Source organism: Canis lupus, chromosome 9 (assembly GCF_003254725.2).
Source record: "Canis lupus dingo isolate Sandy chromosome 9, ASM325472v2, whole genome shotgun sequence".
Lineage (NCBI taxonomy): Eukaryota > Metazoa > Chordata > Mammalia > Carnivora > Canidae > Canis > Canis lupus.
The window spans coordinates 28,130,470-28,417,927 of NC_064251.1; the positions used below are offsets into that span (position 1 = coordinate 28,130,470).

General features: G+C 42.6%; 5 protein-coding genes, 5 long non-coding RNA genes and 2 pseudogenes across 34 annotated transcripts; 7 read left to right on the forward strand and 5 right to left on the reverse strand.

Moving 5' to 3' along the window:
- The first annotated feature begins 12,085 nt into the window (after positions 1–12,085).
- Positions 12,086–12,537, forward strand: LOC112655278 (40S ribosomal protein S20-like; annotated as a pseudogene).
- A 2,820-nt stretch (positions 12,538–15,357) lies between these two features.
- LOC112655281 (uncharacterized) lies at positions 15,358–16,469 on the reverse strand. Its single transcript, XR_003133603.3, has 2 exons — positions 15,956–16,469; positions 15,358–15,606 (listed from the first exon to the last, which is right to left on the reverse strand). It is a non-coding gene; the product is annotated as an uncharacterized LOC112655281 (long non-coding RNA).
- An 8,046-nt stretch (positions 16,470–24,515) lies between these two features.
- On the reverse strand, positions 24,516–35,301 carry LOC112655280 (uncharacterized). The gene is made up of 3 exons (XR_003133602.3): positions 34,798–35,301; positions 25,889–26,174; positions 24,516–24,851 (listed from the first exon to the last, which is right to left on the reverse strand). It is a non-coding gene; the product is annotated as an uncharacterized LOC112655280 (long non-coding RNA).
- LOC112655276 (nucleoside diphosphate kinase A) lies at positions 26,016–32,065 on the forward strand. Its single transcript, XM_025440315.3, has 4 exons — positions 26,016–26,141; positions 29,503–29,604; positions 30,671–30,783; positions 31,748–32,065. The coding sequence occupies exons 1-4, from the start codon at positions 26,016–26,018 to the stop codon at positions 31,863–31,865; spliced, it is 459 nt and encodes a 152-aa protein (XP_025296100.1). The 3' UTR covers positions 31,866–32,065.
- Positions 34,762–38,940, forward strand: LOC112655277 (nucleoside diphosphate kinase B). Of its 3 annotated transcripts, none has more exons than XM_049114085.1 (5): positions 34,762–34,785; positions 35,670–35,798; positions 36,627–36,728; positions 37,493–37,605; positions 38,683–38,940. In XM_049114085.1, the coding sequence occupies exons 2-5, from the start codon at positions 35,673–35,675 to the stop codon at positions 38,798–38,800; spliced, it is 459 nt and encodes a 152-aa protein (XP_048970042.1). In that variant the 5' UTR covers positions 34,762–34,785; positions 35,670–35,672; the 3' UTR covers positions 38,801–38,940. The 3 variants fall into 3 exon arrangements, with proteins under 3 accessions (XP_048970042.1, XP_048970041.1, XP_025296102.1); XM_049114084.1 differs by lacking the exon at positions 34,762–34,785 and adding an exon at positions 35,351–35,499 and having other exon boundaries at positions 36,627–36,719; XM_025440317.3 differs by lacking the exon at positions 34,762–34,785 and adding an exon at positions 35,362–35,499.
- Positions 38,941–43,753: 4,813 nt separating this feature from the next.
- MBTD1 (mbt domain containing 1) lies at positions 43,754–112,017 on the reverse strand. 18 transcript variants are annotated; one of them, XM_025440598.3, is made up of 19 exons: positions 111,700–112,017; positions 110,698–110,761; positions 108,291–108,380; positions 88,510–88,711; positions 80,754–80,893; positions 79,342–79,456; positions 78,453–78,535; positions 68,930–69,047; positions 66,160–66,294; positions 65,810–65,898; positions 65,361–65,595; positions 64,696–64,751; positions 64,247–64,351; positions 58,998–59,145; positions 58,061–58,143; positions 57,368–57,602; positions 56,790–56,867; positions 52,076–52,267; positions 43,754–46,968 (listed from the first exon to the last, which is right to left on the reverse strand). In XM_025440598.3, exons 4-19 carry the CDS (start codon positions 88,661–88,663, stop codon positions 46,850–46,852), a joined length of 2,085 nt encoding a protein of 694 aa, XP_025296383.1. In that variant the 5' UTR covers positions 88,664–88,711; positions 108,291–108,380; positions 110,698–110,761; positions 111,700–112,017; the 3' UTR covers positions 43,754–46,849. The 18 variants fall into 18 exon arrangements, 17 of the variants coding, with proteins under 17 accessions (XP_025296383.1, XP_048970047.1, XP_048970048.1 ...); XM_049114090.1 differs by lacking the exon at positions 111,700–112,017 and adding an exon at positions 110,934–111,061; XM_049114091.1 differs by lacking the exon at positions 108,291–108,380 and having other exon boundaries at positions 88,510–88,685.
- Positions 100,482–104,042, forward strand: LOC112655481 (uncharacterized). Its single transcript, XR_003133703.2, has 3 exons — positions 100,482–100,592; positions 101,063–101,142; positions 103,845–104,042. It is a non-coding gene; the product is annotated as an uncharacterized LOC112655481 (long non-coding RNA).
- A 40-nt stretch (positions 112,018–112,057) lies between the features above and the next one.
- Positions 112,058–154,486, forward strand: UTP18 (UTP18 small subunit processome component). 6 transcript variants are annotated; one of them, XR_007412910.1, is made up of 15 exons: positions 112,060–112,507; positions 114,922–115,034; positions 116,116–116,214; positions 122,439–122,506; positions 125,973–126,061; positions 128,195–128,320; positions 128,419–128,593; positions 134,129–134,229; positions 134,476–134,566; positions 136,537–136,660; positions 146,534–146,708; positions 151,893–152,035; positions 152,487–152,729; positions 153,552–153,590; positions 154,344–154,486. XR_007412910.1 is itself a non-coding variant. In XM_025440606.3 (14 exons), the coding sequence occupies exons 1-13, from the start codon at positions 112,169–112,171 to the stop codon at positions 153,574–153,576; spliced, it is 1,668 nt and encodes a 555-aa protein (XP_025296391.1). In that variant the 5' UTR covers positions 112,060–112,168; the 3' UTR covers positions 153,577–153,590; positions 154,344–154,486. The 6 variants fall into 6 exon arrangements, 4 of the variants coding, with proteins under 4 accessions (XP_025296392.1, XP_025296391.1, XP_035576539.1 ...); XM_025440606.3 differs by lacking the exon at positions 152,487–152,729; XM_035720646.2 differs by lacking the exons at positions 153,552–153,590; positions 154,344–154,486 and having other exon boundaries at positions 152,487–153,526.
- On the reverse strand, positions 113,620–114,821 carry LOC112655612 (60S ribosomal protein L27a-like). Its single transcript, XM_049114791.1, has 2 exons — positions 114,788–114,821; positions 113,620–114,219 (listed from the first exon to the last, which is right to left on the reverse strand). Exons 1-2 carry the CDS (start codon positions 114,819–114,821, stop codon positions 113,654–113,656), a joined length of 600 nt encoding a protein of 199 aa, XP_048970748.1. The 3' UTR covers positions 113,620–113,653.
- A 14,814-nt stretch (positions 154,487–169,300) lies between the features above and the next one.
- On the forward strand, positions 169,301–172,886 carry LOC112655316 (tubulin alpha-1A chain-like; annotated as a pseudogene).
- A 26,162-nt stretch (positions 172,887–199,048) lies between these two features.
- On the forward strand, positions 199,049–246,172 carry LOC118355684 (uncharacterized). Its single transcript, XR_004818662.2, has 4 exons — positions 199,049–201,456; positions 208,837–209,008; positions 238,782–238,947; positions 245,827–246,172. It is a non-coding gene; the product is annotated as an uncharacterized LOC118355684 (long non-coding RNA).
- Positions 246,173–268,098: 21,926 nt separating this feature from the next.
- Positions 268,099–270,475, reverse strand: LOC125755734 (uncharacterized). Its single transcript, XR_007412911.1, has 2 exons — positions 270,281–270,475; positions 268,099–268,520 (listed from the first exon to the last, which is right to left on the reverse strand). It is a non-coding gene; the product is annotated as an uncharacterized LOC125755734 (long non-coding RNA).
- Positions 270,476–287,458: the final 16,983 nt, after the last annotated feature.

The window sequence follows — 287,458 nt, forward strand, 5'->3', positions numbered from 1 at the left end:
GGAGGTCTCGTCGCCGTCGCACGGACAAGGGGAAAGTAGGCCCAGGAAAGTTGTGGTTCACTCAAGGTCACGCAGCCAGAACGAGGAGGAGGCCGGTCCGGGGCTCAGACCATCCAGATTAGGAAGCTCGGGCGGGCTCGGAGAAGAGTGGGACACACAGGGGGAGGGTTACAGCGACCGTAACCAAGACGGGAAGTCCCTGAGTGATGCGGCTGGGTCTCCAGGGCACTGAGCGGGGACGGCGGGAGTAAGGGTGGCCCCGTAAGTCAGAGGAAGTGCGAAGCATTCCGGACAAGGGTAACATGACGCCGCATCTGGCACGTCCCCACCCCAGACACTGAGCCCCTCTGCCCCGGGCCACCTGGGACGGTGGCATTTCCGGGCTCCAGACACCCGACGCCCCTCTAGTCTGGAGGAGGGCGGCGCGGGGAAGTGAGGGGCCGAGGAGTCCAGGAGGGAAGGGGTGGAGTCTCTGGGGTGAGTAAGTCCCAAGATCCGCGAGGCCTCCGCCGCCCGCCCGGGAGAGCGTCACGTGTGGGGAATGACACAACGCCCAAGCCTCAGGCGGCCTGAGTCAAGGATGGCTTTCCGGGCTTCTCCTTTAACCTCTAGAGATGGGGCGAGAGACGCTCCCAGAAACCCCGCAGGTGACCCGAGGCGTGTTGAGGCCGGTTTCTCCTAAGAAGAGGGAAGAAAAGGCAGGACTTGGATAAATGGGAGTCTAGTGGGGGCAATAGGCCATTCCCAGGATCAAATACCCTTGACCTGTTTACAAGTTCGAGTTCTTTCTACCAAGTTTGAACTAGTCCCCCAAGGTCTTACAATCTGGACCCCCCCCTGGAGACCCACAAAAACACAGTACGAATGTTGGACGTAGGCCAACCTGTAAACTCAGACGGACAAAAATGAAAATACTAAGATTTATAGCGGTCTGTACTGTCCCTCTTTCCCAGCTCGCCCCATATCCACCCTTATGTATCTGAGTCAAGACTCTGGTTCTAGACTTTTCTCTCTTCCTGAGGGGCTGGTCACCTAGGCGCATATAGATAGATAGATGATGATAGATAGATAGATAGATAGATAGATAGATAGATAATAATAATAATAATAATAATAATAATAATGATAATAATGATGATGATGATGATGATAGATAGATGATGATAGATAGATAGATAATAATGATGATGATGATGATGATAGATAGATAGATAGATAGATAGATAGATAGATAGATAGATACCTTCCTGGGAGTCAGAGAAGCAGGAAAACCTAGGTCAAGGATTTATTTTGTCTTCCCACAATATTATCATACACATTAAAAAATTTAGAAGAGAGGAGCCTGGCTGGTTCAGTAGATAGAGCATGCCACTCTTGCTCTCTGGGTCCTGAATTCTAGCCCCATGCTGGGCACAGGGATTACTTTCAAAAAGAAAAAGAGAAGAAAATTTAGGAGGGGAAATGTTGATTTTTAAGTATGTTGTTAAAATCAAGTCTTCATAATAAGTATGTTTCTTTAGGTATAAATTCATCTTAGATATGAGATATAGATTTATGTCTTGATTTTAAGCTTCTGCTAGCTTTCAGAGGTCGTATTTGTTCAAAATAAAAATCCAGCCAAATATCCATCAGATGTGGAATACATGAATAAAATATGGTGTATGCATATCTTAGAATATTTATCATTCAACAATAGAAAGAAACGAAGTACATGCTACAATATAGATGGACCTTGAAAATATTATGCTAAGTAAAAGAAACCAATTACAAAGGACCACGTATGAAGGATCAGTGGCTGGGGCAGCTGGATGGTTCAGTTAGTTGAGCATCTGACTCTTGATTTTGGCTCAAGTCATGGTCTCACAGTGGTGGGACTGATCCCTGGGCCCAGCTCTGTACTCAGTGGAGAGTCTACTTGAGGTTCTTTCCCAACCCCCTGCCCCTCCCCCACCTCAAATAAATCTTATTTTTAAAGATTTTATTTATTTATTCATGAGAGAGAGAGAGAGAGAGGCAGAGACACAGGCAGAGGGAGAAACAGGCTCCATGCGGGGAGCCTGATGTGGGACTCAATCCCAGGGCTCCAGGATCACGCCCTGGGCTGAAGGCAGATACCCAACCACTGAGCCACCTAGGCGTCCCATCAAATAAATCTTAAAAAAAAAAAGATCAATGGTTAGCTTGAGCTGGCTGGGGTGATGAGGGAAATTGAGTGATGCTAATGAGTATGGGGTTCCTTTTGGGGATAACGAAAATGTTCTAAAATTGATTGTGTTGATAGGTACATGACTGAATATACTAAAAGCCATTGATGTGTGTCTGGGTGGCTCAGGTCATAATCCCAGAGTCCTGGGATCAAACTGCACATGGGGCTCCATGCTCAACAGGGAGTCTGCTTATCCCACTGCCCCTCCCCAGGCTCCTGCTCTCTCCCTCTTTCTCTCTCTTTCTCAAATAATAAATTTTTTTTAATCTTTAAAAGCCATTGAATCATATGCTTTACAAAGTTGAATTGTGTGATATGTGAACAGCTTTATCTTAGTAAAGCTGTTAAATAAAATTTATTTAACATAAATTATTATTTATTTAACATAAATTAAATTTATGACTTTATAGTAAACTCAGTAGAAGCATACAACCATGTGATAGAGTAGAAATAAAATGGTTTTTTTTAAATTGAGAACCTTGTAGTTCTAATATAGGCTGGTCATGTTGAACAACTGATGCCAGAAACAAAAAAAAAGCAGGGATGCCTGGGTTGCTCAGCGGTTGAGCCTCTGCCTTCAGCTCAGGGCGTGATCTCCCAGTTCTGGGATTGAGTCCCACATGGGGCTCCCTGTGAGGAGCCTGCTTCTCCCTCTGCCTATGTCTCTGCCTTCTCTCTGTGTCTCTCATGAATAAATAAAGTCTTTAAAAAAAAAAAGAAACAACAACAAAAAAAAAAAGCAAATAGTTACTGAGTACTGAGTACCTACTGGATACCAGTCACTACAATAAGGGCTTATGAGCCTCAGCTTCTTCATCTGTAAAGTCAAGAGGTGTGTTACAGACTCTGTAAAGATTTCTTGCATTTCTTTTTTTTTTAAGATTTTATTTATTTGAGAGAGTGCCTGCCTTTGGCCCAGGGTGTGATCCTGGAGTCCCGGAATCTAATCCCACATCGGGCTCCCTGCATGGAGCCTGCTTCTCCCTCTGCCTTTCTCTCTCTCTCTCTCTCTCTCTCTCTCATAAATAAATAAATAAAATCTTTAATAATAAAAAAAGACCTGAGCTGAAATCAAGAGTCGGATGCTCAACTGACTGAGCCACCCAGGCACCCCTCTTGCAATTCTAAAATCCTGTGATTCTTGGGGAGGGGAAAAAATAATAGTAAAATAAAAGCCTCTAATTCCCATTTATAGGTGAGAAGGAAGGCAGGAGAGGGACTTGAGATTTAGGCCCATTAGTGAACTCCTAATTTTGTAGACAGCTATCCCACCTCCTATACTCAACCACCAGGATAAATTTCCAGCACCTACTAGTGCTGAGATTATTGTTAAAGACTAAGAGTCATTCAGGAAAACAAGTCATGTTGTAGACTTTAGAGTAAATGTTTACTTTTGGTTCCTAAAAGGAAGGAAATTCCATTTTAAGAGATTTTTTGGCCTTATAAGAATAGTGAGGACACTAATGGAGGCAGCAGAGGGGAGGAGCTGATGGGGCAGGAAGGGAGGTGTTTCTTCCTAAGCACAATAACTATAATCACTGGAAGACTGAAATTACTAGTCCTGTTGTTTGTCTAGCCTTCTGGAACTTTTACGGTTATTTCTATGTGAATCAGTTTCTCTGATTTCACAAACTATATTTGCCCATCGGTGGAGAGAAGATCGCTGAAAGAGGAAAAGAGGACTCCCAGTTCCCAAGGCCGTCTGCCTATGGCAGTGTGAAAATGACAAATAATCACAAACTATACCAAAAACCAGAAAGTCCTTGGTGAGACAGTCTAACTGTGGAATTCAGGTTCTTGAAAAGTCCCAGAGGACTTTTCTGAGCCCTCAGTTTTTCCTTTGAAAGCCTTTATAAAGTGTCAAGAGAAGATAGACAAATCTGTCCAGGCTGTAGTTGCAAGAAGGTCTCTAGGCAAGTGCTATTCCCTTCAACACCACCCCACTTAGAACGTTGAACTGGCAGAAATACCTCCTAATGAGGAGGCTGGGGCGCCTGGCTGGCTCATTTGGTGAAGCTTGCAACTCTTGATCTCGGAGTTGCAAGTTTGAGCCCCACGTTGGGTGTAGAGATTACTTAAGAAATAAATAAAAGCTGAAAATTAAAGAAATAGGGGATCCCTGGGTGGCTCAGCGGTTTAGCCCCTGCCTTCCGCCCAGGGCGTGATCCTGGAGTCCCGGGATCCAGTCCCCATCAGGCTCCCTGCATGGAGCCTGCTTCTTCCTCTGTCTGTGTCTCTGCTTTCTCTTTCTCTCTCTCTCTCTCTCTCGAATAAATAAAATCTTTTTTAAAAAATTAAAGAAATAGGGGCACCTGGGTGGCTCAGTGGGTTAAGCGTTTGCCTTTGGCCTGCATCATGATCCCTGGGTCCTGGGATTGAGCCCCATGTCTGACTTCCTGCTCAATGGGGAGCCTGCTTTTCCCTTTCCCTCTGCCCCCACCCCTGCTTGTGCTCTCTTGCTCTCTATCTCAAATAAATGAATAAAAATCTTTTTAAAAAATCTTAAATAAATAAAGCTAAGAAGCTGTGGGGCACTTGTCTGGCTCAGTCGGTGGAGCATTCGACTCCTGATCTCAGGGTCCTGAATTTGAGCTCCACATTGGGCCTAGAGCTTATTTACTTACTTACTTACTTTTTTATCTGTTTATTTTTAAGAGTGGTGAGCAGCAAAGTTTATTGAGTACAAAGCTCCCAAAGAGGGAGAAGACCCAAGAAGATTGCCCTAGAGCTTACATTTAAAAAAAAATTAAAAATAGAGGCACTTTGTGGGCTAGTCCGTTAAATATTTGTCTTCAGGGACACCTGGGTGGCTCAGCAGTTGAGCGTCTGCCTTTGGCTCAGGGCCTGATCCTGGAGTCCCAGATTGAGTCCCACGTCGGGCTCCCTGCATGGAGGCCTGCTTCTCCTCCCCCTATCTGTGTCTCTGCCTCTCTCTCTGTGTCTCTCATGAATAAAGAAATAAAATCTTAAAAAAAAAAAAAAAAGTATCTGTCTTCAGATGATGGAGCCCTTTGTCGGGCTCCTTGTTCACTGAAAAGTCTGCTTCTCCCTCTCCCTCTGCCCTTCCCCCAGTTTATGCTCCCTCACCTGCCCATAAATAAATAAATAAATAAATAAATAAATAAATAAATAAATAAATAAATAAAATCTTTTATTTTTTTCAACTATTTTAATTTATTTATTTGACAGAGAGAAAGAGAGAGCACAAGCTGGGGTGGGGTTGCAGAAGGAAAAGCAGACTCCCCACTGAACAGGGAGCCAGATGCAGGGTTCCATCCCAGGTCCCTGGGATCGTGACCAGAGCTGAAGGCAAAGACACTCAACCAACTGAGCCACCCACGTGCCCCTAATTGAAATATTTTTAAAAATAAAAATTAAATGAAGAGACAGAACATATGGCTGAAGAAGCTAAGGCTGTTTTGAATGGGTCCTAGGAAAATTGGTCAAATTTGTATTCAGGTCTATTTTTTCTCCATTTCCTTCTGACTTGAGTTAAGTGAAAGAAGAGGTTCATCAGCTACCTCAGTATACTTTTGACACATAGAGCTGAAGTTCACTCTGGGAATAAAAGATATATTTTCTAAATAGTGGGTTGGATTTTCCCCCAGATTACAGACAAATGCAGACTCACTATAGAAAATTTGCTAAATACAGAAAAACACAGAGAAGAAAATTAAAATCACCCATAGAATCCCATCTTCCGGATGTCCACAGTTAACATTTGACAATCTATAGGGTGATCCAGGAAGTCTTCATTGTCCTTGGGGAGAGGAGTCAAGTACATAGACGGGGACTTGTTTTCTCTGGAGTAAGCATCCAGTGAGACTTGCCAGAAAGAAACCTGAATTTTGGTCCCCCATTCCACCCTCACTCCCTCACTCGAGTCTCCTAAGTAAATAGATGATAAAGACATAGATTAGAATTTTAGGAAACATCAGACAAACCCAAACCCCATTTCTAAAGGTCTGTCTTTAAATAGATTTCATTGGGGATAACGTTGCAAATCCATTCTAGTTTAGAAATTAATTTTGACATACTTATTAACAGTCATACTGGGAAAGGAATAGAGATGAAAAGAAACTATTTCTTCTAAATGCCAACCTATTTGTGTGTATGATTTGAGAGGAAGATCCCGATGACCCAGAACATCACACCTGAAATCTGCCATCTTTAAAAACTCAGTGCAATTCAGCCAAAACTTGTTGCCTTGGAAGTGCTGGGTCCTGTGCCAGGCCCAAGGTGAAGAATCTTGGCTAAGATCAGGCACAGTACTTGCCCTCAAGATGAGCAGTCTATTAAGGGAGGCAGGCCTGGGAAGCAGAAACCATGTGCTAGTGCAATCTACATACATAGAAGGTACAGTAATGGCAAAGAGAAAAGAACAGCTATATCTGGAGGTTATTTAGGTGAACACATCCTGGAGGATTTTGCCAAGGAGAAAGTAATCCCTGCAGATGTTTGGCTTGGAGGTTAACTCATGGATTCAGATAAGCAGAGAAAAATGATTTATTTGTTTTGTCCAAACCTAATGTGGCCTACTTCCTGAGGCCACACTCACAAAACAGACCTAGTTCAAAAGAAATATTGGTCTGAGGGATTATTGAAACAGTCTCTTTAGGTCACATGCATGTGTGCTCTCTCTTGAATAAGAATACTGAGTCTTGGGGCACCTGGATAGTGTCTGCCTTCCACTTGGGTCATAACCTCTGGGTTCCGGGATAGAGCCCTGCGGTGGGCTCTCTGCTCAGCAAGGAGTCAGCTTCTTCTTCTTCTCCCTCTGTGCTCTCTCTCTCTCTCAAATAAATAAATAAAACATCTTAAAAAAAAAAAAGAATACTGAGTCTTTTGGCTAGCCTCTCACCTAACTGATCCTTCCCTTAAGAGACCTTAGAATAAGAGGGAGAAGTGTGGGGATGCCTGGGTGACTCAGAGGTTGAACGTCTGCCTTTGGTTGAGGGCATGATCCTGGGGTCCTGGGATTGAGTCCCACATTGGGCTTCTTGGGAAGCCTGCTTCTCCCTCTGCCTCTCTCTGTGTGTCTCTCATGAATAAATAAATAAAATATTAAAAAAAAAAAAACGAGGAAAAATTGTGTCTTTAGCCACTTGATGGAGGTGGATAAAGGTGAATGGGATCTTTGGATCCTTGAAGGGACCTCTGATCTTTGTCTTCTGGCCTCTTGCTGGTCTCAAGCAAGTGATATTCTTGCTTGCCTGGTCTCTGGATATTCAGCTTTCCTTCAAAGTTAAAATTTTGAGTTACTAGAACCCATGCCCCATTCCCCATCCCCCATGTGTCACTCCGTGTCTCATTTGGCCTCCTCTGACTCTGATGTTATGTGAGATGTCTGAAGTCTGGCTGTGATGGCAGCCTTCCCTGCAGCCCTCACCTCAGAGCCACCTGCTATGTACTATCCACTTCTGCCACCAAGTTCCCAGGCTAGGGTTGCAAAGCTAAGCCTCTAGGCCTCCCAGGGCCTAACTCCACAGCACAGATGACTTGATGTACTTGTTCCTTAGGTTAATATGGGGGATCTTCAGGGCAGCATTTTCCTGAGCCCCAGATGAGAAGAAGGTAGTGTCCTCAGTGCTACTTTGATTTATTCAACATACCTCTTACTCTCTGAAACAAGCATGGGCTCCCAAAAATAAGGACACACGTGATAGTTTTATGTTCTTCATACCTTTCCTCCTTTGCTCCATCCTATCCTACCAATCCTCCAGTCTGAATAAGTGAAGCCTTTTTCCATATGTTCTTTCTCCATCTCATCTTCAACTCCTGGTTAAATCTTATCAGGAATCAAAAGTGTTTTCTCTCCATCTTGGGAGCCCTGCAGGCGAGGTCACTTTTATGCTAAAATGCAGGGGTGCACAGAGGTGGGGGAAGTGAATAAAATACTGTGGGTAAGAGGCAAGAATTTTGTCTAGTTTGTTAATGTCTTGGTGTATATGCGTCAGCTGATCTTAGATCTTTCCCCTAGAATTCCATCAGTATCTGTCCAATCTCCCTTCCCGCCTCCACATGCCCATGTTACTTAAGGTAATGGCCATGGTTATGGGCGTGAGAAATATTTGAAAGAGCCAATGGACAGAACTTGCCAGATTTCGAGGGTGGCAGAAAGGGACTTACAGTTTTCTGGCTTGGGCAAATGAGTAAATGGTGGTACCACCAATCTAGAGAGCTAATTCAGGACGGAAGTTTGCTTTTTAAAATAAAATAAGTTTGGGGGTACCTGGGTGGTACAATCAGTTATGCACCTGACCTCTTGGTTTTGGCTCTGTGCTCAGCACAGAGTCTGCTTGAGATTCTCTCCCTTTCCCTCTGCCCCTTCTGTTCCTGCTCTCTCTGTCTCCCTAAGTAAATAAATCTTTAAAATAAGTTTGTTTGGGATACTTATGGTTTGAGGAGCTTCTGGACTGGATCGCAAAGAAAGATGATAGCTGGACAAACCATTTGAAATCATTAATTTATGGGGTCCCTGGGTGGCCCAGAGGTTTAGCACTTGCCTTCGGCCCAGGGTGTGATCCTGGAGTCCCAGGATCGAGTCCCACATCAGGCTCCCTGCATGGAGCCTGCTTCTCCCTCTGCCTGTGTCTCTGCCTCTCTCTCTCTGTCTCTCATGAATAAATAAATAAAATCTTAATAAAAAAAAAAACCCATGAACTTATGAATGTAGTTAGGACTTATTTGTGGACAATACTCCTAGGATGAATCATTTTATGAAACACATGGTCCAATTTCACCTTTTATATTTTTGAATTTTTTAAAGATTTTTTTTAAGTAATCTCTATACCCAACATGGGTCTCGAACTCACAACCCTGAGATCAAGAGTCGCAAGGTCTACTGACTGAGCCAGCCAGGTGCCCCTTCACCCTTTATACTTTGTGTAATCAACAGTTTTCTACCGAAAAGCTACCAAAAGCCCCTTCACCCTTTATACTTTGTGTAATCAACTGTTTTCTACCAAAAAGCTAGATGAAATCAGCAACTCTGAAGAAACGGCTTTTTTTTTTAAAGATTTTATTTAAAAATCTCTCTCCCTCTACCCCCTGCCTCCTTTCTCTAAAAGAAAGAAAGAAAGAAAGTCTTTCTCCTCCAACTTTCTTCTCATTTTATACCAATGAGATGAAGACCTAATGAGTAAGAAACTTCGGGCACCTGGCTGGTGCGGTCCATGGAGCGTGCAACTCTTCATCTAAGGTCGTGAGTTTGAGCCCCACAGTGGGTGTGGAGCCTACTTAAAAAAAAAGAAAAAGAGAGAAAGAAACTTTGATTAGAAAGCAGAATAAGGGCACTGGCCACAGGGATAGGAGGTGAAGGATAGAGATCCCAGAAATGAAACAGAAGAATCTTCAAAAAAAAAAAAAAAAAGGGACACCTGGGTGGCTCAGTGGTTGAGTGTCTGCCTGTGGCCCAGGGTGTGATCCGGGGGCCCCTGGATCCAGTCCTGCATCGGGCTCCCTGCAGGGAGCCTGCTTCTCCCTCTGTCTGTCTCTGCCTCTCTCTCCGTGTCTCTCATAGATAAATAAAATCTTAAAAAAAAAAAAAAAGAATCCTCAAAAATGAAATAGAAAATTTACCTGAAAATGAAACATTACAATTCTGCCCAGAATGGAGCCTGTCCTGGTAAGACTTTACTACCTCTAGAGAAAGCTGGGAACCCATCCACAGGTTGCCACGTCAGCAAGACCGGGGCTGACTGTTCAAAGGAAAGTATGCATATATGCATATGTAATCACTGTGCAAACTGTAGTTGTTAACATCGTTTATTCCTCAGAAAAGTACAAAAATCCAGCAATGAGGACAAGGCCAGCCCACAAGTAGAGAACAGGATATGAATAAACTAAAACACAATAAAGTACTATTGAATCTATTTTCTATTTAAGGTATATGGCTTATCTAAAATAAAACAGAAAAAGAGGGCTGGTTGGGAACAAGGTGTGGTATCTGGTCAGAAGGGAAATCATCGTATGCACAGCCTCTATGACCTTTGTCACTTTTTTCCTCCACATATTCATGCATGAAAATGACTCAACACTAACACTAGCAGCTTATTTTTAGCAAGGGCAACAGAGCCAGTTAAAAACCTAAGCATAGTAGCCGTTGCCAATTGATAGTCTCACACATCGGAAGCAGGGAACAGATACTCATTTGTTCATTTCAATTGGATATGTGTGACTCGAGGGGCACCAGAGAGTCGGCCTCTTTCAAGATATATATTTGCTCTTTCCTTCTGCCTTGGTGCTGGGAACTCCCTGCGGAGAGTTACTCCTTTGGACATGAGATCTGAACATTAGGAGGTCACTTAGCTAGCAGTGGAATCTAATTCCCTCCTTTTACAAGTGAGGAATCATCCATGGTCACCTTCTGGCTTCATTGAAGCTAGTATCTAACACTGGACTAAGCTCAATGCCACATTCAGGACTCTATTTTTCAAATTCTGAAATCAGAAGCCAAGTATCATACATTTGATATAAGATCATATGTCTGGAAGAAGAGGACATATCCTGGCCTATCTCCCATTCTGTTATATAAATGTTGCATATAAGGGAATAACATTGTTTACTATCAAGTTAGCAGAAATCAAGACTCAGAGGAATATATTCTTTTTTTTTTTTAAGATTGTATTTATTTATTCATGAGAGGCACACAGAGAGTCAGAGACAAAGGCAGAGGGAGAAGTAGGCTCCCAGTGGGCAGCCCAATGAGGAACTCCATCCTGAGACCCCAGGGTCACACCCTGAGCTGAAGGCACATGCTCAACCACTGAGCCACCCAGGTGCCCCTAGAGGAATGTGTTCTTTAATGTTTTGTAAAAAAGTTAAAATTCAAAATCTTGGCCAAGCACAAGGCAATAAACACAAGTGATTGAGAGTGTACAAGGTTTCTGGAGTTAGCTCCCGGGGTCTGAATTATGCTTCTGTCACTTAACTAGCTGTGTTTCTTAAACAAGTTACTCTCTTGTACCATAGTTTCCTCTTCTGTAGAATGAGTTTGAGAATATGAGTACTAGTCTTACAGGGTTGTTGTGAAGGTTCGATGCCATAATACACACAAAACATTTTTTTTTCACACAAAACATTTTGAATAGTGGCTGGCACAGGAGTGTTCAGTAAATGTAAACTACATTTTTAATTCCTGTCGGATTATTAGTGAGGAGCCACACCCAGCTCCATCTCCTATGGGCATCTCTTCTTACTAGGAGTCTGTTACCAAATCACACCCTGTGTGTCTGCATTCTCATGGAAGGATTTCTGCAGCATGATATCATCTCTCGAAAACTACAGAGGCCAGGTATGTTCAGGGGTAGTGGCCCAGTTGGAGACAGGACCTAAAGCCCTGACATGAGAAGAAGGCTCGAAGTACCTGGATCTGAAGCCCCTACTGAAGATAGCCTCTGAGGAGATCACAGAGCTGCCTTCCAACTTTAAATACACACATAATTTTAATAAGTCATCCAGTCTATTGTGTTTTTGTTATCCAAGCCTGATGGACTAAGTATCATTAAACCACTGAGACTTGTGATTGACTTTTGGCTCTAGCATAACCTAGCCTATCTTGACTAATACAAAAGGTGCTAAAATCATAGTATTACGGAAATTATGGGGCACCTGAATGGCTCAGTTGGTTGGGTGTCTGCCTTTAGCTCAGGTCATAATCCTAAAGTCCTGGGATTGAGCCCTGTGTTGGGCTCCTTGCTCAGCTGAGAGCCTACTTCTCCCTCTCCCTCTGCTTGCTGTTCTCTCTCTCTCTCTTTCTCTGTCAAATAAATAAATCAGGAGGAAGACGTGGTCTCCACCAGAGCGGAGTCCAGGATGCCCCGCTCCTGCTCCTGACTCACCGCTGTTCGCTCTCACTGAGGAACAAGCGGGTCAGGAAGCCACACTGCAGCCATGGCATTTAAAGACACCGGGAGACACCCTTGGAATCAGAGGTGGCGATTCACTGAATTAGAATTACTCTAACCAGCCGCAATGTAAAATCTTTGGAAAAGGTATGTGCTGACTTGATCAGAGGTGCAAAGGAAAAGAATCTCAAAGTGAAAGGACCAGTGCTGATGCCTACCAAGACTCTGAGAATCATTGCGAGAAAGACTCCTAGTGGTGAAGGTTCTAAGACTTGGGATCATTTTCAGATGAGGATCCACAAGCGACTCATTGATCTGCACAGTCTTTCTGAGACTGTTAAGCAGATTACCTCCATCAGTATTGAGCCTGGAGTTGAGGTTGAAGTCACCACTGCAGATGCTTAAATCAACCTTTTTAATAAATTGATTATCTGTTGTTAAAAACAAACAAATAAATAAAATGCAAAAAAAAAAAAAAAAAAAAGAAGTTATAGATTATGTGATATCCAGCCCCAATTGGGAGAGACTGGAGAGACAAACCAAACCAGTCCAGCATTATGATCATCATCAGTGAAGACAAAAGACACCAGGCCCATGTAACAGACTCCCAGTAGGCGTCTTGGAAAGTCAGATGACAAGAAAGCAAGAGGGAGACAAATGTGAAATCATTGCTCTGAATGGTGAACCTCTTCAGGCTTCCCCCAGAGAATTTTAGTCTGTTAAGACTAGACCAGGGTCAAGGCAAGTGGAGAGACTTTTCCAGGCAAAGAGCCCATGTCTTTGCAAAAGGCTTTATTATATCTAAGTTTAGAAAGTGGAAACAAGAGGAGGGTTGTAAGAGAATGTGAAAATAAGTGGGATTGAGGAGCTTAAGGAGAGAGAAAAAAATCAATGGCATTAGAATCATCGCTCTCGTAGTCATGAGCAGAAACTAGGAGTGTCAGAAGAAGGCAGTGTAGTTGAACAGGAAGAAAAGAGATAACTGATCCCATTGGGGTTGCCTTGTAATCCTTGGCATCTTATTGGGCCGGAAAAGCATATAATTCCTGAGGACACAATGTTAAATGGCATGGTGTGGTAGTTAACATGAACTCTGGAGCAAGAGTGGCACGGATTGACAGCCAGCCTCTGCCACTTACTGGTTTTGTGGTCTTGGCTAAACTATTTAACCTTTCTGGGCCTCATTTTCCCCACCTGAAAAATAAAAGTTAGAATCAGGCCCACCTCATATAGCTGCTACCCCAGACTATGTGAGGAGCCTCTTACAAGTTCTTTCTCTCATCAGCAAATTTTGCAGGTTTCCCCAAAAAATCTCTTCTCCTCCCTCCCTCAAGGATCAGGGCCTCACTCAGAAGATTGATGATGCAGTTTTTTTTTTTTAACCATATTGCAGAGCTAGAGACAGACAAATGACCTGTGTGCAATTTTTTTCCCGAAACATAGGCAATTACCTTCACCAAATGATCGTGCTGTTTGATTTGTAGTTTGACTCTGGAGTCAAAAGTGGGAGGGTTCATACTTCATTCTTGATTAAGGGCAGTGAAGATTCCCACAGGACTCATTCCTAATTAGTATTATGAATGGCCTCTCTTTGCCCTGCATCCCAGGATGCCTTTCTGTTTCTCACATGTGGGCATAATGCGTTAGTTGCTCTGATTCCTTAAATCATTAATAGCAGGACAGACATGACCTGAATCAATTCTATTCTTTGCACAGTGTTAGGGCTTGCTGTCTTATTGATTATGATTTCTTTGCATCTCATAGTGCATCTCATAGTGATCCCTCAGGAAAGTGAGACTTTTAGAAAAAAGCCTTCCACGTGGTGAAGAAGCACACACGTAATTTAGAGCTGAAGCTCTGGCCCTGCATGGACTGGCTTTAAATCCTAGTTCTGGGGCACCTGGGTGGGGCTCAGCAGTTGAGTGTCTGCCTTCAGCTCAGGTCCTGATCCCAGAGTCCTGGGATCCAGTGGTGCATTGGGCTTCCTGCATGGAGCCTGCTTCTCTCTCTGCCTGTGTCTCTGCCTCTCTCTGTGTCTCTCATGAATGAATAAATAAAATCTTAAAAAAAAAAAACACCTCGTTCCACTTCTTCTGGCTGTCTGAATTTGAGCAAGTCACCCACCTTCCATGAGCTTCAGTTTCCCTACCTAAAAAATAAGGACAATAATAGTATTTACCACACTAAGTGGTTGTGCATACTACTATAAATAAAGCACTGTGCCTGGCACAGAGTAATCCTTCAATATATGTTGTCTATTATCATTCATTTTTGTGTAACAAATGAATGGCAATTATTGGTCCTTTTAAGATACTTTTTCCTTTTTTTTTTTAAGATTTTATTTATTTATTCATGATAGTAAGAGAGAGAGAGAGAGAGAGAGAGGCAGAGACACAGGCAGAGAGAGAAGCAGGCTCCATGCAGGGAGCCCGACGTAGGATTCGATCCCGGGTCTCCAGAATCGCGTCCTGGGCCAAAGGCAGGCACCAAACCGCTGCGCCACCCAGGGATCCCTGTTTTTTATATAATTTCATTTCGTTTTGTTTACGATTTATTGATTTGAGAGAGAGAAAGAGTGCAGGTGAGGTGGGGAGGGGCAGAGGGAGAGGGAGAGAGAGAATCTCAAGTGGAAGTCTGCCCAAGAGACTCCATCCCACAACACTGAAATCATAAACTGAGCTGAAATCAAGAGTCAGACACTCAACTGACTGAGCCACCGAGGTGTCTCTATATAATTTCATTTCTTTAGTTTTTTTTTTTAAGATTTTTATTTATTTATTCATAAGAGACACAGAAACAGAGGCAGAGACATAGGCAGAGGGAGAAGCAACCTCCATGCAGGGAGCCTGATGTGGGACTCGATCCCAGGACCCCGGGATCAAGCCCTGAACCGAAGGCAAATGATCAACTGCTGAGCCACACAGGTGTCTCTTTAATTTAATTTCTAAAAGGCTCTACCCTGGGCAGCCCCAGTGGCGCAGCGGTTTGGTAACGCCTGCAGCCTGGGATGTGATCCTGGAGACCCAGGATTGAGTCTCACATCAGGCTCCCTGAATGGAGCCTGCTTCTCCCTCTGCCTGTGTCTCTGCCTCTCTCTCTGTGTCTATGAATAAATAAATAAAATCTTAAAAAAAAAAAAAAAAGGCTCTACGCTTGGCAAGCAATAGCATATTATATATTGTAAAAATTCTAGAAGACACGTTTGACGTATTGTTAGAATGCATATTTGTTTGTCAGATATTGGAATTTATATCTACACAATCACAAAAAGTCTGCCTTTGAAATAAAAGAACATTGTCAATGTTTTCATGTTTGGCTTTGAGGTATTTATATAACACTTTTATGCAAATAACCCCCACCTATTTCTTCTTAGGCTTAGCATCTCTTCTGAACCCCAGATAAATGTCTTCAGTTGGTTACCGTACGTTCTCTCTCTTGTATCACCTCCATCAGATGCATTACATCTTCCTCTAGCTGGCTTTTTCGGTCTTCCCTATTTGAATAATATCATTATTATCACAATTCTTAGGTGTAAAATTCTGTCATCCATAGCTATAAAAAAACCAGATATTTATTATTTACTTTGTGCCAGACACTGTGTTAAATTTTATTGCATTACTTTATATAAATCCTCTCAACACTCTTATGATGTCATGACAAAAACTGAGGTTTGCTTGGCGATATTGGATGTCTTGACCAAGATCACATAATTAATATGTAGTTGATCCAAGAATCGCCCCCACATCACTTGAAAACAGACTCATGATCTTCAGCACTATCATTGCTGTGATAGAGTTCCTTTCCAGCTCTTGTCAATCATATTCAATCACTTCCCAAACCTTGTTAGTTTAGCCTATGAGTTTTAGCACAAACATCCCTTTGACCACTTTAATCCTCATACCTTGATTATTGATGACATTGGCATTTTCTTTATGGGCCTCTTTGCTTCCAGTGTCTCCCTATCCAATCTACCCTCCAGACTATAGCTAGATTCTTCATTGTTCTAAAGCATAGCATTCCCCATGTACCAATGTAATCCTGAATAAATCGAGTCATCTCTTTTGGTCTGTGTGTATGCCTATAAAGTGAGTGAATTAGATAGCCACAACAGTTTTATTAAGTTCTAGAATTTTAAGATGTTTCTCAGGTCACTGTTCTACACTCAAAGTTTCCATGACTCTCCATTAACTACGGTCCCAATTTCTTGGGCTAGCATTCAAGGCTTGTCATTAATCTGCTGGTCTTCTCCCCCACTATTCTAGAAGCACTCTATCAGGAGTGTCTAATGAGTTTCTCTGACATTTTTTACTTTTTCCTGTTTGCATCCTTTGCTCTTGGCTATTTTCCTTGTCTCCCAGAACCTACAGACTTGCCTATCTGCCATCTTCTCTCTGTGCATCCCAATCATACTTCGGTGAAACCTTCCCCCTATGCTACCAAGGCAGCCTAGTGACCACTCTTTCTCCACAAGAGTTGGTGTCATTAGTGCAGTTCACTAAACATTACTCCTGTTATTATTTTGGGGGAGGGTGAATATATTCAAATTTGCAAGTTTATTGTTGTTGTTGCTATTTAAACAAGGGGAGGGTGGAAGGCCAGGGATCTGATGTCTGAGGTAGTGGATTCCCCTTCCCGGAAGTTTCAAGAAGAAACTAAAAAAAAAAAAAGAAAAGAAACTGAAACCCTTTCTCAGGGTTTCTGGAGAGATGGGTTCATATGTCCATTACGTCCATTAGTTTCAGGGTGCCTGACTGGCTCAGTCAGAAGAGCATGTGACTCTTGATCTTGAGATCATGAATTTGCTTCCCACATTGGGGGCAGAGATTAGTTAAATAAATAAATAAATAAGTAAGTAAGTAAATAAATAAATAAATAAATAAAACTTGAAAAAAAAGATTAGTGTTAGCTTAAATTCTTATTGTTTTTTAATTTGTTCTGTTGAAACATTTACCTACAGAAGCCTGAAGGGTTGTGTATAGAGTTGGGCAAGGAAGGGTTGGGCGAGTCATGTAATTAGGATGGCTTCCAGGAAGAGATGAAATCTTCCTATTTTCTACTGTCCATTCCCCTTCTCCAGATTCTGCCTGGGCAAGATCCTCCCCACCCAATAAGGCTTATAACATTTTTAAAGGAACCTGCCTCCAGGAGATGGTATTGTAGAGTCTATCGATCGACAACCTTGGAATCATCAAACTCTCAGGCTTCACTCTAGACGTACTGAATCAGAATTTGCTTTTTAGGGATCCCTGTGTGGCTCAGCAGTTGAGTGTCTGCCTTCAGCTCAGGGTCTGGGATCAAGTGCCCCATCAGGCTCCCCACAGGGAGCCTGCTTCTCCCTCTGCCTGTGTTTCTGCCTCTCTCTCTCTCTCTCTCTCTCTCTCTGTGTGTGTGTCTCTCATGAATAAATAAATAAAATCTTTTATTTATTTAAAAAACTCCACCCTGGCTGCTCAATAAATAAAATCTTTTTTTTTAAATTTTTATTTATTTATGATAGTCACAGAGAGAGAGAGAGGCAGAGACACAGGCAGAGGGAGAAGCAGGCTCCACGCACCGGGAGCCCGATGTGGGATTCGATCCCGGGTCTCCAGGATCGCGCCCTGGGCCAAAGGCAGGCGCCAAACCGCTGCGCCACCCAGGGATCCCATCAATAAATAAAATCTTAAAAAAAAAGAAGAATTTTTGTTTTAACAATTCCCTATGTGATTTGTTTGTACATAGAGGTTTTAGAAGCACTAGTGCAGCGGTCCCCAACAACTTATAAAGGAGCTTTGTAGATAACTATTGAACGGATACTTAATGCATCCTCTCCTCCGCCACCAAAAAAAGTAAGTAAGAAAGAAAACTAGGGGGTACCTGGCTGGCTCTGCCAGTGGAGGGTGCAACTCTTGATCTTAAGGTTGTGGGTTCGAGTCCCATACTGGGTGTAGAGATTGCTTAAAGATAAACTCTTAAAGGAGCCTTGATGGCTCAGCGGTTGAGCACCTACCTTCAGCCCAGGGGGTGATTCTGGGGTCCTAGGATGGAGTCCCATGTCAGGCTTCCTGCATGGAGCCTGCTTCGCCCTCTGTCTGTGTCTCTGCCTCTTTCTGTGTGTCTCTCATGAATAAATAAATTTTTAAAAATCTTTAAAAAAGAAAATCTTAAAAAAACTTAAGAATAAATAAATAAAATCTTATAAAAAAAACCTTAACAAATTAAAATAAAATCTTAAAGAAAGAAAATTAGGAGCCAACATCTATTTTTTTTCATGTCCCCTATCCTATCCATCCGTAAGACCTATGTGCCAAACCTTGAATATACGTCCTGTAACTAGCCACTTGTCTCTTTTTTCTTTCTCATCACATATTCCAAACCACCATAATTTCCCACTTAGACTAATGGTATAGACTCCATCAGCTTTCCTGATTCTGTTTGAAGAAAAATTTTTTATAACATTTCTTTATTTTATCTTTTTTAAGCCTTTATTTATTTTTTTATTATTTTTAAGCCTTTGTTTTATTATTTTTTAAAGATTTTATTTATTTATTTATTCATGAGAGACACAGAGAGAGAGGCAGAGACACAGGCAGAGAGAGAAGCAGGCTCCATGCAGGGAGCCCGGTGCAGGACTTGATCCCAGGACTCCAGGATATACCCTGGGCCAAAGGCAGGCGCTAAACTGTTGAGCCACCCAGGGATCCCCAAACTCTTATTTTTAAATAATCTCTACACCCAACATGGGGCTTGAATTTACCACTCCAAGATCAAGAGTTGCACATTCTTCTGGCTAAGCCAGCCAGGCATCCCTTTTAAATTTTTTTATTTATTTATTTATTTTTATTTATTTATTTATTTATTTATTTATTTATTTATTTAAATTTTTAAATTTTGAAATAATAGATTTATGGGAAGTTGCAAGATGCTTAGCTGGCTCAGTCAGTGCAGCATGCGACTCTTGATCTCAAGGTCATGAGTTCAAGCCCCAGGTTGGGCATAGAGCTCACTTAAAAGAAAAGATAAGATTTATGGGAAGTTGCAAAAAAAAAAAAAAAAAGTACAAGGAAGTCTCATGTATCCTTAACCCAGTGTCCTCTAATGGTAACATCTTGCATAACTACAGAACAATATCAAAACCAGGAAATTGACATTGGTATAATCTGCAGAGTTTATTCAGATTTCATCAGTTTTACAAGCACTCATTTGTGTGTATGTATAATTCTATGCAGCTTTATCACATGTGTAGATTCATGTAACTGTCACCACAATCAAGATACAGAAGTAGTCCATCACTCCAAGGCTCCCTCTTACTACCCTTTTAGGAATACCCCATGCCCTCTCCCGCATCCCAAACTCCTGAACACTCCTAATGTGTCCTCTATCTTTAAAATTCTGTGAATTCAAGAACATTATATAAATGCAATAATGCATACTCTCTCTTGAGATCTATCCAAGTTGTTGTGTGTCAATAGCTTTTTTCTTCTTCTTTTATTATTATTTTTTAAAGATTTTATTTATTTATTTGACAGAGAGAGCGCAAGCAGGGGGAGCAGCAGGTGGTGGGAGAAGGAGAGACAGGCTCCATGATAAGCAGACAGCCTGACTTGGGGCTCTGGGGTTTGATCCCAGGACCCTGGGATCATGACCTGAGCTGAAGGCAGATGCTTAACCAACTGAGCTACCCAGGCGCCTCTCTTCCTTTATTATTACTTTTTTTTATTTTTCAGGATTTTATTTATTTATTTATTCATGAGAGAGAGAGAGAGAGAGAGAGAGAGGCAGAGACACAGGCAGTTGGAGAAACAGGCTCCATGCAGGGAGCCCGACACGGGACTTGATGTGGGAACTCCAGGATCATGCTCCGGGCCCAAGGCAGATGCTCAACTGCTGAGCCATCCAGGTGTCCCATTCTTTTATTATTGAGTAATGTTCCATGGTACAGATGGATAGAGACTAGTTTGTTTAAGCTTTCATTTGATGGACATTTGAGTTGTTTCCAGTTTTTAAAAAATATTTTATTTATTTATTCACGAGAGACACAGAGAGAGAGAGGCAGAGACACAGGCAGATGGAGAGGAAGTCTCCATACAGGGAGCCTAATGTGGGACCTGATCCTGGGACTCTGGATTAGGCCCTGGGCCGAAGGGAGGCACTCAACCACTGAGCCACCCAGGCGTCCCTGTTTCCAGTTTTTGGCTATTACAAATAAAGCTGCTAAGGACATTTGTATGCCGGTTTTTGTGTGAAAAGAACATAAATCTTTAATTTCTCTGGAATAGACACCCATGAGGGCAATTGTCAGGTCATATGGAAAGTGCCTGGTTAGTTTTATAAGAAACTGGCAAACTTTTCCTGAGGGCCTATACCATTTTACATTCCCACCAGCGATGTATGAGGGGATCTAGTTTCTCCACCTCTTCAACAGCACTGTCACTATTTTTTTTCCCTTTTTTTTTTTTTTTTAAAAAAAAAGCAGGCTCAACACCCACCATGGAGCCCAACCTGGAGCCCAACATGGGGTGTAAACTCAGGACCCTGAGATCAAGACCTGAGCTGAAATCAAGAGTTGGATGTTCAACCCACTAAGCCACCCAGGAGCCCCTTTTCCCTCCTTTTAAAAGTAAACTCTACATCCAACATGGGGCTCAAACTTACAACCTCACTACAGTGAGATCAAGACTCCCGTGCTCTACCCATTGAGCTAGTGGGGTGCTCTTTTTTTTTTTTAAGCATTAAGATAGGTGTGTAGTGCTACCTCATTGTGGTATTAATTTGCATTTCCTGGGACATCTGGGTGGCTCAGTGGTTCAGCGTCTGCCTTCAGCTCACAGCATGATCCTAGGGTCTTGGGATGAGTCCCGCATCAAGTTCCCCGTGGGGATCCTCCTTCTGCCTCTGCCCGTGTCTCTGCCTCTCTCTTTGAGTGTCTCTCATGAATAAATACAATCTTTTTTTTTTTAATTGCATTTCCCTAATGGCTAATGATGTCGAGAAACTCTTCATGTATTTATTTGCCACCTGTAAATCCCTTTCAGTGTAATGTCTATTTTTGCCTTTTGTTCATTTTCTTCTTTCTTCTTTCTTTCTTTCTTTCTTTCTTTCTTTCTTTCTTTCTTTCTTTCTTTCTTTCTTTCTTTCAAGATTTTGTTTATTTGAGAGAGAGAGTGTGTGAGAGCATGTGCTAGAGCACAAGCACAGGGAGTTGCAGAAGGAGAGAGAGAAGGCTTTCCACTGAGCAGGGAGCCAGACTCAGGCTTGATCCCAGACTCTGGGATCATGATCTGAGCCGAAGGCAGATACTTAACCAATTGAGTCACCTAGGCACCCCTCTTTTGTTCTTTTTCTAATCGGACTTTTTTAAACTGTTGAGTTGTGAAAATTCTTTATGTGTTCTATATACAAGGCCTGTATTGGATACATGATTTGCAAATATTTTCTTTTACCCTGCAGCTTGTTTTTTTTTTATCCTCTTCTCAGGGTCTTTCAAAGGGAAAATGTTTTTATTTTTGTTAGGGTCCAATATATCAACCCTTTCATTTTATGGATTGTGCTTTTGGTGGCAAGTCTAAAAACTCTTTGGCTGGCTCTTAGTCCTGAAGTGTTTTTGTTTTTGTTTTTGTTTTAAGATTTTATTTATTATTCATGAGAGACAGAGAGAGAGAGACAGGCAGAGACACAGGCAGAGGGAGAAGCAGGCTCCATGCAGGGAGCCCGCCGTGTGACTCGATCCTGGGATTCCGGAATCACGCCCTGGGCCAAAGGCAGATCCTCTACCCCTGAGCCACCCAGGTGTCCCTGAAGATTTTTTTTACCATGTTTTTCCTAAACTTTTTATAGTTTTACACTTAAATCTGTGATCCATTTTTTAGAAATTTATTTATTTGAGAGAGAGAGAGCTTGTGCAGGAGTCAGGGGATGGCAGAAGCAGAGGCAGAGCCCCCACAGTGGGCTGGATTTCACGAAAGATCAGGACCTGACCCAAATCATGAGTAGGATGCTTAACCAACTGAGCCACCCAAGTGCCCCTTTATGATCCATTTGTTTTGTTTTTTAAGATTTTATTTATTTATTCATGAGAGACACAGAGAGAGAGGCAGAGACACAGGCAGAGGGAGAAGCAGGCTCCATGCTGGGAGCCAGATGTGGGGCTCGATCCCGGGTCTCCAGGATCACGCCCTGGGCTGAAGGTGGTGCTAAACTACTGAGCCACCCAGGGATCCCCTATGATCCATTTTGAAAGAACCTTTGTTTAAGGTGGAGGTGTAGGTAGATGTTCTTTCCTTTTTTCTTTGCTTGCATATGTCCAATTCCTTCAGCAATATATATATATATATATACATATATTTTTTTTTTTTTTTAAGTAACCTCTACAAGTAGCCTAGGGCTCAAACTCACAACCTCAAGATCAGGACTTTCCAACTGTACAGACTGAGCCAGTCCAGAGTCACAGGACCAGCTGTCGAAAAGACACCTGATTCCTCTTCGTACCTTGGCCGCACCCATTTATTCTATGGCAGTCAGTGTGATTTTTTTTTTACATGTATCAGATGATGTCACTCCCTGTTCAAAACCTTCCCGTGGCACCGCAACATAACCCGGCCTCTCTCCGATGCCATTCCCTGCCATGGGATGCCCACTGTAGTAATATTCCGCAGATAATCACCAGACTTGCTCCCTCGCTTCAGGCAGGTCTAGTCCATTGTCACTTTCTCAGATTTTTTTTTTCCAGCCAACGTTTTTAAAATTGCTTACTGCTTTCAGTCTTTCTCCCTTGCCGTGCTTTTTTCTTTCTTTCTTTCTTTTTAAAGATTTTATTTATTTATCCATGACAGACACACGGAGAGAGGCAGAGAGTGGGGCGGAGGGGGGAGGGCTCGATCCCAGGACCCAGGGTCACGCCCTGAGCCGAAGCAGGCGCTCAACCCGAGCCACCCAGGCGCCCCTTGCCTGCCTTTTCTGGCTGCACGACCGTAAGGCAACGTGCCCTATACCACTTGCTCGGTTACTCTTTGTCCCCATTCCCAACCCTACCACAGTCTCCAAGAGCGTTCACTGCTGTCCCCTCAGGCCCTGCAATAGCGCCCGGCACACAGTAGGTGCTCAGGTAATAATGCAGCGCTTGCTAGGCTGGAAAGAATGAGTAATTGTAAAGTGAGAAAGACCGGTCTATTTCTAGGTCAGGTGCCCGTCCGGACTTCATGCAAAGTGGGAGCGCCACCTCTCGGGCAGCCAACTGACTCGAGAACGGAGGAAGTGAGTCAGACAGTCTTACGGGGCGGGGGCGGGGGCGGGGGCGGGGGCGGGGGCGGGGCCGGGGCCGGGGCCGGGGCCGGGGCCGGGGCCGGGGCGGGGCCGGGGGGAGAAAAGGGCAGAGAGCCGGAAGGACGAGGAACAGTGCCGGAAGTTAAACCTAGGAATGTTGCTCACTAGAATGACATCCGACTCCCGAGAGGAAGCGGGAAACGTGGCCCAGGGGTGTTCTGTAAAACGGGCTCCCTCGGCAGCCGATCCGGAAAGAAGCGTTCCGCGCCGGTAGGTGCCAGGAACCACGTGGGGCCGGGGCGTGTTTCCGGTGCCGGCGGCGCCAGAAGGAGTTGCGGCGGTAGCAGCTGGAAAGGTGAGAGGCTCTGGGGTCTTGAGAAGAAGGGGAGAGTGCTGGGGTCGGGAGAGGGGGGCGGCGATGGGGTGGGCTGAGTGTTGCTCCGGGCGGTGGCGCGAGGGATCGGATGGGAGGGAAGGGCGGCAGCGCCCGCGGACAGGTGCAGACCTGGCCGCGCAGTCCCGCCCCACGTGGCTGCCTTTGCCAGCAGGCCACGTCCGCCGGGTGGTGCCCTGTCTGCCTCCAGCGCACGCAGAGCTGGGCACGGGGTTGGGGTTCTGTAAGTGCTTGCTGAATGAATGAATGAATGAATGAGTGAGTGAGTGACGTGTGTGTGCCTGGGTTGGAATGGAGCACGTTTATGGGTATAAATGGGATGGGTATAGGGACTGTTTGTGGCTCGGTAGCCCCATTTTCTCCTGGGGAATCCATACTTGTCCGCAGCTTCCATTGGGATTTCTCGGCAGTCCTTGGGCTTTGTCTCTTTTTCTTGGAGGGGCAGCGCGGTTACCACTTAAGACCTTGTCTTTTTATATATATATATTTTATTTATTCATGAGAGACACAGAGAGAGAGACAGGCAGATACACAGGCGGAGGGAGAAGCAGGCTCCACGTAGGAAGCCTGATGTGGGACTCGATCCTGGGACTCCAGGATCACGCCCTGGGCCAGGGGCGGGTGCTAAACCGCTGAGCCACCCGGGGATCCCCCTTAAGACCTTTTCTTTGATCTTACCGAATGCGAGATCATGTGGCTAGGTACCAGGGACAGACGCAGGAGCAAACCATCCCCGTATACAGGCCGCAGACCCGTGTGTGTGTGTGTGTGTGTGTGTGTGTGTGTGTGGGCGGGGGGGGGAGAAACACAAACTAAAGATAATATATATGTATTTTTAAAGATTTTACTTACTCATGAGAGACATACAGAAAGGCAGAGACCTAGGCAGAGGGAGAAGCAGGCTCCTTGTGGGGAGCCCGATTGGGGACTCTGATCTCAGGACCCCGGAAACAAGACCTGAGCTAAAGGCTCAACCACTGAACCACCCAGGCCTTCCAGAAATTAAAATATATTAAGCTGTCATAATAAGAGGTTAACTAACCTACAGGAAGATAGAGCCAGGAGGTGGTGTGGCTGTCCTCATTAGGGATTGACCTTCAAGGTCAGGGGCCTCCTTCTTCCCTTCTTGTGAAGGCAGAGCAAGTCTTGAGCCCAGTCTTCTCTGTAAAAGGCAAGATACGAGATTGACATTCTCTAGGCAGACTCGTTCCTGCGTGATGTCCCAGCTCAGATACTACTAATGGCTCTAGTTCTTCCACCATCCACCTTTCTCTGGTGTGTCTTATGATGTAGCATAAATTGTATCCAAAAAAAAAAAAAAAAAAAAAAAAAAAAAAAAAAAAAAAATAAATTGTATCCAGTTGGGAAATCCAGATTTTTTGGCCCTCATTTTGGTGCTCTAGATTTGTTTTCTTGTTTGCAAAATGAGGGGGATTGTAATGAAATAATCTCCAAAACCCCTCCCAGTTCTAATACCATGACTGTGGCAGTGGGTTAGACTGTATTTCATTCTGCCTTGGACCTGACACCACTTTATCACTGTAGTTTCTTATCTGGATAAATCAGAAGGACAGTATCTTTTCTTTTCTTTTTGTTTTAAACATCCACTACCTTAGTTATGCCACAGTACAGGTTAATAGAAGCTTTTAAGTCAAATGGGATAGAAAAAATAGCCCCTGCTTTTGGACCCTTGCCCACCCTGGGATATTAGTTCAGGAATAAGGGGACTGAGAAGGAATTGGGGGGTTTGTGTTTGCTTAGGGAAAAATTTTTTCCCCCCTTAGGAACATTTTTTACACACAGGCTACTCCAGAGTTTTGTCCGTATAGCACCTTGTAATGAATACATTCGTACACTGCAATAGCACACTATTCTTTTTTCTAAGATTTTGTTAATTTATTTTAGAGAACATGCGAGCATGAGCAGGGAGGAGCAGAGGGGGAGGGGAGAAAGAATCTGAAGCAGACTGCTCTCTGAGGCTCTCAGTGTGAGGCTCAGTCCCCTGACCCTGAGATCATGACCCAGGCTGAAATCAAGAGTTGGACACTCAATCGACTGAGCTGCCCTCATACCCCTTTAGCACACTGTTCTTATTGGTATATACGACTAGCACTGTAGGAACATTGTGTATACATATATCTTTAAAGTTGTCTTAAAAGTAGCACAGCGTGGTGAGCACACTAGGCATTGGGTTTTTACCTGAGAGACTTGGAGTTGGCATGACAGATTTAAACCAGCTTTATGGGGTAATCGGCTTGCGATGGATAATGATGTAGGCAGGATATTCCGTGCCGTTTCATCCTCCCAGCTGTTTATCCTCAGGACCATGGCCAACAGTGAACGCACCTTCATTGCCATCAAGCCTGATGGAGTCCAGCGCAGCCTTGTGGGAGAGATCATCAAGCGTTTCGAGCAAAAGGGATTCCGCCTCATTGCTATGAAATTAATCCAGGTAAGTGGACTTCACTCTTCATATTTCTGTTTTCTTGGAGTACAAGGGATCATTGTAGGTTAGCCTCCCTGTTCTCGCCTCCCCTCCTCTTTAGCCTTCTTCATGTAGGGTGAACACAAGCATCCTGAAAGCTGGAAACTCACTGGTGGCTAGCACTGTGGCTGAGTCCTACCACAAACCCAGTTTCTGGGACTTCTGGGAATAGCCTCCCCCTTTCCTTTAGCAGTGCGGAGTTCCACATATTACTACTGCAGCACTGTGATTTCTTCTTTCTTTCCTTTATTTTTAAGCAATCTCCACAGCAAATGTGGGGCTCGAACTCAACTCTGAGATCAAGGCTCCACTGACTGAGCCAGCCAGGCGCCCCTGCCCCTGCCCTTTTTCAAAGATTTTATTTATCCATGAGAGACATAGAGGCAGAGGCAGAGGGAGAAGCAGGTTCCTTGCAGGGAGCCAAATACTGGACTTGATCCCAGGACCCCAGGATCATGACCTGAGCCAGAAGCAACCGCTCAACTGCTGAGCCACCCAGGCGTCCCCCTTTCTTTCCTAAATTTTTATTTTATTTTATTTTTTTCTTCAGATTTTTATTTAAATTCTAGTTAGGTAACATACATGCAATTTTGGTTTCAGGAGAACACTGTGATTTCTGACTCAGAGCCCTGGGCGTGTTTGAGCACCCAGTCTTGAGCTTCCTGAGCAGATAATTTCAGAGAAATTCCCCCTCCTCCATTCCTCTCTTTGAGTCAGGCAGGTTGATTGTCAGCAAGGAGATTTTTCCATCCTTATTTACCACCCACTTCGTGTCTAGCATATTAGGCACCATTAGGGCATGTTGTGGGAAAGCTGTGGTTTTGTCCTTTGGAAGGCCCACTTGAAAACAGCAGAGAGGGCAGCCCCCGTGGCGCAGCGGTTTAGCGCCGCCTGCAGCCCAGGGCGTGATCCTGGAGACCCTGGATCGAGTCCCACGTCAGGCTCCCTGCATGGAGCCTGCTTCTCCCTCTGCTTCTCCCTCTCCCTCTGCCTGTGTCTCTGCCTCTCTCTCTCTCTCTCTCTGCATCTCTATGAATAAATAAGTAAAAAATCTTTAAAAAAAAAAAAGAAAACAGCAGAGAGAAATGGCACTTGCAAGAAACCTACAAAGCAGTATTTCAAAAAATGAAAAGGAGGGGGCACCTGAGTGGCACAGTCTCTTAAGCGTCAGACACTTGGGTTCGGCTTAGGTATCTCAGGGTCATGAGACTGAGTCCCATGTCAGGCTGCCCACAGCAAGGAGGCTGCTTGAGATTGTCTCTCCCTCTGCTCCTCTTGCTCATTTCTCGCTCTCTCTCTCTCTCGCTCTCTCTCTCAAATAAATAAATCTTTAAGAAAAATTTTTTAAAACCTCGCAACCCCCCCACCCCCAAAATGAAAAGGATTAATTAGTCAAGAATCCTTTTTCAGACAGACCTGGGAAATGAGAATTCAGATTCTCAAAGCCTATAAATTAGAGAATGGTCTTTTTTTCCTATTTATAGAGTCATCTTTTTTTTAATTTTAATTTTTTAAGATTTTATTCATTTGAGAGAGAGAGAGAAAGAGAGTGAGCAAGAGCAGGGGGTGGGGAGTTGGAGATACTCAGATTCCCCGCTGAGCAGGGGCTTGATCCCAGGACCCTAGAATCATGACCTGAGCTGAGCAGATGCTTCACTGACTGAGCCCCCCAGGTGCCCCAGTAGAGTCATCTTTGGAGTCTGCTAGTGTATTTTAAGTTTAGTTTGATTTGCAATTTAGTTCCTGTGTGATGTTTTAGGAAAACTGCTTTAGTATAAAATGGAGTAGATGGATGTTGATGCAGGGGGGTACATCATGGAATGATTAGTGCCAGGTGTTAGACAAGTATGGCTTTCCAGAGAGTTTGTATATTAAATTAGGTTTTGAAGGCAAAGTGAAATTTTTTTTTTTAATATTTTATTTATTCACGGCCTGAGCCGAAGGCAGACGCTCGACCACTAAGCCACCCAAGAGTCCCGGCAAAGTGAAATTAGAAAGTATTGTTGATTGGGCATTTACCGTGTGCTAGACATGTGTTTTTTCTGGCTCGCATGACAACCCAGAGACGTACTTATTTCTATGCCTATGGTTGTCAGTTATGAGGAACCTGGGGCTTGGAGAGGTTAAGTAATGTATCTGAAGGCACATAGTGATGGAACATGGATTTTAACTCTGGTCTCTCTGACCCCTAAGTGCATGCATTTTTTTCCACTACACTCAGTTTCCTATCAAGGATATGGGCTTGATGAAGATGGACAGCTGCCAGGAGCCTACAGAGTTGTTTATATCTGACATGGAGAAGGGTGGAGAGGGGAAACTTGATGTCCCCCCTCTGAAAAAAACCCTGTAATCTGTTCTGCAGATTAAAGATAACCAGAACCAATTAGTAGAATTAAAACAGTGTTCGGGGAAGGGAAGGTCAAGTCAGTGTGTGTCAGGAGACTGCCCCTAGTAGTCTTCCAGGGGGATTGGAGGGGATGGGAGAGGAATTGCTAACACGGCTGGTCATGTGGCTGTGTCATTTTACTTTGGCAAGTAACAATCAACAAGAGGCTGAATGGTAGGATGATTTGGATGTGCTTTCTGGCAGCAGATCTGCCCATGTGTGGGTCTCCCTGCAGTGTGCAGTACTATAGAACTGGAAAAACTGAGTCCTTGTTAGACCCTGAACAGGCCCTGTGCGCAGTGGCAAAGAACACAGCCGAGGTAGTCGGAATTGCCAAGCAGCTGGTTTGCTCTCTAGCTAACTTGATTTGTTCCCACGTACCAGCCTTGCAATGTGAGAGTTTCTCATTCCTTCTTCTGCAAAATTATTTATTGCTAGATGTCATGTACTTTGGAGTGATTTGTAAAATACTTGTGGGAATTGCATAATTGCCACACCCGGTCCCTGGCCTGCATCATCTGAAGAAATGTGAAGTGGTCCTGGGAAGTGGCTGGGTTCAATTTACTTCTCATCGAATGCCAAGGGCTGCCCTCTCACCCCCTTTCCACTAATATTTTAGTTGAGGCTTGCTCTCAATGAATGGAAAGTCATCATGTTGTTTACTGTCATCATGTTGTTTTACTGTCTAAAATGGGATGGCTGGATTTGATTCTAAGGTTCTGTGGTATTCCAATCAATCAAGGCCAGTGAGGGAGGAATTGATATAAAGCTTAAGCACTTTTAGTCTCTTGGCACTGCTTCCCTCCAGTCATGTTGGGACTGGATTGGGTTATAACAGTCAGTGAGCCAAGGCTCACAGTTTAGACAGCAGTGGGAAATGACTAGATTGCTGGTTCTTAGGTCATTTGGGGGCCAATTCTCATTCTCTGCCCTGTTGATTAGGCTTCTGAAGACCTTCTCAAGGAGCACTATATTGACCTGAAGGACCGTCCATTCTTTGCCGGCCTGGTGAAGTACATGCAGTCAGGGCCTGTGGTTGCCATGGTGAGTGTGCACATATGGGATATTGATCGGATGACCCCGCTGGGAGCCAAGAGTCAGGCTTGTGATTCCTGCATCTGATGCCAGGTCCTCATTGATACAGATGAAATGGGGGCTGGGAGGATTGGGCAGTTAAGGTGTGAGTTGGCTCTCTGACCCACCAAAGGCAACATATATCTGTTTGTTGAACTGAAGACCCATAGTGACTCATAGCTGGGAGCAATTGGGAGAGGTCAGTATACTTCTGGAGAGCAGGGAGATTGTTTCTGGCTTATTGCAGAAATTCTCCAAGTATGTACTAGTTGTCCTGATTGTGCCAGGCTTTGTTCTAGACACTGGGGATACAGTCCAGAATGAAGACAAAATAGGTCCTTTTTTTCATAGGTTTGCTTGCCTACACATCTTGACAGGGGAAGATGGGCAGATCATGAAGAAATAAAAATGTGTGTGTGTGTGTATATATATAATATATATATGATATAAAATATATATATAAAAGCTGGCAGTGATATGCACAGAAATGAAAAAGGATGAGGTGACAGCAAGTGGCCACTTTAGATCGGGTGGTCAAGGAACATGCTTTGCAAGCTGAGATTAGAGTGAGAAGAGGGAACCAGACATACACAAAATCATGTTGAAGAGCACTCTCATCAAGAAAACAGCATGTGCAAAGGGCCTGGACTTTTTGAAGTCCAGAAAGAAGGTTGGAGTAGCTAGAGCCTGGTGGGTAAAAGAGAAAGTCAGGTAACAGGAGTCCAGAGGCACAGGCCCGGGCCAGAGTAGGCAGGACTGTGCTGGCTATGTACTTCATGAGCTCCAGGACGGATGCTATGGGAGGTCCTACAGTAGTCATTTTTAAAAGGCTGCTCTGGCTGCTTTGTCAAAAATGGATTGTAGAAAAGCAGGAGTTGGGGCAGAGAGATGAGTACTTCCAGTTTGGAACAAGTGGATGCTCTGTAACTATTTCTTCAATGTTAAGGGGGCTTTTTGTTTTCTTTGAATTAGTAGTTTACAGATTTTCTGCTGAGATTGGTTTTCTTCCTTGACCATATATTTTTTATCCTTGGAGGTGTGGGAGGGCCTGAATGTGGTGAAGACAGGCCGAGTGATGCTCGGGGAGACCAACCCGGCGGACTCCAAACCTGGGACCATCCGTGGGGACTTTTGCATCCAAGTTGGCAGGTGGGAGTTGGTGCTTTTTGCCCTTTTCCAAAATCTGAGGTGACACAAGAATTTGGGTTCCTTGGGCACTGGCTGCTTCAGTTGGTTGAGCATGTGACTGTTGATCTTGGGGTTATAAGTTCGAGCCTCATTTTGGGTGGAGAGATTACTTTAACTTTATTTTATTTATTTATTTATTTATTTTTAAAGATTTTATTTATTTATTCATGAGAGACATAGAGGGAGAGGCAGAGACATAGGCAGAGGGAGAAGCAGGCCTATGGGGAGCCCGATGTGGGACTTGATCCCGGGACTCCAGGATCATGCCCTGGGCCCAAGGCAGACAATCAACTGCTGAGCCACCCAGGCGTCCCTATTTTTTTTTTTTTTTTAAGATTTTATTTTTTTATTCATGAGAGACACAGAGCAGAGACATAGGTAGAGGGATCAGCAGGCTCCCTATGGGGACCCCGATGTGGGATTTGATCCCAGGACCTTGACCCCAGCCAAAGGCAGATGCTCAACCACTGAGCCACCCAGGTGCCCCTAGAGATTACTTTTTAAAAAATGTTAAAAAAAGAGATTTGGGTTCCTGAGATTGGGATGGACATGATACCGTATGCACATCAGTTTAACATCAGTTCATTGTTTTTTTCCCTCTGAAATTGGCTTTGGGTTAGCGAGCTCTCTGCCATTGGCCATCGGCACCACTGTGGCTGTGCCTGTCTTGAGAGGGTAGAACTGGTACAACACACTTCGTTGGCCAGAGTCCTCTGGCGACTGGAGTGCAGGCAGGACATTTTTCATCCTTACCAGTTTTAACTACAGTTGTGGGCTTTTTCTTTTAATGTGGACTCATGTACAGGGAGCTTTGGCTTTTTCTGCTGCAGGGGCTGTAAGCTTTCTGGCAGTGGGAATGAGGGGGGCTTCTGGGCAGTTTAATGCTTTGAGTCTTGGTAACCTGGCCATCTCTTTCCCTGTCCAGGAACATTATCCATGGCAGCGATTCTGTGGAGAGTGCGGAGAAGGAGATTGGCTTGTGGTTCCAGCCTGAAGAGCTGGTGGATTACAAGAGCTGTGCTCAGAACTGGATTTATGAGTGACGAGTGATGAGGGAGCAGACCTCAGTGCTTTGCCCGTTCCATTCCCTTTCCCTCCCATGAGCAAGGGGCCAGGCTCTTGCAAATCCAGTGATTTTTGAGAACTTCCTTATAACCTGGAGGGGACCTCTTGGAGCTGGGAGTGCTTCCCGTACAGTATTATGGGCTGCCATCAGATTAAAATGTTTCATCCCATTGTAGGATTCATTGAGTTGATTTCTTTGTATTGCTCTATTGCTTTGTATTTTGTATTCTTATCCATTTACTCTGGCTAACCTGAACTAACAGAGAATGTAAATACTATGTAAATTATTTTTATTGGCCTGAGATCACACATACATAGTCTCTTTCTGTCTCTCTCTGTTTGCCTGTCCCTCTCTTCACCCCTGCATCCCATCCACTTTTGCCACTGAGCCAGTCAGCATTCAACCAGGAAAGTGGTCTAGGTTACCAAGACTGTAACTGGGTGCAGAGGATTCATTGGAAATAAAAGATATCCTTCCTGCTCTTGAGAAGCTGTCAGGGACTCTGTGGATGGGGGAGTGTGAGAACTTGTAACTATTCCAAAACAGGATAGTATGCCTGGATCCCTGGGATGACCTCAGAAGAAACAGGTGAAATCTTGGGAGTAGCTTTGATTTGTTAGGGCACTGATTTGGTTGCTTTAACAGAAGCAAGATGGAAATTTACTTATCTTCTATTTAAAAGTCTAAACTAGAAATCTAATGTACAGCACTGTGTTTATAGCTCACAATATTGTATTGTGTACTTGAAATTTGCTAAAAGGGTAGATCTTTTTTTAAAGGTCTTATTTATTTATTCATGAGAGGGATCCCTGGGTGGCGCAGCGGTTTGGCGCCTGCCTTTGGCCTAGGGCACGATCCTGGAGACCCAGGATCGATTCCCACATCGGGCTCCCGGTACATGGAGCCTGCTTCTCTCTGCCTGTGTCTCTGCCTCTCTTTCTCTCTCTGTGACTATCATAAATAAATAAAAATTAAAAAAAAATATTTATTTATTCATGAGAGACATAGAGACATAGGTAGAGGGAGAAGCCAGCTCCCTATGGGGAGCCTGATGTGGGACTCAATCCCAGGACCCCAGGATCACGCCCCAAGCCAAAGGCAGCGGCTCAACCACTGAGCCACCCAAGTGTCCCTAAGGGTAGATCTTAAGTGTACTCACCACACACAAAATGGTAACTATATGAAGTGATATGTTCCTTAGCTTAAGTGTGATCGTTTCACAACATACGTAAATTAAAATACCAGGTTGTATACCTTAAATATATAACAAGTTTTATTTGCCAGTTATACCTCAAAAAAGCTGCAAAAATGTCTAAGTAGGTATGTAGGGGTGGTGATGGCAGTGAGATTCTGATCCTTGAGTTTGGGGACCGATTTCCTTCTCAGCAATGTAACACGCCTTACCACCTGTATGTGTGCCTAACGGCAAGTTGGGAAGGGAAGTAGATTGTTCCTTTCTTTTAAGGAACCCTTAAAAGAAGGTGTAACCCTGTACCACCTTTGCTCTCCACCCATCTCATTGGCCAGAACTTCAAAGTCTCTTGCTGCAAGAGTGGAAAGTATTTTTATTTGGGCAACCTTATGCCTAGAGAATACTCAGGAGCTCTCCTAGAAGGGGGAAGGTGAGAATACATATGATGGACAATTACTTTGGCCTCAGACGTTAGTGTTTCTTGGTATTTTCCCTGTTCACCTGGCTTTGGTAGAGGCAGTGGAGAGGAGGGGAGTTGGGAGCCGTGTTTTTCCAGCTTCTCGGGTGTACCTGACGAAATTGTAAGATTATTTGAAGTGTGCAGTGAGAGTTGACATATGTAGACTTTGTGAAAGAATTTCCTCCATGGGAGCTAGGACTTCCACACAGCTGAGGACTAGATGCATTTCTATCTCATACAACAAAACATGGCCTGTTTTTGGTGAGGGGAGTGAGGTAAAGTACCAGTACCTTCCGGAAAGGGATACGTGTGTGGTGAGGCAGCAGGGTAATACCCTGCTCAGTTAAGTGCCCTCCAGGAAGGACGAGGAAAGCAAAGGGCAAAAGGCTGCTGCTCACTGTACTGCAGGACCTGTGATGATGGGACCAAAGGGGGCAAACATCTCTCCAGAGAAATCTGCAGTGAAATTCCCAGATTCTTTCCCACAGTTGACACTGGGTAACTGAGAAGGAAGTCCAAATTCCAGTGCTTCACCTGGAAGCCCAAGAGAACACTGGCTGTCTCTTCCCCAGAGTGTATTGTGTCTTTTATTTATTTATTTTTTTAAGATTTATTTATCTGAGATAGTGAGAGAGCGAGCACGAGCAGGGAGGAGAGGAAGAGGGAGAAGCTGATGCCCCATTTGAGCAGGGAGCCTGATAAAGGCTCCATCCCAGGGCCCAGAGATCATGACCCAAGCCAAAGCCAGACGTTTCCCCGAACGAGTCCCCCAGGGTCCCCCAGGATTGTGACTTAATGCCCTGCGACCAGAAATTGGGAAGTCAAGGTGTAATACCGGGCTGGCTTGGCCTCTTGCAGCCAGGGTGCAGGGGTGCAAGGACACCTGGGTCCAGGGGGCCCACATAGAGCAGGTTCCATCACTCCGGGCTGACAAAACTGAAAGGTGTGGAGACTGGTCACATGGAGGAAAATGTTTTTCAGGGAGGCCAACACTAGGAGGACTGGACCAACGTCTGAAAGACCAGCTCTCAAGCGCTGAAAATACTGTTATTTTTTTTAAAGATTCTATTTATTGGACAGCACAAGCAGGGGGAGTGGCAGGCACCGAGGGGGAAGCAGGCTCCCCGCTAAGCAGGCTCGTCCGGGACCCTGCGGTCATGACCTGAGCTGAAGGCGGACGCTTACGGCCTGAGCCGCCCAGGCGCCCCAACTTCCAGTTCTCTAGAAGGAAAATGTGGGACAGAGGTCAGTGGGTACCTGCATGTGGGCAGTGGCGGTCCAATCCGTCCGTGTTTCGGGGTCGGCCCTGCGAGTCCTTGTTGCTCGAGGGGGTCGTGTCGGTTCCCGTCGCCGTTCGCCGGGCTGAGAGCGAACCCGGAAGGCGGTCAGGGGCTGCAGAGGCCGAGCCCGGCACGGGGTAGCCAGGTCCTTCAGGCCAGCAGCGACCGGTTATCAGCGCAGGGCCCGGCGCCCTCGGGGAGGGTGCGCTTCCCGCCGCCTGCTCGCTGTCCCGAGGCGGCCCGTCACGGGGCCTCCGCACGGCGGGACGGGGTCTCCGGCGGCGAGGAGAGGAACGCGGCGCTGCGTGCCCTCGGCCCTCGGGGCAGGTCTGGTTCCTGTCAGGCAGCCCGGGACCCTGTCAGGGACGCGTCCCCGGCGGGGCCGGAGCCTGGGCGCACAGGGCGCGTGCGCGTGCGCGTGCGCGGCAGGGGGTGCGCGCGGAGCTGGGGCGGCCGCCGGGGCTCCCGCCGCGGGACCCACACCCGGGCCGGGCGACGAAGCCACTTCCGGCCCCCGAGCCCCCGGGGCGGGGACAGCGGCCCGGGCCGCGTCGGCCTCGCGGGTTGGGCGACGGGGCGTCCGGGGTGTGGCCGTCGCGCAGCCCTCCTCCCGAGCCGGCCCGGGCCCCGCCGCGCGCTCCCCGCCTCGCTCCCGGCCCGCCGCGCAGCCAGCTTCCCGGTAGGGCGCCGCGGGACCTCCCCCACCGCCCCCGGGCCTCCCGGCGGGGACACTCCCCCCTCCCGCGGGGCGGCCGGCGGGCGCGTGTCCCGGGGGGCGGGGGGGCGGGGGCGAGCCCCGGGCCTGGGTCCGCGCGGCCGCGGGGCCCTGAGCCGGCCTGTCGCCCGCAGGCCATGGCCCACCAGGAGCGCACGTTCATCGCCATCAAGCCGGACGGCGTGCAGCGCGGCCTCGTGGGCGACATCGTCAAGCGCTTCGAGCAGAAGGGGTTCCGCCTCGTGGCCATGAAGTTCCTGCGGGTAACGCGGCCCCGCCCCCGCCCCCGCCCGGCCCCGGCCCCCGCCCCGGCCACGGCCCGCCGGACCCCGGGCGGCGGGCGCCCCTCCTCCTGCCCGCTCCCCCGCCCACCGACCCCCGCGACCCCCGCGACCCCGCCGCCCCTGCCCGGCCCCGAGGCCCGCGAGCGCGGGCGCCCTCGCAAGGTTAACGGAGGTGACGTGTCGGCCGCCGGGGAGCCGGGGCGCGGGGCCCGCGGGCAAAGCCTGCCCCCCTCCCCCACCCCCCCTCCCCGTCCCGGCCCCCGTCCCCCGTCCCCATCCCCGTCTGCTCTCCTCCCCGGGTTTAGGGCAGTGCCCGGCATTTCCGCACTATGCTTGGGGCACAGATCTGGACTTTAAGGGAGAACTATTGAAATCTTCTTGACCAAGCCCATCTGGGAAGAGGAGAACGTTCCAGTTAACATCGGAAATGTTGGAAAGGACACTGGGAGATGGGCCAGGAGAGTGGCTATGATCTCTCTCTGACCCGTTTCCTTCAACGGCAGCCAACGCTTACTTAACCCTCCACATCTGGATTTTCAAACCACCTACTTTTTAGGATTATAACACCCCTAATACCATTGACATTTTGAGGGTTTCTTCATGATCAGAACAGTCTTTCTGCTAAAAGAGTATGGAGCTTGGATAGGATTTATATACGAACCCCTTAGATGTGGGCTAACTTATGCAACTGGATTTTTGGAGAACCTGCCTTGTGAATGGGTGGGGGGGGATTCTGAGGATGGGATAGAGCCATAATTCAGCTTTATCCAGTTTACTTCCTAATTGCGACCTCCTGTTCCATGCCAGGCCTCAGAGGACCTCCTGAAGGAGCACTACATTGACCTGAAGGACCGCCCCTTCTACCCGGGGCTGGTGAAGTACATGCACTCCGGACCTGTTGTGGCCATGGCACGTGCTCGTGGGGGCGGGCAGGGAGATGGGGTGGGTGTGGGGCAGGAGTGTGGGGAACACTAATGCGGGCTGCTACAGAACCCGGCTTGCTCAGTGCTGGGGTGTCCCTTTTTTTTTTTTTTTTTTTTAATATATTTACTCATTAGATAGACAGAGAGAGAGAGGCAGAGACACAGGCAGAGGGAGCAGCAGGCTCCATGCAAGGAACCCGACGTGGGACTTGATCCCAGGTCTCCAGGATCATGCCCTGGGCAGAAGGTGGAAGGTGGCGCTAAACTGCTGATCCCACCCAGGAATCCCTGGGGTGTCCTCTTTTTAGACATTTTCCCAGCTACTTTAAATTCCTTTTTTTAAAATTTTTTTTATTTTAAAGATTTTGTTTAGGGAAGCCTGGTTGGCTCAGCGGCTTAGTGCCGCCTTCGGCCCAGGGCCTGATGTCCTTCCCACTGACCCCATCCCACCTGCTTGCTTTCCTCTACCCCTTCACTGTTTCTCCTCCTGTTTGTGGCCGCCTGAGGTTCCTCAGTCCTGTTCAGCTTCCTCTTAGGTGGGAAGTCCCCATGTTGGGTAGATGGTGTCCATGTACCTGAGCAGTGCACTCGGGTTGGAGAGCAGACCATCTCCAAGCTCCTCTGGTCTATGGGGGTGAGCCGGTGAACCGGGTCAGCTATTACTCTGATTCTGAGGCAGGGGTGAAACTTTGTTCCCAATGGTCCCAAATGACAGATCTTATGTGGTTCCTTTGCCCTACTGGTTTCCAGGTCTGGGAGGGACTGAATGTGGTGAAGACAGGAAGAATGATGCTTGGGGAGACCAACCCAGCAGATTCTAAGCCAGGCACCATTCGTGGGGACTTCTGCATTCAAGTTGGCAGGTAAGTCCTGAGGAGCGCTGAGACTTTTTCTCAAAGCCACTTAAATGAGGGGTATGGGATATTTTTGGCATATCTCAATTTTAGGAAAACTTGAACTTTTACAAGTGGGTGATAGTGATCACTGGATGGACATTTTCTTCAATAATTATTTCCCTTGGCTACTTAAAATTTTAACTGAGACCTCACCCAAGGGAGCTGCATGTGGTAGGTCCTGTGGGACACAGCAGAAAGCCAGTGGGGAAAAGCCTCTGCTCTTGGCTGTACTGTGTCCATGGGGGTGGCGCTAACCTTTTGGTTCCCTCACTATATGAAATCTGTACAAAAACTCTGTATAAAGATCTAAATGGAATAAAGGGATTGTCAGTGAATGTGAATGTTTTGGTTGGCTTTGCAAATGAGTGTTAATAAGAAAATGCTGCAGAAATGGCCCTTGATAATGAATGTACCTCGTGTAGTTTGGATATTGGTCTGGTTATCCCTATTTTCAAAATTTGAGAAGTAGTTGTTTGTGACATAGTCTTGGGGTACAAGCTTTGTTTTGGAAACTTGGGAGTATCATAAAGTTGAGCCAGGGGATACTTTTGATCAAAAAATCTATTATTTTATAGTTGCAGGTTTTGTTTTGTTGTGCAGGGAATGGGGAGCTGATTGGGGGAGGGACAGAGGGAGAAACTCTTAAACAGACTCCTCAATGAGTGCCAAGCCCCACACAGGGCTCCATCTCGTGACCCCGAGATCATGACCTGAGCCAGAATCAAGAGTCAGACACTCACTGCCTGAGCCCCCCAACCCTCCTTCTATATTTGTAGTTTAAGAGGAAATACTTTGGGGGTAGTCTCCTGCTTCATATGGCAATTTGGCTGAAAAGGTCTGCAGTGACTATCCTTTGCCTTAGCCATAAACAGACTTTTGCACTTTAAAATGTGGTGACTTGGGGCACCTGGGTGGCTCAGTAGGTCTCAGCTCAGGTCTTGATCTCAGGGGCATGAGTTGAAGCCCCACGTTGGGCTCCAAGCTGGGTGTGAAGCCTACTTTAAAACAAAATATATGGTAACTAATAATTGTTCTCTTTCTTAGGAACATCATTCATGGTAGTGATTCAGTAAAAAGTGCAGAGAAAGAAATCAGCCTATGGTTTAAGCCTGAAGAGTTGGTTGACTACAAGTCTTGTGCTTTTGACTGGATCTATGAATAAAAGATGGACACAGCATTAGTTCCCTTTGGCACCACTTTATATGTTCCTGGACATAGCTCTTCATTCCAGTGACTTGGAAGTAATAGAATCAATCTTTCTTTTCTAAAACGTACTTAACCAATAAAGCCTTTGGAAACTGGTGTAGTCTACTGTGCTTGCTTGATTCTACCCTGGAAGAAGTGACTTCCTTCCTGGGCTTTCGTAGCATTATACAGAACTAAATCATCCCGCTTACCATGGACGAATGATGTGACCCTTCTCAGCACCAGAGTGTACTTTTAGACTCTAGGAGGTCAAGTAGAGAGGCTGAAGAGGACAAGTATGGCTCTGTGTGTCTAAACTAAAAAGGAAGTAATGAAAATAAATATTCAATCTCCCTAGAGGAATTAGAAATGTGTATTTCTGTACAAAGAGTTTGTTGAAATTCAAGGGAAACACAGAGCAGTCAAGTTGTCCAGATTCACATTTTTGTTGACTGATGACTGGGCAAATGATGAAACGGAAGCCTAAAGACATCTGTAAAATGAGGATATACCCCTGCAATGCAGGTTTAAAAGAAAGAACGGATCTAGTGCCTAGCCTCTCGGGCCCCTGTTCCCTGAAACCTTATTCCACTACTCTTCCCTAGGGTGAGATATTTATCATGCCTGTTTTCTGGGCTACATGCAATGGTTACAAAATTCTTACTGCCTGCTTTTAAGGTTAATTTCACTAGAATGGCACGGTTGTAAGATAATACCAAATAGCACCCATCAGTTTAAATGATCATGATCACCTGGAGTCGGTTTTTTTAATTTTTAAAAATATTTATTTATTCATGAGAGACCCAGAGAGAGAGGCAGGTTCCCTGCAGGGAGCCTGACAGCAGGACTCGATCCTGGATCCTGGGATCACAACCTGAGACAACCACTGAGCCACCCAGGTGTCCCTTGGAGTCTGGTTTGGAACTTGGAGACTATGGGCACCCTGGGTGGCTCAGTCAGTCAAGTATCTGACTCTTGGTTGCAGCTCAGGTCACCGTCTCAGGGCTGTGAGATTGAGCCCTGTGTGGGGATCCGGGCTGGGCATGGAGCTTGCTTGTCATTCTCTATCTCCCTCTGCCCCCTGACCCCTGCACACCTCATTCTCTCCCTAAAAAAAAAAAAAAAAAAAAAAAAAATGCATTACTTTCTCATTTATTATTTTTTTTCATCATGGTAAATACTCTTTAATTCTCCCCACCTCCCCTCTAGTAACTGCCAGTTTTCTATAATTAAGAGGCTGTTTCTTGGTTTCTATTTTCCCCTTTGCTCATTTGCTTTTTAAATTCCACAGAGAAGGTGAAATCATGTGGTAGTTGTCTTTCTCCAACTTCACCTAGCATTATACTTTAGCTCCATCCATGTTGTTGCAAATGGCAAGGTTTCATTCTTTTTTATTTTTATAGCTAAATAGTCCTCCATATGTATCTATCCACCCACCATATCTTATCCATTCATCTACTGATGGACACGGGCTGCTACCATAATTTGGCTGTTGTAAATAATGCTGCAAATGAATACAAGGATGCAAGAATCCTTTTGCCTTAGTGTTTTTGTATTCTATGGATAAATGCCCAGTAATGCAACTACTGGATGTAGGGTACTTCTATTTTTTAAAAAATTTTATTTATTTATTCATGAGAGAGAGAGAGAGAGAGAGGCAAAGGGAGAAGCAGGCTCCATGCAGGGAGCCTGACATGGGACTCAATCCCCGGTCTCCAGGATCACACCCTGGGCTGAAGGCAGGCACTAAACCACTGCGCCACTGGGTCTGCCCTAGGGTACTTCTATTTTTAACTTTTTGAGAAACTTCCATACTGTTTTTCAGAGTGGCTGCACCAGTGCGCAATCCCAGCAGTGCAAGAGGATTCCTATTTCTCTACATCCTCACCAATACTTGTGTTTTTAATTTTTTTAAACTTTTGTTTTTTTAATTTTTATTTTTATTTTATTTTTTTATTCATTTATGATAGTCACAGAGAGAGAGAGAGAGAGGCAGAGACATAGGCAGAGGGAGAAGCAGGCTTCATGCACCGGGAGCCCTGATGTGGGATTCAATCCCGGGTCTCCAGGATCGCGCCCTGGGCCAAAGGCAGGCGCCAAACCGCTGCGCCACCCAGGGATCCCTGTGTTTTTAATTTTAGCCATTCTGACAGGTGTCAGGTGATACCTCATTGTAGTTTTGATTTGTATTTTTCTGATGATAAGGGATGATGAGCCCATATTTTCATGTGCCTAATGGCCATTTGTATTTTTCTTTTTTTAAAGGTTTTATTTATTCATGAGAGACAGAGAGAGAGAGAGAGGTAGAGACATAGGCAGAGGGAGGAGAAGCAGGCTCCATACAGGAGCCCGAAGTGGAACTTGATCCCAGAACTCCAGGATCACATCTTTTTTTTTTTTTTTAAATAAATTTTTTATTTATTTATGATAGTCACACACAGAGAGAGAGAGAGGCAGAGACACAGGCAGAGGGAGAAGCAGGCTCCATGCCGGGAGCCCGACATGGGATTCGATCCCAGGTCTCCAGGATCACGCCCTGGGCCAAAGGCAGGCGCCAAACCGCTGCGCCACCCAGGGATCCCTCCAGGATCACATCTTGAGCGGATCCTGCTGAGCCACCCAGGTGTCCCTGTATTTCTTTTTTATTAAAAAAAAAAAAAAGATTTTATTTATTTATTCACGAGAGAGAGAGAGAGAGAGAGAGAGAGAGAGGCAGAGACACAGGCAGAGGGTGAAGCAGGCTCCATGCAGTGAGCCAGACCTGGGACTCAATCTGAGATCTCCAGGATCAGGCCCTCGGCTGAAGGTGGCGCTAAACCGCTGAGCCACCCGGGCTGCCCTGTATTTCTTCTTTAAAATGCATTACTTGGGGTGCCTGGGTGGCTCAGTCAGTTAAGCATCTGCTTTCAGCTCAGGTCAAGATCCCAACATCTTGGGATTGAGCCCCATGGCTGGCTCTCAGCAGGGAGTCTGCTTCTCTTTCTCTCTCTGCTCCCCATCTCCCCACAGCCCTGCTCGATTTTTCTCTTTCAAATAAATAAAAAATCTTAAAAATATTTTTCTTAGGGACGTGTAGGAGGCTCAGTGGTTGAGGGAGTCTGCCTTCAGCCCAGGGCATGATCCTGGAGTCCGGGATCGAGTCCCACATCGGGCTCCCTGCATGGAGCCTGCTTCTCCCTCTGCCTATCTCTGCCTCTCTCTCTGTCTCTGATGAATAAATAAAATATTTTTTAAAAATTAAAAAAATAAAAAAACTTTTTAGAAGATTTTATTTATTCGAGAGAGAGAGAGAGAGAGAGAGAGAGAGAGACTGGCAGAGACAGGCAGAGGGAGAAGCAGGCTCCATGCAGGGAGCCCGATGTGGGACTCGATCCCGGACTCCAGGATCATGCCCTGGGCTGAAGGCAGGTGAGCCACCCAGGTGTCCCTCAAATAAATAAAAAATCTTTAAAAAATTAAAATGTATTACCGTTGGGGTGCTTGAGTGGCTCAGTTAGTTGGGCATCCACTCTTGATTTTTGGCTCAGGTTGTGAGCTTAGGGCTGTGGGACTGAGCCATGTCTGCCTCCAGGCCCTGTGCTTAGGGTGGAGTCTGCTTGTCTATCTCCCTCTCCTCCTTCTCTCCACCTCCTCTAATAATTGAATAAAATCTTTAAAAAATGCATTACTTTTTACATAGTTATTTTTACATAGCCCTTTTTTGGCTGCTTGTGAGGCTTAGAATTTGTAACAGGCCAAAATGGGTAGCCCTAGCCCCAGTAACAGCCTGCAAAAGGAAATCCTTTACTGTTGTCCCCTGATCACACGAGGCTGGATAACCACCACAGGAGTAAAGTTACTTGTTTGGGGGAAACACTCGGTACTCTTCAAACATATGTTGGGCATTAAGCACACAGGAAACTAGTTTTCCCAAGAGGCATGTGATGGTTTAAAGAATAATATGTGTATCTCAAAGCTCATGGGACCGTAAATGAGAACCAAGCTGGGAATTGCAACGTACTAGGCGACCGTTCAAGCCATTTAAGGAAGGAAAGCAGGGCAGAAATTAGGTTCTATATTTTTCTTGCAGTGTGTTCTATTTCTCTAAAGTTTGATGATGAAATTAACCCCAGAAGACCCAATCCATCTATTATCTTACATCCATAAAATTCTCTACAAACTGCTCTTTTAGGAAAAGTTGAATAACTTTAGGAGTTGAGGGGATCCCTGGGTGGCTCAGCGGTTTGGCGCCTGCCTTTGGCCTAGGGCGCGATCCTGGAGTCCTGGGATCGAGTCCCGCGTCGGGCTCCCGGCCTGGAGCCTGCTTCGCCCTCCTCCTCTGCCTCTCTCTCTCTCTCTCTATGTCTATCATAAATAAAAAACAAAACAAAACAAAACAAAAAAAAACTTTAGGAGTTGAAGAACTCCTAATGAGTTAGTTGTTGGTAAAGGAGTGTGTCTTGCATTTCCTCTTCATAGAGACAGTAAGAGCCAGCTGGGACCATTTACATCCCATGAATCCTGTCTGCTGTTGAAGTTAATGGAGCTTAAAGAAAAGCGCCCCCCACCCCGCCCCCACCGCCCCCACCAGCACGCCAACCCTGAACCACCATGTTCTAGTTATAGTGATGGGCTCTCCCACCAGTGGTCCATGCTCTCACCTGCCTGTGCTGTAAACCTTGCCATTTACCTGGGAAATCCTGCCTCAGACGCAGCCATGTCCACACAGGCCCCAAATACTGTTCCTCTCTCGTCAGCCAGGGGTAAACTTTTCCTCACACCTGTGCTCGCTTTCCCCTTATCAGGTCACAGGTTTGGTGAGGAAGGACCCCCACCCCCACCCCCACTTTCTCCAGGACACATGATTGCTTACAGAAGGCACTTGGGATTTTGAATAAAAAAGGAAACCCCTCGAAGACCAAAGCGTATTAAAGAATTGCTCCGATACGACTTAACTTTAACGTTTTATTTTGTGTAAAAAAAGGGCAAATTTAGTGAATTATTTTCATCTTGTACACAAAGTTATAATTTTAATGCTTTTCACATCCATGCTGAAAATTTGCAGTTTGGTAAAAATGAAAGGAACATAAATTTCTCCGAAGGAATTTTTCACGCCATTATATATACACTTCGTGAGAAAGTCTCAAATACTTTCTCAATGATCACGAGTTACCAAGAAAATAAAAGATTAAATTTGTACAGATATTGATCTAGATATCAAATACATACAGAAATGATGTAAAAACCTTATGCAGTTTACTTTGACCTCTGTCCTCAAAAGGTTTGCCCAGGGACAGATGCTTTTCTTTTGTATAAATGACTGTGGCTTTATTTAAAATATGAAAGTCAAAGGAAGCAAACCCAGTTTCATCACAGTATTTTTAAAATCCCTTCCCAATAGTAAAGGATCATTACCAAATATATAGCACCATAATACAAGGATTGATGGGAGAGGGTATTCACATCACGCAAAATTAATATAATAAAAACAAACAAACACTGAAAACCCGTGTTAGTATCCGTAGAAGTTGATAACAGCTTTAGCTTTCCTCATACACAGCAAGGAAAAGGTTAAAGGGCTTAAACTACCAAAAATCCCCAAATAATCCTAACAGGAAAAAAAACGAAAACAAACCCAAGGTCAGCAGTACGTTTTGAACCATAAAAGAGAACGGGGCTATTGGGTGGTACGACTGGAGTTATGGCTAAGACGTCAACCTCCCCTGCATTAACTTATTTTCTGTTCAGCAGCAGCAGGAGTTAGAGCCTGAACTCTGAGGAGGGCTTCAGACTGTGTTTAGACTGCAGAAGTCCTCGCCAACCTTTAACTGGTGGTTGTGGGATCAAGACGAGAAACACTTCATGAACAGGTGGGACACTCGAGAACACACAGAGCCTGGTTTTGCTCTATGATTGGAAGCTTCTAAGACCTGGCTACAAATGAGCATTGTACACAGAGCTAATTAACCAGGCTCCAAATCAAATCTCTCCTGGTTTACTCAGTTCCCCACAGAGCCCGTAAGCCCAAGGCACGCCATGCAGCTGGCATCCTGTGCCCCCGTCATGGAACCAGAGCCTGAGAACAAAGATCGTGCTAAGCCCTGCGTTGGAAGTCTTCTAGGCTTTAAGTTTACGGGAAGATTCTTTAAAGTTAAAGATTTGGGAAGTGTGAGGATGTCACATTTACAGTAGGTCCCTCTCAGTAAGGTTGTTTAAGATAAATATCCAGTAATTTAACAGCTGAATTCACATATATTTGACACATGAGAATCAACTTGGCGTTGATATGATCTGCATTTATGCCCCTAAGAGTCAGTATTAAGAAATGTTGACATGCAATTCCATACATTCTTACACTATAAAGTAACAAATTTTACTTCCAGTAGCAACTACAAAACCTTATGTTATTAACCCCTCTTGCATAGAATGAGGTAAACCTGTGCGTATTACCAATGCTATTATTCCCAAAAGTAGAGCAATATTTTAGAAAATAAATTGCTGGTTTTTAATGTTCTATGCATTTTAAAATTCAAACAAAAATCTTACCTAAAACAGTCTCCTGGGGCTTTCCATTACCATTTATTTTTAAAGCATTCCATAGGCTAAAGGACTTTAGAGGTTAATCATTTTGATTAATTTCTAAGTAGCCCTACCTATATTCCAGAGGAGATGGCCAATGTTACCACTCTGAAGAGGCCAGGCTAAGACCCAGAAGCACTTCTAGAACAGATGCAATTAATTCCTGAGAGTTTAGTTTATGAACCTCACTGGTAAACGCTAGAGCTCTCTCATTCAGTCACAACTCAGAAAGTCAGAAAAATGCAGAGAGCAAACCTTTCACCAATTTACCCTTGTATCCTTTTTTAAAAGGAAGCCATGTGAATTTTAAAGTCAGGGAATGTCTGAAATGGTCCAAATCAGTTATTACTATTAAAATTAATTTTGAATACAATTAAAAGACAATTCATACTATATATATATATATATATTTATATATATGGAATTTTAAGAAAATTAAATTCTCTTTCAAATTAGTTTTCTTTTTTTTAAAACAAATCCAGGATAGTTAAAAGCAGAGCTGGAATGATTTTGAATTCTAAACTGATTTTTGGCTTTAGACAACTTTTAATTTGATCCTACTGGTAATACAGAAGAACATCTGTTTTGGGGTGTGGTGATACCAAGTATTATCTAGCAGATGGAGGGAAGTGGCAGAGAACTGATCAGAATCCCTCTTGTGGGGTATCTCTCAGTAAGAAAAAGAAAATGGACGAAGGACAATATTGCATTTTCCCCAACCCCTCAACATGTAGACTGAGATCCTGTTGATCTTGTCAACCATTCCAGTTTAACACTTTAGTGTTAGGATAATTTTAATCATTTTTTAATTAAAAGAGAACATATAAAAGTATCCAGAGTTCTTCCAGTTTCATATAGAACTCCAAATAAATTTTCACAGAATGAAAAACATTTCTGTACAAACATTTAAAATGGGCTGCGATAAATGCCAACAAGCAGAATTAATTACCCCTTCCATGATCTATGTGGTGACGAACCCTCCACGAGGGGGGGGGGGTTCAGTTGCATATTTCTGCAGCAAAGGAAGCTGGAGATGTGACTGGCCTAACTTCTAAAATCCCAAAATCTCCCAACAGGTACCAAAAAGGTTCATTTGTAATGACAGTTCGTTTGCATTTACAACTATATCCTTCTTAAATCATTTCCTTTAATCCTGCTACCTAAACTTTAATCTTACCAAAAAGTTAGAATTTCAGTTGTTAACAATGCACATAAATCCAAACTTGGAAAATATTACAAAATTCTTTCAAAAGCTTCAAATACAACACAAAAATTGTCCATCTTTATAAATTGAAAAATTTCCCCCCACGACTAAAATAGTTTCCCCACCCACCTGAAAAATCTGGAACTGAAATTTTCTATGTTTAGCAAAATGTCCCAGTAGAATAGCCCCGCTGTACAGCTCGATTGATAATAAATCAGTCCTGTGTAAAATTCTTCCCCTCCCGCCCTCAGTTCTTGAGCCTCCTCAGGGCTCTTGTTTGATGTAGAAGTTGGCAGAGCCATTGCTTTCCTGATCAGATGCTCCTTGGAGGAAGTGATAATCCTCTCCGTCTATCAACTCCTCCTTCAGCTGCAATGCAGTCACTGTGTGAAAGAGAGAAATATGTGGGATGTTAGTAAGCTTTTCCAGGATATTCAGGTTACTTTCAATCTTCAGGTTCCATCAGCTTTAGTTAGTAAGACTTCTTCATGTCTTCAATAATTCTTAAAATTAACCCCCTGAAGTATGAACATTTAATTCATTTTAATTTTTCAAGGAAATCAGCAGTTAGGGTAAGTTCCGAAAAGGAACAATAAAATACTGCATGCTGGACAGCTTCAATGAAATGGTCAAGGTAATAACACTGATTTGGTGAGAATTATTAGAATTTGGCTTCAAATGAAGTATTCACTTTTATGTCAACGTCTATAAACAATGACGTTTTTCTCATGATTTTAAACTAGAATGTTTAAGATAAGTAATGTAAAAAATATGACCTCAATATAATATTATTTCCAAGGAGCACCTTTATTAGACTCCCTGTAGAAAAAAAGATATAATTCTGATAATATTAAAACAGTACTATAAATCATACTAAGTATTCTATCATCTCTAAGATGAGTATTATGTGTATACATAATTTACATACTTATAAAAACAAATAATAAATCTGACATTAGATAACTATATTAAAACTAAAATCATGGAAAACCTCAAGTAGTCACTTTAGGTAAAATAAAACTTTACTGGCATTGGCAATGTGAAAATCACTGGCACGAAACAGCTAACACTGCCAATGGCATCACCCAACAGCAGTACTGCCTGAGTCCTTATCTGAGGACTTCCTTTTCTTCTTCTTTTTTTTTTTTTTTTTTTAAAGTAGGTTCCACACCCCACGTGGGGCCTAAGCTCACAACCCTGAGATTAGGAATCACATGCTCTACCAACTGAGCCAGCCCAGCGCCCCTGGTGACTTTTTAATGAAAACCACCAACAGTATAGGCAGTCCTCAATTGATAAATAGGTCATAGTCCAGTAGGTCTTTATTTTCATGGACAACTGTTTATCATTTTGTAATATTTTCAGTGGGGTTGAGATTTCTTGATAGCCACTGAAGTTCTGCTAGTCAGAATCCTTAGGGACAAGAGGGAGGGCTCTTTCTAATGCATGGGCAAAGATGAAGAGAAAAATTTTTTTGTTGGGCCTAGCAGTGGTCTTGGGCAAAAACTTTAGACTGTTTAATTCTTGAGATTTTCCTATCTCTTTTTCTTTTTATAAATGCCTTTTAACTTACTGTCCCTCAACATCATTACCCAGTAACTTCAGATTGCTCTGAATCCACCGAGGCTCATGGCCCACTGGTACTTCCTACAGAACTTCTCCCCTTTCAAAAAATTACTTCCTTACTTTTTAAATAAAAATGATCTCAGCTTGGTGCTAAAAATTAGTCTCATTACCAACCTCTCAGAGACGTGTCCAGGTTTCTTTAAATGTTACTGTTTAACCAAAATTGAGCTGGTCAAATTCCAAATATTTGAAAGAATGGGTGATCTTGTAAGGTTAACAGTAAGTAATACTGACTGGAATCTAACCCCATGGTGAGCAGTGCTAGTTTTCTTCCCCATTTCTTTAGCACACAGATGTGTTACATCAGAGGTCACAAACTGTGTCCTTCCCACTCCCCTCACCTGTGTCCCATGGTTCTTTTGAATTTGACTAAATATTCTGAAATAAGAGATTTCACGTAAGACCTGGGAAGGCAGCACAGGCCTGGTGGCTCAGTGGTTTAGCGCTGCCTTCAGTCCAGGACCTAATCCTGGAGACCCGGGATAGAGTCCTATGTCGGGCTCCCTGCATGGAGCCTGCTTCTCCTTCTGCCTGTGTCTCTGCCTCTCTCTCTCTGTGTCTCTCATGAATAAATAAACAAAATCTTAAAAAAAAAAAGACCTGGGAAAGCAGAGAGACTTAGCAACAGGAGGCCAGCATCCTCTAGGGGCTGTAATCAGTGGCAGCTCGCTGGCTGCTATGTTCTTTAGCTGGGCCCCCCTTTGCCCCGGTGCCTGTCACAAACGTTTACGTGCAACGTTTGACTCACACTCCTGCTGGTGTACTACTACTCCCTGAAGTAACCTGTCTGCTTCTTGCAGGCACTACCCTCCAAATAAAAGGTGCAGATCGTTTCTTCTTGTATGGGTCTTTCCATTATAACTGGAAGGAAAGGATTCACACATATACAGAATGTAAATTGGGAGCTGCTTATACATAGAAAAAATGGTCAATTTATGAGAAGAATTAGGACTCAGAATATTTATTTATTTATTTATTGTTATTATTTTTTAGGATTCCGAATATTTAGATGAATAGTAAGTCAATTAAGTTTCATGAAAAACTAAGTAGACAGTGTCAGCATTTGGAAAAATATTAAAATGGTTACACTCTCAAGTCAAATAATATGGTCATAGAAAAATATTTTTCATCCTGATCTTATAGTTAGAAAAGATTAGTTCCCAAAACTGGTCTTTGGGGCACCTAGCTGGCTCAGTCTGCAGAGTATGCAACTCTTAATGTTGGGGTTGTAAGTTTAAGCCCCACATTGGGTATAAAGAGTACTTAAAAAAAACCTTAAAAAAACAGTGGTCTTTGACATCTTATTTAATAATTTAAAGAATAAAGAATAATCTTTTGAGAGATGTCAATTCATTTCATCTTACTTTGGTACTTGTTTTGGTAATGGAATTTCATAGCCCAAAGACAGAAAAGCGAATATACTATGCCTGCAGTAATAGCAAACACTAATCAGACTGTTCAAAGTCAAAAGCAAACAAAACTGTGCAATTCTTTTTTTTAAATTAAAAATGCTTTTATGGAGAGTATTGAGTATGTAATAGTTATCTTTCAAATCTAACCAATACATATTAATTGTTAAGGACATTTGAATAATACCATGAAAATAAACACAAAAGAAAAACCCCAAGTTTCATTAAAGGTGCAGTACCCACAATAAAAGGTTGATTAAAACAAATCTTATTATAAGATGGTCAGATGGCTACATGAATGAGAAAAGAACTCCCGTGCTTCAAGACCAAACATGTTCCATTCAAATGGATGTTAATTTGTTTTGTTTCTTGAATGTCAGAAAGGTAAGTTGAGATTCTAAAGTTCTGAAACTATTTGCATTTATTATTAATGAATTTCTGTATTATGCTTCTATGCATGTTAAAATATGAAAACAATGTGCTTAAAAAAAAGTAACTCAAGATAAAGGTGAAACATTCACTCAGATGTGGAATGCTTTGATGTAAAGTTTCCCTGTTTCATGAAACCTAAAATAAAACCTGTCTGGTATCTTTATGCTAATCATCTCTCCTTTCCAGGCCTTATTCTCAAAGAATGATGGATAAAATAAAATAGGTCCTGTGGGTGAATGTCACCTTCCATGCAAGTGCATTTTCTTAGCTCCGTTTTTAAAAGGAATTCACCTTGCTGACTCTAATCACGAACATCTCAGGAGATAAACTGAAGCTGAAAGTCCTATTTTCCTAGCTGGAAGTCCACAAATAATATACTCTCAGTAGCTAATCAAACTGCAGCTTTCAGGTAGTTACGACAGGAACACAGTGCCCACACAGTTTTAGCAGAGTAGAATCACACCAAGCCCCACAAGATGTACCCCCAGCTCAGAAGACACTACAGACACTGATGGAAGGAGACCTGGTGCTTTCCATCCCATGTGTCTATCCAAGTTCTTGGGTTTTGCCAATCCTAGAAGCTCTGTTTTATACGAATCAATAACCTCTCACAACACCCGATATACATCTTCCTTTTTTTTTTTTTTGATATACATCTTCCAAATCAGCCTAATGCTCAACGAAAACACCTAAGTCCAATAAAAATTCAAACATATTGAGAGCTCACAAGATCTATACTCAATTACTTAGGTTAAAGAAGACTATTTCATAAAAAAGCAAGTATAAAAACAAAGTTAAAGAGACAAGAAAAGAAATTGAAGTGCTCTTTAGACTTTGAGCGTTTTTCCAGGAAAGAACAGATAAAACTTAGATTTGCAGTCCTAACCTATTTTTTTATACAAAAAAGGTATAGTAATTTCCTCTAGATAGAAGGGTAACAAAGTGACCTTCAGAGAGATGGACTAGGGAGGAAGAAGATAACTTAATACACTGGTATGGAGGCAAAAGTTAAAGCACACATCTTAAAAGGCAAAAAAACCCAACCAACCAAACAAACCCAAAATCCCAGAAAAACCAAAACCCCTAAAAACTTTAGGTATAAAGATATTATCAAACAGAGGGAGAAGAAGAAAACAGAGTATTAAGTCCCATCAGCATTTTCAATATACAAAAGGCATTTTGAGGACTACTGATTAAATAAAGCCATCGAGTTTAAAAGCAACAGTTAGGACACCGCAGAATATATGCCAAGGCCTGGACGACTCTGGCCGTGAAGCTGTCTCTCCATACTCATGTCTGAAGTTCATCACATGCAAGTGAAGCTTTCTGATATTCTATGATAATACGTTTGTTCTCAGCAAAAAGGTAAAACCTTTTGCAGCTTTCCTGACAATCTACTAGCTTGGCCAAACCAATTAAATTCAAATTAAGTGTCACTTACTGAATCAGTGTAAAATAAACATGAAGTTATGGGAATGAGGTTAGTCAAATTCAACACCAAAATATTGGAGATACAAGTTCATATTATTCAACTACGATGGTGGTCAGTGTCACCACCAGGACCCAAATTCCATAGAAACGCAAAACACATTCTTCCTAATGAATGAGACACTGTGGAATGCTATAAGCAAAGCCTCATCTTTGGCTCTGATTAATCAGGCTGATCCCTAATGGTGTATCTTTCCCCCAGGTCAAGTCACATGGAATTCTGTGATGGAAAATGTTCAACTATTTTAATAAAACCATGAAACAGTACAAGTTGTCTCACAATTCCATCAACTGAAATGATGAGCTTGATCCTAACTGAAGCTCAGAAGTGGTTTAAAAGAAAATAAAAATCTCTCCCTGATGATTCAACTTAGTGATGTGACTACCAAGGACTAGTGAGGATGAAGTTTTTAGTTGAAAGAAAAAGAAAATTTTAATGAGTCAGCATCTGTCATGCCGGATCATGCTTTGTCTCCCACCACCCTGCCCAGACCTTCACCCCCTGTAGTACCTGAGGTGCTGATATGACTATTACCTGTTTTGAGGCTGGGACTGAACTCTCGGCTAGTGCTGGGAGGTGGGAAGGCCTCCGGGGCTGTCTGTGCTGGAAGGGTTCGATATGGAGGAGGAGTCAACTCTTCGTCACCAGAGAAGCTCCTCCGCACCCCACCTGTCATAGGCAGGCTCGACAAACTGACAGGCTTCTTCCCAACTGGCATCTTCCTCTCTAAATATCAAGTCAAACTAAAGTAAGCTTTTACTTACACGTGTGGTAAGAAACGTGCATTATAACTAGGAAAGACTGTGTTGCATAGGATACTCTGAAAAGAGAACCAACTATGCAAGGTCTGTATTTCTGAAAACAAGGAATGTGAATGTGTGTACGTGTGGGGGTGGATGTTCAGAGGAATGACCGGGGAGATTATTTCTAGTCTCTGAGAGCCTGGTAATCCTGGCTCCTGACTCTTAAATCAATTTAAAAACAAAACAAAACAAAAAACCAAAGGAGGGCACCTGCCGGCCCAGTGAGTGGAGCATCTGACTCTTGATTTTGGGGCTGTGAGTTTGAGCCCCACACTTGGTGTAGAGATTACTTAAAAATAACGTCTTAAAAAAATTAAATAAAACAAAGCAAAATGAACTACCTAGAACATTCAGTGTGGAGAATAGCTGGCTAACTTCCTTCAAGAACATCTTAAAAAAAAAAAATTTTATCTGAGGGGGGTTGAAAATCCAATGGTAGAGAAAGAAAGTTTTGAAACTCTCCTTGTAGAGTAGCATTTCACTGCCCATACAAAGCCAAACAACACTGGCTTTCAGGGAGAATCCGACAGTTGAATAATGGATTATCTGGGCGGCAGAATTTTACTGATATGAAATGTGTTGTCCTACCTTTTGGTTTATAATCCAGTCTTTTAGAAAACACTTATAATTCTTACTCTGAAAAGCATTTCTAAAATTGAAAGCTTGTTGCCTGCAAGTACTTAAGCAATCTAATTTCTTTTGAAACACCTTTTGGTTACAGTTTCATAAGCAAATATAAGCCTTCAAAGATTTACACGATGCTTTCACCAGCAAAAAAAAAAAAAAAAAAGTAATCTAAACTTTGCAAATACTGAACCAACATATTGCATTAGTCAGGTTGAAAGCTGAAGGATACTTACATATCTCTGGGGCTATAAATTATGTTTTCTTCCAGAGTATACAAATGACCCAGGCAAGTGCAATCAGAGATTATGCTTCACGAAATCAGGACTAAAAGATAAATCTATGTCAGACAGTATGCCTATGTAAATGGTCTGGAAACTAAGTTGCTAGTGAGTACACATTCAACTCCCAACTGCCATACCAAAATCATGTGCAGCAAATCATTTACACCTTTCCTAATGTAGACACACCTAGAGGTAAACATCCAAAGAGGCTCTCCAACTCTCTACTATTTATAATAAATAGCCCCTGAAGATGGTTCAGAAATCAGTGTGCTGGGTGCCCTGCGCTAGAATTACTAAACCTTGAAAAATACGGCTTTCCAGATTGGACAGACCACATGCATACAACTGTCTATCTGATCCTCCTGGCAGAGTGGCAGAACATTACTCTTATTTTTCAAAAGCACTAGTTGATAGTTATCTCTTTATAGCATGAACACAGATCACTGCAAAACAAGCCAGAACAATGAAGCCAATCAAGTATCTATTTCAGTTAAAAAACAAAAACACCAACAATAACCAAACAAAAACACTACCAAAGAACACACTGATGGATGATTTTAGGTACATAAAGCCCAAAAAGCTAGAAGATGAAACCAGAGCCAAAATATAATAATCTGTAAGCAAACTTAAAAACGAAGGAGTTTGTGGCTGATCTGCTAATGATACTGCATGCAATGGATAAATTAGGTTTACAGACTCCAAATTCTTTATTTGGGCAAGTCAAGTTTTGCAGGAAAAATTTCTAGTGAACTATCTGGTGATGAATGCAAAAAAATAAAAGAATACCCTTGCAATGAAGATTGCTTCTTTATTCTCACGGCACTATAATTTGCTATCCTCAATTCCAAAATTCACAATTTTTCTGTAAGACTTTGGCAATAAAACCAGACCTCACTGGTGATACTATTTATAATCTTTATTTGGCCCCTTTAATGTAAACATTTACATTTATACTGCTTCCGAAAATGTGCCAGAGTCTGTAAGGGGTGTTATATAATATATGCTGCACACACTGTACTTTTCTAAAACCTGAAAAGTTCTTAATTCCAAAACACATCTGGTCCCAAGGATTTCTAATAAGGACTGTGGATTCATAGTCCTTTCCCTTTCTACGACTAATTCTATGACTAAAGGACAATTTAAAGGCATTAGAGATGATGTTGTAATACGAAGAGCTATTACAATGTTACAGATAAAGAACATGATATATTTACAGCTAAATTCATTTTCCCAGTTAATCCAGAAATGTGGTAGTATTAAACATTACTAAAAACTGGCATATTGGGATGCCTGTGTGGCTCAGTGGTTGAGCACCTGCCTTCAGCTCAGGGTGTGATCCCAGGGTTCTGGAATCAAGTCCATATCGGGCTCCTTGCATGGAGCCTGCTTCTCCTCTCTCTGCTTATGTCTCTGCCTCTCTCTCTCTGTGTCTCATGAATAAATAAATAAAATCTTTTTTTTTTTTTAATAAATAAAATCTTAAAAAAAAAAACAAAAAAACAAAAAAACCTAGCATATTGCTGTTGTCACTTTATTAGTTTCATACTTCTTCCCATGGTTCCTGGCCCATTAATTCAAAATTGTTAAACCCTTAAATTGGAAAACACACCAGCAAGAGTCACATTGAGGGAGGCATTTGAATTGTGTACTCAATGCTCAGAAATTTTTTTTTTTCAGAAATTATTTCTAAAAAATATGGCATAGAGTAAGAAATGTTCTTAGTTCAGCACTTTGTAAAGAAAATCCTGAAATCTTGGTCTTGTCCAGTGGAAAGTGAAAAGACAAGCTAGTGCAGCCTGTGCCATCCAACCTCAGAAAAAGCTTTAGTGACCACATGCAGTACGGTTTGTCCATTGACAAAACCACCATGTGAATTCTTCCTCATTTCCAGACACATGAGAATTACTTTGATCTGCCTATCTGACAATATTCTCTCAAGTTCTTTCAGGTGAGTATCAAACCTGGCAAGTGGCTAGTGAGCAAAATAACTAGACAAATAGGAGGCCTATACCTCTAATATAAAAGAGAGGGTGAGAGAAAGGCCTGGAGGCTATGGCTATGGAGGCTGATGTGGGTTTCATGCCAGGACACGAAAACACCATGGCAGTGGCTGGTATAAGATTTTAGTCACCCAGGGAAAACAACTATAAACAAATGACTATAATCAGAAAGTAAGGGTATATTTGATTCTTCACGCTGCTTCAGTTTCTTGGTTGTTAATGAGAGAGAGATTAACACTTATTTGAACATGTGGCAAGTCAGCTGGAAAAATAGGTTTTACTTTAAAACCTTAAATGTACTTTTGACTTTTAAATCTTTTTTTTTTTTAATTTTTATTTATTTTATGATAGTCACACAGAGAGAGAGAGAGAAAGAGAGAGGCAGAGACAGAGGCAGAGGGAGAAGCAGGCTCCATGCACCGGGAGCCCGACGTGGGATTCGATCCCGGGTGTCCAGGATTGCGCCCTGGGCCAAAGGCAGGCGCTAAACCACTGCGCCACCCAGGGATCCCTACTTTTGACTTTTAAAAACATCTTTATATAAAAATAGTCTTGGGACGCCTGGGTGGCTCTCAGGGCGTGATCCTCTTCTTCTCTAGGGACTGAGTCCTGCACTGGACTCCCTGAGGGGAGCCTGCTTCTCCCTCTGCCTATGTCTCTGCCTCTGTCTCTCATGAATAAATAAAATCTTAAAAAAAAAATAGTCTTATTTCAGAATGAAATATTTCATGACAAGTGTCACGAAGAGAAAAACCTGTGGCTTCCTAGGGTGTGGGGCAAAAAATTTAAAATAATCAAATAGAGCTGTCAATATATTCTATATTATTTTGGCTACTAAAGCCAATAAGCATTCATTGTAAGGTAAAATAGGACATAGAAAGCAAATTTATTTATTTGTTATTTTTAAAAAAGATTTTATTTATCCATGAGAGAGATGGAGAGAGAGGCAGAGACACAGGCAGAGAGAAAAGCAGGCTCCATGCAGGGAGCCCGATGTGGGACTTGATCTCGGGACTCTGACCACACCCCGAGCCAAAGGTAGACGCTCAACTGCTGAGCCACCCAGGCATCCATAGAAAGCAAATTTAGAAAATTTTTCTGAAGCCTGACTTTGTTAGCCATCAACTTTCTTGTAAGTCTCATTCTAGAAAGAGAGTTTTGGTTTATAAGAAGGATGGGTTTCTTAGGCTTTAAGTCTGTTGTAAATATCAAGCATTTCTTTAACTTTTTTTTTTAAAAGATTAAAAAAAGGATTAATTTTCAGTAGGTTTACATATTATTTCAAGAACTACTTGTACTGTATTCTTTACCATATATATTTTAAAATATTATGGTGATAATTTTTCCTGTCCGTTAAAATGTAAGAGTTTCTGTTTATTGGAAAGGTTTGCCTTTTATGGCATACTGCACCTTTAAGCAAAATACATAATGCACAGTCATAGGTTCTCACAGGGATATTAGTTTCTATGCAAGAATACTGTGACCCCAATTGGTTAACAACTTAGGAAATGTATATAAACACCATGTGGTGACCCACTTTTCTTATGTCCTTTGTATTGCTGGGACTTAGCCTTTTTCTTCTGTTTTGATGAACCTGATTGGCTTTCTCTTGATGCTGAAAAATAAAATGGAAAATTGGTACCAAGTAAGCATTGCAAACACATGAATCTAAATACAATTTAAGATGAATTATCTTTACCAAGGCCATTATACTTAAAAAAGTACAAGATGCTTTGAAAATAAGGGCGCTTGTTCTGTAAAACCCATGACACCAGACAGATTCCATTATTTATTCAATAAGAACTTATTATATGCCAGTAAATGTTAGCCTGTAATTTCAAACTCATTAAAACAAGTCTAGATGACTTTGGTGGGTACTCTTACTGTGGGGTTTCTTTCTATAGTCATCATGTAATTGACTACTGAGTTCACACTGCTGTGGTACTCATGGTCTGATTCTGTGATATTGTTGTTGAGTCTTAAGATCTTACCTGGCAACCAATCAGACAAAGGTATATTCTTGTCCTGTGAGCTCACAAGATGACTTATGTGAAACAGTCCTCTGGAGAATTGCGGATTTTTACAAAAGGACACCTTTTCTGTATACCAACTTACACTGTGACGCCGGAGGCTGTAGCTGATATCCGGTTAATTGACACCACCCTACAGGATAGAGGTCAGGGGACTCACAGTCTACCCACTGATCATATTCTTCTTCCCATCCATCAAAATGTATCCTCAAGAGACGATGAATAATTCGAGTTACTGTGGCTACACATATTAACCGTGGCTCCATGAGATCTACTGCTTCTAATTTCATTCCTACACGAAATCCGTGATTTGGAACATCCTGACACAGAGAAGCAGAATATTACCATGGGTGAAAAAAAGAATGCATGAGTTCACAATCACCGAGAGAGAAAAAAAGAAAAAAAGCAACATAACCAGATAACCTAATTTAAACCAAAAAAATTGCAAATGATTCTTTAGTTATTAAAACATATGTAGGTGAGAAGTATTTAAGAACTGATTAGGAAATGTATTCATTTCTATTTTACTCAGATTAAAAATGAAGCAAAGTTTGAAAATAAGCTTCATTTCCTAGGTAAAGAAAATATGTTGTTTTATTACTATAAATATGTTTGTTTATACTAATTTCCATTAATAATTTCTCATATAGTGACTATCATAAATAAATAAAAATAAAAAAAGAATTTCTAATATAAACCAAAGACATTTTGATCAACAATGATTTGCATTTGTGAGGCATCAAAAAGCTGTACATATTATGCCATTATTCAAATTTACCTTATTAAATAGTTTTACTGGTGCTGCAATGGAGCCAGTTTCCCTGAGGTAGTCAAACCATTTAAAAGGAAGTTTTGTATAACCTGAAAAACACACCTGATTTAATCAGCAGTTCATTTAAAATTAGCAAAATATTAAAATGTAGATAAAAAACTGACTCATTACACACTAAGATCTCAGGTTTTAGATTTTATAATAAACTTTTAACTCTTGCTCTAATATTGTCAAATGCAGTCATTCTTCTGTGTTATAAGGATTTCATTCCATTTCTAGACAGACACAGGTGCACCTACTTACCTAACGCAAAAGTGTCTCAATCCTTTTACAGACCTTTGCTTTTAAAATCCTACACGTAGGAGAGTATAGCATTTCATATTTCACAGTGATATTTTTCTTTCTTTTCAAGTAAGAAAACTGGTTGGGTAAATACTATTTTTATAGACCTCTGTTCTTTTCTTAGGAGAAAAACACGAGGCTCAGATATTGAAATTAGGAAAGACACTGGTTAAGCCTTGAAAGCTATTTAAGGGTAAGTCTTTTTTTTTTTAAGCCACATGATATTCTAAAGATGGAAACTTGCTTTCCCTCAAAGGCTTTAGCATGTATCTATTTTTAACAAAAGTTCATGTGTACAATTACCTACATCGCCATCTCCACAGGGCTTAGAGAATACCAATTCATATTATAAAATGTACAGATGCTCAGGAAAACTTATATACTAATGTAATTTATTAAAGCTAGCTAGAATACAGTGCCTTATATTTTTAGAGTACCCCTCAGCGCTTGGTATGGGTATGTACGTTTAAATGTACATACACACATGTATCATAGGTTCACAGAGTAGAAAATCCAGGGCTGTGTTAAATGATATTAGTAAATACCACGCAAAAAAAAGAGGGCAAGGATGATGACCCAGTGTACATATAGGATGAAGTACCTCTAGGTGGAGTGAGCTCAATCATGTTAATTTCACAGAAACCAACAGGGAAAATCGAAGGGGAGGTTGCATGATAACAGAACCAGTCAGATCCATCTGCTGCTTCTGAGCCATCGATCCCAATCATCAGGAATCCATCAGCCAGCACCTTTTCAATGAAGAGAATTCCAAGTATTTGAAATTAGATATCACTACTATAAAAGTGATCCTTTAAGTGACATTCTAAAAGAAAGGAAAATGTATTACATAAAGGTCTCTTAAAAGTGAAAAATGCTTCTTCACTGAATTGTGTTAGTAACTGAAATAGTAACGAGAAACCTCCACAGATTGCGGTGTGTACCAGAACAAAAGCAGGGTTACACAGAAGTGACTTCGGAGGTCTAGGACAAACAGTGCCTTTTGCCAATAGTAAGGTGCTGGCTGCTGTGGCCCATGAAGCAGGGCCCAGTGCTCCTCTCCAATTTAACTGTCTAGTCTCGGTAGGGTTCTGAGTCCTACTCAGTATAACTTTCCTTCTGATTTAGCAGAAAGGGTTTTTTCCAAACTTTTTCCCACCTTTACCAATCCTCCACTTTACCTCTCTTATGCTACAGATACCCATGCTCCTGTGTAAGAATCTAAGGCCACCCTGCGCAAGGGTCCCCATACTCCTTTCTTCGTGCCCCTGTTTTGAGATGTAATACCCTACCCCCAACACAAACCTTTCCATCATGTCCTATTACTGCTGGAACTTTGCTCCACAAACACTATTTCTTATACTCTAATGTCTTTCACTATCAATTTTAAAATATTTTATTTTGAAACAGTTCACATTTACAGAAAAGGTACAACAGTATGATGAACTTCTACATACTTTACCCAGAGATCCACTTCCAGGTATATTCTATGTAACTCTTTGCAGTCTGACTTCTGTCCCAAACCTTCTACAATGCTAAATTCACCAGTGACCAAGTTTGTCAGATCTATTGCCTTTCCTGCAACACTTACCCTCCTCAAATCTCAGCCTCCCTGAAGTATCTCATACTTGCTGACTACTCTCAGCTTTCTAAAATGTTTTCTCCCTGACTCTCATTATGTAGTTTACTGGCCAATCTTTCCACCTCTCCTGTGTGGTGATGGTCCTGTTGGTGGCATCCTCTTACCTCCAACCCTTACATTTCTGATGTTGGCCCTTTTCTTTCGGTGTTGGTGGTAACACCCCCACACACTGTGTCAGAAACCAACGCTAGGCCCACATCTCCTCCAGTTTTATCAGGAGTTTGTCTCCTCTGCGGGCTCTTAGTCCTGTCTTTCCCCTACTTGTGTGCTGAACACACCCTCTGAGAGTCCATACAGGGTGTCAGAGCCAGCTTCAAAGGTAAGCAAGCACCAGGTCTCATGACTCCCCTTAAAGTCATTCCTTCTGTGTATGTCATGAACTCCCTTTCCACCACACCGTTTGAGAACAATGCTTTCAGGCTTCCTCTTTGGACATTTCCCATCTTACACAGCTTAACTTTCTTTTGTTATGACCTCTGTTCACACAGGAAAGCCTTTCCAACTTACCTGCTCACTAGAGAAAGTTAAGATGGCCTGGCCAAATATTCAAAGCCTGAATGACTGGGCACCTGGGTGGCTCAGTCGGTCAGGGATCTGCCTGCAGCTCAGGTCATGATCTCAGGGTCCTGGGATTGAGCCCCATGTCAGGTTCCCCGCTCAGCAGGGAGCCTGCTTCTCCCTATGTCCCTCCCCCTGTGCTCTTTGTCTCTCATTCTCTCTCTAGGATAAATAAGCAAAATTTAATCTTACTATTTATTCATGAGAGACACACAGAGAGAGGCAGAGGTATAGGCACAGAGAGAAGCAGGCTCCCTCTGGGGAGACCAATGGGGGACTTGATTCCAGGACCCCAGGATCATGACCTGAGCCAAAGGCAGACGCTCAACCACTGAGCCAATGCTCAACCACTGAGCCAATAAACAATTTTTTTTTTAAAAAACAATACCCAAGCCTGTGTGACCTGGTTCCACATTACCTTTTAGTCTCTACCTTCATGTGCCTTTCTCCTAGTTGTTTCTCCTATGTTGGATATATATAGTAACTTCCTCTTCCAGCTTAACAGATTTGTCTGCACCTTGGGAAAGGGCTACCCTCACTCACATGGGATTCCTTTCCCCTTTTCTAACTACAGCTGACTGAAGTGGGGACTAGTGCCTACCCTTTAGAGACTAAGCCAGAGGCTGAGCTCAGCTAGTATCTTTCTCAGGATTAGGATCAACAGACACAGAGACTGCTGTCAAATCATGGGCTGGAGTTGGAACTGAACGCCCATCATACAGAATGGAGCTAGCAGCCACACATGAAGACTGAGTGAGTAGAACTCCAACCAAAAGAGTGAAAGGAAAGTGGCAGAGACTCAGAGCAGAGAAGGGATGGAACAAAGAGGCCCCGAGATATGGAGAAATTACCACTGAGTTTATGGCTTTCCAGTTCTCATCCCTGTGTCCTTGCTTGTCTATGAGACTGCCCTGTCCTTAGGGTAACTCTCCTAAAGTTAACTTGAGGGAGTTGCTGTTCCTTATAAAAGCTTTGACCAGGATACTCAGGGCAGCCTTTTGTCAGGGGAGTAGGGAGGCAGTGGTGGGTAGAGCGAGCACATGCACAGGGAAGGGACAGAGGAAGAGGGAGAGAAAATCTTTTTTTCTTAAGATTTTATTTATTTATTCATGAGAAAGAGAGAGAGAGAGGCAGACACAGGCAGAGGGGGAAGCAGGCTTCATGCAGGGAGTCCAATGCAGTATTCGATCCTGGGACTCCAGGATCACACCCTGGGCTGAAGGCAGGCGGTAAACCACTGAGCCACCCAGTTGTCTCAAAGGAGAATCTTAAGCAGGCTGTGTGTGCGGAGCCCCACATGAGACTTGATCCCCGACCCATGATCGTGACCTGAGCCGAAATCAAGAGCTGGATGCAACTGGTTTGATGTGCACTGTGTGAACAACTTGTCTTACCCTACACCCTGCCTACACCTTCCCACCTTAATTCATTTGTGCATATCCTCTTTCCATAAGTTTCCTTCCTGCATCTCTGCGGGGCTGTTTTTCCCAACCGTCAAGGCGAAGTTTTCAAATCTCTTCTCTTCTATCCAGCTTTCCCTAATTTCTCTGAGACATTGTAATATATCCTTTATTTGAATTCCAACAGTACTGTGTACCTTTCTTTCTTTTTTTTTTTAAGATTTTATTTATTTATTCATGAAAGACACATACAGAGAAAGGCAGAGACACAGGCAGAGGGAGAGAAGCTGGCTCCATGCAGGAAGCCTGATGTAGGACTTGTCCTGGGACTCCAGAATCATGCCCTGAGCCAAATGCAGACGCTCAACCACCGAGCCACCCAGGCATCCCTACTGCATACCTTTCTTAAGTTATAGTTGATCCGGAATCAAACTTCTTTGTACATATCTTACCTTGTTCTATAAGACTGTAGGCTTTTTAGAGTCCAAACTGAACCTAGCATGGCATGTATAAACCAAGTAATTTTTGAGCAAAGTTTGATGCTATACTCATTGGACACTTCATTCTCCTTTCATGGCACAGAGCATGGTTTAACTGCACTGTTTCCCATATCTGACTCTCAGAATCACTGAGAGAATTTCATCCTTTTTAGACAAATACATTATCATGTGTAATACTTCTTGTGATTCTGATTAAGCAGATACAGAGTAGATCACAGAAATCTGTTTTTTATTTATGTATTTATTTTTAAAAATAATCTTTAACAACATTTTTACATTAAAAAAAAGGGATTTTATTTACTTATTTGAGAGAACTTAAGCAGGGGGAGGGACACAGAGGGAGGAAGAGGGAGAAGCAGGCTCTCTGTTCAGCAGGGAACCTGATGTGGGGCTTGATTTCAGGACCCTGGGATCATGACCTGAACTGAGGGCAGAGGCTTAACTGACCGAGCCACCCAGATGCCCTTAAAGGTAATCTTTTTTTTTTCTTCCCTTTTTTAGGTTTGAGAGAGAGCAAGAGTGTGTGTGTGGGGAGGGGCAGAGGCAGACAATCTCAAACAGACTCCGTGCTGAGCACGGAGCCCAACGTGGGGCTCAATCTCATGACCCTGATATCATGGTCTGAGCTGAAAGCAAGAGTTGGATGCTTAACAGACTGAGCCACCCAGGTGCCTGGGAAATCTGTTTTAAATCATAGTAGGTGATTCTGATCACTAGTCAAGTAAAGAGGAAGAATAAAAGCTTGGTGCCAATCTCATCTAGCTGTGTGACCTTGAGCATAAGAGGCTGGGACATGGCAGCAATCATAATCATAATTTTAATTCTTTTGGCTCAAGGCTTTAAACTAGGTTGAAATGCAAATCACAATTTAAGCTGTAGTCTTATGTAAACAGACTCTGGATCAGTGGTTCTTAACCATGGCTGTACTGGAGAATTACCTGGGGACTTACAAGAAAAAAAAAAAAAAAAAAAAGGCCAATGCTAGGGCTCCCTAGCAGACTAATGAAATCAAAACACGCGTGGTAGGCATTTAAGAGGTCTGGTCACCTGTATTTTTCTTTAAGTTTCCCAAGGTATTCTGATGCCTACTTAAATTGAAAACCACACTTCTTGATTTTTTCACAAAAGCAGCTTCACAAGAGAAGAAGAAAAAAAAGAAGAAATAAAGTACTATCAAAAGAATAATAAAGGCACAAAAGGAAATAAACTGGAAACTGAAGATAAACTTGGCCTAGTCACAATTCTGTGTTGGGGGCACCTGGGTGCCTCTGTCGGTAAGTGTCTGCCTTCAGCTATGGTCATGATCTTGGGGTCCTGGGAATGAGCCCCATGTTGGGCTCCCTGTTCATCAAGGAGTCTGCTTCTCCTCTCTCTGCCCCTCTCCTCTGCTCATACTCTTTCTCTCTCTAATAAATAAAATCTTTACAAAAAACTCCCAAAACAAAAAAATAATTCTCTGTTGGATTAGCTTTGAGCAGAAAGTAACTTAAATATTCTTCCTCTTAACTCAAGATATATGTATTTCCATAAATAAAGGCAGCAGACTCAAGATGACAATCTTGACAAGCCACATAAAAACACTGGTATGAAAATTGAAATTTATTTTGAAATTACTAGTATCCTTCTCCCTAGTGAAGATCCAGATACATACACCTTGTATGTCAAAATGAGTATATTAAGGGCCTCTTCCTCCTATTACCTTAAGACCAGTTCTTACAAATGCATTTCTGTATTTTAAAACCTATAGTCTTACCTTTCTAATAGTCGCGACACATATTGTGGAAAGATTTAATGGGTCTATAGCTTCCAATTTCATTCCTTCCTTGAACCATTCCCCACTCTGGTCTACTTCTTTTACCTAAAGAATTACATGAAAGCACATCCACCATTACAAATGTTATCATTTTAATAATTAAAATATTACCAAACTGAAAATGTTTATCAGATGAAAATACCAAAATGCCTTTTCCTACCTACCTAATATTATAACTCAAACCTCCGTTAGAGAATATAGAGAATTCAGGCAAATAGACAGAATTTAAGAGTAATTATAATCAATAGTTGTGACACCTATGGATCACAAGGTCTTAATCCTTTTATAAGTGAACAAATATAATTGTGATTTCCATTATTTTAGGAAAAAACCCACAACCCTCTTTCAAACCTAATTTACAAATGAGGGTTCTTATAAAAACTTCTTACCTTAGCAAATAAATGTGGTGGTGTATCAAAATGTCCATCCTGTTTCTTTGTAATATCTACAAGGAAAAGTTACATACTAATCTGTCAGCATTTGTGAGAAGACCAAAACCACGTTTCTTTGAAGGTTTCAAACCCACAAGGTATGTATACTCTAAAACACGGCAGAAATACATGCCTTCTACATATATGGTGAAAAATATCCTCTATAGTCTTTCTTTCTTCTGAGTACATGTGCTATTAAATACATTCAGCCAATCAGAATGCTGGTAATTCCCTAGTTAGGGAATCACAACTTTAGAAGTATTCTTTACGTGTGTTCAGTATTAAGTCTAACCACATTTAATCTTCCTCTTTTGATTAAAACTGAATGCAAAGGGAATGGCTACCTTTAGATCTTTCAAATGGGCTGAACAGGAAAAGTGTAAGACAATGTAGTTGTGATGAAAAGTACATTATATTTGAATTGAGAACAAGTGGAAGGAATATAAATATATTAGGACACTCATATTCTGGTGTGAACCTTCCCTAAATTAAGATAGAATGAGCAGCCCAGATAACTAGAATGCTATTTCTGATCTCTACTATTCTGTAGAGAAAAAATAACCAAGTAGTACAATTTAGCTTCAATGATGTTTTCAACAGGTGGTCTTGTGACAAGTGCTTACCAGATCTTTTGAATCGATGGCCTATGCTTCGAGACCAACCAATATGATGGATTAACGGGCTGTGCATATGGCACCAGAAGTCATCTGTTCTATCTTCACTCTCTTCATACACTAGTCTTAATCTTCCTCCAATTACACTTTCCACCACTGCCACGCGTGTGCGACACAAATGCCTCTTGTCAACCACTTCTACTCTCATGCAAGGTTTGAAAGGATACTGCATACTCTCTGAAACCTTAAATAAAAACAGACAAAAACTGTTTGGAATTCATGACAAAGGTCTACAAATAATTTCAGTACTGTACCATTAAAAATAATGAGTGCACTTGACATTTAACTAGATCATCTGGCTCACTAAATTAAAACAATTCCTTAAAAAAACTTCCAGGCTATTCCTTTTTTAGAGCTCTCAATTGACACTTCAGTCCTTTCTAAGATCCTGTCTTTACCTTCTGTGAGAAATCGGGAGGAAGTGTTTTGGCACCAGTAAGTCGTTTCACTAGAAAAGCTTTCCAGTTTGTATACTTATGCTGAATAGCTAAAACAAAAGAAATAACCAGTTACACTTTAGCAAAGAGTAGAATTGCTTTATAAACTATTTTTTTCAAAAAAAAAACCACAACAATTTTCCCTGCAATTCAGAGCATTAAGGTTCTGAAGAAGACTAACAAAAACAGAACAAATATGTCTTGCCAGTATTTAAGTTACATGAAACCAAAAAATATTGTAATTTTGATATCACTTGAATATTATTCTGTGTGACACTGCACTGAGGTACACATATTTAAATTATACTTACTTCTAGGAGGGACAAGAGGTTTTCCACTGGCTGCACACCAGCCAACCGGATGGATGTCAGAGCCACAGACATTGCACCAGAAATCTAGCCCAGGGTCATTTTCAAATCCTTCATATCTTAAAAGGGCATTATAACCTGAAACCAACAAATCAATCACCACATAAGAAGAAAATGAAATGAAACAAAACAGGACACAACTGCTGGCCATTGGGTGGGTGGGTGTCACTTGCTAATATGCACCTGCAACAGAATCCCATGCAGGGCATGTGAGCAGTCAGCACCACCAGCCCCCTGCCCCGCCCCCAACTCTAAGACTGAGTTACTAGGTCTAGGGGCAGTGTGAGAATATGCATTTCTAACAAGTCCCCAGGTGAAGCTGCAGATACTAGTGTATGGCTCCAACTTTGAGAACCAGTTGTTTAATGTCATTAGCTTAATTGTTTTCAGAGCATGGCTTCCTCCCTTTTAATGTACTTTGATTTTACCCCCAGTTTCTTAAGTTCTAGAGAAGAAATTCTCAGTGGAAACAGGGGAGAAAGTCCTACCAGAATGTGTAGTTTTGAAAATAAAAGAAAGAAGGTTATATTAAGTTAGGAAAACCTTGTCAAGTCACAGCAATATAGTTAAAGTAACATTTCAAAGAAACTGCTTTATCCAGCGGATTAGATGACCAAATATTTTTGGATAATTTGGATTTGGCTATCTCAAGCATCTAATTTTTTCTGTACTATTTATTTGGAAATAAAATGTGAAAATGCTAGGTAACAAAGTTCAATAAACACAAATAAAAGTATGTTAAATGACTTAAAAACTGTATGTACTAAGCAAACAGGACGTCTTACTTTTTAGAACAAAAACTATGATATATCCTCTTTATAATTTAATAAACCTTCTGTTGGTAACAGATTACAATTTAATTTAAGGCCTTCAGGGGAATAAAAAAAGGCCCAACAAACTATTCCAGGCGCGGAGCTAAGTTCAGTCAGCATTTTCATGTGTTAAGATCTATGATGAAAATTTATAACATTAAATCTTTAGTTTCAAAATTCAATAATTCACAGAATAATTCATGAGTTTGCCCACTGTTGCAGAGCTCTGTTCATGATTAACATCAGGCTCAATTCTGAAATGTCATTTAAGTGGCTTAAAATATGTTATGCAATTAGATAAAATGGAAATGTAAAATTGGAGACAGAAGGTAAAAATAATTCTATTGATATTAAATGCATTGATCTTTAGAGCTATTTAAATGCAACTGGCTTAAACGTCTAGGACAGAAAGAATACATTGTTCTAAATTATGGTGTAGAGAACACCCAACCATTTACAGAATGCTTATACAGCTGGGGGAATGTTTCAAGGAAAAGGCGGGAACATAACTCGGTAAATGTGCAAAGGCACAGAGGTGCTAACATGCTCTATGAGGGAGGAAGGAGAACTAGCCTCATCAGAACATAGATAGCATTCATGTTGGGGAGCAGCCAAAACTTGGGCCAGTGGTCTATGGAGCGACTCATCATCAGCTGTAAATGCTGACTATCTTGATCCCTTAAAGACAAAGAAGTGATTAAAGATGTTTGAGCAGGGGATCCCTGGGTGGCTCAGTGGTTTGGCGCCTGCCTTCAGCCCAGGGCGTGAGCCTGGAGTCTGGGGATCGAGTCCCACATCCGGCTTCCTGCATGGAGCCTGCTTCTCTGTATCTCTGCCTCTCTCTCTGTGTCTCTCATGAATAAATAAATAAAAAATCTTAAAAATAAAATAAAGATGTTTGAGCAGACCCAGAAAAAAGATGCCTGAGCAGAAAAATAGAAGATCATCTACAGTAAATAATCAAGTTGGCAGGGCGTTTGGGGGAAAATGGCTGGAGAGAGGAATAGAAAGAGTAGGATGCATTAGATACCGCTGACTAATTGAAGGATGACTTATCTGAGTAGCTGCACCCTCCTACCCTGCTGCCCCATAGAGTACTACAATGTCCTACCACACCACTCCTGAGCACCACGTCACAAATGTAGTCAGCGTTTGGCAGATGGCGGCCAATGGAATAAGCGAGGTTTTATACTTCTGCGCATCACCTGCCCATAGTGGTTAACACAGTACTCTACACACCTAACGCAGTTATGTGATGAGCAATAAGGTAACAAGGACTAGGGTACATGGCAAGCAATGGGAGTGAAGAAGAACCCAAGAAATATGAAATTAACACTAGTTTACTTTCAGTCTTCTTAGCACTGGAAAGCAGTCTTCTTTCAACTTTTTTCACTTTTCAAAGTATTTCCCTATACCACAGTTTGGCCAACTATATAATGGCCCACAATCTGCCCTATTGCCTGATTTTTTTTTTTTTTTTGGTCTGCCATTTAAGAATGGTTTTACATTGTAAATTTTTTTTTGTTTGTTTTATGTTTTTAAATGGTTGAAAAAATCAGAGGAAGAATAACATTTCATGATGTGACAGTTACATAAAATTCAAATTTCAATGCTCATAAATAAAGTGTCACTAACACACAGCCATGTATCCATTTATATATTGCTATGGTTGCCTTCATGCTACGATGGTAGAGCTGAGGAACTGTGAGAGAGATTGATCTGCCCATAAAACTAAAAGTATTTACCATCTATTTTTTTTATAAAAAAAAATTGCTAACCTCTGCCCTATTACTGTATTCATTTTTTACTTGTCAACACTTGCAAAATTTACAAATATGCTTTCTTACAAATTACAAAAACATAACTGGCATTTTCTGGTAAATTATTATGTGTGCTTTCACCTGCTAATTTTACAATTCCAGCAATCCAGAAGACTTTGGTAGGTAGGCTGCAGTCTGTATTGGGAACTTCTACTCTCACATTTTCTGAGATATCACCCCAGCAGGTCCCCATAGGTGCCTGTCATATAAAAATTATTAAGTTATCATCTTAATAACATAAAAGCCTAAACACATTGTTTAAAATAAGCATTCTCATCAATAATGGAAATATTAAAAATGCCATTTAACTCATTCATTTTTCTCCAAAAATAGAGCTGTTATTTCCCTTTCCACAGAACTCTACTTGGAAAAAGCCAGTGTCAGGGGCAATCTCAAGATGAAGAGAATTTCACATATATTAGAATAGATCCATGTCAACTTCAAAATTCAATACTGTCCTAATGTAAGACCTGAGCAGCAATTTTTGTAAAAGCCAAATCATAAACTCAATAGACTTCATAGGATAAAGCAGAGAAACTTACTATTTTTAATATATGCTGAATGAATGCACTTCATCTTAACCTCTAATTTTAAAGGGTCCGTCCAAAGAGTAGAAAGAAAAAAAAATCTCCAACCATCAATGTGGTTTCGAATAGGAGAAACAAAATTTAGTTATATGTATTTTCAACTTAAGTTAAATTAATAAAATATAGTCTGTTAAAACTATATGTGGCAAAAGCACCAGATAGTTATTAAAGAGGTGGAATTGAAGAGTTTTTGGAGATGCATACCATGTAAATTGTTAAATAATTTATTATTTCTAAACAAAGAGGAAACTTTCAAACTTAGAACTGGTAATCGCTAGCCTTCATACCACATGGTTAGAATGGGGACTCAGAAAGCTGATTAAATGAGTATAGTGAAGAGATTTTCCCAAGTCTAACATGCCCAAATTACAATTTCCATTACATTTTAATCCTTAAAACTTGAGGCCATTTACAGTTATTTGAAATTTATGCAACATTTAATTAAATCAAATAAGTGAATTTAGGAATACAAATGCTGATAAATACTAAACAGTCTCTGTGGCCTTAACAGCTCCTTGTTAAATATAATTTAGAACCTTGAACATAGAGAAAAGGACTGGGTGAGGTTATAAAAGACCTGATAATATGGACAAACCAGGGAAAGACAATACAGTTTCAGAGTTCAAAGATGACCAAACAAAGATATCTAAGAGTTACACGATCTAGCCAATTTGAACACTGGTTAAATGTCTTCCATGCAAGGCTTCTCCTACTTTGGTGGATGCCAATCCATAGGAGGATTAGCTTAAAACAGTACTCAACCTCTGTCCTCTCAATAGTTCATGATGGAAGAAAAGGTCAAATCCTGAACTAGATAGAGTAAGTCTGGACACCAAAGATAGAATCAAATTATGACTATTACTTTAAGTAGCACAAGCAATGAATATGCCTCAGTAACTTGGGAGACCGTGGCCTATCTCAAATATTTGTGATTCTGGAAGAGAACATGTAACTTATCTCCCTGAGCTGTGCAAAAAACAGTACATCCATTATGACGACTACCTCTTTCTAATATTTTTTTAACTGAAAGACTGGACTCTTCAGGTTCTGCTATCTCCCCCTATATCATTCTAGACTGTAGGGCCATCCCTATTGCCAGCAGATATGATCAGAAAAGGAGAGGCTGGAAAGATGATAGTAATGTAGATTAAGCTAAGATATATCAACATAAAGACCATATTTTCATTTCTGTGAGGATGAACCAATTAGAGCAGATAGATACAGCTAATATATGCACTAAATTAAGTTAGGGTATCCACCCTTCTTTGTTTGGTTGCCAAATCTTGTGGAATGTTTTTTTTTTTTTTTTTTTTTTGTTATTGTTGAGAAGAAAGAAGCATGGTTATGCTGATAAATTGGGGGTTAGGTTGGCATACAGCTAAGTGAATTTGGTATACAGTACTTCTCTTAGAGCTAGATATGACAATTTCATACCAAATTTTTTTAGCCTTAACGATTATTTTTAGAAAATAACTTTCAGTCACATTTTATTAAAGAAAATAAAGTATCAATATGCTCACTTAAAAAATAAGGATGATATTCACTTCATTGGGGGATATTACATTTTTGTCCCTACAGTCTGGATTGGTATAGGAGAAAGTAGCAGAAAGTGACATTTGTTCTTGCCTGTAAGGTTGTGGTTCTGCTAGGCCCTCTTAAACCAATCCATATGGTTCACTCTAAGAACAAAAAATGAAGAAACAAAAACAACAAAAAAGAGCACCATAGTTTCTACATAGCATGTGCTCAATGTGTTGAAATAATAAGGTAATTTCACAGATATATCTGCCCTTTTGTTTAAAATGAACACTCTTAAGTGTGGAAGACTAAATGACCCAGGGCTTGACAGCCATCTTCATCCAAGTCATCTGTCTTCTCTTGCTGGCAGGAGGGATACCTCTGAAAGTCTGGATTGGCATAGCATGAACTAGCAGAACCATAATTTACAGGTAACAACAAATTTACCTTCCAGACTCAGGACGAGAGGTCCACCTCAGGCTCCTCCCAAATCAGGAAGATCTGCTTCACCACTTCCTGCTCCAGGGCCACTCGTGAGGGCTATCTGGGAGCGACTCTCCTTCCCTGCAAGGTAAGCTGTCATCAGGTCCTGTAGGACATGGCCAAATCCAAATGCTGAGGACTCCCCAGCACAAATGAATGATAACCTTCACCTGACTATCTATAAAAAATTGGGTGGGGAGTCTTATTTTCTGCACTTCAAGAACATTCCAGATAGTCCAACAGCCCAGATGGCTAGTATTTAGACTCTCAGAGGGCTGATACACTGAACACATGATGCTTCATGGCAGAAATACGAATCTCCCTCCACAGAACTGCCAACCAATTATGATAACCACCCACAATCTTCAACAAGTGGGTAGCTGCAGAAGTTGCAGTGGGTAACCAAGAAAGAATCTATCTCAATGATGACATTGCAAATGTACAAACTAACAGTGAGAGACTAACAGGCATATGATTATTAATGTTCATCTAGTTGGGAAAGATGAAATATTATTTGGCCAAAAGGGAAAGAAAACATTAGAGGAAATTCACCGGAAAGAAATCAGAACTCCTAAATGCTACTTGCCGGAATTGGTACATTGAAATAGGAAAAAAATTGTTCCCTCTTTCTGCAGAAAGTCCACTCACCTTTTGGTTTGAGACCAGAATCTACTTTTTGAGGTGGTAGCTACAGGATGAGGACGAGTGTAAGGAGAGTATAAAAGGAAGATGGGATATGTGCAGTGGAAGCAAGATTAAGAATGGGAGAATGCAGGACGCCTGGGTGTCTCAGCGGTTGAGTGTCTGCCTTTGGCTCAGGGTGTGATCCTGGAGTCCCGGGATCGAGTCCCACATCGGGCTCCCTGCATGGAGCCTGCTTCTCTGTGTCTCTCATGAATAAATAAAATCTTAAGGAAAAAAAAAAAAAAGAATTGGGAGATCCCAACAGAAAATCAAGAACCACTTTAAAAAACAGACCAACAGGGACACCTGGGTGGCTCAGCGGTTAAACGTCTGCCTTTGGCTCAAGGTGTGATTCCAGAGTCCCCGGATCAAGTCCCATATCAGGCTCCCTGCGTGGAGCCTGTTTCTCCCTCTGCCTGCGTCTCTGCCTGTCTCTGTGTCTCTCATGAATAAATAAAATCTTAAAAAAAAAAAAAAAAGACCAACATTAAAATAATCTAGATTACTTAGGTTTTCTTTAAAACATAAAAAACAGGTGATTTTTATTATTTTAGAATCCATTGTTTTTCTGTAGAAATTTCATGGCAAGACCCGTGATAGTTAACTCAGAAGGAGCACTAATAAGTGCCAGAAACTAACTGAAATTTTATTTCCATTAAAATACAATTCTGTAATCTAGGATGACAAACTGAAGATTCTAACTTTGGTTAGAACCGACATGGATATCTATCTTCAACTTTCAGTGGAGTTGTGTTATGTGTGTTCAAGGCTATGGAAAAAAAGCCAGAAAGTAATTTTACTTGATACAGATTATTTTACTATTAAATGCATGCTTGAGAAATGGATCATGAGTTTTACTAAAAGAGAAACCGTTATTGTACATACACAAAAAGACTTTTGCTTTACTTTAAAACCCAAAAATACATTTGTGATACATATTGCAAAAAAGTGCAAATAATCTTACCTTCTCAAAACACCTGGCATACAGGTCAGGCATCAAAGAGAGGATTAGAATGTACTGCGTCAGTGATACGAGGTATATTTGTGCAGTAAAGTCAGCTTTAGAGTTATGGCGTATACTGTGTCTCTGCCTCTCTAATGGATAAATAAATAATATCTTAAAAAAAATAAAGTTATGGAATATAAGTATACAGAGGGCCTTTAAAAAAATAATAAAACAGGGCAGCCCATGTGACTCGGTGCTTTAGCGCCACCTTCAGCCCAGGGCCTGATCCTGGAGTCCCGGGATTGAGTTCCACGTCGGGCTCCCTGCATGGAGCGTGTTTCTCCCTCTGCCTGCCTGTCTGTCTGTCTGTCTGTCTCTCTCTATATATATATCTCATGAATAAATAAATAAAATCTTAAAAAAAATGAAACTATTATCAAGGGAGAAAAAAAGATGATTCCTGGTCTTAGCAATGAGTTATCAACAAGACCAGAGTATATAGTCCAATATCAAACGAAAGAAATCTCAAGTCTTAAATATATGACTAAAGGATTATGATTTATATGTTTCACATCCACTTGATATTTGCACATTTTGGCTTGTGCTATATATCTAGGAAAGAAGTGTTTTAGTTGACTTTAAAGTATTGGGAAATAGGACTGCTTCAATTTAAAAGATTACAGTCTTGGGGCGCCTGGTGGCTCAGGTAGTTAAGCATTGAACTCTTGGTTTGGGCTCAGGTCATGCATGATCTCAGGGTTGTTGAGATTGAGTCCTGTGTTGAGCTGTGCACTCAGCAGAGTTTGTTTGAAATTCTTTCCCACTCCCTCTCAGCTTCCTCCCCTGACTTACATTCTCTTTATACATAAGTAAAATAAATAATAAGTAAATAAATAAAATAAAATCTTAAATCAATCAATCTTAAAGACTATGGTCTTTTAAAAACATTAAGAACGTTTTAGGCTCAATGTTCTGCATATGCATTGATCAACTGGAGACTCTCTTGGGTTCAAACATAAATTACTAGAAGAAAATATCACCTGTGTATTTCATGAATGTATAGTGTACCTAACTGGCATCAGTATTGCAGTGATATTTTGGATTTTTCCAGTTAGGATAGATATGGATACTGCTTTTAGAAGGCTGTGAAAAAATAGGAAATATATATAAAAATCGAAGAAAAAAAAGGGACACACACACACACAATTCAGTCTCTCTGACCCTTGTTCCTGGCACAGAGCTCTTAAGACCTTTGTAATTTCCTAAATGATAAGAGCACTAGGAGCATCTTTTGTTCTATTTAGTCTCTGACCTGGGTCCTGACATAGAGCTCCTAAATCCTCTGGAATCTCTTAAGTGATAGGGAGCATCTTTTGTTCTAATGAGAAGACTCTGGGTGGGCTCCTGGATAGCCTCAGGATGGGGGGGGGGGGTTGGTTACCAGAAAGATGAGCCCATGAGAAGAGGCTCAGAACCCTCAGCCCCAGTCTCCATTGTCTGGGAGAACTCAGTGGAGACTGAGTTCATGATTGATCATGTCTATATAATGAAGCCTTCATCAGAAACCCAAAATATAGGCTTCACCTGCCATCCGAAAGTAAGTAAAACAATTACTATAACCATAAAACCTTTTGTAAGCCAAAATGGCATAAAGTGAGGAAGCACTCACCATTTCCTGAGAGCAAAAATCCATTTCTGATTTCTTTTGGTTAGTGTAAACAGGTACCAATGCAAGTCTTTTGCAAAAGTGAAGTGGTATAAAGTGGACTTTCATTTTTTTTCCCTAAGATTTTATTTATTTATTCATGGGACACACACACAGAGAGGCAGAGACATAGGCAGAAGGAGAAGCAGGCTCCTCGGGGGGAGCCCAATGTGGGACTTGATCCCAGGACCACGCCCTGAGCTGAAGGCAGATACTCAACCACTGAGCCACCCCGGCGTCCCTAAAGTGGACTTTCAGATAGCGAGGGAAATCTGTATACGAGGTTCAGAGAGCTTCTGGGTTGGTGATCACATGGGGTACTAGGAGAGTGACATGCCCAGAGAGGGCATGAAGTTCTATGCCCCTTCTTACAACCATGTCTTATGTACCTTTTCACCTCGCTGTTTACTTGTATTGTTTATTATACCCTTTATAACAAACTAGCAAATATAAGTATTTGTTTCCCTAACTTTTGTAAACCATCCAGGAAATTACTGAACCTAAGGAGCAGGTCACGGAAACTCTGATTTATAGTTAGTTGGGCAGAAGCACGGGTAACAGCCTGGGACTACTGATTGGTATCTGCATATCTGGTGTCAGAAATATTGTGTGGTAACAATGTATAAGTGAAAGAAATACATGAGCATTTTTCCTATGGGGACTTAATTAAAAACTACACCAAATAACCCCCCAAAACTTTAACTTATAAAAAGCAGGTTAAATCCTCAAATTGAATTTATAATCTGGCTACTGAAAAAAGTAGTAAGAGTTTCATTTACAACAAGAGATGGATCAGATGAACTAGATGATTCCTAAGATACTTTACAGTTTTGGGACCATGTGATTTAAGATTAACTGAAAGTGTTATTACCTAATTCAGTGGTTTCCAACCTCCAAGACTACCAAGGAAGGGGGAAGAACAATCAGGGGCCAAGGCTCTGGCCACCTCACCCCACCCTTGCTAAATCAATCAGTGCAGCTTCCTCTTATTCTAACTATGTCTATTAGGGAAAAGAGTAATAATTCTGAAGCTTACACAAGCAAATGAACAAACTCCCAAAAACCAACCCCCCCCCCCAAAAGAAAAAGTCTCAAAACTACCAAAGTACCACCTAGACAAAGGGAAAGATATACTAGATACATGGCAATCATGATAGAGATTTGAAGTAGATATATTTAGTAACAGTTGAGGCTCGATTTCCACTAACTATAAAAAATGTCAACACTGTTCTGAGTGACCGAGTATAAAGCATTGTGCATTACAGCAACTATCAAAGAGGACACAGTACTATGATACACTTTGCAGAAGCTTCATTCCCAGAAGTTGAAAGAGACTGTGGAAAAAGAATTCCACTTGTGAAATCCTACAATTTTAGAACCAATCACAAATATACTTAAGTGCCAGAAAATATAAAGTGTTTTTTTTTTTTAAACCTTTGACCCTTACTCCAGAAGAGCCTGGGTTACGTTAAAGCAGCAAGGCATTCATAGAGCTCTGACACTGCTGCCAGCTCCGATTCTTGGTTCAGTCAGAACAGTTCTGCTTCTATGTTACACACTGGATGTTTCTTAAAATGTTTGAAAAAGGATCCCTTAGGAACAGGAAAAGGCCCCCAACCTGTGCTCAAGATGGGGACAAGGCAGATGTGATGTCTAGAGGAAGCGGGCCTTACTGGTGCACCAGTGTCAGGGCAGGTGGTTTGAGTCTTAGAAGACTAGAAGATGGATGAAACAAGGCAGGGCCTCGCGCTCCCAAGAGCTCCTGACAAAGACTTTTTAAAGTCAAAGCCAGTAACTCTTGTTGGAGACCTAGAAAACTATGTGGGGGAAGAACCAGGAAGAGTCAGCTCTAAAGGATGAAATCAAACGTAGTATGAGGTCTGACCTAAATCAAATGGCTTCACGTGCAGGTGCTGGTTAAGGCAACAAAGCAGTCACTTGTGCTAAAATGAACTAAGAAATTACCCCTATCAGTCATTTTCCTACTTGGTAAGAAAAAGGCAGTAAAGAAAGTTGAGTGGAGCAGGTAGACACTGGGTGAAGAGATGCCTTGTTTCTCAGCAAGAAACAGGAGCCTGCACAATATCATCATTAATAATACAATAAGGCTAGTTGCCCTGATCTATATGATAGAACACTTTAATCTTAAAAAAAGCAGAGCTGAAAACAAAATCAGTTTCATTATTATAATATAGATTTTCTTACGAAGAACTTTACTATTATTATTCAAAGACATGGACATGAAATAAAATATGCCTTTGGGATTTTCAAAAGCTTTAAAAAAATTGATTACTTACATAACACAGCTTTACATGGTTTATGGTATCAAAATATAAAAGAACCCCAGAATATTAAATTAAAGATAGGAAAAGAGATAAAGGCTATTCACAAGAGACTATAAATGTTCCAGGCATCTGGGAGAAAGGTGTTATTATAACTGAGAACTTAATCTGAGTTTGAGCTTCTCAAAAGCAGAAAGAACTAGAGAGAAAGACAAAGATCTGCTTTCCAGTTCTCTTTAATGTTGCTGTTGCTGTGTATTTAATCTATTTCACAAATGTGACACTACCATACACGTTATGGTGAAGTACATCACCTACTTTACACTGAGTATCTAGGATCCCACTTAGGCTGCCTCAGAGTCAGCATGCCACCAACTATGGGCTGAGCACCTGTACTTTTAGGAAAGAAAACTAGCAAATTAATGTACTCAGCTTTAGTTTATATTTCTACCACTGATTTCATGTGCTTGGCTTTGATCAAGAGTCTGTATTGGCTGTGAACAAATGAAAATTCATTTGGGTTTCTACAGCAGGAACTCAAGCTCAGTTTTGTCCACATGCTGTTATTTAAAAGTGAAGTCCTAATTTAACAAAATGTTTAATGTAAGCAAAATTTCATTAATTTTCTAAATTCTCTGTTCTTTTTGTACATAGTAGCAGATAGAATCTTTTTTTTTCCTTCTAGCATATAGAGCCTTTAAATATAAATTAAACTTGTAGTAAGGTCAAAAAAGTATTTGAGAGAATCAATCACAGATCACTGAATAAAAAGGGAGAGGATCCAAAGAAACAAACATTTTCTGAGAACGTTTTTTAACATAATTCCGAATTACTTAGTATACTCTGTAAGAATCTTTATTTTTTTTTTACTCTGTAAGAATCTATTTGCCAAAAATATCCTGCAAAGGGTTTTCTGGTATGTATCACATATTTCAGCCCATAATGCTCTATTACTGATAGTTCCTTGTTTTTGTGATTTTACCTTTAGAAATATAAACATAACCAGAAGGAAGATCCTTTTCTGAATTATCAGGTCAGATCACAAAGGTTTAGGTAACATGGGATTATTTTGAACCATACAACACTGCCAATACACATGATATACAAAATCAGCAACTGTATATGGTTCAGCTTAGTAAGAAAATTTCAAATTATAATTTCTTTTTTTTTTTTTTTTTTTTAAATTATAATTTCTTTAAAGGACACTTTTACTTGTAAAACTTCTAGAAGTTATTTTTAGCTACTAATAAGTATAATAAAAAGAAACATTTTTACGACAATGGATACAGTAAAGATCTTCTAAAGACAAGACATTTAGATGTTATGTTTAAAGCTGAAGATACAATGACTTTAAACAATGACTAAGCATTTCAATACAAGTGAGAAATTCCATACTCACATGTTTAAAGCAGGTAACTGGAGCTGCTATAAAGCTATTGCTATTGATGTAGTTACCCCAGCTGAAGCCTTCCATGGAGACTGCTGTTGAAAAAAATTAAATTTAGATATATTACAATTCTCAAATCTTTTATTCACAAGAAAATGTGAAATGCTATAAAATTAACTTATCACCTTGAAAGTTTTTTCCTGTAAAGATTTAAGAACTTTTCAAATAAACATGAACTTTTGCATAGATCCTATCTGCAAACAAATAGTTTAACTCTTCTATACACAGCATAAACTGGGAAATGAAGTAAGAAAGAGCTCTTTAGTAATAAGCAGCAAAGAACAGCTGAGAGCAGAAGTGTTCAGGATAACAAAAAATGCCATGGTGGCTTTTAGGTTTTTATTCCTATGCAGCTTTTACCTGGCACCTCAATGAGATTCCCATCCAGTATCTGCCACTGATACCTTCACTAGGGTTTTTCATTATTTTACTCTCTCCTACACCCCCTGCTTCTGCCTTCCTGTTAAGAATCTTCTATCAGAAGTGATCCTTTCCTCAATCTCTTCCTTACTACTCTCTTCTCTCTCCCTTCAAAGCCTGTTAAATTTATCTCCACAATGCTCCCCACCATTCACAACATAGAGAATCTGTACATGGAAAATGATAAACCAAATAAAAAATGATAAGGATACTGCCCCAAGCACTGAACTTGTGAACACAACTATTCTCTTCTAGAATAATTTATTGAAACCAAAACCATTATCAGGAAGCCTCGTGTGATAATGTACTAGTAGGGCCTAGAAATAGCTTAGTTAACAAAATTCAAAATTAAACTGTTATTAATTCAAATTAGATGAAGCAGTATCAAATATTTCACCTCTATTACATTCACCAGTATTACCTGCTTTAGTCTTTGCTTGATTTTGCAAGGTAGCTTGATACTGAGCATATGCGGCTAGTTTAGCAACTAAAGGTTGTTTCTGAAGAACTTTTGCTTTCTTTGTTGGAGGCTTACCCTAAAACAAGAAGAGTTAAGTAAATAGGATTCTTTTTCATCCACCCCCCTCCACCGAAAAAATTAACCTGATTGCATACTACTCATTCTGCTTAAGTAACATCAAGGGTTTAGAAAATTATTAAAGCAGAGGAAACATACAAGGAATTTTAACATGAGAAATGTTTTTTGGAGTTCTGCTACGATGTAGACATCTAACATGGGTAGCAGAGCTGGCACAGACTAAAACAGCAATATGCAAATTAATATGTTAATAAAAAATTATATCCCATAAGAGGTTAAAATATAGGCTGTGGTGGATACTTGATTCCTTCTTATACTAGATAAAACCAGTGGTTATTCACTCATGCAGGTTGCCAAGCATTGCTATTTATATGGTAAGAGAAGATAATTTAATGTTTAAAGAGCAAGTGACTGAGGTTTATACCTTTAGTGCTAACGCAAAAGATCAATGACAAAATGATCATGGGCCAAATTCACAGTGTGACAAACTGCCATCCATTTGGGTACAGACCACTGCTCAGGATCTTACGTACTGTCTATCTGAAATATAGAAATACATCTAAGTGATGTATTTCCTTAATTTGGGGAACTTATATAATCCTTTTAGTGCTACGTAATGATCACAATAAGTTAAAGGAGAGTAAGAAAGATGTGATCACTCAAATAAAATATATTACAGAAATCAGTTAAATGTCTTAAAAACATTTTTTATATACAATAGCAACAACTTAGTCAAATGGTCAAATCTCCATTTTGTAGGCATTGATGTACATTTAAAAGAAAGATTTCTTTTTATACCATGAACGTTTCAAAAAGGTTAGTTGGATTAACCAAACACATTTGTTCAAGGTATCAAATAGATTATAATCAAAACTACAAAGCAAAGATGATGGAGAATACCAAAGGGTAAATCATTTCCCCCCGAATATTGAATGACTGATTCTATCTTGATGTTACCTCAATAGAAAACAAGGGGGAAAAATGGTTTCAGTTTCTGTATATAACAAGGTGTTTATTATATTTATACTTATCTAGAAAAAAGAGTAAGTATTTTCAATTCATTATTACACAAACAGCTCATAGTTTACTTTGGAGAGTATGCCTTGTCTATAATAGCTGTTCAATTTTATAGACTGAACAAACTCTGGAGACCACATATTGAAAAAAATTGTGGGGTATAAAGTGGTAACTGGTCAACTGGGTAGAGGTGGAGTGCAGTGAATCACAATCAAATGGCAGATAAACAGTGAAAGCCATAGTAATAAAAGAAATAAAGAATAAGAAGGTTTCTGTACCGTTACCTGAAGTCTGGCCAAAATGCTTGCCTTCTTGGAGTTTGACGAATAGCTTCGTGAACATGAAACGCTACAGAAACGCTTTGTTTTGGAGTAAAAAGCATCTCGCACACCAACCATGCCACACATTTCGCAGGTAGCTAATTAAGAAAACAAAAACACTGGTGTCATGATCATATAATAAAACCCGTTTACCTAACAGTTTCCTAACTTATTATCTGAAGCTTTTAATTTAAACATTAAACAGAACATGTCTTTTGTTACACAAATGATTAAAAAGCCTCCACAAAAGTTAGAGAAAAGATTGGTATGATGCCTGGCTACAGCTCCAGGAAGCCTGACCACAGCTCAAGGTCTGAGAGGCTTCAGAAAGGGGCTAAACCCACAAATAGAAAGCAGATTCCACTTATATGTCCTAGGGCTCACCATGTGCCAGGCATTTTCATATATATTAAGAGCTCTAGTCTTTTGAAAGGATTCTAAACAAAAGATGAAAAGAAGTGCAACACAACTAAGGATAACACAAAGTGCAACCTAAAAAGAGCCAAGTCTTGAAAAAATGCTAAGGGTAATACATTCTTTCAAGTTATGTTCAGAGGACCAGAAGGAGAGGTTCAGAGTTTGTGGTAGGTGCTTGATTATTTACTTTGATAACAGAGGAAAACAAGACTTTGACTACTAATATGCCTCTTTTATAAATTCACATATGGACAATAATCTGAAAGCTAGAATTAGAAGGGTCACAAGAACTACTTGTGAACTACTCTGAAGTTCAGAGTAGATAAACAGATAGCTACCTGGGAGAGGGACTGCTAGGTCACGACAGCTCTAGTTTCAATTTTTTTGAGGAATTGCTCTGTGTTCTGTAATGGCTATATACCAGTTTACATTCCCACACCAGTATGTATGAATTTTTTTTTTCCATATCCTCATCATTTGTTATCTCTTATCTTTTTCATAACAGTCATCCCAACAAACGTAAGGCATCTTATCATGTGTGTTTTTAAAGATTTATTTATTCGAAGAGAGAGAGCTCAAGCAGGGGGAGCGGCACACAAAGGGAGAGGGAAAAGCAGGTTCCCACGGAGCAAGGAGCTCCATGTGGGGCTCTATCCTGGGACCATGACCTGAGCTGAAGATGCCTAACCGACGGAGCCCCCTAGGTGCCCTTCTCATTGTGGTTTTTTTTTTTTTTTTTTTTAAATTTATTTATGATAGTCACACAGAGAAAGAGAGAGGCAGAGACACAGGCAGAGGGAGAAGCAGGCTCCATGCACCGGGAGCCCGACGTGGGATTCGATCCCGGGTCTCCAGGATCACGCCCTGGGCCAAAGGCAGGCGCCAAACCGCTGCGCCACCCAGGGATCCCCTCATTGTGGTTTTGATTGGTGTTTTCCTGATGTTTAGTAATGCTGAGCCCTTTTCATGTATCTACATTTTTTTTTTTTAAGATTTTATTTATCTATTCATGGGGGTGGGGGGTGGGCAGAGACACAGGGAGAGGGAGAAGCAGGCTCCATGCAGGGAGCCTGATGTGGAACTCAATCAAAGGACTCCAGGATCACGCCCTAGGCCGAAGGCAGGTGCTAAATTGCTGAGCCACCCATTTTTCTTAGGAAAAATGTCTATGCAGGTCCTTGTCCATTTTTCATCTGGATTATTTGTTTTACTACTGAGTTGTGTAAATTCTTTATCAGATATGACTTGCAAATATTTTTTTCCATTCTGTAATATGTCTTTTCAATTTATTGCTTCCATTGCTGTGCAGATCTCCTCGGTTTGATGTAGTCCCATTTGTTTATTTTTGCTTTTGTTGCCTGTACTTTTGGTGATTAACCAAGAAATCACTGCCAAGACCTATGTCAAAAAGCTTTTCCCCATGTTTTCTTCTAGATTTTTAGTTTTAGGTTTTACATGGAAGTCTAATCCATTTATTATTATTTTTAAAATATTTTATTCATTTATTCATGAGAGACACAAAGAGAGAAGCACAGACATAGGCAGAGGGAGAAGCAGGCTCCATGCAGGGAGCGTGACGTGGGACTCCATCACAGGACTCCAGGATCATGCCCTGGGCTGAAGGCAGTGCTAAACCACTGAACCACTCGGGCTGCACATATCATTTATTAAAGAGATTGTCCTTGCCCTATTCTGTATTCTTGGTGCCCTTGTCAATAATTAGTTGACTGATTATCAGTATCTTGAACAGACATCTGCATTCCCATGTTGACTGCAGCATTAGTCATAGAGCCAAAACAATAAAGATGACAGTTAAATGTCCTTTGACAGATGAATGGATATATAAAATGTGGCATGTTCACATATATACAACATTATTCATTATAATGAAGCATTATTCGTTCACAAAAGAAGAAGGAAATCCTGCCATTTGTGACAACCCGGATGAACCTAGAGGGCATATGCTAAGTGAAGTAGTATATTGGGATCATTTACATATGGAATCCTTAAAAAAAACAAAAAAACAAAAACACCAATTTCATAGAAACAAAATGGAACGGTGATTGCCAGAGGCTAAGGGGAGGGTTACAGGTAGGTCAAAGGGTACAAAGTTTCAGTTATAAGAAGAATAAATCGTGAAGCTCTAACAAACAGCATGGAGGCAACTGAAGTTAATAATACTGTACTGCACACTGGAAGTTGCTGAGAGTAGATACCTGTGTTCTTCTCGATCACTCCACACACAAAAAGAGAGCTAGCTATATGAAGAGATGGACAGGTTACTTATCTTGATTTTGGTAATCATTCTACAATGTGTATATATATCAAATCATCACATTGTATATATTAAATAAATACAACTATATTTGTCATTTATTCTTCAAAAGAATTAGGAAAAAACCTCACAACAACCAGAAAGTAACAAGTAACACAGCAAACAACTGCCTGAGTTCAATTCTCCCCACCCAAGTAGTTAAACTGAAGAGACCTATAGTTTAACCAGTACTTATAAATCTACTGAGAAATCATGGAAGAAAGATAAGGTACCAGAGGATGAGAGATGAAGAAATGAGTGCTTAAGGAGAGGAAAAAACTGAATGGTTTTATGTTGAGAAAATTATAATTATAGAATTATAGAAAATTATAGATAATCAAAAAAATCTGTGACCATCTAGGTAAAGATGTTATGATCCCAAGGGACAGTGAATCTTTGTCAAGAATTATACATATCAAACTATAATTCCTACAACTAGGATTTAAGTTCCATTAGGGGAGGGACCATTTTACATTGTTTCTCTTTGTATCTCTAGTATTTATTTATTTATTAAAAATTTTTATTTATTTATGATAGAGAGAGAGAGAGAGAGAGAGAGAGAGAGAGAGGCAGAGACACAGGCAGAGGGAGAAGCAGGCTCCATGCACCGGGAGCCCGACGTGGGATTCGATCCCGGGTCTCCAGGATCGCGCCCTGGGCCAAAGGCAGGCGCTAAACCGCTGCGCCACCCAGGGTTCCCTGTATCTCTAGTATTTAAAATAGAGCCTGGCACATATAAAGTTTCAATAAACCTTATTTCCTGTTGTGATAATATTACTGGACTGGTATAACTAAACCATGGCAAGAGCTAACAGCTAACCCTTGAACAACATGGGTTTGAACTACATGGGTCCATCTACATGTGGATTTTTTTTTTTTTTTGATAAATACAATACAGTACTATAAATGTATTTTCTCTTTCTTATGATTGTCCTAAAATATTCTTTTCTCTAGCTTACTTTATTGATAGAATATATGATACAAAAAATATAAAATGTGGTAATCAACTGTTAATGTTATCAGTAAGGCTTCTGGTCAACAGTAGGCTATTCGTAATTAAGTTTTTGTGCAGTCAAAATTTACACATGGATTTTCGACTATGTGAGGGGTCGGCACTCCCAACCTGTGTTGAGGGTTGACTATGTATTAATAGAGTTAGTAACTTTTTTTTCTTGGAGTTAATACATCTGATAAAATCTCTCATGCAGCTTTGTCAATAATGACTGAGAAATTCAAGGTGAAGCAGAAGATATCTAGGTAAGTTTTAACTGACTAGATGACCACAACTGGTGGTTCCTGATAAATGACAGGAAGTTTTTTTTTTTTTTTTTTAAGATTTTATTTATTCATGAGAGAGAGAGAGAGACAGACACAGGTAGAGGGAGAAGCAGGCTCCATACAGGAAGCTCGACACGGGACTCGATCCCGGGTCTCCAGGATCACACCCTGGGCCGAAGGCGGTGCTAAACCGCTGAGCCACCCAGGCTGTCCAGGAAGTTTTTTTTTAAAGACTTTATTTGTAAGTAATCTCTACACACAGTGTGGGACTTGAATCCACAACCGCAAGATCAAGAGTTGCATGGTCTACCAGCTAAGCCAGTCAGGTACCCCTGTGAATGGGAAGTTTTTTGATAGTCTGCAGGACTCTGTACCAGGTTGCATGCTAATTCAACTTTTTAATCAAAAGACTAGAATATGGGACACCTGGGTGGCTCAGTGGTTGAGCATCGGTCTTTGGCTCAGGGCGTGATCCCAGGATCTGGGATCGAGTCCCACCTCGGGCTCCTTGCATGAAGCCTGCTTCTCCCTCTGCCTGTGTCTCTGCCTCTCTCTCTCTCTCTCTCTCTCATGAATAAATAAAAGTTAAAAAAAAAAAAAGACTAGAATATGGCCTATAGGGCACCATTATCAAATCTACAAATTATATAAAACCAGAATATTATACAACACAACCTTCAATATTAAATGACAGAATTAAAAATAAAAAGCTTCTAGACAACCAAAATTTAGTAAGAAAAAGATGATGTGGATTAATTAATTAATTTTGCAGGGGGAGGGAGAGGGAGACAGAATCTTAAGCAGGCTTAACTCAGAGCTAGATCTCATCTCCCTGAGATCATGACCTGAGCCGAAATCAAGAGTTTGATGCTTAACTGACTGAGCCACCCAGGTGCCCCTGGAATAATTTAAAGTCCTAAACCTTGGATTTAAAAAATCAACTGCAGGGGCACCTGGGTGGCTTAGTTAGTTAAGCATCTACCTTCGACTCAGGTCATAATCCCAGGGTTCTGGGATCCAGCCCCACAGTGGGTTTCCTGCTTAGTAGGGAGCCTGCTTCTCTCTCTGCCCCTCCAACCCCACCCTGCATGTATGCTTGCTCTCTCAAATAAATAAATAAATAAATAAATAAATAAATAAATAAATACACACATACATACAATCTTAAAAAATCAACTGCAGCTGGAAAGGTGCTGGAACTTGGCAGGTCTCAAAAGGAAAGCTCCCAGAAGCTTTCCAAATCCAGGGCCTGGGGACTGAGGAGGTGCCTAATTCTTCCCAGATATCCTGCCACATTCAGAGACAGGTCTCCCAGGACCAGTATAGTGTGTAGCTCAACCAATGTCCAAAGGGGGAACCTCTTAGCCATACATGCTGCCCATCATCCTGATGGACAGGCCAGGGGACGTCAGTGCCGGTCTTCTGCCCTGAGACCCATGGCCGGACCTCTCAACCTGGCTTTTGGCTGCTGAGGTTCTATGACAATTAGTGTAGCCCGATCACTGCTACTCCGCTTCCCTTTATTAAGAGAAATGTAAAGCTGATCTCATCAATTAGGTCCATCTACAGCCCCAACTTGAGAGGAGGCTTGAGATCACTCCTCGGCCCTTTTCAGGCCCTGAGTCATTTTTCAATTGTTAAAATCAGAATGATATCACAGGAGACTCACTTCTGAATCTAAGTGGTATCAAACAAGCTGGGTCCTATTCCCATTCAGTGTTTCCAGGCATCCCTGGTATATGCAACCCCAGCCAGGGCTTCTTGGGATTCTTCCTCTCATCCTTGCCTTCAAGCCACCCCGCCTAGCAGGTAACCACACCCCAACGGTACAGATGGAAAAACAGGCTCAGTGGGTTAGAAGCCCGCCCAAGGCCAAAAATTTAACTCCAAATCTGCCCGATCCACCTTCTTTCTCCTGTGCCCTAGTCTCTGTGATGTCCTTGGAGATGACCTGGTTTGGCTCCCAAGTGAAGTGGGAGTGTGTCCTTCAGCTTTTGCCAATAGGAAGTCTCTTTGCTGACAGCAAGTACCAGAAACCAGGACCCGCAGGAGGCCCTCAGTGAGCACTGACTGATTTAAAAATATGCTTTCAGACACGGCAGGCCCCAAGATGGTTGTATTTCCAGATCTTTCATCTCTCAGCAACGTTTCCTGTCGTCTGTCATCTATGTGCTTGGCACAACTGAATGGCTCAGCATTATTCCTTCAAAGTCCTACCTTCCCATCTTTGCTCATATAGTTCCTCCTTTCACAGGGTTCTCCCACAGCTTCCACCTTTGTCTCTAAGCCAGTTCAAAGGCTGCCTGCTCTGTGAAGCCCTCCCTGGTTGGACCCAGTGAGAATTCATCACCTGTCCTTCATGTTCCCATGGCCCCTGCTTGTGCCTTTCCTAAAAGTATATTCTAATCGGCCTCATATCATTTATTAAAAAATAGAAAGTTGGGGTGTCAGGCTGACTCAGTTGGTGGAGCATCTGACACTTGATCTTGGGGTTTTAAGTTCAAGCCTCACAATGGGTAGAGAGATTACTTAAAAATCTTAAAAAAAGTCAACTGCAAATGCACAAGACTGGTTTAATTGGTTTACTAGTAAAGCTGTAGGAAAGACTGAAGGGTTTCAGTTAAATGCAAAAATCATTATTACTTTAAAAAAAAGCTAAAGCAATTCTGTGGCATGAGTGGAAATGCAGTGTCCTGAAAAAGGGAGATGAAGGCAGAACTATCTTCTGTTCTAATTACATAGGTGATCAGCCATTTGCCTGAGGTGCTTTCTAGGATATGGGACTTACAATCCTAAAAAGAGGACAGTCTCCAGCAAGATAGGACAAGCTGTTACCCTACTCCCATGTAATCCGAAGTATGTCCAGAAGACAGTGAGCAGGATGTACCAATGAATTAAAATCACTGTGATACTATGAGAAATCACTGAAGCAACAACTAGAGTTACCAAAGAGTGTTCTAGTGTGAAGGGATATCATAGTAACAAGGATTAGGATTATTCTGTGTACATTTCTTTTTTTTCTGTGTACATTTATTTATTTATTAAATATTTTATTTATTCATGAGAGACACAGAGGGAGAGGCAGAGATATAGAGGGAGAAGCAGGCTCCCTGCAGGGAGTCTGATGCAGGACTCGATCCCAGGACCCTGGGATTATGACCTGAGCCACAGGCAGATGCTTAAACACTGAGCCACACAGGTGCCCCTTCTGTGTACCTTTAAAAGGCAAAATTAAGACCCAAAGGCAAATTTAGAGGATGGGTAATTTTGGTGCAATATAAAGGATATTCTGTTAATTACAGATACCTTTATCACTGGAAGTATTAAAAAGAAAACTTCCCAGAAGGAACTGTTATAGAGGAGATTTTACCCTGCAAATGTCTGTCAACTCTACAAACCTGTGATCCTGCAAACTTTCAGTTACATGGGGATTTACTACCTAATGACTGAATTTATGTCCACATTATGTTTCTCAATAGCCTTTTGTTTTTATTTTGTTCTCCTTGCCTTCTGCCAGAACATAGCAGGTAGGCAAGATAAAGAGATCCAAAAGAAATCTAGTGATCTTATCTACAACTCAAAGTGTCAGACTGTGTTTCTTTTCTCCCTGAAAAATTCTAAGGAAGGTGAATGACAGAAAAAATGGAACCAAAACATAACCTCCAACATGAAGCTGAGTAACAGCAGAAGGCTGTAAATACTCACCCATGCCAGATTTACCATCTGGGTATGTGTACACTTGTCCATTGTTTTTGATAATTGGGAGGTTAGAAGGTAAAGGAGCAACTTCTTCTTCACTCTCCTCAGAGCTGGAGCTGCTACTTGTGTCCTCACTGCAGCTATCATAACCGTCAAACATCCCGAACGAGTCTCTTCTTTTCCTTTCAGAGCGTGAAGAATGTTCAGTCTTAAAAGTAGAAGAAATCAAATAATACATGACACAGCACAGACACACCCCCTGCCACCGCCCTCCACCTGGGAAAGAACTTAGCTCAAATTGTTTAAGTGATAACTGAAAAATGAAGATCTAGCTCTGAGAAACGATAATTTTATTCTGTGATGAAATGTTTGTTTCATAACGGAGGCTTCCCCTTCTACAAGGTGCAAATTTATTAGCTATCATGTTAACTGATAAGAATATCAACAGAGACAGTAAGAACACTGAATAGGATCAGGCCACGTAACTCAAGCTTTGCCATAAATGAGGTGGGTCATTTCTCTGTAAGAAAGGAGATTAGATGATCTTTTTTTAAAGTTATGATGAAATACCCATAATGATTTCTCAATCTGCCTTTCAGCTCTGAAACTGTAGATTTCTACAATAATTTAGAGCATCCAGAAAATACACAGATGCTTTCAAAAATCACTGCTAAGAGCTCTGGAGGGATTAAGAATTTTTAATTTTAGAGATAGTTTATAGATATTACCTATTTCAAAAATTATAGAAAACATTTGTACATTATGTATCTCTTTTTTTTCCCTTAGCATAAACAATGGTTATAAAAACTCCAAGCTAAAATTTTCTTTTTTTTTAATTAATTAATTGATTAATTTATTCAGAAGAGACACACAGCGAGAGGCAGAGACATAAGCAGAGGGAGAAGCAGGCTTCCTGTGGGGAGTCTGATGCGGGACTCAATCCTACAACTCCGGGATTACGCCCTGAGCCGAAGGCAGACACTCAACCACTGAGCCACCCAAACACCCCAATGTTATTTTTTTTTAAAGGAAAAGCACAAAAGCACCAATTATCTTCAGTGAACGCTACACATTTGTTCTTCCAAAAAGATATGCCCTCTCTCAAAGCCACCCAAACCACCAAAATGTAGTATTGCCAACTCCAACCTTTCCTGAAATACACTGCAAAACTTCAAGTTTAATAAGAAGTAAAAAGAAAATAGGAAATTAACGAAGAGAAAAAAAATCTTCAGGAAAAAAGAATCTGTAAGGAAACAGAAGAAACAGCAAAAGAAAACGTAAAAAAAAAAAAAAGATATAAATACACAGAGAGTTACAACTAGAGTGAAAAGTATCAACCAAAGAATCTTTAGAGTTTGGCACCTATCCTTATTCTTTTCCTTCAGTTAGTATTTTTTAGTATTTTACTCTTTATGCACAATTTTATTTCCTGGCTAATTTAACTTCCAACCATGACCAATAACAAAGATGAAATCCTGACAAAATAAAACCAAGCAGGGGCAGCCTGGGTGGTTCAGTGGTTTGGCACTGCCTTCAGCCCAGGGTGTGATCCTGGAGACCTGGGCTCGAGTCCCACATCGGGCTCCCTGTGTGGAGCCTGCTTCTCCCTCTGCCTGTGTCTCTGCCTCTCTCTCTCTCTCTCTCTCTGTGTCTCTCATGAGTAAATATATAAAATCTTAAAAACAAAACAAAACAAAAAGCAAATGCATCTCAGGTATACAGGTGCATTTCAGGTATACAGGTATGAAACATTTGCACTAAAATGGAAAACTGATTTTTACTTGTATCAGGTGTAACTATGAAAGCAACAAAATTAGTTTCTTAACCCAAACAATGGAAATATTTTATACTAAAATGAATACTCTCTTTTAAAAGAAGGCCCTTTAGGAGGCTCTACAACTGCTACAATGCTGTTGCCACTACCTCCAACTTATAATATTCTTTTTGTTTAAAAAAATTTTTTTAAAGATTTTATTTGAGAGACAGAGATAGCAACATAGAGCACAAGCAAGGAGAGGAACAAGTAGGCTCCCCACTGAGCAGGGAGCCTGATGTGGGGCTATATCCCAGGACCCTGGGATCATGACTTGAGCTGAAGGTAGATGCTTAACCAACTGAGCCACCCAGGTGCCCTAGTATTCTTCTTTTAGAACTCTCTTAGATCCAATTTTAAAAAGAAAACCCTATTGTATGTGGCTACTTTGTAATTATTCAATTTCCCTCAATAGTTTTAACAAATTTGGATCTGAATAATCCGCAGGTATTTAAAAAGAATCAAATGTGGGGTGCCTCGGTGGATCAGAGTGTCTGCCTTTGGCTCCGGTGGTGATCCCAGGGTCCTGGGAGCAAGCCCTACATCAGGCTCCCCGCAAGGAGTCTCTCTCAAAACTACGTAAATAACATCTTAAACAAGTTAAAAAAAAATCAAATGTATTTTCAAAGAATCAAAATCTGCTACCACTGGATTTCAAAAGAACAAGATTCTGAAGGCAATGCCAGAAGAAAGTATAGCAACATTTTGAACTGATGAGGTGATAAGGAATGGGAGAGTCCTTGTCTGAGTGAAGGGTGGTGCTACGAGCGTAGAATTCTGACAGCCATGTGTTTGAGTCTCAGCTTTGCTGTTCTTTAGCTTTGAAACAAGTTATGAGCCTCTTCTCTTACTCATTCAACATTCAACAACTATTTATCAGACATTTGTGTATCTCACAGTAGCAGAGGCTGAAGATAGAATGGTGTACAGAGCAGACAAGATTCATGCTTTTCACAAAGGTTAGTTTATTGGCAGGAGGAATCCAAGCAAGGCCACGTGAAGGCAGAGTCAAATTGAGGCAGGAGTAAAGAGTACTCAGCTAAGATTCAGGGGTGAGGAAAGGCCTTGGGAGGATGAGACTCCGATGTCAGAAAGGGCAGCCAATTGAATAGCTGGTGCTGGGATGTTCTAGGCAAAGCAAAGAACAAGACAAAGACCTTCAGGTTGGAATATACTTGGCACACTGAAAGGCCAGTGTGAGAAGTGTAAGAGATGAGGCTGGAAGAGGATACAGAGACCATATCATGGGGCCCCCTTGAAGGCCAGGGTAAAGAAGTGATACACTTCCTTTTTCCTGAGGGCAAAGGAAAGACATTATGAAATATTTATCACAGTGTCTGGAATGTACACTTAATAAACACTGGATAGACATTTATTATTTATTTATTTATTTATTTATTTATTTATTTATTTATTTAGGCTAGAATTTTAAGTTCTAGAAGATTCATACTGCCCATGTCCATGCAAATACCCATAGTTTTCATGTAAGCTTGTCCACTTTACAGCCAGTTCTGTTAGGAGCTAATGCATATTTACTGACCCTTAAATATCAGCACAGAACATCTTATTCTGACTATCCTGGTCAGTGACTATAACCCTGAAATTTCAGGGCGTCAATGATTACGAACATCTTAGTGTCGAAATTACAGGCTGTTAACATTAAAAAAATGAAAGTATTATGATAATTAATTCCGTTAATATGGAAATTCCCAGGTTGAGACATTAAAGTAGTTCCAGGCCACTAGTGCCCCTTGACACACAAGAAAAAGAAAACCACATTTAAACAGATCATAGTATCACTCCAAAATACTAGAGAGAAGATGAAAAAAAAAAAAAAAAAGAGAAGATTTAAAAAGGGATCAATCACCAAGTGAATCTCACTTCTCAAAAAGTCCAATTCCAGGCTCATTCAGTTCAATCAGTTGCTTAGTGACTAACCCTTAAGTATGAACAGACAGGCGAGGATCACCAATCAATCATTAAAGAAAGGCCTCGGAGAATGTGAAGAAGAATCTATAGGAAACAGAAGCAATACAGAGAGCAATAAAAAAAAAAAAAAGAACTTCAAAAAACGGAATTAATTCTTCAGGGACATAATAGGATATCATTGGTGAACGAGATCTTGGAATTTAAAAACGGAAGAGGCAAAATAATCTCTATGTCATATACCTGAAACTAATGTAATACTGTGTCAAATCCAAGTAAAAAAGTTAAAAAGAAAAAAGAAAAAAAGAAAAAAGGTAATTCAGTGGAAAAAAGACAGTCTTTTCAACAAAAGGTGCTGGATCAAATAAGTTACCAAATTAAAAAAACAAAACAAAAGAAAACCCCCAACTCTGATCTGTACTTTACATCATCTATAAAAATTAACTCAAAATGAATTACAGGGACCCTTGGGTGGCTCAGCGGTTGGGCGCCTGCCTTCAGCTCAGGTTGAGATCCCGGAATCTGGGATCGAGTCCCGCATGGGGTTCCTTGTGAGGAGCCTGCTTCTCCCTCTGCCTATGTCTCTGCCTCTCAGTCTGTGTCTCTCATGAATAAATAAATTTTAAAAAGTCTTAAAAAAATGAATTACAAAAAAAAATATGGATCAGACCTAAATGTAAGAATTCAAACTATATAACTCCTAGAAAAAATATAGGAAAAAATCTTTATGACCTTAGGTAGGCATAAAATTTTTAGGTATAACATCTAAAGTATAACATTAAAGTATGATCCATATATGAAAAATACTGGTAAGTTAGACTTTATCAAAATTAAAAACTGATCCAGGCTTCCCTTATTCTCTATTAAGAGAATAAAACAAGACACAGATTGGACAACAATATTTGCAAGTCATGTGTCTGATAAAGGATTGGTATCTAGGATATATACAAGGCTACCAATAACTGAAACAGTCCAATTAAAAAACAAACAGGCACAACATCTCAACAAACAATTCATAGATCTATGGATGGCAAATAAGGACATGAAAAGATGTTCAACATCACTGGTCATTAGGAAATTAAAACCATGAGATACTCATACATCGATGTTATTAGATTGCCCCAAATTAAAAAACAAAAAACAACAACAAAAAAAAAACCCCTCTATGGTCTATGTAGTAAATGGAACTCTAAAACATTGCAGATGGGAAAGTAAATAGAACAAAAGCATTTTGCAAAAGAGGCAGTTTGTTAAAATGCTAAATGTAAACCACATATTACCCATTCCACTCCTATTTACCTAAAATAAATGAAAAAATATGTCCAAAGACATACATATATAAGAATAGTTGTAATAGCTCAAAATTGAAAACCCAAATATCAACAGATGAGTGAATAAACAAATTACGGCATATCCACAGTGATTCCATCTTGCTGCTTAGCAATAAAAAGAATGAGGTGATACACATAACATGGAAACCTCAAAATATGCTGAGTGAAAAACCAGACAAGAGCACATTCTGTATAATTCTATATAAAATGCTAGAAAATGCAAACTATTTTTGCATTTCCTTCATTTTTACTTAATGTTCTATTTGTATCCCAAAATTCCATATTACTTTTAGTTGTCATGCCCTTAAAGCTCCTCTTGGCTGTGACCGTTTCTCAGGTTTTCCTAGTTTTTGATGACCTTGGCAGTTTTGAGGATTACTGGTCAGGTATTTTGTTGAATGATCCTCTCCTAGGATTTGTCTCATAATTTCCTCATGAACAGACTGGGGTAGTTTTCGGAAAACAAATCAGAGGTACTATAAAGTACCCTTTGTATCAAATCATACAAGGAAACATTCTATTCACATGACTCACCTCTGTTGGTACTGACCTTGATCACCTCTACCTGCAGCAGTATTTTTCAGGTTTTTCTCCATTATAAAATGACTTCCTAACCCCCCTGCATACTGTACTTTTTAAGGGACTTCGTGAACTCCACACTTAGGAAGTGGGGAGCTATGCTCCCTTCTCCTCAATAGTGGGGCATCCACACAATTTGGAATTCTTCCAAATAGATTTCCTCTCCTTTTCTAAAATAAGTTATTTCCACCTTTTGGGTTTATGTGAGGTTTTTCTCTCCAGTTGTATATCTCCAGTTGAAATACTCTCTAACTGATGCTGTCTCTCAAAGTAGCAAATCTAGATTATGTGATTTCCACCTGCCTTTTATCAGTTATGAGAAGTTTGAAAATCTGGTATAGGTGTGGTCTGGTTCTCCATTGTAGTCTTACTATTTCCCCTCTTTTAGTAAACAATTTACAGGGAGATACTTAGAGACCATGCAAATATTCTGTTCATGAAAATTTCACTCTAGATTTAGCATCCAATGATTATCTTGCCCAATCTGTAAATATGATTTTCCAGCCCCAGAGTTTTCTTCCATATTTTCAGTTGACATTCTTCTGTAGGGAAGATCCCTCTTTTTTCTATTATGGGTACCCACCACTCATGGATTCCTACTTTTCAGTGGCTTGTAACTCTTTATAATCCTAAATTATCTGGGAACTCAAACTGTTCCAGATTCAGCCAATGGGAACCTAAGCCTCATGTCATTCCAACAAGCCTCTATCATTATTTGAGCAATTCTTTAACTTTCTGGCATAACAAGACATTCCAGCCTTATCCTATACTCATTTTCCTGTCCCAACCTTAGAATCAACCATTTCTTCAAAGAGCCCCGGTTTCTTTTAGTGAGAGATATCAGAAATAAAGATACAGGTACACCATGTGCTCATTGCTATTGAGGTCTCTTGTCTCTGGGCTCTTCAGTAGATGGGAGTTGGAATATACACCTATGTGTATGTGACATATGTATACACGTATGTATCTTAGAAAATCATGAGTTCAGACTTTCAACTCCAATTCTGATCCATGCTTCAGGGTTTTTCCTTATTTCCCCAAATCTGTATTTGGAACTCTGTTCTTTCAGAGTGAAAAACCCTGGCTCTCACACAAATTACATGTACTCATTTGCTCAGTCTTTTTATACATTTAAATAGTTTCAGAAGCACAACATCCATAAGCTACAAGAAACAAATTTGTAAGTCTAGAATTTCTTTGTAGTTCCATCTCCCTAAACTGAAGGTCAGAGTAATGAGTTTAAGAGTTACTTGGATTATTTATTTCTCCCTCCTTCAACGTGTTGTTATTTATTGAAATAAGTCGAGTTTGGTTTTTAGTCTTTCCTACTATCCTTACCCGATTAATTTCATTTCTGGGGACTGCCTAAAAAATTGCCCTGCTTCCAAGTATAAGAACTATATGTGAAGTTTTAACTTGGAAAAATGTCATTTCCTTCCCTGCTCCATCATTCACCTTTGTAGGCAGGTAATCAACTTTACTGCTCTCTGGTTCATCCTTCCTTTGTATATTTTGAAAAGGTAAAGAAGTATATTTATTTTGTTTTTCTTACAGAAAAGGCCACACATAATTTAAAATTTCTCTGTCCTTTGCTTTTATTAATTCAGAAACATATCCTGGAAATCACTCCATTTCAGTGCATATACATTTTCTTCATTCTTTTTTCAGCTGTACAGTACATGTGTGTGTTTACTCAATCTCCTTTGTTTGGACAGTTAGCAGTTTTCAATGTTTTGTGGTTATGAGTATTGCTACAATAAACGAACCTACACACGTGTGCATATACATTTAAAACTACTTGAGGTAAACCATCAGAGTATATTCTTTGGGTAGAAGAGTGAATGTGTATGTAATTTAATTAAGTATTACCAAATTTCTGTCCATAGAAATTTTACCATTTTGCATTTGCACGACCAACAGTGAGAGTGTTTTTGCGAATATAACAGATGAAAAATGGTATGTCAGTGTGGTCTTTTTTTTTTTTTTTTTAATCTTCTACTTGGAAAGAACCTCAAACTTCTAGGAAAGTTGGAAGACTAGTACAATGAAATCTTGTGTACTCTACTCTAACCTGCCAATTATTAACATTTTGCCTCATTTGTTTTATACTTCTCTCTAAACATAGACATTTTGCTACATCATTTGAGAGTAAGTCACACACATCATATCTTTTTGTTTGCCTAAAATTTAGTATGCATTTTCTAAAAATAAAATTGTTCTCTCCTAATTACAGCACATAGTTATCAGTTTCAGGAAATTAAACATCAATGCGATACTTTTCCCCAATGTACCAACCTTAGTCCAATGGACCCAATAATGTCCTTTATATAGCATTTCTTCCCCTCAGTCTAAGATCACAGGTCATATTTGTCCCTTAGTTTCCTGTAATCTCAAAGATTGCAGGCTCCTTTCCCATCTTTTTAACAGAATGTTTCTCATTTGAGGATCCTCATGTTTCTTCATTACATCAAGTTATGTATCCCCATAATACCATGAGATAACTTTCTTAGAATATTACATCTTAGAGGCATAAGATGCTTATCTGGGCCCTCTCTGCCAATGTTAATTTTAATCACTCTTTCATGCTGTTGTCCCATTTTTCTTACCATATTTTTCCTTGCAACTAATAAGCAATCTTGCAAATTTTAAAATCGGTATGAATTCACACCTCATTTACAGCGGTTTATAATCTATTACTGTCCTCACTTATTTTGGGGCTCAAATTATCCCATATTCAGCTGCTTGGATTTCCTATGCACTGCATCCCATTGAAAAGCTCCCATCAATAGTGCTGGGTATTGACTTACTTTCTGACATATCAAGATATTCCAGTATCATTTTGTACCTACGTTGTTCCAATCCTCAATCAACCCTTTCTCCAAGGTGCTCTCATTCTTTTCAGTGGGGATTGGCATTAAAAACCAGGATATGCTCAGTATGGTTTTATACATATAGAGCCATTTTTGTCTTCTTTCATAGGTCTGTGTGATGTGTGTTTTTGCCCTTTATCTTTAGGGGTTTTAGCCTATGTTTTTTTCAAAGCTCTGTGTATTTAAGAATTTACCTTTTGTAACATATCGCAAATTTTGTTATAAAGTTGTCATGCAATTAAAAAAAATTTTAAACATAGTAAAATTTATCAGTATTTTTATTTTTATAACTTGATTTTGGGATGCTTGGATGACTCAGTGGTTGAGCACCTGCCTTTGGCTCAGGGTGTGATCCCGGGGTCCTGGGATCAAGTCCCATATGGGGCTCCCAGAGGAAAGCTTGCCTCTCCCTCTGCCTAGGTCTCTGCCTCTCTCTCCATGTCTCTCATGGAGCCTGTTTCTCCTGTGTCCACCTCTCTTTGTGTCTCTCTTAAGTAAATAAAATCTTAAAAAACAAAAACTTGATTTTGACCCATTGAAAACTTTTCTTTATAATCACTGCATAGAAAAGTTCACCCATATTTTGTTATTTGTGCATTTTTAAATATTTTGACCTCTGATCCATTTGGAATTTATTCTTATGCATGGTGTGAAGAATTGACCCTAATATCATCTTTTCCTAAGGGGCTATCTAATGGTGCCAACATGCATTATTAAAATGTCCATTTTGTTTCAGTGATTTGAAATACTACTTTAATAAAGCATTGGGTTTCCATATGTAGCTGTATCTGTATCTGGACTTTATAGTACTTTATTGGTCTATCCATGTGCCAATGTCTTGTTTTTCAAATTATACAGGCTACCTATTTTGCTATTTGTTAGGGTTATATCACAAAGATCTTCTCCTTAATGTTCTGATATTCTTATTTTTCCAAATGAACTCCAGTATTAACTAGTTTAGCTCTATACAAAAATTGTTGGTATTAGGATCTCATTAAATTAATTGAGGAATAAAGTGACATCATAAGGTTGAGAGGTCTTAACCAAAAACAAAGGATGTTGTTCCAATTGTTTAGTTTCACCTTGTGTCTTCAAGAAATGTTTTCTAGTTTGCTTCATATAGATTTTTATGATTATTGTTAAAACCAAATCCTTAGAAATTTAAGTATCCTTTTTCTTGCTATTGTAATGCATTTTCCCCTCATTACATTGTGTAATTGTTTACTGAGTACATAAAGGTTTATTTTATATCCTTCAATCTTCCTAAAATACTTTGAAATAGTTTTGTCATTGATTTTCTGGGGCTTTCCAGATGAACTATCAATGCCATGCTGCCTGTAAAGAAACTTTTATTTCTTTCCCATTACTATGTCTACAATTGTTTTCTCTTTCCTATCTGTACTTGTACATATCTGCAGTATGTCACATATCAGAGACAATGTGCATCTTTACTTTGTTTCTGACTTTAATGTCTATTAAAATGCTAGTCTTAGGATTTAGGTGTGTATATATATGCATCTATGCATCTGTATTTATGAAAATCACCTGATGGATGTATCCATTTCCGTTTTCTCAAAACCTTTTTTTTTTTTTTTAAGATTTTATTTATTTATTCATGAGAGACACAGAGGCAGAGACAAAGGCAGAGGGAGAAGCAGGCTCCATTCAGGGAGACTGACGTGGAACTTGATCCTGGGTCTCCAGGATAAGGCCCTGGGATGAAGGCGGCATTAAACCATTGAGCCACCTGGGCTACCCTTCTCAAAACCTTTGAGTTAGGAATGCTTGCTGAATTTGGCCAGATTTTTTTCAGCATCCATAAAGAGAATATGATTTTTCTCCTTAGGCTCATTAATATGGTGGATTATAGCAAGAGTTCCAAATACTGAATCATCCTTATGTTCCTACTATATAAGCTTTCACTTCATCATGATGTATTTTCTTAATGTGCTGTTAGATTGCACAATATTTAAGATTTTGCACTGATATTCATAAATATTGATCTATAATTTTCATTTTTGTGCCATCTTTATCAGGTTTAGAAATTGATGTTATTTTTGCTTCATAAAAATTGCAAAGTTATTCTGCATTTTCTATGTTCTAAAGTAATTCATGTAGCATTGGGAAGGTATGATCTGTAAAGCTTTTGTAGAATTCCTTTGTGAAATCACGTAGGTTTGGTGTTTTGTGGGTTAGCTCCTTGACAAATTTGTTTCTTCTACTAAAACTAAGTTAAAAATCTTTTTCATTTTTTGAGAAAATCTTAAGTAGGATCCACACTGGTGTGGAGCCTGACATGGGGCTTGATCTCCCAACCTGAGATCATGATCTGAGCTGAAAATCAATATTCTGACGCTTAACTGACTAAGCCACCCAGGCGCCCTCTCCTTTCCTTTTAAAGTAGGCTATATGCCTGGTGTTGGAGCCCAACATGGGGCCTTAACTCCTGACCCTGAGATCAAGACGTGGATGCTTAATGGATGGAGCCACTCTGGCACTCAAAGTTTATTTTTTTAAATCTTTAGAGAGGCACCTGGGTGGCTCAGTTGGTTAAGCATCTGCCTTTGGCTCAGGTCAAGATCCCGAGTCCTGTGATTGAGTCATTCTCCCTTTCCCTCTTCTCCCCCTTGCTTGTGCTGACACACAAAATCTTAAAAAAAAAAAAAAAAAAAAAAAAAGAATCTATTTCATCTAGGTTTTTTTTTTTTTTTTTTTAAAAGATTTTATTTATTATTGAGAGACCCAGAGAGAGAAGGGCAGAGCAGAGGGAGAAGCAGGCTTCATGCAGGGAGCCCGATGTGGGACTATAGGATCACGCAGAGCCAAAGGCAAGTGCTTAACTGTTGAGCCACCCAGGTGTCCCTCATCTAGGTTTTCAGATTTATTTGCATAGATGTGTGTAAAATAGTTGCATGTGACTTTCTCAATGTCTTCCATATCATGTTCTTTGACCTCATTTCTTATTTGGTATATTTTGTGCTTTCTCTTTTCTGCCTTGATGAAACCAGTAGCTTATTCATTTTATGAATTTTCCCCGAAAGGTCCAGGATCGATTCATCAACTTGGTGTACAGTTTTTCTGTTAACTCCTTAATTTCCACTTTTATCTTTATTTATTTTTTTTTAATGGGGCTTACTTTGTTGTTTTTTAATTTTTGAGTTGGGAATTATTTTATTTTTATTGAATTGGGAATTATTTATTTTCATTGTTTTATTTTTACTGTGATGGAGTAAACTGATTAGGCCCAAGATGGAGCTGCTTAGGCTAAAGCCACCTTAGCAAGTAATGAAGTCGTTATGTTCCTCTCTCCCTGAAAAGGCAAGCCTAAGTAAACTATCAGTGAGTGCCTGCTCAGAACACACAATGCCTGACCCAGCTCCAAGACTTCCCTCTGCTCCAGGAAGAAAAGCAATCAGCTTTAACCAATCAGCAAGTGCCCAGTGTAAACTTCCTTGTTCCCACACACTTTGGTTTATAAAAATTTCTCGTTTTGTAAAGGAACTTGATCGGAGCGCCTTTCTACCTGCTAGATTGGATGCTGCACAATTTACCAATGACTAAATAGAGCCTGTAAGATTTTAAAAATTTACTGAATTTTATTAACAAATATTTAGAACTATGAATTTTCCTCTGCTCAATGTACTTCACACAGTTGCATGTAATATTTTCATTATCATAATTTTTTAGGATCTCTGTAATTTGTTTACGTTCCTCCTTTACCCAAGGACGTTATCCTCTTCTAAATAAGGCAGAATTCTGAATGTGTATCAAGATGTAGAAATTTTGTCAGACCCTCATGTCCCTTCCCATTTAATCCTTCTCCTCTCCCAGAAAAGTTCTAGTACTAGTTCTAGTACTACAGGTTAATTTTGGATATATTTATTTAAATGGAATAAAACTTGATGGAGCTTTTTATATTGAATTCAGCTTACTCAGCACAGTATTCTCAGACTTATCCATGTTATTGTATGTATAAATGGTTCATTGCTTTTTACTAATATTGTACTTTAACAGTGTATGTTTATCCGTTCTCTATCCAGATTTGACTACTTTGAATGTTGAATAAAGTCACTATGAACATTCTTGTATGAGGTGAACAAGGAGGCTTCTAAATTTCAAGGTGGAAATGCTCTTTTTGTTTTCTTGTATAGGCTCTACTGATGTTTTCTTAACATATGACCGATTTTTGTGAACACTTTGTGTTTGAGAGAGTATATTGTATTTAGGATGTAGTGATAGATACACCTGAAGATCTGCTTCATTGTGTTTAGATCTCTTACATCCCTACTTTGTATTACACCTGTCTTGTGCTCAAAGTGTCAGCGTCCAATTTTTGTGCTTTTTAGTGCTTGCATTTCTAGTTTTTGCTTTATAAAGATTATTGCTGTTATTTCATACATATATACTAGTAACTGTCACATTTTTGTTGTGAATTAGGGATTTAGCATTACAGACTGTTCTCCTTTGTTATTGCTTTTTGGTTTGACTTCTATTTTGCTTTCATCATTGCCAATCCTGCTTTCCTATTATTTCTATTTGCTTGATTGATTTTTCTCTATCTTTTTAAACTGTCTTAAGGGTCTCTTATGTTAAAAAGTTGGATTTTGATTTTGTTCCTTCTTTTTTATTGAAATATAACTGACATTATAGTTTGCTGGGTTCTGATTTTTGAGCCAATCTGAAAATCTTTTTATTGGTGAAAGAATCCTCATGGATGTGACTGGTAGGTTTGATTTCAATTGCATCATGATTTTTCTTGATGGGTTTTCTTTGGCCTTTGAAACATTTCGGTGTTTTCAAAGGTTTGTATTTTTTTCCTAATGCTTACTTTTGAATCTTTTATATTTCTATGTATCTTTTTTTTTTTTTTAAAGATTTTATTTATTCATGAGACACATACACACAGAGGCAGAGACAGGCAGAGGGAGAAGTAGGCTCCGTGGAGGAGCCTGATGTGGGACTCGATCCCAGGACTCCAGGATCACGCGCTGGGCTGAAGGCAGGCGCTAAACCGCAGAGCCACCCAGGGATCCCCTATGTATCCTTTTTCTTAATCTTTTCAGTTTCAGATCGTATCATCTGATTTCCTTGCTGATATTTAACCTATAATCATTAGTCTTATCTAATTTTTTTTCCTTTCCCCTCCCGTATTTTTTAGTTGCCTTCTTTCTACTTTCTCAGAACCTAAAACATTTATGTACTATTCTACCTACATCCCTACTCCTGATTTTAACCTTAGTTCAAATAGAAACATGAAATCCTATCTTTTTGTAGAAAATTTCCCACACATCTCTTTAGATGAAGCTCATCCTTCAACAGTTTCCTCAGGAAGGGTTAGGGAGTACAGAATTCACTGAATTCTTGGTATGTTTAAAACTTTGTTCATAGTCTTAATCTTTGAGAGATAGTTGAATGGATATAAAAATCTTTGGTTGGCATTTTCTTTCCTTATGCTGCTCCACTATTATCTTGCTCTTGAGAAACTGGATACCAGTCTACTTCTCTGGACCTTGTAAGGTACTTCATCATTTTGGCCTGGAAGCCTGGAGAATTTTTCTGTATCATTTAAGTCCTGCAGTTTACATTCATGGTATGAACTTCTGATGTATAGACTTAGATATTTATTTCCAGAAAGTTTTCTTGGATATTATGGTTTTATTCTTTTTCCTTCTTGGGGGGGGCACACATTAGACTTTTTAGACCCATCTTCCATTTAAAGTGTCAGTTAAAAAAGAATCTTATTTTCATTCTCCTGGGATCCCTGGGTGGCGCAGCGGTTTGGCGCCTGCCTTTGGCCCAGGGCGCGATCCTGGAGACCCGGGATCGAATCCCACATCAGGCTCCCGGTGCATGGAGCCTGCTTCTCCCTCTGCCTGTGTCTCTGCCTCTCTCTCTGTGTGTGACTATCATAAATAAATTAAAAAAAAAAAAAAAATCTTATTTTCATTCTCTTGACTGCTCTCCTGCTTCTCTTCTATGCCTTTTATTATATCTGCATTTGAATCTACTGTTTGATGGGAACCTTTGTAACTTAAGCTTCATTTCTGAGGTTTTTTGCCTTCTCTTTTCTGAGTTTATTCTGATTTTATTTCTTCCTATTTTTTTTTGTTCATTTCTGTTCTTAGTTTTATATTTCTGATTCAAGGTTTTTTTTCCCCATATCTCCAAACATGGGTTTGAAGATGTTTTATTTCATTTTGAGTGTTGTTATGTTAATTTTCTTATGTTTTTTGGGTGGGGGAGGGGAAGATTTCCACCACTTGAAATGCTCTGATTTACTTTTTTTCCTATAGTAGTTCTGTGTGTAGTCCATTCTTTCCTGTTTGTATTCATTTCATGGTCAAGAGTTCCTGGCTCAAGAACACTTCTAAGTTTACTTTCTCTTTCTTTTTCTGAAGGAGTGTTAATTCCTCCTCTTCCTTGTTTCTCTTTACTGCCATGTCTCCACCCCTTCCCTATGAAGCACTGCTTATAACTTAAGTTACCAATTCTGGCACTGCTTACTTTTAAACTTTTCTCTGTGCCTAAAGCTGCAAACTACCAAATTTCAAACCTATGTTCAGTACTTTGGAACTTAAGTGTTGGATTTTCTTTTGGAAGTGATAATCTGTGCTTCATCTAAGTCTTTCATGGCCTTAAACTCTATCAGTGAATCTGTTAAGCCTTCTCTCACTCTTCACATCCAAAGAATTGGGCAGAAGGAGCTCATGGAATCTAACTTATTTCTCTTAGAGATAATCTGAAGATTGTGGTAATGTTTCTTCATAATGCTGAAGAATTATGGGTGATGTGTGATGGATACGTGCTCTGTTTGCCTTATAGGTTGACAGAAAGGTGCATGGGGAAATTGGATCAGGCTGCTGCCAATGTTCTCCAAAACTAGAAGTCTACACATACATAATTAAGTACTACTATCAAAGAAATACTGGTTTTGCCATTTTTTCAAACACTTTACCTATCATCAGATTTACCTTTTGTGTCATCTGTTTTCCAGAGTAAATCTACTTCATTTTCATCTAATTTGGCTCAGAAACATGTTTTGTCCTATGGGAGTTCATAAATTCTGCAACAATGTCTTACTGGACTATTTTTGCTAGTAATTTGTAGAAAGTCTCTTACAGGGCAGCCCGGGTAGCTCAGCGGTTTAGCGCCACCTTCAGCCCAGGGTGTGATCCTGGAGACCCGGGATCGAGTCCCACGTCGGGCTCCCTGCATGGAGCCTGCTTCTCCCTCTGCCTGTGTCTCTGCCTCTCTCTCTGTCTCTCTCATGAATAAATAAAATCTTTAAAATAAATAAATAAATAGTCTCTTACAATTAATATAATATTTACAGGACGCTCAGTATGTGCAAGGGACATTCTAAGCACTTAATGTATAGTATGCATTTAATCCTCATAACTACTATTATTCCCATTTTACAGATAAGGAAGCAGAGGCTCCAAAAAGCTAAGCAAGTTGCCCAAGGTCATACAGCTAAAATGAACACTAACAATATGAATCAAGAAAATGATCTTAGACCAATGTTAAATTTTAACCTTTCTCTATTTTTTCCCTTTCTTATTGTTCTGTCGGCCAACTTCTGTAAGCTTACATAGCAATGATCAAAAACTACTACTTCAAGTAATGTGCCTTTTTGAACACTGCTCTGTAAAATAAAACTGTAAAATCACGTTAGGTGACTATTTAAGACCTTGAGTAGAAGGTGATAGGATGACTGCAGGAGGAGAAATCTCACCTAATACTGTGGCACATATGGATTACAAAGGAACTCAAAATATCTAGAATTCATATACTGAGTGATATATGCCTAATACTTAGAATTATGGAGATGGATTCTAGGTAAAAAAACCTAAAAGAATTAAAAGTACTGGGGTACCTGGGTGGCTCAGTTGGTTAAGAATCTGCCTTTGGCTCAGGTCATGATCTCAGGGGTCATGGGACCACATCAGGCTCCCTGCTCAGTGGGGAGTCTGCTTTTCCCTTTTCCTTTGCCCTCTGTCACTTGTGTTAGCTCTCTCTCAAATAAATAATTCATTAAACTGATGGGGTGCCTGGGGTTCAGATGGTTAAGTGTCTGTCTTTGGCTCAGGTCATGATGCCAGAGACCTGGGCTCTCTCTACTCAGCAGGGAGTCTGCTTGTTTCTCCCTCTGCCCTTCCCCCTACTCATGCTCTCTTTCTCAAATAAATAAAATACTTAAAAGCTTCATTAAACTGATAAAAATGGAAAGATTGATGATATTTGGCATGGCAAATGTATGTGTGAAATAGTCCTGATAGATCCTTGACAGGAAGGAAAACTTATGCCATCTTCTAGGAAGACAATTTGACATTAGTTGTGAAATCTTAAAAACAAACAAACAAACAAACAAACAAAAAAACACAAGAGTATGCCTTTCGACCATGTAATTCCACTTTCTGGAATCTGTTCTTTAGAAATACTCCATAGGAAACAAGAACCTATATGGGAAGAGGTTTCTTGCAGTGATAACATAATAGTGAGAAACTGGAGACAATCTAACCAACAGTAGGGGAATCATTAGTAATTGGTAAGATACTGAGTGAAAAAAGTAAATTGCAAAATAGGAATAGCATGACTCACTTTTTATTAAAAGAAACAATGTATGCTGGCATATGCACAGATTGATGTATCTTCATTCATATATGCATTTAGGAAGATCCTAGGAGGAACAGCTAAACTATTAACAGGGTGAGAATGGAATGGGAGGACAATTTTAATATTTCTATGTTTTTTTTCTTTTTTTAAAGAACAAATGTGTAATATTTCTTTAGTGAAAAAATAAAGTTTTTATAGTGACAAAATATAAGGAAAAACCATAAATTACAGTAAAATTCCATTTCCCTGCTATAATTATTGCCCTGATGAAATCTTGTACCCTATAAAATCTACAAAGGAATTGAAATGTAAAATTTTTCTAGGAAAAATTTTACAGAAAATATTTGAGATTCTAAATGCAAGCATGAATACACAACCAAGTAATAATAGTATAATTTCAATATGAATACTCATCCTAAATTAATCAGCTCCTCATCATCCAAACCAATAGGGCAGTATAGGGGCCCACATCATTTTCCAGGTTTTATATTAGTCATGAAATATAAGTTTCCTAAATCCTTGAATTTGAAGGTTGTGTACACTCAAAGTTAAAACGAAATGAATTAAGAGATGTGATGACTGGACTCAATAGGAGCTATTTAGCTCTTACTGGTTTTCCTCATTTTGCCATCAGGATGAAAAGCAGTCTGGCATGGTGATAAAATTCACTGGCCTTAACAGATATGCCTTCTTTCGTTTTCAGCTTACTATTAAGAGGAAGATGAATGGTGAGGATTTGGGATTACTGGTTTTTTGTCTTCCACAAAACCAATGTGAAAGAATAAATTCATGTCAATGATACAATCAGAGGAAATGAAAGCAGTAATATAAGTAACCCCCTCAAAGAAACAAAAAAAAAATATCCAGGAACAGGAGAGGACAGTATTCCACACAACAGTATTCTACAGTTTAAAGCAACAGTGAGCAAAAGGGAGCTTTTCTTGGATATACAAAAAGTACACATTTCTATCAGTTTGGGTTCAAGTTCTGGTTTTATCATGACTCTTTGGATGTTACAATTACTTGGGTCTCAGTTTCCCTCTCTTCTAAATAAGGAAAACATCACTTACTACACAGGACGTATGATAAAGTAATTCACACAGATGGGCTTTCAGTTCTTCAAAAGAAAGCTATGAATCCTTAAGTATGAACCTGAAAAGCTAATTAAAAATAAGATGACCGGGTCAAAATTAAGCCTGAAAGGCAGTAGCCAAGAGGGTTTTTAAGATCATTATCAGCTATCTACTCTAAGGCAAATAATAGAATTCATGCTACGGCTGGAATTGCAGTAGTACAAATGTAGTTTGAGCAATCAAATGAGCTCATTTATTAATATGTTAACACAGCAAAAAATAAGTTAAACAGGTGTGATACAACCTAAAAACATGGACCTAAGATGATGATAGTCTCTTGGTGTCTGTCTTTGAAAATATATTTGCAGCTGGTTGTGCAAAAGATAGATTATCACTAAACAATAATAAATCATGGGCTATTAACAATGAAGCAATTAAAATAGGATTAAACACATACATACACACAAGGGAGTTATTTTTCTGGTGTATACAATAATCTTGCGACCAGCTAACTAAAGTTTTGAGGTCTAAAAGTAAAGCAATAGATGATACCATCCGATATTTATTGAGCAATATAGACAGATTATGCTAAGCAACAGAAACACAAAAAAGGGCTAGATTTACTATGCATGTCCTCTACAGAGACTACAAACTGGTCAAATAGTTGGGGGAATAAAAAATTACTGAATTAATTAGTAAGTTATTGTATGTGACCTATTCCATAAAAAGTAGTAACAGGTATAGTGAAAAAGGAAAAAGGGATTTTGAGATCATCTCTTAATACTGTATCATTAATGCCAGCTCACAATTTCTTATATGCTGGTCATCATATCTGATTGGTTTACAGAAACCCTGGGAATGAGGCAGGGCTGCAGCTTGGCCCACAGGTAGGTGAGAAAGATGACACCTGAAGAGGTTAAGCAACTTGCTTAAGATCACAGGTCAGGAGGTAGCAGAGCGAGAGCCTGGCCAGTTTGCCAACTTTGTCTAGAGCTTATTTCTACTACGTTAAACTTTAAGTTGTCAACACTAAAGTGAGAACTAGAAAGGAGTTCAGAAATATTCAAATACGGTGTTTCCCTGATCAATCTGATAAAAACTTTGGGCATGCATTAAAAACAGTCCTAAGCCCCACTGCAGACCTACTGAATGATAATCACCAGAAGAGAGTCCTGTATTATTACAAGACCCCTAAGAGATGGTTTTAATGATTAGGTAAGCTTGGAAAACACTCTTCTATATCTGCATGTCCAACATGGCAGATCTATGGCTATTTAAATTTTCACTGATTAAATGAAAAGAAAAAAACTGGGTCTTTTAATTGCACTAGCTACATTTCAGGTGCCCAAAAGCCACATATGGCTAGCGGCTGCTACATATTGGACAGCACACATATAAGACATTCCTATTACCGCAAGGAGTTCTTTTGGACAATGCTGATTCTAGACCAGCCCTTCAACTCTGAGATGAGAAGACTGAGGCTTAGGATCTCATCTGACAAGTGCAGGGAGGCTAGTCAGTGGCAGAATTGAAACACTAACCTAGTTGGCCAGTACCTCTCTTAATCATTTCATCCTACCTCAAATTGGGCTTTTTCAAATGGGAATTATTTTCTTTCCACTCTTTCTTGTGGGTTCCAGCAAAAAAAGAAGTCTAAATTTGTGTAAGTCTTAAAGAAAAAAAAAGAAAAAAGTCATTAAACAATCATGATTAAATCTAAACCAATCTACAATTTTTATATAAAACCAAAGGTTAGTGTTGGACAGTTATGAATAACCTAGTGTTAGAAGGCAAATCTTAACTATTTTAATTCCATCCTCGGGGATCCCTGGGTGGCTCAGTGGTTTAGCACCTGCCTTTGGCCCGGGGCGCAATCCTGGAGTCCTGGGATCGAGTCTCAGGTCGGGCTCCCAGCATGGAGCCTGCTTCTCCCTCTGTTTGTGTCTCTGCCTCTCTCTCTTTCTCTATGTCTATCATGAGTAAATAAATAAAATCTTAAAAAAATTCCATCCTCTTCTATTGACTTGATGTTTTCACCTTTCTCTTGGACTCGAAACCCTGAAACTAATGTTGTATTTTAAGTGGCTTACCTTAATATTTAAATGTGAAAAAGTGACCTCTTATTCAGCAAACATTTTAAATATGAAAATTAAGAAATAAGGAGCAACCAAAAAATAGTGACTTTCTATTTTTAGAATGTGGTCACTCAAACCACTGAGCACTCTTGGCTTTCAGTAATCTAGTGGTTTTGTATTTGACATTAATATGTTGTTTTCACTTGTAACCCTATAGCTCTACCTTCTTTTGACTATGTTATATTTTCAAACAATTTGAGGGACTCGAAGCATTTGAATCTGTAGGAAGATTTGTTAGAGTCTAATCAGGTCAACATATAACCAGTCACAAAAAATACAACAGTGTCTTCTTTAAAAATAAAACCAGTTGTTCCTGTCTAGTATGTTCAGAATGCAAATGTCTCCAAGTCAGTCAGCTTAAGTCATGACAGTTCATGTTTAAAGTGAGCAGGAAAATAACCTGGAAGTTCACGGTAATTAAAACTTTAAAGACAGAATCATATAGTTTTATCAGTTTTTTTCAGTACCTAGTATTGATTTCCATGTTAAATTCTAGTGACTGGATTTAGGTGAAATTGATGTCAAACTCTATAAAATTAAAAACTGGATTGTTGAAAAAATGGCCCCACACAAGATACTTACAAACAATACTTATTCAAGACAGTTTTGCCATAATTTGCAAGGCACCAAGAAGCCTTGAGGATGGGGTCTATATAAATAGAAGCTACTTGTTATTCAGAGAAAGATGGTGCAAAAAAAAAAAAAATAAATAAAAAATAAAGACTGCTATTTTCTTTCTAAACACTCATTGTTGTTGACATAAACAAACAAAAAAACCACAGTTTCAGTAAGCAGGGTAGAGCACAGCTAGAGTCTCTAAGTCATGAGAGGGGGAAGAGAGAAAAATGTGTTTCAGTGTTTTAAAGAGACGACTGGTATTTTAAAAGGAGATTTATTCTATGGCTTTTAGACCTGATTCCTTACTTCTACATCTAATCTGTTATGTCTTGACTTTTCACTATATTAGGAAGAAGAAAAACAAGTGCCCTGAGGATTCTTATGCCAAAAAAACTACTTTCGGAGGCAGCACAGCTCACCAAATGAAGAACATCAGAAAAACGTTTACTTACAACAGCAGAAATGGAACTATCTCAACTACTGAGTGATAAATGGCATATACTAACGTAAAGAACATGAAAACTATTGCAAACTGTAAGCAAATATAAGTGTTCCCAAAATTTCAAATCTCATAAAAGAACTGCAAAAGGAAGTAATAATAAATAAAGAAAGGAAAGTATTGTGAAGGAGGGACCTTGAGAAGGAAGCCCGGCTTGAAAGGAAGACGCAGGTCAAGGCGTGGGGGCAGTTCTGACCGCGTCTGTACCGGGAGATGCTTTTAACAGCTTCAGTACTACTATCCCCAAAAGACCATTTTAGGCAGCTTTAGGGAAAGTGATTTGGGCAACACGCAAATGTGCTGTGAGAGAGAAACAGAGATGCTGCTGAATTTTCTACCTACGAAAAGATGCACTAGTGAGAGAAAACGGCCATGAAATCCCAGACTGTAATTCCCAAGCTTCCTGTCGAAAAATATCAACATACAAGCCAGCGCAATAGAAAATGACCCAGCCAAGTTTTCAGCTGGCCCTCACTATCTCTCAACCCCCCCCTTCCTCCACTTCCCTGCTGTTCTTTTCTGGCACACAAAATATAGGCCAATGAGCGGTGGGTGGGTGAGGAGGATGTGAGAGAAAATTTGAGAAGTAAAAAAGGGAGCAACTTCACAAGGACATGAATGAGACTGAAGGGTCTCATGCGGGCAGGCAAACAGTTCGAACGGAACGGGCTTTTCCTGGGCAGCAGAGAGCGTTCGGAGTTGGGAAGGGTTTAAGCAGAGGCCAGACTACCTACCACTTGTCAGAGAGGCTGCGGAGGGGACGGCTGCCTTGGGTGACCTCTAATGTCTCTTCCGACTCTGAAATGTTAGGATTCTTATTTCACAAGAGAGAACGCCATGGTCCCGAAAGCCCACCGACCTAGAACCCTCTTAAACGAGCGGCCCAGGTGGCTGCTTCCCCAACACCACTCCCACCCCTCCCTCCCTCCCTCCCACACGTGCCCACCCCGCCCCCTTTCAGTATTTCCACCTCCACGTGCGAAACGCCTCGCGGCACTCGCCCCGGAGCGGAGAGGCACCTTTCCCCGCAAAGCACCCCAACTAGGCCCCCCCTCCCCGGGCCAAGGGAGGACTCCACTCTCCCACCCTGGACGGCTAAAAAAGGAAAAGTCTCAAATCCATCCTCCCTCCCCCCACCAGCCAGAGCTGAAGGGGGGGAGGGGGGGCGGGACGCAGGGGAAAAACTTTCTTCTAAGATCTTTCTCCCAGAGAGTGAAGGGAGTAGAGGGAACCCCGCCGAGTCCGGGGGCTGAAGGGGCGGGGGGAGGGGAACCCCCCCCGAATCGTTTAACGGCCGGTAGGGGGAGGGGCACTCTGGAGGTGGAGGGGGCGTGGGATGGAGAAGCAGGCCTGGGAGCGAGGTCAAGGAGCTGCAGGGGTTCCTGGGGTCGGGGAGCTGCAGGCGTCCCCCCCACCTGGCACACAAAGCGGCTGCCGCGCTCGGCTCTCACCAGATCCTTTGTGTTTTCCATCAGGGCCTCATGGGTAGGGGTTGTCCGTGCTCCCCGGGCCCGCGGCGCCCCCTCCCCGAGCTGGGGGCAGGCGCCTCTCCCTGGGACTACGGCGACTACAGGGGGGTCCCCGCTGGGCCCAGACCGGCGGCGGCGGCGGCAGCCCCCGGATTTCCCCCCTTTAACTCGGGTGGCCCCAGGATATCAACAACATTAGCATAGCCCTCCCTCCCCAGCGCGCCTGCGCCGTGACCCGCGCCCCGATTGGCCCACTTCCCTACATACCCTCCTCTCTCGCTCCTCCAGCGTGGGACCCTCCGCAGGCTCCGTACTCCAAGGGCCGTACCAAGACGAGGGGTGGGAGAGGCAACCGCGGCTCGAGGGAGGTCGAGTGGCTAACAAGTCAGGAAGAGGAGCAGAGGTTTCATTCAGTCATCCCAGCTGACACTCCGGCTTTCCTGCGTTCCTTTCAATCAGCTGCAGCTGCGAAGTTGTGTTGGAAAAAAATTTCCACTCCGGTCACGCCGCTTCCCCCTCCACCCGGAAGATTGGTCCTCCCGGAGGAACTCCCCTACGGGGAGGGGCTGGGAGGGGAGTGGGCGTTACGTAGGGAGCGAGTGCTGGTCACGTGCGAGCGGGCCGCGCAGGCTCCTTCCGACCCCGCGGGGCCTCAGCGGCCGCGGCGAACGCCCCGCGTCGGCGCACGCGCAGCGAGGCTCCACGTGAGCGCCTGCGTTTCTTCTCAAGCCCAACGATGCCGCCGGAACGTAGAAGCCGAGCGAGACCGGACCGGAGCGCCGGAGCGAGGCTGGACCGCAAGAGCCGAAAGAAGCCGGACCGGAGAGCCGCAGCAGGGCCGGGCGGGCCGCCCCGCAAGGCTGCTCCTTCATCCCAGCGGAAACCGCCGGCCCGGCCGAGCGCAGCGGCCGCTGCGATCGCAGTCGCGGCGGAGGAGGAGAGGCGGCTCCGGCAGCGGAACCGCCTGGCGCTGGAGGAGGACAAGCCGGCCGTGGAGCGGTGCCTGGAGGAGCTGGTGTTCGGCGACGTCGAGGACGACGAGGACGCGTTGCTGCGGCGTCTGCAGGGCTCGCGGGTGAGGGAGGCCGCGGCGCGCGGGCTGGGCGCGCTCGGGCGGGGCGCGCGGTGGGCGGCGAGCCTCCGGGGGCGGAGCCTGGGCGACCTGCGGCGCCGGGCGCGCTCAGGTCGGCGAGCGCCGGGGAACGCGGGCGCCGGCGGCTGCGGGGCTGCGGGGCTGCGGGGCTGCGGGGCTGCGGGGCTGCGAACCTCCGCTGGGCGGAGACCTCGCCTTCCCCGCCCGCCCCCGGGGAGCGCCCCCGCCCCGTATTCAGCAGGCGCTCGGCGCGTACGCGTAGCCCGCGGCAGTCGTGAGCGTTCTTCGCGGCGCGGTCCCACTGGTCTCTCTCTCCAAACCCAGGGTTTCTTTCCTCGTGGCCGTTCGATCCCCTGCCCTGTTGTGATTCGGGAGCTGTGGAATCAGAATGTGCGTTTTTAAACAGCTTCTCCAGTGGCTGGCTCGCCAACTTTTGAAAACGATCGTGCATATTTATTCACCAGATCGTTGTTAGTCTGCTGGGGCCACGTCCTTTTCCTGACGGTGAAAACCCCGCGTGCTTTTTATCGTCCCCCTTTTCCCCATTTATTTTAATCACTTTTTTGGGGACACTTTAAGTTATCCCTTTTACGCCTTACCTGGCTTTTCTCCCAAGACAGGGAGTTCCAGGCATCGTTCTAGGCAATGGAGGAGACACAACAATGGACACAACTAGACAAAAATCCCTCGCTCTCTTGGAGCATGTGTACTAGTGGCAGAAGAAGAAGATAAAGTAAAATGCGAGTATGTCAGTGACGAGTGCGGAAGAGAAGAAAAATGAAAGGAAGATGAGTGTATGTAGAGACAGGTGAAATTTTACATAGGATGGCCAAGCAAAGCCTCAAGGAGAATGCTGTTTGGTAAATGAATGCGGACCTGGAAAGTGGCCAGTGTCCATTGATTGTCACTACCTCCTGTGGGTGGTAATGAGGGAAGCTGCAAAAATCTCCTTGGGAGATAGAGAACTCTTACTGGAAAGCTGCTGGCCTGTGGGACAGTTTCATAGTCGAGAGAAGGAAGAATCTGGGTGAGGTGGGGTTTATTGGACTTTGAGGGATCATAAGTTGGTAATAGACCAGCAAGAAAAAAGCACTTGTTGGCATTTAATGAGTCTCCCCCTGTGTGGCTTCAAGCTACTAGAACGCAGGCGTCCCCCACACCCTTTATCTTCTCCTCAGCTCTTCTCCTGAAGAATTTGGCCTTCACGACCACAGGCTGTTTTGGGAGCTTTCCCTTTCCCAAAACTTTGTAGTAGCCCGATCGCACCACATCGATAATAGGGGCAGCTCCAGTCTTGTTTTTGGCCGCCTTTACCCGTGTCTGCTCACTGACTAAGGTCCACAGTTTATCAAGGTTGACAGTTGGGCAGAAGCTCTGGTTTCTCTTTAAGTGGTAATGTCTCATACCGACTTTTCCAAAGTAACCTGGGTGATATTTGTCGAAGTTGATCCTGTGATGATGTATGCCACCAGCATTACCCCTGCCTCCGGGGTGCTTCCGGTGATTGCCCATGTGGCCGTGGCGATGGCTCACGTGGCCCCGAAGTTTCCGGGTCTTCCTCCCTCTGCGGGGCGTGTTGGCCCAGAGGAAAAAGGGAGGTGTCTGCGAAATCTCGCGAGCTACCGACGACGGGGGCGGAGCCAAGAGACTCCGCAGGAAAATGTTTTGACGTGTATTAGTAGTCTTTGGGAAAGCTCAAGCTCACATCTGGGAGTATTCTGTGATCTAGATCTATCTATCTGTTTATTTATTTATATTTTTAAAAGATTTTCTTTATTTATTCATGAGAGAGAGACAGAGAGAGGCAGAGACACAGCAGAAGCAGAGGGAGAAGCAGGCTCCATGCAGGGAGCCCGATGTGGGACTCGATCCTGGGTCTCCAGGATCATGCCCTGGGCTGAAGGCAGACGCTTAACCGCTGAGCCACCCGGGCGTCCCTGTGATCTAGATTTAGGTTTGATAGTCTGGTATAAGTTTTCTTAAGGTAGGGTGTCAAAAATGGTGATGGAGCAATGGAGAAGAGGTAGGTCTAAGAACGTGAAATGCTGGTCGTGATTTTTGATTACTAGTCTGCTCTGGATCCCGTGATTTCTGTAGTTCCAGGATTTTTCCTGCTCCTTTCCTTATCTTTCAACTTAACCTTTTGTTCTTGCCTTACTTGGTCCTTTGCTTTCAGCATGTCAGCTTTCTCTCCGTGACTGTTGTTCCTACCTACTTGTCCAGCGTATGGTACCTTTGTCTAATCTCTGTTTTCTCTTCTGCCGCCAGCATTTGCTGTGGTAGCATTCTGTCCCATTATTCGATAAGAGGGCCTACAAAGCATTCTACAAGACCTCTAACTGTAAGGTGTGTTGTCTGCTGAAAAACTCAGTGCTTGAGGGCATTTTGTCTCCTAGGTTCAAGCACAGGAAGACTCAGATGATTCGGAAGCAGAGAAGGAACCAAAAGATAATTTTCTATTTCAAAAGAAGCCAGTTTGGGTGGATGAAGAAGATGAAGATGATGAAATGTAGGTTGCCTAGTTTTTCCTCACAGAATCTCTCTGGATACTTTAAAAGTTACTTTGCAAGTTTTAAAGAAGTTCTCTTCGTTGTGATTTACTACATTCTGATTACATGAAGATTTGAAAAATACTGTAAAGGAGAGGAAAGAAAAGGTCATTCATAAACCCACCCCAAGGGATGCCAACATGTTGGCATTCTTCTCTCCTGCTCTCTTCTCTTGTATACTTCATTCAATAGCAAAGAAAGCATAGTGTTTGCTGTCACATTTGAGTTTGCCTTTTATTTTGACCAGTTCCTAAGTGACCAAGGGCAAGTTTGGAACCTGCCTTTTCTTTTTTGAACGGAGGTAATAATAGTAATATCAGAAGGCTCTTGAGATTAAGTGGAATGGTGTATGCAGAGCTCTTAGCACAATGTCTGAAATAGAAAAGGCAGAAAAACTGGCACACCCAATGTTGTACTTTTAAGGGATGAGAATGTATCTTGCAACCATTTCTCCCTCACTTAAGAATAAGATCATTTATAAATGTTTTTAAATGGATAGATTATAGTCTATTATTTGAATTAACTAATTTACATAGGTATTGTCAGAAAAGATTTCCTATTTTTCCCTTCAGTAAGTTGATACTGAGACAAGCATTTTTCTGCATAAGCCTTCTGCTTTATATTTATTTCTGTAAGAAAGATGTTCTGAGGTAGAATTACTTAAAGGGCATAGGCACATATAAGATTCTTGATAAAAACTGCCAGACCGTGAGGTTCTCCCAGTTTACCTTCCCATTGAATGGTGTGCATTTCACTCCATTCTCATAAACAATGCTTATCTTTTTTCAGACTTTGCCAGTTTAATGGGCAAGAAATAAGTACTTAATTTGTGTGTTTTTTGTCATTAAGTATTGGTATTTTTTCAGAGCATTCTTTTTACGTGTTTATCTTTTTTAAAAAATAATGTGTATTTCATATTCCAGACCTTGCAAATCTTGACCAATATTTGATTAAATGTGTTCTTAAATTATTAAAGGGAACAATTAGTTCTGACATCTTTAAAATTAGTAATTTTAAGCAATACTGTTCTGTTTTTAATAGGGTTGACATGATGAACAATAGGTTTCGGAAAGATATGATGAAAAATACCGGTGAAAGCCAACTTTCAAAAGACAAGCTTCAAAAGAGACTGAAGGAAGAGTAAGTGTCCTTTTCCATATAATTTACCAAGCTTTAACTTATAATCATTGGTTTATTTGGATTCACTGAGTCTTTGGTTATAACAGTTTCTTGGGCAGTGCGATTTCCATTTTGAAGTAGTGAGAACATTGCTACTGGAAGAAATGGTTAAGTTTTGGTATTTTGGAGGGAGAGTGAATACAAATACAAAAGAATTTTGGAGACTCTTGGAATCCTACCATCCACATATAATCAGTGATAATAGCGCTTGCTTGCTCATTTATTTGCTTATGGTAAATCATCTCTTTCCCATAGGCTCTTTCTAGGCTCCTTTAGTTGAACAAAGCTGGGAAATGGATGTGTATTTTATTATTTTTTAAAGATTTTATTTATTTATTCATGAAAGACACAGGCAGAGAGAGAAACAGGCTCCATGCAGGGAGCCCGATATGGGACTCGATCCCGGGACTCCAGGATCATGGCCCTGGGCCGAAGGCAGGCGCTTAACCGCTAAGCCACCCAGGCGTCCTGGATGTGTATTTTAAAATAATGATTTCATGGGGGTACCTAGGTGGCTCAGTCTTTTAAGCATTGGACTTCGGCTCAGGTTGTGATCTCAGAGTCCGGGATCGAGCCCTGTGTTGGCCTCTGCACTGAGAGGGTAGTCTGCTTCTTCCTCTCTGTTCCCCCTACCCCCCTTGTAAGCACTCCCCCCTCCCCTTCAAATAAATGAATAAAATCTTCAAAAAAAAAATTTTTTTTTTCTCTTTAAAAGAGAGAAATCAAATTAAAAGATTTCATCCTGATTCTTCCGATTCACATTTACAGATCTTCAGAAATACTTTTTTTCTTTCAATATTTTAAATTCAAGTTAGTAAACATACAGTTTCAGGGTAGCATTTAGTGATTCATCACTTGCACATAACACCCAGTATTCATTATGAGTGCCCTCCTTATTGCTCATCACCCATTTAGCTCATCCCCTACCCACCTCCCTCTATCAACCCTGTTTGTTTTTATCTTTAAGAGTCTCTTACGGTTTTTTTCCTTTTCTCTGTCTTTCCCCTTCCCAAAGTTTATTTCTTTTGTTTCTTAAATTACACATATGAGTGAAGTCATATGGTATTTGTTTTTCTTGGATTGATTTAACTTAGCATAGTACACTGTGTTAATATAGTGCATTATTGTAAACGGTAGATTTTATTCTTTTTGATGGCTGAGTAATAATCAATGTATAAATATACCACATCTTCTTTATCCATTCATCAGTTGATGGACACTTGAGCTCTTTCCATAGTTGGGCTATTGTTGATAATTTTACCATAAATGTTGGCAGGTTTGTACCCCTTTGAATCTGTATCTTTTGGGTAAATTCCTAATAATACAATTGCTGGATCATAGGGTAGTTCTGTTTTTAATCTTTTGAGGAACCTCCATACTATTTTCCAGAGTCGCTTACCCCAGTTTGCATTCCCACCAACAGTGCAAGAAGATTCTTTCTCCACATCTCTTTCTCAACGTCTGTTGTTTCCTGTGTTAATTTTAGCCATTCTGACAGGTGTGAGGTGGTATCTCATCATGGTTTTTATTTATATTTACCTGATAATGAGTGATGTTGAACAATTTTTCATGTGTCTGTTAGCTGTCGGGATGTCTTCTTTGGAAAAGTGTCTGGATTTTTTGTTTTTTGGGTGTTGAGTTTGGTGAGTTCCTTACAGATTTTTGGATACTATTGCTTTATTGGATACGTCATTTGCAAATATCTCTCATTTCACAGGCTACCTTTTAGTTTTGTTGATTGTTTACTTTGTCGTGCAAAAACTTTTTATCTTGATGGAGATCCCAGTAGTTAGTTCATTTTTGTGTTTGTTTTCCTTGTCTCTAGTAAAAAATTGCTGTGGTTGAGGTTAAAAAAGTTACTGCCTGTGTTTTCCTCTAGGGTTTTGATGATTTCCTGTCTCACATTAGGTCTTTTATACATTTTGAGTTTATTTTTGTGGATGGTGTAAAGAAGTGATCCAGTTTCATTCTTCTGCATGTTGCTGTCCAGTTTACTCAGCACTATTTGTTGAAGAGACTGTATTTTATTAGAAATTCTCCTTTTTTGAAGATGAGTTGACTATATAGTTGTGGATAAAAACATTTTGTTTTTGTATTTTTAAAGATTTTATTTATTTGAGAGTGAGTGAAAGAGAGAGGGCATAATAAGTAAGGGGAGGAGCAGAGAGAGAAGGAGCAGCAGACTCCGCACTGAGCAGGCAGCCTGATGTGGGACTCCATCTTGGAATTCCAGGATCATGACCTGAGCCAAAGGCAGACACTTAACCAACTGAGCCACCCAGATTCCCCTAAAAACATTTAAAGCTCAAAATTTTTAGGGGCACCCAGCTGGCTCAGCCAGTAGAGCATGTGACTCTTGATCTCGGAGTCATGAGTTCAAGTCCCACACTGGACTTAGATTCTACTTTAAAAAAATTAATAAGAATTTTTATTAGTTTTGACAACTCTTTTTTTTTTTAAAGATTTTATTTTATTCATGAGAGACACACAGAGAGAGGCAGAGTCATAGGCATAGGGAGAAGCAGGCTCCATGCAGGGAACCTGATGTGGGACTCTATCCTGGGACTCCAGGATCATGCCCTGTGCTGAAGGCAGACACTGAACTACCAAGCATCCCTTGACAACTTTTTTTGTATTCGTATAGATTCATTGCACTATCACCTATCACTTTTTTTCAATTTTTAATTTTTTTAAAAAGGTTTTATTTATTCATGAGAGAGACAGAGACCTAGGCAGAGGGAGAGGGAGGCTCTTCGCAGGGAGTCCAATGTGGGACTTGATCCTGGAACTTTGGGATCACTCCCTGAGCTGAAGGCAGACATTCAACCACTGAACTACCCAGGTATCCCTCACTTTTTTTTTTTAAGTTTTATTTATTTTAGAGAGTGTGAGTTGGGGAAGGGGCAGATGAAGAGGGAGAGAATCTCAAGCATACTCCACACTGAGCCCAGTCCGACACAGGGCTCAAACTCATGACCCTGAGATCATGACCTGAGCTAAAACCAAGAGTTGTATACTCAACTGACTGAGTCACCCATGCGCCCCGTCACACACTTCCCTCCCTCCCTCCCTCTCTTCCTTCCTCCCTCCCTCCCTTCCTCCCTTCCTTCTTTCATTCATTCATTCATTCATTTATTAGAGAGAGAGTATGAGCCGGTGGGGGGGAGAGAAGCAGACTCCATGCTGAACAGGATGCCTGATGTGGAGCTCGATCCCAGGATCTCAGAATCATGACCTGAGCCAAAAGGCAGATGTATAACCAACTGAGCCACTCAGGTGCCCCTGTCACTCACTTTTTTTTTTTTTTTTTTAAAGATTTTATTCATGAGAGAGACAGAGAGAGAGGCAGAGACAATAGGCAGAGGGAGAGGCAGGCTCCATGCAGGAAGCCCGATGTGGGATTCGATCCTGGGACTCCAGGATTATGCTCTGGGCCAAAGGCAGACACCCAACCGCTGAGCCACCCAGGTGTCCTTCACTAACTTTTTTTTTTTTTTTTAATTTTTTTTTATTTATGATAGTCACCCAGAGAGAGAGAGAGAGAGGCAGAGACATAGGCAGAGGGAGAAGCAGGCTCCATACAGTGAGCCTGACGTGGGATTCGACCCCGGGTCTCCAGGATCGCGCCCTGGGCCAAAGGCAGGCGCCAAACCGCTGCGCCACCCAGGGATCCCCTTCACTAACTTTTTTAAAGCAGGTTTATTGAGGTATAATTTACACAGGGCGAAATACACCCTCTTAAAGTATTTTTCTGTCAATTGTGTTAAACACATACGGTCATGTAAACACAATTAAGGAATTAAGATACAGAATATGGCCATCACCACCAGAAACTTCTCTTATGCCTCTGTAGTCCATGCTCTCTCCCCAACTTTTAATTTTCTAATCTCTGACAACCAACTGGTCTGTTTTCTCTTAATAAATTTCCTTTTTCCAGAACATAAACATAAATGAAATCATATGGTATGTGGTCTTTTGAATTGTTAAATTCATTTGAATCTGTATTTCAAGTATATTTTTCAGCTTGAGAGAAGGTCTTTTTAGCATGAGACCTTTTGTCTTGCTTTGTTCCTATTTTTATTACGCTTATAATCTCTTTAAATACTTAAGTATATTTGTGTTCACTCTTTGGAAGTCCTTGTATGCTAATTTTGTCATGTGTGTGTTTTCTGTGTCTTTCTGTTGACCGATTTTTCTACTGGTTGTGGCTCATGTTTTTCTGCTTTTCTGCATGTCTAGAAATTTTGATTTGATTTTAGGCAGTGTGAATGTTAAGTTGATCAGTGTCTGGATTTTGATTTTTGCTTTTTAATGAGTGTTGAATGATTGAGTACTTTTAGTGAGTCTGTATCAGGGGGCAATTAATTGGCTTGGGGATCAATTTAATACTTTTAGGACTGGTTTTTAGTTTTGTTGCAGAGTAGCATCTACTCTAGGCTGATTTAGACCCCCATTTCTGAGATATGCCCTTTCTGCCATCTCTGCTAAATGACCTGAGTTTCCAAAAGGACCTTCCCTTGGCTGGTTGGAATTCAAGTGTCTAAACTCTGGTGTTGTGTATCCGCCAGCTCCCTAGGGTTCTTTGCTGGACCTCGTGGAGTTTCATCCTGTGAATGTTCAGCTTAGTATTCAGCAAAAATGTGTGTGGACCCCTGTGCAGATTTTTGGAGCTTTTTTTTTCAAGTAGTCTCCGTGCCCATCAGGGAGCCCAATGTGGGACTTGAACTCATGACCCTGAGATCAAGAGCTGAGCTGAGATCAAGAGTTAGATGCCTAACCAACTAAGCCACACACGTGCCTTTTTTTAAAAAAAATTATTTTAGTTTTTAATTTTTTTAAAGATTTTATTTGTTATTTATTCATAGACATGGAGAGGGAGAGAGAGAGGGGCAGAGACACAGAAGGAGAAGCAGGCTCCATGCTTGGAGCCCGATGCGATACTCGATTCTGGGACTCCAGGATCACTCCCTGGGCCAAAGACAGGCGCTAAACTGCGGAGCCACCCAGGGATCCCCAATTTTTAATTTTTTTTTTTTTTAAGATTTTATTTATTCATGAGAGGCAGAGACACAGGCAGAGGGAGAAGCAGACTCCCTGTAGGGAGGCTGATGCGGGACTCCACCCTGGGACTGTGGGATCACCCCCTGAGCCAAAGGCAGACGCTCAGCGACTGAGCCACCCAGGCGTCCCGCATTTATTTTTTTTAAGGTAAATCCTTTCTTTAAATTAAATTTTTTTTTCTTATTTTGAAGTAGGCTCTACACCCAGTATGGAGCTCCACTGCGGGACTTGAACTCACAACTGTGTGATCACGACCTGAGCTGAAATCAAGAGTTGGTCACCCAACCTGCTGAACCACCTAGGCTCTTTCTTTTTCTCTTCTGTTGTCTATTGCCTCTCAACTTTCATTTGTCTCCGCCTCTTTCAAGTCTTTTTCTCTTTGGTTCTGTGCCAGGGTCTCAAAAAATTGCCTCCCGGGGAAAATCTTGGGATGGCAGCGCCACCTTGTTATTTCCTTTCTCTCAGCGATCACAGTTTTATGTTGTTGTCCAATTTCTGAAAACAGTTTCATATATTTTATCCAGTTTTCTAGTTGTTTATGGCCAGTGGGTTGAGTTTGGTAGCTTTGCCTGCACTTCTCTATTAAACAGAATGACTCTCTGTACTCTTCCAGAAACCAGTCTTTAAGAATATGCTTCTTACGCTTCTCCTAAAGCTTAACTTTTTTCAGAGTGAATTGGTGCAATTTTATTCGAAGGATATGTGATTGTGTTTTGTATATTTTTACCAACCTGGTCTTTTATTTTTAGACCTGTTTTACCATGTGCTCTATTACTGTAGCATTGGTTTATAGCCATAAGCAGAGTTCTTTACTTAGTCCTAAGATCTGAGATATGTTGATATGAGCAAATAAAGACATGTAACTAGACAAAAATAATTAACAAATATGTATCCAGGTGTCCTAAATCTAAGACTAGTTTATATGATTAGAGGTTCATAGAAGTTTCCCATGTAAGCAAGGCTATTCTCTGCAAGTAGCCCTTCTGTTCTTAAAGATCGTAATTTCTTTGGCAGAGATTCTATGCATGTTCTCAAGGGTGAGCTAATCTATACCCTTTAAATCTCTCAAGCTTTGTGAACATTTTTTAGTTAACACAAAATTTCATCTTTGTATTTTTGCTTAGATTCCAGCATGCCATGGGCGGAGTACCTGCCTGGGCAGAGACTAACAAGCAGAAAACATCTTTAGATGGTGAGTATTGATAACTCTGTTTAAGTTAGTAAATAAATCTGTGTTGCTGTTCTGTTACGTGAGCTTTCTCATGAGGCTGATTAAAACCTGGTGTTTCAAATACGTCTTTTTTTTCCCTCTCCTGTAAGTGTTTGGTTTCGAAGTCTACCAATTCTCTGAGGGAAGCTCTTTTACAATAGTATAAGACTACTTAATAGCATGTTGTCTGTTGTATGGACAGCAATGGGTGAGTTTTATTATGTTTCATTCTCAACAGAATTATGTTGCATAGGGTTAAGGAAAAATGACTTATTCTTCATTCAGAGCCCTTCTGAAGACATTGGCAGCTAATCTAGCTGTGTACTAGGAAATAAGATATCTGGGGAGCACATGTCAGATCAGGCCCAGATGATCAGTCACTTTGTAAAGACCCATTTTTCAACTCCAGGTTTTAAGTTTGGTTGTATTATAACTGCTTTGTCCTTTTTAGCTCCTTAAGTTTATTTATTTATTAATATTTTATTTATTTATTCATGAGACACAGAGAGGTGGAGAAACAGGCTCCATGCAGAAAGCCCAATGCAGGATTCGATCCCGGGTCTCCAGGATCACACCCTGGGCTGAAGGCAGCACTAAACCGCTGAGCCACCTGGGCTGCCCATTCCTTGAGTTTATTTATTTATTTATTTATTTATTTATTATTTTTTTTGAATTTTTATTTATTTATGATAGTCACACAGAGAGAGAGAGAGAGGCAGGGACATAGGCAGAGGGAGAAGCAGGCTCCATGCACCGGGAGCCCGACGTGGGATTCGATCCCGGGTCTCCAGGATCGCGCCCTGGGCCAAAGGCAGGCGCCGAACCGCTGCGCCACCCAGGGATCCCATTCCTTGAGTTTAGATATCATAAATGTGGATAGCTTACTAAGATTTGATTTGTGCTTGGAGTTACATATTTTAGAACTTGGAATTGACTTGAAATCCATTAGGGAGGTCGGAATATATCCTTCCATATAATGCAGTAGCTCTCTCCTTAGCATCCTTGATTTTGGATAAGCATCTGTTTGATTACCACCACCACTTCTCCTTCCTTTCTTCCTACTTGGCAGTCCCGTCCTCATGGACTTCAACTACAGGGAGCACATATATAAGGAACCTGTTGTTTTCTGTAATTACGTTAGAAAATTCAATCTGTTACTAAGTCAAAAGTTACCTCCATGTTTCCAGCCACATACTTTAGAGGTTGAAAGAATTAGTGATATAGTCTGACTTTATCCACTGCAATAATCTTTTCTGCAACATCTATTATAGATAAACAGGTAAAAGAAAGTAAAAAAGGCAAAAAGTCCTACCTTTTAAAAGTATACAGTTTAGAAAAAATAAGTCTATAGATTGTAAAAATTTTAAGTGTAATTAGAATACTATCATCGTATCATCATAGGCCTTCAAAAATCAACAGTTAATTTCTTAATATGATGGATTGTTTCGTTGTTGCTGTGTTGTTCGTTTATCTCCTCCCATCCTCCAGCCCAGATCTTTTTAGCTTGCTTTGTATTCTGCTTGATCTTAACAGTGCTTTTGAATCTAACTTGATGTCTTTTTTAAGTTTTGGAAATTCTCACTGATCATCTTTTCAAATACTGTTGCTGTTCCAGTCTTCTTTTTCTTCTGGTCCACCAATTACATGTGTGTTAAATGTTTTTATTTATTTTTTAAAACCTATTTTGTGTTCTTTTTTGCATTTTCCATCCTTTTTACTTTCTGTACTTTAGTCTGGATATTTTTTTTCTGATCCATTTTCCAGAGCACTGATTGTCTCTCCAGCTAATTTTTATATGCCGTTAAAAACATCCACTGGGGTTTTAGTTTTAACTATTATAATTTTCAGTTCTAGAATTTGCGTTTAGCTGTTTTTTTAATAATCTGGTTCTCTGGTTCAATTCTGAATATTGTCTTTCATTATTCTTGAACATTTTAAACATAATAACTTACTTTAAAAAAATGTTTTGTGGGGATCCCTGGGTGGCGCAGCGGTTTGGCGCCTGCCTTTGGCCCAGGGCGCGATCCTGGAGACCCGGGATCGAGTCCCACATCGGGCTCCCGGTGCATGGAGCCTGCTTCTCCCTCTGCCTGTGTCTCTGCCTCTCTCTCTCTGTGACTATCATAAATAAATAAAAAATTAAAAAAAAAAATGTTTTGTGGGGATCCCTGGGTGGCGCAGCGGTTTGGCGCCTGCCTTTGGCCCAGGGCGCGATCCTGGAGACCCGGGATCGAATCCCACGTCGGGCTCCCGGTGCATGGAGCCTGCTTCTCCCTCTGCCTGTGTCTCTGCCTCTCTCTCTCTCTCTCTCTCTGTGACCATCATGAATAAATAAATAAAATCTTTAAAAAAAAAATGTTTTGTGTAATTATTGGAGAGAGAGAAGGAGAAAGCACAAGCAGGGGGAGCAGCAGAGGGAGAAGCAGACTCGCCACTGAGCAGGAGCTGGGGTTCATGACCTGAGCTGAAGCAGCCACTTAACTGACTCAGGCACCTCTCAACAGAATGTTTTAAAAGCTTATGTCTGAAAAACTCAGTTATTTAGATCACCTGCGGAGATTGTCAGTTATTCCTTAGGTTTTCAATCAGGTTGCCCTACCTTGTCATTACTGACCTAGTTACATTTCATTGAGTGCTGGACACTGTAGTAAATAGTATTGCTTAATAAGAAGACCAGGATATATTTTCCTCCAGAGAATTTGTACGTTTGTTTCTGAGTAGTGACTGGGTAAGGGGCACTAGCAGTCCCACAGCATCTTATTCCAGTGAGAGATTGAAAAGATTGAGAGCTGGGTTTCAATTCATGGAGGATTTTCTTATAATTCTTTGATTTTACCTTTAGTCCCTGAGTAGCCTTTTGTGACCCCCTCCTGAAGCCTGGTGGTTTACCAGACCCCCTTAAGAACCTCAGAGGGCTTTTTGTGCAGTTTTTTGGTCTCTTCTCCCTGCGAGTATTTTAAAAATATTGCTCAGCTCCTTGGGTCTCTTTAGTAGAACCATCAGGAGGAAGGCAGCCCTGTTAGCTCTCTTTGAATTTCTGATACTCAGTTTGCCGACCTTGATCTCATTCATCTAAACGTGCTAGTTCTTTTTCATGTGAGTTAAGCTAGATATGCTGTCTATCTTATTAGCCATTTTGCCATAATTACGAATTGTTCTTCTGAAATTAAATACTGCCTTTAACTTTTATTTTCTTGCATCCTTGTCTGTGAAGGTAGATGTTTCATTCCAGAGTCAGGCTTTTCTTTTAACCATATATATTGGATTCTGTGTTATTTTCCCCCTCCCCTTCAGGTTTATTTTGCTGTTTTACCAACTGCAGCGTAATAAAGTGATTGAGATTGGAGGCTGGAATGGGGGGAGTCGAAGTTTGAAATACAGACATTTGGGGAAGGTAACGGTCATCTCATTGATTCTAAAGCTCAGCCTGTGGGTTTGTTTGACTTAGATGAAAGTGAAGAGGATGAAGATGATCTGTTGCAAAGGACTGGGAATTTCATATCCACATCAACTTCACTTCCTAAAGGAATCCTAAAGGTGAGAGTCAGGGAAATGGGGCCTCTAGCCCAACTACCTCTGAAACCCAGAATGCTTCCCGATTGCAAATGTATGGGTTCGCGTTCTCTGTGGGATTAAATGTATTGCTGTTGTTTATTCTTCTGCGGAAATGGTCAAGAAGATTAAATTAGGTCCCCAGGGATCTTTTGACAATTGTGTTTGACTTCTTCAAGGTTTCTTTTAACCCTTCTTTAATTTCCACGGGCGCTAGCCTGGTTTATGTTGTCGTCATCTCTTACCTCCTGTATCGCGTACTGCAGTCACTTTGTGTGACTCGCCTCTCACTTCCACTTTACTCTTCCTATTCTTCATTTAGTACTACCCAGGAGGGTCTTCCAAAAATAAAACATCAGGTCATATCACTTTTCATCACTTTTTGAAAACTTCTGAATTCTTTTTTTTTTTTTTTTTTTTTTAGATTATTCATTAGAGACACAGAGAGAAAGGCAGAGACCTAGGCGGAGGGAGAAGCAGACTCCCCACAGGGAGCCTAATGTGGGACTTCATCCCGGGAGCTGGGGATCTCCCTGAGCCAAAGGCAGACACTCAACAACTGAGCCACCCAGGCATCCCAAAACTTCTGAATTCTTTTTCACATTCTACACTGCTCTTCATAACCTGGCATCTGCCCACGTCTGAAATTTCATCTCAGAAGTTTTCCCCTTACTTCCTACCTACATTCCCTAGGTCTTCTTTCTGTTTCTTAAACATGTTGAGTCCTTTCTCGCCTTAGAACTTTTGCTCTTTGTCCTGCCTGTCTGTCTGTCAGGCATTGTTAATGGCCAGCCCATTGGTACCTTTCCCCTCAAATGACACTTAGGTCCTTCCTGACTATCTTGTGTAAGTGGTCCACACTAGTTACTTTCTTTCTCATCACTGTATCTAACTTGTTCATTGTGGTAACCAAGTGCCTGCCCAACATAGTGCTTCAGTTAAATGTCTGTTAAATAATTAGATCTCTCTCTGACATACATTTTTTTCCCCATTATAAAATGGTGGCATGCTTTAGATGGGGGAGGGAACCCTATTATGACAAATTACTGGGAGACAGTATTTGTGCTTCCTTTACCTTATGAAGGTAGTTTACTCAGCCCTTCATAGGGTAAATTCATTTCCCCAAAATTGCAGTTACCATAAAACTCTAACTCCATTTGTTACAAACGAAATATACACATAGTACTCACTTTATCTTTTGTGTAATTTTTAATTTTTATTTGTTTTGAAAATTTTTTTATTTACTTATTTCACAGAGAAAGAAAGCACACAAGCAAGGAGAGAGGCAGAGGGAAAGGGAGAGGCAGGCTTCCTGATGAGCAGGGAACTCAACACACAGCTCAATCCCAGGACCTTGCGATCATGACCTGAGCCGAAGGCAGACGCCTAACTGAGCCACTTAGGCACCTGATATAATTGAAGTTTTAATATATAGAGAATAACCCACAAAAACCAAGAAATAGCTGAAAATAGCCTAGATGTATGAGGTCATCATTGCTTTAAACTAGGAGCCATGTGTTCTATGGGGAGAACATAAGCTATGCATGCCAACCACAGAACCACGGGGATAATTATGTAGTACCTCTTATTTTGTTCCATGAATGTAAAGATGCTAAAGTAGCAGTTTTAAGTAAAAAATTTCTGGAAGTCAGAGTATCGTAATTTATATGGGTGTATCATGAGAAAATGACTGTATCCTGATGCTCTAAGACCTTAACGATTTCATCCCTTCATTTGAAAGAAGGTAAAAATGGATTATTGTATAGTAAAATGACTTGCTAGTTGGTAGCAGAGCTGTGGTCTTCTGGTTACCTTTCCAGTGCACTTTTTTTTAAGATTTTATCTATCTGTCTGAGAGGGAGCACAAGCAGGGGGAGGGGCAAAGGAAGAGGGAGAAACAGGCTGCCCACTGAGCAGGGAGCCTGATAAGGGGGCTCGATCCCTGGACCCTGAAATCATGACCTAAGCCAAAGGCAACTGCTTAACTGAGCCACCCAGGCACCCCTCCAGTGCCCTGTCTTCTGCATCATGAGCTGTGTTATGTCTTTTCTTTATGATTTTAAAAAAATAATGTTAACCCATTTGTAGTGATTAAATTCTAGGTTTATTTTTCTATAGATAAAGAACTGTCAGCATGCTAATGCGGAACGTCCCACTACTGCTAGGATTTCCTCTGTGCAGTTCCATCCTCGTGCTCAGGTTGTGATGGTTGCTGCACTAGATAATGCTGTATCGCTGTTTCAGGTATGCATTTTTAAATTAAAACTTATAGTCAGTAGTATTTACTCCCAGGATATAGAGTCTAGGAAATAACCAAAAGGAATGTTTGCATTTCCTTATAGGTTGATGGAAGAACAAATCCTAAAATCCAGAGCATCTATTTGGAAAAGTTTCCAATCTATAAGGCTTGTTTTAGTGCTAATGGAGAAGAGGTTTTAGCCACGAGTATCCACAGCAAGGTTCTTTATGTCTATGATATGCTGGCTGGAAAGTTAATTCCTGTGCATCAAGTGAGAGGTAAGGTTTCTCTTGCACATGCAGCTGATCACCCCTCTTCCCTGCCAGCCCCACAGCTGAGTTCAATTTAACAGTGTTTACAACCACTTTCCCCCCATTGGATTCTTTTTTCTCTTTTTTTTTTTTTTTAAAGATTTTTATTTATTCATAGAGATGCAGAGAGAGAGAGAGGCAGAGACACAGGCAGAGGGAGAAGCAGGCTCTATGCAGAGAGCCTGACGTGGGACTCGATCCAGGGTCTCCAGATCATGCCGTGGGCTGCAGGCGGCGCTAAACCGCTGCGCCACCGGGGCTGCCCACCCCCCCCACCCCCCATTGGATTCTTAAAAATGAGAGTATCTTTAGTTTTAGCATTCAGGGTATGTCATTGTGTTGAGATAACACATCCAAATGAAAGTAGTGAACTTTTTATTGAGTGCTTATGGGAAAATTGGAATTTTTTTCTCCTAGAGCAGAAAAGCAACTGGAAATGCTTGGCTGTAAAATTAGCAGTTGATGCAGCAGCAAGAGCTTGAGAGCTAGAAGACTTGAGTCCCAAGTCCTCAAAGTATTTCACCTCTCTGGTCTTCAGGAAATTTGGGTTCTCTCTTGTTCCTCTCGTGTGTGTTATAATAGAGTTTTGGTTTACATTTAAAGGAAGTAAGCGTTGCTTTTGGACATCATAATGTATTTTAAAGACTATTTTAAAAAATATTTTTATTAGGTGAAAATGTATCTTCTTCTACTCTTCCCATTCTTCCCCTCCGCATATCACCACAAAATCCAGTGACACCTTTATGAACCCTATGTGAACCTAGGCCCTTATAGTGAGGTTGGCTGGGTTAGCATTGTAAGTGTTGGGAGGTGGCGTTAATGATGCTCTGGCTTCCTGGAGTTTCCCTGTTACACTGTAGGTATGTTTGGGGCTGTAAAGGACAAGGGTAGCTCTTTACAGCTTTTTTTTCTAACTGTTCAAAGTGAATGAGACCAACTTCAGAAACATTTATGGTGTTTCTTTTCAGTGTTTCCAGTCTTCTGTTTTCTGTGTTCCCTGACACTTGGTGATACTTTCCATGTGGGTTCTTAGTTGAAGCATGTTTTAACCCCGTGCTTCTCAGTAATGTGCATATGAATCACCTGGGGATCTGGTTAAAGCACAGACTGATTCTCTAGGTGTGAAGTGGGCCTGATTCTGTATTTTTAACAAGCACTTAGGTGATGCTGACCTCACTTTGAGTTGAAAAGGCTTAACCAGTCTACCCGTATTGAAGCAGAAAACAGCATATAGTTGTTAACTTTTTTCACGTTCTGTTCTTCTAAATGAAAAGGTACAGGGTTTTTTCCATCCTTGCCTTCCATCCTTTTGTGAATAGCAAAACCCGGGGTTGGCCAAGATACAGTTAGTGATGTTTACCATGGAATCTGCTGGTACGCAGGAGTGTGGATCTAATTGCTAGTTTATTCTGAGACGTGGCATTTGCCTTTCCCTCTCAGTATTTCCTCTCTTATGCTTTCCTCTATAAGCATAGCTTGGCAATAATGATGATAATGATAAAGTTAAGTGTATTTCCTTTTGTGGGTTGGTTGTTGAACACTATTTTCAGTCTTATAAAACACTATAAATGACTCAAATTAATGAAGGACGTTAGGATGGAGGGAGAAATTGCTGACTGGTTAGAATATGCAAACGTATACATATGTAAATTTGTCTTAAATGTAAATTTAAAAAATGAATACAGAATTGATGGATTCTAAAGAATTCTGAATTGATGGTTTGTTCCATTAACCCGATGGTGCTCATAATATGGGGTCCAGGGACTCAAAATTCTCTGATAGAATTTAGAGGTCTGTGAAGTCAGTTGAGAAGAATATTACATCTTTATTTTTACTAACCTATAACTGAGGTTTAGCATGTCCTTCAGTTAAGAAAGTTTTTGAACAACAAGAAGGGGACCATATGTTTCACTAGACTGACACAAAAAGGTTGAGCACCCCAGATTACTAGTTCAAACTAGTCCAGAAGCAGTTTCTGTTATATTATTTAGAAGGACAATTTTTTAAAAAGATTATTTGTTTATTTATTCATTCATGAGATAGACACAGAGAGAGAGGCAGAGACACAGGCAGAAGGAGAAGCAAGCTCCATGCAGGGAGCCCGATGTGGGACTCCATCCTGGGACTGCAGGATCATGCCCTCAGCCAAAGGCAAACACTCACCACTAAGCCGCTCAGATGTCCCTAGAAGGACAATTCTTTCTTTTCTTTCTTTCTTTCTTTTTTTTCTTTTTTTTTCTAGAGGGACAGTTCTTAAGAGAGATCTTGTTCTAGGTAAACACATGAGGAATCTGACCATTTGGGAATTAAATTAGTTGGTCAGGCAGCCATTTTGATTATAAGCATAATACTCAAAGGTGTGGTAATGTCGGAGCTTCAGTTTTCTCTTTGTATAAAGCTGAGGGTCCTAAATATTAAAAAAGGTAAATTTAGGGCAGCTCGGGTGGCTCAGTGGTTTAGCGCCGCCTTCAGCCCAGGACCTTATCTTGGAGACCCAGGATCGAGTATCGCATTGAGCTCCCTGCATGGGTCCTCCTTCTCTCTCTGCCTGTGTCTCTGCCTCTGTCTGTCTCTCTCTTTCTATCATGAATAAATACATAATCTTTAAAAAATTAAAAAAAATTTTTTTTAGTTTTATTTTTCTAGTTTTTATTTTAATTCCAGTTAGCATACAGTGTTCTGTTTCAAGTGTACAATATAGTGATTCAGCACTTCCATACATCACCTGGTGCTTATCACAAGTACACGCCTTAATCCCCATCACCTAGTTAACCCATTCCCCCATCCCTCGACTCCCCTTCCTTCTGGTAACCATCACTTTATTCAAAAGAGAAAATTTTTACCATGAGTACAACCACATGGTAAGTGCTCAGTTAGGAGTAAGTAATTGCCACCATTTTAGGAGTAACATATAATCTGTCCCATCACAGTCCACTTTCCATCTTACGGAATTTGGCACTATTATGATTAAATTGGCCATTCTTTTTCTTATCACTTGTTCATTAGTTGACCTAAAAATCTCATTCACAGATCTGTAAAAAGATTTCTATCTGGTGTCTTTATTTTATTTATTTTTATTTTTAAAAGATTTTTTGTTTATTCATAAGAGACACAGAGAGAGAGGCAGAGACACAGGCAGAGGAAGAAGCAGGCTCCTCACAAGGAGCCCAATGTGGAGCTTGGTCCCCAGACCCTGGGATCACAACCTGGGCCAAAGGCAGATGCTCAATCACTGAACCACCCACATGTCCATATCTGGTATCTTTAAAGCATTATATTTTCTTTGGCAAGGTCATACATATTTTATCTGGTTCCTATTTTGGAAGATTCAGCGTTTGTTTTTTTTTTTTTTTAATTTTTATTTATTTATGATAGTCACACACACAGAGAGAGAGAGGCAGAGACACAGGCAGAGGGAGAAGCAGGCTCCATGCACCGGGAGCCCGACGTGGGATTCGATCCTGGGTCTCCAGGATCGCGCCCTGGGCCAAAGGCAGGCGCCAAACCGCTGCGCCACCCAGGGATCCCAGATTCAGCGTTTGTTAAAAGTAATTAAAATGTTGATATTAGCATTTATTACCACTTTTTGCGAGGTTAAAAGTAAAATGCTATATACGTATAACTGGTATGCTGTAAGTTTTGGATGAAAATACTGTTATCTTATTTTTTTTTTTTCAATTAATTGCTAAATCAACTACCAGACTTAATTTGCTGCAAGTCTAGTGTTTACTTCTGAAAGACCCCCCCTCCCCCTTTCTTGAGTTCCCTCAGAACAACAAGCTTACTCAGGCATAAGGTCTTTTAGCCAGCTGTGGGCAGAGAGCAGGCACTGTGTAATGAGCCCTTTGGCACTTTGCCTTTTGCTGCCACACCAGGTCTGTCTCTGCCCAGTATGAGAGAACTTTGTTCCCTGTGGCTCTCATGATACATGTGCAGTCCGTATTCCTCTGTGGGTGTGGTGGTCCCCAGCTGTAGGCCATTTAGTTCTCATATTTCTTCTGTGTCAGTAAGATTTGGTCTGGAGGAGTTTCCAGCTCTACACTGCTGGAACTAGCCTCCCTTCCCTGCTTCATCATGTGATGGGATTTTCCTTTTGTTTGGAGCTGTTTCTGTATACTGTAGTCAGAATGTAAATTTTGACCAGAGTGGGGGATGAAAATTATCCTAGATGGAATAGATTCATAGTGGAGGAGTAACCCCAGTAATTGAAAATTTTATCTGGATTGATTTCCATCAAGAGACCTAGGGTATAGTCCCTGGGGCAGCACTAGAGTGGGAGGCCCAGTTTTGTAGGATTTTTGAACCATTTAGACAAAAACTGTTAATAGGATAAAAGATCGTCTGTGGGAGCCTTAACTAGCATTTTCCTGTAGAGGAACAAGGGTTCTTCACTAGATTTTTCTAAATGTATTTATTCTGATGACTATATTAACTTAGCAACTTAAACATTTTTTGAAATAATACTTTTTGATCAAGCAGTGCATTCATTTGGTGCAAAAATCCAGTACATAAAAAAGGGTGAAGAGTGAAAAGTTTCCCCTGGTCTGTCTCCCTGGCCACCTGCTTCCCTTCCCTAGAGGTAGCCAGTTGTACCTATTTATGTATCCTTTCTATTAGACAATTTTTTAATGAGTTAAGTTTGCTCACTAAGTCATCTTGATAGAGTCTTCGGTATGGTCAGTATGAGCCTTTTAGGCATGGAAAAAAGAGTATGTCCCTTTGTAATTAAGCAAATCAATACTCTATATACTTAGCTCATGTGATTAGGTTATACAAGTCACATTTTCGGAAGCTAATCAACTCTTGAATACATTGACACTTTGTGGTTTTCTTTTTTTCCTTTCTTATTTGTTTATTTAGTTTTTCCTTTTTGCCTCTACCTAGTTAAGACTAGACTGCTTCATCATGGGCTGTTTAGTTGGTAGTCAGCAACTAGTTACAGTATGTTACTGTGTTTTAGCTGTCTCTCATGGCTGTATATTTCCCTCCTGGTAAATGAACTTTGTGACAAAGAAGTATAATTTATCCTTTTAGTTAATTACAGATATCACCATTTACATTTGGAAAATTAGTTGGTACGTTTACTATTCGGAGAGCTGAATCTCTGGCTGCAGTTCAAATGGTGAATGTTAACCAAGACAGAGAAGAAGAGTAAGCACTTTGTAATGACCTTTATTTGGGTCAGACTCACTCAGTGTGAGCCTACTTTTGGTTTAGTTTGAGGCATTTAGATGTTTTAAAAGAAATTCTCAATTGCCAGTGAATGATAATGTTACAGAAAACCATATTAGGGATGCCTAGGTGGCTCAGTGGGTGAGCCTCCGCCTTTGGCTCCTGGGATCCCGGGGTCCTGGGATTGAGTCCTGCATCATGCTTCCCACTGGGAGCTTGCTTCTCCCTCTACCTATGTCTCTGCCCCTCTCTGTCTCTCTCATGAATAAATAAATAAAATCCTTAAAAAAACCAACATATTAATTCTTATTGATTTGTCTCCTCTCTTAGGTTTGAAAGAGAAGCTAGTGAGGAGCTTTGAAGTCTCTCCAGATGGGTCCTTCTTGCTGATAAACGGTGTTGCTGGATATCTTCATTTGTTGTCGATGAAGGTGAACCATTATTAGTGGTTGCTTGTTCTTTTAGGATAAGATTTTAGTGTAGGGATAGTCTTTGAACCATAACTCACAGTGTCCTGAAATCTGCATCTTAAGCAGAGGGGCACAGTGGGACTTGGGAAGAGCTTCCGAGTGTAGGGACAAACACAGCTGAGTAGGTACTACGAATCCCACTGAGCCAGTGTGATTCTTCCATGCACCTCTTAGCATTTTGATAAGTAATATTTGTTATTCTTCCAGACTAAAGAATTGATTGGTAGCATGAAAATTAATGGGAGGGTTGCAGCGTCCACATTCTCTTCAGATAGCAAGAAAGTATATGCCTCTTCAGGTAAGTTAATGACATGATCATCTAAAGCTTTTCTTTTCCTTTTTTTTAAAATTTTATTTATTTATTTATTTATTTATTTATTTATTTATTTATTTATTTATTTATTTATTTATTTATTTATTTATGATAGTCACACAGAGAGAGAGGCCGAGACACAGGCAGAGGGAGAAGCAGGCTCCATGCACCGGGAGCCCGACGTGGGACTCGATCCCGGGTCTCCAGGATCGTGCCCTGGGCCAAAGGCAGGCACCAAACCGCTGTGCCACCCAGGGATCTCCCTAAAGTTTTTCTTAAAGGCTTTGGATGTGTTTATATTTCAGATTTAACCAAAAACAGTGTTTGATTTTAGACTTTTGTGTTAGTTAGAAAGTCATTTTTAATTTTAGAATTTGTCATTGCCGGGCAGCCCGGGTGGCTCAGCGGTTTAGTGCTGCCTTCAGCCCAGGGTGTGATCCTGGAGACCTGGGATCAAGTCCCACGTCAGCTCCTTGCATGGAGCCTGCTTCTCCCTCTGCCTGTGTCTCTGCCCCTCTCTCTCTCTCTCTCTCTCTCTGTCTCTGTCTCTCATCAATAAATAAATTTAAAAATAAATAATTTGTCATTGCCATTTGCCTTATTATTTACTAACTAGTAATAGTGAAGAGCTAACTGTTTAACCATGTTACCATGTTTAGGGAAAAGATGGAAAGAAAATACTTATTTAAAAGATGATTCATTTTCAGACTTTGTTTTTGAAAGTTACTTGGAATCATCACCCTTTTTCTTTTAGAAGTATGTCTTCACTTGGATAACGTTTTGAATGTTCTTCATTATTGACGGAAGACAATTCAGATCTAACCCTCTGACTTCTTGTGGTGCAGTTGACCAACTATTTCTCACTCTTGGCAGTCTCTAATCTGGCACTTTTCTGCTCTTTGCCTGTGTCCTGTGCCGCCTTGGACTCTTAGTCCCTTAACTGTAGGATCTTGGGGCCATCATAATCTTAGTGTAGTTCATGCTGCTTGGTAGTGGGAGGCATCAGAGTGGTTCTACCTGTGAGTACTATTCTTCAATATCTGTGGGGCTCTTTAGCATAATTTTTGCTATACTTCAGCTAATAGCACCTGATAACATAGCATTAGGGGCTTTTTTTGAGGTATAATTGACATATATTAAGTCACAACAGTGATTAAATGTTTGTATATATTGCAAATGATCACAATAAGTCTAGATATCATCTGTCACCGCACAGTTACAATTTTTTTTCTTGTGATGAGAACTTATAACGTCTCTCTTAGCAACTTTCAAATATGCTCTACTGGGACGCCTGGGTAGCTCAGTGGTTTAGTGCCTGCCTTCGGCCCAGGGCATGATCCTGGAGTCCTGGGATCGAGTCCCACGTCGGGCTCCCTGCATGGTGCCTGCTTCTCCCTCTGCCTGTGTCTCTGCCTCTCTCTCTGTGTCTCTCATGAATAAATAAATCTTAAAAAAAAAAACAAATATGCTCTACTGTGTTGTTAACTGTAGTTCACCATATTATATATTGTCTCCATGATTTATTTTATAACTGGCTTAAAAAGTTGTTTTGGGTTTTTTTGTTTGTTTGTTTGTTTTTTACAGATTTATTTATTTTAGAGAGTGCACTAGTGAGGGAGGGGGAAGCAGACCCCCTGCTGAGCAAGGATTTCCCAACAAGGGGCTCTATCCCAGGACCCTGAGCTCATGACCTGAGCTGAAACTCAGTTTAGAGTGATTTTCACTCTAAACTTAAAGGTACTATTTTTAGATAGCTAGTTAGAATGTAGTTTTCTAGATGTGGGAATGTATATCAGAAATATTTTTAGGCCAGTTTTCTAGGTGTAGGATATTTATAGTGAGTTTTTGTTTCTAGCCCCTTTGTACTATTGAAGAGGGGCTGAGGATGGTCAGCTCAGTTGGCTTTCAACTTAAAAACAAAATTAACCAAACTCTTTTTTGGCTCTTTAATTCAGGTGATGGGGAAGTTTATGTTTGGGATGTGAACTCTAGAAAGTGCCTTAATAGATTCGTTGATGAAGGCAGTTTATATGGATTAAGCATTGCCACATCTAGGAATGGACAGTATGTGGCTTGTGGGTAAGTAAAGAGAGGTTCTTGTAACCTTAATCATGTTGTGCTAGTGGAAAAATATTAAAGAATTAAATACACTAGATAGTGCTTAAGTAGTTCTATTTATAAACTGTTCAGTAATAAAAATCAGTACACCCAGGTCTTTTGCACCTCTTAATGCAATGTTTAATAATGTTAATGGTGGCTTATCAGCTCTTTGACAAAGAAATACTGGACTGCTTTATATCATTGTATTTTTTCTTTTTTTTTAAATTTTTATTTATTTATGATAGAGAGAGAGAGAGCCAGAGAGACACAGGCAGAGAGAGAAGCAGGCTCCATGCACCGGGAGCCCGACGTGGGACTCGATCCTGGGTCTCCAGGATCGTGCCCTGGGCCAAAGGCAGGCGCCAAACCGCTGCGCCACCCAGGGATCCCTGTATTTTTTCTTATATTTGAAATATTCATTTAATCACATCAGGTTTTCTTATTACTCTTTTGGTTTCTTGCCATTGATAAGGAAACAATAAGTTAAACTTTAGGTTTAAGTTTCAAAGATACTTAAAGCACTTTTTTCTTTGGCTAGTGGTATAAATCAAACATGTTGCTAAGAAATACTGTTTGTTAATATTGTAGAAACTTTGAAAATATTATCTAGAACATGTTACTGTGTTGTTACTGGAAAGAAATGGTTGTTACACTAGTGGAAAGATGGCTCTATTCTCCTACTTGATTCTTTTTTTTAGTATTTTTATTTTATTTACTCATGAGAGACACACAGAGAGAGAGAGAGAGAGAGAGAGAGAGAGAGGCAGAAACATAGGAAGAGGGAGAAGCAGGCTTCCCACAGAGAGCCTGATGCAGGACTCAATCCCAGGACAGGACCCCGGGATCACAACCTGAACCGAAGGCAGAGGCTCAGCTACTGAGTCATCCAGGTGCCCACTCCTGTTTGATTCTAAAGATGCATGGGGCGAGGGGGCATTGGAGACTTACCTGGATTTCTGATTATCTTATTTTCCAAGCCACTCATCACCTGAAACTTTAGATCTTCTGACAGTGGATTTTTATGACTTTCTTAGTGTGTACACAACTTCAGTCAAATCTCCCTGGGTGAGAGATGAAGTGGGTCTTGCCATCTGTTAGTATGGCATATGCTTTCTTCATTCCCTCCTTCAGGTTAAAATTGGGACAAATCCTTGTAAACATCCCCACCACCATTTGAAAATTGGTCACCTACTACCTTTGGGGCATGGGGTGGGAGTGGGAAAGAAGGTAAAACCAGGCTGTGGAGCTTGGAGACCAGGTCCAAATAAAGGCCTTGACAAAGGCCCCTTCCTGTCCTATGTTCTCTCTAGTCACCACACCTACTACAGACCTATAGGGAGGGATGCCCCCATGTGAGCCCAGCATTTGCCCAGTGTGTGCATGATGGCAGTAGTCCATGGTTAGCAGAACTTCTGGGAGTAAAGCTCCTTTAAAATGAAAGCTGATGTTGAAACTAATTTTAAATAATTTTAAGCAGAATTGCCCCCAAATGACCTTCACTTAAATTTGTGAAGTTAGTTTTCTGGTCCTTGCCTCTCTTTTTTGAATTACTTTTATTATTTTATTCATTGGACCCTTTGAAGAGCCCAAAAAGGAAAGAATCTAATACTAGTTTAAACTCATTTGATTTATTTGTCCTCAGTGTAATAGAATTCTGATGTTCTTGGTCAAAGACCATTATTAGGTTTTTATTGTTATACCTGTAGAGAAAGGCCTTAACCTTGTTAGAGGAATTTCTGAGGTTATTAGAGAGGTAGCGAGGAGTGGAGAAGCCAGAGGCAGGAGTAGCTGAACCCCACTGGCTGGTGCTGGCTCCCTTTCTCTCCCCTTCCCCTTTCTTCTGTCAGTGCCTTGCTTCTCCTCTCTCTTCCCTCTGCTGCCCTCTTTGCCCTCCTCCTCGTAGTACTGCCCTGAAACCCCTCTCTCTAGGCCTCTGCTGTTAGGAATTGACTCCTTTGGTCTAAAAACTCCTCTGTTTTGTATCTGTTAATTCTTCTCATTCAGTGTCCTGACATAAGGTAGATGCTTTGAATGCGGTTTTAGCTCTGATAGGGCGATAGGGAAACTAAGATTGTAAATAGTTCCACTTCTGTTTTTTTTTTTTTTTTTTTTTAAAGATTTTGTTTATTTATTCATGACAGACACAGAGAGAGAGAGGCAGAGACACAGGCAGAGGGGAGAAGCAGGCTCCATGCAGGGAGCCCGACTTGGGACTCGATCCCGGGTCTCTAGGATCACACCCTGGGCTGAAGGCGGCGCTAAACCGCTGAGCCACCCGGGCTGCCCCTACTTACGTTGTTTTTTATGTCATTTGTTAATGTAAGGATTGCAATATGCTTTTATAAAGTGTTCATATTAATTTATGCAACATCAGTGTTAGAGTGTACTTGGGAAATGTCTGGCCTACCTTCATTCTGTGGATAGGGACTGATGCTCTGAAGTGTTCTCTAGGAGACCACTGAAATCATTGACAGAGTAGGGCCTAGAACCCTGTAGTCTCACTTTTTCAGGTGCAGTACCTCTCTCACTCCACTGGGTGGAATCTGTAGTTAGGTCATACCTTTGCTGCATCTTCTGTAAGTGCAATAGGGTGTCTTGTTCTGTGACTTCCTAGCTGGTCTGGAAGTCAGTCATTAAAAAGAAAGACATGTGAATGTCTACTAGGTGCAAAGCACTGTATATTGAAGAATGAAAAGGAATTGAGACATGGCATATTCTGTCTTGTGTGTGATAGCCCTTTGTGTGCAGAGGCCCCTCTGACCTCAGAAGGTAGCTTACCAAATTCAGATATCCTTATAAGGTGACTGAGTGAGTCTCCTTTATTTTGTTTTATTTTCTCTGCTGACAGTGAGGAAGTTGGGAATGTCTCATCCTGCAGCCATGCCACAAATCACTAGCTTAGCCTCCTGTCTTTACTAGGGGTGCAAGCTACAAACCACTTTGGGGTCTTTGCATTTTGAGAACTTTAGGTCAATGCCATAGAAGTATCTATTTTTGCATTTTCAGATCAAAGTTCTATCAGGTGATTTGAGATTTGTTGGCTCTAGCCTTTATCAGCTCCTTATAAATACACAAATTAAAATAGCCTTTTTAGGGCTCCTGGTGGCTTAGTCAATTAAGTGGCTGCCTTTGGCTCAGCTCATGATCCCAGGGTCCTAGAATCGAGCCCCACATTGGGCTTCCTGCTCCATAGGGAGTCTGCTTCTCCCTCTCCCTCCACCGCTCCCCTCGCTCGTGTGTTCACTCTCAGATAAAATCTTTAGAAAAAAATAAATAAAATTGCCTTTATTGTTCCCATCTAAATAGTTTCAAACTTTGATTAATAATTACAATGGAAAGACTTATCAGCAAATTTTTTCCCATCATTTACCATGTGCCAAGGACTGTTTTTCTTGTATAACTATATGTACATATGTGTGTGTATATTAACTATATATGTGTATGGGTGTATCTATATATTTTTCATATATAAATTAAGTCTCATTTCCTACTTCACAATATGGGTACTATTATCTCCATTTTACAGGTTGGGGGGCTGAGGCATTGTGAGTTAAGTAACTTGGTTAATGTTACACAGAGAGTAAGAGGTAGAGCCAGCAGTTACAACCCAAATAGTCTGGCTGCAAAGCCCGAACTCTTAATGACTCTGCTGCCTGTTTTGAAGCTATACCTTTCTGCATTTGTGTTTACATATGTACAGGCGGGACGTCTGGGTTGCTCATTGGTTGAGCCTCTGCCTTTGGCTCAGGTCATGATCCAAGGGTCCTGGGATAGAGTCCCACATCAGGGAGTCTGAGTCTCCCTCTTCTTATGTCTCTGCCTCTCTCTCTGTGTCTCTCATGAATAAATACAATCTTAAAAAAAAAATGTAAAGGCAGTTTACTAGGAGTTTTGTAGATTAAGAAATCTTATAAGAAGCAAAGACAGTTTATAGTTTGTCTTGAGTATGAATCCTTTTGTACCATGTATATAATCCCTTTGGAAAATCTGCTTCAACTATTCTGTTTCAGCTTTTACATAGCTTTCTTTTTTTATCTCTTTAAATCTCTAAATGTACCTTGGATTGCTATTTCTTCTACTTAAATCTGGATTTTAAATCCTTAGCTTAAGACTTTGCTTCAGGATTTTTGTGATATCAGTAACCTTTCTGGGTTTGGAAAATATGAGAACTAGTCTTCTGGAACTTAAAGCTAATGAACAAGTGTCTCTTTCATCTTTGTGCTGTAGGATATTTTCAGTATTCGTTTATTCTCGTTACTGTCCTGTTTCTGTTCCCTCCCTTGTTTGTGTCCAGATGGCATCTTAGTCTAATCCTGCATGTCCATCACAGTGGCCAGTACCACATTTAAAGTGTTCAGTAGCTGCATGCATGTAGTGGCTTCTCATCTTGGACAGTGCAGATACAGAGCATTTCATTATCATAGGAAGGTGTGTTGAATCACACTTTGTTGATAAAGAGGTCTAAGAGTTGGTTAATTTAACTTTTTTCATTGGTTGTTAATCATTAAACTGATTATTGGCAGAGCCAGGTCTGGAACTCAGGTTGTCTCATTCCCAGTTCTGTGTTCTTTCCACACTGCCAACCTCGATCAAATATTTTGATTTTATGTTCAGAAAATACTGGATAATTCAGGGCTATAGAAAAATATGAAATTCATTAGGATTTAGGGCCCAGAATTAATTGTTCTATCAAAAAATTAAATTTTTTTAAAATTTTTATTTATTTATGATAGTCACACAGAGAGAGAGAGAGAGGCAGAGACATAGGCAGAGGGAGAAGCAGGCTCCATGCACCAGGAGCCCGATGTGGGATTTGATCCCAGGTCTCCAGGACCGCGCCCTGGGCCAAAGGCAGGCGCCAAACTGCTGCGCCACCCAGGGATCCCCCCAAAATTAATTTTTTAAAAAAGATTTAATTTATTTATTCATGAGAGACACAGGGAGAGGCAGAGACTTAGGCAGAAGGAGAAGCAGGCTCCATGCAGGGAGCCTGATGTGGGACTCAATCCTGGGACTCCAGGATCACACCTTGGGCAGAAGGGAGGCGCTAAACTGCTGAGCCACCCAGGCGTCCCAATTGTCCTTTAATTTTAGCACTCTCATTGAATATATAAAATGGGTTTCATTTTAGTTCATGTAGAGAATTTTCAGGCCATATATGTTTTACAGTGCCAGGAAAATCTTCAGGACATGTATGTTTCACAGTGCCGGGAAAACCTGTTTTATTGAATGTTGTGTTTCTGCCTTGTTTTTTTCATTGCTAAAAACATTGACCATTTAGCTAGGGACTGTGAGATAGAAGAACAACAGCGTGTCACCATCTTATGATTTCTGGTCCTGTGGTGAGGACAGATGTATATCCATGTATCTCTTTATAGACAAGTCTTCATGAGGTCTGCAGTTGAGATACAGTGTTTTTTAAGAGCGCAGGAAACAGGTGAAGGCTGTCCTAACCGTCATCTGGAAAAGTATTTTTGCAGGTATTGGCACTTGAGCTAAGCATTTGAGGGCCAGGTAGGATTCAGAGAAAGGCATTGCAGGTAGTGGAAATGAAGGGTCTGGAGGGGAGACGATTCAGGTTTAGATTCTGAGTGGGGTGCAGATGGGATGACTTCTGAGGGCTTCGGCTACAGAGGGAAACAGGAGAGGGAGAACTTGTAGGGGTGTTTTACCCTGTGTCGAAGACTGTGGACATGACATTGAGTGGAAAGAGAAAGTATCAAGGGTTTTTAAGTAGAGGAGAATCGTGATTGTATCTGAATTTGAGGGTTTGAAGTAGACAATTCCTGTGACAGCCTTTAGGGGGAGCAGCAGAGGTGCAGGGAGCTTTGAGGTGGTTGCAGTAATCCTGGTGGGGCTGTCGCTGAGGACAGTGGGAATGAGAGCACGGGAGAGGGGCCTCTGGGTGGCTCAGCGGTTGAGCGTCTGCCTTTGGCTTGTGGCGTGATCCTGGGGTTCTGGGATCAAGTTCTACATCCGGCTTCCTGCATGGGGCCTGCTTCTTCCTCTGCCTATGTCTCTCTCCCCCCCGCCCCTCTCTCTCTCTCTCTCTCTCCGTCTCTAATGAATAAATAAATAAAATCTTAAAAAAAAACAAACAAACGCAAGAGAGACAGGCATTGATGTTTGTGATGTATGTCATAGCCGCTTAGAGAATTGGGATGGGAGAGAAGCAGGATGTTCTCGGGTTCCAGGCCTGAGTAGCCAGAAGAATGGACTTGTCTTAGTATGAGCGGGGAGGAGGTGGCATGTTGAAAGAGGTGCATTCATTCCCACAAGCAGAAGTGTGGTGTGGCTGAGAGTAAAGGCACTGATTTGGATGGGATAGGAGACAGGTGGTCTTGTCCATAGGAGAAAATGAGGTGAATGAGATGCTAGAGGTAGGTGGGAAGTAGAACCCTGGGGACCAGAGTCATTGGAGAAGGGAGGTAACTGAGAGTGAGAAGAAAATCAAGAGTTTGGTCTTTTTTGGTCTTGAAAAAGAATTCTTTGTTCAGCCAGTTTAAGTTCTATATGACACCTGTGGCTAGGGGGACGCCTAGCCCCCCTTAGCTAGGGGTTGGGGGAATTGTCCCTGGTTGAATAACTACTGTTCTACCTTATAATTTCTTTTGTTAATAATATTAATTTCTTTTGTTCATAATATTAATTTCTTTGTGCTCTTCTTTTTTTGCACCACAACCTTGGTTCCTAGTCCTAGTTCATAAGACAAACATTGGTTTGGCTTGTTGCCATCATTCCTTTTTGTGAAAGTTTTTGTGTACCAGGACACTCTGTGGTTGCTATTCTGCTAATACATTGACTACCTGGGATTCAGGAACTTGTTTCTAGCTCAGTCAGCTATGGTTGTGGGTGGATGGATGACAGTCATGTCTGCTTCTTTAGTTACGAGTTCTGGGGTAAGCTAGTAAGCATGCTTATTTCTCTGTTCTGTTCTTCCCCTTACCTATGATACTGGTATTTTGTTTTGTCCAGCTTGAGTCCAGGGTCTTCCACTATGCTTCATCTGGTCCAGCTTCACCTCATACTGATTTTTCCTTTCTCTGAACATAGCTCACATACAGAGCTTAATGTGCTTTATTATATTTTCTTATATTTTTGGCTGTTTCATGCAGATATTTTTTTTTCTGGGATAAATTCCTTCTGATATTTTGTATTCCTTATTACGTACTGTTGGACATACAGTACTCATTCAATAAATACTAACACTGTCAGTGACATTAGAATCTATTTATATCCATTTTTTATATCCATTTTTTTAAGATTTAAACATTTATTTTTTAAAAAAGATTTTATTTATTTATTCATGAGACACAGAGAGAGGCAGAGATATAGGTGGGGGCGGGGGGGGGAGGCAGGCTCTGTGCAGGGAGCACGATGTGGGACTCCTTCCTGGGACCCCAGGATCACGCCCTGAGCTGAAGGTAGGCGCTCAGCACGGAGCCACCCAGGTGTCCCTACAAACTTATTTTAAAGAGAGAGTGTCCACGAGGGTGAAGAGGAGGGACAGGGAGAGAGGAACCCAGTTAGACTCTGCATAGAGCATGGAGCCTGGAGCCCAAAGTGGGACTCGATCTCATGACCTGAGCTGAAACTGAGAGTAGATGCTCAACCGACTACACCATCCAGGCATCCCAGAATCAGTTATATTCTTTTAGCAGAAATACTACTATTAAAATAAGTTTCTATATATCAAAATGATTAACTTGTGCCATTTTTGTCCCACAGATTTAAGCAACAGTCAAGCAAGAATGAGCAGGCCTTTATTTAAAGTTCATGATAGTAAGATTTGATCTAAAATTGATATATAGAAGAGAGCCATATGGATTATAACTTTTTGTACCTAATTAAGATGGATTTAGCCATAAATCAGTGTTCAGTAAGAAAAGAGATTCGGTGTAAGTACAATGAGTAGATATTTTGATCCAAGTTAAAGTTAAAAATATGGGTAAGGAAAAGATGAAATTTGTCTTAGTCCATTTGGGTTGCTGTAATGAAGACCCATAGACTAGCTTATAAATAACAGAAGTGTATTTCTCATATTTCTGGAGACTGGGAGTCTGAGGTTGGGGTGCCAGCATGATTGGGTTCTGGCAGTCGATTTTTTGTGTTCTCACGTGGAAAGAGGGAGAGAGCCTCTGGGGTCACTTTTGTAAAGACTCTAATCCCATTCAGGAGGGCTTCACCATCATGACCTAATTCCCTCCCAAAGGCCCCACTCCCTAATAAGGAGGGAGGGTGGAATTAAGGTTTCATCATAGGAATTTTAGTGGAGCATAGATATTCAGTCCATAACAAATATGTTTTTTAAGGATTTTATTTATTCATGAGAGACATAGAAAGAGAGAGGCAGAGAGGGATCCCTGGGTGGCGCAGAGGTTTAGCGCCTGCCTTTGGCCCAGGGCGCGATCCTGGAGACCCGGGATCGAATCCCACGTCGGGCTCCCGGTGCATGGAGCCTGCTTCTCCCTCTGACTGTGTCTCTGCCTCTCTCTCTCTCTCTCTCTCTCTCTCTCTCTCTGTGTGACTATCATAAATAAATACAAAAATTAAAAAAAAAAAAAGAGCGAGGCAGAGAACATAAACATAGGCAGAGGGAAAAGCAGGCTCCATTCAGGGAGTCCAATGTGGGACTTGATCCCGAGACTTTAGGATCATGCCCTGAGTCGAAGGCAGACAGATGCTCAACCACTGAGCCACCAGGGCGTCCCCATAACAAAACTAAATAAAACAGGGATATATGTTGTGTCTCCTGAGTGGTTATGGTTAGTTCTACTTAAAAGGTCTTAGAATCAAATGAGAAAATGGATATGTAAATAGTTTGAAGACTTGATGCACTAACATACTGTTTGTATGCTTGGTTGTCACTGCAAGTACAGAACCTTGTGTGAACTGAATTGGTCTTGTTAAGGCACTGTGTCTGGTTCATTGTAGGCAGTCAGTATGTACTAAGAGAATAAATGAAGATATCTGAGTGTTAGGAATGAGAGTGTTTAGTGGAATGTACATATGTCACCCTTGTGACTTTGAGACTTTATCTCTTACATCTTTCAGGTTTATGCTGCATTTGCCAATAAAATTTGAATTAAGTACCTATGAATTACAAGTGCCTGGTCCCTATTCCTTAGAAATGATACCCATAACAGGAGGTAGTCTGAACATTTACTGAAAGTTCTTGTCTGTGAATGATTCTGTTAATAGGCAGGTCATCGGGATTTACTTTTTATGAGTATTGGATGTAATTCACTGCTGGTAAACATTTCAGTAAACTTACAGTACATGATCACTTCCATCATTCATTGATTATAGATATTTCCAGGAGAGAGAACAAAGATACATATTACAGCTGCTGTTCCACACTGTTTTGGCAGTTCTCACAAATATGATAGAATAAAAGAGAAAAGAGGTGCTCTAAATAGGGGAAGGACAGCTCTTGTTCCCATTTTCAAATGTTGCGTTGGGCATAAACACTGTGGGAGTGGCAGGCTTGGTCTCAGTCTTGTTCACCTTTGCATCCCAGGCACTTAACTCTAGTGCTTGGCATAAAGTTGACATTCAATAAATATTTATTGAAGGAATGAATAATGGAGAGTCTGTGCTATCTTGGATTTTTCTAGCTCACAGTTGAAAGGCTGCCAGAGTTAACAGAGTTGAGCAAGACTGCAGTAGAACTGGTAGAGTGGGTCTAGCTTTTTTGCCTTGGGATGAACTCTACAGTCTTGGTCTGTTTGTAACACAATATGAAGTGATTCCTGCAAATATCAGTGTGTGGGGTTAAATCTATGTTCACTTAGGTTGTGAAAGCCCTTTTGCTCTTTTTTTAATTTGTTGTATTCCCTTTTCTCTTTGCAGTTCTAATTGTGGAGTGGTAAACATATACAATCAAGATTCTTGTCTTCAAGAAACAAATCCAAAGCCAGTAAAAGCTATAATGAACTTGGTTACAGGTGTTACTTCTCTGACCTTCAATCCTACTACAGAAATCTTGGCAATTGCTTCAGAAGAAATGAAAGAAGCAGTCAGATTGGTAATATAGCTTTACCTTTAAAAAAAAAAAAAAATCATTGATAATCCTTGGGCTCCACATTGGGCATGGAGCCTAATTTAAAAAAAAAAAATCTAAAATGTACTGAAGGATATGTATCCAAAAAAAAAAAAAAAACCTCAGAATTTAAGTTGAAAACTTTGAGGGATAATAGGAAAGAAGAGTGTTGGATTATTTTCAAAAGAGTAGCTTCTTTTGAAGCTACTAGTATTCTTTTACTAGTATCATGGCTTTTGGGTGTAGTTGCAGAAGGGATGATGCACAGTAGCTGCTAAATTTGTCTTAGGGAATATGTTTATAGCAAACACTTTATTTTTCTACAGTTGTCTTTCCTTATATTTACCTTTTAAGTCCTACTATCCTAATGGAGGAAGGGAGGCAATTCTTAGATTCTGAAAATAAATTGAACTTGAAAATTATGTAAAAAGATAACAGCTTACCTGGCTAGCTAGTACTTGTGAATATGCCTCCATGCCAGGAGGCCCCAAGCTCTCCCCAAGCTGGTGATTTGCTAGGATTCACAGGACTCTGTATATGATCTCAAGATCGTAACCAAGAGTTACTACAAGGAAAGGATACACAGCACAGTCAGCCAAGGGAGGGGCGCTTGGGGCGAAATCTGAAGGAAACCAGGTGCCGGCTTCTGTTCTCTCCTAATGGAGTCACACAGGACATGTTTAATCCTGTAGGAGGTTGTGATTACATATGTTAAGTGTGCTCTATCATTAGGAAGTCCGTGCTCATGGTCCGTATTGGTGGTTGATCATGTAGTTGCCCTCTGCCTAGCATGTACCAGAATTCTAGGCCTGGAGAAGTAAAGGCAGGTGGTCCATGGAAAGCACGTGGTATGAATGCTTTAGGCCTGGGGAGCTATCCTTATCCTCTAGGGACAGTGTTGAGTCAGTGTAGGAACTATTGATCAGTCAAGTTTCCAAAGGTGATGTAAGGGCCGCCCTTGCAGCCTCAGGTCTGCGTTACCTCCTTTCTTCCCAGCTGCAGAGCCCAGCTCACGTGTCACCATGTCTCCGGGAAGTCACCTACTCTTGAGGCAGAACCAGTTTCTTATTATTTAACAGTTACTTGCTCCAGGCACCAGGTCCACACAAGGCACAGTACTCTGAATGGCAGTGCTGCACTGTGTTGTTACGTGTGTACTACCAGATTGTAAGCCCTTAGACTCTTAGATTTATCTTGTTCGTGCTGCAAAAGGTTTTGCATGCTTCATTAGCTTTGTGTAATAGCAGCACATAGTTTACGAAGAGTTACAAAGAGTTCTTCACAATAATTTGGGGCCAAGTAACAGTCCTCAGAGGATTAACTCACCCAAAGGCTAGAGCTAGTAAAGGGCAGAACTGTGCTTCTAGATTCTCCATTCTTCCTAGTACTTAGTGGTTTTCCAACTGAATTCCTCTTTTCCCTGGAATGTGTACAAACCTTCAAATGGCAAGTAGAGCAAGGAGGCTAAGCCCTACCCATATCACACAGAGCAGCTTTGCTGTTATCATTGGTGTATGTTGGCATTCTCCATAAGATTTTCTTGGAGGGAACAAAGAATTCTGTTGGAAAAGAGTGAAAAATACAGCATTGTGTTTTACTGCCTTTATGTTGAATGGATGGTTTGATGCATGAGAAGGTTCTAATTCAAGTCAGTTTTAAAGTCCTCAGTCCTCTAATGGGAGTGGATGACTAGCACACATTGACCTTTTATCATTTTAATGGTATTAAATTGTTCTAGAAAACCATGGGATCCGTCTCCTGTTGACATAATATATCCTGCTAGACGCCTCGTAGTTAGTTCTGCCTAGTTTGCTTCAGTGAGCATGGCAGCATTTATGGTTTTTTACTGTGGCAAAATCACACAAGGAATTCATTAGTAACAGCCAAATCCCATTTTTTAAATGGTAGTCAACCATAATATCTAATGGAAAGAAGCCAGGCATAGCAGCTTCAGAATGCCTCAGCGAAACAGCATTAGTATCATTAAAGGCAGTCTCTTATAATGATCCAAACAATCCTGTTACCCCAGCACAAAGCAGTGAGTATAAATCTAAGCCATTGTGGCAGTAAGAGACTCAGAAGTTAAATTGTTAGTGCATCTACGATCTTTGATAGTAGAAAGTCATGGAACTTTTTATCCATTAAATTAAGGATGAGTGAGCTTTTTACTTGATGAATTTTGATACCTTGGCCCTTAAATGTAATGCAGATGTGGTGTCGGAGGTAAAGGGAACTTTCTGAAGTAAAGAAGTTGTGTTTTTTTCTTTTCTTTTGTTTTAAAGAATCTTTATTTTAGAGAGCATGCGTGAGTGCAAGGGGTTGGGCGCAAGGGGCAGAGGGAGAGAGAGAAACTCAAGCAGCAGACTCCCCTCTGAGCATGGATCCTGCGGCAGGGCTTGATCCCAGCATCCTGAGATCATGACCTGAGTCAAAATCAAGTGTCAGATGCTTAACCAACTGAGCCACCAGGCGCCCTTGAGCTTTTTCTTAATTAACAGTTCAACTAGAGCTTTTAATACAAGGGCTATAAAGAGAGGTTTGAGCACAGCTGATGTCTCAGCAGGTGGGTGGGAGTTGGCTGGTTTGAAGGAGGAAGTGCTGATTTAGGGGCGGGGGTACTTCACAAATAGATACAGCTGGGTCTCTTAGGAGACCACTGTAAACATGTTTTTGTTCTTGATAGTCAAGTCTAGAGGAGATAAAATATAAAAATAAGTGGTTGATGAATTGGTTTTTATCCTCTGTCAGAAGGAGCACACTGGCCTGTTGTATGAAGCCATGGCCACTGTGTACAGTTGTGTAGGTTATTTGTTGTCTGAGGAATCACCATTTATATCATAAACTTTGCTAAGTATGTGTATTTACCACAGTATTTCTGATACTCTCTTCTGTTTATTTAGCTAAAAATAACACAGTGACCTTCTGGTAAAAATGGCTTTTAAAAAATTTATGTTATGTCTTATGCCCCAATGTTTGCCCCATAGTGAGTTCCCTATTTGTAATAAGAAATTGACCTAAGTATAAAGTTACATGAATCCAAATTAGGAGACTGTTTTTTCCAATTTAGGTTAGAAAATAAAGAGGATGGCTTAATTATCTTTAAGAAGTTATTCAAGTGGAAAGGTCAGTTCTGGTGTGTTTCATTTTGGAAGAGTCAGAAAAGCAGCTTCTCAGACTTCAAAGTCATGCTAGCAAAGTTAATAAGCAACTATCTGGGGCATAGTTTAAAAGTACCAGGTGACATACAGGGTGGAAACAAAAGTGAGGCATAGGACAGTTGGCACTTGTAGAAAATGGTTATTTCCTGATGGTCTGTTCCCATAATGACTTGGATCTCCTGTTTAAAGTCGGTGCTTGCTTGGAGGATGCAAACTTAGAACAGCCTAAGCAAAATACAAGAAGCCAAACCACTTTTCAAAAATTCATATAATTTCCACATTCCCAAAGTAAGTGTAAATAAATTTTGCAATATTCACATTGTGGCTTCTCTCCTGAAATAACTAGTCTGCTTTAAATATTTAGTTTTTTTAAAAATATATTTTTCAAGGAACCTATATAGAAAATGGTATTTAAGAACTTTAAAAGTTAAGATTAAGTCCAGGCACTGCCAGCTTCTTGGCTGTAATGGATCTAGACCACTTCTCAGTAGTACTACTGTCTGTGCGTTGATGCTATGCTGCACAGGAAGACTCTGCTTTCTGGGAAAGTTGAGAATGGAAGTGGCTTGGAGATTCACCTTGAACTTTGCTTTCTTACACTTAACAAAACGGTCAGTAGGTACATATCAGAATGAATAGGGCCTAATAAGTGACTAACTGAAATCTATAGACAGATGTGCATATCACTAGGTTTTACCTGGGGCTCATCTATGAAAATAACCTTGATTGGATGGTTTAAAGTCTCATCTAAACATGTGGAGGGTGACAGGCTACCAACATAAATAGCTGAGCGATAGCTCTCCGCATATCTTGGAATATGAAGGTACAGTATGTTTTAGAAGAGGTAGAGAATATTTGAAAGTGAGAGTTGTTAAAATCCTAGTCTACTCAGGTAACTGCTTTTGTGCTAGCGTTCTGTTTATCCACAAATCGGATGAGGACTCGTTGCATCAGTCTTAGGTTCAGGCTCATTTTCCCCTGAAGTAGACTCTTTTGGAGAAAGAGCCTGTGTGGTCCCCGCCCCCATGCCCCATGTTTAGGTCAGGCCTGGAAGTGAGTTTTTGGCTCTGTCTAAATTGGAACACAGTTTCACTTGACGAAGCAGGTTTTCATGAGTTTGTTTTCCTTCAGAGGAGATTGGAAAAGGCCAAGAATACATTATATAGGTTGAAAATAAAAGTGTAGAAAGGAAATTATGTGATATTGGAATAGTTGGTAGGACTTTGCTAGGCTTCAGTTATATAAAATCAGACTCTTCATAATTGAGGTCACAATTGTGACCAAATTTTAGTATTGTTTACCGTGATCATTACGTTACAGCAGTAATGGGTACCGTTGTGAACTTCTACTTTAGTGTGTGTGTTCATTTATTCATTCACTCAGCAAACATCAGAATCTCGCAGAGCACCATGCTAGATGCTGCATTAGAAGTATCAAGGAGACACTTTTCTTCTCTTCCTCCTTTCTCTTAGTTAAAGCAAATCGAAAAGCAAATTTTAATTTCAGAACACTTTGCTCTGTTGAGAGAATTGTACATCATATGTACTACAATCAAAATGAACTTACTGTTCCATCAGAAAGGTGGACAATACCTAAAATTTAAGAAAGATGAGTTTTTTTTTTTTTAACAGTCATCTTTTTTTTTTTTTTCCAGAGAAGTTATCTCTTATTTTTTTTTTTTTATTGGTGTTCAATTTACTAACATACAGAATAACCCCCAGTGCCTGTCACCCATTCACTCCCACCCCCCGCCCTCCTCCCCTTTCAACACCCCTAGTTCGTTTCCCAGAGTTAGCAGTCTTTACGTTCTGTCTCCCTTTCTGATATTTCCCACACATTTCTTCCCCCTTCCCTTATATTCCCTTTCACTATTATTTATATTCCCCAAATGAATGAGAACATATAATGTTTGTCCTTCTCCGATTGGCTTACTTCACTCAGCATAATACCCTCCAGAAGAAAGATGAGTTTGCAGTTATTGTGATTTAAAGTTTTGAACTATTTCCTACAGGTTCACCTTCCCTCCTGTACAGTATTTTCAAACTTCCCAGTCATTAAAAAGAAGACTATTTCTCTTGTTCATACCATGGATTTTTCTCCCAGAAGTGGATATTTTGCCTTGGGGAACGAAAAGGGCAAGGCCCTGCTATATAGGTGGGTGTTATTTATCTGTTTTAAACGTCAGAAATACTTGTAACCTTCTTTTGAGAGTATGAAGAGATACTGTTGTTATATTCTCATTTCAACACTTAAATGCAGTTTATTAATTCTACAGCTTATTGATCAACTACAGTCATAAATGATTAATTGTAGAGTTAAGCTTGTCAATTTAACTTGACTGTCCTCCTCATTGTGTAACAAAATGCATCTTTCTACCATAAAATGTGACTAGAAGAAAAGTTCACCTGGAGGTTTATTTATTAATTAAAAAAATATTTATTTGGGGGAGTGGTAAGGTATATTTTGAGAATGTCAATTTGAGGAAGAGTAGCCACTTTAATAATGCCACTTTCTTAGTGCCTTATGTTTAGATTAACCCTTGTCGATTTGATAATTCATATTTATTCCACCAGATTTAAGTGATTTTTTTTTTTTTTTGAAAAAGGTACTGCTTTCCCCGCAGCTTAGCTGTAAATAAGGATATCAACCATAGAGAGATCTAAAAGTTATGCTCTGCCCAGATTCTTTTCTGCACTCAACATATTTGGCTATAAAGCGGGAACAAACAAACTCTAATTGCACAGTTGCTAGAAGATACAGGTGACGAGGTGGCTCTTCTGGGGGAGCTGATGAACTGGAAGCCTGTAACTTCGGTCACAGCCTCTGTCCTTGCTCCCTTGAGTTGATGGTGAATATTGCTTAGGACCCTATGTTTATGTGTGTATGCTTCAGATACTGAAATCTGGCATGAAGAAAAGGAGGAATGTAAATTGGTTTTGAGGAGATAATTGTGAAAAGAGGATATAGCAAACAGTATGATCTCAAGTTCTGCTTTGAAAGGAAAATGGGATACACCTGGAAAATTGATGCATTCCATCATTCTCCTTCCCAATCATTTTTGGAGTGGTTCTTTTAGTTCAAGTTTTATAAAAGCATGCAGGTTCCTACTGCACTTAGAAATTCTCTCCCAAAGCTTTGATTTTATTATAATTGCATCCTCTTTTCTCTAAGTTTAAGCACTAGAAGCATTAGGGTCTTCTTGAGAGCACTGCTATCTAGTGAGACTGTTTCTAGCAAGTGAGTTGGACTAACATGTCTGTTGGGTACGACTGATGAGGTATTTCCTAGACCCCCACTGATGCTGTGGAGCAAGTGTAATTTTTTTTTTAAAGATTTTATTTATTTATTCATGAGAGACAGAGTAGGCAGAGGGAGAAGCAGGCCTCCATGCGGGGGGAGCCCGATATGGGACTTGATCCTGGGATCACACCCTGAGCTGAAGCCACCCAGGCGTCCCACAAGTGTAATGTTTTTACTAAAATCTGAGGAGTTAGCTTTAGGATCCTTCAGAATGTCAGATTGAGGAGTCTTAACCTAGCTGCCTGGTGAGAATGATTACGATCACAATTTTTCCCCCTGAAAATCTTCCTATTTGCTATTCCGTGATCTGATTGACAATACTCCTGGTAATCACACAGTTGTTTAGATGATTTGTCTTTTACTTTTTCAGGTTGCACCATTACTCAGACTTCTAAAGAGAATATTTAAAGTAAGAAAATCTTTTATTCTCTAGGTTTTAAAGGTTACATCCATTGCTGTCATTTAACAAAGGGACCACCTTAGCTGTACCTGGGTTGCTGTATCTTCGGGTGGGGAAGTAGGATGGAAGTAGATCATGAACAGCCTAGTTGGACTTGAACCCTCCTTGGGAATTTTTATTCCAATCACAATTGGGCTCTTATTCTGAGGTCAGATTTCTAATATGGTGTTCGGTAATGGTCATCAAAATTATTATTACTGAACATGTAATCCACAAAGGATAGACATAATAGTGAGAAGTATCTTCAGATACAGTTACAGTTTCCATGGCTCAAACCCCCTTATTTTTATGCTTCTTGAGAGATTAAAAATGGCTTGCTCTTTGGCAACTTAAATAGTAGCTTGTCATGGAGCTAGGTAATGGCTGGTCCTTAGTTTTGCTGCCCAGTATTTAAAATAGTAGGACATGCTTCCCTTTTCCATGGCTTGATCTTTGACTTGGAAATGTGGTGGTTCTGAGGTTGAGCTTTGCATTGGCTTGTTCATCACAATTGACTAAGTTGGTCTTTTCTGAGATTCATACATGTTCTCTCCACATTGAGGAGACTCTTGAGAGTACATATAGGTTTAATTGTTGAACAAAACATTAGCCAAGAGGGGAAAAGCGGTCTGTCCTGCCTCTCCAAATTATAGAGCCAGCATGTATGTTTGTTGATGACTAGCAGCTGTAAATCATGTATAATTTCTTTTGTTCTTTTCTCAGATGCAGTTGAGCCACAAGAGAAGCCCATTCTGATATATCTTTTCAGAAACTTTCTAATGTGTGTTGATATATGTATAATGATTTGAGTCAGCTGTGCTTATTTAACAGCAATGTCTTAATAAATAGCAACTTTTGTTTGAAAATTATGTTGTTCTTTCCTTCCCACCTACACACAAACACACTGTTTGGGATGCATTTCTTTTCTGACTAAACATGAGAGATTGGAAACACCTGTCAGGAGCCAGAAATAATACAGATAGATACTCTCCTACTTCACAGTTTATCCTAATTACTATTTCCCCCTTTCCCAGCATAGAACTCTCCGTGTTTCAGTGTATCAGCTAACAGAGCCTCTTTGGAGCTATTGAGGTCACTTGGCTTGATAGGAGAGCAGTGAGATCTCATGGAATTAATTTTGAACTTCCAAGTTTTCTTGGAATGGTGATAATGGAAATAAGACTTTTCTGGGCATATTACTTCAAATTGTCATTGGTGTTTATGGGGGTACATGTGTCCTGATTAGCCGCTCCATTTCCTAGAAATATTTATTATGTCAATTTAAATGTTCCATTTAGGGGCACTTGGGTGGCTGAGTCGGTTAAGCATCTGCCTTCGGCTCTGGTCATGATCTTGGGCTCCCTGCTTAGTGGGGAGTCTTCTCCCTCTGCTTCTCCCCCTGCTCATGCTCGCTCGTTCTCTCAAATCTTAAAAAAAAAAAAAAAAAGTTCCATTTAATTTAGGTTCCAGGGCTGATGGTTGCCTAATTTGGTTGTAGTGTAACTTTGTTTTAAACCAGTCTCTACCATTTCTTAGGGAATGCTGACATCGACCATGTATTTAAGGAGTATTAGTTATGCAAAGTATCAAGTAGGTCTAAGAACTTTCACCCCACCCCCTTGCGAACACCTGGAAAAGTCAGGTTAGAGGAAGAAGTTTTTTGACAATGGCTCTGACTCTGCCCAAAGAAATAACGGATCCCACTTAACTGTATTTCAAACAAACAGCTCAGTGAAGGGCATCTTCAGTGTCTTCAAGGTCCTTGTAGGCCATCTACTGGTGATGACCTAGAGCAGCCCAATAGGTCTTGTGTTAACGTGTGCTGGGATCTTTCTGAAAAGACACTTTTTATTAAAGGTGGGCTATTGGCTGTGTAATTGTAGAGGCCCCTACCTGTCCCCTCCTTGCTGAGCAACAACTTCCGTAGTAGATATTAATGCTAAAAATGTCAGTCCTGAAACTGTTGATGTGTTCATGTTATTCCTCTCATGAAGTACTAGAGGGCAGCATTGGACTGCAAGTAATCAAAGGCAAGGCTCTTCATAGCTGTTTACCATCACCTCCTCTTTAACTTCAGCTGCATCATTGTTTATTTCAGATACGGATACCAAGCCTTTGATGTGCTTATTTTGCATATGCTTTTCAGTTCCTAGGAGTATAAGGATTTACAGGAATTAATCATTCTAGAGAAAATGATGGAAGTAGGAGTTGAAATTTTAACTACTTTTTAACACCTCTAGATCATTTTTATACTCTGCGAGGGGCAGAGCAAAGAATTCCCAGTTCTGATCTCTAAGATAGATAAATGTGCTGTTTGCTCTACAGACAGGCTACCAAACCTGTGTCTTGTCTTTGAATGTTTATTTACCCTCGATGGGAGTTGGGAATTTGAGTCAGATTCTCATTGCTTTGTGTAGCTAGTGCCAAGCTAAGTCCTCGAGGAGTTGAGAGCCACAGTCATGATCTCATTTACAGTTCTCTCTTGGCACTTGCTACGATAGCATGAATGTGGCTCCTGTCTGTTTTGGGATTGGGGGGGCATCTTGAGCTGTGATGTGATATTTTGCCGTCCAGAGCCTCACAGGATATACTCAGGTTTATTTGGAGTGATGACAAACTGAAATCTTTGGTGTATCCCACTCATCTCTCCCCTATCCCCACTAATAGTGATCTAAAGAATTATTAATCTGTTGAAATTCTTGTTATTGTCTGAACAAATTACAGATGAGAAGTCTTTCCAGATGTAAGTGTGCATATGTAAGTCTCTGGTGAGGCTATGGAGCCCTTATCAAGTCTGCACAGAATGTGGTGACCTACTGCAGGGCTTGTGACCAGCATTTCTGCACTTCAGCTAGAGGATGGGATGGAAACTAGCAAATGCGCATGAAAGGAAGTGCCTACCACGCTTGCAACCAGCTAGCTCAGGCTACTAGGCATCCCATTTTATGCATTTCCAAATTCATCACAAAGAAAAATCACGTGAGACACAAGCATTGTCTCTCCTGCCATTCTCCTGAGGAAATGGGGGCTGGGGCAAGAGGTGTGGGGAGAAGGTAGGATGTGGAGTGGAAATAGCATTTCTGAGCCTTTGACACTGTACTTTTGCTGACATCAGTATATGCATGTAATCTCATGAAATTCTCATTGTCCCTCTAAGGAAAGGGATACTTTTTTTTTTATAGTTGCAACTTTTTAAAAGATTTTATTTATTCATAAGAGACACAGAGAGAGGCAGAGACACAGGCAGAGAGAGAAGCAGGCTCCATGCAGGGAGCCTGATGTGGGACTTGATCCTGGGACTCCAGAATCATGCCCTGGGCTGAAGGCAGGTGCTAAACCGCTGAGCCACCCAGGTGTCCCAACTAGGGACTAGGTGTCCCTAGTTGCAGCTTTTTAAAAAAGATTTTATTTTAGGGAGAAAGGGAGTGTGAGCAGTGGGAGGGGCCGAGGGAAAGGGAGAGAGGGAATCCTCAAGCAGACTCCCAGCTGAGCACAGAGCCTGAAGACTCAGCACTAGATCTCACAACCCAGAGGTCATGACCCGACCCAAAACTAAGAGTTGGACTAAGCCACCGAGGCGCCCTGAGACTTCCTTTTTACAGGGAAATAAATTGAGTTTTGGAGAGGTTGAACATCCCAGTCTCTAAAGCCATCATCCTTAAATTGATCACTGATTCTCAAAGTAGGGTGTGCTTACTCTAACAGTATACAGCCCTAATAGATGGCGGGAAGGAAATAGTACAACTCCCACGCTGTGCAAAATGTATTTATACTAAAGATCGTATGGGTCATCTATAAACAAATATGTTTATTTTGGGAATATATACTCAAGGCCATCAGTTTGGAGGTCTAACCTATTGCCACAGCAAACCTGGCACATCCCAAACTGAACACATTTCCACACCCTTCCCTCCACTATCCCAAACTTGTCTTCGCATTCCCTGTCACGTTAACAGCTCCTCCGTTAACCTAGTCATTTCAACAAGGTACCTGAGACTGACTTGAAACCTGAGATTTTTCTCTCTCTCTCCTCACCACAAGGACTAGTTACTAAGCCATTTTATTTTTCTTGCAAAAAGTCCTTTTTTCTTTATCCTGCTGCTTCCCCAGCTCTAATCAGCCCTCATCTGTTAATCCCCTGGCTGGGTGTCATTACCTCCTGCTTCACGCTTTTCAGTTGGATGTTCACATTGCAGCCAGAGATTTTATTTAAAAAAACATTTATTATGGAAAACTTCAAACATATTCAAAAGGAGAGATACTAATATAATAAACCTCTTTGGAGGGATCACCCAGCTTTGGCAATAATCAGCTCCTGGAAATCTTTATGTCCCCACCTACACACTCTCTGGTAATTTTGAAGCCAAGCCAAGATGTATCACTTCATCTGTAAATATTTGAGTATGTATAGAGATGTGTTTTAAAAATACAAATCTCAACGTACTACTCTTGCTTAAAATCCTACAGCTCATCTCTCCCAAATCCTTTCCTTTCCCCATCTACAGAAAAGATATAATAATTGAGCTGCCTTGCAGGACCAGTTATCAGGCTAGACCAGCACCTGGCCCAGAGCAAGCTGTCAATGAATGTTAGCTGCTGCCGTTATAATCCATTGTGACCACAGTCATGGACAAGATGATACTCAAGCTCCTTCATTTGGTAGAGAGGCCCATTATCTATCTGGCCTCTTCCCGTCTCTCCAGCTTTCTCATTTACCTGGTGCTCCAGAAATCTTGAGCTACTTGAAATTTCTCCCCCATACCTTTGTTCTTGCGGATGCTTCCTCCTCGCCTTTTCTTTTTCTCCCTTTCAAACACTGCGCATCTAGCAGGATGGACTTCTATCATGGTACCTATACCCTTTGTTGCATTTGTTTCTTTGTTTATATGGTCTTTTTATGGAAGGTTTGAAGTGGTTTTCCAAAACACACAGTGAAGAGAAAAAAGATAAATGAATCAGGGTCTGGAAAAATGGAGGTGTAAGACTGGAGAAATTGGAATCCAAATGTGTAGGCCATGTATGGTTACTAAAGTTGAACTGTAATTTTTTTTTTCAATTTTTAGCTTAAATACTCAAATATGCTTTTTGGAAAAAATGTACTTCAAGAAAAATTGAAAGTCTTTTCCCTTCATATCTGAGGGGACCTCTATTAATAAATAGTTGGATGTGTATCTTCCTAGTAGGTTTTTTGTTTTTATTTTTGTCATCGAATTATTTGTGTTCAGATGCAAGAAACAAAACCTTTTTTTCAGACTATGGCTCAGCACCACTTTTCTTTCTTTTTTAAAGATTTTATTTATTTGAGAGAGAGAGCAAGCATAAGCAGGGGGAGAGGAAGAGGGAGAAGCAGACTCCCCACTGAGCAGAGAGCCTGATGTGGGACTGAGATCATGACCTGAGCTGAAGGCAGATGCTTAACTGACTGAACCACCCAGGTGCTCCAGTGGTCTCAGATTTTAATACTCTCCAACTATTTTCATTTAATTTCACTTATCTGACAGATGTGATAGGATGGACTTAGCTCATTCTTTGTAACTTTTGCATAGTATGTCTTACTGAAAAGCACTTGGGTAGTTTCCTGTCTTAGTATTGTAAGCAATGCTGCAAGTAGCTTCCTTATATAGGTCTCTTTGTATACATGTGTATTTCTCCACGAGAGATACCTGAAGTAGAATTGCCGGCTAAACACATTAAAAAATATTTTTTAGAGATTTTATTTGACAGAGAGAGAGAGAGAGAGAGAAAGACAGAAAGAGCACAAGTAGGGGGAGCAGCAGGCAGAGGGAGAGGAAGAAGCAGACTCTCCACTGAGCAGGGAGTCCAATGTGGGACTAGACCCTGGAATCATGACCTGAGCCAAAGGCAGATGCTTAACTGACTGAGCTACCCAGGTGTCCCCACATTTAAATTTTTGATTAAAAATTTTGATAGAAATTCTGGTCTAAAGTATCTATGACAATGACATTCCCACCGACAGTAAATGAGAGAATCACTTCCCTCTTTCTCTTTGACAGGCAATGATAAAAATCTTACCACTAGATATTGAGTAATGAGTGAAAAATGATAGCTATCATTTGAGTTTGCTTGTGCTGTATTTTGATTTCATCCATTGGAAAAGGAGCAAAAGTTACATAATTCACATTGTGTCTAAGAGAAGTTAATTCTAGTTCCTCAGAGAAAGTAGTCTCCCCTCCCTCCTTCCTGACTGTATTTGTTAACACATTTTTCTCCTGTTATTACTTTATTCATCTTTGTAACTCAACATCTAGTTCAATGCTTTCTCCACATATTAGATACATAATTTTATAAGCTTAAAAAAGTCTGACTTGATTATAGAGAGAACAAAGGGGAAATGTGACCAAAAGCATATTTCCAGAATCCCAAATCAAGATACATGGATTGGCTAAGGATTTTTGTGCCTCTCTCAGATATGAGAAGCCATCTTAGAGGTATAATATGAAATTAGAAATGATGAAACTTCTAAGGTATTTTGATGGTTTATATAGACAGCAGGTCAGAATATTTGGAATTGGGACTATTTTAGAGGTTAAATTGTAAAGTAGAGCTTAAGAGGGAATCCTGAGGCATAAGGAGAGATGAACTATATATAGGTAGCTGGAGGCGAAGCTCAAGTCAGTAGTTTTTAAAATAGATGATGAGTTGAGAATAAACCGTGAAACTTTGAATCAGCCAGCAGCCGGCAAATGCATTTTCTCATTGACAGCCAAGCAGTGATAAAATTCCCTCATTGTAGGTCCTGCCTCCCCGTCAGAGCATACATGGGCTTGGCATAGTAAAGTGAAATAAAATTCCCAGTAAGATGGTATACTGTTATTTTATATGCTATTTTCCTCAAACCCTTGCTTCTTCCAACATAATTCCTTCCTCCTATGGTACCTTCATCTAGATTTTCAGATCATCCATCTCCTACCTTCCCCAACCCCTCCCAACCCCTAGGATATCTCAGTTGAGAGACTGCGTGTGTCAGGTGTTCTGTTGTTCACCCTGGATTCCTAGTAGTCCTAGATAGATACAGTCCCCACCCTCATGAAGGGAAAGTCCCATGTTAGGTAATTACCAGTTCAACCAGTGTGATCAAAGTGGAAGGGCAGAGTGCTTTGGGAACATGGAGGGAGTGGGGGGAGCTTGACCAGATCTAATGGGTCCCCAAGGAGGCCATGTTGAAATTGAGTTTGGAAGACAGGAGGAGTTCCTCCCCCCTGCCCCTCCAGCCACCTCATGCCACTTCTCCTCCATGCTCTGTGGAATCCCCAACCTCTTATGAAGAAGATGCCCTGTGCATTCCCTAACTGCTTCTCTTTAGGTGGCACCCTGGGTCCTCCGAGAAGCTCTTGGGACTCCCGCGGACCTCTCCCTCCTCTTGGATCGCTCTGCCTCAGTCATCCCTTATGTTTGCTGAGAATGGACACTGCAGTGACTCTTCTTAGTGCCCTAACATGACTTTTAAAGGGCATGAAGCAATCATTTTGTTTTATTTCTAAGTTTTGGATAACTTGCTTATGATGTTCATATGGCACTTTAGCATTGAGTCCAGCAAGAGTAAGGTCTTGATAAGTTGTATTACTGCTATTATTATTTTTTTAAATGTTAGCTATGGATTTTTAAAAAATATTTTATTTATTTGAGAGAGAGTGAGAGTGAGAGAGATCACAGAGAGAGAGAGGCAGAGGGAGAAGCAGACTCACCACTGAGCAGGTAGCCAAATGCAGGGCTTGATTCCAGGACCCTGGGATCCTGACCTGAGCTGAAGGCAGATGCTTAACTGACTGAGCCACTCAGGTGCCCTGTTGCACAGTTTTAAAGACATGGGGCCTTCTTGGGGATGTGCTCCAGGAGGCAGTACGGTGTCATAGTTAAGAGCACAGAGTCAGTCAACTTGCTTTTAAATAGCCCAAATCTTTGACACTCTCCAAGCCTCAGATTCTTGCCCTATAAAAAAGAGAGAACAGCAGAGCCACTCCAGAGCTTGGTGGAGAATTAGGAGGCACTACAGCAACAAAGCCATGCCCCATGGTCCGGCACATGGCAAGCATTGAACAAATAAATGCCAGTTATACTTATTTCCTCATGTGATGCTAGAGCTGCCTCCAGAGGTAGGCAGGGCAGGTGCTATTAACCCTTTTATACCCCGGGAAGGCTCAGTTTCAGAAATGTTAAATGACTTGATCTGAGGTCACAAATCCAGTAAATGGCAATCAGGCCCCCAGGTGTCCTGACTCTGAGTTCAGTGCTCTTTCTGCTCTCAGAGTGGCCTTTGGAACGAATGGTCTTTCCCTTGGGAACCTACATGACCCACATTCGTGTTTGTGAATTCTCTCTCTTTTTGGCTTCTCCTCCTCTTGCCAGAATTCTTCCTGGTGCTCACATCCAGAGGCCTAAAGGCCAAATTTCTGCCTGTGGCTCAGTGGCCGCCAGGATGGGATGCAGACCTGTCTCAGGAGGGATCAGGAAGGGTGCTCAGTGGTTACGGGGCTGGTAAGTCCATCAATACAGAGGATGCCCTGAATCTTCAGCTGGGCATTCATTTAGTTGTCTGTTGAGTGGAATTACTTCGAGTCCCTCCAAAGACCTATCTATATGTTCATGCATTTGAAAATTGCAGAACCATTTAATCCTTAAAGCAGATATTGTAAAAAAAATTATGTATGATATTGCTGAAAAGATACTAATGAATTTTACACTGTTGCACTTTCTGCAAAGGATAACTTCTCATGCAAGGCCTCTGGGCTTCTCGCTTTTATATGTCACTAAGAACATTGCATTGTGTTCAGTAAAAGCCTTGGGTTTCATCCTTCTTCATTGTTTGATACATTGACACGGTAGATGCTGGTGTCTCCTTGTTCTCTTACTCTGGAGTACTAATTTCTGAAGCGAAAAGTTCTCTCGCTTGTTGGCTAAGTGACTCTGGGTAAGTCACTGAACCCCTCTGAGCCTTTTTTGTCACATTGGAAACGATGATAATTATCTCGCAGAGATGTGTAAAGGGTTCAGTGAGAGGATGTGTTGAAAGCGCCTCCCATAGCCCTGTCCCTGACATTCAGCAGGTGCTCAGTTAGCCGGAGTTCCTCTTTATCTGGTATTTCTATAGACCTTCACATTTATCCATGCAGAGCCACATTCATTATCTTATTTTCTTCTGACCCTGTGAAGCACATGGGACCAGTATTAATTTGAAATATAGATAGATATGGTTAAATTGCCTTACAAAAACCTTTATCAGTTCATACCCTCATCGACCCTGCGTGAAAATCCCCAACTGACTGTCTTTACTTAAGCATATCATAATTTTTTATTGAGAAAGAAAACACAGATACAAAAAGCCACACATAACAAAAGCATGGCTCAATGACTTATTATAACATCAACACTGCTCAGATCAAGAAATCGAATTCTGGCCCTGCTCCGGGGACCCCTCCATGTGCACTGTCCCCATCCAAACCCCACTCTCCTGATTTGCGTAGTAGCCACTTTGCTTTTTTTCATTCTGTTATGCAAATGTGTGCTCCCGGATAATATTGGCATAAAAAAATGTGATAGTTCTTATAAGTGTCTTTCAATCTGTAAATTCCTTATTCGTCCTCTTTCTTTCCTTCACAATTTATCTGTTGAAGAATTCCAACCATTTGACTGGCAGAGTTCTGCAGTCTGGGCTTTGTGGGTGGGATGCTTGTGGTAGAGTCAAGCATGTCCCTGCTGGTCTTTCTTTGGATGCGTTAAGTTCATTAAGGTTGCAAAATGGTAATACTCTGATTCCATCGTTTCTTTTTCATTTATTAGTTGGAATACTTTTATAGAGAGATACGCTCATTTATCATTTGGTTACCAAGTGTTGGTAACCAGTCATATAGGAATGGCAGGATAAATGCTGGATTATTTCCCTCTACTGACCAGTTTTCAAGACAAGTTAATTTCCTAACTATCCTCCGATGGTTTCCAATTTTTTTAAAAAAAATATATTTACAAACCTATGGATTTAAATATATTTGATGGGTTTTAATCCATTGCATTTATTGTCTCAGGTCAGTGGAAGCTTCTTCAAGTTTCTTTCTGAGTCCTTTAGACAAGCTCTCCTGTTTTTTTTTTTTTTTTTCTGATTTTTTGTTTTTTAGAATTTTTAGACATGCTCTAGTGGTTTTTTGTTGTTGTTGTTTGCTCTAGTGGTTTTTAAAATTGTTTCATCGCTATTTGGTATGACAGGATGTTTCACGTTCATCTTGCTCCAGACCTGGAAGGAACATCACTGCTCTGAGACTCACCGCTTTCTTTGAATGAGAATTCTATTTCAGGACCATGCACTCTGGTTGCTAGTGATGGCTCATTGCTACTGAAGCTGGTTTCTGGGTCTCAACATTTTCAGTAGACAGAACTGGAGGTGGGGCAGTGACTTTGTTGCATGTTGATAAGGTTTGTCTAAGTTTTTTTTGGAAGAGGCCATTGAAAGGATGTGACCACTGGTGAACCTGTGAGCTGGCTGGGGCAATCGGAGGCTCCTCTCACCCTGACCCCGGCCCTTGAAGTGTGCAGCCTTGAGATAGCAATCCGTTGGAATCTGGACAATATATGTGGTCCAATCCCATGAAAGCCTCCACAGAAGCTTTTCAGATTATGGTGGGTGGAGGTGGAGATCTACTTGTCTTGCAGTTGCCCTAGACCAGCCTGGGAAGTAAGTTCCCTTGCTTATTAACCCTGCACCTGCCCATCTGGAGCAGCCTGTCTCTTTCTTCTGGCTCCCCTGGCCCGCCCCGTCTGGGGTCTGGGGGCCCATTTCAGCTCTCACGTGGATGTTCCTGAGTTTGAGAACAAACAGCCTTTTCCACTTTTGCTAGGTATAAAATCTTGGCTTCCTATTTCTATTCCTTGTGTATCCTAAATATGCCTTTGCCTTTTGGCATATAGTGTTGCTGTTGGACAATTCTGATAATAGTCTCAATTGCTTTTCCTTAGGAAGTCACATGCTCTTATTTTCCAGATGGTTAAAGGAGTTTTTCTTTTTTTCTTTAAAAATCCAGTTGTCAGAATGTGTCAGAGCTGGTTGTTCTGGGTAGGTATTCTCAGGTGTGAGGTCTCCTCTTTCAATGTGAGGATTTGTGTTCTATTAGTGTCACGTGTACAACATAGCGACTGAGGAACGTGTTCTTGAATTATCCTTTGCAGTATCTGTTCTGTTCCCTTCCGTGGGTTTTCTTCTTCAGGAGCTCTACTCTCTGATATTCTTTGCCTGTCATTAGTATTTGTCAGTCTCCCTTTTTTATCCATTCTTTATTTCTTTTTATTTTACTCCCCCCAGCTCCTGCACCCCACCACCATTTCACCTTCTATTTCTCTCAAGAACCATGTTGTGTCTATCTGATCTTGTGTTCTCTCTGGTCTAGTCTTCATTTCCAAAACAGTGCTTTTCTTCCCTTTTCTGTTCTTCCCTGGGTTTTGTCACCTCACTTCTGAGTCTTTCTAATTCTGATCTGTAATGTTCTTTTATGCATTGTTGTTTGAAAAATGTATTTGAACTTGATTGGAGCCAGTCATGGCTTCATTTTGTTTTATGAACATGCTTTCTGGTGTGCCGAGTCCCCTCCGTGTGGGGCCCCATGCTAGAAGTGAGCCCTTGCTCTTTCCTGCAGAACCTCTGCTCACCCAGGCTGGGAGAGGGCCAGACCCTTCCCCACTGCAGCTGCTGCTTTGAGATTGGCCCTCTGTGTTTCCTAGAGAACACCTGTGGCCTGTGTCAGGGTCTCCTGCTCTCAGGTGCTCCTGGGTCGCTTCTCCCCACAGAAGAGACCAATAATGCTGATAGTGATGGTCTTGTGGCTCTTGTGGTTGGTTCCCACTCATTTGTATTTTGGGGTTCATGAGTATACCTTGTCACATTTTTTTTGTTTTGTTTTTTAAGATTTTATTTATTTATTCATGAGAGAGAGAGAGAGAGAGAGAGAGAGAGAGAGAGAGAGACTGAGGCAGAGATACAGGCAGAGGGAGAAGCAGGCTCCATGCAGGGAGCCCGACATGGGACTCAATCCCTGGTCTCTAGGATCACTCCCTGGGTTGAAGGCGGCGCTAAACTGCTGAGCCATCCAGGCTGCCCTATCTTGTCACATTTTGGTGTAAATGTGGCGCAGTTTTGGTTTTGTTATCTAGTTGCTTCTTCTTCTTTTGATTTGGAGATCATTGAGAAATTATGATCCCATTGCTACCAGCTTTCCAGAATCCTCTTTATAATAATTTAAACATTTTCATGTTATAGCATGTGTTGAAATTAGGCCTAATGTATAAATAAATAAACGTAAGATAGATATAAAAAGATATAGTATGCAATAGTAGTTATATAATATATAATGTATATAACATATAAACATATATGTATATCTGTATAGATATATACAATTTTACCATGACAACAAAATGTAACAAAGAGAAGGAAAACAATTACCCAAAGCCCCCAGTACATAAGGTGATTTGTGTTCCTCCTCTAGTCTTTGTCCATCAGGTTAATTGCTTTATTCAGATTTTAAAAATTTTGTGAAAGCAATGATATGCATGGTTAAGAAATGAAGTGATACCAGGGCGCTTGGGTGACTCAGTCAGTTTGGTGTCTAACTCTTGATTTCAGTTCAGGTTGTGATCTTGGGGTTGTGGGATCAAGCCCCTGTGTGGAGCTCAGCGCTCAGCGTGGAGTTGGCTTGACATTCTCCCTCTCCCTCTGCACCTCTCCTCTTCTGTGTGCATGCTCTTTCTCCCTCAAATAAATAAATAAATCTTTAAAAAAATAAAGAAATCAAGTGGTACCAAAAGATTTACAGTGAAAAGATGCTCCCTGTCTCCCTTCTGCTAAACCTCAATCCTACTTCTTAGAAGCTGACATTTTTAAAAAAATTTTTTTAGAAGCTGGCATTTTGAATCCCCTTAGTCCTTCCTCCTGGTAGTTGCTTCTAGACCTCTAAGTAATATGCTCATGCTACAGTTTCATGAACTATCATCTTTAGATATTCTGTTTTCTTCCTGCTATAACAAATGAGGACTTATGTCTATTGCACCAGTCTCCCCTTTCCTATTTAATCCTTCTAATATGGCAATTTTGTTATTTTCAGTTAAATGGTATTTTTATTATCATAAATAAGTAAATATTATTTACTACAAAAAGAAATGGTGTATTTTGATAACATTTAATTTCTTGCATTGCTTTTCTTTATGTTTACCCTACCCTACCCCTACCCCAGGCTGTGCCATTAGATCAGGTGTCTGCTTCCTTCCTTCTGCTCCCATCTGGAATCAAGGATTCTCCTGCTCTCTTGGTTGTTATACCTGTGTTTCCTGGTTCCACATCTTCCATTTTCCTGGCTTGGTCCCTTGTTTTGCTTTAGCACATTCTCAAATAACTTCCTAAAATAAAGTGTATCAGATAATTTTTAAAAGAATGTGGATGTATGAAAATGTCTACCTAAGTTTGAAAATTAACTCCCTTAGAATTTTAGGGCATTGTTCTTCTGACATATACTATTGTTACTGAGAGATTGGATAATATTAAAATTCTCTTTACTGTCAAGATAACTTGGAAAAAAATATTTTCCTTTGGAATCTTTTGGAATCTATTTCTTTATTTTTAGTAAAATAGGGTTATAATGACATCCTTGGTATGTGGCTTTCTGCATCCCTTGTTCTGGGTACTCAATGGAAACTTCTCTCTGGAAATTATCTTGAACTATTTCATTAATAATTTCATTCCCTCTTGTTTCTCTGTTCCCTTTTCCAAAACTCTTAAGTCATTAGATAGACTTTGGTCCTTTTGAGCACTTTGCTGGGTCCAGGCACCTGGGTAGTTGCTGGGGATAATGAGGGATATGTGGTACTCCCTGCCATTAAGAATTTCTTTCTTTTTTTTTTTTAAGATTTATTTATTCATGAGAGACACAGACTGAGAGAGAGTGGAAGAGACACAGACAGAGGCAGAAGCAGGCTCCTTGCACGGAGGAATTAAGAATCTCACTGAAGGGGGATCCCTATGTGGCTCGGTGGTTTAGCTCCTGCCTTTGGCCCAGGGCATGATCCTGGAGTCCAGGGAACAAGTCCTATGTCGGGCTCCATGCAGGGAGCCTGCTTCTCCCTCTGCCTGTGTCTTTGCCTCTCTCTCTCTGTGTCTCTCATGAACAAATAAATAAAATCTTAAAAAAAGAATCTCACTGAAGGCATAAACCTTTGGAGAGAACTTTACATCAGAAGGACTTTTTCTGGAAGAAATACTAACAGGAAAACCCAGCAGCTGAAAAGCTGCTGTCTTATTGGTTATTTGGTTTAAGTAAATTCAGCATCCACAAGCCAGTAAGTGGCAGAGTGGACAGAGTGGACATTGACTGACTCCTAATTCTAAAGCCTAATTTTAATGACTCCTAATCATTGTCCCTAATACAACTCAGCTAAATCTTTTTTCAAAAAAAAAAAAAGATTTATTTACTTATTCATGAGACACACACACACACACACACAGAGAGAGAGAGAGAGATAGGCAGAAGGAGAAGCAGACTCCTTGCAGTGAGCCTGATGTGGGATTCGATCCCGGATTCTGGGATCACTCCCTGAGCTGAATGAAGGCAGATGCTCAACTGCTGAGCCACCCAGGCATCCCTCAGCTACTCCTCCTGACACCTGTTTGACTGTGGAGTCTTGGCTAGTGGGAATAGACTTCCTCGGGTATTCTAAAGATCTGATAGAAAGTATTTGATGCGGGAGGACTTCTGATCCCATTCCTTAAGAAGCAGTATGTTCAGAGCATGCCTTTGTAAAATAACTTCTGGATATTTTCACAGTTGGAAAGGATCAAGTTTTGGTGGTTCTGAAGACCCAATTTGATTCCATTCTCCAGCTCTCAGGAATCTCAAGCCACCCCTCCTCCCTGCCCCCACTTCATCTAGGGTCTCATTGTTCACTTTTTCCTTCCATGATACGGAAGGATGCCTCCCACCTCCATCCAGTCTGTAGGACACACTGAGCTTGGGAGAGGATGTTCTGACTACGGTGTTGTGATTGGTAGCTGTAATTATTGCAAACCTTAGGGAGCTAGAGGGAGGTTGAGGTGGGGGGGGGGAGTGGGTGGCAGTTCTTTTAAGAAAGATGAGACACACATAATTGCCCCTGACATTTGCTGCTACTGCAAATCCTCTCAAAGAGACCTTGTGTCCCTAATGGGATGCCTTCACAGGGAGATAGGACCCAGCTTGATGAATCAGTTGTGGCCTCATTAGTCTTTCCCTGATATTTAATGGGAGCTGATACCCAGCCCCCCAGGGGCCAGCCCAGGCACTGATGTCTCGAGGGAAAGGGTCAGGCTGGGAGCACTCAAGTCGACAAGGGAAGGTGCTGGTTTTCCCTGTGTTGGGAGCAAATCCATTTTCATACTTCATTATTGAAGCAGTAGCTACAAGGTAAGATTAAATACAAAGGAAGAGAAAGAAATGAAGAACACAGTAGAAAGATAGTTAGAAAGTAAGGGAAAGAAGAGCTGGCATAGGATGCACTCAATTTTGAGCTCACCTCTCCGGACTTTCCTGGAACTTCTGTTACCTACATAACCTCATTTAATTCTCACCAGTTTCCTCTGATTATCTTTATTTTAGAGAGAAGAAATGGAGACTGAAGGAGGGTAATGATTTCATCTGGCTGCCCAAGTGTAAGGACTGCAGAAAGGCAGGATTTATTTATTTATTTTTTAAAGATTTTATTTCTATTTATTTGAGGGAGAAAGCATGAGTGCAAGGGAGCATGAGAGAGAGAGAGAGACAGAGAGAGAGAACGAGATAAGAGTGGGGCAGAGGGAGAAGCAGACTCCCCACTGAGCAGGGAGCCTCATGTGGGATTCCTGGGATCATGACCTGAGCCAAAGACAAACACTTAACTGACTGAGCCACCCAGGTGCCACCCCCTCCTTTTTTTTAAAGATTTTATTTTTATTGGTTTATTTGGGAGAGAGAGAGAGAGCAGAGGCAGGGCCAGAGGGAGAGAGAATCTCAGGCAGACTCTCGGCTTTGGGGTCGAGATCAAATCAAGGGGTTTGATCTCATGACCCTGAGATCATGACATGAGCCAAACCCAAGAGTCAGAGAGTTAACCGACTGCACCACTCAGGTGCCCCAGAATTTATGTTCTTTGAACTGTTGCAACATAGTACAATCCATCACTCAAAAATCAGAGATGGGCAAACTATCACTGCAGTCTAAGTTCACCCAGCTGCCTGTTTCCAGACTGCTATGGCCTAAGAATAGTTTTTGCATATTTTTAATGGTATAAAGAGAATCAGAAGCAGAATAATATTTCATGACACATTAAAATTATATGAAATTTGAATTTTTGTGTCCATAAACAAAGTTTTGTTGGAACATGGACCTGCTTATTTTTTTGGTTTGTTTTTTGTTTTACTTTGTTTTAAAGATCTTATTTTTTTAAGTCACAGAGAAAGAGAGTATGAGTAGGGGTTGGGGGGAAGGGCAAAGGGAGAGGGAGAACTCGGCTCGATCCCAGGACCCTGAGATCATGACCTGAGCCAAAGGCAGACGCTTAACTGACTGAGCCACCCAGGCACCCCTTAAATATTTTATTTTAAGTAATCTCTATGCCCAGTGTAGGGCTTGAACTCATGACCCTGAGATCAAGAGTTATATGCTCTATTGACTGAGCCAGCCAGGCACCTCTATGGTTACCTATGACTGCTATCATCCTACCATGACTGAGCTGGATCATCATGACAAAGACATTGTGGCTAGCAAACCATAAAATATAAAAAAAAAAAACAACATAAAAATCTGGACTTTGATAGGAAAGATTTGCCAACCCTGTTCAGACAGATTCTTGGACACCCTGAGTGACAGAGGCAGAGACAAATTAAGTTCAGACATGGATGCACACTTTATTGATAATCGACTTTGTTAGACATAATTAAGCACCCGCAATTTCAGAAACCCCCAACACTGTTCCATTGCCATCCAGCAATGGTCCCAGAAGGATTTCAGGATTTATAAGCTTCATTAAATATTGCAGTAGAGATTGCTCAGCCACTTCAGTGATTTGCCCTTAAGGTATTTAGTATTTTCAAGTAAATGACAGGGATGAGGGTTTGAATGTAACTTAAAGAGTTTGCTAGTTCCTTTGTCTCTTGATTATTGCGTGTGTGTAATTATTGCAAAAAATATTTGCTTTCCTCAAAGTTGCTCTGCTCAAGTTTGTCAGTGTGGGTGGTATATATATCATGTTTGTCCATTACTGTAAAAGGGGGAAACAAAAGGATAAAGAAAAGAAGACAACTCATTGGAGGCTTTTACCAGGTCATGGGTTTGATTGCAATGTGGTTTTAAAACAATATGCATGGGGGGGGATCCCTGGGTGGCTCAGTGGTTTTGCGCCTGCCTTTGGCCCAGGGTGCGATCCTGGAGTCCCGGGATCGAGTCCCGCGTCAGGCTCCCGGCATGGAGCCTGCCTCTCCCTCTGCCTGTGTCTCTGCCTCTCTCTCTCTCTCTATGTCTATCATAAATAAATAAAAAAAAATAAATCTTAAAAAAAAACACAATATGCGTAAGTTCTCTTACATCAACCGCCTAAGAGTCGCGCTGTAAGAAGCAACAACCTCTCCTCTTCTCCACCATCTGCCCGGCAGCCGCCAAGCAGCAACCATGCGTGAGTGTATCTTGATCCACGTTGGCCAGGCAGGTGTCTAGACCAGCAATACCTGCTGGGAGCTCTATTGCCTGGAACACGGCGTTCAGCCCGATGGCCAGATGCCAAGTGACAAGACCATTGGGGGAGGCGATGACTCCTTCAACACCTTCTTCAGTGAGACGGGCACTGGCAAGCACGTGCCCAGGGCAGTGTTTATAGACCTGGAGCCCACAGTCACTGATGAAGTTCGCACTGGCACCTACTGCCAGCTCTTCCACCCTGAGCAGCTCATCACAGGCAAGGAAGATGCTGCCAATAACTATGCCCGAGGGCACTACGCCATTGGCAAGGAGATCACTGACCTTGTCTTAGACCGAATTTGGAAACTGGCTGACCAGTGCACGGGTCTTCAGAGCTTCTTGGTTTTCCACAGCTTTGGAGGGGGAGCTGGTTCTGGGTTCACCTCCCTGCTGATGGAACGTCTCTCTGTCGATTATGGCAAGAAGTCCAAGCTAAAGTTCTCCATATACCCTGCCCTCCAGGTGTCCACAGCTGTAGTAGACCCTACAACTCCATCCTCACCACCCACACCACCCTGGAGCACTCTGATTGTGCCTTCATGGTAGACAACGAGGCCATCTATGACATCTGTTGTAGAAACCTCGATATTGAGTGCCCAACCTACACTAATCTAAGCAGGTTGATAGGTCAGATTGTGTCCTCCATCACTGCTTCCCTCAGATTTGATGGAGCCGTGAATGTGGATCTGACGGAGTTCCAGACCAACCTGGTGCCCTATCCCTGCATCCACTTCCCTCTGGCCACATATGCCCCTGTCATCTCTGCTGAGAAAGCCTACCATGAACAGCTTTCTGTAGCAGAGATCACCAATGCATGCTTTGAGCCAGCCAACCAGATGGTGAAATGTGACCCTCGCCATGGTAAATACATGGCTTGCTGCCTGTTGTACCGTGGCGACGTGGTTCCCAAAGATGTCAATGCTGCCATTGCCACCATCAAGACCAAGCATACCATCCAGTTTGTGGACTGGTGCCCCACTGGCTTCAAAGTAGGCATTAACTACCAGCCTCCCACTGTGGTACCCTGGTGGAGACCTGGCCAAAGTACAGTGAGCTGTGTGTATGCTGAGCAACACCACAGCCATTGCTGAGGCCTGGGCTCTCCTGGACCACAAGTTTGACCTGATGTATGCCAAGCGTGCCTTTGTTCACTGGTATGTGGGTGAGGGCATGAAGGAAGGAGAGTTTTCTGAGGCCCGTGAGGACATGGCTGCCCTGTAGAAGGATTATGAGGAGGTTGGTGTGGATTCTGTTAAAGGAGAGGGTGAAGAAGAAAGAGAGGAATACTAAAGTTAAAAATGTCACAAAGGTGCTGCTTTTACAGGGAAGCTTATTCTGTTTTGAACATTGAAAAGTTGTGCTCTGTGCTCTGTGCTCAGCAGTGTATACTCTCATATACAATTACTGACCTATGCTTTAAAACACAATGCTTTGTTATAGACCCAAGCTGTCCGTTTCTCTGATGGGTTTGAATAAAGTATTCCCTCTCTTAAAAAAAAATAAAACAAATAAAACAATATGCGTGAGTGAATTGTCTCACTTTCCAATCCAAGAGAGTTTGATTCCTCTGTAACAAAAAATACCCTGACCTGACAGGAAAACACTCAGAGAGGAGCCTAACGGACGATTCTCTCTATTTTCCAACATGGTTTTGATTTCAAGAAAGCCCTCCTGGAAAAAAAAAAAAAAAAAAAGAAAGCCCTCCTGTCATCATCTCTTTCCTGCTCCTGATCCCCATGAATATCACAGGTGGACTGCATTTGTCCCCTGCCCTATTCAGGTTTTGCCTCTTCTGTCTCTCTTGGATTCTGGATAAATCTTCATGGTTGCCATTTATGTTAAACACCCACCTGACTTATCTTAAGGTGCATGTCTTATCATTATACTTGCTTGTTGACCTATTTTCCCTGACCATGGGCTTCTTAAAGTGTGCTCTTTTTTTTTTAACTTTATTAAAAACATTTTTAAAAAAGATTTTATTTATTTATTCATGAAAGACACAGAGAGAGGCAGAGACATAGGCAGAGGGAGAAGCAGGTTCCCTGCGGGGAGCCCATCATGATACCAGGACCCTGAGATCATGACCTGAGCCAAAGGCAGACACTCGACCACTGAGCCACCCAGGTGCCTCTAAAAAGTTTTTTTTAAAAGATTTTATTTATGAGAGAGAGAGAGAGAGAGAGAGAGAGAGAGAACACAAGCAGGGGGAGGGACAGAGGGAAAGGGAGAAGCAGGCTCTCAACTGAGCAGGGAGCCTGACTTGGGGCTTGATCCCAGGACCTCAAGATCATGGCCTGAGCTGAGGACAGATGCTTAACTGACTGAGCCACCCAGGTGCCCCTTAAAGCGTGGTCTCTTTAAAAAAATCTGTACCTCTAGCACCCAAATGGTGGCCACCCACAAAATTGATCCACATTAAGTATTCACTGACCGAAAAAAATGGATAGGGTTGGGGGGTCTTGTCAGGGAGAGCCCACTGGGCTGAAATTCTGGGACTGGAATGCCTCACTCCCTTCTCCTCTGGATGAGAGAGAAGAGACAGTGTGTGTTAAGCTTCTGAACAAGTCTTCTGCCTTTGAACAGAGGGCAGAGGAAATATGTCTGAAGAAAGTGAACATGAGGACAGACACTTTAAAATGAGCCCACAGATCCGATGGCAGTAACAAGACCCACTGGGTGCAGTGGCTTGTGGTTGCCATAATTCCATTTGGACCTCATCATGACCCTGTGGGATAGATTTTGTTTTCTGTTTTACAGGGAAAAGAAACCAAATCCAGACAGATTATGTAAATTCTCTGATATTATTTATTTAAGTCAACAGCTAAGTGGGGACTCAAGCTTGGTCCTCGTCTAGAACCTTGTAAATATTCCTTCACGAGAAAATCTACCTGTCTTTACAGTGGTGACTTCACAGAAGAATCAAACACTTTCTATTCTTGCTTTCTGGCAATCTCGGGTCATGTAGATAATTGTTATATTCTCTTACATTTATTGTTCTCCGCCTCAAAACAAAACCAAAAACTGACACCCTCATGCTCTGTGTCACAAGGATTTTAATTGCTCTCTTACATTTGTCTTAATTATAGAAGCCTGCCCTGCAGGGATAGTGCGATGAACCAGAGGAAGAACAGAGTCTGAACTAACAGTGTGCAAGGATTGACACCAGAAAGGCCAAATACAGTCATCAGATGCAGGCCCAAGACGAGTGGCTGAGATAGGGATTTGTGCGATGTGTGAGGAGCTGCTGGAAACTGGGACAGAACGGATGGTGACAGCAAGGTCACATCAGCCAAAGGGGCTGAGACAGTGGCTGCAGATGGAGCTGCAGATGGGTCAGCCTGGAAAGGAAGGTCCATCTCCACACTAGTGTGGGAGCCTTGCCTGTTTTGTCTATGTTGAATCTAGTATGGGGCCTGGCATTTTCTGGAACAGAAAGGATGTGAGATTCACTGTGGCCTGGTTCTGAGCACAGTCAAGGGAGCAGTGAGAACATCTATTTCCCCAAATCCAAAGCCAACCATTTATCCTTGTACCTCCTGTCACCCTTCAGTCAACGATACGGCTGTAATAGCATTGTTATTTTTCTTTTTTAATTTATTTATTCATGAGGGACACACAGAGAGAGAGGCAGAGACACAGGCAGAGGGAGAAACAGGCTCCCTGAGGGAAGCCTCATGTGGGACTCAATCCCAGGACCCTGGGATCATGCCCTGAGCCAAAGGTAGGTGCTCAACCACTGAGGCACCCAGGCGCCCCTGTAATAGCATTGTTCTCCACCCTGTAGCCACTAGCCTCATCCAAGGAAATGTCACCATTCTCCAGGAGTTCTGTGATAACCTCCTATCTGCTCTCCTCTGATTTTCTAGAGCATGTACCTTCTCCCACTGCCACCACTCCCAACCTCTTGTCCCAGAGCCTTCATTCCATCCTCATTCTTTATTTTTTATTTTTATTCTTTAATTTTAAAAATTTTTTCTTTTTTATATGTATATATTTTTTTCCATCCTCATTCTTTGGATCACTTTCTCCATCTGGGTCAGATCCTTCTGTTATCTGCTCTTAAAGCACCATGGATTGTTCCTTCTAAGGCCTTATCCTGATTTCTTATTGTGTGTGTGTGTGTGTGTGTGTGTATAGTATGTGATTAATTTCTTTCTCCACTAGATTTAAATTCCACAAGGAGAAGGGCAGTGTCTATTTTTTGCTCATCTATGACCGTGTTTCCCAAGCAACCAACACACTCAATGACTTGGTGATTGTTAAATAAATAGATAAATACATTTTAGCTAACGAGGGAATTAACCAATACATGGGTGGATGATGCGATGGGGAGTCACGACTCAAGGCAGCCTGCTGTGCTGAGATCAAGGGCGAAACCAAACAAGTCAGAACATCCGGCTGAGATCTCTTGCCTCCTGCAAGAAGAGGGAGACTGATTTTTAAAACACTTACTTAAAAACATATTTCATTATTCTAAAATGCTTTCCTAAATGGATGTAGTGAACTTAAACTGGGAATCACATAATATGATCCAACAACTGAAATGAGGCAAATTGGTTCCTATCTAGGCAAAGAGAAACAGACAAGAAACTGACATATAACATTCCCAGATCTTCTAGAACTGAGAGGCGAGGAGAGCGGGCTCTGGAAGGCGAGCGTGCAAGATGAGCTTGTATTGTCTCGTGTGAACTTCCTTTAGCTGCTTGGTGCTTGAATGATTTTGGCTTTGGACCAAACACACTTGCCTCTTGAGCTGCTCCTGTCCAGAAACCACCTCCTCCCCTCTGCCTGTGCATCTGCAGGGTTAATTGCCTTCGGGGATGGTTAGTTGACCATGCTTTACAGATGGGACCACTGAAGCTGAGCGAGCACAATAACTAGGCCAGAGGCAACAAATGCATGTTTTCTCCTTAGTCCAAACCCTCCCTCATCCAGGGCATACAAGCCACTCCATAAATGAAACCTGTTCTTAGCTGTGGCCTGGAATCCATCATTTCTCACCATAGCTGGTAGAGAGGCACTGATCCCCCTAAACTCCCTCTGTGTGTTGGTGCCAGGTCTGGTTCCCAGCCCTGTTTCTAAGCTCCCTTGAATCAGCCGCAGGGTGGGAAGGGGTAGGTCGGAGGGGGCAGAGAGGTGGGGGAGAGGGGCAGACCTATGTCCATGAGGATTAATGGGGTGGTCAAAAGATCCCAGGATTTGGAGTTGGATGGACCTAGGTCCGGATGGCAGCTATCTCATGGCAGTTTGCTGAAACTTTCTGAAAGTTTTTGCCTTCTCATCTGTTAAGGGAATAAAATAAGACAGGCTTTGCAGGATCACTGTAAGCATTGCATATGCAAAGTGGCCAGTACAGACACTAGGCTTACAGTTGGACCTGTTTGAGTTTGCTTCGTCAATCTCTGTCACCTCTCCTTTGGGAAGTAGCAAGGTGCAGAGGACGGGTGTGAGTTTAGCAGCCAGACTGACCCGGTGAGTTCCCAGCTTGGCCATGGACTAGCTGTGTGGCACTGTGCAGGTGGCTAAAACTCTCAGATCCTTTTTTTTCTCATTTGTTAATGGGGGATAGGAGGTGGGGGAGGGCCTTGCAGGTTGAGCCTCACACAAAATAATACATGGCAAAGGTGGAGGTGGATTCATTACATGCAAATTTCCTCTTCCACATTCCTCTGTGGATTGATGGAATGAATCAAGGCTATTTGCCCATCCAGGGATGATCGACTCTTACAACACACACACACACACACACACACACACACACACACACACACATTTTCAGAAGGAAATATGAGCCTAGGAGTAGCCCCACAGAATATTAACTGAGGTGTTGCTTTCACTGCCTGTCTGCACTGGAGGGCTGTTTGTGGATCCCGCTCACATTGCTCTGCCAGCCGTGTACCACAATCACACCTCTGTACAAGCCGAACTTCTGCTGTGGACGAACTCGGCTCCATCTGAGCCACGCAGCTTCTAAGACTTCCTGATGACAAAACTCCCTCTGTGTTATTTCAGGAAGTGTTGCTCCTTTCATTTCATTTATACAAGTGGCTATTAAAGGGAAACCAAATCTCACACCCAAAGCCAGCCCTCAGGGCATTTTCCTACATGTGTCCACCAGTGGGATAAAACATCCCCTTTCTAGAGGCATTCTTAGAACCAAGGTTTTCTGGAAACGGGAAGGATTGAGTGTCCCATGTGCTCAAGAGGCAGGCGTCTTCCCCTAGCACCACTGGTTCTCCGCAAGTTCCCAAAGCATCCATTTTTCATCAACTGTATGTGAAAGGCAGAGAGGGGTGGGGGTGTCTACGAAACTTCTGCCTGTCTCAAGCTGCGTTTTCATGAATCCTGGACTTTGGCCTCTGGCCCACCTGCATTTAGATCCTCGCTCTGCTGTCTTCTTACCTTGAGCAGATGCCTTAATCTTCATGAATTTCAGTGTCCACATCTGTAGAATGGAGGAGAGAAGAGCAGCATGGGACAGCGTCACCATTTGGCAATGTTCCCCCATTCTTCCCCTCATTTCTTTGAGGTCTGTTGAAAAGGTGAACTAATTAGGTGTGATAATGTGAAGCTCCCTCAAACAGGGAATGATTTTTTAAAAAGATCTTTATTTATTTATTTATTCATCACACACACACACACACACACACACACACACACACAGAGAGAGAGAGAGAGAGAGAGGCAGAGACACAGGCAGAGGGAGAAGCAGGCTCCATGCAGGGAGCTTGACGTGGGACTCGATCCCGGGCCTCCAGGATCAGGCGCTGGGCTGAAGGCAGGCGCCAAACCGCTGAGCCACCCGGGCTGTCCCTGATTCTTTTTTTTTTTTTTTTAATATTTTATTCATTTATTCATGAGAGACACAGAGAGAGGCAGGGACATAGGCAGGAGAGGTAGGCCCTCCTCGGGGAGCCCCATGTGGGACTGATCCCAGGACCCCAGGATCATGACCTGAGCTAAAGGCAAACGCTCAACCACTGAGCCACTCAGGCATCCCTTATGGGGAATGATTTTTGATGGCCCCTGGGTCTAAGAAGAGAGCAGCTCTGCAGATCACTTCTGGGCAGCACTTGCAGAGCCCCAGATGCCGCTTGGTCAGGCAAAGCAAAGAGATAGGAAAGGCGTGATCGCATATGACCAGATGCAGGTCCCAGGGCACCTTCTCCTCTGCTCCCCAGGCCATGCCTCCCCACCTAGCCTTTCTTACTACACTCTTTTTTTGCAGTGGTGGCCACTGGGGACGCGACTTCCTTCTTTCCCAGTAGGCAGGTGACATCATCTGAATGCCGAGGGCTTCTGGGTGTGGGGCTGGCTGATTTCTGAGGGTCTGAGGCTAAAGCAGCACACAATGACCCATCCACTGATGCTTTCTTCAGGCCATTTTGTTCTACTGCCTGGGCTCAGCACCTGCATATATGGTTTCTGACAATTCTTTAAACTTTCTGAGTCTCAGTGTCCTCATCTGCAAAATCATGGGAGTACGACTGTCTCAGGATTTTTGAAAATGTCTTCTGTGGGATCCTGGCTTGGGAGGAGGTGACAGGTGTCATGTGAACAGAACTGTGTGATCAGGTAAGTGTGGGCAAAATAAAGACTCTACTCAAAGACTTCTCTTCATGCAATATGAATCTTCAAGTAATATTCTAAACATTCTAAATTTTTCTTGCCACCATAATATCTCCTTAGACAGGACAGGAGATGTAGTATAGCATAGTGGGAAAGGGCACAGACTTGGGACCCGGATTACCTGAGTATCAACCCCACCTTTGCCACTTACTAGTTGTATTAGTTATTGACTGTTGCCTAACATATTCCCACACACCTTGTGGCTGAAAATAACACAGATTTATTATCTCACAGTGTCTGTGGTAAGGAATCTGGGACTAGAGCTCAGCTGAGTCATTGCTCTGGTGTCTTTTATAAGGCCACAATCAAGGTGTTGGCCAGAGTTGGGGTCTCAGCTGAAGTCTCTGGTGGGGAAGGATGGGATGCCAAGCCCGTGTGGTTGTTGGTAGGATGGAATTCCCTGTGGGCTGTTGGCTGGAGGCCTGGCCCTCAGTTTCTTGCTATGTGGGTCACTCCAACACAGCAATCTGATTTCTCAAATCTAGCAAGGGAGAGGTCTGCTAGCAAGATGGAAGTTGTGATCTTACACAGCTTAATTGTGGAAGTGACAACCTATGCATTTACCATATTCCCTTGGTTAGAAGTAGTTACTTGCAGGACACCTGGGTGGCTTAGTTGGTTAAGCATCCAACTCTTAGTTTTGGCTCAGGTTGTGATCTCAGGGTCATGGGATCCAGCCCCACGTTATGCTCTGTGCTCAGCATGGAATCTGCTTAAGACTCTCTCTCCCTCTCCCTAATATCATCTATCTAAAGTTGTGATTAAATGAATCAACGTATAGAGAAAAGGGTCTGGCAAACAGTAGGCACAGTCTCGATCTATCTGCTTTCCTTGTTAATGAGACCAGTGCCTGACACAGAACACACAGTAAACAGTATTGGGATGAAAGAATCAGGGAAGGGACTTGTATTACATGGAATATGCTTCAGGGTTGGCTGCCCTCCTCAGGATGCTGTGAAGATTGGAGGCAGGGAGCTGTGTGGAGCACCTGGCACTGTCCCTGGCACACACTGGGTTCCAGTCATAGTTAGTTTCCCTTCCCGCTCTCATGTTTTTATGTCCAGTCTGGGGCTTAGAGCCCCCGAGAGGTCAGGTCCAGTTTTCCCCTCTGTTCACTTCCTCCCTTCCCCCTCTCCCTACCTCCTCCTCCACCTAAAGTAATCTTCTTGGTACAGGGCCATGAGCAGTTAAATGCTTCACAGGGGCTCTGGATGAGGCTGGCAATGACAATTAAGTGCATTTGAGGTGCCTGAGCAGCGATGGAAATGAGGTGAATGGGGAAAAAAGGAGAATAAAGGTCTAAAGAAGTAGAAAAAAGAGACAGAAAAGACCACTTTGAAGAGGAGTGCTCTCTTTTCTCAATGGGCCTGAGAGTCTGAGTTTTAATATTCACATTTAAAATCTTAAAAATCTTAAAGACACTGCCTTACGTGCTGTTCTTCCCTCTTAGGGCTCTTAATCACTGTATTCAAAGCAGGTATTCCTTCCCAGGCTTCTCCTCTGCACATGTCTGTGCAGCATCTACTTTCAAGTGGATTAAAATGGATTCACTTTGCAACTTTCACACTACCTCTTGAAACAACTGGCAGAAACAACTGATGCCTGCCCGGTGCTCCATGCTTGCAAAGTGCCTTCAATGCACATTAACCCGATTGAACTTTGAAATGACTGGAGGAGGTGGGGATTGCTGCTGTCTTCATTTGAGGGTGGAGGGAAAACTGGGGCAGCTGAAATGAACGGCCTTGAGCAGACGTCAGCACCAGAACCCATATCACAGTGTCCAAGTCCAGGCCCAGGCTTTCCTCTCATTGTTATCCACAGGAAGCAGGTGTTAATGGGAGGACTATTCATAAACTGTGGGAGGTGGACTCAGGTCTTTAGACAGCAGTGTCATCCTGTAGGTTGTTCCTGGAGGAACAATCAGTATTGAGAAATGGTTCTGAAACTGTTTCTGCTGGACCTCTCTGAGTCTAACAGGACATCTTTTTTTTTTTTTTAATTTAATTTTTAAAGTAAATCCTACACCCAATGTGGGGCTCGAACTCACCACTCAAGAGTCATACATTCTATCAACTGAGCCAGGCACCCCTCGACACCTTTCTATTCTAAGCCACCTTCCTTCAATAGCATAGGAATGGTTGATAGCCACCATCCCGGGATGGTCTCCTAGGCTTGTCGGGAGGGCTGTCTTGGCATCTGGTGGCTTCTGTCCCTCATGTTGGACTGTCCACTGCAGAGCAAGTGCGTTGCTAGGATGCCAGCCAAAGGGTAGCATGTCCAAGGACTCATGCTATTCCTATTCCCCTCAGTGCCCAGAAAAGTGACAGCCTCTTTGAACACATTCCCCTTGGCTCCCTGGGAGAGGCCAATCATGAGCATAGTTTTCTCTTGGAGTTGTGCTGGATCCAGGGACCTGGTGGGGATGCCTCCCACAGACCTGTATTGCTTTTGTCCAGTGGTTCTCAGCCAGCAGTGATTTTTGCCTCACGTCCTACCCTCTGGGGACATTTGGCAATGTCTGGAGATGACTTGGGGGAGGGTTGAGGGTGTTACTGGCACCTAGTGGGTAGAGGTCAGGGATGCTGCCGAACACCCTATAGTGCACAAGACAGCCCCCCTTCCCCCGCGATGACAAAGAATTACCTGACTCCCATGTCAGTAGTGCCAAGGTTGAGAAACCCTGCTTCACCCTATTCTTTTAGTTGATTCATGAGACTAGGGGTTCGGGTGGAAGAAGACATGACACCCTGTAGGGATGGGCTCAGACTGCTAAGTAGGTACTTGTCTCCAGGGCATCACAACACCCCCACCCCCTCCACTTATCTAGCCCTCTCTTGTCTGTTTTAATTCTGTTGGAAACCAGCACAGTTTGACAGGGCAAAAAAGTCTTCCCCATACTTCCTATGCCTGGCCTGCTTTTGGCCGTGGCCTTGAGCCTCTGGTTGGGAATTCATGTGTTACTGTTTGGAGAGAGTCATATTTTTTACAGCAACATAACCCATTTTACCTTTATAGTAATTGTTTTGGAATAAGAAGTAATCATCCAGGACTGACCAACTTGCTTTACTAAGCGTTCCTTTCTCACTCCTGGCAAATTGCTTTGAGAATTGAACAAAGCCCGGCTCAATCATGCAGGATATCCATTCCAAAGGATGCCGGGGAAGTAAATCTCTGTTAAGCCAGCTCGAGTCATGCCTCCTCCTCCTTCTGCCCAGGGATCAAATGGGGAGTGTGCGCTTCATTCTGCATGCCCATGGTCTCGGGGATGGGTGCCTTAAGCCTGGGGCTTGACCGGGGCATTTGCGATGCTCGTGGGACTGCATAGGAAACTTGTAGCAATAGACTGTTCTATTAAAGAGCTTTTGGTCCTTGGGGCTGATGTCAGAGTTGGCATTTTCCACGTGGCTGTTGAAATTAATTTATGGCAGTCTTTCCCTGACGGGGTTCTGTGGAATGTTAAATAGGTATGGTGTGAAAGAAGTGGTCCAATGAGTTTGTTCTTGACTGCAGGACTTCTCAGGGTCTTTACATTGTTAACAAGCTGTGTCAAGTGTCAAGAGGAGATATAGCATCTGGTATTCCCCAAATGTATTTGGGCTCAGAACTCTTATCATTATGGAGTATCTCCCATGGTGAGTGATCTGCAGAACAGAATTTTGGAATATCGGAAAGGGGAAGGATGAGGTTACCTCTTCTCTTTTTTTACTCCTCTGTCCCTGGCATTTAGTTGAAGTCCCAGGAGAGGATGGTGATTCTTTGGTGCTTATGGGATGACGGTGCTAAGAGGGGATGACAAACCCAGTTCATCACAGAGTCCCATGCTGTGTATAGCTGTGCCTCCACAGCAGCCTCTGCACCTGCCCAATGGTGCAGGGAAAGAGCACTGGAAGAGGAGTCAGGAGCCCAAGGCTCCAGGCTAAATTTTGAATGCCTTCTCAAGGCCCGAGGCCTGTGATTATGCAAGAATTGTAACACCTTAATCTCCCAAGTGAATTATTCCAATTTCTATGATCTCCCCACAGACACTATTGTAGAGACTGCCACCTCCATGGCTGTTAATGATGTGACTGGGCGGGAAGGTGTCAAAAGGAACAGGTACAGCATGAGCCAGCCTCCTTGTAGTGCCATAAGGCTTCTGAATCAAATCTCAGCAACCCCGTGGGCCTATTGTCTCAGGACACTACTGAAACCACACCTGTTCTGTTCATTCATTCTCTTATTTTTCAACAGATACTGAATTGAGTTTGAGCCTGAGCCAAGTTCCCTCCATGCTGGGTGCAGGGGACTCAGAAATGAATAGGAAGGGGTCCTTATCTCCAGGGATGTCATCCTCCATTTCTTGAAACCAGAAACTCCACTGTCTCCCCAACTGCAGCTCTGATCTGCAGCCAGATGCCAACAAACCTCTGGAATCCATTCACTTTCCGTCTCTGCTCCTGGTCATTCTAGTCCATCTGCTTGGCCTCTTGCCTCAGTGGCCCAGCCCCTTCCTTTACAGGGAAGAAATGGTGGGGCTCCCTCTCCTCCTCTCCCCAGGCACCCACCTCGGCCTGCAGAGGAGGGAACATCCTCCATCAGGGCCCTCTGCTCAGGGAAATGCAGCCATGTGAGTATCCTTTCTCTGCCCTCTTTCTCTTTTTTCTTCACCGAGGATTGGTTTGGTCATGCTTTACTGGTGGGCAGGGCTCCTTGTGTTTCCACTCCATCCTGTTTGCCCCAGGAATCAAAGAGCTCTGTTCTCAGTGCATGTGTGTCTGGAGAGATATTCTCATGACCTGGGGGTTCTTATTCTTCGTATTTTTTTTTTAAGATTTTATTTATTTATTCATGAGAGACACAGAGAGGGAGAGGCAGAGACATAGGCAGAGGGAGATGCAGGCTCCATGCAGGGAGCCCGACGCGGGACTGGATCCCAGGACTCCAGGATCACGCTCTGAGCTAAAGGCAGACACTCAACCACTGAGCCACCCAGGGATCCCATGACCTGGAGGTTCTAAGCTCTAAAGTAGGGAGGGATGGGAGGCTTCCACTTTGGCCTCTGTCCAGTTGTGTTTGCCCTTCCAGGTTTGCCAGAGGGCTCTTCCTTTTGGTGGTTGTTGGGTACAAAACTGGCCATTAATAAATCCATTTTCTAATTCCTCATGTGTCTTTGGTGGCTGATCAGCTGGAGGAGAAGAGGGGCAGATGTCAGTATTCCATCTCCAACACTACTCCAGATCGCTAAACTTAGAAGCAGAGAGGCAGAGGGGTTCTCTCAAGGTCAGGGGTACTCTTGGCAGATGTGGGACTTGAACTATGTATCTTCTGACCCTTGGCCTGGTGCTCTTTCCTCCCCATCTCCCTCCTCAAACGAACAGAGCTCATCAGTGATGCTCTGCTTGTTGAAAAGAGAGTAAAGCTGTCTAGACCCGATAATAAAAAAGTGGGCTCTGGATCCAGAGATACCTGGGTGTCTGAATTTCCAATCTCCCCGTACATCTCACTTGCCTCCTCTGGCAAGAGGGTTAATAGTGGCACTTTCCTCACAGTGTGATGATGAGCACAAAGTTAGATAATTCAGGTCAAGGGCACAGCACAGTGCCTGGCACAGAGTAACTGCTCAGTAAATGTTACCTACTTTCCTTTCACACCAAATAAAACAGTAAAAGACAAGACAGAAAAACCTATGCTGGGGTGCCTGGATAGCTCAGTGGTTGAGCATCTGCCTTTGGCTCAGGTCATGATCCAGGGGTCCTGGGATCGAGTCCCACATGGGGCTCCCTGAGGGGAGCCTGCCTTTAACTCTGCCTATGTCTCTGATTCTTTCTCTCTGTGCCTCTCATGAATAAATAAATAAAATCTTAAAAAATATATATGCCAAGGAAGGAAAAAAAGGAATCCAGCTGATGTAGTGTACCAGCTGAGGTGTTTTCCTGACGAACAGAGAGTCAATCAGCTAGGTATTTGAGGAACTGGAATTCCCATCTAGAATTCGTCTGGGTATTGTAACTGTTCCCTGCTGGCTGTGTAGTGCAGGCCGAGTGCTCTCAGTGTATACATCTAGAACACCACAGGCGCTAATATCTATAAATAGGGAGGAAGCCATAAATGAGAGCTCATTAAGTTCTTACTGACTGCTGAAAAGTAAATTAGAAAAAATAAACGGAGCTGAACATTTGTGTAAACCTCAATCTTTTTGATGTTTTTCAATTAGCAGAGTCATTTTTCATGTGAAAAATTAATGGCTGTCATGTGCCACCTGGCTATAGAATCAAGTGACAAATTTGTTTTAATGACCACTGTCATATCTCTGGATTTAGAGAGGTATGACTAGTTACAGGCCATCTGGGGTGGGAGGAGGCAAAAGAAGGGGAGCTGGCCTTTGGGGAGCACTCTCTGTGTGCCAGACACCGCACTTGGTTAAGGATGCACATCATGCCTTGAATTTTCTCCGTGGCCCAGTGAAAACTCTTATCCTCCTTTTATAGATGAGGTTCAAAGAGGTGAAGAGGCTTGCCCAAGGTCATGTAGGAGATGGGCAGGGCCGTCAGGTTCTACAGTCTGGACCTGCCCCACTGAGTAACACTCTGCAGAGGGAGGAAGATTTGGTGAGAAGGCAGGAGGTGTCTGTGGAGCTCTGGCAGGCAGCCTAAAGCAGAGGTGGGGCTGGGATACAGTGAAGAGGGTTGAGTTGGGCAGAAGCCAGCTGCAGGAACCCTGATGTGGGAGATCCTTAGGATTCTGTGGGCATGGTGGCCTCTCTCTGAATAACACGGCACCTGTCACCAAACAAGGAGCCCCCATCTCTGGGAGAAGGACAGCAGGAGTGAGGCGGGAGCCAGGCGGGCTAGGATGTCTGTTGGAAGAGGGCCCTGAGCTAGCAGGTGCTCAGTAAACAAACAGTAGGACCAGGGAGCCGTTTATGAGAGCAAGATTGTATAGGCAGAAACAGGGCCAAGGCCTATCCTGGGGGCTGGGACAGCCTCATGGGAGTGGGATGGCAGCAAAGAAGGCCGGGTGGCGAGCCTGCTGTTCCTCTGAGGCGCGAGGGGGCACAGAGCCGGGGGGGATGTGCGCGTGGACTTCTAGGCTCTCGTGGGGCCGCTGGACCTGGCTGCTACTGCTTATCCCCCCAAGAGCAGGCGCCTGCCAAAACGATCCTTTAATTTTGGAGTGTTTCTCCAAGGCTCGGGGATTAACCCCCCGGGGTCTGAGCAGCGGGGAGCCTCTGCTGTTGGGGCCGGGAGGTTAGGTGCCTGCCTCACAGCAGAGCACCGATTCGTGACCTTGGTAGGATTTCTTGGAGCCTCAGGCTCCTCTCAGGAGTTTCACTGATTGGTTTGAACTTGACTTTGAAGCTGGTGGTAGATAGAGACACTAAGGTTTCTCACAGGTCTCTCTTTCCATTTGGCTTCCTGGTCTGTTTCTAATTCCTGCGGCTCATAATTATTCCGTTTGCCGTTTTGTAGTTTGGAAGGCTGTGATTTTTTTTTAAAGATTTTGTTTATTTATTCATGAGAGACGAGAGAGAGAGAGAGAGAGAGAGAGAGGCAGAGACACAGGCAGAGGGAGAAGCAGGCTCCACGCAGGGAGCCCAATGTGGGACTCGATCCTGGGTCTCCAGGATCACACCCTGGGCTGAAGGCGGTGCTAAACCCCTAAGCCCCCAGGCTGCCTTGATTTTTTTTTTTTTTTTTATTGTTGCTGTTTCTTTTGACAATTGGAATATTTTTTGACGTATGCCCCAGGAAGCTCCTTGAAACCACACTGTTTTTCCTGACATTTCTGGAGAGACTGTTTGTTCCAGCCCTGACCCTGCAGGTTGACTGTTAAACATTTATTCTTCCTGTCTCTGTCCCCCTCTCCTTCTGGTGTTATCTATCTACCAATTTATCCATCCACTGATTCGGTCATTCATCTAGCCAACTAGATCTCTATTCCTCTCTGCATGCCATGGCACTGAATTTGCAAAGATTGAGATGCTCGGTTAAGGGATAATTGTTGTAAATCACTCATGTGTTCCCAGGGTCATAGAGAGCGAAGAGAATTAAAAACATATAAAAAAATTCAGTTAGTCTTATTCTCATCTGAATTTATAGCCTCTCTTTCTTCTCCTAAAATGTTCTCTTCTTGTCTGTGTTAGAGACAGGGAAGAAGTCAGACTTATGTTGACTGAGACTTTAGTTGCATCTGTGGGACAAGGTGAGCTTAGGGTCCTCCTCCTCCACTGTCTTCCCAGTCTCCTTTGTTGATTGAGTTTTAGATCCCACATGTAAAGGGCAGATTTTTAAGATCGAAGAAGGGAGGGGAACCATCCAAGGATCCTGAGATAAGATAACCAGGGGCAAGAGTTGCTGTGATGATGGGGGCTCACTGATTTCTCCCCACTGCCCACATGCCAGGCCTCTGGGGCTGGTGCCCTGGGTGAGGGCTTGGGAGCTGTTGCTCAGACTTGACCTGCTGGTTTTCAATATAGCTCCTTGGTATACATTTCTGACTCTGATAAGCAGCCTTGGACTGGGAAGCTCATGGAACCTCTCCAGGCACCTACCTGCAAGAAGACAGGTCAACCCCAGGGGCTGTGGTTCCTTGGCTTCTCTCTGTTCTCCCAGGATACACTGAGTTGAAAGAAACAGTGTTACTCTATCCTTCTACCTTCATCAACAAGTGAAACTGAATTTTATACAATGGCTTTAAAAAAAATTAAACATGCAAACTCCACTTTTGTCAGGTTTGCTGAATTTAAAGCCTTATATCGTTGGGGTTTTTGATAGTATAATATCAAAAAATAAAGTTTTTTTTAAAAAAAGATTTTATTTATTTATTCGAGAGAGAGAGAGAGAGAGAGAGAGATAGGCAGAGACATAGGTGGAGGGAGAAGCAGGCTCCTTGCAGGGAGCCCGATGCAGAACTCGATTCTGGACCCCAGAATCATGCCCTGAGCCAAAGACAGACAGACACTCAATTGCTGAGCCAGCCAGGCATCCCCAAAATAAAGTTTTATGTTGTAATTTTCTGCAGTTAAAAAAAAGCACATTTTTTAAAAATAATATGTTGTTTAAGGTTGCAGACAGTCATTTCTTGAAAGGGATCATTTTAAGAGGGGGAACTTTAAAGTCAGAGCCCTCACTTTTGAATCTTTCCTCCACCATTAATTTGCTGTGTTACCTTGGGGAAATGACTTAACCCTCTTTGGGCCTCAGTGTCCTTATCTGCAACATGCAGAAATAGTGCTAGTAACTACCAAGGATTGGCTAGTGCTGCTGTGGATTGGCTTGCTCAATCTCTGTTCCACCCTCCTTCTAAGCTGCCTTCCTGTAAGCAGAGCTTGGGCAGCTAAAATCTACATTTTCCGGATGTCCTTTCTGGGAAGGGTTGAGGTTGCAATGTAGGGTTTGCTGATATAGACACTTGCCCAAGATTTGGATGGCCAGACCTTCCTCCTACTCTTCTGCTGGCAAGTGAGGGCACGGGAACATGAGGCTTGGGGGCAATGTTCTAGGGTCCTGTTGCTAGCCTCCTGGGGTCAGTGGTGTTATGGAGGCAGCAGTGAGGCAGAAAGCCCTGCTGTCTCCCAGGGATGGGGCTGTACTGTGGACTCAGAAGTTCTAGTGTCAGCCTCAGGGAAGCATCTCCCGAAGTTGACCAGTTCTTATTGTTCTAGAAATCAGTCTTGGGCATCTAGAAGAGGACCCACTCATCCTGATCTTCCAATGACTTTGCAGCACCTAATTTCCCTTACGAAATCCCTCCTAGCTTATGAGATCCAGAATTGTTGCAGTTTCTTGTACTGAACCTGGACTGACCCTCATGCCTCCTGTGGTGGGTGTGAGTGCTCAGAGAGGTCACAGAAGAGCCAAATGGCTAGGCTGGCACTTGTTGAGAAGAGCCAGGGTTCGATAGCCATAGGTGATGATCACTATTGCAATCAGTATCATCCCATCCCAATGCCTGGCCTTCTTGGCCCCGGGGAGGTGCAGCTGAAAAATGACAGGGGATACCTGGATGGCTTTGTTGATGAGTGTCTGACTCTTGATTTCAGCTCAGATCATGATCTCAGGGTCGTGGGTCAGGGCCCTGTGTTGGGCTCTGAGCTTGGCCCGGAGTCTGCTTGTTCTTCTCCCTCTGCCTCATCCCCACTCTGCGAGCTTACTCTCATAAATAAATAAATAAATAAATAAATAAATAAATAAATAAATAAAATCTTAAAAACAAAAGGGAAAAATGACAGATAGACTTTGTCCTTTGAAAGATCTTTTTTCCAATTTTATTCTTTTACTTATTTTACTTTGTTTTACATTTTTTAAACCTACACTCAATTTGCCAATACATAGTATAACACCCAGTGCTTATCCCATGTCCTCTGAAAGATCTTGTAGTCCAGAGGACTTAAAATGAGATTCACTTTTATGAATTGATCTTAATGATTAATAGTAGCTCTTTTATCCTGAGTTCCTCTACTTTTAATTTTTTCAGGACTGTGAGGACCCAAAGCCTGGGCATCCCTGCCCTGAATGCCATCCCCAGCTGCTTGCCATCATAGCCTCCTTCTTAGAGGCCAAGCCTTGTGGCTCCGGGAGCAGACTGTGGGCTTCGAGAAGCCAGGGAAGCCAGACAGCACAACCCCTTCTTTCGACCACGCCCACACTTGGCCCAGTGACTGGCAGGAACAGGTCTCAGGGAAGTAGGATGAATGAATGACCCTGCCTGCCACTGCTCCCCGCCCTGCATCTAGGCCAGCAGGTTTCAATCATACCTGGGCATTAGAATCACCTGCCAGGTTTGTAAAAATTCTGATGCCCAGGACTCAAATCCAGAAGTCATGATTTAATTAGTCTGAGGTATACCCTTGAGCTCTGTATTTTTTAAAGACCCTTTGATCCTTTGCCTCCCACCACCAGCCTTAATAATCACTTTCTGCAGGACCCCACAATAACATGATTAACTGTAGGTATGTTAATCCTATTAGAATCCATCACTGTGGTCCCCAGTCATCCGTTAAGAGGCAGCAACGTTAACCAGTTTGATTTTGCTCTTCATTTATTGCCTTTCTAACCCTTGGAGGGGCAGGTGTCACAAGGTGTGGAGCAAAGACCGAACGACCCATTGAGTGTATAGAGGTACCCATTTTCTCCATTTCTAGGGTCTACTCTGGAGCTTCACTGAGACTGTCTTTCTGGCACCTGCCAAAGATCTTGGCTCATTCTGACTTGTTGGGACTGGCAGGACTGAAATCCTTGGGAAAGAGCTCTCCAGCCCTCAGGAACATGTAGACATTCTGCTATTATTTAAGGCGTGATTGAAGCTGGAGCCTTTTATGTGTTCCTAATGCAGGGAGAGGAGTAGCTTTGCCAAGAGTCTGTCTGAATGTTTGCATTCTTGCTTCAGTAGGAGTCTCTGGTTCTGGGAGTCGGCTCCTTCCATCTATGCAGCTTGGTGGGCAGTAGCTGGAATCTACTCCAGTCCCTGGAGCCAGCCTTTTGCACCTGCTCTGGTGGAGCTGGGGAGTCACAGGTGGAGGAGGGCCAGTTTCTGCCTTTCAGGCATTCACAGCCTGGTACAAAAGGGGAACGATTACAAGGCAGCCATGGCATCTGCAACCCCAGACACATTTACAGGGAAAGGAAGAGGTAGGAAGAATTGACTCTTCTGGTAGAATAAAGATAGAGCCTTAAAGGGAGAATGGACATTTGTTAAGTGGAGAAGGAGGGGAAGGACATGTCCGGCAGAGGGAATAGCACTGGGAAAGGCACAGAGGCAAACTGTAGAGCACAAAGTGGGAGGGACAGTAGCCAAAGTGGGAGGGGGTAAGGTCATGAGGATGCTCCCAGACAGGCTCAGTAGCTGGGAATCCTAGCTCCTGGGGGAAGGGAGAGCCACAAAACAGTTTCAAGCAAGGCAGTGATGTAATAGAATTTGCCTAATGGGGAGATTCCAGGGAGAGCTAGTGTGGCAGAGAGGCACAGGTTTGGATTCAGGTCCTCTAAGTTCTTATCCTGGCTGTACCATGTAACCAACTGTTCTTAGGACTAGTTGCCTGACTTCTTTGACCCTCAGCATCCTATAAAATGGGCATGATGATAAGTTATTATATCCTCCCAAGGGTGTCCAGAGGCCCAAATGACCCAATGAGATGACCTGCAGGAGATGAAAAGGGAATGTGAGAAATTGTCCTTGGGCCATTGGGCCTATTCTTGGTGCTGAGGTCCAGACTTTAGAATCCTTCTAAGTTCCAGAAAGGAAGAGGTGAAATGTGAAGTGGGCTGGTTCTGCTTGGTGTGGTAGTAGATATGAGGGTGTCTAAACTCCTGTAAAGTCTATGCTTCCCCACCCACTCACCCTTGCAAGGCTCCTGTCCCACCATAGGTGACTTGTCTGGGATTTCTAGACAGAGTTCACTTCTAGGTGGCACATTTCTCTTTTCTTCCCTGAGAGGGCTGGGGTGTGGGCAGTCTCCCCTTTGGAGCTTTCAATGGCATGATTGTCTAGTCTGAGTGTGAGAAAGATATAAATGTGTTGTGATTGTGCCCAGAAGAACTTCACCATTCCAAGGATGCTTGCATCAAAATTAAGGGGAACTCTGTCAAGGAGCTTCTTGCTGAGTCCAGTGGTTTGGATTGCTACAAATGAGCCAAGGTGGCATGGAGAAGCCTAGTGGGCAGCTCTAAAGAGAGGGCAGGTGGGGGCTGCTACCATCCTGGTCACACGTCCCCGTGGGAGGCAGTCAAGACTTGCATCATTTCAGCTCCCTGTCTTGCCACCTATTTGCTATGTGACCCTGGAAGGTCCCACAGCCTTTCTGAGCTTTTGTTTCTTCATTTGCAAATGGGGGTTTTGAGATTCTTTGTTGGTGTGAAGCTCTGTGATAGTAATAATTGCCCATAGTAATTGGAAATAACAACTGGACTTCAGGAATAAAAAATTATACATGAATTAAGACCCTGGAAATAATGAAACAATTTCTTTTAAGATGTTCTAGGGTCCTGATTCTTCATTATTTTCAATTCCTCCCCCCTAGTCCTCTGAAAGGCCTCTAATTAGCTCATTTGCCTTTGGTATGTTCAATCCTTGATTGAACAGAACTTGTGTGAGAGCCATTCAGGCCCACAGTGGAGGGAGCCCGGGGGTTCTCAGACTGGAGCAAGCCTCAGAATAATCAATGCCCAATACTTGAGGGGGCCCAAGGGAAACCCTTACTGTATTAATCTGCTAGGGCTGCAGTAACAAAATGCTGCACACAAGGTAGCTTACATGACAGATGTTTATTTTATCATAGTTCTGGATGCTGGAGGTCCAGATCTAGGTGCTGGCAGGGCTGGTTTCTCCTGAGCCTCTTCCCTTGGCCTGCTTCCACCCTCTCGCTATATTTTTGCATGGCCCTTCCTCTGTGCAGCCCTCTCCTGCCATCTCTCTCTCTTCATATCATGGACCTTATAAGGCCTACTGGACTAGGACCCCACCCTGACGGCCTCATTGAACTGTAATTATCCTCCTTACAAGCTGTATTCCCTTTATAGTCACACTGGGAGTTAGGGCTACAGCCTGTGAATTTTGGGAGGGACACATTCAGTCCATAACACTTACAACCAAAAAATTGCAGCATTATGGGAAAGTAGAATTAAAGCCAGAAGATCTGAGTTCCAGTTAATTTCTTCCCTGATGCAGTGGTGTTCTCAGGATAGCTCCTTCCCTCTCTCAACCTGGCCTTCTGAGTGGAATGAGGGGGTTTGAGCAAAAGGCCCTGAAGGGTCCTTCTGGCTGAGCCATTCTAGCCTCCGAAGGGTCAGGATGCGATCTAGGGTAGGGATTTCTTTCACAGGCTCGTAGCTTGATGGCTTCTAAGAACTGTATCCAGTCAGCCCATCAACCCAATGGACGTGACCATCTTACAGAGGCAAATGAACACAGAATTCTTCCAGGAATCCTGCAGCAGGCTGGGGCTCAGGAGGATTGGGGCCTGGCTCTGTTACATATTTACTCACACAACCTTGAACAGTCTTCCTGGCTTTGGACCTCAGTCTCCCTATTGGTAAAATGATTTCGGTGAACTCATTGCCCTCTTAGCTGTGGGAATGGGAGATGGTTTATTGAGATATACAGTCATCTCTCCTTATCTAAAGTTTGTTCCCTGTAGTCAAACATAGTCTGGAAATAGAGGATCTTTCTGATGTGTTGTCAGAAGCTCAGTAGTAACCTAACATGACCTCATAATGCCTGTGTCATTCACTCGTTTCATCTCATCCCATGGGCATTTGATCATCTGGCATCTGTGGAAGAAGGGTGAGTATGGTATAGTAAGATATTTTGAGAGATAGAGGGAGAGAGTGAGTGAGCACATTCACATACCTTTTATTACAGTATATTGTTATAATTGTTTTATTATTAGTTCTTATTGTGAATCTCTTACTGTGCTTCATTTATAAATTAAACTTTATCACAGGGATGTATGTATAGGAAAAGACATAATACATATTGGGTTTGGTACCACCTGTGGTTTCAAGCATCCACTGGGGGTCTTGGAATGTATCCCGGATATCAGGGGTCTACTGGAACTGACACATGACATTGTGTACATTTCAGGCGTACACTCACACACTGCGATGTGATTACCACCACAGCATTACCTAACACCTCTTTCAGGCATCACATAATTACAATTTCTTTTTTATGGTGAGAACACTTAAGGTCTACTCTTTTGACAACTTTGAAGTATAGAACACAGTATTATTAGATCCCAAGAACCTACTCATCTTATAACTGGAAGTTTTTACCCTTTGACCAACATCTCCCTATACCCCCCTGAGCCCCTGATAATCATCATGCTAATCTCTGTTTCTATGAGTTTAGTTTTTTATTTTTATTTTTTAAGATTTTATTTATTTATTCATGAGAGACAGAGAGAGAGAGAGAGAGAGAGAGAGAGAGGCAGAGACACAGGCAGAAGGAGAAGCAGGCTCCATGCAGGGAGACCGATGTGGGACTCGATTCTGGGTCTCCAGCATCATACCCTGGGCTGAAGGCGGTGCTAAACCACTGAGCCATCCAGGCTGCCCCTGTAGGCAGTTTTTCATGGTTACATGCTGTAATGCTCATCCTTTTTAAAAATTTAAAAAAGATTTTAGTTATATGAGAGACACAGAAAGAGAGGCAGAGACATAGGCAGAGGGAGAAGCAGCCTCCCTGTGGGGGAGCCCAACGTGGGACTCAATCCCGGGATCCTGGGATCACGCCCTGAGCCAAAGGCAGACGCTCAACCGCTGAGTCACCCAGGTGCCCTGAGTTCACTTTTTTAGATAACATGCATAAGTGAGGTCATACAGTATTTGTCTTTCTCTGGCTCGCATCACTTAGCATAATGCCCTCGAGCTCCATCTGTATTGCTGCAGATGGCTGGCTACCCTTTCTCAAGGCAGAGTAACGTCCTGTTGTCTATGTTGTAGATAGATAGCACATCGTCTTTATCCTTTGACTCAGGGACGGACACTGGGTTGTTTCCATGTCTTGGCTCTTGTGAGTGAGGCTGCTGTGGACATGACAGTTCAGACAGGGTGGTGGTTTTTAAATTCCCTTTTACCGCAAATGTTAAAATTCTTCACTCGCTCTAAGAGCAGTTCTTTGCTTTTTGTATTCAAATAGCTTTATCCCTGCATCTCTTTTCTCTTTACCCCATCCAGTTGGCATCACTCAAAATTCCTTTTAAGATCTTATGATTTTTCAGAAGTTATTTTCCAAGTTGGACTAGCTCTTTGATCCAGGCTTTGTGCTTTACTCTGGCAGTGCAGGCAGGAGGGGGTGGGGGCCGTCCAGGGGAAAGGCTTCCTTTTGGGCCACTGACAGTTGCTGTAGCCACGCAGAGGTCTCATTGCCACCACTGTCCCTGCACAGGCAGAGTTAGATTTTGATCACATAACCCTGGTTTGAGAGCTGTTCTCTGGCTGCTCCTGGGACAAGGACTTTGAGTTTCTTCGTGTATTACGCTGCAGAGAATTTCCCTGCCACTTCACACTGGACCCTCAGCTTGGGAGCAATGGGCCGCTGCACTACCATCATGTCTGTGTGCTGACAAAGGACTGGAAGATCAGAAATTGGGGCAAGGGCATGGGAACTCTTTTTTTATTGATACATCCTATTGGTGGAAACCCTCATATTGGCTCTGCCTCTCTCTAGCCTGGGTTATAGTTCCCTCATCTGTAAAATGAGGCTAGTGGTATCCCTGTCTCATAGAGATAATGAGAACTAAGTAGAGTGATTTATGGGACGCATCCTTGCAGTGGAGCCTGCACACGTAAACATGTAAGTGTCTTCAGAGACCAGTGTGCTGGAACCGGGGTGAGGCTGATCCTCAGGGGCCTCCACCACCCCAGGCTCAGGACACTGCTTCTCTGCTTCTGTGCCATGAGAAATGGCAACATGGGCAATTGTGCAGAGGGGGCTTTGGGCCAACTCATTTCTCATAAGATCTGTCTGTTTCTTTCCATTTTTCTTTCCTCTGCTTTCGTTTTTATTTACTTATTTTTTTTAAAACCACACTTCTGGCATAAATGAAATTGTCACTCAGTGAGACAATATGGTGTGGTGGTTAAGAACATTTTTTCAGGAGCCCACCATATGGCCTTGCCATTCAAAAGCTATGTCGTCGGGGGATCCCTGGGTGGCTCAGCGGTTTGGCGCCTGCCTTCGGCCCAGGGTGTGATCCTGGAGTCCCGGGATCAGGTCCTACGTCGGGCTCCCTGTATGGAGCCTGCTTCTCCCTCTGCCTGTGTCTCTGCCTCTCTCTCTCTCTCTCTCTCTCTGTCTCTCATGAATAAAATAGAATCTTAAAAAAAAAAAAAAAGAGCTATGCCATCTTGGGCAAATTCCTAGCTCCTCTGTGTCTCTTACTCCTCATCTATGGAAACAAAGATAATAATGATACGTGTCTCATAGGGTTGTTGAGATGTGCAGGTAAAGTGCATGAGACAGTCTGGCTCTCAGAGAGTACTAGTCTCTGTGGGCATTTATTACCGACTGCTCTATAATATGAGGCTTTTGCATCTCCTTCAATCCCACAACTGCTAGGAGGTGGGAAGTATTATCTCACTTCATGGATGATAAACAGAGAATTGGGGATTTGGGAACAGGCCCAACATCATATAAGCAGTGAGTGGTAGCATCAAAATTTGAACTTTGGCCTTTTAACTAAAAAGCCCAAGGTCTTTTTTTCTCCAGAGTTCTTAATCTGGGGTCCAAGAACACCTAGTGGATTATTTGCAGGTTTCATTGGGTTTGAGGATTCTTTGAAATAGTTTCAAAATTGGGTGTTTGTGTTTGGAGGACAGGGTCTGTTGCTTTCTTTAGATCTGCAGAATGAACCATTGCATTATGCTGACTTTCTCATAAGAGAGAAAAATGGAATTAACTCCAAATATATGAAACTGCCATTGCTGAGATTACGCAAATAACTGTGTTCTAATGCATCTGGATTCCTAGAATTGACAATTCACATGTTCATACTCTCTGCACACTGCGCTAGTGCCTCTAACACCATTTTGACCATGGTTCTTGGAAGTCTGATTCAGAAGATGAGACATGGAAAACCTGAAATCACTCCTTGAGGAAGACCCAGAGTCCTGGGCTTCACTCCTAGCCTTGCCTCTGCCTCCCAGGGTTTCATCTCCCTTTCCTGCAAAACTGTGGGGATTATCCCCTGACCCTTCTGTGGGCCATTTTGCTTATTATTTCTTTAAAAATTTTTTTAAAAATTTAAATTCAATTTAATTAACATATGTTATTAGTTTCAGAGGTAGAATTTAGAGATTCATCAGTTGCTTATAATATCCAGTGCTCATTTTATCAAGTGCCCTCCTTAATATCCATTACCCAGTTATCCCAACCCCCCTTTTGCCTTCCCAATTATGTTTTTTTTATATGAAGTCAAGGTAAAGATCAGGAATCTCTTTTTCAAAGTGCAGGCACATTTTTGGTAGACCAGATGAGTGCAAACACAGCCAGTCAGTCATTCATTTGCTACATCTGGGGATGAGCTCAGCTGAGCAGGAGCCCCATGTATAACTCCCCTCTCCTTTCTCCTACTTTGGTCACCACTGAGGACTGTAAAGTTAGGTTTGGAAGAGGCCATTGAGGTAGCTTTTTATTTATCCTTTCCTGCTCCTGAGCAAATTGAGGCCCAGGGATGGGGAGTGACTCGCATAAGGTCACATGGCTAGTAAGTGGCTGGATTGAGACTTGAACCTAAGTTTCCAGATTCCAAATCCAATGTCTGTTTACACAACCAAATTAGTACACAGAGATCGAGGGGCTCTCTCAGGGATATCTGAATGTGACAGATCTGGGGGCTCGTGGGATTTCTGGGAATTCTGTTCTTCCTTTCCTCGTGCTTCATCATATGGACATGGTAGATATGTCCACTGGAGGGAGGGAGGAAAGGATGAAGGGGTAATAGTGGCTCCAGGGCATATAGCCCTGTCCTGGGCAAGTAGTGCCCATGCCCCTAGAGCCCCAGGGGCTGGCCATTGTTGAGAGCACATTTGTCTGCCAGTCTCCTTTTCTCAGAGGGCTAGGAGACTTCAAGAGGAATTGGTCATAATCTTTCATGCCTCATTCCTATGTGTCAGATCCCAGTGACTGGGGAGAAAAGACCCCACTATGAGCTTTCCAGCTTTCTTTCCAGCCCTATAACTATCTCTTTTGCCTGCTTCGGAAGCTCTAAGTCCATTCTTCACATTCTGGATGGGAAGCTGTGGAACTGGACAGCACGCTGGCCCCATTGGTCAGCTCTGCATCAGTTGACCTTCTTGCCCACAGTTCAGAGGGGGAATGGGTCCACCTGCCTCTGGGTTCTTGGGTGGACAGAGCTAGACAGGTCCAGGTTCCACTTGGGGCTGGGCAGACACCAGCATCAAGCCAGGCACTGGGAAGGGGATGAGGGCTCTGAGGAGGCACCATACCCAAGATACCTTTAACAAAGATGGGAATGACCCCTTGTTTTCTTGCATCCTCCTTGGTGACATTGAAGTCACTGGACAGGGCAATGTATGGGCATGGAGAGACTTTCTTCTAGGGCATTATTCCCTGAAAATTTGTCTCATATCCCTTTGGTTATTCTCTATCTGTTCTAAACAATCATCGGACATTTGTTGAGCGCTTATTGGACACTCATGAAGGTGATCCAGGCAGTGTCAGTTTTAGCTGAACACGAAGGAGGGCATGATTAATTTTGTCAGAGATGTATCAGAGCTTTCCAGAGATAATAATTTTGTTTTCTTTTTTGCCGGTCTTTGATATTCCTTGAGGAGTTCTTGATGTTAAAAATGGAAAAGGATTTCTAGGTACAGAGAATAGCTTGTCTAAAGGCATGGATTTATCCCAAGGTGGGAGTATGGGTTGGGGTGGATGAGGCAGATGGCATAGGCTCTTGTGTGTCATGTAAGGGGTCTTAGGCTTTGTTCTTTAGTGGTAGGGAGTCAGGGAAGAATTTTAAGTGAGAGAGTAGCAAGCTTGACTCTATTTTAGAGACGCTAAAGTCACTTTGGTAGCTAGTAGCAACTGAATGTTTGTCTCCCCCCACCCAATTCCTATATTGATACTTAATTCCCAATGTAACAATATTTGGAGGTGGGGGCTTTGGGAGATAATTAGGCAATCTTATGAATAGGAATAATGCCCTTAAAAGTTAAAAATTAGTGTCCATAAAAGGGGCGCCAGAAAGTTCTCTTATTTTTCTGGCTTGTGAGGACATAGTGAGGAAACAGCTATCTGTGAACTGGGAAGCTAGTTCTCACCAGAACCTGACCGTAGTGATGCCCTGATCTTGAACTTCCAGCCTCCAGAACCATTAGAAGTAAATTTCTGTTGTTTATAAGCCACCCAGTCTATGGTGCCTTGATAGCAACCCAAACCAAGGCAGTGGCTGTGTTGGCAGTAGATTGTAGAGAAGAGGGAGAGGCTGCATCCATCATAGTTTCCTGGATGATCTGTGGTGACTATTTTTATTTTATTTTATTTTATTTTATTTTATTTTATTTTATTTTATTTATTCATGAGAGAGAGAGAGAGAGAGAGAGAGAGAGAGGCAGACACAGGCAGAGGGAGAAGCAGGTTCCCCATGGGGAGCCCGATGCAGGGCTTGATCCCTGGACCCCTGGATCTTGACCTGACTGAGGGCAGACGCTCAACTGCTGAGCCACCCAGGTGACCCCAAACCCCAATATCATAAGGATTCTAGATGGCCAAGATTTTAGACTCTATGAGGTACTTGGCAAAAGAGGTAAGGATCAAAAAGCCATTTTCTAATTGCCCCTGGATTGCTTGGCTGGACTGAATGTGGGTTGTGACTAGATGTGGACACTTCCTGAAGTTCTTTGGAAGTAACAAGCAAGTGGATAAGTTATTACTTTCCCTTTGCTGTAAGAACTAGATCAGCTGGGAGAGCTTGGGAGTCAGACACCATGGATCCTGAATTTAAATCCCAGCTCTGCTACTTACTAGCTATGTGCCCCGAGGTAAGCTTCTGGCTTTCTGACCCTCAGTTTACCTAACTGCAAGATGGAGACCATGACCCTTAAGTCATGAGGGTGAAATGACCGGTGCGTTCAAGGTACTTTCTGCTGGCATTGGCTGGGAGCTCTCTGTTATGGACCACATGTGTTGATAGCAGGAATTCTGGCAGAGTGAGTTCTCAGTGGGGGGCATCCCCTGGAGTGGCTCTCTAGGCCTGGCCTTCCACGTCCACCTGACAGTCACTTGTTCCTTCAGTACATGGGGCTGAGCATCCAGGATAAGCCAGGTGAAGAGAGAGGAGCTGGGACAACCAGGTATGTGACAGCCACCTCTGCCCTCAGGGAACTCACAGATTCGTGCCAGCAACAGGATGGGTTTACTCTCCTAATTCTGTTTCTCCCTGGTTGGTGTTTAGCACTCCTTGTTCCCCCTGAGTGGGAACTGCTTAAGTGAGTGCAGCATTCCTGGGGGGCGTGCTGCGGGCTGAAGAACCAGCCGAGAGACACACAGCTGGGTCACCTGGGGACTCAGAGGGATTCAGCTGCTCAGTTCTTAGCCTCTCCAATTGTGAATTCCCTATCCCTGCCGTGTCCATGGTCCATGCTTTTATTTTGATCGAAGTATGATTGCAGATAACATTTTGTTAGTTCCAGATACACAGCATAATGATTTAATATGTGTACATATTGTGAAATGATCCCTGCAATAAGTCTAGCTGACATCCCTCCCCACACATACTTACAGATCTTTTTTTGTGTGTGATGAGAATTAAAAAAAAAAAGATTTTATTTATTTATTTTTTATTTGAGAGAGAGAGCATGCAAAAGAGGATGAGCAGGGGCAGAGGGAAAAGCAGGCTCCCAGAAGCTGAGCAGGGAACCTGATGTGAGGCTTGATCCCAGGACCCTGGGATCATGATTTAAGCCAGAGGCAGACGCTTAACCAACCGAGCCACCAGGTATTGTGTGTGATGAGAATTTTTAAGATCTACTCCAAGCAGCTTTCAAATATGCAATATGGTATTATTAGGTAGACGCCATGCTGTACATCACATCTCCGTGACTTACTTATTTTATAACTCTAAACTTATTTTATAGCTTTTATAACTTTTCTATTTTTTTACCCTTTCACCCATTTTACCCACCCTGACCCCCCTGCCTTTGGCAGCCACCTGTCTGTTCTCTGTATCTATGAGCTTGTTTATTGGTTTGTTGTTTTACATTACACAGAGAAGAGACATCGTGCAGTATTTGTCTTTCTTTTCTGGCTTATTTCACTTAGCATAATGCCCTCAAGGTCCATCCGTGTTGTTGCAAATAGAGATTTCTTCCCTTTTTTAATGGCTGAATAATATTACATTGTGTGTGTGTGTATATATATATATATATACATATATATATATATATTACATTTTCTTTATCCATTTATCTTTTGATGGACATTTAGGTTGTTTCCATATCTTAGCTATTGTGAATAGTGTTGCAGTGAACACGGGGGTGGGTATGTCGTTTCATTTTCTTCAGATTAATGCTTAGATGCGAAATTGCTGGATCATATCGTAGTTCTATTTATTTTTTTAGAGAGAGAGAGAGAGAGTGCGTGCTAGGTGGCGGGCAGAGTGGGGACGGGCAGAGGGAGAGGGAGATCGAGAATCTCACTCAAGCAGACTCCCTGCTGAGCACAGAGCCCCACATGGGGCTTGATCTCACAACGCTGAGATCATGACCTAAGCTGAAACCAAGAGTCAGATGCTTAGCTGACTGAGCCACCCAGGTGCCCTGGTAGTTCTATTTTTTTAAAAAAGATTTTATTTATTTATTTATTTATTTATTTATTTATTTATTTATTCATGAGGGACACACATCGAGAGAGGCAGAGACATAGGCAGAGGGAAAAGCAGGCTTCCTGCGTGGAACCTGATGTGGGACTCGATCCAGGGACTCCAGGATCATGAGCTGAGCCAGAGGCAGACACTGAACCACTGAGCCACCCAGGTAACTCTAGTTCTATTTTTTTTTTAATGTATAAGTAACATGCATAGTTAAATATCGTTCTCCTAAAAGTCTACCTTCCTATCTGCCTATTCACACATCCACCATAATAATGGCTAATACGTGAGGTTTCCACAGGCTGGGCACTGTGCTCTGTATTTCAGGGTTGGGCCCTCATAGTAAAACTGAGAGGGAGATGTGACTATTACCTCTGTTTTTAAGATGAGAAAATGAGATAAACAGGGTAAGTGGCCTGCCCAAGGAAGTGGCACAGCCAGCGAGAAACCCCTGCAGCCTGGGGCCACAGCCCACGCCCTGACCTGCTAGAAGCCGCGCTGCTTCTCCGTTTGCAGGTGGCAAGGAGAGACGCCGGCAATGACTTACCCCAGGTACTCGCACTGGCTGTTTCTGAGGGGTGGATTTGGAGTGATTTGTGACTGTCGTCTTTAAAGTCTTCAGTAGTGTTTTAACTTTTGAATAATGTGCATGTTATCGGTTTTATAATAATGAAATAAACTAGAAGAGGTAGTTGCAGGTAATCTGCAAAGCATTTGACTTGCAGGAGGCTAGACAAGAAGCAGGGATTTGTTTTTTTGTTTTGTTTTGTTTTGTTTTTGGCCAAGCAAAGGAAAGGGCTTTCAGAGGCAGTGGGAGGAAGCAACGTTGATCTTGCCTGTCCCCTTCTGATGCCCTGTTGGTTGGGTCCTCTTGATGCTTACCAGGGACGCTCCCCTGCCTCAAGCCCTTCCTGCCACAAGATGGCAATCACAGCACAGTGATGCACCCGGCTGGCAGGCTCTCGGAGGGACATTTGAGCCTCCCCCGCTTACAGTAGGAGGAAGGGGCTTTTGGAGAGGGACCACGAAGCCCACAGGCTCTGCTGACCCAAACCCTGGGCAGCCGGACAGATGTGTTCAGATGCTTCCATCCGCAGCCACCAGGGTTCTCCCCAGAACAAGGCTGCATTTTCCGTTTTGCTTTCTGATGAAAGAGATGTGGAGACAAAGTGACATAGAGGTTTCTGGGCACGGGATGAGTGCTGGCGAGCCTGGACAATGGGTTATTTGTAATCTCTGCGGCTATTTATCTTGTGACTTGTGTAGATTCCTTTTTGCTCAATGGAAAGAAATTGGTGCTGGGCTTCCAGGTGCAGAGGCTATCAGGCGAGTCGCAAGACAGGGGGCTGGTGGCCTTTAGCCCAGTCTTCCCAGGGGAGCGGCTGGGTGAAGCAGCTTCAGTGAGGGCTCAGATTTTTGAGCAATTCCCAGGGAGGACAATTGCCGAGAACAAGCTTGGGCCCTAGGCTCTGTGGTGAAATTGGGGAAAGGCACAGGTGACCGGAGATGGAAGCCTGGAGTGGTGGTAGTGGTGGTGGTAGGGGGGCAGGCACTGCATCTCTAGCACCTGGGATGCCCAGTAGGGACTAGATTCAGGGTGGGAAGGAGGGGCAGGGCTCCTGTATCGGTCCACACTAGCTGCTGTAATAGATGCAGCTTCAAATCTCAGTGGCTTACAGCAAGAGGATTTCATATCCTCTTTGTGTGATGTTCAAAATGGGTGATCCAGACCAGCAAGGAGGTAGCTCTTCTCCAAGTGGCGATTCACGGACCCAGCCTCCTTCTAACTTGTGGCCCTGTCATTTTCAACACGTGGCTTCCAAGGACTCTTAGAAGAAGGGGAAGGAGGGACACCTGTGTGGCGCAGTAAGCTGAGTGTCTGACACTTGGTTTAGGCTGAGGTTGTGATGTCAGGGTCCTGGGATTGAGCCCCATGTCCAGCTCTACGCTTAGCCTGGAATCTGCATGGGACTCCCTTTCCCTCTACCCCTCCCCACCCCATATTCCTTTTCTCTCTCAAATAAATAGATAAATAAATAAATCCTTAAAATTAAAAAAAAAAAAGAAAGTGAAGGAGTATGGAAGAGCATGCATGGGAGGTGTCCTAGGCCAGGCCCAGCATGAGACATTATTCCCACCTCCATTCCAGGGGCCAGAAATGAGTCTCAAGCCCATGCCTACCTACACAGGGGCATGAAAATGTAGCTTAGTGTGTGCCCAGGATGACGAAGTGGGTTTTGTGTATCACTAGGTAGTCTCTGCCCCAAGACTCAGTATTGAAATAGACTATACAGTTTATCCCAAAGCAATAGTCAGTTTTTATACACAGATATTCAGGCTTGAAGATGTTCCTTGCTCCATTAGTATAAAAGTGAATCTTTAGAATCGACTTCTGTATTTAGCAACAATGAATAAAAGACTTATGGTCTGTTCACACAAAGGATTCTATGGCTGCCCCTGAATTGTGCTGTAGAAGGCTGCGTTTTGAACCCACAGTCATCAACTGCTTTATTAAACAGTAATTCCAGGAAGCTAGGACTCCTGTGAATCAAGGCTAAAATACAATCAGGCATTATCTGTTTTCATTGAAACATTCAACCCCTTAGAATCGTATACAGACTATTTGCTTTAAATATAACTCTTTAAGATATTCTCTCTGTATTTTTAGGAACAGATTTCCTCAAAAGCAAAGTGTACAATTGAATTATATGGCAGACTTGGTAGGAGACTATTTCTCTTCTTATCTTCCTGGTTCAATGTCTGACCCCCACTCCGAACCGTAAGCCTCACAGGGCAGAGATGGTGTCAGGCTTGTTTACTGCTCTGCACACAGTGCAGGGCTGATAGTAGGCACGTGGTAAATATTTATTAACTAAAGTTGAATGGGATGACGTTAAATGAAAAAAACAATTTGAGCAAAAAAAGCAAGAAAAAACCCCCAAACATTGAGCCTGATGCCAGTTTTGTAAAAAGAAGTTCATAGATGTGTATAAAAAGATGGCAAGAGAACATACCAGCATCCTTGCACTGTCATGTTCTCGTATTTAGAATTTTCTCTATTTTTTTACAGTGAATCATTTGCATAATCATTCACATCTATCATTTGCATAGTCAAAATGAACAGAAGTGGTTATTCTTAGAAAAGACTGCTGAAAGGACCAGAAATGCAACTCCAAGACTGTGCCTTGGAGAAGATGTCACAGGGGGAGGGACACAGTACCTCTTGGCAATGATGCGTGAGGTGTGGGGAGCTATTTTAGTCGTTTATGCTTAGATCCTTGGTCTGGGTGCTGGGGCAGAGCCCAGTCTGGCTGTGAGGAGCTGGGGAACACGGAGGTGGGAGATGTAGGGTGGGGGGAGCCCACCATTCTCTCTCGGATATTCATCCTGAGACCTTCTTGACATTCCCTCTGCAGTGTGAGCATGTCTCTCATTTGCACTGAGAGTGGTGTGGGGTTAGTCTCTGGCAACAGGTATAGGGTAGGGGGTGGATGTCATCCCAGGGTTGGCAGTTGGTTCTGTAACCCTTCTGGAAGCTTCCTTACCCTCCAAGGTTTGATAGATAAAATGCAGGATGCCCAGTTAAATTTCAATTTCAGATAAACAACGCATCATATTTTTCTAAAAAAGATTTTATTTATTTATTCATGAGAGAGAGGCAGAGACACAGGAAGAAGTAGAAGCAGACTCCATGCAGGCAACCCGATGTAAGACTCGATCCCAGGACTCCAGGATCATGCCCTGAGACAAAGGCAGACACTCAACTGCTGAGCTACCCAGGTGTCCCAACACATCATATTTTGTATAAATATGGCCCAAATATTGCACCCTTCACATAACCTTAGCAAACTCAAGAGGTTTGTGTTGGTGAAATGGCCAGCTTTGTAAGGAGTGAGGGAGTTGTATGGGCTCCCATTAGAGTTGGGACCCAAAGCTCAATAAAATGAGCCTCCTGCCTCTCTCTACCCACCTCCTTTCCCTCTTCCCAACCTTCGGAACTCAGGACTATGCTGCCAGTGGTGTCAGGGTATGTTAATTCAGGGTATTTTCTCTGAAAAAGCCCTCCTGGGGGCACATCAGACCTTGCAGACTCTTCTAGGAGTCTTTTTAGAGCTCACCCCTTTTGCTACGCCGCCTTCTGACAGACTCGGCCCCTTCCTGGGTTGCCATCTACTATGCTATCTACCGTTTGCTATCTTCACTCCTTCCCTGGGTCCTCAACAAGTTTGATCACAACCTGAGATGAAGGCAGATGCTCAACCACTTAGCCATCCAGGAGGTACCCCTGAACCTCTTTTTTTCTGAAAACAGCATGCTGCCTTTTTTTTTTTTTAAGATTTTTAAATTTTTTATTCATGAGAGAGAGAGAGAGAGAGAGAGACAGGCAGAAGGAGAAGCAGGCTCCATGCAGGGAAACTGATGTGGGACTTGATCCTGGGACTCGAGGATCATGCCCTGGGCTGAAGGCGATGCTAAACCGCTAGGCCACCGGGGCGGCGCTGCCCATTATGCTGCCCTTTTGAGGTATTCTCAACACTGCCTACATTTTTAGGGGAGCAGACCTGGATAAAAATGACAAGCATTTTCATCGCAATAAATTCGGAGGCATTTAAAAGCAATCGCAAAAGCCATCCCGTGGGTGCCTGCCCGGAATGGGGCCTGGCCAGGGAGTGAAGGAATTGAAGGAGGAGGGAAGCAAGGCAGAGACACAGGGGCAAGGTCACAGGCTGCGTGGGAGGCGGGAGGCCTGCATCCAGATCCGTGGCTGAGGTGAGGGGACATGATGATCTTACCAGCAGATGAAGCAAACTGCTGTTCAGGGCAGCACCGAGAAGGGTCTGACTTGACTCCAGCAGGTGGAGCCTCTGAAAGGCCAGCTGAGACCCCCCCTCTGCAGAAGTCGCCAGATCCTGGGTGTAACTGGGAGTGAGGCCTGCTTCTTCCAGGCCTGATGCTAACACTTGTCAAATAAAAACCAAACAGTTCTTTTGGGTGGCTTGTTGGTTTTGAAAAGCAAATCTTCAGAGGAGGCTTGTGAATAAATCATCCAAGAATCTGGAATTTCCCATTTTTCAAAACATTGGGTCAAACCAAGTGAAACTGCCAGCAGTTCTCTGCTTTAGACTTGCAAACTCAGCAATTTAGATGCCATCATTATGAAACTACACACGTACCCAGGATACACACACACACACACACACGCGCGCGTGCGCGCGTAAACATGTACTGTCATGTCCAGACAGACTTATGTTACCCGGGGTTGGCAAAGGGCTCAGAATGACCAGCCGTGCCACAGACAACTGCTCTTGCTGACACTGTGACAGGCATCTCCTGGCATCTTCCTCAGAATTGTAAATTGAATCCAACAAGCGTGCACCATCTCCTCTGTTGATTCAGTGCCTTCTTCTGGAGAAACCGCTGGGGTCAAGCCTTCTTTGCTGCAAAGCCCATGACCTCCTGAGGTGTCCACGGGTGAGAAGGAAAACAGTAAGAGACTAGACATCCCCGAGAATGTGGGCAGGATGGGGCAGCCCATCCAGGCTGGTAAAGCAGGGTCAGGGCCCCTGCCAATTAAAACAGTAGGAGACACAAAGTTTCAATGAGGCTGATGATAGAATGATCTATAGAAGTCCAGAAGCCTGGGTAGGAGAGTGTTTGGTCTCTGAGTATTTATGTGGAAAGCAGTGTGTTGGGATGGGGTGATTTCTTCTCTGTCTTACCACAGCTCCTTCATTTGCAAGCTGTGGGACCTGAAGCCAGTTAATCAGCTCCTCTGAGCCTCAGTTTTCTCATCTGTAAAAGGGAGAGAGTAATTCCTACCTTGGGGAGTGGCAGTGAACATCTGATGAAGAAAGGTAAATGAAAGTACGCTAAATACTGTGAAAGCTCTAGGTAAATGCCACAAACCATGAACAGTGAGAATTCCATCCCTGTAGGGTAGTTAAGGGAAGGAAAAGGTAGTTTCCCTGAGGCTTTGAGAATCAGACCATTAGAGAGGAATCCCAATGGTGGGTGGAGAGGAAGGGAGCAGAGTTGCTTCCTTCCTGAGGGAATGAACCTCAGCCCTGCTGGGATAAAGGATGGGAGACAGGGCACCAAATGTTCATGATCAGTTCAGTCTCTTCTGGGCTGCCAGTGTCGACTGTGGTTTCCCCCTGCACTGCCAGGACCATAGTGTGGCTCCAGCCTGTTATTCTCTCAGGTTTCTGGAAACACAGAGGCCCTGGGAATATCCACCTTGTAGACTCTTCTCCAATGGCTTACAGTATGCCGTGGTGTAGTGTCTCTCAAGCATCATTGAGATTAAATATTTTAGAAATCATCATGTAGTGATTTACAGCAATAACAGTTTGAGCAAAAATGTTCAATAGTCCATGCTAAAATCTCAAATATTAATGTAAATTCTAGGACCGGTTGCCTCGTACAACCTATGATCTTCCAGTAGAAGCTCCTGCTATGAGCTTCTATGGCACACTCACTCCCTACCCATCTTGCTGCAATGCTTGTCCTCCTTGGAGAGGAAGAATCTTCAACAAAATTGATGGAACACAACTCAAACTGGCTTCAGCCAAAAAGAAGAGAGTTTCTTGGCTCAATCACTGGAAATATCAGTGGCGTGGCTAATTTCAGGGCTCTGGGTCCCTCTCCCTTTCTTGGACCAGTTATCTCCCCTGATGGGCAAGATCACCAGCCTCCAATGCTTACATCCTCCTGCTGAGCAACACCAGTGCAAAGACAGGGTCTTTCAGGGTAGCAATGGCAGAAAAGCTCCAGGGACATCCTGAGGGGCTCATCTTTAGTCACATGTCCATTCCTCAACCAATTATTGTTGTCAGGAAGATGGGGATCCTCTGATTGACCTCTTGGAAGGAGTGAGCCTCCTTTCTGGGCCACAGAGAATGCATTCCCTGTGGAAGGGGAGTTCTGCCTCTAGAAGAAAGGGAGGAGTGAGTCGTAGAGGACAAAGCACTGAGTCCTCCTGCTGTACTTTAATGTTACAGCCTGTTAACTGTCCACACCAAGCCCTCACCATAGCACCCTCAGCAAAGTGGCATGAAGCCAGTGCTTCATCTATATCTGTTGAATTAATGAATAAAGGAACAAATGAATGAGATGCTCAGCCAGTTAGGTGGTAAATTCTGCATCTCTAATGGGACCTCCTATTATTCATAGGTATAGCACAGTTTCCTTTTTTAAATTGAGGTGAGATTTGTATAACATAAAATTATCCATCTCAAGACGTACAATTCAGTGGTATCTAATACATTAACAATGCTGTGCAACCAGCACCTGTATCAAGTTCTCACACATTTTCAGCATCCCAAAAGAAACTCCCCTGCCCATTTAAAGTTAGTCACTCCCCAGCCCATGGCAACCACCAATCTGTTTTCTGTCTCTATGGATTTACCTATTCTGGATATTTCATATGACATACTATTTCTTGAGCACATTTATGGGGGCAATTTTCTTATAGTTACCAAAGAAACTGAAGAAAAAACTTAGTCCTTCTTTTATTTTTTAAAAAATATTTATTTATTTATTTTAGAGAGAGACAGAGCGTGAGCAGAGGGATGGGCAGAGGAAGAGAGAAAGAGAGAGAATCCTCAAGCAGACCGCCCAGTGAGCCCGAAGCCCAGCACAAGGCTCCATCTCACCACCCTGAGATCATGACCTGAACCTAAATCAGAAGTCTGACGCTACCCAACTGAGACACCCAGGTGCGCCAACATTATTTCTAATATATGGTTGCAAACAGCACAGATCGGCTGGAGCCGGCTTAACTGTGAAAGCGGAGGGACTGCCAACCCACCTGCAGTCAAGCCTCGTCAGGGGGGCTGGTTGCCAGGATCTGAAGACTTGCCGGAGCTCTATCTTGGCTTTCTGCCTCTTCCCATCCATCAGCTGCTTCTTTCTCTGCTAAGATGGGTTCCCTCTGCTTTTTATAATATGTGGCAAGAAGATACCCTCTCCCCAAATGCCAGGTTAATACCCCTTCCGTTCTCACCACATTCTGAGGCTCTGTGTCCACTCCCTAATTTCTGGGAGAAGGAATCAAGTGAGCCACCTCGGACCAGGGGTTCTCACCCCTCCTGCTCCCAGTCCCATCCCCTACTGAGGGCCTTGGGGGGCGGGCAGGGCCATCCTATAAGCCCATGAAGTTGCCCTATGGAGGGCAGAGTCCAAGTCAGCAGGGAGAGGACCAGCGGCCACTCACAGGCCGGGGCTTCTCATCGGGAGACCTGCCTGTTGCTCATAAGCCAAAGGGCTGCTCCGGCCTCCCCGAGCACGACTGTAATTGATTTTGCTTCAGAGGATTTCCTGACCCTTCTTGAGATAATAAAAAGGACTAACATGAAATTCTCCCAAACAAAATCAATTGCTTTCCTTTTCCCACCAGAAAACAGGGGCAGTCTGAGTGAGCAGACTCCTGAAGCATGGAGCCAGGGCCCAGGGGAGGCAGGCTGTCCGGTCCGGGGGCTGTCTGTGCTAGTGTCAGACAGGTTTCAGGTGGCAGGCTGAGTCACGTGGGTCCGAGCTGCAGGCCCCTCCTGGACCTTGGCCCTATTTCTTGGGCTGGGAGGTTTTCTATGCCTCCTGATACAGTCTTTGAAGCTGGCCAGCTGCCTGGTGCCAGAACGGGAAGCGTGTGAAGCCGAGGCTCTGGCATGGTGGGGACAGGTTAAAGGTGGCGACTCCCAGCCACTGTGTTCATAAAAAGGCACCTTCTGGGCCGCAGTCAGGAGAAGAGCCTCAGTGTCTTCAGGTGGGCAGTAAGCATCTAGCTGTTGCAAGCTCTAGACTGGCAGCTAAGCAGAAAGAGTTCTCTGCTCCGAAAGCAAGGACTAGGGGGCTCAGCAGCCTACCTGGAACTGTACTTCCAAAATCCAAGTGACCTCCAGCCTCCAGCCCAGCCCAACCGAATGCCTCTGTAGACTCCCCAGGTTGAGGAAGGAAGAATGAGTGTACACTTCGCAGCCAGGCAAAGCTGGGGATTCTGGTTCTGCTTCTTACTGGTCTCAGGACTTGGACAAGTCAATCTCAGCTTCCTTATTTATTAAACGAGGCTGATAATGTATGTCTTTTGTTCTGTTGACATAAGGATCCTATAAGGCACAGAGCTTAGCTTGGCACTACAAAGGAGTTATGTTTATCCTGGAGAAACCCAAAGTGTTGAATATATGATCATAGCCATGTAGGATCCACACCTGCTGCGTTGGCTTATCTGTGCCCTAGCTTGTACCTTTAGTTGTTGGTGGTCTCCGGGCAAGGGACTTCAATTCTTTTGGCCTCAGTTTTCTTATCTGTAAAATGAGGTTGTGAGATAAGATTATCTTCTAGATCCCTCCTGGCAGGGAAGCCCAGATACAGGGGGTCCTCTGGGAAGGAGCATGGGGCATCCCCAGAGCCTAAGCCTCTAAGGCTGGCCACTTACGAGACTGTTAGAAACTGGAGGTGCCTACCTCTGAGAACAGCAGTCTGGAAAGACCTGAGCACGGAGGGAGTGTTTTCTGTGTGTGTGAAGCCAAGAGGCTGCTCTACCATTTGACTTTCCAGATTTTGTGCTTTGCTTAGAGAGCTTGCAGTTGCCAGTCCAGAAGACTTGTGAATTGCAAAGAGTTTTCCAATACCAAGTGCCACTTGAATATGGTAACAAAGATGACTTGTTCATACTGGCGGTTATAATGAGTATAGGAGGTTATCCTTTTAAAATGACTTTTCCATGCAATTTTAGAATGGAAAATCAATATTGTGGAAGATCACTAACCAGAGAACCCAGAGCAACAGTATCGCCTTAGCATAGTCTTTTCTTTGGAGGTGTATGAAACTTTGTTCGCAATGCCCAAGAAATGGGTTTGGGTATCATGCAAGAGCCAGGTTATTGGCTCCATCCCTCACAAAACTCAATCCATGGTAGTCATGTGACGTGGTCAGTTGTTTTTCCTGGGATCCTAGGCTGACTTCAAGCCTCGGGGAGTAGACTGCGTGTGTGTGATATACCCCTGTGTGTGCTGTGTGACCAGAACTTCCAGGCACTGGGTGAGGAGGCTACCCTGCAAAGGGGAGAGAGCACTGGAGCTGGAGACGGGAGCTCTCGGTCTTAATTCTGGTACATCTTCTTTGCTGTGTGGTTTTGGGCTAGTGGTTTCACCTCTCTGAGCTTCAGCTTCTTGGTCTGTAATTCGGGAGATAGCCTTGGGCTCCCTCCCTCCCACAGAAGGTGGTCAGGAGTGGGGCATGAGATAACATCTGTTGAAAATGCTTTGCAATCTATAAAGCTCTCTGCACCTAGACCTGTTCTATGAGGCATTCTGCTTATTGCAATCACTGTTGCTGGTTGATTATTATAGTTCCTTGTCAATGAGGATACCATCAGTCTTTAGCATGAAATAAGGGATTCTGGGAGGACTTGGGGGAGCCCCGGAGGAAGGCTGGTGCTTTGTTTGATCATTTATACACGGTCACCCAACAAGGAAGTGATGGGGTCAGTCTCTGACCTTGCCTCCACCCACGCAAACTCAAAATCCTCAGTGGTCTTTGAGCTCTGCTCTGTGGAGCCTGAGATTGTTGTAGAGGCTTCAGGGATTCTGCAAATATCTGATCATCACTGTTGTAGAAGCTGGGGATATAGTTGTGGTGTTATTACTTGTACCAACTAGTGGAATTTGAATCCACACGTACCTCTGTATCCTCGGTTATCCCCAGATAGGAGCATCCTAAAGTGTCCATAAACAGCATGATCAGGAAAAGCCTCCAAACCCCTGTGACTGCATAGAATTCCTCTCCTTCTCTCCTTCCTGGGGTTTGGTGATCTCCCGAAGAGCACACACTCAAACGGTGCTGCTCTAAGCTTTTTAGGCAGGTGATGTGGGGAGACAGTAGAGCAATAGCAGGATGCTCCTCCTTGCAAAGTGCAGGAGTAATGAATGTGGCAGGAGGAGGGAGCGGGGCAATTCGGACTTCATCATTTGGCAGCTCTACCTCCTGAGAATACCTTGTGGTTTGGGAAATGACCCTTTAGGCTCTCTGTAGCATTTTTCTTTGAATAAATGACAAACATCCATCATGTAATACATCCCTTGCAACATTTCAGCCTGTCATTGATGACCTTATTGGAAAGAACATTTGATTTAAGATTTAAACCTTTCACGACAACCTCTCTTAGCTTGGATACATACATTTGAAATAAAATTAATATGGTTTTAGCCTGCGGTCAAGTAGTAAATCCATGACTTTTCCAGAAAAGAATCAGCAATCTCCTCTCCCCGCCTTCAGTTCTTTAAAACAAATGTGCTTAAATCAACCCCCACTGGGTCGTGGAAATATAGTTAGATGACTTCATTCATTTTTGACCAACTGATGGTATATTCTCTGAGGTGTCAAAAGAATTATTATCTTATTTTAGGAGTCAAGGTTGGAGCAGCAAGTGTCTGTTATTCTCTCTGATAGCTGTACATCAGATTCTAAACTGATGGTCTCTGTGGCTGAGGAAATGATTTAAGTCTGGGAAAAACGACACTGAATATTTTAGTGGTATCTGATAGCTTCTGTAAGGCTGAAGAGATGTTGCTTCTGGTAGAACAGTTACTTTAATTAATATACATCTGTCTGCAACACCTTAGTGCAAACATTTTAAATCTCTGATGGGAGAGATATGGCCTTGACCTTGGAATCCTTTGCTTAGGATGTGTAAGTGTGTGCACTAGGCATTTCCCAGCTAGGCCCATTTATGGGTGGTAGGGACACCAGTGCAGCATTTCTCTACTTTTATGAAAGAGCAGCCTCTTCTGGCTTCTTGCCAGCTCCTTGGGGAGGTCTCTGGCACTGGAGGGCAGTGATGGTGAGGTGCCTTCCCTGAGGAAGGAACTGACTCCCTTATTGACAGGGGATTGAAATGGGGAGAGTGCCTACACTTGTGCCGGTGTTCTGGTCCTGTGCCAGGCACTGTTGCAGGTGCTACGCATATGACAGTGAACAAGGCAGATGTCCCTGAGCTCATGGTGGTGACGTCCAGGGTGGGGGAGGGCAGATAAGTCAACAGGCAATTGCTAGAAAGTTGATGAACTCAGAGAAGGAAGTATAGGGCTCTATGGGACTATATGGCAGGGGGAACTTACCTGGTCTGGGGTTCCTGGAGGCCCTCTTGGAGGAGGTGACATTTATGCTGAGGCCTGTGGTCTGGAAGCATGGAATGTAGGCTATGAAGCAGAGCTGGCTTCTGCTCACATCACCTTGCAGAGACTGTCATGCGGCTCTTATTCCAGCCAACTCCTCTTCCCAGGGTTGTGGCCAGAATTGCCTCCACCCCCACCAACCTTTCCCAAAAGTTTATATATATCATTTCCTCTTCTCTTAGGTGGAGAGCAGTACCCTCCCAGGTAGTCCCCATTTCTTCTTTGCACATGAATCACTGGTGGGTGGTGTCAGTGACTCTTCAGATTTCCAGGACAAACCTGAATCCTCTGTGTTTAACCATTCTAAGACCTCTGTCCTAGATGAAGAAAGGATACATACCCGAGGGCTCAGACTGGGTTAACAGTGAGGTAATGGGCCAAGAAGACCAACGCGAGCTCATTGGAGGCCTCACAGGGGACGCTTTGGGACTGGTGAGCCTAAGAGCTATGGTGAGGGTTGCACAGCCCCAGAACAGCCGGCAGACTGAGCTCCTTCAGGGCACAGACGCTTGGACCAGGCTGACCTTGGTTGTGAGGCTTTTGCTGAGTTTGGGGTGCAGTGGTTCTTCTGTGTGAAGGGCGCAGCATTTCAGAATTAATCAGAAATGTTCTCCTTGAGTTAGCCCAGGACCTCCTTTGCAGGCAGGTGGAGGAGACCCCCTTGTCTTGTATTCCACTTCCCCGGGGTAGGGGTGATGGTGGAGGGGTAGGGGCAGTCTTCTCCAGGACCTTTTCTAGGGGCTCTCTGCCTTGTTGCCGACCCTTGCCTTCCATCCTGCATGGGCTCTGTCCCTGCCCCCTGCCCCTATTGGTCTGGCTTCTCCTGGATTTGCAGTCACACTTAAGTCCTGGAATTTGACACCGGGTCCTTCCCACGCTCAGCCTTTCATGCTGAGCCCCAACCCTGTCCTGAGCATGGGGTCTTTGCTCCGGAAAACCTGGGACAGGCTCTTGTCCCTTTCAGCACAGGCACGGGGCGTGGAGAGACACCAACTGGCAGCGAGAACTCCAGGTGAAAATGAGCACCTGCCCTGGAGACCCAGATTGCTGGGAGACCCGCATGTGGGGAGTGGGTGCAGGAGCTTGGCCACCAGAGGGCGCAGCTCTTGAAGGAAGAGCTGAGGGCCAGGCCTAGGGAGGGAGGAGCCATGGGGGAGCCAAGGGAGGGACTCTGACCCTCTAAGATTTGGCTCCTCCTTCTTCACCTGGTACCCGCTCAGCTCTGGCACAGCATCCCCTTTTGCTTATGCTGGAAGCAGGGAGCCTCCTTGCCGTCCCCCTCCCCTATCCAACCCATTCCTGGACTCTCCCTGAAACTTCTGGAACCTGGTCACGTCTTTCTACCCAGCTGCCTCTGGCTTGGCCAGAGTCCCTGTCACCTCTCCCAGACCCCTGCCCGGGGCAGCCTCCTAGGAGCCTCTGCCCCTCTGCTGCATTCTCCACACCAGTCCTGGAGCCGTCTTTGCAAGGTGCAAATGTGCCCAAGCCGCCTGCCCTTGCACTGGAAGCTTTTCTGCTCCTGTCACCTAGAAGAAAATATAAGATCCCCCACTTGGCCTAGGCGGCCCTTATAGTCTGATCCTGGCTCATCTGTGCAGTCTCACCTCCATGGGCCTCTCCAACCCTGGGCTGCAGGTGCCTTGACTTCCAGTCACATGGTCATGCCTGGCTTTCCTTTTTTCTTTCCTGAGAGCCTCCCCCGTCTAAATGAGAAGTCTCAGTTATACTTTCTTGTGGCACCCCATCCTTTTCCTTAATTGTACTTACATAATTTGCAATAACATACTCATCACGGTGATGATTGTCTTACCTACCTCTGTACACTTGTGACTAGAAAGACTAGGGATGTTTCGTTCAATATCCCTGAGCAGAGCTGGGCACACAGGAGACAACGATATTTATTTACTGAATGACAGGGATGGCCCTCGGCTCTGCCACCCCCGAGGATAGTTGTTAGCCACCCATAGATATTTACATTTAATGATGAAGTTGGGGTGCCTGGGTGGCTCAGAGGTTGAGCATCTGCTTTCTGCTCAGGTCATGATCCCCAAGTCCCATGGTCGAGTCCTGCATCGGGTTCCCTGCAGGGAGCCTGCTTCTCCCTCTGCCTGTGTCTCTGCCTCTCTCTGTGTGTCTCTCATGAATAAATAACATCTTTTAAAAAATGATGAAAGTTAAATAAAATAGAAAGATTCAGTTCCTGGGAACCTGGGTGGCTCAGTCGGTTAAGTGTCTGCCTTTGGTTCAGGTCATGATCCCAGGGTCCTGGGAAGGGGCCCCACATCATCCGGCTCTTTGCTCAGTGGGGACCCTGCTTCTCCCCGTCTCTGCTGTTCCCCCTGCTTGTGCTTTCTCACTCTCTTAAACAAACAAACAAACAAACAAACAAACAAACAAAATCTTTAACAACAACAACAACAACAACAACAACAAGAAAGCGAGGTTCAGTTTCTGCTTCCACCACCGCAGAAAGTTCTACTGGGCCGTGCAGTGAACGCCTATGCCTCTTGGGTCATTCACACAACTGGCTAAGAAATGGAGTTTCACTTTTGTGTGGCTGAATTTAATTTCTAGCTCAAGCCCCTCTTGTGCTGGGTGAGGGACACTTTCTGTCCTGCCTGGGGTCCCTCTCCCTTTTCCCATGGTGGGACAAATGCTAGGACTCTCATGTGATGCCAGAGTTTCAGGGGGGAGTCCTCGTCCTCCTCCTCTAGGCCTCGGCTCATGGAGAACAAATACTGCTGAAAGCCTCGTAAAGAAAAGGAGCCACGCCAGCCCTCCTTGCCCCCTCCCCAGCTTCTTTCCGTTCCCCCGAGGCATCCTTTTTCATTTAAGGAAAAAGCTATTTCTCCAAGATCATAAATAATATGTGTTTATGGCTCTCTCTTGATTTGTCCACTTTAGACATTTTCAGCTTAATTCCTATTATGGGAGATGAGAATTTTTTGCTTTTGTTCACCTTCTTCAAGTCACTCATTCTTTCAATTTTCTTAGAGGTTTTTTGACAGCACAACGATACTGTTAATATTCACTATAGAATGCACTCTGATCCTAGGTCCTTTTTTGAACAGCTCTTTTTTTTTTTTTCTAAAGATTTTATTTATTTATTTGAGAGAAACAGCGAGACAGCACAAGCAGGGGGAACAGCAGAGGGAGAGGGAGAAACAGGCTTCCCACTGAGCAGGAAGTCCTATGTGGGGCTTGATCCCAGGACTCCCGGACCATGACCCGAGCTGAAGGCAGATGCCCAATTGAATAAGACACCCAGGCACCCCTGAACAGCTCTTTTAAAAAGTTAATAATTGTTGGGCACCTGGGTGGCTCAGTTGAGTGTCTAACTCTTCGTTTCAGCTCAGGTTGTGATCTCAGGGTCATGAGATTGAGGCTTGATTCGGACTCCATGCTCAGCGAGGGAGTCTGTTTGAGATTCTCTCTCCCTCTCCTTCTACCCCCACCCTTGCTGTCTTCCCCTCTCTAAAATAAATAGATCTTTAACATAAAGTTAATAATTGTGACATTTTATTTGTTTTCTTTGCATTCCTGGTGAAACCTCCTTATATCCCTAATAATTCGGTAGGGCAGTTTTTAATACAAATTTGCATATAAACCTTTTATCACCCCCTCACCTCCCCCCAAGGAGAAAAAAAGTTCTTGGAGTCCTTTGTGCTCCTGTTCCACCCCGTCCTGGCCCACTGAATGGCCATACTCCTGGGGGCCCCCTTATTTCTCATCTGTGCTGGGAACTCTGTTTCCTCAACCTGGTGGTTCTGTTTGTCATGATTTAGTCCTTCATGTTGACCAAGTACAGCTTCTGGCAGCTCTTGAAACAGGATCCATGGGAGATGAAATGTTTGAGTCTATGACTATCTAAAAATATCTTTATCCTCACCTCACACTTGGTCGATAGTTTCACTGGGGGCAAGAATTTTAGACGGAAAATAATTTTTAGTCAGAATGTTAGTATGCTGCTTCATTATTTTCTGGCTTCCAGTGTTGCTGTTGAGAAAGTCCCAAACTAGCTCATGGTGGTAGTGGTGGGAGACAGAGAGAGAAAGAGAGAGAGAGAGGCCCACATAGAAACTGCAGTGTGTCTTTCATAACCTAGTCCTAGAAGTTGCTAGACTTACTGCTGCTTCTGTGATGTTCTGTTGACCACACAGACTGACCCTGGTCCAGCGTAGGAGGGCATAACATAAATGTGGGTGGCAGGAAATGGGGATCCTTGGGTGCCATCTTGGATCTCAGCTATCATAAGGTCAATGTGTTCTTTATATGGATTTTCAAGAAGTCCACCATTTACCATGCACCACGTTCCAGGCTATTTTTTTTTTTTTTTTTTTGCCTCCAATCCTTTTTGCCTTTCTGTAGGTCTGAGGTGATGAACTGGTTTGCTTCTTATGATCTCTTTCTCTGGCACTCAGCTTTGACCTTTCTCTGCCATGTCATTTTTCATTCCTTTATTCTTCTCTATTTCTATATGTCATGGTTTGACTTTACAGATAACTTGTAGCCTCATTAATATGGAGTTTATGTTCCTGTATCTTGCTCTCTTTATTATCTTGGGATGAGTTTTGAGAAGGGAAGACAGGGGGTAGAAAGAATTTTTGTTCTACCATTTTGGAATCAGAAGTCTTTCCAGGAAATCCCCAGCTAGTCAGTCCAGTTTTACTCTTCTTCATGTACCTTCTATACCCCCATTCCACCCAGGATTTATGAATTTTCAGTTCAAAAGCCAAGAATTGACTCATTTGTTCTCTGTATTTTGCTATGTGATCCCTTCCTGGAGATGGTTAGCATAAAATGAATGCTCAGAGTTGTGAAGAGAGGACAAAGGGTAAAAGAAATATATGGAGTTGGGGTATCCTGGTTATTCATCAAAATGTGTTATTCTGATATAACAGCTAAAGATTAGAAAAATTAAAGATCAGGAACATTGGAAACTTTAGAAACTGGGCACTTAGTCAGGAGATATGCTTTCAAATTTAAAATGTAAACCACAGGAGAACTCCAGTTGGAATGTTAGGAATGAAGAGAAGGAGAGTCTGGCAAGTTAACTCTGCAACTCCAAGAAACCTTGACACACCAGCATTTGATGACTTGGGCAAAATCTAGCTGACGTGATCATTGGGTTGGTCCACTCACTTTACAAATGGGGAAAGTGAGGTCAGAGAAGGCAAGGGACTTGACCAAGGTGGCTGAGTCAGTTAAGAGCAGAGAGGGAATCTGAACTTTGGCTTTAGCTTTGGTGCTTTTCTCACTGTACCAAGAAGACTTTGACATTTTAATGGCATCCCTCCTTTCTTTATAATTTGGGAATGGTTTTGATAATTATCTACCTACCTCTTTTTTTTTTTTTCTACCTACCTCTTTATTTCTGAAGAGCAAGAACATAATTTTTACTGATATCCAGATGGCCTTTTCTCTGCCATCAGCCTTGATAATGGCAGTTCTGTGCAGGGAAGAAATACAGAAGTTTGGGAAGGGCTGTTTAGAGGTAAACAGTCGTCCTTATGTCAGGACTTCGCGGAGCCTCTGCCTTGTCAGTGTACACTGGAAGTCTCCAAGAGATGTACGGTCAGTCTGTTAGTCTACTTGGGTTGCCATAACAAAGTCCCCCAGACTGGGTGGCTGGAATCAGGAGATTTATTAGTCTATAGGCTGGAAGTCCAAGATAAAGTTGCCATCAGGATTTGTTTCTTCCAGGGCATTTCTCCTTGGCTTTTGGATGGCTACTTTCTTGCTGTATCTGTCTTCAGGTGGTCTTACCTCCGTCTGTGTGCCTTGATGGGTCTCTCTGTATCCAAATTTCCTCTTCTTATAAGGACACCAGTCAGATTGGATTAGGCCCATTCTAAAGCCCTCATTTTAACTTTTTTTTTTTTCAAATGTTTTATTTATTTATTTGAGAGGGAGAGAGAGAGAGAGAGAGAGCTAGCAGAGGGAGAAGTAGATGCCCCGCTGAGCAGAGAGCCTGATATGGGACCTGATCCCAGGACCCTGAGATCGTGACCTGAGCTGAAGGCAGATGCTTAACCGATTGAGCCACCAAGGCTCCCCTCATTTTAACTTAATCACCTCCTAAAAGCCCCTATTGACAAACGCAGGCACATTCTGAGCTACAAATCAGGGCTACAAAACATGAATTTTGGAGGGGATACAATTCAGCCCCAAATGCCAGTGTTTCCCTGGCTTAGTGGGTGGTGGAGTCCTTCACAGTATTGAGGAATCTGTGGTTGAGGGGACATTCTACAGGAAATGGTGCTCTCAGGAAACACAACAAGCAGGCTGCAGCTGAGAAGGTGCAGGACCTTGTACCAATGTCCAAAGTTTGATATGACTGATCTTGTGATGAAAATCAGGAGCATGTGATGGTGGGAAGGGATAGAGCTGACTAGAAACAGAAGATTTTTTTTTTTAAGATTGTATCTATTTATTTATTCATGAGAGACACAGAAGGAGGCAGAGACATAGGCAAAGGGAGAAACAGGCTCCTTGTGGGGAGATGGATGTGGGACTTGATCCAAGGACCCCAGGATTGACTCGAGCCAAAGGCAAATGCTCAACCACTGAGCCACCCAGGCATCTGAAACAGCAGCTTTTTAAAATTTTGGGGCACCTTAATGGCTCAGTGGTTTAAGGGTTGGTCTTGGGCTCAGGTCATGATCTCAGGGTCCTGGGATGAAGACCCATGTCAAACTCCCTGTTAAGCAGGAAATCTGCTTCTCCCTCTCCTTCTGCCTGCTGCTCCTCCTGCTTATGCTCAGTCTCACCCTCTCAAATAAATAAATAAAATCTTAAAAAAAATCAGAAAATTAAAATTTATTTATTTATTTATTTATTTATTTATTTAGAGTATGGGGTGCCACATAGAATGGAAGGCAGGACTCTGGGAACTGAGCGCCTGCTTCTCTGTTTCTCTAGGCCTCTGATGTCTACCTCTCTCTGCTTGGCTTCATTTAGCTTTACTCCTGTTCCTGAGGGAAACGGCTTTCTCCATGAACCAACCCCATCTCTAAACAAGAGAGTATTTCTTGCAGATCTAACAGAAAAACTTACATTGTGGGATTACACTGTGGAGAGTTATTTGGTTCTTTTATTGGCTGCAGGCTAGATATAATCCAGAAGTGGCGAATGAAAGAGTATGGGGCAACCAAAGGTAGAAAGAGCCTTATCATGTTGTGGTGATACTGGAGGAAGGACACAGTGATCTGGCCCCACGGCTTGTGGAACTGTACAGGAAAGAGAAGTCTCTTTTGGTGTGTATGTTGTGTGAGTCAGGGCATGTTCTGTGTGTTCTTTTAGGTGATGGTCTCTCAGGAGTAGCCACAAGAGAAGACCCGGGAGAAGCTCAGGAAAATGAGGTTTATTATACTCACACATCACAGAAGTAGGAGGCATGCCATGCAGGGCCAGATGGGGAAGCACTAGTGTTGATCAGGAGGTGGAAAGGCAGGAGTGAGAGGAATGCCAAGGCCTTGACGTTTATAGGAGTTTTCAAAGGCAAGGCAGGGCAGGGTAAGTAAGCAGTGGAGGATCAGCTATTGATGGGCCCCAGGCTATAAAGCTGGCCCCTAGTTGCTAGGTACCTGGCCCTGGGATGAATAAAAACATTGCCTCCTGGGGTGCATGGGTCAGACAGGAGGGGTATGGCTCTGGATAGGTTAGTTTGCATATCAGAGGCATATTCCTGGCTGTCTTTTGCTCTCTCTAAGATTTGGCTAGGTGAGGCCCAGGGTGAGCTCTGGTAAGAGAGGATATAAAGGCAACAAAGTTCTGGATAATAGGTCAAAAACACCTTAGGTGCCGAAGAGTGGCCCTTGACAGAGGATTTGCAGCTGAGTGGTGGAGTCAGTCAGCACTTTGGATCTTCCTTCTTTTTTCCTTCCTTTCGTTTCCTTTCGTTTCCTTTCGTTTCCTTTCGTTTCCTTTCGTTTCCTTTCGTTTCCTTTCCTTTCCTTTCCTTTCCGTTCCTCTTTCCTTTCCTTTCTTCTCCTTTCCTTCCACTTTTGGGGTTCCTGCCTTCAGAATCCCCCTGGATCCTGTCATGCTCAGTGGTTCTTGGAGAACACTATGCCCATCTTTCTTTGTGTCTGAGGGTAGGTGGCCTCCATCATTCATCTACTCAATAGTGTTTTTTTTTTAATGTTTTATTTATTTATTCATGAGAGACACAGAGAGAGAGGCAGAGACATAGGCAGAGGGAGAAGCAGGCTCCTCATAGGGAGCCTGATGCTGGACTTCATCCTGGGCCCAGGGTCACAACCTGAGCCTAAAGGCCGATGCTCAACTGCTGAGCCCAGGCATCCCCATGTTCTTTTTTTCTTAAAGATTAATTTATAAGAGAGAGAGAGAGAGAGAGAAAGAGAGAGAGAGAGATAGAGAGAGAGAGAAGGGGCAGAGGGAGAGAGAGAAAATCTTGAGCAGACTCCCCAGTGGGTACAGAGCCCGATACAGGGCTCTATGTCACCACCGTGAGATTGTGACCTGAGCTGAAATCAAGAGTCGGACGCTCAGCTGACTGAGCCACTGACGATGGTATCCAGGAATTTTCTGAGAGTAGATTGTCTCTTTGGCTCTGTGGGAGTTTCTGGGAATATAATTCTGACCCTTAACAACATGTGGTCAAATTAGAGGGCAGGTGAAGTCTAGTGGTCCTGTTCAGTGAGGTGCGGAGTGATTATTAGTCTTTCTTTGGGCCCCATTGCTATTTTCAAACCATTTCTCATTCATCCTCACAGAAAAATACCTTTCTCCTCCAGGGTTGTCTTCATCTGGACAAAAGGCCAAAACAGCTTTAGAGAGCAGTTGTCGATGGGCTGGGCTTCAAAGGATGGGCAGTTCTTCCAGCCGAAGAAGGTGGAGGAGAGACTAAAGGGCCATAGAGACAGAGCAAGGAGCAGATCATTAGAATTTTAGGCTGCTGGGTACAGCTCTGTTTCCTTCGGTTTCCAATGAGATTACCCTCCTGGTGCCAGAAAAATGCCCCATGGCTCATCCCCTGGAGGAATATTTTCCAGCTGAAACTTTCTCCATCTACTTTGCAGAGTTGAGTCTCCTAGTAACCCTTTTCTAGGCAATTTTGTCCTCGAAGGCAGCAGAGAAAGAAATCAATGAACTGCAGGGGTCCACTTAGCATTAAGGCCGATTTCAAATGGGAAAAATACAAGGATAAATGTCTTTGTGCGAAGGGGGGTTCTTTTTCATAATTGTGTTTGCATAGGTGGCTCATGGCTGGAAGATTTCCCTCTGGAAAAGGTTGAGTCTTTTTTTTTTTTTTTTTTAATGAATCCCAGAGGAAGTGTAATTCACATGAAGTCTGTAGGCTCACTCTGTAGTTTAACCTGTTTATAAAAGCAGATCTTAAATTAAAAAAAAAAATAACAACACGGCTTGATATTTTCTGAGTTGTATGGTGGTTGATCACCCCTAATTTCAGGAACACTGATGCGGTATGCAAGAGAAGAAGCCTTTGATTAGATTTAAATGGACATCTTGAATAGAGTCTAAAATGGGAAAAGAAAGCAGAACTGCCCTTTGATTCTACAAAAATAAAACCAATTTGCCTTGAAAAAACTTATCTCATTTTCTTTCTCTTTTCATATTTGCAAGTTAAATAGGATTAAATCCCAATCAGCCATTCATTATATACTTGCCAAATATGTAGACTGAGACCTGGCTGAGTGTCAGATCTACTCATGGCCAAGTTGAGTGTCAGGTGCTTTGATTTATAGGGAACTTCAGGAGCTGCTTGTGGCGTCATCTTTTCCTACTCAGATAATGTGTTTCCCTCCCCCACCCCTCATAATTTAGAACTCCATCTCTTACATCTATAGACAGCAACATAACTTTTGAGAATGCAGAACATGACCAAAGATATTGGAGCACATAACATGAGGCAACATAAAAGGAATACATAAATCCAAGATATCTAAAATCAATGGCTCCTCACCAAGTTCTAATATTCACATTTTGATAATTATTTTAACTTCTATTTCAGTTTTGAGACCCTACAGAATGAATACTTAGGGTTTTTCTTCTTTGCCACTGTGGATAAGATGTTTTGAAAATGAAGAATCTGCTTTTGTGGTGGCCAACCTCCGGTGATAGCAGAGTCCTTCCCTACCATGGTCACCTGGGGACAGAGATGTCAGAGTAGATTAAGTGTTTGAGAGACTAAAGGAGATTTCATCAGCCTCTCTGTGTGCCTTCAGAGCATGGTCAGATAGTCTTTATTGGATGGAAATAAAAATGTCTCTCTTTTTAAAATTTTTTTTTGGGAATGAGAATTTTGGCTAAAATAAGGCAGGAGGACTTCTATGCTGAGGACTTGGTAAAGGGAAACACCAGGGATAAATGTATGTACATAGCTGGTTCACTGTACCCAGAACTTGTTCTCTGTATTCATAACCTGTGACTGCCCTAAAGGGACAGATTAAAATTCAAAGCATACAGATCCTTGGCTGTTTGATTTCAGACACAAAATTGGAAAGGGGCTGATAAACATACAGAGCACGCATCCCTCTCTCATTCCCTCTGTGTTCCATTACACTGGGCTCAGCAGAGGCAGGACCCTGTCAACTCTGGCTGAGAAGGGTCCCCTCTTTTTGTCCTGATGGCAAGAGTCTGGTTGTTCCAATAGAGTTTCCTAAACCACCTCTGTTTTTCCAGTGTTTTTGGAACAGAGGAAGTCTGGTGGGGCCTGGGTGGGAGCAAGCTCACATTTATTCCGCTACCTTTCCATGGGCTGGGGGGGTGAGGGGAGCGGGGGAGGCTTACTCACATGAGGATATCCCACATCCCTTTTGGGACAATGGCCATGTGGTCACGAGACTCGCAAGACCTTAGTGATAAGTAACACCATTGACATGGTGACTCTGTCCCCCATGATTTCTGAGATGTGGCTGAGGTCTTTCATTGGTCAGATTCTTTCTCTTTCCCTGCCTGCTATTTAATTCTTGGCTTTTGGAGGTCAAGACTCAACTCCACATTTTCTTAAATAGGCACATTTTACATTACTCATTAAAAGCTCAGACATCAGGCTTAGATTTCTTGTCTTGCCGGACAATGATTGTTTTATTTATTTATTTATTTTTTTAATTTATTTTTTATTGGTGTTCAATTTACTAACATACAGAATAACACCCAGTGCCCGTCACCCATTCACTCCCACCCCCCGCCCTCCTCCCCTTCTACCACCCCTAGTTCGTTTCCCAGAGTTAGCAGTCTTTACGTTCTGTCTCCCTTTCTGATATTTCCCACACATTTCTTCTCCCTTCCCTTATATTCCCTTTCACTATTATTTATATTCCCCAAATGAATGAGAACATATAATGTTTGTCCTTCTCCGACTGACTTACTTCACTCAGCATAATACCCTCCAGTTCCATCCACGTTGAAGCAAATGGTGGGTATTTGTCATTTCTAATAGCTGAGTAATATTCCATTGTATACATAAACCACATCTTCTTTATCCATTCATCTTTCGTTGGACACCGAGGCTCCTTCCCCAGTTTGGCTATCGTGGCCATTGCTGCTATAAACATCGGGGTGCAGGTGTCCCGGCGTTACAATGATTGTTTTAGGTCTAAGATTACAGGACGACATTCCTAGAGTCCTGAGATCAAGCTGTCTCACCCATGTGTTGAGCTTCGTGGATCCTTGGAGAAAATGGACAGCTCTGCTTTGAGGGACAGAGCAGCTGGCAGCATCAGATTCTGGGCCCTGTTGGTGTCTTTTACTATTCTAGGCTGTCAGCTGTAGGGCAAGGAAGTGGGGATTTGTGATTAACAATTCATGGAGTTCTCATTCTTAACGATTAGGCAGCAGTTTATTATTAATGATTCCCGGGTGTTCCAAGCACTAATAAAACTAATGATCACTTTTGAATATTAGCAGAGTTGTGTGTCCCTTTTAGAGATGGATGGTTGTCAAGTATGTATGCCTTAAAGCGAGGGTGTAGCCCAGACTGACTTTTTGGAAACTGCTCTTTCTCCTTCTAAGAGCCTAGATTTGTGCCCTGGGATCTTGGCCCCTTAACTACATACAGCTAATGGAACCATAGGTGGATCCTAACTCAGGGAGATGATTATTAGATTGTGTCCCTACCAAAATTCATTTGTTGAAAGCCTACCACCCAGTGTGATGGTACTAGGAGATAGATCCTTTGGGAGGTAACTGACCTTAGATGAGGCCCTGGGGGTAAAGCCCCCATGAATGGGATTCATGCCCATATAAGAGTTACAAGAGAGTTTGCTTTCTTTCTCTCTGCCCTGTGAGGATCCAATGAGTAGTTGGCCATCTACAACCCGGAAGAGTGTTCTCACCACAGCCTGACCATGCTCACACCCTGATCTTGGACTTCCAGCCTCCAGAACTCTAAGAAGGAAATTTCCATTGTTCTAAGCCACCCAGTCTTTTTTTTTTTATTTTTAAAGATTTATTTATTTATTCATGAGACACACACACACACACACACACACACACACTCACACAGAGGCAGATACATAGGCAGAAGGAGAAGCAGGCTTCTCACGGGGACCCCGATGTGGGACTTGATCCCGGATCTTGGGATCACACCCTGAGCTGAAGGCAGCCACTCAACTGCTGGGCCACCCAAGCATCCCTAAGCCACCCAGTCTATGGTACTTGCTAGAGCAGCACAAACTGACTCAGACAGGCCTCTGCGATGCATGGAGTCAATTCATTATTTCTATTGGTAAGTTGAACAAAGCCTGTGGAGACTGGCTGGATGAGGTGGTATTGGGCAAGGAAAAGTCACACAGTGTTGGGGTCAGAGCTGGTGCCAAGGCCAGTCAGGCCCATGGGCAAGCTGAAATGGAGGTAGAGACTTTATAGCTGGTTTTTGGGGAACACGAGCCAAGAGAAGCAGAGCTGCAAGAGCACATGGTCCAGAGGGAGAGTTGAGACTATCACAGCTGAGGACTCTCTGTGGCCCAGGTTCCTGTCCCTGGATGCTCACCTGCAATGACTCCATCTAGTTTGAGTGGGTTTTTCTTCCTTGCAAGCAGACAACCCCTGACCAGAAGAATGGCCTGTGATAGCCAGAGGTGACTCATCACAGAGCCAGGGATAGTCAGTCTCAGTGAGAGGATATGCAGCTTCCAGGTGGGCAAAAAATGCTTTGGTGCTGGAGTGCACCGTTGGTGCCATGAAATCAGGGCAGGGCATGTCTGGCGATTGTCCCTCTGGGCACTGGTGTTCTGTGGAGAGCAGGGAAGAGAGAAGGATGGGAAGTTACCACGGGTCTTTTGGGTGCCAGGAACTGTGTAAGGTACTTTGAAAGTGTGTCTTCTTTTGTCTTTTTACGGTTACAGTAGGTTGAATAATGGTCCTCCCTAATATGTCCACATCCTAATCCCCGGAATCTGAGTAATTTTGCAGATGTGATAAAGTTAGTGTAATCAAAAGGTCCTTATAAGAAGGAGGCAAGCAGGTCAGAGGCAGAGGAGAAGGCAAAGTGATGAAGCAGAGGTTGGAGTGATATGCTTTCACAGTGGAGGAAGGGGTCATGAGCCAAGAAATACAGACAGCCACTAAAAGCTGAAAACAGCAAGGAAATGGATCCCTCCCTGAGAATCTCCAGAAGGATCCAGTCCTGCTGATCACCTTGACTTTTATTTTTTTTTTTATTAACTTTAAAAATTTTAATTCCAGTAGAGTTCACATACAGTGTTCTATTAGTTTCCGGTGTACGACATTGTGGTTCAACACTTCCATACAACACTCAGTGCTCATTAGAATAAGTGTGCACTTTAATTCTCATCACTAGTTCCTCTACTGCCTCCACCTCCCCTCTGGTAAGCATCGGTTTGTTCTCTGCAGGTGAGAGTCTATTTCTTGGTTCCTCCCCTCCCTTAACTTTGCTCATTTGTTTTGTTTCTTAAAGTCCACATACAAGTGAGATCCTACGGTATTTGTCTTTCTCTGACTGCGTTATTTCACTTAGCATCATATTCTCTAGCTCCATCCATGTTGTTGCAAATGGCAAGATTTCATTTTCTTTTTTTTTAAGTTTTTTTTTTTTAAGATTTATTTATCCATGACAGACATGCAGAGACACAGGCAGAGGGAGAAGCAGGCTCCTCACAGGGAGCCCGATGTGGGACTCGATCCCGGATCCTGGGATCATGCCCTGGGCTGAAGGCAGACACTCAACCACTAAGTCGCCCAGGCATCCCGAGATTTCATTTTCTTAATGGTTGAATAATATTCCATTGTATATGTATATCATATCTTTATTCATTCATCTATCAGTGGGCACTCGGGCTGCTTCCATAATTTGACTGATGTAAATAATGCAATAAACAGAGGGGTGCATGTTTCCCTTTGACTTGGCGTTTTTGTATCTTTTGGGTAAATACCCAGTAGTGTGATTACTGGATTGTAAGGTAGTTCTATTTTTAACTTTTTGAGGAACCTCTGTATGTTTTTCAACAGTGGCTGCACCAGTATGCATTCCAAACAGCACAAGGGGGTTCCTATTTGTCCACATCCTCGCCAACATTTGTTTCTTGTGTTGTTGATTTTAGCCATTCTGACAGGTGTGAGGTGGTATCTCATTGTGCTTTTGATAGGTATTTCCCTGATAATGAGTGATGTTGAGCATCTTATCATGTCTTTTGGCCATCCGGATGTCTTCTTTGGAGAAATGTCTGTTCATGTCTTCTGCCCATTTTTAAATTGAATTATTTGCTTTTTGGGTGTTGAGTCTGATAAGTTCTTTATAAATTTTGGATACTAACCCTTTATTGAATTTATCATTTGCAAATATTGTCTCCTGCTCAGTAGGTTGCCTTTTAGTTTTGTTGATTATTTCCTTTGCTGCAGAGAAGCTTTTTATTTTGATGTAGTTCCAATAGTCTATTTTTGTTTTTATTTCTCTTGCCTCAGAAGACATCTCTAGAAAAATGTTGCTATAGCTGATGTCAGAGAAGTTACTGCCCGTGCCTTCTAGAATTTTTATGGTCTCTGGTCCCACATTTGGGTCTTTAATTCACCTTGGATTTAATCCACCTAGGCAACCTTGACTTTAGCCTAGTGAATCAGAGTTCAGATTTCTGACCTCCAGAACTTTGAGAGAGTAAATCTATGTTGTTTTAGGCCATTAAATTTGTGACAGTTTGTTATAGCAGCAGTAGGACACTAATATGGTCATATTTTTATATTCCCCATTTTTACAAACCAAGAAGCTCAGTGTGGTTGGGTAACTTTCCCAAGGACACACAGCTAGTAAGAGATGGAAAAGAGCTTTGGTTCCAAGACTGTCAGACTCAGAACTACTGTGGGAAAGTATCCCACTATCTGCTTCTACTGCCTGAGGAATCTCTTTCATAAGCACATCAAAAGCTCAATCTGTGTACAGCAGGTTAATGCAGGCTACCTGGAGCCAAAAAATAGGTGGGATGACCTTTCGATATCCTTCCTTTCAACATTTCCAGGAAGTGTCTATTTGCCAACTGTACAGAAGTGCATGTAACCTCTGGTGGCCCCAGTGGCTGGGCCCTCCCAGCTAGTTTGGCATCTGGGTCTCTTAGGTGCCTGCTTCTTTGAGGATGCAGGAGTAGGTCTGATTTATTACGGTGCCTTCCCCAATTTCATGCCAAATGATTCAATTACAGTCACCCTCAGCACTCAGGAGAGGTTTCCTGCTGGCTCACAAAGATGAGCCCCGGGTGGCCTGGAGCATGTAGGAAAATTTCACCTTATTATTTATTGGAGGGGAAAGTGGCATTTCTCCCACTTTGGAGCAGGTTAGTTAATCACCGCATATGGGAGAGGAGGTAGGAAAAATCTCCCCCTTTCCAAAGCGAAGCCAGATTTTAATGAGGAAATATGGCAATGTTTTTACTTTATAGTCCCTGGCCACCACATTCTTCTCAGCTCAGGGTTACCCCTGCTGCACTGAAAGGGATGAATGCTTATTGGCTTCTCACTAACCTAAAAACAATGGTTTCCATTTAGAAAGCACTTACTATGTGTCAGGCTCGGTGCTAGGCAATTTATAAGTAATCCTTAACCTGAGCCTGCAGAGTAAATATTATAAGCTCATCTCATCAACTGGGAAGCCAAGGTTCAGATAAATGAAGGAATCTGCCCAACAGCACCCAACAGGTCAGCTAGGATTCAAATGTAGGTTTTCCCTAAACTTGAGTGTTCTTTCCAGAAGTATTGGCATTTTTTTTTTTCAATCTGGGTATTTTAATGCTTGCTTCTCTGCAGCCTGCAGGTCTCAGATGTCACTTCCTTCATGCAGTCTGACTGCTCAAGTCCAGGTCCTCCTTGGACTACTGGGTGCTCATCCGCTTGGTGCTATATTTTATGCTGTATTATAATTGTTTTCTTGTTATCTGTGTCCCCACTATATCCCACTTTGCTATCCCTTGAAAGCAAAGCCTTTGTCTTTCCCACCATTGTACTCCAAGTGCCCAGCACAGAGCAGGCACTCAATAATTGCTTGTTGACTATATGAAGGAATGAATGGCACACACGCTTACATAAAGGCTGTCAAGTGAACTTTAGATATCATTCAGGGAAGACACCATAATTTGCAAAGTGCATTAAAATGTTATCACTTTAAGAATGTATAGAACTTGAGTGCCTGGTGGCTCAGTCGGTTAAGCATCTGACTCTTGATCTCAGCTCAGGTCTTGATCTCCAGGCAATGAGTTCAGTCTCTGTAGTCCCAGCATGGAGCCTACTTAAAAACATTTTAAAAAATGAATGGAACTCATAAAAGGTGATACAAATGACTCATTATGATGAGATTATTGGAACAACTTTTTGGTGTTCAGCTAAACCTTAGAAGACTTAGAGAACCACTTGCAAGAAAATTTCCCAATTTTTAAAAAAGATTTTATTTATTCATGAGAGACAGAGACATAGGCAGAGGGAGAAGCAGGCTCCCTCCCTGCGGGGAGCCTGATGTGGGACTCGAGCACAAGACCCTGGGATCACAACCTGAGCCCAGGGCTGACATTGGCTCAACCACTGAGCCACCCAGGTGCCCTGAAAATTTCCCAGTTTTTTTTTTTAATTTCCCAATTTTTATTTATTTATTTATGATAGACATGGGGAGAGAGAGAGAGAGAGAGAGAGAGAGAGAGAGAGGCAGAGAGGCAGAGACACAGGCGGAGGGAGAAGCAGGCTCCATGCCGGGAGCCCGACGTGGGACTCAATCCCGGGACTCCAGGATCACGCCCTGGGCCAAAGGCAGGCGCTAAACCGCTGAGCCACCCAGGGAGCCCTAATTTCCCAATTTTTGATGAAAATTTATCAGATTGGTTTCCTTAGCACCAACATTCCCTACAGACTGGCATAAAAAGGCTGTAAAAAAATCAGTTTGTTCTCAGAATATATTTGGACTTTTGTTTTCAAAGCAACCTTTCAGATGTGCTCATCCTATTCAGTCACTCCATTTCTGGCTCAAAATTTACTCCTCTGGTTGCATTTGGAAACAAGCACATTAAGGGCAGGGTTCTGTCTTGATCTCTGCCATGGACCCTAGGCACCTAGGACAGTGTTTAGCTTAGCTGAGGCTCTCAGTTCGTATTTGTTGCCTAACTAATGGGCTCCTCCTATTCAATATAGTGAAAGTGTCAGAGAAGGGGAAAAGGTCACATGCAGGAGCAGCAGTGGATGACAGGTGGGAACTTGTCAGAATCTCCTTCCCTAATGTAATGGGTGCTGGCTGCTTGCTCTGTCTGCTACTCCCAGCCTACCCAGCCAAGGTGGAATCATCCACTCACTGTGGGCCATACTCCTTTATACCAAACCAGTCCTGAATGCCAGAGAATCTTCTAGGCAATCACTCAAGTCTTCCCTCATTGTTCATTTTTGCCATTGACCTCTTCTTTTCATTTTGTTTCCTGGTGCCAAACTCCTTGACATGGCCACAAGCTCTAGGCCTCAGCTTTATCCTGGCCTGTGGTCATTCATTGGAGCCAGAGTGGTTGGGTTGAATTTAAGCTTGACCTACTGTCCAGTTGTGAGGCTTTGGGTAAATTCCTTAACCTCTCTGCTCTCCAGTTTCCTTATTACTAAAATTAGGATAATAGCTGTACCCCTCAGAGGGCTCTCAAGAGGAGTTAAATGAGTTAATATTTGTAAAGTGCTTAGACCAGCACCCAACACACGGGAGGCATTAAATCCCTGTTTGCTGTTATTATAATCCCTATTACTATCATTATAATGATGTCCTTCTTGGGCTCTCAATGGGCTGTCAGGGGAAGGCAGGTAGAGTACCAGCACAGGAGGGAACCTTGCTAATATCCATGACATCTGCAGAGGTGTGGTGATGCAGACTATTGCCGGAAGAAAATTCTAACCCACAGCCAGCTACTGAAGAATGCACAGAGGGTAAAAGCTATTTATTTGCTGCTGCTTTGGATCACTTCCCAGTCCATACCTAAATCTCTGTTGCCCAGTCCCTGGAAGGCTCTTCTCTCTCTGATTGCTCCCCTTCTTCTGCACTTCCATTCTGGGATCCTCCTGGTCTTTTTAGGCTCTCACTTCTCCCCCACAGAGTCCTGACTCCATCCTCTCCTCCTCCATCCTTTTCACAGCCCCAGCCCTGGTCCTCTAGGTCTGCTGAGTTGTCAGAGTGAAGACCAAAGACATGTACTTTGCCATTAGAAATACCCTCTTATGGGAGAACCAAGGGGCATCATTATTGTAGCAAAGTGCCTCTTTTTCTGCCTTACCAAGTTGCCTGCGCTCAGGAAGGGGTGAGCGTGGGCAGAAGAGCATGAGGGAGCAGGGAAGGCGACCACTTCCCATCTCACAGAGCTCAGGGAATGTGCCTTTTCTGGGGGTGGCCACGAAGGTGTGGGCTTTAGCCTGGAGACAGTGAATCGCTTGGGATCAAGCTGCACCCTGGAGTTTCATTTCAAACCATGCAGCTGGAGCCTGACTCTGCTACTAACAACCACCTGCTCTCATCACCATGCAGACCCTGATGGAAAGAGGCATTAATTTACAAGAAGGGCACTGAGTAGCAGACGTGTGTCAATATGCAACTTTTCACCCAGGAGAGGAAATAAATCTCATTTTGGAATTGATGTCATGATTGACTTTGGAGCATATAAACTTGTTATGTAATTGATCTCTGAGCAAAGTGGGCATGTGACGAGCAGGTACAGGTTGCACGTTTGACATTTTGTTCCCTGCCTCGCTTCCCTATTTCAGCCTCTTTCCCCATCTCCCAGGGATGGCTGGCCTGGACCAATGAGAACAGATCTGTTTTTTAGTTTTCATGATAGCCTGGGGGAAGGCATACCAAAGTAACCTTACTCCCCAGCCTACTGTTGGACCTGGTGTTCTGGCGACAAAGTTATGCCCTAGGTCTGCATCCTGCATGCTGTGTCCTGGTCAGTTTCCATTAGTTTCAAATGGCCCAGGTAATAAACAGCAGTAGGTCTGAGCACTGGAAAGGCTGTAGTGGTTGTCTGGTGGTCTGTCCATCCCTAGACAGACCCAGCACCACCACCATTGTGCCCCCTCCCCTCTGCTCATGGCCTCCCTTACTTCTACCTTCCCATCTCCCTTCTCCATTAGACCAGCGAGCAGTGATGGAAAACTTGGGTCCCTGTGATGGGAGCATGGTGTTAGCTGTGAAGAGAAGCATACCACTAAATTTTAGGAGTCTGAATACTCTGGCTTTGAAGCTTGGTCTGATTTATTTATGGGCTGGCCTCTGTCACCCGGAGTACAGCATTATATCAGCCAGCGTGTTGAAGGTGCCCCCAGTGGTTTATGGCTGTGATAATGGAGTTGTTACGGGCCCTGGTGAGCTGAAATTTATCAAGGCCCAGATTCTTCCCAGTGTAGCTGGCTCTGAGATGTCCCTTAACCTCTGTTCATGACAATAACAGTAATAGTAATAAATAATAATACTGTAGAAGAAGTAATCATGGTGATGATGGTGGTGATAATAATTATAATAATAAAATAGCTCATGCCTACCAAGCCATTACTATGTGCCTGGCACATATGTTATCATTTATACATTATTTTATGCTCCTCAAACTGTCTTTAAGGTTGACATTATTCAATAATTAATTTACAGGTGATGAACGTTGAGGTTAAGCAGTGTCCCCAAGACTATAGAGTTGGTAGGATTTGAGCTGGGAATTCAAATCCACTTTGAATCCAGTGTTTTTATTTTGTTATTTTTAATAAATAAATAAATTAATATGCCCAGCATGGAGTCCAACATGGATCTTGAACTCACCACCCTGAAATCAAGACCTGAGCTGAGATCAGGAGTTGGATGCTTAACTGACTGAGTCACCCAGGCACCCCTAATTTTAAAATTTTTTTATAGGTGTTATTCTGAGCGCTGTCTTTGCTCCCTTGACTAAAAGGAGATAAACAAAGGTTACCAAAGTGAGAATAAACACTACTTCTTGACAGCAACAGAGTCAGTCACCACTACCACTTGGATTTGGCACTGCTTCCTTAGCCACAGTGATTTCTAATTTGAACTTTGTGTGCTCTGGTAACAGGGAGGAGGGGTGTGTTCTGGTTAAGGGACTAGAACATTCTGGCTACAAAAAGAAGAATGATGTCCTCCATGAGAAAGAGGCATTTAGGCGTTCTGAGTTATAGCTAGTTCATTGTGGACTTGGTTACTGGGAGTCTGTCCAGTGACTCATCAGCTCTTGGTCCTGCATGCTGAGGGCCAGACCCAGGGATGTGGTGCTGAGGCTGAGAACCAATCCGGCCAGAGCTGGTCAGCTGGCCTTTCCCTGGCAGCATCTCTCCTTGGGAGAGAGTGTGATCTGCTGGAAAGAGCTTGAACTTGGAAGTGGTTGGAGCTGTAGTAGAAACCTAGCTCTGTCATTTCTTAGCATCTCAGTGTGATGAGATGATTATTTATGGGCTGGCACCTGTCACCGAGAGTACAGCATTATATCACCTGAGACTTGCCTTTCTCATCTGAAAAGTGGGCATGAGAACACATCTTTGAGTTCCTCTGGGGATTAAATCAAATATGGAATGTAGGATTTGTAGTCCCTGGTTGGCACCTGATAGTGTTTGGTTAGTTCCCTGTTCCTTGTTTATCTGCAACATTGGAGGGGTGAGGGGGGGTGCATAACAGACAACAGCATCCCTGTTCTCCCTTGTCTTGGATCCAGAGCGTCTAAATGCTTTGCTCATGTTGACACAATAAAACCAGAACACAGTTCAGGTCTCCTGGTTGCCTGCTGTGATTTCCACTCCAATATGGCCTTGGATCAGCCTGGAGCAGGTGTTGGCAACTTATGGCCCCAGGGTCAAATCGGGCCCATTGCTTGTTTTTGTAAGTAAAATTTATAGGAAAATGGCCATATTTATTCATTTCATTCATTTCCATATTGTCTCTAGCTAAACAGCAGAGTTGAGCTCGAATGGCCCATAAAATGTACAATTTCTACTATCTGGTCCTTTGTAGAGAAAGTTTGTTGATTCGTGGAATAGAATGTCACTGCCTGCTTAGGTGGGAGGGATTTCAGAGTGGGGAATCGCAGAATCAGGAAGGTGGGGAACCCCTCAAAAGGTTGAAGAAGAGGAGCATTTGGGAGAGAACACTGGCTTTCAAGGAAAGAAGGCGGGAGGGGAGTGAAGGGAGAATATAGACCTTTAGCAGACCTGGCTATAGCCCCAAAAGACGTGCCAGGAAATATTAGGAAATCGATAAATCTGCTCCCTTTAATTCCTTTGTCTCTATGGGGGATGCGAGGCTGTTTGCAGAGATTATGAGAAAATATGTGTTGAATGTCTGGCAAAAGGCCAGGTCTCGAGATGGTCCTTCTGCAAGCCTGGCTGGCGACAGGGCTCCTGTCTACTATTTGTCTTCCTTGCCTCTGGGCTCTGACTTTAGGACCTCGAACTTGATGTTTCTTGGAAATCCATCATCCTCTATAGCCAATAGGTCCCCAAACCCTGTCTACTCTGACTCCTTAAATATATCTCCAGTCCAGTCCCTTCCTTTCCATCTCCACTGCCACAATCCTGGGGCCTCATCAACTCTAAACAGGATTATTGTAATAGTATCTGCCTGCCCGTCCGTCCATCCATCCATCCATCCATCCATCCATCCATCCATCCATCCATTTCACACTGAGTGCCTGCTAATGTGCCATGTATGGAGCTAAACCCTGGGATAGAATGCTGAGCATGATACAGTCCTTGTCTTCAAGGCCTCACAGCTAATGGGCATTAATAACTGAATTTCCACTTCTAGCCTCACCTCCACCCAGGTTCTTCTTCCTCATTTTCAGGGTGCTCTTTTGAAAGCATATGTTTGATTCTGCTATTCCCCTAGTTATGACCTTTTGATAATGTCCTGATAATTTGCTTATGGGACAAACTCTTCAGTCCTTAGTGAGGCATCTAGGTTTCTTTGCAAACTGATCCCTGGAAATTTATCTTTCTAGCCTTTTCCCCCATAAATCTAAATTTTAGTGAACAACTTCTAATTATGGTTCAAGCCTGACATGAACTTTCATACTGTGTTAGTCAGGGTAAGTAAGTAAAGGTAGGCTCTGCAGAGGTAACAAAACTTTGAAAGCTCAGTGCCTTAATGCAGTAAAATTTTATATATTACTTATATACAGTCTAATGTGATGTTCCTGGGCAGCTCTTCGCCAAGCCAGGATGAGGAGATCCAGGCTCCTTCTATCTCTAAAAGTGTCTGCAAGCTCATCCCAGTCACCCAACCAGCAGCAGAGAGGATGAAAGTCCATGGAAGGTACTCAGAAAGTGTTAGGAGATAGATCTTGCATCACTTTCATTGGCTGGAGCTCAATCATGTGACCTCAGTTAACTGCAGGGGAGACTGGGAAATGTAGTTTAGCTGTGTGCCCACGAGGATGAAGAAATGGATTTGATGACTGAATACATTATCTCTATCATTTAAATCTTGGTGTCTTTTGTTCTTAGACTCTCCTTCCTTCTCCTGCTATTCTGGGCATGTGGGCATCTCCTTATCCTTTGAGGCCTAGCCTCACATCACCTCTCCTGAGGAGCCTTTTCTGGCCCCAGACAGGCCAGATCCATTTCTTTGCTTCCACAGTACTTTGTCTATTGTTAACATTGATCAGATTTTTCTATGTGTCAGGCCCTGTTCTGAGTTCTTTACATGCATTAACTCTTGTGACCCTCACACAAACTCCATGAAGTAGGTATTAGTATTCTTCTCAATTCAAAGATGAGGAAACTGAGTTTATGGGATCAAGCAAGTGTCTAAGAACTTTATTATAATATCACAGTTCACAGTACTGATTCATTTTCCCATCTTTCACTCCTAGGGGACCATGAACAGGCAGGAGCCTGGTTTTATTCATCTTCTATGCTTGAAAATTCTGTGTCCTCAGCAACTATTTATTGTATGAGGAAATGTTACCATTCAATATGTTAATATATATTGGTGAATTTATTTCGTATGGACCCATAATGGGGTATGCCCACCAAATGTTTATTCCCCGTTGGTTTAAGAACTGAGTCATCAGTCAGTGATGGATGGCTCATTCTTTTAGAAGGCACACATGACCAGCTGGACACTCCAGTGGTGTTTGCAGATGCTGCAGCGGAAATCTGCTCCTGACACAGCACTTGCTTTGCAAACTGTTCCTGGTCATTGTGGGCTTTGCATGGTGATCTTCAAACAGCTGGGCTCCATTATGATCCATCAGGAGATGCATTTGCTCCTGACCCCAAGACTTGAGACAAATCAGGTGTCACATGCCTTCAATTTGACCTTTGGAAAAGCTTTGATTCCATCATGTAATAGGGTAGCTAACAGCATTTTTTCGGCTCAAAGAACTAGCAGTGCAGTTAAATGGATCCAAATGAAACAAGCCTGAATTATGTGCTAATCCCTGTATGAGGTGTTGATGATGTGAAGATGAGTAAGGTATATGTGGTTCATGAGTTGTAAGTGCTCACAGCTTAAGACTGAAGGAGGAGCTAGAGTATCAGGAGTGCCTACTTAAGAGGGTTGCATTGAGGCATGAATGAGACAGTGCGGCAGGGGGAAGACATGGCACAGTGCCGGCCATCTTAGTAAGTACTCAATTAACATCAGCTGTTATATGATTATGACTATGTGGTGAGTGTTATCTTGGTGACATGTATGAAATGCTTTGGGAGCAGAGTATTCAGTTGTGCCTGGGGAATTCTAGGAGGCATTCACAGAGGAAGTGAGCTTGGAATAGGGCTCCAGGTGACGAGTAGGATGCTTTTTAGAGAAGACAGTGGTAAGGGTGGGGATGGGCACTGGAGACTGAGGAAACCAGGGGTACAAAATAAATTTTCTTTTTCTCTGAGTACCATAGGTAGAGATGGTAAGTGTAGTGTGGGAGGCACAAGATGGTTCTCCTGCTGCCAAATGCCTGCATCCTAATCTCTGATACAAGTGAATATGTTACCTACATAGTTACCTTTACTTCCCTGTTGCCACAGGGAAGTAAAGTTGTCAGTGGAATGAAGCCTAGTCAGCTGGCCTTAAAATGGGGAGATTATCCTGGATTCTTCGTGGTGGCCTAGGTGTTATCCTAAGTGTCCTTAAAAGTGGAGGCAGGAGAGGGAGGTAAAATGATGCAGCTCAAGAAGGATGGAGAGAGGAGCCCTGAGCCAAGGAAGGTATAGGGGTTTCTGGAAGCTGGAAAAGGGAAGGAAATGCATTCTTCCCTGAAGTTTCCAGAAATGAACACAGCCCTGCTCACACCTTGCCTTTCCTTCCATGATATCTGTGTCGGACTTCTAGCTTCTATAACTGAAAAATAATACATTTGCATTGTTGAGGTCACCAAGGTTGTCGTAATCTGTTACAGTCACAGTAGGAAAGGAATACAGATCAGGAAGGCAGAATGAAGGAGAGAGGTCTGGAAGGTGGGCTGGGCCAGGCTATGCAAGCCTTCCTAGGTTTCCTTCTCTTTTCCTGTAGGACGGAGATTCCAAACAAGTGTTCTGTCCCTTGAAGTGTTCTGCACAATGTCCAGAGATCAAATGGCTTTGGGTATCATCACATGCTCTAGTCCTCATTTGAAAATTTATCACGGACATTCATATTTTGAAGGCCCCAAGAAGTTCTGCAGCAGAGAAATCTGCTTAACATCATTTAATCAAGTGCTTTCCAAAACTTGCTTCATCCTCAACTTCTCTTTTTTTTTTTTTTTGCATTAAGACCTGTTCACATCCCTGTTTTATTGCATATGATCTGTTACTTTGGAAAATCCAGCAACAGGTGAGGAGAACCTATCAGAGTTTTAATTTTAATACATAAAATACATTGGCTTTTTTTTTTTTTGGTTGAAAGGTAGTGTAACCTCATTATGAAAAATAAAGATGCTCAATGTATAGCAGCAAGTTAAAGAATCATAACCTGGAACTGAGCAGAGTTATGACCGGTTAGCACAAATCCTCCAGGAATGAGATGAACATCATGGAATCATTTATCGAAGACCTCTGGATTCATGTTGCAGGTAAGCAAGGAAGGAGGGAGGGTTTTTCACTTTTGCCCCTAAGTGAGTAGGGTCTTTATGAAAACTTACCAGAATTCAAAATTATTTGGTAGTGAGGATATGGTCAGGGGATGGCATGGTAGCACAGGGAGGTTGTGGGATGAGCAAGGATCACCCCCAGTATGAAGCTGTCTGCTCTGCTGAGGGGGACCAGACAAAATCCTCTTTCTCAATTGTAGTGCAGGTGGCATGAGCTTGGTGGATGACATCTTGAATGTTGAAATCCTGGAGCCAAACTGCTGCTAAAAAGTATTGAGTCACAGTCTTTGTTTCCTTGGGGTTGGAAAGAAACATCAAACCTGAGGTTGAACAGAACCATCCTCTGGTTGAAATGGAAATGGAAGCATGTGTATTATTGCTTGACCAACTGGTTTTTGAGGATTTAGAGAGGCATCAACTAAAGTCTTGCCCTGATGTGGCTTTTTCAGCCATCAGCAGACAACTTGCCATGCCCCAAAGAAAATACCTTCATTGTCCCTGTGTAATCGTCTGCAGTGTACCAGAGGAGCTGCCCACAGTGTGCTAGGCTTTGTGATTGTTCTGGAGGACGAATAAGACATGGCCAGCCTGCAAAGACCTCAGAATCCAGGATATCTAGAAAACCTAGGAAATGAAGTAACAGTTGTCTGACAAAGCTCGAGTATTCGGAGGACAAGATGGGGCATGTGACATAATGTGGGAGTGTTGAGGAAGGTTTCCTGGGAGAGGTGATGCCTGACTGAATTGGGTTTCGAAGGATGTCTGAACATTAGCCAGATGAAGCGTGTTGGCAGAGAAGGGTAAAGGGCATCACGGGCACAGTCGAGAACACCACACTGAGGGGCAGAACAGTGAGTGGGAGACAAAATGCGTGTCTGTGTTGGTTGCAGGAAATGTATGAGGTGGGAGAGGTGCGAGGCTGGAGAGGTAAGAATCGGGTTATGAGGGTCTGATGACCTTTCTAAGGAAATAGGGCTTCCCTTAGTCTCCACTTAGTGTTTTTCAAAGTTTGATCCCCATGCTTTCTGCACCAGAATCATAGGTCTTAGGTGCTTGTTAAAAGTCCAGGTGCTTGGATCAGAGCCTTTGGAGGAGGCACCCAGAAAGCTGCATTTTATTTGTTTGTTTGTTTATTTATTTATTTATATGATCTGAATCGTTGAGTCTTTTATTAGCAGATTTCTTCTTTTTAAATTTTTAAAAAATATTTTATTTATTTATTTGAGAGAGAGAGAGAGAGAGTGAGAGTGCCAGAGGAAGAGGGAGAGAGAGAAGCAGATTCCCTGCATAACGAGGAGCCCTATGTGAGGCTCCATCGCAGGATCCTGGAATCATGACCTGAGCCGAAGGCAGATGCTTAACCAACCAAGTCACCCAGGCACCTCAGAGATCTGCATTTTAGAGAAGCTCCCAGGTGATTCTGGTGTACCCTGACCTTGAGAACCACCACTTCAGGAGTGACAAGAGCCATTGAAGAATTTCAGGTGGCGATGTTGCTGCATCTGGGGTTTAGATCACTCACCCTCGAGTGGAATGTAGGGTAGATTAGGTAAGAGCAGGGAGACCAGTTAGGAGTCACTTGCGATAATCTTGGTGGAAGTTCAGTAGGACCTGACCACAGTAGGGACAGCCAGGATGCAGAAACATGCCAATGTGGCCATGGAGGCAGGAGTACAGGTAAGCACTGAGCAGTCACCTGGGGCTAGTGCTGGCTTAGAAAAAGGTGCCAAGCATGGACTCCTCTGGCAGACAGGGGGCAATGAATAGGGTAGGGAGTAATGGTTTTTGGGAGATATAGGCAGTAAAGTGATTCTATGTTGATAAAACCCAAAAGTCAGACTCAAATTCAGTGTCTAGGTTAAATAAAATAATATTTCAGAATGATGCACATAAGTGGTGGCATCTGAGAATCACCAACAAGAAGCATGTGTATACACATGTGCATGAGGGAGCAAAGGACATTGTCTTTGATTTTTTTTAAATAAGATTTTACTTATTTATTTGACACTACACATACACACACACACACACACACACACACACACAGAACATAAGCAGGGGGAGTGGCAGAGAGAGAGGGAGAGGCAGGCTCTCCACTGAGCAGGGAGCCCAATGCGGGGCTTGATCCCAGGATCCTGGGATAATGACTGGAGCTGAAGGCAGGTGCTTAACTGACTGAACCACCCAGGGACCCTTGTCTTTGCTTATAAAAGGGAAGATGAAAAGGTTAGAGACTTCCCACATGCAGAATGGGGCATGTCAGAATGCAGCAGTTCCCAAGTGGTGGGATCAGAGTTCTCTTTCTACATTACTCAAGGCCAGGTTCCTCCCAAGATGCATCTACGATGAATCGTTTGGTGTCAAATCTTTCAGATCTTCTTCTATGCATGTATGTACATATAGTAGTTTTATTTTCCATGTACATGCATTTTTATGTCAATTTTAGAGATTTTCTTTCTTTATTAAAAAAATTCCCCCCATTTTATTGAGATAAAATTGATATACGACATTGTATTAGCATAAGGCATACAACATAATGATTTGGTATATGTATATATTGTAAAATGATCAAAATAAGTTTAGTTAACATTTATCATCTCACAATCAGGATTTTTTTTCTTGTGGTAACAACTTTTAAGATAGACTGTCTTAGCAACTTTCAAATATACCTCACAGTATTGTTAACTACACTCATCATGCTCTACGTTACTTCCCTAGGACTTATTTATCTGGAAATTTGTATCTTTTGATCAACTCCACTTATTTCCTCCATCCTCTACCTTCTACTTCTGGCAACTATCAATTTGTTCTCTGTTTCTATGAGCTTGGCTTTTTTAGATTCCTCATGTAAGTGAGATCATAATAGTATTTGTCTTTGATTTGTTTCACTTTTGCCTGCAATGTCTGTTCATGTTGTCACAAATGCCAGGATTTCCTTCTTTTTATGGCTGAATAATATGCCTCTATCTATCTATCTATCTATCTATCTATCTATCTATCTATCTATCTAATCTATCATCTATTTATCAATCATCTATCATCTATCAATCATCTATCATTTATCTATCATCTATCTATCTTCATCATCATCTATCATCTATCATCTATCTTTCTTCTATCTATGTATCTATCACAACTTCTTTAACCATTCAGTCTGTTGATGGACACTTAGGTTGTTTCTTTGTTTTGGTTATTGTAAATAATGCAGCAATGAACATGGGGATACAACTATCTCTTTGAGATAGTGATTTTGCTTCCTTTGGTTATATACTCAGAAGTGGAATTGCTAGAACATACAGTAGGTCTATTTTTAATTTTTTGAGGAACCTCCATACTGTTCTCTATAGTGGCTGCACCAATTTACATTTCCCCCTAGAGTACACAAGTGTTCCCTTTTCTCTACATCCTTGCCACCACTGACAACCATTCTAACAGGTGTGGTTTTGATTTGCATTTTCCTGATGAGTGATGTTGAGGATATTTTCATGTACCTATTGGCTATTTGTATGTCTGCTTTGGAAAAATGTCTACTTAGTTCCTTTATTTTTAAATTTGATTTTTTTCCTGTTGGGTTGTATGGGTTCTTTATAGATTTAGGATATTAACCCCTTATCAGATATATGATTTGCAAATATTTTCTTTTATTCTGTAGGTTGCCTTTTCATTTCGTTGATGGTTTCCTTTGTCATGTAGAAACTTTTTAGTCTGATGTAACCTTGCTTGTTTATTTTTGCTTTTGCTACTTTTGCTTTTGGAATCAAATTAATGTGCGTCTTCTGTATGTGCGGAATACTGTAGATAAGTAGATACAAGGTGACTGGCTTTTTTTCTTCTAATGATGTGTTTTGGAGATATTTCCATGTTGGCTTATGTATATCTGTAGATCATTCTTTGAAAAAGGCTGCATTTTCCTCAATATAGAGCTACCACTTTTCTATTTCATACTCAGTGTTGATCCAAATGCAGAGCCACTTCCCTTGCCCCAGCTAGGACCAGGAACATCCTCGTCTTTACCTCCCTATAGCCCCTCTTGACACCAACAATAGAGTTTCCTTTCTTGTTCCTTGAGGTCTTCATCTTACTGCAGTTAAAACTCTTCCCGCGGCAGCCAGCCAAGCCAGACCTTTGAGATACCACCTGGCTATAACTGAGTGGTAATGAGAGATCTTGCTGTCCGCATTCCTGTTCTTGACGAAAGTCCTCATGGGGAAAGATTTGGGAATCCTATACATGGCACAGTGACTTCTGATGTGCCTTCACAGCCATGGGACTTTGAATATACATGGTATATCTGGCACATTCTCATCTGAACTGAGATAGAGAATCCCATTTCTATTCTTTTACCACTTACTTTTCTGTAAGATCAAGACTCTGTGAACAGAGGAAAGGTATTTATGGGAGAGAGCCCACAAGGAGAAGAAAAGGACAAGTACTTGATAAAGGATTTCATGATTTGGAAAAACATATTTATAATTTCAGCCCTTGAAAGAGATGTTAAGGTTATAACAGATTTGTCCTAATCACATCTCCTCACACAGACATTGGTGCAGTTTCCTTGTAACAATACCAGGTAAGGAGATCAGATATTAGCTGAAAATAATTGGAAGGTCTGAGTGAACCATGGAACAAAGGTCACTGAGACATCTCTGTCTTCTCCACCCACATGCTAATGGAAGAGTTTTGTGGGATTTAATTTAATTGAAACAGTCAGAGTGGAAACCGCTGAAAACCTGCTGCTTCTATTTATTCTCTGGGTTTCTATGGAGAGATGAGCTCTGAGTGGTGATTCTTTTAGAGGGCTCTATGAGGAAAATAGTTCCCCAGTGGTCTTGGGTAAAGTAGGTGGCTGCATTCAAAGGGTGACTTGAAAGGTGCTGTGTGGTGATGGGAAGGGGAGGAAAACAGAATTTACGTACACCTGGGTTTTTATCAATAATAATTATAATAATAAAATAATCATAGTTCATATATTTTTTTTTATAGTTCATATTTTTTTTGAGTACTAACTGGGTTCTTTCACTGTCTCAGGCTTCAGATATCTATGAGGTGGGCAGGGCAGAGTTGTTTTTCTCACTTGACTATTGTAGCTCACAAAAATTAAGTCAGTTGTCTGAGGTCACACAGCCAGTGTGGGACAGTGCCAAAACTTGAAAATAGGTCATATGATTCTATAACTTTTGCTTTTAATGTCTATGTTACACAGCCATAGATGTAGAAATCCAAACAGAGGGAGGAGAAAGCACAGAAGAACAACAAATTGACTCTGGATGGATCACAACGAACTGACTGCAAGATTATCAGCCATCATTTTAGACTTTCTGAGTATACTGGTAGACAAGTCTCACAGTCACAGAGCTATTTCTAGGGGCTTGCAGTATTTCATTACCCTCTCCCACCACTTAATATCAAGAACACTGGAAAGTAAAGTGTATTTTCCTTAGAAGTCATATCATGGCTTGGTATTCCAGAGTTGTCCACTTTCTTTTTTAGGGATCAGGGGGACATGAGCACCTAAAGCATCTTGAAAGGAGTGCTTGACCATTCTGGATCAGAGGGAGGCCCTGCATTGTGTGGGTAGAGACAGGGTAGCCAGGGGAAGCCTTCACAGTGCAGGGTAGAGGCAACATCATCTCCAGGAAGGTCTCAAGTCAGAAGAGGGAGGGGAGAAAGAGCAATGAGGTCAGGAGGGCTTGGAATTTGGAGGGGGTTGGGATGTGGTGTGAGTGGAGCAGGCAGTTCTGAGGTGATGAATGGACAGTGGATGTGAAGGATCTGCCTTTGATGTAATACTGTCATGGGAGACAGGATTTCTCCCTTAAAGGGCAGAGTGATGGACAGGGCCCAGGGCAAGGCCTTTAATACAGCATTAATTATGCCTGCTATTTGTATGGTGCTTTTAAATTTCCCAAATAATTCCATGCAATATGTTTGCTGCATTAAGCTGAAAGAGATGGGATCTCTGATAATCTGGAAGTTGACATGCATCCATGCCCATTATGATAATTTTGGAAGAAGTCACTGACTCTGATGAGGTTTGGCACATCAGCTTCAACTTGTGGGGTGGCTTATTATTTCAAAACAAAATGGCAGCAAGTATGTTCCTGTGACTGCACTGGAACAGGGCCACAGTCCAGAGAACCATAGAGGAACATACCAGAGCTGGCTTCCTCTTAGTGAGAGATGGCGAGCAGGGTAGAGCTGAGAATTGCCTTTGATGTAGAAGGGAGACAAGAACTTCCTGGCACAGGGAGTCGGCAGAGGGTCAGTCCCCACCACTGGTGATCTCTTTTCTCTCTAACCCTACCAGCATTTCATCTGGCTCTCTCTCTCTCTCTCTGGCAACAGAGGGGGGCTACTGGTACCCTTAGTTCTGAAGGGGTGGGCTGAGGGAACACTGTTGCCAGAACCTGACAGGGGCTAGCCTGGGAAAGAGGGGGGCAGCCATTGCCAGATTCACCACGCAGAGAGTAAGTGGAGTTGGACTGGTAGGAAGTAAATAATCTGACCTCACCCCTCACTCAAGCCTTCCAGTCTCCTGCTGGTACTTGCATTGGTTGGGTGATGATCTCAAAGACAGAGATCGAGCCCAGGTCAGCCTCCATCATGCAGAACAGGATAGAGAAGGGCAGGGAATGGATCTGGGGTGGGGGAGATAAATGGAGAAAACCAACATTAAGCTGCTCTAGATGCTTTATTAGTTAGGAGAGGCAATAATCCTCCTTTTTTTGCTCAAGCCAGGTTTGGGTGGCTATTCTATCATTTATACTGCGAAAGTCCCATGTGCAACATGATGCTTGCTAGCTAGCTATTGTAGTTGGTGGTTATAGCACTGCCCTTCATCCACAGTTTTGCTCTCTATAGTTTCAGTTACCTGTGGTCAGCCGTGGTCCAGAAGCAGGTGATCTTCCTTCTGACTTATTGTCAGAAGATCAGAAGTGGCCTAATGCTACATCACGATGCCTAGTCATTCAGCTTGCCTTGTCTCATCAGGTAGGCATTTTATTTTCTCACATTCTCATAAGAAGAAGGGTGAGTATAGTATAATAAGGTATTTTGAGAGTGAGAGACTGCATTCACATAACTTTTATTACAATTACAATATGTTGTTATAATAATTCTATTTTATTATTAGTTAATTGTTTTTAATCTCTTACTGTGTCAGATTTATAAATCAAACTTTATTATAGGTATGTATGTAGAGGAAAAACATAGTATTTATAGGATTTGGTACTATCCATGGTTTAAATCTTTTTTTTTTTAATTTTTTATTTATTTATGATAGTCACAGAGAGAGAGAGGCAGAGACACAGGCAGAGGGAGAAGCAGGCTCCATGCACCGGGAGCCCGACGTGGGATTCGATCCTGGGTCTCCAGGATCGCGCCCTGGGCCAAAGGCAGGCGCTAAACCGCTGCGCCACCCAGGGATCCCACTATCCATGGTTTGAGGTAGGTTTCATCTTCCCAACTGTGTATTCTCGACGAAGTGTCTGGCACAGCATATCTAAGCACTCAGTAAGTGCTTGCTGAAGTGAATCAGACTGACTCCTAGGGCAGAGAAAATAGCTTATCCAAAGACACAAGGCACATTTACCATGTATACCACGATAGCAGGAAGTGTGGGTGTTGGAATGGGTGGTGCTTAGCTGCACCAGGAGGGCAACCTGGGCTGCTTCACTCCTGCCATGAAGGCAGAGAACACTTTGACTCCTTGAAGAATAGTTTGGGCAAGACTGCAGGAGGGTGGGAGGGAGTGAGGAGAAGAGTATCCGTGCTCCATCCCATCCAGTCTATGGGGAGTAATTCAGCCACATGGACCCTAATGGGCAGTAAAGCCAAGGTGGAATTTCACAGGGACAATGAAGTGTTCAGCAGGAAAAACTAGAGCAGAACCTCAATGTTAAAAGAGCCCATAGAAGAGGTGCCTGGGTGTCTCAGTGGTTGAGCATCTGCCTTAGGCTCAGGTCATGATTCTGGGGTCCCGGGATTGAGTCCCGCGTTGGGCTCCCTGCATGGAGCCTGCTTCTCCCTTTGCCTGTGTCTCTGCCTCTCTCTGTGTGTCTCTCATGAATAAATAAATATATATATATATTTTAAAGAGCCCATGGAAATCATCTCATGGAATCCTCAACATGTGAAGCTGTTAGGGTGGGATTGGGGTGGGAGGGCAGGCTGAATGACTGTCAAGGACTGGCATAGAGTTGACGATCTGGTATAACATGCTAATACTTGAGGAGAAAAAGAAATTGCAAGCCAGGGTGAAAAGATTCAAGGAAGGGTTCTGATTGGCCTGGCTGGCTCCTATATCCATCATTCTATTAGTCACAGAGGACCAGGAGATCTCCTGCTTCTTTCTGCACCACTTATCAGAAGTGGTGAGGGAAGGGGAGCTGGGAAGACATAAACTATGGATTCTGTTTTGTACCATCTCAGTCAATCTGGAGGCAGTATCTATAGCTTGTTTTTTGCAGACAGAGTGGCAGAGATTGCATACCAGAGAGGGCAGTCTGTGGTTTTAAGGGACCATGAAATGCTACAGGCAAGAGAGATGTGGGACATTCTAAAACAGTTGGCTAGAAAGTGCCAAGGAACACAGTCAAACCCTGACTACATTTTTGGCATTCAAATTAGTATGCCCCGAGGCAGTGTTTCTCCAAGTGTGGTCTGGGGATCCCTGGGGGCCTCTGAGACCCTTTCAGAGAGTCCTCATGGTCAAAACTATTTTTATAAGACTATCGGATGTCATTTGCTTATGTCACTCCCATTCTCTCACAAATGTACAGTGGAGAACGAGAGAGAGAGATGTTCCAAGGGAGTGGCTGGCATGTGATAAAGCTACACATTGATTGTAGAAGCAGGGATGAGAACCCTGCTATCCTGTGAAGCCAGACATCAAAGGGATCTGCAAAAATGTAAAACAGGGCTGCTCTACTCATTCTTTTCTGTTTTGTTTCAAAAGTAGTGATTTTACATAAAAATAAATTATTTATGTTAACCATGAAATGGATTCCTTTTTGTAATTTTTGAGATTAATTGATATATAACTATTTTCAAAAATTCTCAGTTTTAGTTTCTAATATAGTATTAACAGATATAACCCATATGAACAAAAGCTTTTTGGAGTCCTCATTAATTTATAACAGTGTAGAGGGGTTCTGGGACCAAAGAATTTAAGAATCGTTGCCTTAAATTCGTGTTAAATCCCTGGATGAACAAGGGAGGAGAATTCATGTTTTTCCAGTTTGCATTTTGTTGCAGGCAGTTTGTTTTAATGTTGAGGTTATACTGAACAAACAGTAATACTTGCCATCCTGCGGAAAGAGTCCATGCAGGGAGTCATGGAAAGATCATGCGTGGAATTTGGGCAGACCCTCTTTTTTTTTTTTTTTTAAGATTTTATTAATTCAGAAGAGACACACGGAGAGGCAGAGACACAGGCAGAGGGAGAAGCAGGCTCCCTGAGGGGAGCCTGATGTGGGACTCGAGCCTGGGACCCGGGGATCACGACATGAACCAAAGGCAGACACTCGACCACTGAGCCACCCAGGCCTGGGCAGACCCTCTTGTCTTTAACTTCTTGTTCCTTTGCCGGGGTGTGTGTGGGGGAACAGATCATGATGAAATTTCTTATTGTTTCTGAATTGTAATTGCTCATCGCTAAAATGTGGATGGTAACAGGTGCCCATCTCACGGGGATTTTGCGAAGGTGAAATGAGATGTTTATGAAAGCATCTAACCCATTGCCAGGTAGTAACAGGTGCTTCATAAATATTAGTCCCTTTTTTTTTTTCCTCTTAGGTGATTCAAAGGATTGGTCACTTCAGAGTTGCCAGTAAGAGTTCTTGTCCTCTGTGGTTCTCAAAGACAGTTCTGATCTCTGGCCTTATCTGGCCCCATTAGTCTCCTGTCTCTGAAGGATCAATTCATTGGCTCATGGGACCTTTCTTTTTACAAGGCCAGTGCCACTGAATGATATTTTCTGGATTTGCTTACTCTTGGTGGGTACAGTGAGGCCGCAAGGGAGAAATTTACATATGGATGCATTTTACACAAACACCTTGTGGTCCTCTGTCTTTGGGATCCATATTGGCCTGGAAGGGAGGGGAAAAACCTCCCAGAAAGTTACCTAGCAACTGTTGGAGTTCAGGTGAAATCTGCTAATTAGATTGGTATGAAGTGTGGCTGGCAAGGGATTGCCTAGCAACCAGCAGCCTCCTGGACCTCTACTGCAGATTTTGGTGGAGGGGCACCCATCGCCTCCGGAAGGGCTTCCCCAGCGTTGCTGACTCATGGGAAATTTCAACCAAATCGAGCCACCCTGACAGTTGCTTTCTGGTTCTCTCCAACTCTTTCTCCTACCCTATTCCCCTTTCTCTGTTTTTCTTTTCATCAAACAATCAACCTGGCAGCTAGAAGAAAGTTGGAATTTGGGTAGGGGGCAAGGAACAAAGCCTCGTGGAAAGAGCATGAATTCTGGAGCCAAGGAACTATGGGCCTCAAACCCACTGTGCCACTTACTGGGTCTGCCAGTTAGATAAGTGGCCTCATCTCTCTGAGTTTTTCATCTGTGAAACAGGACATAACAGAGCCAGGCTCAGAAGGCTATGGGGAGCTTTATATTAAATAAGACCCAGACTAACTGGCACATGGTGAGACTCACTAAACCTTTCTTCCTGCCCCTCCCTCTCTTTGCAAATTAGATATTCCTGACTCTGTAGGGAATCAATCAGAAGGATTTAAATATTAGAAACACATGCCTAAGCCATAAACACTAGAGAGGAGTAGACTGCACTTATTCACACATAAGACTATATTTTATATAAATCTATTGAGAACCACTCCTCCTGCCAGTTCTTCTAAACTGGAGCTCCAGAAGTAGAAAAAGAGAACAAAATACATTGGTGAAGGTTGGATTTTGTTAATATTGTTTTGTTTTTAATCATCGTGCCCATAGAAGATGCTATTAGATCATGAATCTGCTTGCATCAGAAGCATTTGGATGCTGTGGTAGACAGAAGAATGGTCCTGGAAGAAGTCCACGTCCTAATCCCCACAATCTGTATAGGTTTCTTTATGCAGTGAAAGGAATTTTGCAGATGTGATTAAGCTAAGGATCTTGAGAAGATTACTTGGATTGTCATCAGTGTCCTTATAAGGGAAAGAGGAGGAAGGAGAGGGGAGGACAGAAGGTGCTACCCTGCTGGTTCTGAAGAATGAAAGGGTCACAAGTCAAGGAATGTGGTGGCCTCTAAAAGCTAGAGAGGGGAACCAATTCTCCCCTATAGCTTCTGAAAGGAATCCAGCTCCATTTATGACTAGCCTGGTGAGAGTCATTTTGGACTCTCCATTTCTGCAATCGTAAGATAATAAATTTATGTTGCTTTTAAGCTAAGCTTATGATAATTTGTCACAGCAGCAATAGGAAACTAATAAGGTGACTTTGAGAGTTTGGGGGGCTCAGACATCTGGAAACATGACCCCGCTGTGCTCCCACACTTGCCCTTGACTAGTCGAGACAGGTTGATTCTTTCCTCTGAAGCTGTTTTTTGTAAACCTATTTATTGAAGGTATTGGACTAAACAGGCATCTCTCCTGGGTCTCTTCTAGTGTGACTTTTGTATGGCTCTGTGCTCTGGGAGTGTCTAGTGGAGACAGTTGCAGTGCATAACTAAAAATGTTGCTAGGTTCTTTCGGGGGCTTGTGTTCACTCAACAAACTGGTACTTAATAGGTGCCAGGTGCTGTGCTAATTGCGGGAATATAAAGACAAATAACCTGTTTCTGCTCTTGTAGAAATCAGAGTCCAGTGGGAAAGGGAGACAGGAGGGTAAGACACAGGTGGCTAGGTCAGGGGAGTCACGGGTGGGGGGTCGGGGGCTGGGTTAAGGCGGTGTGAAGGTGGCAGCAAGGCTGCCCTGAAGGGGTAAACATGAGGTTTGTTTAGCAGGAGGGGAGAGGAGGGAGGTGTGCTCCCATAGAGCCTGTGCAAGGCAGGGAGACGTGGGTGCTGGCTGTGCGGATGTCCGCAGAGGAAACCCAGCTGGATGCGTGTGGGAGGGAGCTGTGTGTTCAGGCTGGGATGGAAGGCAGGAGTCAGAGCCTGGAGGACATCATAAGTCACACTCAGGGCAGCGGGGAGCCTCTAAAAGCTTTCCATGGGGCCTGGCAAGATATCCTTCATGTGCTGTGATCATTTTTCACTTTGATGTTTTCAAACTAGAGAGACTATGGGGTAAAGAGACTTGCCAACACATTTCTATTCCATTGTAGATATTAAAGAATGTGAAGACCTAGAGAAAAATATGTTAAAGCATTGCCTCTGGAGCTGAAATGCTTGGGTTTAAATTTTGATTCCGTTGCTTGCTAGCTGGGTGCAACCTTGGGCACATTGCTTAGCATTTTGGTGCCTCAGTTTCCTTGTTCGTAAAATGGGATAATAGCAGAATGGCTCCAGAGAATTAAAGGAATATAATAAAACGCTTAAAACATCACCTAGAATATAGCTAGTGTTCTATAAGTCATTGCTATTATAATTTTTGATAGGATCCTACACACTGGGGTCCTTTTGAACATGACCCTCAAAAGCAGTTTGGTGTGAGGGAGGCAATTGTCTTAGACTATGTCCAAGGGGCCTCATTACTGTGTATGGTATGATTACCAGGGTGATCCCTGTTAAAATACCTATTCTCTTTTAACTGTTTGGCAGCAAAGACTCCAAAGAGACATTAAAGTGACACTCTGGGATATTTCTGGAATGTTCTCTCTAGGTGCCCTCTGGTGCCCCCACCTGGATAGTCCTGCCAGGATAGCCCAAAGCAAAACTTAGGTGAAAGCCAAGCTCATCTTTGGCTTCCTCTACTGTCTGTTGAGTGGGTCTACCAGGCTGTTTGACCTCAGGCAAGGCACTCCACCTCTTAGGCTTAGCTTTCTCACTCATGAACAGGGGATAATGATAACACTGCTTTCACCTAACTCAAAGAACCATCATCCACTGTATTAGTTCCTATTGCTGTGTGCCAAGTTATACCAAAATGTAGTGGTTAAAAAAAAAACCAAGCATTTATTATCTCTGGGTTTCTCTGTTGGCTGGGAATCTGGACCCAGCTGAGCTGGGTGGCTCTGGTTTTGAGTCTCTCATGAGGTTTCCGTTAAGCTATAGACCAAGGTTACAGTCATCTCAAGGCTCAACAGGGGCTGGAGAATCTGCTTTCCAGATCATTCACACAGCCTTGGTTCCTGTTTTCATCTGTAGGGCTCCATAACAAAATACCACAGGCCAGCGGCTTAAATAGCAGAAATTTATTTTCTCACAATTCTGTGGGTTGCAAGTCTAAGATCAAGGGGCCAGCAGGTCTGCTTTTTTCTATGGCCTCTCTCCTTGGCTTGTAGATGGTCACCTTCTTGCTGTGTCCTCACATGGCTTTTTCTCGGTGCGTGTGAATCCCTGGTATCCCAGCAGTCATATTGGATTCGGGCTCCACCTTTATTATTATTATTTAACCTTAATGACCTCTTTGAAGACTCTATCTTCAAGTATAGGCAGACCGCGGGTCAGGGCTTCAAGCCTTGAATCTTGGGGAAACACAATCCAGTCTGTAACAGTTCCTTACAACATGGACCTCTCCATAAGCTCCCTCAGTGTCCTCACTACATGGCAGCTGGGGATCCTCGAGGGTCAGAAAGTATACACCCCGGCCACAGTCTTTTTATGACCTGATCTTGGAGGACCTGATCCTGTCACTTCTGCTGTATCCTGATTGTTAGAACCGAGTCACTCAGTTCTGCCCACACTCAAGGAGGGGAGACCACAGGAGGAGGGATCACCAGGGCCAGCATAGAGGCTGTCAGTCATTTGTTCATACAACAAAAATTTACTGAGTGCCTACTCTGTCCCTTGGTGCAGCAACAGCAAATAAGACACATGAGATTCTGTACCTCCTAGAGCTTGCACTCTGGTAGGAAAGATAAGCTCCATATCTATAGTTATCTAGAGAAATATCTAGATCTAGAGCTACTTCTGGAGAAGTAGATATAGATAGGGATCTATCTGTATTCAGGGTCAGGTAGTGATTGGTGCTCTGCAGGAATATAGAGCAGGATGGGGATGGTCGAATGGAGAGAGATGTATCTACTGATGTGGGCATGGGAGTCTCTTATTGGGGTGACAGAGGCTGGCAGTGAGGGAAAAGTGGATATCTGGGGGGAAGAGCCTGTGCTATTTTGCTGTACAAATGAAACAAAATCACATCTGAGAAAGTACCCCATCAATGGAGAAGTGTCATGCAACTGGTATTATTGGTATTATTATTATTATTATTATTATTGGCAGTTTTTGCTGCTCGCCCACTCATGTCTGCTTTTTCCAATCTGCCTTGTTAAGAGATTAGCTAATAAATGTTTAGAAGGTTATATGTCCGGAGTTATTGCTTTTTTTTTCCCCCTGTAGAGGGAATATCTTTGTTGTTTCTTCTGATTACATAGTGATATAGTGTATATATTGTAAACAAAATCCAAACAATATAGGCAGTTAAACTGTCAGAAGAATTCTGTGACCAAGAATTAGGCTTTGACTCAGAGAAATAAAATGTACTGAATGCTGCTGATCCTGGGTGCTGTTTAGGTGGAACATCACAGATGAGCTCCCCTACACTGACAAATGGGGCAAGGGGTGCTCTTGTGCCCCATGTCCACAGGGTTGGGATGCAGACCAGGGTCCCCATCCATGCTGGTTTCCTCTAAATGGTGCTATTCTTGCTGAATAGATATTGGTGAGTAGATGTCTACATTGGTAGATGTTATTTTGAGCAGAGGTGGGCAGGGACTTGCCAATTCCCCTTAGCATTGATCTTCTGTCCTCAGCCAGTCTCTGCTTTTCCTGAAAGGGAGATCAGAGGAAATGCCAGCACAGTGTTTATAGTTCACATTCTGTTTTCTGACTCAGATGGCCTAATGGGTGTTTTCCCTGTTAAGGTGTTTTCTGTTAGGGCAGCCTGGGTGGCTCAGTGGTTTAGCGCCGCCTTCAGCCCAGGGCGTGATCCTGGAGACCCAGGATAGAGTCCCATGTTGTGCTCCCTGCATGGAGCCTGTTTCTCCCTCTGCCTGTATCTGTGCCTCTCTCTCTCTCTCTCTGTGTTTCTCATGAATGAATAAATAAAATCTTAAAAAAAGATTATCCTATCGTAAAAAAAGATGTTTTCTGTTATTGTTCATAGAAAAAAAACAGAAGAGGAATTCCTTAATGAGGAGGGTGTCATCACACTACTTGATGTGTGTGATCTCCATCTCCATGTACAATGCACATCATTAAAATATGAGACCAAACAATAGGGCAAGAAGACTTGACTCTTCCAAATCATCTGGGCTCTCTGCCACCAGTTCCTTTCTTTAGAAACAATATAATTAACATTTCTTGAGCATGTACTGGTGTGCCAGGCACGACTCTAAACCCTTTTTAGGAATTAATTAATCAAATCTTAGATAAATGCCTACAGATGGAATGCCTGAACTAGAGGGTAGATATATGTTTAACTTTTTAAGAAACTGCCAACCATTTTTCCAAACTGAATATCCCATTTTACATCTCACCAGCAACATATGAGAATCATAGTTACTTTTCAGGTGCTGTCAATCATTTTCATTTTACCAAGTTTAGTGTGTGTGGAATGGTATTTCATCATGGTTTTAGTTTCCCTGAGGACTAATGATACTGAATATTTTTACATGTGCTTATTATTTGTGTAAAATTCATTTTCAAATCTTTCTTATAATTAAATAATTAATTTGGGGGTGCCTGGTTGCTCAGTCAGTTGAGCATCCAGCTCTTGATTTCAGCTCACATCATGATCTCAGGGTCCTGAGATTGAGTCCCATCTTGGGCTCTGTGCTCAGTACAAAGTCTGCTTGTCCCTCTCTGTCCCCCCACTTGCTTTCATGCTTTCCCTTTCTCTCTCAAATAATAAATACATACATACAATCTAAAAAAAAATTAAGGCTATGAATTTTCCTCTGGGTATGGGTATAGCCATATCCCAAAGAGATTAAAAAGAAGTGGTCTATTTTTTTTTTGGCCCTAAATTTTATTTCTAAAAAAATAAATTGTTATTTTATTTTATTTCTAAATTGTTTCATTTCCTAAGTTATTTAAAGAATCATTTCCAGGTTTACTCAGTGGTTAAAACTTTTTGCTTGTTTCTCTTTAAATTATTTGCTTCTGAATTTATGACATTGTAGTCAATGAACATGACCTGCAAATATTAACTTTTGAGAAGAAACATATAGTTACGGGCAAGTACATGATCACTATTTTTCAATCTTCTATAGACATGAAGAATATTTTCTTTTTTTTAACAAAGTGTACATGGTTCTCTTTCTACATCTCTTTTAAATCAAGATTGATAATTATGTTGCTAAAATAATTTATATACTTATTCCTTTTTTGTCTATGTAAAGAAAAAAATTGAAGAGAGTTGTTTTAGACTGTCTGGCTATGCTTTTCTTTCTCTTTTACTGAATTCTCTCTGCATTTCTAAGAGCTGTTGCCTTCTACAGCTTACTACATACATTTCTGTATTGCTTACTACATACATTTTCTTTTTTTTTTAAATTTTTTAAATTTTTTATTTATTTATGATAGTCACAGAGAGAGAGAGAGAGACAGAGAGAGAGAGAGAGAGGCAGAGGGAGAAGCAGGCTCCATGCACCGGGAGCCCAATGTGGGATTCGATCCTGGGTCTCCAGGATCACGCCCTGGGCCAAAGGCAGGCGCCAAACCGCTGTGCCACCCAGGGATCCCCATACATTTTCATATACTTATTATTTATAACTTTTTCATGGAGTGACTGTCATTTATAATATCCTCCTTTAAACTGTTTAGATTCTTGGTCTAACATTTTATCTTCAGCCCTTTAATATTTCTACCCCTGTTTATTTCTGTTTGCTTTACTCAATATCTGTTTGCTCAGCCAATGTTTCTCGACTTCACTGTGTCATTTTGTTTTAGGCTCATCTCATCTCTTTTAAAGATTTTTATTTATTTATTAATTTATTTGAGGGAGGAGTGGGAGGAGCAGAGGGAGAGTGACAAGCAGACTCCCTGCTGACTACAGAGCTGAGATCAGGACTTGAGCCAAAATCAAGAGTTGGGCACTTAACCTACTGAGCCACTCAAGCACCCCGTAGGTTCACCTCTTTTAAATAACACATAATTCCATTTTTATTTTTCAAATCTGTTCTAAGGATCTTGACTTTCTTTTTTAAAGATTTTATTTATTCACTCATGAGAGACAGACAGAGAAAGAGAGAGAGGCAGAGACACAGGCAGAGGGAGAAAAGGCTCCACGCAGGAAGCCCCACGTGGGACTCGATTCCAGGTCTCCAGGATCACACTCTGGGCTGAAGGCGGCGCTTAACCGCTGAGCCACCCAGGCTGCCCAATCTTGACTTTTTTTATAGCAGAATTCACCTCTCTTACATTTATTTGGCATCCAGGATGTGTGGTCTTATTCTTGCTGTTTAGTTTTATGCTATTTGTTATATATTTTTTTGTTTCCTCATTTCCCCATTATTTGTATTTATTAAATTAATGAAATATTCTTTTTTTTCTTCTTCTTTCTAGTTGGAAATTAGAAGTTATTTATTTATTTATTTATTTATTTATTTAATAATAAATTTATTTTTTATTGGTGTTCACTTTGCCAGCATACAGCATAACACCCAGTGCTCATCCCCTCAAGTGCTGCCCTCAGTGCTCGTCACCCATTCACCCCACTCCCCTCCCTCCTCCCCTTCCACCACCCCTAGTTTGTTTCCCAGAGTTAGGAGTCTCTATGTTCTGTCTCCCTTTCTGATATTTCCCACACATTTCTTTTCCCTTCCCTTCTATTCCCTTTCACTATTATTTATATTCCCCAAATGAATGAGAACATATAATGTTTGTCCTTCTCCGACTGACTTACTTCACTCAGCATAATACCCTCCAGTTCCATCCACGTTGAAGCAAATGGTGGGTATTTGTTATTTCTAATAGCTGAGTAATATTCCATTGTATACATAAACCACATCTTCTTTATCCATTCATCTTTCGATGGACACCGAGGCTCCTTCCACAGTTTGGCTATTGTGGACATTGCTGCTATAAACATTGGGGTGCAGGTGTCCCGGCGTTTCATTGCATCTGTATCTTTGGGGTAAATCCCCAACAGTGCAATTGCTGGGTCGTAGGGCAGGTCTATTTTTAACTGTTTGAGGAACCTCCACACAGTTTTCCAGAGTGGCTGCACCAGTTCACATTCCCACCAACAGTGCAAGAGGGTTCCTCTTTCTCCACATCCTCTCCAACATTTGTGGTTTCCTGCCTTGTTAATGTTCCCCATTCTGACTGGTGTGAGGTGGTATCTCATTGTGGTTTTGATTTGTATTTCCCTGATGGCAAGTGATGCAGAGCATTTTCTCATGTGCATGTTGGCCATGTCTATGTCTTCCTCTGTGAGATTTCTCTTCATGTCTTTTGCCCATTTCATGATTGGATTGTTTGTTTCTTTGGTGTTGAGTTTAATAAGTCCTTTATAGATCTTGGAAACTAGCCCTTTATCTGATACGTCATTTGCAAATATTTTCTCCCATTCTGTAGGCTGTCTTTTAGTTTTGTTGACTGTATCCTTTGCTGTGCAAAAGCTTCTTATCTTGATGAAGTCCCAATAGTTCATTTTTGCTTTTGTGTCTTTTGCCTTCGTGGATGTATCTTGCAAGAAGTTACTGTGGCCAAGTTCAAAAAGGGTGTTGCCTGTGCTCTCCTCTAGGATTTTGATGGAATCTTGTCTCACATTTAGATCTTTCATCCATTTTGAGTTTATCTTTGTGTATGGTGAAAGGGAGTGGTCTAGTTTCATTCTTCTGCATGTGGATGTCCAATTTTCCCAGCACCATTTATTGAAGAGACTGTCTTTCTTCCAGTGGATAGTCTTTCCTCCTTTATCGAATATTAGTTGACCATAAAGTTCAGGGTCTACTTCTGGGTTCTCTATTCTGTTCCATTGATCTATGTGTCTGTTTTTGTGCCAGTACCACACTGTTTTGATGACCACAGCTTTGTAGTACAACCTGAAATCTGGCATTGTGATGCCCCCAGATATGGTTTTCTTTTTTAAAATTCCCCTGGCTATTCAGGGTCTTTTCTGATTCCACACAAATCTTAAAATAATTTGTTCTAACTCTCTGAAGAAAGTCCATGGTATTTTGATAGGGATTGCATTAAACGTGTAAATTGCCCTGGGTAACATTGATATTTTCACAATATTAATTCTGCCAATCCATGAGCATGGAATGTTTTTCCATCTCTTTGTGTCTTCCTCAATTTCTTTCAGAAGTGTTCTATAGTTTTCAGGGTATAGATCCTTTACCTCTCTGGTTAGGTTTATTCCTAGGTACCTTATGCTTTTGGGTGCAATTGTAAATGGGATTGACTCCTTAATTTCTCTTTCTTCAGTCTCATTGTTAGTGTATAGAAATGCCATTGATTTCTGAGCATTGATTTTGTATCCTGCCACGCTACCAAATTGCTGTATGAGTTCTAGCAATCTTGGGGTGGAGGCTTTTGGGTTTTCTATGTAGAGTATCATGTCATCGGCAAAGAGGGAGAGTTTGACTTCTTCTTTGCCAATTTGAATGCCTTTAACGTCTTTTTGTTGTCTGATTGCTGAGGCTAGGACTTCCAGTACTATGTTGAACAGCAGTGGTGAGAGTGGACATCCCTGTCTTGTTCCTGATCTTAGGGGAAAGGCTCCCAGTGCTTCCCCACTGTGAATGATATTTGCTGTGGGCTTTTCATAGATGGCTTTTAAGATGTTGAGGAATGTTCCCTCTATCCCTACACTCTGAAGAGTTTTGATCAGGAATGGATGCTGTATTTTGTCAAATGCTTTCTTTGCATATAATGAGAGGATCATATGGTTCTTGGTTTTTCTCTTGCTGATATGATGAATCACACTGATTGTTTTACGAGTATTGAACCAGCCTTGTGTCCTGGGGATAAATCCTACTTGGTCATGGTGAATAATTTTCTTAATGTACTGTTGGATCCTATGGGCTAGTATCTTGTTGAGAATTTTTGCATCCATGTTCATCAGGGATATTGGTCTGTAATTCTCCTTTTTGGTGGGGTCTTTGTCTGGTTTTGGAATTAAGGTGATGCTGGCCTCATAGAACGAATTTGGAAGTACTCCATCTCTATCTTTCCAAACAGCTTTATAGAATAGGTGTGGTTTCTTTAAACGTTTGATAGAATTCCCCTGGGAAGCCATCTGGCCCTGGCCTCTTGTGTCTTGGGAGGTTTTTGATGACTGCTTCAATTTCCTCCCTGGTTATTGGCCTGTTCAGGTTTTCTATTTCTTCCTGTTCCAGTTTTGGTAGTTTGTGGCTTTCCAGGAATGCGTCCATTTCTTCCAGATTGCCTAATTTATTGGCGTATAGCTGTTCATAATATGTTTTTAAAATCGTTTGTATTTCCTTGGTGCTGGTAGTGATCTTTCCTTTCTCATTCATGATTTTATTAATTTGAGTCTTCTCTCTCTTCTTTTAAATAAGGCTGGCTAATGGTTTATCTATCTTATTAATTCTTTCAAAGAACCAACTCCTGGTTTTGTTGATCTGTTCCACAATTCTTCTGGTCTCGATTTCGCTGAGTTCTGCTCGAATCTTAATTAACTCTCTTCTTCTGATGGGTGTAGGATCTATTTGCTGTTTTTTCTCTAGCTCCTTTATGTGTAAGGTTAGCTTTTGTATTTGAGTTCTTTCCAGTTTTTGAATGGATGCTTGTATTGCGATATATTTCCCCCTCAGGACTGCTTTTGCTGCGTCCCAAAGATTTTGAATGCTTGTATCTTCATTCTCATTAGTTTCCATGAATCTTTTTAATTCTTCCTTAATTTCCTGGTTGACCCTTTCATCTTTTAGCAGGATGGTCCTTAACCTCCACGTGTTTGAGGTCCTTCCAAACTTCTTGTTGTGATTTAGTTCTAATTTCAAGGCATTATGGTCTGAGAATATGCAGGGGATGATCCCAATCTTTTGGTATTGGTTCAGACCCGATTTGTGACCCAGTATGTGGTCTATTCTGGAGAAAGTTCCATGTGCACTTGAGAAGAATGTGTATTCAGTTGAGTTTGGATGTAAAGTTCTGTAGATATCTGTGAAATCCATGTGGTCCAGTGTATCATTTAAAGCTCTCGTTTCTTTGGAGATGTTGTGCTTAGAAGACCTATCGAGTATAGAAAGAGCTACATTGAAGTCACCAAGTATAAGTGTATTATTATCTAAGTATTTCTTCATTTTGGTTATTAACTGATTTAAATATTTGGGAGCTCCCACATTCGGGGCATATATATTGAGGATTGTTAAGTCCTCTTATTGGATAGATCCTTTAAGTATGAGATAGTGTCCCTCTTCATCTCTCACTACAGTCTTCGGGGTAAATTTTAGTTTATCTGATATGAGGATGGCTACCCCTGCTTTCTTTTGAGGACCATTTGAATGGTAAATGGTTCTCCAACCTTTTATTTTCAGGCTGTAGGTGTCCTTCTGTCTAAAATGAGTCTCTTGTAGACAGCAAATAGATGGGTCCTGCTTTTTTATCCAGTCTGAAACCCTGCGCCTTTTGATGGGGTCATTAAGCCCGTTCACGTTCAGAGTTACTATTGAGAGATATGAGTTTAGTGTCATCATGATATCTATTCAGTCCTTGTTTTTGTGGACTGTTCCACTGAACTTCTTCTTAAAGGGGAATTTTAAGAGTTCCCCTTAAAATTTCTTGCAGAGCTGGTTTGGAGGTCACATATTCTTTCAGTTCCTGCCTGTCTTGGAAGCTCTTTATCTCTCCTTCCATTTTGAATGAGAGTCTTGCTGGATAAAGTATTCTTGGTTGCATGTTCTTCTCATTTAGGACCCTGAATATATCCTGCTAGCCCTTTCTGGCCTGCCAGGTCTCTGTGGAGAGGTCTGCTGTTACCCTAATACTCCTCCCCATAAAAGTCAGGGATTTCCTGTCTCTTGCTGCTTTAAGGATCTTCTCTTTATCTTTGGAATTTGTAAGCTTAACTATTAGATGTCGAGGTGTTGAACTTTTTTTTTTTTTTTCTCTGAAATTGTGTTTATTATCCTGGTCAAAAGTTACTCATCCGATACAGTAGTCTTGAATTTTCATTTTGCATGGTTATAACAGAGTGAATGAGTAGCTTGCAATTCAAGGCATTTTTCATAAGCTTTGGTCTTCAAAATGGTGTTAGTGTTGAATGGTTTTTATTGATTTTAGGGGGGGATCTTTCTATTTCCTGGATCTGAATGCCTGTTTCCCTTTCCAGATTAGGAAAGTTTTCAGCTATGATTTGTTCAAATACATATTCGGAAATTGGAAGTTCTAGTGTGTATTTATATTCTGTTTACATTTAAACATTTAATATACATATTTAAACTTATATTTTGCTAATGGTTACAAAAATGAAATAATAATCATATCCCTTTAGTTCTGTTGAAATAATTAGGAATTTTAGTTTTATGTTAACTTTTTCCTTTTTCTTTTCATTTCCTCTCTCTCTCTCTCTTTCCCTAAAGAGAGAGAGAGAGAGAGAGAGAGAATATTAAGCAGGTTCCCTGCCCAGGGCAGATCCTGATGTGGGGCTTGATCTCATGACCCTGAGATTATGACCTGAGCTGAAATCAAGAGTAGGATACTTAACCAATTAAGCCATGCAGGTGCCCCTATGTTAACTTTTTTTCTTTTTTTTTAAGAAAAGATTTATTTATTTATTTATTTATTTATTTATTTATTTATTTATTTTTTAAAGATTTTATTTATTTATTCACAAGAGACACACAGACAGAGAGGCAGAGACACAGCAGAGGGAGAAGCAGGCCCCATGCAGGGAGCCCCATGTGGGACTTGATCCCCGTACTCCAGGATCACACCCTGGGCTGAAGAGAGGAGCTCAACCACTGAGCCACCCCGGTGTCCCATTAACCTTTTTTCTTTCTTTTTTTTTTCCCCATTAACCTTTTTTCTTAGAGCATGTCTTTTGTAGTTCAAGAATCCATTAACAGTTGCATTGCAGTTTTAATTCACATTTTCATCATTTGCTTAGATTTTATTATTAATAAGTGTTTATTCACTTTGTTGTAGGGGGGGCATTTTGGACTCTTTGTTCATTTACTTGAGGACAGGGACCATTAAAAAAAGCTTCTTATATTCCCCCAGAGCCTTACACACAATAAGCAGTTCATGCTGGTTGTGTGATGTTGCGGACAGGATTGGCCTTGAAGTGTGACTTGTGTTTGTCTCAGCTCTGCCATCCATCATTGTCATGAGTATCTACTAACCCCACTGATCCTCAGCTTCCTCAGCTCCAAGATAGTAATAACTAGCAGGCTACTTAATAAGGATAAGAGGATCACACCTGCAACAATTTTGAGACCTGCAGTGCACATGGCTGAATCAACTGATGGATGTGTGGGAAACGAAGAAAAACCGAGAGGAAGCCCAGAGATGGATGTATCCTGAACGTGAAGACTGCTCCCTGGAGCCTTTCTCAGCAGACTTTGTTTCATAGCTGCGTTTTTTTGTTTTGTTTTGTTTTTAAGATTTTATTTATTTATTCATGAGAGACTCAGAGGCAGAGATTTAGGCAGAAGAGAAGCAGGCTCCCTATGGGGAGCCCCATGTGGGACTTGATCCCTGAGCTCTGGGATCATGCCCTGAGCCGAGGGCAGATGCTCAACCACACCACTGAGCCACCAGGTGCCCCCAGCTGGCTAGTGTCTTGGGTGAGTTTGGCTGAGAAGTGGCTGCACAACATAGGGGAGGTGCTGGCAAGAGTGTGGGGCTTTGTGAGCCCTCACGTGCAGCCAGGTGGGGGCCCCAGTTTAGAGGCGGCCTGCTCACTGCGCAGGCAGGTGCCCACTGGTGTGATGCTGTCCTGCTAGTAATGGGGGGGGGGCGGGCGGGGCACAGTCCCGCAGAAAGCCTTGTTGGAAGGGCACAAGGGCATACCCGCTTTCCAGTGAGTTTGTGTGCTCAGCTTGATCTCTCCTTCCCCCTGGGAGCCCTCACATTCATCTTTCTCCTCTCCCATTTTTTCCCCTGACCCTTGGCTCTAGTTTTTCTAACTATTTTATTTATTGATGAGAGAGAGAGAGAGAGAGAGAGAGAGAGAGGGAGAAGGAACAGTGGGGGGAAGGGGAGGGAGAGGGAGAAAGAATCCGAAGCCAACTGTGCACAGAGCCAGACGTGGATCATGACCTGAGCCAAAACCCAGAGTTGGATGTTCAACCGACTGAGCCACCCAGGCACCCATCACCTTGCTCTACTTTTAATGCTACTTAAAAATTTTTAAGGTTTGCCTTTATTAAAAAGCTCCCTCTCTCGCTCTTGCATGCTGTCTCCCTCTCTCCCTCATCTCTACTGTTTTTAAATTTTTATTTATTATTTTTTTAAGATTTATTTATTCATGAAAGACACAAAGAGAGCAAGACAAAGACATAGGCAGAGGGAGAAGCAGGCTCCATGCAGGAAGCCCGATGCGGGACTTGATCCTGGTACCCCAGGATCACCCCGAGTGGAAGGCAGATGCTCAACCGCTGAGCCATTCAGGCATCCCTCTATTGTTTTTTTAAATCTGGGAACTTTGTGCCCAATCTGGCCCAGTTTGATGCTTATTTGCTTTTTATTTTTCACAAGGATGAGAGGAATCCCCATGGCAGGGAAGAGGCAGCAGGTTGACCTTTCTTGGCTTTTTTTGCTGGGGTTACCTGCTTCCTACAGTATCTCTGCCCACTCCCTTAGCCTGCTCTCTGGCATTTCTGCTGAAGTGTTTCTAAGTGCTCAGGGCCTGAGCCACACTGAGCCAGATTTGCTCTCAACTGTGTCTCACTCAAGGCTCCCCTTTACCCATTCTGTGCATGATATCAGGGGGTGGTACATCCTTTTCTCTACTTGAGACCCTCCCCTATAATGAACTTTTTTAGTTTTGGATCATCAGAAAGGTGCAGGGGTAACAGGGAGAGTTCTCAAATACTCTTCACCTAGTTCCTGTTAACATGAACATCTTTTGGCCCAATGCTATTAACTAAATGACATATTTCAGAATTCACTGGGTTTTCCGCTAATGTCCTTTTCTAGTTCAAGATCCAGTCCATGATCCCACATTGCATTTGGTTCTTGTGGGCCTGTAGCCTCCTCCCGTCTGTGATAGCTCCTCAGTCATTTACTGCTTTTTACGATCTTGAAGATTTTGGAGAGCACCTCATTTTAATTTAGGGGAACACAAGTTCTCTTGCATTTGGAAAGGAGGAAGAATAAATAAAGTAATTCATGATTTTCCACCATCTAAGAGTAAAAATCTCCTCTCACATAAGCCATTTTCCTGGTAGTGACATTGACATTCTCAGAAGATTACTTAAAATGCAGTTGGAGCGATTTTATTCCCTCTCCAGAAGTTTGACTATTTAATTATTTATCTTCATGACCCTGACCTTAGTATATGAATAGAGTGTATGGAGTCAACAGGTTAATGATACCCTTGCATGATGTTATACACAGTCCTGCCCACTCTCCCCACAGGCTGCATAGCTGGGCTAGGATTTGGAAAGATGAGCATCTTTGCAGGGGCCACCCCTGCCCTGGCATCTGGGGATACATATTTCCCTCTGTCTCCACCTCTGTGGGGATACAGAATCTAAATGAGGATAACAAGCAATGACAGCCCATATGTCATTATCCGAGAGACCAAAACCCAACAAGTCCCACTTTATCTGAGTTTGGCACTTGGGTATGTCTTATGGAGGGCACCCCAGGCTTCCCTACATCAGGATAGTGGGAAATGTGGTTACAGTGACTATCAAGGCCCCCAGAAAGGGAAAGGATGGAAAGACACAGCAAAGAAGCACTGCATAAGCCTGGAATGCAGAAGAAGAAATGCACAAAGAGCAATTCGTTTTCCCTTTCAGGTCCAATGTGTGCATGTGGCTGTCCTGTGGCTGGCTGAGCTTCCTCATTCTCTGCCTCCTACATGTGTGAATGGCTGGCTCCTCAGGAGAAGGAAGCTCTACAAAGTCCAGAGTAGGATGATTGATCTGATCTTCCAGAAAGATCTCTGGAACTGCACAGAGTCTTGACTTGGGGTTCAGAATGGGTGGCAATTCTTCTGGACAGTGAGTGAGCTTTCATATTGTGGAAGAAACACTGGATGGTGCTAGCTCTGCTAACTGGTGATGAGATTTGAGGTCACTCATTATCCTTGGCTTCCTTGTTTGTAACAAAGAAAGGGGGAGTGTATTGGATAATTCTAAGTTTCCTTCAAAATCTAGCAAACTGATTCTTATTTAGCTCCATTACACCCAAGATAGCCCAGCTCACCTCCTTTTCTCTTAGTGCCATGATGTGAGAACTTTGGGAAGCATCATGGTAGTGGAGGGTATACTTTCAGCCATCCAACATCCACTTTCCATTCCTAACCATGCCCCAAAATCTTTTTTTGACAATTACCAATTCCACAGTGCTTTTAGTCTGATGGCATCCTGTCCTTCCATAAACATAGGGATATGTGACCAAACCAGGCCAATCAGATGATCCTTTTCAGGAATTAGAATCTTGAGCAAATAGGAAAAGCCTGCAAATGCCTGGTGTTGCCCACTGGTGGCATCTTGATCTTGCCATCCCTCTACTTGCTCCTTCCAGGAGCTGTCTATGCCCTAGTAGTGTCCATGCTGGGGTCCTGCCTTCCAACTGACTCTGAGAGCCTCTGATCTCCTTTGGTGTTACTACCTTTTCCATAATTAGGCAAAATCAGTTTCTTTTCCTTGCCACTATAGATCTGTAAATAGTGAAGAATTTTCTGCTTAACTTCTTAAATGTGAACTTGTAGCAAGAATCTTTGCTTTGAATTTCAGACATTTCCAGAGTTCTGAAGAGTACTGGTCATGCCACCCAGTGATATTCAGGCTCTGGAATGAAACAGACCTAAGCCAAATTGGATGTGATATTTCATGGCTCCTTGGCTCATGGGTAGCCCTGGATAACTCTCCAAAACTCCTTAAGTCTTGGTTTTCTTGCCTATTAAATAGAAAATAATAATACCAGCTACATAGAATGATTGTAAAGATTAAAAATATATTTATGTTAAGTTCTTAAGAAACTCTGAATCTGAAGTTTTTTTTTTTTTTTTTTTTAATAGAAGGGAGGGAGGGACAGAGGGAGAAGGAGAGACAATCTCAAGCAGACTCTCCACTGATCGTGGAGCTAGATGCAGGACTCTATCCTATAACCCTGAGATCAAGACCTGAGCTGAAATCAAGAATGGGATGCTCAAGTGACTGAGCCCCCCCAAGCACCTCTGAATCCAGTGTTGACTGCAATCAAGAAAACTTGGGCGGATTGTGGCACCATGTTGGATCTCATCACCTCCACTGTACACATGAGGAATTGAGACACGAAGCAGTTACAGAACTTGCTCAGAGCCTCCTGAAGCACTTGATGTGCTCTGATGTTCTCTGACAGAGAGAAGACTGGGCAGACAGACCCATATCACACACACACTGGGAGATCCGTGTGCTTTTTGAATCCCTTGCCTTATCTCTGGGAAGATGCTGTCACTGCAGTCAGGGAAAGGGACAGCCTCATTAGTAGGCAGGACTCAGCCTGTGCTCCTGGATTTGTTCTTTTAAAAAAAAGATTTTATTTATTTATTTGACACACACACACAGAGAACAGAAGCAGCGGGAGCAGCAGCAGAGAGAGAGGAAGAAGCAGGCTCCCCACAGAGCAGGGAGCCCCTGTGGGGCTTGATACCAGGATCCCAGGATCATGACCTGAGCCAAAGGCAGATGCTTAAATCGACTGAGCCACTCAGGTGCCCCTAGATTTGTTCTTGAAGTGAATTTTCACTGTGTTTATTATAAGCAGCTAGGCAGCTGCTGTTTCCTGTTGGCTCGACTTCCTTCTCCTTAAGTTACCAAACCTCAAGGATCAGGGAAGGCGAGCAGGAAGGGGAGGCAAGACAGGGTTAAAACAGGACTCTGTTTTCAGCAAGGGATGAATTTCCCTGCAGCTGTTCCCGCTTAGTCCGGATGTATCGATAGGATGTAAAGATGTGCTTCATCGCTCAGCCCTGGTTGCAGCTCTGAAGATAGAGATCAGCTCTCATCTTGGAGATCTGGCCCAGGGACCAGACATCTGCTGCCGAGGCCAGAGGGAGGACTGGCCAGCGCTCTGGCCACACGCTGGCACAGCCAAGGGAGCTGGAGTAGAGCCGTGGGCTGTAAACATTGGCTTGAACAAGTCATCTAGTTAAGCAGCCAGAGGGATGGGAGGGGCACCCTCACATCCAGAGCCTCCTAGAGCCAGAGACACAGTGACAGTCCCATTCAATACTTACTTCATTTCATCTGCATGTCAACCCTCCTCCCCCAACCTTATTTTATTATCTTACTCTATAGACAGGAAACCAAAGCTTGGGGGAGATTCCGTGTATCTGGGCAGGACAGAGAACAGAATCAGGATTCAAGTTCAGATTCTGCTTGACTCCAGGGCCATTCCAGAAATCTGCTTTACCTTTGGGCCCTGCGATAGGATGGCTGGATCCTTCCTGCTACGATTTCCGTCTCTGACCATCCCTTAAATGAAATACTAGAATGCAGATAACTGATGAAACCCACAGACAGAGGGGAATGTTCTTGTGTTGGATGTGGTTGTGGAAGAGGGGGTGACAGCTGATGTGAGGGAGTGTCTGTCTCAAGCCTGGGAAAGCCTGGACCAAAAGCTTGGTTGGCTGGAGAAGCTGAAACTGGTTGGAAATCCTTAGAAATCATTCAGGGCAGTGGTTCTCAAATGGTGGCGATTTTCGTAGTGTCGGGAAATGTTTTTGCTTGTCATGCTAGGGGTGGGGGTATACTGCTAGCCTTAGTGGGCAGAGCCCACGGGTGCTGCTAAATGTCCCACAGTGCACAGGACAGCCCTCCACAGCACAGGATCCTGTGACCTAAAATGTCAATGGTGCCAAAACTGAGAAAGCCTGGTCTTGGTATTTACAGGTGTGTAAATAGCTTCCAAGAGGTACAGCGCCCTCCCTCAGGTAACACAGCCCACATGAGGCAGAGATCAGACCAGAGCCTGGTTTACTACACGCCAGGTGAGTGACGTTCACACTGTTGAGTGGCCTCAGGCAAAGAACATAGGAAGGGGCCTCTCAGGGGAGCGAGGGGTCTGGCATGACTCCGCTCAGATTGCGGGCTGGGTAGAGCTGCACAGGTGTCTTCCTGGGGAAGAGACGCTCCCGGTCTGCTGATTTGTCTACTGGGCCCAGGGCCTGAGGGAGGAAGGGGTGCTGTGGGGAGTCCTGGGAGCCAGTGGGAGACGAGTGCTTCTGAAAGAGGCTGATAGGAGGTTCTAGTCAGGTCTTTCTCAGCTGGCTCTGAGATGCCACTTTCCATGCCAGCCTTGGTGACCTTCATGTCCATCTGGTGGGAAAATGGGCCACCATAGTCCCTGACTCCTGAAGAGCTCTTGATAGTTAGAAAGCACTTTTTTTTTTTAAAAAAAAGATTTTTGTTTATTTATTCATGAGAGACACACAGAGAGAGAGAGGCAGAGACACAGGCAGGGGGAGAAGCAGGCTCCATGCGGGGAGCCCAATTTGGGACTCCATCCCAGGACCCCGGGATCACGACCTGAGCCAAAGGCAGATGCTCAACCACTGAGCCACCCAGGCGCCCCTAGAAAGTACTTGTTGACACCAGGCTTCCTCCTTGACTGAGCATGCCTGGCCACAGTGGTGTGCCATAGGCAGAACCAGCACGATTCTTTCCGTTTTGGAGATGATGGAAGTGGGGTTCTGGAGTTAACCACCTGACCTCATCTCACCAGAGGCCTGGCTGAACCAGGATCTCTTCTGACTCATGCCTGGTGCTCTTTCAACTATTAAACCACTTCCTTCCGATGGGCGAGCTTTTGTGTGAGCTCTGTACTAGGTCTTGCCTCACATTCTGTCTGCTTCTCCATGTCCCTGTATGTCCTCTGTTTCTTGAGGGTGTGAACATCTCAGTTTTTACACTCCAATTAACATATACATTCAGTATTTGATTTTTTCATTTTAATAAAGGAATCTCTCAATTGGGACATTGGCGTTTGTGAGGTCTGGTGCTGCACAGCAGGGACACAGTGTTGACCGAGCGGTAATTCTGTCCCCTATGCGCTCAGAGCCCAGGGTAGACAGAGACAGGCAACGTCTGGGGAGTCAACAGAAGATGCTGTGGGAGTGGTGGTGAGCACCCAGCGCAGGCCTGGAAGGGCTCTTGGAGAAGTCGTGGAAAACCACTGACCTCATATTATTATTGCTTTATAACTGGCACTCCTTCCTCAGGAGACCTTATGCTTCTTCAGGAAATAGAGCATTTCTTTTCACTTTTGTCTCTCTAGCCCTTAAAAGCATGCTGGGCACACCATAGTAGCCGAATACATGCTTGTTCCTTTCTGTCCCCTCCCAGGGGACAATGTAAAGCATGGCTTTGGACTCTCAGTTCTGTAACGTATTTGCTGTGCTGCTTGGGGAAAAATAAGCCAATCTCTCTGAGCTTCCAGTTCCTCACTTGGAAAATGGTGATGAAAGAGATGGCTACCTCGTAGGCCTCCCATGGAGGTTATCTGTGCAGAGCATTCAGCACTGTCACTGTGTGTGACACATGGGAAGATGACCATAAACACTACTCTATTAGCGATTATTTAATTGGCACAGTGATGTCTCTGCTCAGCACATGCACCTGCTCAGCTTCTTAGATCCCAATAACCGTTGGCTAATTTGGATGGTTCTGGCACCAGTGTTGTGAGAGTTTGGATTTCACTGGTCAACTGACTTACAGTGCTTTATAGTTGGAAGTGAGGTGAGCTGTCAACATGTGAAGGAGTATCTTTAATGATCCCGCACCCCCCACCCCCCCGCACCCAAACATTAAAAGTTGTTGCTGGAGCATGCTGGAGATGAGTCTGGAAGCACCCATCTGCCATGGCTGGAAGAGCATGGGGCCAGCACGTCTTAGATCCACAGATGGAGCTTGTTGCTTACTGGCTTGCCTTCCCCCTGCCTGAGCCTGTGAAGCCCATCCTTCATCCAGTAAGGTATTTGCAATGCTGAACTCCAGAGTGCCTGGCTGTCATCCCAAGGCTGCCTGCAGCTGGCTCAGGGATCGTTCAGAGCCCCACATCCTCAAGACCTGCATTGTTCACATCCTCTGCCCTGTCCCGCATCTGCCACATTCCCTTTGCGAAGTATCAGGAGATAGTTTACCTGTTGGTATGTAACCATCTCTACTGGTAGCCAAACAGTGGACAGGATTGCTGAGCCTGGCTAAGTCTGCTGGGAGCCCTGTGACAGAGATGGGGACCTCTGCCACTCCCCTGAGCCATGAATGTCTAGGGTAGACCCTAGAGCCCCGGCACCCCCTTGATGCATGCCCCCTGATGCTGCTCTCGAGCAGCTCAGAATTCCAGCTCAGAATGCCCATGCTGTCTCTAGCAATTGTTCTCTGCATGCACATTCCAAGAGATTTTTTTCCCCTCTCTGTTGGTACATGGTCAAAATGCAAGCATCTGTGTGCCCACTTCCCTCCACATTTCCAACCACCTGCTTGAGTGTTGTTAGGCAGCCAGCCGTGGGGACTGAGGCCTTGAAGCAGAAGAAGCCATCGACTGTGAAGCTGGGGACTCAGAGCCTCACTGTCTCACTCAACGCCTCTGTTCAGGGGCCTTGCCAGTGTTGTTACAACATCGACAGAGCGTGTCTAACAACACATTGGAATGATCCTCCCCAGACCCTGCATTGCCTTTCGTTAGAATTTCCCCTGTGCCCACAGCCCGTGTCTGCTACTCACGAGTCCATCGAGCTCCTGATTTCTTTTTGCACCACGTCAGCCAATCTCCTCAGACTAGTGCCTCAGCAGGTGGAGCTGGGTAGGGATTTTTAATCAGTCCAAAAAAAGACTTCAACCCTTCAAGAAATCTTGAGTCTCATAGATGCTGATTTTTATGGCCCACTTCTTGGGGCCTCCTTTGCCTGTCTTTACCAGAAGGAAATTTCTGGACCTCATTCTCTGTATGCCTGGCTTTTGAACAGGTTACCCACTCTTGCCACCAAGTTTAAGGTTGACCTCAGAGGGTTTTCACAACTTCCTCAGACTTTTGGGAGGTATTCCTAAGGGGACTTTCCAAAGTGGTAGGAGAGAAGGGAAGGGAGGTGGGATGTGGGCAGTGAGGATGCAAGTGGGGACAGGTGATGCTCCTGAAGGTAGAATTATACCTCCGGATTGCCCAATGATCTGGTGCTAAGCCTGGGGCACCTTGGATCAGTTGATTGAACTCAGGATTCTGTGCAGATAGAGTAACATTAATGTCAGTGGTAGGAAGAAGCCCCTCTAGAGGGCAATGAAGCAGGAGGGATGTCTCTACAGGGAGAATTGGATATTCATCCTTTATCTTGAATCATTTTTAGAACTCCTGAAGGGTGACATGAAGACATCACCCACATAGACCAGTGTTCTATGGAATGCAGTGACCATCCACTTTCATCTTGAGGTACCAGCTAGGGAAGTATCTGGATGCTTCAGCTGTCCAATGCGTTTTGGGGTCCTCTATATGTCACCATAAAGATGAGACCCAAAGAACATGACATTTTGTTGAGCAGAGTTCATAAGCTTTCAAATACACAAAATACATATGAGGAGGGTCTTGGGCAATACAGAGAGTTCCAGAGACCTGGCTGGAGCCTTGAATCTTCTGAGAAGGAAATGAAGAATAATCCCCATTGGTTGGAGGGGAGTGGTAGGGAAAGACAAGAGGATTTTCAAGAATTTTTTTTTTTCTTTTTAAGTAAACTCCACACTCAGAGTGGAAACCATTGGGGGCTTGAACTCATGACCCTGAAATCAATACTTGAGCTGAGATCAAGAGTCAGATGCTTAACCAACTGAGCCACCCAGGCACCCCAAGAGGACATTTTTGATACAACATCGCAAACTGTCTTTCTGTGAAATAAATCTTTACCCTTGGCAACCAAACCCTCAGCAAATTCTTGATGTGTGGGTTGGGGTGTGGTTTTGAGCAAAGTCAGGAAAAAGGAGCCCTTAGGATTGGTGAGAGTAGAGGAAAGTAGAGGAAAGAAGATATAGGGGAGGGAATGAATGATATAAGCAAGACAGAGATGGATGCAGACAGGGATGGAGAGCCAACAGAGGTCACGACAATGTGTCTTTGGGGATTTGCAGAAATCTTGAGGGAGGCATTGGATCTCCTGCAGGGTGTAGTTGTGGGCACTGGTGCCAATTTTATTTAAATCCTAAAAACCTCATGTAATACCTGAGTATGTGTGGATACACATAGACAAAGGTCGAGAAGAGAGTGTTCAGGGAGACCGCTACTCAGTTGCATCTGGGGGGTGTGATGTTATGTAAGTGCCCAGGGAAGGTGAGGGAAACTTCACTGTTCCTACCACATATATTTCAATATTATTTCATTTAAGGACAGATGAATTAAAAACATACCCTTTTATAATTTAAAAGTGAAAAAAGGGTGCAAGTCATCCATAATCTCACTGCCCAGATGTGATAACTTTTAACATTTGATGTGGATTCTTACTAGTGTGTTTCTATCCATATGTAAACACATGTACCTGCATGTGTAAAAAACAAAGTCATCCCAGCCTTGTTGTGTAGCTTACTTTTGAAACCTAGTAATATATCTTAGACATATTTCCATGTCCTCAGAATACAGTCACACAACATCATCTCTTAATAGATGCATGATATTCCATCATGTATGTGTCCCATGCCTGATGTAGCCAACATTATGGACATTAAGGTTGTTTCCATTTTTCCCTACTACACACAGAGAAAATCTTGATGGCTGCATCTTTTCACATTTTTTAGTTAAGTCATAGAAAACATTCTGAGAGGTAGAATTACTGGATCAAAGGGAAGTTATGTTAAAAAATTTGATATGTATCATCCAATAATCTCCCAGAAATGTACCAGTTTCCACTTCTACCAGCAATCAGCACTCACGCTCACATATTTTTTTGAGCTCGAACTCAGAAATAATATTCCTGACAAATAGACATTATTTTTGCCCCGAGGAGGTTTACACTCTGTTAGGTGGCTTGTTAGCATGTGCTCAGTAAGATTCCTTGTGTATTTGACAAGTAGTTATGCCAACCTTACCATGTGCTGGACAGTTTTCTGAGGACCTTTAAAGATTAAGTCATTTAATTTTCAAGCACAACCCTGTAAGTCAGTAGTAGTATTTCCATTTTACAAGTAAAAAAGCTGAAGCAATGACACTAAGTAGCTTGCTTAAGGATTCACTGGTGATAAGTGGCAGGGCCAGGAGTCGAACCTACAAAGCATCCTGGATCCAGAATCTGTGTTCTTAATCCTGTGCACGATAGGTAATAAAATTCTCAGCCCTGAGATAGTGAAAAAGTGGCTTGAAAACACTTCATTCAATCATGGGGGCTAATAGGAAAATGAGCTTCCCGCTTGCCAGGACCCCCCTTTAGATCCAGGGTTGAAAGCAGCCTCAGCGTGCTCAATTGTCCCATATCTGGGCAGGTTAGGATCATACAGAGAAGTGAGGATCATGAGATTTTCCATTATAAGAGTAGCATTGGAGGAAACCCAATGGAATGCTAGGCTTCCTATGGCTTGTGGCTGACGCAGGAAGTTGGAACTCTTTCTGGAGGTTTGAGTGGTGCATTGCTTCTGAAGAAGGAGGAAAGCTAGAATATGAAGAGGAGAGAGAGAGAGAGAGAAAAACAGACAGGCAGGCAGGCAGAGAGCCAGACAGGATGAGATGGGAGCTGCATCTTGGATGAAAGTTGGAAGGCTAGATTGCAGGGTGTGGGGGCCAATTGTCCTGGGAAGGGAGGATAAACCCATATGGCTGGAGAGCAAGCTGTGGGTGGTTTAGGTGGGAGATAAGGAAGGGGAGTTGGTTTCAAATCTTAGAAAGCCCTGAGCCCAGGCAAGGGGTTGGACTGAGGACAATGGAAACATTCTTAGAGCAGAGAAGTGGTGTGACCAGACTGTTTTAGGAACACTTTGCAGAAAGATGGGAAGATTTATGAGAGACTGGAATAAGAGATCATGGCAGAGTCCAAGCTAGAGGCATCTGGGGTTCGATTTAGGGCAGAGGCAGTTTGAGCATAAAGATGGGGATGATGCAGAGGCCACACAAAGCTGAAACTGAGAGTCTGCATGACTGACTTTTTTTTTTTAAGATTTTATTTATTTATTTGTTCGAGAGAGAGAGAGAGAGAGAGAGAGAGAGAGAGAGAGAGAAGCAGGCCCCATGCAGGGAGCCTGATGTGGGACTCGATCCCAGGACTCCAGGATCAGGCCTTGAGCTGAAGGCAGATGCTCAACCGCTGAGCCACCCAGGAATCCCTGCATGACTGACTTCTATGAAGCTGGAAGGTGAGTGAGTTAGGAGTGAGCAGTGTGTGGGAAGCTGTTCCTGCCCTTACCTGAGATGGTGAACCCAGGACGAGGGTAGATTGAGGGTGGGGATGAGAGAACAGAGACTCCTGTTTTGGATTTGTGGGTCCAAAGGTTTGTGAGCTATCTCAATGAAAGGGCCAAGCAGCAGAAGGACATGCACGTTTGGTACTAGGGACAGAAGTTAGGTCCTAAAGGAGAGTCCCGGAGTCACCAGCCCAGGGGACAGCTGTGAAGGATGAGTGGGGATGCATTCCCACAGGGATGACATGTAAAGCAGGAGGAGCAGAGGACACAGGACTAATCTTTGAGAAGCACTTCTATTTAGGGGAGTGGTTCTCCACCTTGGCCCCATGTTAGAATCACCTGGAGACCATAAAGGCTCCTGCTGCCCAGGTCCAACCTCAGACGTCCTGATTTCATTGACTTGGAAGGCAGCCAGGGCATCAGACATTGCAATGCTCCCCAGGTAATTGTACAGCTTAGGTAGAAAGCTATTGATTGAAGGAGGTGACAGGAGAGGAATAAGATAGAGAGCCATCTCAGTAGAGCAGGTGAGCGTTTAGAAGTGTTTTCATTTGTTCTATAACATTTGCTGAGTACCTAATAATAATAATAATAGCTACCATATATTGAAGGCTTTGCTCTGTCAGTCCCTGGGCTGAGTGCTTTACACATATCCTCTCATTGTGATGCTCACACAATACTGTGAGATAAGTATCTTCACCCTCTTTCACAGGTACAGAAAGTACGAATCAGAGAAATTCAGGAACTGCCAAAAGTCACACACCCAAGTGGAGGAAGCAGTCATTAAACCTATGATATTGAATGTCTTCAAAAGCCTGGGAGTTAATCACTGTGCTACGATGCCCCTGCCCACTAGACCTTGTGCTCGGAGCTCTCAAGGGCCTTGTAATCTGATGGGTGTTGGAACGGTTACCCACGATAAGGTAAGTGCTGTCACGGAAGAATGTGCCAAGCGCCATGGGTACCAGGAAGAGGGTGCCCACATCAGCCTGGAGGACTTAAGAAAAGCTCTGTCTATGAGCTAATGCCCAAGGCAACATTTCCAGTTTATTCCCAGACTCCATATCTTGATAGGAGGGTGGCATGTGTGTGCAAGGGGAAAAGAATAGATGGTGGCTATGCTGGAGTCACACAACCATGATGTTGATCAACACATGGATATTTTTGAGAGAAGCTGGAGACTGTGTTAACTTTCCTTTCAGGCCATGGGACTTCATGAAGATGACAAAGCTGCTCTGGTGGATGGCAGCCCAATTTTTTTCTGCCTACTTTTTAAGTTACCCTGGAACAATAGTCATAACCACCGAGAGGGGGATTCTAGTCCTAGTAACCCTGAACAGTTCTGCCTGGGGAGCACCCCACTGAGCCAATTGTTCTAAGGAGAAAAACTCTGAGAGAAAGTTTGACATCTGCCATGGGAAGGTGTCTTCTAAGCCAATGTGAATTTACTGTCTCTGGAAGGAGAAAGGGCACATATAGGCTTTCAGAAATGGGAAGGTAAAAGTGGGCATTCGTCAAAGTTGTCATCCTCTTATATATCAAAACTGAGACGGTACTGATGTCATTCTTGACTGCATGAGTCAGAACATAATAAACTTTAAAATTGCCAGACCGAAGGTAGATGCTCATGCTTGTGATTTATGACAGGAATCACAAGGTGCTTCATTAATTTCCCCACTGCCCATTTATGTTTGCATGAAGTGCAAGGGGTGGAGGAAGAGAAGCTGAATCCTTTGGTGGACGTGGTCAACAAGGCTGTGGTTTCAGAGGGAACCACGTTCGCTCTGTCCCTCTTAAGATCGGGTCCCTGGCCTCTGGTCTTGACTGAGAATGACACCTCTGCATTAATCACCCTGCCCCCTCTCTGCTCTGTCCTTGAGACTTCTCAAGGGAACCAGCTGGTAAACAGGTTTAATTGAAGTTCCCAAAAAGTCTGGGAGTTGAGAACTCTTTATTTGACTGTAGTAACTATATCAATCGAAGACATAATTAGTGACTAAAATGTACAATCTGATATAAGTGACCCTTCCCAATTTGCAGAACTGTTTTTTATTAAGCTTAGTGAAGTCACTTGAGGCTAAAATATAAGACATTCAACACTAGGATGATTGAAAAATGGCAAAAATGTCACTGTTCTAAAATTTATCAGATGTACACAGTGATGAAAATACAAATGAGGATAAAACTTCAAGAGATTAATGTAAATTCTGATGACTTTTCACCAAGTGATTCAGGATTTTTAAAAATCTCTCTAAACATTTTTCTCTCTCTCTCTCTCTTTTTAAAAAAAGATTATTTATTTTTTCTTGGGAGACCCAGAGAGAGAGGCAGAGACATAGGCAGAGGGAGAAGCAGGCTCCCCGTGGGGAGCCTGATGTAGGACTCAATCTCAGGACCCAGGGATCATAACCTGAGCTGAAGGCAGGCGCTCAACCACTGAGCCACCCAGGTGCCCCTTCTAGTTAACAGTTCTTGATAGTAAATTCTCTTTTGTACAAACAACTGGTATGATTTGTCTGGACTGTGCCCAATACACTAGAAGTCTCTTTTGGGGGAGCTTCAGGGTTGGTTCTGGCTGGAACTTGGGATCCTGGGGCTGAGGCAGACTGCCCTTCAAACCTTCCACTCCAGCATCATCTTGCCCCTTGACATGGAAATCCCTGGTCAAGGGTGCCAACCAAGACTCTCTGCTTCTGTGAGCCTCTCCCTTCCTCTCCTTTGGGCACAAGGGATTTTCTGGGGTTCCTTCATGTCAGATGCAATCAGCAAGGAATGTGGGGACATTCTTGACCATTTCCTGTCTGGAACATCTGCTGGCATCTCTGGTGTCTTGTCCATGTCTTGTAATATGTGTGGCATTGGTGAGACTCTTGGTTTCTTTCTTTTCTTTCTTTCTTTCTTTCTTTCTTTCTTTCTTTCTTTCTTTCTTTCTTTCTTTTTTTACTTATTTTTACTTATTTATTCATGAAAGACAGAGAGAGAGAGAAAGAGAGAGAGAGAGGCAGAAACACTGGCAGAGAGAGAAGCAGTCTCCATGCAGGGATGCGTGACTCAATCCTGGGGACTCCAGGATCATGCCCTGGGTCAAAGGCAGGTGCCCAACTGCTGAGCCTCTTAGGCATCCTAGACTCTTAGTTTCTAATGTCAGTCAAGAAAGACCACCTTAGGGGCACCTGGGTGGCTCAGTTGGTTAAGTGTCTGCCTTTGGCTCAGGGCAAGTCCTGCATCGATCCCTGATGAGCAGGGAGACCTTCTACTCCCTCTCCGTCTCCCTCTGTTCTCTCTCTTTCAAATGAATGAATGAATGAGTGAGCACCTTAGTCTATCCATTTACAGATACACTCAAACTCCTGGGGATTCTCTCATATTTTTCTTCCCTTTTCTCTACTTCCCTCTCATTAACTGGAGGATCTCAGCCACTATACTCCCTCTAACTTGCTTCATCTTCTGTCAACCCTTGTCTCTTATTTCTAGGCCTCTATATCTTGCCTTTGGGCAGAGGGAAGAAAAAGAAATTCTCCCAATTCACACATGCTCTCCACCTATTTGTCTCAAGTGGCTCCCTATCTACTACATCTAGGACTTTGGGACCTTCCCCCAACCCCTTTGGAAAAAAGATTCTTTGTAGAGGTTTTCTAAGAACATGATATTTGATGTCTTAGTTTACCAGTTGGCCACAGATGAATATGTCAGGTAGCACTCTGCTATTATAATATGGTGCTTCCAATGGTGGTGAGCAAGACAGGAAGTAGAAAGAAGGACAGTGTAAGCTCAAGTAGGCAGCAGATGTGTCAGATGGCTTGGCCTTTGGGTTCCGCCAGCCTGTTTCTGTGGATTTCTCCTCACTGTGGCGGAGCCCCCAGTGAGACTGCAGAGTCAGCTCCCCTAAGCACCCTAGCCAAAGCTCAGCCTTTCTATTCCATCCAACAAAGTCCCCAGCTCAGCCTCTTTTCCACAGCACTTTTGCCCCAAATGCTAATTGCATTTAACTAATCCACAAATGAAACATCCACACAGAATTCCATTTTAATTAGCATACCATACTCTTTGTGCAAATTTGCTCTCAGAGGAGTCCCATCGCAACCGTGTGGAGACAGTAATGACAGGGCCCCTTAATGTTTTCCCGATAGCTTTTAGCTGCAAAAGCATTTGGGCAGCATGCCATGAGCATCCTGCCCGACTGTATTACTGGGGAACATCTCATTGGCTAGAAGTTGGGTCTCCTGAAAACTTCTGAGTTTCTTTACACTTGCTCTTGAACCCCAGTTGTGCCACTTCTTATGAGGATGCCATGAAAGGTAGCATTGTCTAGGATGAAAAGAAAAATTGGGCTATGGACAATTTTCTTTTCTCTGAGCCATGAAATTTCAATGTTGAAAAAAGACTTTAAAATAATTTTGTCTAGCTGGTTCACTTTATAGTTGGGAAAACTATGGTCCACATTTGTTTAGCTCCAATGAAGCCCTCCCCAGTGGTTCTTAATGCTGGATACATGTTAGAATCCCCTGGGAATGGTAAAAAAAAAAGTACCCGTGTCCCACTAAATCAGGTTTGGTGGGGACCCAGCATTGTTATTTTTCTTTTCCTTTTTTTTTTTTTTTGAGGGGAGGGATGGGGGCAGAAGGAGATGGAGAGAGTGGAAGGAGAGGGAGAGAGAGAGAATCTTAAGCAGACTCCACACCTAGTCTGTAGCCCATTGCAGGGCTGGATCTCACGACCCTGAAATCATGATCTGAGCCGAAACCAAGAGTTGGATGTTTAACCAACTGAGCCACCCAAGTGCCCCTACCCTGGCATTGCTATTTTTCAAAGCTCCACATTATGGGCTGAATTGTGTCCCTTCAAAATTGAATAAATGATTGGATTGATTCTCCCATGGACCGTCAGACCTGAAAGGGCCATAAGGTCAGAGACTGGCAAACAGTGAAAACTCCAAACAGGTAGCTGGCCAATTGCCCAAACAAATGAAGAAACTTACAGATTCATTGGTTCAATCTATTCATTTTATAGATGAGGAAACTAAGATAGATCACATGCTTCAGAGGAGAGGCTGTGGCTCATCTTTGCATCTGAGTGAATGAAGGGAAGACATTAATACCCAAACAGAATATAAAATGCAAATACTACAAGGCATAACATCTTTTAACACGTGAGGCCCTTTCACTGGTGGCTGCTTGAATGCACATGCTTGAGGAAGAATGCCCCCAGCAGCTAGCTTTGGAGAGTGGAAAGGTGGCTGAACTCAGTGACAGAAGACATGCCTTCTGCATGTTACTCTGTGACCTTGGTCTCTCTTTACTTTGATCTCTCCTTTTCCTTAAAACAAAACAAAACAAAACAAAACACCCAACCACAACAGAAAAGTGGAGAGGATAATTTAACAAATACCCATAGTCTCATAGCCCAGAATTAAAAATTATTTTATCCTTTTTGCTTGTCATCAAAGGTAGGAAACACTGCAGAGAAAGGTGAGCTTCCTTTCATCACCGTGCATGGACCCATGCCTTCTCTCCTGACAGGCAGTTGCTGAATTTGAAAAAGAAATGAATCTGATAGTCCTCCAGCCTTTTTTTCTTTTCTTCTGTTTTTGAGCATGGCCTGAATTTTGTCTTTTTGCCTTTTCATGTTGATAATGCTTTATTGAGATATAATTTATATGCAGTAAAAGACAAAAACTTAAGCGTGCTTATGGGGCAACCCTGAGATCAAGAGAGAACGTTCCTATTACTCCAGAAAAGTCTCCCTCCAGGCAGTACCATTTGCCCAAGAGTTAACCTGATTCTTATCACCGTAGGTGTTGTCTTTCCTTGAACTTGGTCTAGATGCCCTCTTACAATGTGTTCTCTTGTATCTGGCTTCTGTTGCTTGACATAGTGGTTTTGAGATTCACCCGTATTGGTACTTGTTTTAGTCATTTATTATTTTTTATTACTGAATACTATTCTATTGTATGAATGTAGGACAGTTAATCTGTGTATCCCATAACTATGTATTTTTGTATATTTAAAATGTTATATCTAACATTTCTGTTTTTAGAGTGGAAGGGGGATGTATGTGTATGTATTCTTTCCTGTGACTTTCTTTCTTTCTTTCTTTCTTTCTTTCTTTCTTTCTTTCTTTCTTTCTTTCTTTCTTTCTTTTTTCTTTCTGATTTTATTTATTTATTTGAGAGAGAGAGAGAAAGAGAGAGAGGGAGAACAAGTGATGGGGAGGGGGGAGAGAGAGAGAGAGGGAGAAGCAGACTCCCTGCTGAGTGGGAAGACTGATGTGGGGGTGGGGCTTGATCCCAGGTTGCTGGGATCATAGCCTGAGCCAAAGGTAGACATGTAGCCAACTGAGCCACCCAGGAGCCCCTCATCTGATTTTCTTAATATTTACAAGAACTAGTTTCCTTGTCAAATGATTGCGCTGAACAAATGTGCCCCATGAAGGGACCATTTGCAGAACTTGCTCTGAAACAACCTGGAGCCATGATTCCCAATCTTTGGAGTCACTGGGTGAAGGAGAGGGGTGGCACTTAATACAAGAGCTGGACCTCTTCTTTAAGATTCAGAGCTAGGAAAAAAAAGATCCAGAGTTAGTAAGTCTGGGGAGGAGCTCTGGCATTTTTTCATGTTATGAATAAACCAGTTAAAGACTACTGCTTGTGATTCTCCAATGATCATAAGAGCTAGCCTGAAATTTTAAAAGAAGTACTTAAATCAAGATCTCCCTTATTTTACTATGAAAAGCCCCAGTAATATAAAACCCACAGCAAGCAAACACAGGAGAACGTGATAGGTATTAAAAATCAGCAGGAGGAGAAATGTGAGTGCTTTAAAATTAAACCAAACCTTTTAAGGTGTGTTGGGAAAGTCCCTGGCATGAAGTCAGGAGATCTGTGTACTAGCTCCAGCTGTGTGGGCTGGGGGCAAGCTGCCTAACTTCTCTGGGTCTCAGGAGGTACCCCCACCATAACTAGAAGACGTGGTGGCTGGACATTTCCTGAAATTCTCTCCAGCTCTTGTCCTCAGTGCTTCTCAGTTTAAGAGGAGACCGGAGTGAAAGGATGTGGCCCTTCACCCTTTTGTCACTGTGGGTGACAGGCAGGTCATGCCTCTTTCCTGCTGGATTAATTCTATTTGTGAAGGGTCTATAAAGCATGATAAAGCCTTTGATTCATATGAATTCATTGCAAGAAAAAGTATGTAGTTTGCAGCTGTAGGAATATAAAGACACTCTAAGCCAGGGAGAGAGGGATTTGCATTCTACTGCAACGCTGGTTCACATCTCTGTCTGTGCAAGGGATTAGCTAATGTTTTGCTCCCAGGAGGGAACAAATTTGCCCATCCCTTGTGCAGTAGTGGTAACTCTGCAGAGAAATGTCTGCCACATCCTAGAATTATAGTCTGAAGAAACTATCACAGTATCTGGCACATAGTAGGAGCTCAATAAATATTTGATGAACAAAAGAGCCATTTTGACTTTCTTTGTGGATTCTCCTCTCTTGACCTGGGCAGAGAAAGCAGCCGTTTCCTCTGCTGTCACCATGCAATTTATATTTGAGTAATAGGTTTTACTACTTGCTGTTGCTTTTCACTCACAGAGGAGAGTTTGAAGTAAAGGGTATGTTCAGAGGTGGGTCAGGGTGGGTGGAGAGATTTGGGGAAGGGCATGGTTCATCCAAATTACCAGCAACTTGAGAAAGAGTGTGGCTGTCATGAGAATCTCTTGAAAACCTCCTCCCTAAAGATAACTAGACCAAGCCCCGTCCTATTTAAAATGTCTTTCTTACTTTTTTCTCTTCTCTTTTTTTTTTTTTTGCAGTCAACATGCAAACTAATAAAGTGTGGCATAATATAGGTATCACCAACCCTAGGTATTTTTTTTTTAAGATTTGTTTATTTAATTTAGAGAGAGAGAAAGCCCAAGCAGGAGGAGGAGAAGGAGAGAGAATTTCAAGTAGACACCCGTTGAGATTATGACCTGATCTGAAACCAAGAGTTGGATGCTTAACTGACTGTGCCACCCAGGCGCCCCATCTTAACAATTTTTAAGTGTACAATTCAGTTAAGCATATTTACATTATTATGTAACAGAGCTCCAGAACATTTTCATCTTCTAAAAAGGATACTCTATATATCCCTTCTACTTCACTGGAAAATGCATGAAAAATATGTTCTGAAAGGGATGAATTTAATGTGCAAGCTATGTGGGTCTGGTTTTACCCAAGAAGTGGAAAGGGGGAAATTAACCAAATTGATATTTAGTGAGCACCTGCTAATATTTATTGAGTCTTCTCCACACAGCATATCCAGGTACTGTGCAGTCCTGAGATCCCATACTTCTCATTTTTGTTGATCTTGTTGATATGAGGATGCTACAAGGAGCTATAATTTCTTTTTTCATGTTTTTGACATAAGTCTGGCTACATGTGTGATATGTAGAATCTGGGGCACTTGTCAGTTTTTTCCCCCAGGGCTCTGACCACCAGTGTTACTCACCAGACCCACTGAGCAAGGAGCCTGGTGTGGAAGTGGTGGTGGTGTTTGGGGGCAGGGCTCATCGTCTTGGTATCTGTGCTGATACAGGCAGAAGCACTGCATTCAAGTTCTGGTTGTGTGGCTTTTAACTTATTTATTCCTTGTTTTATTTCCAGAAGGCATCGGGATATAGCATGAGACATAAATACTGATCAACAGTTTAAATACCTGATAAGGATATTTGGACAAAGGGGAAAGAAGGCAGGACAGTAAGATAAAGCAGAGTAAGGATGCTTGCCATACATCCTGTATACAGCTTTCTGGCTCTAGGGGATTAATTTGAATCCTTCAGCTCTTTTTTAAAAATGGAAGGGGGGATGCCTGGGTGGCTCAATCAGTTAAGTGTCAGACTCTTGATTTTAGCTTGGGTCAGGATCTCAGGGTTGTGAGATTGAGCCCTGCGTGGGGCTCCATGCTGGATGTGGAGCCTCCTTAAGATTCTCTTTCTCCCTCTCCCTCTGTCCCTTCCCTCTCTAAAAAAATGGGGATCAAACTTACCTCAAAAGATCATGAGAATTACACTAGAAGACACTATATTAATGAATTATTGTTATAACAGAGATTCTTCCCCTACCCTCAAATCAGTGCAACCAGCTTCCATTACAAATGAGTTAGAGAGACAAGATTTTTTTGGGTAAATTTGGTGCAGTGGGCACTTCCTTAGCCTTTTTGAGTTGTGACTGTTTCTTCCCATTGGGCTATTTGGAGAATGATCAGCAGAACAAAATTTACTCTTTAGACAAATCATACAAAGAAACCGGGAACAAGTTCTGAACATCCAGGCCTCCACATTTGCAATATTTTCTGAAATTGTTTTATGGATGCTCTTTAAGAAAACCCCTCCTATTTCCATGGAAAATTGTGTATTGATGGGAGCATACCTTTTCAGATTATTGTATTCTGATTCTATGGGGACTTGGAGCCTATTATGGGTCAACTTTTGTCCCTCCTTGGCCACCCACTTCATCCATTGAAATTCTAACTCCCAATACCTCAGAATGAGACCTTGTTTGGAAATAGGGTCATTGTAGATGTAGTCAAACGCAAGATAAGGTCCTACTGGAATAGGTTGGGAACCCTGATCCAATATGACCAGTGTCCTTGAAGAAAGGGGAGATCTCAGGATAGATGTGCACATGAAGGCAGAGACTGGGATGATGCATCTACAGGCCAAGGAATGCTAAGGATTGCCAGCAAACCACCAGAAGCCAGGCGAGAGCCATGGAGCATATCCTCCCGCACAGTCCCCAGAAGGAACCGGCTCTGCTAACACCTTGATCTTGGGCTTTCAGCCTCCAGAACTGTGACACGGTGCATTTCTATTTCTTAAGCCACCCACTTTGTGGCACTTTGTTAACGCAGCCCTAGACAACGAATACATCTTCCGTTGTCTTTGAGTGGTTTTTTTTTTAAACTGTGGATGTGAATCACTGATAGCCAGCTGCAAAAGAATTCTTGTCTATGGACTTGCAAAGATAGTTCCGGCCACAAAGGGGGGTGGGGATGGCTTTCCTTCCACACTGTGAGAGAAGCCAGTTTTGTTCCTATGTGCCCGCCCATTCATTTCAATATTCCTTGTCTTTAAGTGTGTCTGTCCTTTGGTTTCTTCTCTCAACTGGTTGTTATTTCTTACCGGTTTCCTCATTTGGGAATGAGTTAAATAAAATCCTTAGCATATGTTTATTTATCTGTAGGAGAGTCATGATTTTACTTTTTGGGGAGATGGAGGAGGAGGAAATTATCCTTTACCACTTCCTCATTATCAGTGAGTTCTTCCACATGTCTTATACACTACTCTATTTAACATGTTTCTCTTTACTGCTCTGGGTGATCTTGGCCCAGTGGGTCAGAGACAGATCTAGGCCAGATTGAGGAAGGGTAGTCTGTGGGACACAATAGCTTTTATAAAATATTGTGAGGCACCTGAGTGGGTCAGTGGTTGAGTATGCCTTCAGTTTAGGTCATAATCCCAAAATCCTGAGATTGAGTCCCGTGTCAGGCTCCCCATGGGGAGCCTGCTTCTCCCTCTGCTTATGTCTCTCTCTCTCTCTCTCTCTCTGTGTGTCTCTCATGAATAAATAAATAAAGTTTAAAAAACCCCACAAAAACCCAAAAATACTTGCATATACATGTCACATGCAGAAGGGCAGAGCCACTCCACGTTTCCTCCAGCAGCTGTCTGTTACAGGGGGATAGTTCCGCAGGAAGATGGTGTCCTAGAGGAGCTAATCATCACAGTTGTCCAAAGACAAAATGGCTGCCTGGGGAGTAGTGAGTTTCTGTGGCTGAGGGTTGTGCAAGTAGGTTTGGATGGCTTTTGGTGGGATGTTCTACCAGGGATTAAGGATCAAGGATTGGCTAGAAGTTTTTGGTCTCTTCAGTTATGAGGATCAATAAGTTAATGATCAAAAGATACAAAGACACCTCTTTTCTTGCTCCCATTTCTAGCCCTGTCTTGTCTTACCTACAAAATTCCAAACTCCTTCTTCCTGCCCCTCTAGTCCTGTTTCCAGCTTCTCAGTCAGCCCATCCATTCTCCCTTCAAGCTTGAGATGTCTCCTTGGGGGAGAGGCCCTGCTTCCTCCTCCTCAGCTTAGCTTCCCCTGGCTGCCCACCAGATGGAGGCAGGATGGAATATTTAGAGTCTGCGCCCTCTGGGCCTGGGCCTGGAGGCTTCTAGTTTTCAGGTTGCATCTGACAAAGATGTCAAGGTGTCACTGGTAAGTGGCTGAGAGACACCGTGGATGGGGCGTTACTGCCTGACACTCTGTCTGGGGCTGCAATCTAGCAAAACTCGGAGGGTCTAATTAATGCCATACACATCTTGTCTAATGTCATCATAAATCTGCCTGTGATGGCTTCTCATGGGCGTTTTCTGGCTCTTGATGCTAAGCTTCATGAGTCCCGATCACTGCTTCCCAGGCATGTCATCATTTTGCAGGTTATAATTTGCAAAACGAGAGAGACACCTATTAGCATGGAGCCAGTTAAGGTTACACCAGCGACTTCATTATACACCGTACACCTTGCAGCTTTGTAATTATGCGGTTAAAAAAATGAAAAAAAATTGCCAAAGGCAGTCACTTGACATAGATATACAGTTCCAGTCCACAAGAATCATTGATATAATTTTGTTTTGCCTCCTTTTATTAAAAAAGGTAGATTAAAAAATCAGTGAGCTCTGTCTATATACAGTAGGCCCCCCCCCCTTATCTTCAAGGGTATGTGCCCAGTCATCTCATGGAGGCCTGAAACCGGGAAAATATGCTATGCTTTTTCCTGTACATACCTACAATAAAGATTAATTTATAAATTAGGCACAACAAGAGATAGACAATAATAACTAATAATAAAATAGAGCAATTATGACAACATACTATAATAAAAGCTACATGAATATGATCTCTCTTTCAAAATATCTTCCTGTACTGTAGGCACCCTGCTTCTTGTGATGATGTGGGATAATAAAATGCCCATGTGATGAGATAAGGTGAGGTGAGTGATGTAGGTATGTAACATGGCTTCAGGCTGCTATTGACCTGACGATAAGTCACAAGGAGGATCATTTGCTTCTGGACCGAAGTTGACTGCAGGTAATTAAATCTGTGGATAAAGGGAGGAGCTTGTACATGGAAATCCCAATGCAGCTTCAATGCCTGCACTTTATAGGTATAACATAGGTAGTATCTTGGGTCTTTTTTTTTTAAATGTTTATTTATTTATTTATTTATTTATTTATTTATTTATTTATTTTTCATTTATTTATGATAGTCACACACAGAGAGAGAGAGGCAGAGACATAGGCAGAAGGAGAAGCAGGCTCCATGCACCGGGAGCCCGATGTGGGATTCGATCCCGGGTCTCCAGGATCGCGCCCTGGGCCAAAGGCAGGCGCTAAACCGCTGCGCCACCCAGGGATCCCTATTTATTTATTTATTTTTAAGATTTTATTTATTTATTCATGAGAGACACACAGAGAGAGAGGCAGAGACACAGGCAAGGGGCAGGTCCCAGGTCTCCAGGATCACACCCTGGGCTGAAGGCGGCGCTAAACCGTTGAGCCGCCCGGGCTGCCCTAAATGTTTATTTAAATTCTAGGTAGTGGGGTGCCTGGGTAGCTCAGTGTTTGACTGTCTTCCTTTGGCTCAGGTCGTGATTGTGGGGTCCTGGGATCAGGCCTCGCATCAGGCTCCCCGAGGGGAGCCTGTTTCTCCCTCTGCCTATGTCTCGGCCCCTCTCTCTCTGTGTCTCTCATGAATAAATAAATAAAATCTTAAAAAATTTCTAGGTAGTTAGCAGACAGTGCAATATTGGTTTCAGGAGTAGTAGCCTGGGTCTTAAAAAAATGTTAATTTGCTCTTGCTACTGTGGATATTGAACCCCTTCTTCATTTATTGTTGGCAATCTTTGTTCTTTCAAAATGCTGTGGAC

Excerpts from the sequence above, each read along its gene's own strand:
- LOC112655276 (XM_025440315.3), top strand. The coding sequence starts at position 26,016 with ATGGCCAACAGTGAACGCACCTTCATTGCCATCAAGCCTGATGGAGTC. Across the intron at positions 26,142-29,502 it reads TTGCTATGAAATTAATCCAG|GCTTCTGAAGACCTTCTCAA; the intron begins GTAAGTGGACTT and ends CCTGTTGATTAG. Across the intron at positions 30,784-31,747 it reads TTTTGCATCCAAGTTGGCAG|GAACATTATCCATGGCAGCG; the intron begins GTGGGAGTTGGT and ends TTCCCTGTCCAG.
- LOC112655277 (XM_049114085.1), top strand. The coding sequence starts at position 35,673 with ATGGCCCACCAGGAGCGCACGTTCATCGCCATCAAGCCGGACGGCGTG. Across the intron at positions 36,729-37,492 it reads CCGGACCTGTTGTGGCCATG|GTCTGGGAGGGACTGAATGT; the intron begins GCACGTGCTCGT and ends ACTGGTTTCCAG. Across the intron at positions 37,606-38,682 it reads TTCTGCATTCAAGTTGGCAG|GAACATCATTCATGGTAGTG; the intron begins GTAAGTCCTGAG and ends TCTCTTTCTTAG.
- MBTD1 (XM_049114086.1), bottom strand. The coding sequence starts at position 111,435 with ATGGAAAACACAAAGGATCTG. Across the intron at positions 80,894-88,509 it reads AGATGGTAAATCTGGCATGG|CTACCTGCGAAATGTGTGGC; the intron begins GTGAGTATTTAC and ends TTTCTTAATTAG. Across the intron at positions 79,457-80,753 it reads TGGCCAGACTTCAGGTAACG|GGTAAGCCTCCAACAAAGAA; the intron begins GTACAGAAACCT and ends TTCTTGTTTTAG.
- UTP18 (XM_035720646.2), top strand. The coding sequence starts at position 112,169 with ATGCCGCCGGAACGTAGAAGCCGAGCGAGACCGGACCGGAGCGCCGGA. Across the intron at positions 128,321-128,418 it reads ATGCTGTATCGCTGTTTCAG|GTTGATGGAAGAACAAATCC; the intron begins GTATGCATTTTT and ends ATTTCCTTATAG. Across the intron at positions 134,567-136,536 it reads GAAAGTATATGCCTCTTCAG|GTGATGGGGAAGTTTATGTT; the intron begins GTAAGTTAATGA and ends TCTTTAATTCAG.
- LOC112655612 (XM_049114791.1), bottom strand. The coding sequence starts at position 114,821 with ATGGGACAGAATGCTACCACAGCAAATGCTGGCG. Across the intron at positions 114,220-114,787 it reads TACCACAGCAAATGCTGGCG|CTTTCCCAAAGACTACTAAT; the intron begins GCAGAAGAGAAA and ends TGTGAGCTTGAG.